The sequence below is a fragment of the Misgurnus anguillicaudatus genome, chromosome 11, assembly GCF_027580225.2.
Source record: "Misgurnus anguillicaudatus chromosome 11, ASM2758022v2, whole genome shotgun sequence".
NCBI lineage: Eukaryota > Metazoa > Chordata > Actinopteri > Cypriniformes > Cobitidae > Misgurnus > Misgurnus anguillicaudatus.
Window position 1 is genome coordinate 5,194,511 of NC_073347.2, and position 245,986 is coordinate 5,440,496.

General features: G+C 38.2%; 5 protein-coding genes and 1 long non-coding RNA gene across 8 annotated transcripts; 5 read left to right on the forward strand and 1 right to left on the reverse strand.

Annotated features, from left to right (window-relative positions):
• Window positions 1-34,248: 34,248 nt before the first annotated feature.
• LOC141368770 (uncharacterized) lies at window positions 34,249-36,883 on the forward strand. The gene is made up of 4 exons (XR_012372023.1): window positions 34,249-34,487; window positions 34,869-34,950; window positions 35,087-35,231; window positions 36,614-36,883. It is a non-coding gene; the product is annotated as an uncharacterized lncRNA (long non-coding RNA).
• Window positions 36,884-68,180: 31,297 nt separating this feature from the next.
• Window positions 68,181-125,277, forward strand: rtn4b (reticulon 4b). Of its 2 annotated transcripts, XM_073872909.1 has the most exons (8): window positions 68,181-68,336; window positions 70,915-72,168; window positions 107,545-107,752; window positions 119,784-119,922; window positions 121,770-121,839; window positions 121,971-122,017; window positions 124,554-124,612; window positions 124,699-125,277. In XM_073872909.1, the coding sequence occupies exons 2-8, from the start codon at window positions 70,965-70,967 to the stop codon at window positions 124,736-124,738; spliced, it is 1,767 nt and encodes a 588-aa protein (XP_073729010.1). In that variant the 5' UTR covers window positions 68,181-68,336; window positions 70,915-70,964; the 3' UTR covers window positions 124,739-125,277. The 2 variants fall into 2 exon arrangements, with proteins under 2 accessions (XP_073729010.1, XP_055026622.2); XM_055170647.2 differs by lacking the exons at window positions 68,181-68,336; window positions 70,915-72,168 and adding an exon at window positions 89,498-89,655.
• A 7,295-nt stretch (window positions 125,278-132,572) lies between these two features.
• On the forward strand, window positions 132,573-165,497 carry ppp1r21 (protein phosphatase 1, regulatory subunit 21). Its single transcript, XM_055170640.2, has 22 exons — window positions 132,573-133,119; window positions 133,573-133,641; window positions 133,737-133,883; window positions 139,805-139,906; window positions 140,095-140,259; window positions 141,596-141,654; window positions 141,823-141,917; window positions 146,667-146,719; window positions 147,731-147,880; window positions 147,971-148,072; window positions 149,640-149,728; window positions 149,885-150,021; window positions 150,089-150,181; window positions 150,295-150,422; window positions 150,500-150,646; window positions 150,749-150,841; window positions 157,147-157,368; window positions 157,838-157,873; window positions 157,959-158,075; window positions 161,929-162,027; window positions 162,144-162,272; window positions 164,671-165,497. Exons 1-22 carry the CDS (start codon window positions 133,060-133,062, stop codon window positions 164,698-164,700), a joined length of 2,322 nt encoding a protein of 773 aa, XP_055026615.1. The 5' UTR covers window positions 132,573-133,059; the 3' UTR covers window positions 164,701-165,497.
• Window positions 165,498-165,997: 500 nt separating this feature from the next.
• Window positions 165,998-175,903, forward strand: ston1 (stonin 1). Its single transcript, XM_055170638.2, has 4 exons — window positions 165,998-166,336; window positions 170,105-171,983; window positions 174,416-174,618; window positions 174,744-175,903. Exons 2-4 carry the CDS (start codon window positions 170,156-170,158, stop codon window positions 174,807-174,809), a joined length of 2,097 nt encoding a protein of 698 aa, XP_055026613.2. The 5' UTR covers window positions 165,998-166,336; window positions 170,105-170,155; the 3' UTR covers window positions 174,810-175,903.
• Window positions 175,904-178,447: 2,544 nt separating this feature from the next.
• On the forward strand, window positions 178,448-195,520 carry gtf2a1l (general transcription factor IIA, 1-like). The gene is made up of 9 exons (XM_055170639.2): window positions 178,448-178,555; window positions 178,647-178,748; window positions 180,832-180,952; window positions 184,537-184,583; window positions 187,226-187,319; window positions 189,106-189,557; window positions 192,525-192,722; window positions 194,890-194,979; window positions 195,093-195,520. Exons 1-9 carry the CDS (start codon window positions 178,514-178,516, stop codon window positions 195,198-195,200), a joined length of 1,254 nt encoding a protein of 417 aa, XP_055026614.2. The 5' UTR covers window positions 178,448-178,513; the 3' UTR covers window positions 195,201-195,520.
• Window positions 195,521-198,541: 3,021 nt separating this feature from the next.
• xpo5 (exportin 5) lies at window positions 198,542-238,223 on the reverse strand. 2 transcript variants are annotated; one of them, XM_073872911.1, is made up of 33 exons: window positions 237,927-238,223; window positions 237,374-237,495; window positions 237,225-237,297; window positions 237,000-237,137; window positions 234,272-234,454; window positions 234,134-234,160; window positions 233,868-234,053; window positions 231,885-231,961; window positions 231,765-231,794; window positions 230,142-230,235; window positions 229,983-230,066; window positions 229,753-229,878; window positions 229,581-229,671; window positions 227,908-228,036; window positions 223,481-223,596; window positions 223,204-223,359; window positions 222,070-222,111; window positions 221,908-221,997; window positions 220,024-220,223; window positions 219,311-219,407; window positions 217,204-217,385; window positions 216,103-216,203; window positions 215,913-216,012; window positions 215,629-215,762; window positions 214,342-214,439; window positions 211,936-211,985; window positions 210,969-211,072; window positions 209,435-209,494; window positions 206,955-207,061; window positions 206,720-206,827; window positions 206,495-206,632; window positions 200,471-200,635; window positions 198,542-199,098 (listed from the first exon to the last, which is right to left on the reverse strand). In XM_073872911.1, the coding sequence occupies exons 1-33, from the start codon at window positions 238,026-238,028 to the stop codon at window positions 198,949-198,951; spliced, it is 3,660 nt and encodes a 1,219-aa protein (XP_073729012.1). In that variant the 5' UTR covers window positions 238,029-238,223; the 3' UTR covers window positions 198,542-198,948. The 2 variants fall into 2 exon arrangements, with proteins under 2 accessions (XP_073729012.1, XP_073729011.1); XM_073872910.1 differs by having other exon boundaries at window positions 221,908-222,111.
• Between the last annotated feature and the right edge of the window lie 7,763 nt (window positions 238,224-245,986).

Sequence of the window (245,986 nt, forward strand, 5' to 3'; positions counted from 1 at the left end):
CTTAACATATGTTACTTAAGTGACAATGTGGCAATGTTACAGTAAATGGGTATAACAAATAGAAACACATGATGCACGTTATAATAATAACTAGATATTAAAGTTTGAGGACAAACTTTATGTTGGCTTGAAAAAGTGTAGCCGGAACGTTTAAAACGGTTTGACAGAAGTTTAGTTTAGTAGGCTATCCGGCTGTTAGTATGTTTAAGTATGATGTTAGCATGATTAGCATGAAGCTAGCATGATGTTAGCATGATTAGCATGATGTTAGCATGATTAGCACAAAGCTAGCATGAAGCTAACATGATTAGCATGAAGCTAACATTTATTCTGTTGCTAGGGTACTAAGTTTGGTTGCTAAGGAGAAAATTGGTATCCCATAATGATCACCCTTCAAGCCACAAGTAAAACGGTCCCACCCCTTGTCTCTATGATGTTCTAAAGCAGAGATAATAGGCTTTGTTTATTCCGTTGCTAGGGTACTAAGTTTGGTTGCTAAGGAGAAAATTGGCATCCCATAATGATCACCCTTCAAGCCACAAGTAAAACGGTCCAACCCCCGTGTCTCTATGATGTTCTGAAGCAGAGATATAAGGCTTTGTTTATTCCGTTGCTAGGGTACTAAGTTTGGTTGCTAAGGAGAAAATTGGCATCCCATAATGATCACCCTTCAAGCCACAAGTAAAACGGTCCAACCCCCGTGTCTCTATGATGTTCTGAAGCGGAGATATAAGGCTTTGTTTATTCCGTTGCTAGGGTACTAAGTTTGGTTGCTAGGCAGAAAATTGGTATCCCATAATGATTAACCTTCAAGCCACAAGTAAAACGGTCCAACCCCCGTGTCTCTATGATGTTCTGAAGCAGAGATATAAGGCTTTGTTTATTCCGTTGCTAGGGTACTAAGTTTGGTTGCTAGGGAGAAAATTGGCATCCCATAATGATTAACCTTCAAGCCACAAGTAAAACGGTCCAACCCCCGTGTCTCTAAGATGTTCTGAAGCAGCAATATAAGGCTTTGTTTATTCCGTTGCTAGGGTACTAAGTTTGGTTGCTAAGGAGAAAATTGGCATCCCATAATGATCACCCTTCAAGCCACAAGTAAAATGGTCCAACCCCCGTGTCTCTATGATGTTCTGAAGCGGAGATATAAGGCTTTGTTTATTCTGTTGCTAGGGTACTAAGTTTGGTTGCTAGGCAGAAAATTGGCATCCCATAATGATCAACCTTCAAGCCACAAGTAAAACGGTCCAACCCCTGTGTCTCTATGATGTTCTGAAGCAGAGATATAAGGCTTTGTTTATTCCGTTGCTAGGGTACTAAGTTTGGTTGCTAGGGAAAAAATTGGCATCCCATAATGTTCAACGTTCAAGCCACAAGTAAAACGGTCCAACCCCTGTGTCTCTATGATGTTTTGAAGCAGAGATATAAGGCTTTGTTTATTCCGTTGCTAGGGTACTAAGTTTGGTTGCTAAGGAGAAAATTGGCATCCCATAATGATCACCCTTCAAGCCACAAGTAAAATGGTCCAGCCCCCGTGTCTCTATGATGTTCTGAAGCGGAGATATAAGGCTGTGTTTATTCTGTTGCTAGTGTACTAAGTTTGGTTGCTAGGCAGAAAATTGGCATCCCATAATGATCAACCTTCAAGCCACAAGTAAAACGGTCCAACCCCTGTGTCTCTAAGATGTTCTGAAGCAGAGATATAAGGCTTTGTTTATTCCGTTGCTAGGGTACTAAGTTTGGTTGCTAAGGAGAAAATTGGCATCCCATAATGATCACCCTTCAAGCCACAAGTAAAATGGTCCAGCCCCCGTGTCTCTATGATGTTCTGAAGCGGAGATATAAGGCTTTGTTTATTCTGTTGCTAGGGTACTAAGTTTGGTTGCTAGGCAGAAAATTGGCATCCCATAATGATCACCCTTCAAGCCACAAGTAAAACGGTCCAACCCCCGTGTCTCTATGATGTTCTGAAGCAGAGATATAAGGATTTGTTTGTTCTGTTGCTAGGGTGCTCATATTTGGTTGCTAGGGGCGTGGCTTAATAACTCTATAAGAATCCTAAGGGACTGATTGGATGCCTGAGTAAAATGAGCCCACCCCCATGTCTCTATGACAGTGTGATGCAAAGATATCCATCTGGGCATTTTATAATGGCAGTCTATGGGAGATGTTGCTAGGGTACCCAAAATTGTTGCTAGGGGCGTGGCTTAATAGCTTTGTAGAGATACTGGAAGACTGATTGGATGCCTGAGTAAAATGAGCCCACCCCCATGTCTCTACGACACTCCAGAATGAAGATATTCCATCTGGGACGTTTTTATTCCCTTATATGGGCGTGTTTCCTGCCCCATTATAAGTCAATGGGGAAATTTGGGTGCCTCTTACACCCCAGGGGTACAGCTTACACCCCATTGTGATGTATCTTCCTACACAGCCTGCCAGCCTCTTCAACTGTGATAAGCCACAAGTTTCTACAAATTTCTCGTTCGCAGCTATGACCCGTCAAAGTTGGTCGTAATGTTAAGTCAATGGAAATTTTGGGGTGTTTGAGCGCCCCGTTTAGGAATTCGGTAGGTCCCATCAGTTAGAAAAGTCATAGCATAAATCTACGTACCAGTCTTAAAAGTTTTGTAAAGTTTTGTGGGTGTAGCTTGAAAGCTCTAGGAGGAGTTACAGTCAGAAAAAGTGGGGATCAGAAGAAGAATAATAACTAGATATTAAAGTTTGAGGACAAACTTTATGTTGGCTTGACAAAGCCTGGTCTGAACGTTTAAGACAGTTTGACAGAAGTTTGACAGAAGTTTGGTTTAGTAGGCTATCTAGTTGTTAGTATGCTTAAGTATGAAGCTTTTTAAAATAAAGCTAACATAATTTATCATAAAGCTAGCATGATTTAGCATGAAGCTAACATGATTTAGCTTAAAGTCAACATAAAGCTAACATGTTTAAAGACCCAATCCCCATGTCTCTATGATGTTCTGATGCGAAGATATAAGGCTTTGTTTATTCCATTGCTAGGGTACTAAGTTTGGTTGCTAGGGAGAAATTTGGCATCCCATAATGATCAACTTTCAAGCCACAAGTAAAACGGTCCAATCCCCGTGTCTCTATGATGTTCTGAAGCGGAGGTATAAGGCTTTGTTTATTCCGTTGCTAGGGTACTAAGTTTGGTTGCTAGGGAGAAAATTGGCATCCCATAATGATCACCCTTCAAGCCACAAGTAAAACGGTCCAACCCCCGTGTCTCTATGATGTTCTGAAGCGGAGATATAAGGCTTTGTTTATTCCGTTGCTAGGGTACTAAGTTTGGTTGCTAGGGAGAAAATTGGCATCCCATAATGATCAACCTTCAAGCCACAAGTAAAACGGTCCAATCCCCGTGTCTCTATGATGTTCTGAAGCGGAGATATAAGGCTTTGTTTATTCCGTTGCTAGGGTACTAAGTTTGGTTGCTAGGGAGAAAATTGGCATCCCATAAAGATCACCCTTCAAGCCACAAGTAAAACGGCCCAACCCCCATGTCTCTATGATGTTCTGAAGCGGAGATATAAGGCTTTGTTTATTCCGTTGCTAGGGTACTAAGTTTGGTTGCTAGGGAGAAAATTGGCATCCCATAATGATCACCATTCAAGCCACAAGTAAAACGGTCCAACCCCGTGTCTCTAAGATGTTCTGAAGCGGAGATAGAAGGCTTTGTTTATTCTGTTGCTAGGGTACTAAGTTTGGTTGCTAGGGAGAAAATTGGCATCCCATAATGATCAACCTTCAAGCCACAAGTAAAACGGTCCAACCCCCGTGTCTCTAAGATGTTCTGAAGCGGAGATATAAGGCTTTGTTTATTCCGTTGCTAGGGTACTAAGTTTGGTTGCTAGGGAGAAAATTGGCATCCCATAACGATCAACCTTCAAGCCACAAGTAAAACGGTCCGACCCCCGTGTCTCTATGATGTTCTGAAGCGGAGATATAAGGCTTTGTTTATTCCGTTGCTAGAGTTCTAAGTTTGGTTGCTAGGGAGAAAATTGGCATCCCATAATGATCACACTTCAACCCAAAAGTAAAACGGTCCAACCCCCGTGTCTCTATGATGTTCTGAAGCGGAGATATAAGGCTTTGTTTATTCCGTTGCTAGGGTACTAAGTTTGGTTGCTAGGGAGAAAATTGGCATCCCATAATGATCAACCTTCAAGCCACAAGTAAAACGGTCCAATCCCTGTGTCTCCATGATGTTCTGAAGCGGAGATATAAGGCTTTGTTTATTCCGTTGCTAGGGTACTAAGTTTGGTTGCTAGGGAGAAAATATCCATCCCATAATGATCACCCTTCAAGCCACAAGTAAAACGGCCCAACCCCCGTGTCTCTATGATGTTCTGAAGCGGAGATAGAAGGCTTTGTTTATTCCGTTGCTAGGGTACTAAGTTTGGTTGCTAGGGAGAAAATTGGCATCCCATAATGATCAACCTTCAAGCCACAAGTAAAACGGTCCAACCCCCGTGTCTCTAAGATGTTCTGAAGCGGAGATATAAGGCTTTGTTTATTCCGTTGCTAGGGTACTAAGTTTGGTTGCTAGGGAGAAAATTGGCATCCCATAACGATCAACCTTCAAGCCACAAGTAAAACGGCCCAACCCCCGTGTCTCTATGATGTTCTGAAGTGGAGATATAAGGCTTGGTTTATTCCGTTGCTAGGGTACTAAGTTTGGTTGCTAGGGAGAAAATTGGCATCCCATAATGATCACCATTCAAGCCACAAGTAAAACGGTCCAACCCCCGTGTCTCTATGAAGTTCTGATGCGGAGATACAAGGCTTTGTTTATTCCGTTGCTAGGGTACTAAGTTTGGTTGCTAGGGAGAAAATTGGCATCCCATAATGATCACACTTCAAGCCACAAGTAAAACGGTCCAACCCCCGTGTCTCTATGATGTTCTGAAGCGGAGATATAAGGGTTTGTTTATTACTTTGCTAGGGTACCACTGTTGGTTGCGATGGAGAAAATTGGCATCCCATAATGATCACACTTCAAGCCACAAGTAAAACGGTCCAACCCCCGTGTCTCTATGAAGTTCTGATGCGGAGATACAAGGCTTTGTTTGTTCTGTTGCTAGGGTGCTCATATTTGGTTGCTAGGGGCGTGGCTCAATAACTCTGTAAGAATCCTGAGAGTCTGATTGGATGCCTGAGTAATATGATCCCACCCCCATGTCTCTATGACAGTGTGATGCAAAGATATCCATCTGGGCATTTTATAATGGCAGTCTATGGGAGATGTTGCTAGGGTACCCAAAATTGTTGCTAGGGGCGTGGCTTAATAGCTTTGGAGAGATACTGGAAGACTGATTGGATGCCTGAGTAAAATGAGCCCACCCCCATGTCTCTACGACACTCTAGAATGAAGATATTCCTTCTGGGACGTTTTTATTCCCTTATATGGGCGTGTTTCCTGCCCCATTATAAGTCAATGGGGAAATTTGGGGGCCTCTTACACCCCAGGGGTACAGCTTACACCCCAATGTGATGTATGTTCTTACAGAGCCTGCCAGCCTCTTCAACTGTGATAAGCCACAAGTTTCTACAAATTTCTCGTTCGCAGCTATGACTCGTCAAAGTTGGTCGTAATGTTAAGTCAATGGAATTTTTGGGGTGTTTGAGCGCCCCGTTTAGGAATTCGGTAGGTCCCATCAGTTAGAAAAGTCATAGCATAAATCTACGTACCAGTCTTAAAAGTTTTGTTAAGTTTTGTGGGTGTAGCTTGAAAGCTCTAGGAGGAGTTACAGTCAGAAAAAGTGGGGGAGCATAAGAATAATAACTAGATAGGTACATTTCCTGAAGAAAATGTGAAGTGGTGCTTGCCGTGGCAAAATTCTGGGGACCATATATGATTATACTCCAAGCCAAAAGTAAAACGATCTAACTCCCGTGTCTCTACGATGTTCCGATGCGGAGATATATGGCTGTGTATATCCGGTTGCTAGGGTACTGTATTTGGTTGCTAGGGAAAAAATTGCCATCCACTAGTGATTACCCTCCGAGTCACGAGTCAAATGGTCCAACCCCCGTGTCTGTACAATGTCCTGATGCGGAGATATAAGGCTTTGTTTACTCTGTTGCTAGGGTACTGTATTTGGTTGCTAGGGAAAAAATTGGCATCCCATAGTGATTACACTCTGAGTCACGAGTCAAACGCTCCAACCCCCGTGTCTCTACGATGTTCTGATGCGGAGATATAAGGCTTTGTTTACTCTGTTGCTAGGGTACTGTATTTGGTTGCTAGGGAAAAAAATGGCATCCCATAATGATTACACTCCGAGTCACGAGTCAAACGGTCCAACCCCCGTGTCTCTACGATGTTCTGATGCGGAGATATAAGGCTTTGTTTACTCTGTTGTTAGGGTACTGTATTTGGTTGCTAGGGAAAAAATTGGCATCCCATAATGATTACACTCCGAGTCACGAGTCAAACGGTCCAACCCCCGTGTCTCTACGATGTTCTGATTCAGAGATATAAGGCTTTGTTTACTCTGTTGCTAGGGTACTGTATTTGGTTGCTAGGGAAAAAATTGGCATCCCATAATGATTACACTCCGAGTCACGAGTCAAACGGTCCAACCCCCGTGTCTCTAAGATGTTCTGATGCGGAGATATAAGGCTTTGTTTACTCTGTTGCTAGGGTACTGTATTTGGTTGCTAGGGAAAAAATTGGCATCCCATAATGATTACACTCCGAGTCACGAATCAAACGGTCCAACCCCCGTGTCTCTACGATGTTCTGATGCGGAGATATAAGGCTTTGTTTACTCTGTTGCTAGGGTACTGTATTTGGTTGCTAGGGAAAAAATTGGCATCCCATAATGATTACACTCCGAGTCACGAGTCAAACGGTCCAACCCCCGTGTCTCTACGATGTTCTGATGCGGAGATATAAGGCTTTGTTTACTCTGTTGCTAGGGTACTGTATTTGGTTGCTAGGGAAAAAATTGGCATCCCATAATGATTACACTCTAAGTCCCGAGTCAAACGGTCCAACCCCCGTGTCTCTACGATGTTCTGATGCGGAGATATAAGGCTTTGTTTACTCTGTTGCTAGGGTACTGTATTTGGTTGCTAGGGAAAAAATTGGCATCCCATAATGATTACATTCTGAGTCAAGAGTCAAACGGTCCAAACCCCGTGTCTCTACGATGTTCTGATGCGGAGATATAACTGTTTGAATTTTATGTTGCTAGGGTGCTCAAAAGTGGTTGCTAGGGGCGTGGCTTAATACCTATGTAAGGATCCTGAGAGACTGATTGGATGCCTGAGTAAAATGAGCCCACCCCCATGTCTCTATGACACTGTGGTGCAAAGATATCCATCTGGGCATTTTATAATGGCAGTCTATGGGAGATGTTGCTAGGGTGCCCAAAATTGTTGCTAGGGGCGTGGCTTAATAGCTCTGGGATGATCCTGAGAGACTGATTGGATGCCCGAGTGAAATGAGCCCACCCACTTATCTCTACGACACTGTAAAGCAAAGATATCCCATCTGGAACTGTTTTATTCCCTTATATGGGCATGTTTCCTGCCCCATTATAAGTCAAGGGGAATTTTTGGGTGCCTCTTACACCCCAGGGGTACAACTTACACCCCAATGTCATGTATGTTCTTACATAGCCTACCACCCTCTTCAAATTTGGTAACCCACATGTTTCTATGAAATCCTCACTCGTACCTATGACCCGTCAAAATTTTTGCAATGTTAAGTCTATGGGATTTTCCCCCATTGACTTTTCATTGGGGCACTTTTGGGCGCCTCTTACACCCCAGGGGTACAACTTACACCCCAATGTGATGGATGTTCTTACAGAGCCTACCACCCTCTTCAAATGTTGTAACCCACATGTTTCTACAAAATCCTCGAGGGGAGCTATGACTTGTCAAAGTTGGGCGCAATGTTAAGTCAATGGGATTTTTCGGGTGGTTTTTAGCCCCCCTTTCGGAAATCCTGCACCCGATCGCTTATAAAAGTCATAGCACACCTCTCCTCAATAAACCGGTCGATTTGAGCCCTCTTTCATGGGTCTACGACAAAGCGTGCGGGACGAGTTACGCGCCGAAAAAAGTGTCCGGATGTAAGAAGAAGAAGAAGAAGAAAAATATCCCTGAGGAATAGTAATAGTGATGCTTTGCATAAATGCAAGCACCACTAATAATAACTAGATATTAAAGTTTGAGGACAAACTTTATGTTGGCTTGAAAAAGTGTAGCCGGAACGTTTAAAACGGTTTGACAGAAGTTTAGTTTAGTAGGCTATCCGGCTGTTAGTATGTTTAAGTATGATGTTAGCATGATTAGCATGAAGCTAGCATGATGTAAGCATGATTAGCATGAAGCTAGCATGATGCTAGCATGATTAGCATGAAGCTAGCATGATGCTAGCATGATTAGCATGATGTTAGCATGATTAGCACAAAGCTAGCATGAAGCTAACATGATTAGCATGAAGCTAACATTTATTCTGTTGCTAGGGTACTAAGTTTGGTTGCTAAGGAGAAAATTGGTATCCCATAATGATCACCCTTCAAGCCACAAGTAAAACAGTCCCAGCCCGTGTCTCTATGATGTTCTAAAGCAGAGATATTAGGCTTTGTTTATTCCGTTGCTAGGGTACTAAGTTTGGTTGCTAAGGAGAAAATTGGCATCCCATAATGATCACCCTTCAAGCCACAAGTAAAACGGTCCAACCCCCGTGTCTCTATGATGTTCTGAAGCAGAGATATAAGGCTTTGTTTATTCCGTTGCTAGGGTACTAAGTTTGGTTGCTATGGAGAAAATTGGCATCCCATAATGATTAACCTTCAAGCCACAAGTAAAACGGTCCAACCCCTGTGTCTCTAAGATGTTCTGAAGCGGAGATATAAGGCTGTGTTTATTCCGTTGCTAGGGTACTAAGTTTGGTTGCTAAGGAGAAAATTGGTATCCCATAATGATCACCCTTCAAGCCACAAGTAAAACGGTCCCACCCCCGTGTCTCTATGATGTTCTGAAGCAGAGATATAAGGCTTTGTTTATTCCGTTGCTAGGGTACTAAGTTTGGTTGCTAGGGAGAAAATTGGCATCCCATAATGATCAACGTTCAAGCCACAAGTAAAACGGTCCAACCCCCGTGTCTCTAAGATGTTCTGAAGCAGAGATATAAGGCTTTGTTTATTCCGTTGCTAGGGTACTAAGTTTGGTTGCTAAGGAGAAAATTGGCATCCCATAATGATCACCCTTCAAGCCACAAGTAAAATGGTCCAACCCCCGTGTCTCTATGATGTTCTGAAGCGGAGATATAAGGCTTTGTTTATTCTGTTGCTAGGGTACTAAGTTTGGTTGCTAGGCAGAAAATTGGCATCCCATAATGATCAACCTTCAAGCCACAAGTAAAACGGTCCAACCCCCGTGTCTCTATGATGTTCTGAAGCAGAGATATAAAGCTTTGTTTATTCCGTTGCTAGGGTACTAAGTTTGGTTGCTAGGGAGAAAATTGGCATCCCATAATGATTAACCTTCAAGCCACAAGTAAAACGGTCCAACCCCCGTGTCTCTAAGATGTTCTGAAGCAGAGATATAAGGCTTTGTTTATTCCGTTGCTAGGGTACTAAGTTTGGTTGCTAAGGAGAAAATTGGCATCCCATAATGATCACCCTTCAAGCCACAAGTAAAATGGTCCAACCCCCGTGTCTCTATGATGTTCTGAAGCGGAGATATAAGGCTTTGTTTATTCTGTTGCTAGGGTACTAAGTTTGGTTGCTAGGCAGAAAATTGGCATCCCATAATGATCAACCTTCAAGCCACAAGTAAAACGGTCCAACCCCTGTGTCTCTATGATGTTCTGAAGCAGAGATATAAGGCTTTGTTTATTCCGTTGCTAGGGTACTAAGTTTGGTTGCTAGGGAAAAAATTGGCATCCCATAATGATCAACGTTCAAGCCACAAGTAAAACGGTCCAACCCCCGTGTCTCTAAGATGTTCTGAAGCAGAGATATAAGGCTTTGTTTATTCCGTTGCTAGGGTACTAAGTTTGGTTGCTAAGGAGAAAATTGGCATCCCATAATGATCACCCTTCAAGCCACAAGTAAAATGGTCCAACCCCCGTGTCTCTATGATGTTCTGAAGCTGAGATATAAGGCTTTGTTTATTCTGTTGCTAGGGTACTAAGTTTGGTTGCTAGGCAGAAAATTGGCATCCCATAATGATCAACGTTCAAGCCACAAGTAAAACGGTCCAACCCCTGTGTCTCTAAGATGTTCTGAAGCAGAGATATAAGGCTTTGTTTATTCCGTTGCTAGGGTACTAAGTTTGGTTGCTAAGGAGAAAATCGGCATCCCATAATGATCACCCTTCAAGCCACAAGTAAAATGGTCCAACCCCCGTGTCTCTATGATGTTCTGAAGCTGAGATATAAGGCTTTGTTTATTCTGTTGCTAGGGTACTAAGTTTGGTTGCTAGGGAGAAAATTGGCATCCCATAATGATTAACCTTCAAGCCACAAGTAAAACGGTCCAACCCCCGTGTCTCTAAGATGTTCTGAAGCAGAGATATAAGGCTTTGTTTATTCCGTTGCTAGGGTACTAAGTTTGGTTGCTAAGGAGAAAATTGGCATCCCATAATGATCAACGTTCAAGCCACAAGTAAAACGGTCCAACCCCCGTGTCTCTATGATGTTCTGAAGCGGAGATATAAGGCTTTGTTTGTTGTGTTGCTAGGGTGCTCATATTTGGTTGCTAGGGGCGTGGCTTAATAACTCTGTAAGGATCCTGAGAGTCTGATTGGATGTCTGAGTAAAATGAGCCCACCCCCATGTCTCTATGACAGTGTGATGCAAAGATATCCATCTGGGCATTTTATAATGGCAGTCTATGGGAGATGTTGCTAGGGTACCCAAAATGGTTGCTAGGGGCGTGGCTTAATAGCTTTGTAGAGATACTGGAAGACTGATTGGATGTCTGAGTAAAATGAGCCCACCCCCATGTCTCTACGGCACTCTAAAATGAAGATATTCCATCTGGACGCTTTTATTCCCTTATATGGGCGTGTTTCCTGCCCTATTATAAGTCAATGGGGAAATTTGGGTGCCTCTTACACCCCAGGGGTACAGCTTACACCCCAATGTGATGTATGTTCTTACAGAGCCTGCCAGCCTCTTCAACTGTGATAACCCACAAGTTTCTACAAATTTCTCGTTTGCAGCTATGACCCGTCAAAGTTGGTCGTAATGTTAAGTCAATGGAAATTTTGGGGTGTTTGAGCGCCCCGTTTAGGAATTCGGAAGGTCCCATCAGTTAGAAAAGTCATAGCATAAATCTACGGACCAGTCTTAAAAGTTTTGTAAAGTTTTGTGGTTGTAGCTTGAAAGCTCTAGGAGGAGTTACAATTGGTAAAAGTGGGGATCAGAAGCAGAATAATAACTAGATAGGTACATTTCCTGAAGAAAATGTGAAGTGGTGCTTGCCGTGGCAAAATTCTGGGGGCAATGTATGATTATACTCAGAGTCACGAGTCAAACGGTCCAACCCCCGTGTCTCTACGATGTTCTGTTGTGGAGATATAAGGCTTTGTTTATTGAAGGTAGTATGATTACCATGAAGCTAGCATGATGTTAGCATAATTAACGTGAAGGTAGTATGATGTTAACATGATTAGCATGAAGCTAGCATAAAGCGAACATCATTAGCATGAAGCTAACATGATGTTAATATGATTAGCATGAAGTTAGCATGATGTTAGCATGATTATCAGGAAGTTGGCATGATGTTAACATGATTAACATGAAGTTAGCATGAAGTTAGCATGAAGTTAACATGAAGCTAGCATGAAGCTAACATGATTAGCATGAAGTTAGCATGATAAGCATGAAGCTAGCATGATTAGCATGATGTTAGCATGATTAGCATTATGTTAGCATGATTAGCATAAAGTTAACATGAAGCTAGCATGAAGCTAGCATGATTAGCATGAAGCTAGCATGAAGCTAACATGATTAGCATAAAGCTAGCATGATTAGCATGAAGCTAGCATGAAGCTAACATGATTAGCATGAAGCTAGCATGAAGCTATCATGAAGCTAGCATGAAGCTAACATGATTAGCATGAAGTTAGCATGAAGCTAGCATTAAGCTAGCATGATTAGCATGAAGCTAGCATGAAGCTAACATGATTAGCATGAAGCTAGCATGATTAGCATGAAGCTAGCATGATTAGCATGATTAGCATGATGTTAGCATGATTAGCATTATGTTAGCATGAAGTTAGCTTGAAGCTAGCATGATTAGCATGAAGCTAGCATGAAGCTAGCATGATTAGCATGAAGTTAGCAAGAAGCTAGCATGAAGCTAGCATGATTAGCATGAAGCTAGCATGATTAGCATGAAGCTAGCATGATGTTAGCATGATGTTAGCATGATGTTAGCATGATTAACATGATGTTAGCATGATTAGCATGAAGCTAGCATGAAGCTAACATGAAGTTAGCATGATTAGCATAAAGCTAGCATGAAGCTAACATGATTAGCATGAGGCTAGCATGATTAGCATGATGTTAGCATGATTAGCATGAAGTTAGCATGATGTTAGAATGATTAGCATAAAGATAGCATGATGTTAGCATGATTAGCATGAAGCTAGCATGATGTTAGCATGATTAGCAAGAAGTTAACATGAAGTTAGCATGAAGCTAGCAGGATTTAACGTGAAGTTAGCAAGATTTATTATGAAATTAGCATTAAGCTAGCATGAAACTAGCATGAAGCTAGCATGAAGCTAACATGACCCAAAGACCCAACCCCCATGTCTCTATGATGTTCGGATCCAGAGATATAAGGCTTTGTTTATTCGGTTGCTAGGGTGCTCATATTTGGTTGCTAGGGGCGTGGCTTGGGAGTGGCCAATGATGTGGCCAGTTATTACACTCCGAGTCACAAGTAAAACGGTCCAACCCCCGTGTCTCTACGATGTTCTGATGTCGAGATATAACTGTTTAAATGTATGTTGCTAGGGTGCTCAAAAGTGGTTGCTAGGGGCGTGGCTTAATACCTCAATAAGGATCCTGAGAGACTGATTGGATGGCTGAGTAAAATGAGCCCACCCCTATGTCTCTATGACACTGTGCTGCAAAGATATCCATCTGGGCATTTTATAATGGCAGTCTATGGGAGATGTTGCTAGGGTGCCCAAAATTGTTGCTAGGGGCGTGGCTTAATAGCTCTGGGATGATCCTGAGAGACTGATTGGATGCCCGAGTAAAATGAGCCCACCCACTTATCTCTACGACACTGTAAAGCAAAGATATCCCATCTGGAACTGTTTTATTCCCTTATATGGGCATGTTTCCTGCCCCATTATAAGTCAATGGGAATTTTCGGGTGCCTCTTACACCCCAGGGGTACAACTTACACCCCATTGTGATCTATGTTCTTACAGAGCCTATCACCCTCTTCAAATGTTGTAACCCACATGTTTCTACAAAATCCTCGAGCGGAGCTATGATCCGCCAAAGTTGGGCGCAATGTTAAGTCAATGGGATTTTTCGGGTGGTTTTTCGCCCCCCCTTTCAGAAATCCTGCACCCGATCCCTTATAAAAGTCATAGCACACCTCTCCTCAATAATCCGGTCGATTTGAGCCCTCTTTTGTGGGACTACGTTAAACCGTGCGGGACGAGTTACGCGCCGAAAAAGTGTCCAGAAAAAGAAGAATAATAATTATAAATAATAAGTATGACGAATAGTAATAGTGATGCCTTGCATAAATGCAAGCACCACTAATAATAAGTTTAGATACAACAACAGTATGTTGGCTTTCTCAAGCCAACATAATAAAGATAGGTACATTTCCTGAAGAAAATGTGAGTGGTGCTTGCCGTGGCAAAATTCTGGGGAACATATATGATTATACTCCAAGCCAAAAGTAAAACGATCCAACTCCCGTGTCTCTATGATGTTCTGATGCTGAGATATAAGGCTTTGTTTACTCTGTTGCTAGGGTACTGTATTTGGTTGCTAGGGAAAAAATTGGCATCCCATAGTGATTACACACTGAGTCACGAGTCAAACGGTCCAACCCCCGTGTCTCTACAATGTTCTGAGGCTGAAATAAAAGGCTTTGTTTACTCTGTTGCTAGGGTACTGTATTTGGTTGCTAGGGAAAAAATGGCATCCACTAGTGATTACCCTACGAGTCACGAGTCAAACGGTCCAACCCCCGTGTCTCTACGATGTTCTGATGCTGAGATATAAGGCTTTGTTTACTCTGTTGCTAGGGTACTGTATTTGGTTGCTAGGGAAAAAATTGGCATCCCATAGTGATTATACACTGAGTCACGAGTCAAACGGTCCAACCCCCGTGTCTCTACGATGTTCTGATGCTGAGATATAAGGCTTTGTTTACTCTGTTGCTAGGGTACTGTATTTGGTTGCTAGGGAAAAAATTGGCATCCCATAGTGTTTACACACAGAGGCACGAGTCAAACGGTCCAACCCCCGTGTCTCTACGATGTTCTGAGGCGGAGATATAAGGCTTTGTTTACTCTGTTGCTAGGGTACTGTATTTGGTTGCTAGGGAAAAAATTGGCATCCCATAATGATTATACTCCGAGTCACGAGTCAAACAGTCCAACCCCCGTGTCTCTACGATGTTCTGATGCGGAGATATAAGGCTTTGTTTACTCTGTTGCTAGGGTACTGTATTTGGTTGCTAGGGAAAAAAATTTGCATCCCATAATGATTACACTCCGAGTCACGAGTCAAACGGTCCAACCCCCGTGTCTCTACGATGTTCTGATGCGGAGATATAACTGTTTGAATTTTATGTTGCTAGGGTGCTCAAAAGTGGTTGCTAGGGGCGTGGCTTAATACCTATGTAAGGATCCTGAGAGACTGATTGGATGCCTGAGTAAAATGAGCCCACCCCCATGTCTCTATGACACTGTGGTGCAAAGATATCCATCTGGGCATTTTTTAATGGCAGTCTATGGGAGATGTTGCTAGGGTGCACAAAATTGTTGCTAGGGCCGTGGCTTAATAGCTCTGGGATGATCCTGAGAGACTGATTGGATGCCCGAGTGAAATGAGCCCACCCACTTATCTCTACGACACTGTAAAGCAAAGATATCCCATCTGGAACTGTTTTATTCCCTTATATGGGCATGTTTCCTGCCCCATAAGTCAATGGGAATTTTCGGGTGCCTCTTACACCCCAGGGGTACAACTTACACCCCAATGTCATGTATGTTCTTACATAGCCTACCACCCTCTTCAAATGTATTAACCCACATGTTTCTTTGAAATCCTCGCTCGTACCTATGACCCGTCAAAATTTTTGCAATGTTAAGTCTATGGGATTTTCCCCCATTGACTTTTCATTGGGGCACTTTTGGGCGCCTCTTACACCCCAGGGGTACAACTTACACCCCAATGTGATGGATGTTCTTACAGAGCCTACCACCCTCTTCAAATGTTGTAACCCACATGTTTCTACAAAATCCTCGAGGGGAGCTATGACTTGTCAAAGTTGGGCGCAATGTTAAGTCAATGGGATTTTTCGGGTGGTTTTTCGCCCCCCTTTCGGAAATCCTGCACCCGATCGCTTATAAAAGTCATAGCACACCTCTCCTCAATAATCCGGTCGATTTGAGCCCTCTTTCATGGGTCTAAGACAAAGCGTGCGGGACGAGTTACGCGCCGAAAAAGTGTCCGGATGTAAGAATAAAATATAACTAGATAGGTACATTTCCTGAAGAAAATGTGAAGTGGTGCTTGCCGTGGCAAAATTCTCAGGACAATATATGATTATACTTCAAGCCAAAAGTAAAACGATCCAACTCTCATGTCTCTACGATGTTCTGATGCAGAGATATAAGGCTTTGTTTACTCTGTTGCTAGGGTACTGTATTTGGTTGCTAGGTAAAAAAATGGCATCCACTATTGATTACCCTCCGAGTCACGAGTCAAACGGTCCAACCCCCGTGTCTGTACGATGTTCTGATGTGGAGATATAAGGCTTTGTTTACTCTGTTGCTAGGGTACTGTATTTGGTTGCTAGGGAAAAAATTGGCACCCACTAGTGAATACACTCTGAGTCACGAGTCAAACGGTCCAACCCCCGTGTCTCTACGATGTTCTGATGCCGAGATATAAGGCTTTGTTTACTCTGTTGCTAGGGTACTGTATTTGGTTGCTAGGGAAAAAATTGGCATCCCATAATGATTACACTCTGAGTCACGAGTCAAACGGTCCAACCCCCGTGTCTCTACGATGTTCTGATGCCGAGATATAACTGTTTGAATTTTAAGTTGCTAGGGTGCTCAAAAGTGGTTGCTAGGGGCGTGGCTTAATACCTATGTAAGGAACCTGAGAGACTGATTGGATGCCTGAGTAAAATGAGCCCACCCCCATGTCTCTATGACAGTGTGATGCAAAGATATCCATCTGGCATTTTATAATGGCAGTCTATGGGAGATGTTGCTAGGGTGCCCAAAATTGTTGCTAGGGGCGTGGCTTATAAGTTCTGGGATGATCCTGAGAGACTGATTGGATGCCTGAGTGAAATGAGCCCACCCACTTATCTCTACGACACTGTAAAGCAAAGATATCCCATCTGGAACTGTTTTATTCCCTTATATGGGCATGTTTCCTGTTTTTTTTTTTTGGGTGCCTCTTACACCCCAGGGGTACAACTTACACCCCATTGTGATCCATGTTCTTACAGAGCCTACCACCCTCTTCAAATAATGTAACCCACATGTTTCTACAAAATCCTCGCTCGTACCTATGACCCGTCAAAGTTTTTGCAATGTTAAGTCTATGGGATTTTCCCCCATTGACTTTTCATTGGGGCACTTTTGGGCGCCTATTACACCCCAGGGGTACAACTTACACCCCATTGTGATATATGTTCTTACAGAGTCTACCACCCTCTCCAAATGTTGTAACCTACATGTTTCTACAAAATCCTCGAGTGGAGCTATGACTCGTCAAAGTTGGGCTCAATGTTAAGTCAATGGGATTTTTCGGGTGGTTTTTCGCCCCCCTTTCGAAAATCCTGCACCCGATCGCTTATAAAAGTCATAGCAGTCGTGTCCTTAATAAGCCCGTTGATTTGAGCCCTCTTTCATGGGTCTACGACAAAGCGTGCGGGACGAGTTAGGTGCCGAAAAAACGTGCAGATGTAAGAATAAAATATAACTAGATATTAAAGTTTGAAGACAAACTTTATGTTGGCTTGAAAAAGCGTAGCTTGAACGTTTAAAACGGTTTGACAGAAGTTTAGTTTAGTAGGCTATCTGGCTGTTAGAATGTTTAAGTATGAAGGTAGCATGATTAGCATGAAGTTAGCCTGATGTTAGCATGTTAGCATGAAGTTAGCCTGATGTTAGCATGTTAGCATGAAGCTAGCATGATGATAGCATGATTAGCATGAAGCTAGCATGATGCTAGCATGATTAGCATGAAGCTAGCATGATGTTAGCATGATTAGCATGAAGCTAGCATGATGCTAGCATGATTAGCATGAAGCTAACATGATGCTAGCATGATTAGCATGAAGCTAGCATGATGCTAGCATGATTAGCATGATGTTAGCATGATTAGCATTAAGCTAACATGATGTTAGCATGATTAGCATGAAGCTAGCATGATGCTAGCATGATTAGCATGAAGCTAACATGATGCTAGCATGATTAGCATGAAGCTAGCATGATGCTAGCATGATTAGCATGAAGCTAGCATGATGCTAGCATGATTAGCATGAAGCTAGCATGATGTTAACATGATTAGCATGAAGCTAGCATGATTAGCATGAAGCTAGCATGATGCTAGCATGATTAGCATGAAGCTAGCATGATGTTAGCATGATTAGCATGAAGCTAACATGATGCTAGCATGATTAGCATGATGCTAGCATGATTAGCATGAAGCTAGCATGATGCTAGCATGATTAGCATGAAGCTAGCATGATGCTAGCATGATTAGCATGAAGCTAGCATGATGCTAGCATGATTAGCATGAAGCTAGCATGATGCTAGCATGATTAGCATGAAGCTAGCATGATGCTAGCATGATTAGCATGAAGCTAGCATGATGTTAATATGATTAGCATGAAGCTATCATTATGTTAGCATGAAACTAGCATGATCCTAGCATGATTAGCATGAAGCTAGCATGATTCTAGCATGATTAGCATGAAGCTAGCATGATTCTAGCATGATTAGCATGAAGCTAGCATGATGTTAGCATGATTAGCATGAAGGTAGCATGAGGCTAGCATGATTAGCATGAAGTAAGCATGAGGTTAGCATGATTAGCATGAAGCTAGCATGATTTAACGTGAAGCTAGCATGATTAGCATGATGCTAACATGATTAGCATGATGCTAGCACTATTTAGCGTGCAGCTAACAAGATTTAACATGAAGTTAGCATGATTTAGCATGAAGTTAGCAAGATTTATTATGAAATTAGCATAAAGCTAGCATGAAACTAGCATGAAGCTAGTATGACTTAGCATGGAGCTAGCATGAACCTAGCATGACCCAAAGACCCAACCCCCATGTCTCTATGATGTTCAGACCAAGAGATATAAGGCTTTGTTTATTATGTTGCTAGGGTGCTCAAATTTGGTTGCTAGGGGCGTGGCTTAATGCCTCAATAAGAATCCTATTAAGACTGATTGGATGCCTGAGTAAAATGAGCCCACCCCTATGTCTCTATGACACTCTGGTGTAAAGATATCCATCTGGGCTTTTTATAATGGTAGTCTATGGGAGATGTTGCTAGGGTACCCAAAATTGTTGCTAGGGGCGTGGCTAAATAGCTTTGGGGCGATCCTAAGAGACTGATTGGATGACTGAGTAAAATGAGCCCACCCCCATGTCTCTACGACACTCTAAAGTAAAGATATTCCATCTGGGACGCGTTTATTCCCTTATATGGGCATGCTTCCTGCCCCATTATAAGTCAATGGGAAATTTTGGGGGCCTCTTACACCCCAGGGGTACAGCTTACACCCCATTGTGATGTATGTTCTTACAGAGCCTGTCAGCCACCTTAAATGTGGTAAGCCACAAGTTTCTACAAGTTTCTCACTCGCAGCTATGACGCGTCAAAGTTTGTCTCAATGTTAAGTCAATGGAAATTTTGGGGTGTTCGAGACCCCCGTTTAGGAATTCGGAAGGTCCCATCAGTTAGAAAAGATATAGCACACTAAGTCAGACCAGTCTGAAGGTCTGTGGAAAATTTGGTGCATGTAGCTTGAAAGCCCTAGGACGAGTTAGTTGCCGAAATTTTGGGGGGAGAAAAAGAATAATAATAATAACTAGATATTAAAGTTTGAAGACAAACTTTATGTTGGCTTGAAAAAGCGTAGCTTGAACGTTTAAAACGGTTTGACAGAAGTTTAGTTTAGTAGGCTATCTGGCTGTTAGAATGTTTAAGTATGAAGGTAGCATGATTAGCATGAAGTTAGCCTGATGTTAGCATGATTAGCATGAAGCTAGCATGATGCTAGCATGATTAGCATGAAGCTAGCATGATGCTAGCATGATTAGCATGAAGCTAGCATCAAGCTAGCTTGAGTAGCAGGAAGCTAGCGTGAAGGTAGCAGGATTAGCATGCAGCTAGCATGATGTTAGCATGATTAGCATGAAGCTAGCATGATGCTAGCATGATTAGCATTAAGCTAGCATGATACTAGCATGATTAGCATGAAGCTAGCATGATGCTAACATGATTAGCATGAAGATAGCATGATGCTAGCATGATTAGCATGAAGATAGCATGATGCTAGCATGATTAGCATGAAGCTAGCATGATGCTAGCATGATTAGCATGAAGCTAGCATGATGTTAGCATGATTAGCATGAAGCTAGCATGATGCTAGCATGATTAGCATGAAGCTAGCATGATGCTAGCATGATTAGCATGAAGCTAGCATGATGCTAGCATGATTAGCATGAAGCTAGCATGATGCTAGCATGATTAGCATGAAGCTAGCATGATCTTAGCATGATTAGCATGAAGCTAGCATGATGCTAGCATGATTAGCATGAAGCTAGCATGATGCTAGCATGATTAGCATGAAGCTAGCATGATGCTAGCATGATTAGCATGAAGCTAGCATGATGCTAGCATGATTAGCATGAAGCTAGCATGATGCTAGAATGATTAACATGATGTTAGCATGATTAGCATGAAGCTAGCATGATGTTAGCATGATTAGCATGAAGCTAGCATGATGTTAATATGATTAGCATGAAGCTAGCATGATGTTAGCATGAAACTAGCTTGATTCTAGCATGATTAGCATGAAGCTAGCATGATTAGCATGAAGCTAGCATGATTCTAGCATGATTAGCATGAAGCTAGCATGATGCTAGCATGATTAGCATGAAGCTAGCATGAGGCTACCATGATTAACATGCAGTAAGCATAAGGTTAGCATGATTAGCATGAAGCTAGCATGATTTAACGTAAAGCTAGCATGATTAGCATGATGCTAACATGATTAGCATGACGCTAGCACTATTTAGCGTGCAGCTAACAAGATTTAACATGAAGTTAGCATGATTTAGCATGAAGTTAGCAAGATTTATTATGAAATTAGCATAAAGCTAGCATTAAACTAGCATGAAGCTAGTATGACTTAGCATGGAGCTAGCATGAAGCTAACATGACCCAAAGACCCAACCCCCATGCCTCTATGATGTTCAGACCAAGAGATATAAGGCTTTGTTTATTATGTTGCTAGGGTGCTCAAATTTGGTTGCTAGGGGCGTGGCTTAATGCCTCAATAAGAATCCTATTAAGACTGATTGGATGCCTGAGTAAAATGAGCCCACCCCTATGTCTCTATGACACTCTGGTGTAAAGATATCCATCTGGGCTTTTTATAATGGTAGTCTATGGGAGATGTTGCTAGGGTACCCAAAATTGTTGCTAGGGGCGTGGCTAAATAGCTTTGGGGCGATCCTAAGAAACTGATAGGATGACTGAGTAAAATGAGCCCACCCCCATGTCTCTACGACACTCTAAAGTAAAGATATTCCATCTGGGACGCGTTTATTCCCTTATATGGGCATGCTTCCTGCCCCATTATAAGTCAATGGGAAATTTTGGGGGCCTCTTACACCCCAGGGGTACAGCTTACACCCCATTGTGATGTATGTTCTCACAGAGCCTGTCAGCCACCTTAAATGTGGTAAGCCACAAGTTTCTACAAGTTTCTTACTCACAGCTATGACCCGTCAAAGTTTGTCTCAATGTTAAGTCAATGGAAATTTTGGGGTGTTCGAGACCCCCGTTTAGGAATTCGGAAGGTCCCATCAGTTAGAAAAGATATAGCACACTAAGTCAGACCAGTCTGAAGGTCTGTGGAAAATTTGGTGCATGTAGCTTGAAAGCCCTAGGACGAGTTAGTGTCAGAAATTTTGGGGGGATAAGAAAGAATAATAATAATAACTAGATAGGTACATTTCCTGAAGAAAATGTGAGTGGTGCTTGCCGTGGCAAAATTCTGGGGACCATATATGATTATACTCCAAGCCAAAAGTAAAACGGTCCAACCCCCGTGTCTCTACGATGTTCTGATGCGGAGATTTAAGGCTTTGTTTACTCTGTTGCTAGGGTACTGTATTTGGTTGCTAGGGAAAATATTGGCATCCACTAGTGATTACATGCCGAGTCACAAGTAAAACGGTCCAACCCCCGTGTCTCTACGATGTTCTGCTGCGGAGATAAAAGGCTTTGTTTACTCTGTTGCTAGGGTACTGTATTTGGTTGCTAGGGAAAAAATTGGCATCCCACAATGATTACACTCCGAGTCACGAGTCAAACGGTCCAACCCCCGTGTCTCTACGATATTCTGATGCGGAGATATAAGGCTTTGTTTACTCTGTTGCTATGGTACTGTATTTGGTTGCTAGGGAAAAAATTGGCATCACATAATGATTACACTCCGAGTCACGTGTCAAACGGTCTAACCCCCGTGTCTCTACGATGTTCTGATGCGGAGATATAAGGCTTTGTTTACTCTGTTGCTAGGGTACTGTATTTGGTTGCTAGGGAAAAATTGGCATCCCATAATGATTACACTCCGAGTCACGAGTCAAACGGTCCAACCCCCGTGGCTCTACGATGTTCTGATGCGGAGATATAAGGCTTTGTTTACTCGGTTGCTAGGGTACTGTATTTGGTTGCTAGGGAAAAAATTGGCATCCCATAATGATTACACTCCGAGTCACGAGTCAAACGGTCCAACCCCCGTGTCTCTACGATGTTCTGATGCGGAGATATAAGGCTTTGTTTACTCTGTTGCTAGGGTACTGTATTTGGTTGCTAGGGAAAAAATTGGCATCCCATAATGACTACACTCCGAGTCACGAGTCAAACGGTCCAACCCCCGTGTCTCTACGATGTTCTGATGCGGAGATATAAGGCTTTGTTTACTCTGTTGCTAGGGTACTGTATTTGGTTGCTAGTGAAAAATTGGCATCCCATAATGATTACACTTCGAGTCACGAGTCAAACGGTCCAACCCCCGTGTCTCTACGATGTTCTGATGCGGAGATATAAGGCTTTGTTTACTCGGTTGCGAGGGTACTGTATTTGCTTGCTAGGGAAAAAAATGGCATCCCATAATGATTACACTCCGAGTCACGAGTCAAACGGTCCAACCCCCGTGTCTCTACGATGTTCTGAGGCGGAGATATAAGGCTTTGTTTACTCTGTTGCTAGGGTACTGTATTTGGTTGCTAGGGAAAAAATTGGCATCCCATAATGATAACACTCCGAGTCACGAGTCAAACGGTCCAACCCCCGTGTCGCTACGATGTTCTGATGCTGAGATATAAGGCTTTGTTTACTCTGTTGCTAGGGTACTGTATTTGGTTACTAGGGAAAAAATTGGCATCCCATAATGATTACACTCCGAGTCACGAGTCAAACGGTCCAACCCCCGTGTCTCTACGATGTTCTGATGCGGAGATATAAGGCTTTGTTTACTCTGTTGCTAGGGTACTGTATTTGGTTGCTAGGGAAAAAAATGGCATCCCATAATGATTACACTCCGAGTCAAGAGTCAAACGGTCCAACCCCCCTGTCTCTACGATGTTCTGATGCGGAGATATAAGGCTTTGTTTACTCTGTTGCTAGGGTACTGTATTTGGTTGCTAGGGAAAAAATTGGCATCCCATAATGATTACACTCCGAGTCACGAGTCAAACGGTCCAACCCCCGTGTCTCTACGATGCTCTGATGCGGAGATATAAGGCTTTGTTTACTCTGTTGCTAGGGTACTGTATTTGGTTACTAGGGAAAAAATTGGCATCCCATAATGATTACACTCCGAGTCACGAGTCAAACGGTCCAACCCCCGTGTCTCTACGATGTTCTGATGCGGAGATATAAGGCTTTGTTTACTCTGTTGCTAGGGTACTGTATTTGGTTGCTAGGGAAAAATTGGCATCCCATAATGATTACACTTCGAGTAACGAGTCAAACGGTCCAACCCCTGTGTCTCTACGATGTTCTGATGCGGAGATATAAGGCTTTGTTTACTCGGTTGCTAGGGTACTGTATTTGGTTGCTAGGGAAAAAATTGGCATCCCATAATGATTACACTCCGAGTCACGAGTCAAACGGTCCAACCCCCCTGTCTCTACGATGTTCTTTTGCGGAGATATAAGGATTTGTTTTATCTTTTGCTTTTGTTCTGTGTTTGGTTGCTATGGAAAAAATTGGCATCCCATAATGATTACACTCCGAGTCACGAGTCAAACGGTCCAACCCCCGTGTCTCTACGATGTTCTGATGCGGAGATATAAGGCTTTGTTTACTCTGTTGCTAGGGTACTGTATTTGGTTGCTAGGGAAAAAAATGGCATCCCATAATGATTACACTCCGAGTCACTAGTCAAACGGTCCAACCCCCGTGTCTCTACGATGTTCTGATGCGGAGATATAAGGCTTTGTTTACTCTGTTGCTAGGGTACTGTATTTGGTTGCTAGGGAAAAAATTGGCATCCCATAATGATTACACTCCGAGTCACTAGTCAAACGGTCCAACCCCCGTGTCTCTACGATGTTCTGATGCTGAGATATAACTGTTTGAATTTTATGTTGCTAGGGTGCTCAAAAGTGGTTGCTATGGGCGTGGCTTAATACCTATGTAAGGATCCTGAGAAACTGATTGGATGCCTGAGTAAAATGAGCCCACCCCCATGTCTCTATGACACTGTGGTGCAAAGATATCCATCTGGGCATTTTATAATGGCAGTCTATGGGAGATGTTGCTAGGGTGCTCAAAAGTGGTTGCTAGGGGCGTGGCTCAATAGATCTGAGATGATCCTGAGAGACTGATTGGATGCCCGAGTAAAAAGAGCCCAGCCACTTATCTCTACGACACTGTAAAGCGAAGATATCCCATCTGGAAATGTTTGTATTCCCTTATATGGGCGTGTTTCCTGCCCCATTATAAGTCAATGGGAAATTTCGGGTGCCTCTTACACCCCAGGGGTACAGCTTACACCCCAATGTTATGTATGTTCTTACAGAGCCTACCACCCGCTTCAAACAATGTAACCCACATGTTTCTACATAATCCTCGAGCAGAGCTATGACCCGTCAAAGTTCGGCGCAATGTTAAGTCAATGGGATTTTTTGGGTGATTTTTCGCCCCCCTTTCGGAAATCCTGCACCCGATCGCTTATAAAAGTCATAGCACACCTCTCCTCAATAATCCGGTCGATTTGAGCCCTCTTTCGTGGGACTACGGCAAACCGTGCGGGACGAGTTACGCGCCGAAAAAGTGTCCAGACATAAGAATAATAATTATAACTAGATAGGTACATTTCCTGAAGAAAATGTGAGTGGTGCTTGCAGTGGCAAAATTCTGGGTAACATATATGATTACACTCCAAGCCAAAAGTAAAACGATCCAACTCCCGTGTCTCTACGATGTTCTGATGCGGAGATATATAGCTATGTTTATCCGGTTGCTAGGGTACTGCATTTGGTTGCTAGGGAAAACATTGCCATCCACTAGTGATTACCCTCCGAGACACGAGTCAAACGGTCCAACCCCTGTGTCTCTACGATGTTCTGATGTGGAGATATAAGGCTTTGTTTACTCTGTTGCTAGGGTACTGTATTTGGTTGCTAGGGAAAAAAATGGCATCCCCTAGTGATTACCCGCCGAGTCACGAGTCAAACGGTCCAACCCCCGTGTCTCTACGATGTTCTGATCCAAAGATATAAGGCTTTGTTTACTCTGTTGCTAGGGTACTGTATTTGGTTGCTAGGGAAAACAAATGGCATCCACTAGTGATTACCCGCCAAGTCACGAGTCAAGCGGTCCAAACCCCGTGTCTCTACGATGTTCTGATGGGGAGATATAAGGCTTTGTTTATTTGGTTGCTAGGGTACTGTATTTGGTTGCAAGGGAAAAATTTGACATCCAATAGTGATTACACTCCGGGTCACGAGTCAAATGGTCCAACCCCCATGTCTCTACGATGTTCTGCTCCGGAGATATAACGCCTTGTTTTCTCTGTTGCTAGGGTACCGTATTTGGTCCCTAGGGAAAAAAATGGCATCCCATAATGATTACACTCCGAGTCACGAGTCAAACGGTCCAACCCCCATGTCTCTACGATGTTTTGATACGGAGATATAAGGCTTTGTTTACTCTGTTGCTAGGGTACTGTATTTGGTTGCTAGGGAAAAAAATGGCATCCCATAATGATTAAACTCCGAGTCACGAGTCAAACGGTCCAACCCCCGTGTCTCTACGATGTTTTGATACGGAGATATAAGGCTTTGTTTACTCTGTTGCTAGGGTACTGTATTTGGTTGCTAGGGAAAAAATTGGCATCCTATAATGATTACACTCCGGGTGACGAGTCAAACGGTCCAACCCCCGTGTCTCTACGATGTTCTGATGCAGAGATATAAGGATTTATTTACTCTGTTGCTAGGGTACTGTCTTTGGTTGCTAGGGAAAAAAATGGCATCCCCTAATGATTAAACTCCGAGTCACTAGTCAAACGGTCCAACCCCCTTTTCTCTATGATGTTCTGATTCGGAGATATAAGGCTTTGTTTAATGTGTTTCTAGGGTACTGTATTTGGTTGCTAGTGAAAAAAATGGCATCCCATAATGATTAAACTCCGAGTCACGAGTCAAACGGTCCAACCCCCGTGTCTCTACGATGTTTTGATACGGAGATATAAGGCTTTGTTTACTCTGTTGCTAGGGTACTGTATTTGGTTGCTAGGGAAAAAATTGGCATCCCATAATGATTACACTCCGAGTCACGAGTCAAACGGTCCAACCCCCATGTCTCTACGATGTTCTGAGGCTGAGATATAAGGCTTTGTTTACTCTGTTGCTAGGGTACTATATTTGGTTGCTAGGGAAAAAAATTGGCATCCCATAATGATTAAACTCCGAGTCACGAGTCAAACGGTCCAACCCCCGTGTCTCTACGATGTTCTGATGCGGAGATATAAGGCTTTGTTTACTCTGTTGCTAGGGTACTGTATTTGGTTGCTAGGGAAATAAATTGGCATCCCATAATGATTACATTCCGAGTCACGAGTCAAACGGTCCAACCCCCATGTCTCTACGATGTTCTGATGCGGAGATATAAGGCCTTGTTTACTCTGTTGCCAGGGCACTGTATTTGGTTGCTAGGGAAAAAAATTGGCATCCCATAATGATTACACTCTGAGTCACGAGTCAAACGGTCCAACCCCCATGTCTCTACGATGTTCTGATGCGGAGATATAACTGTTTGAATTTTATGTTGCTAGGGTGCTCAAAAGTGGTTGCTAGGGGCGTGGCTTAATACATATGTAAGGATCCTGAGAGACTGATTGGATGCCTGAGTAAAATGAGCCCACCCCCATGTCTCTATGACACTGTGGTGCAAAGATATCCATCTGGGCATTTTATAATGGCAGTCTATGGGAGATGTTGCTAGGGTGCCCAAAATTGTTGCTAGGGGCGTGGCTTAATAGCTCTGAGATGATCCTGAGAGACTGATTGGATGCCCGAGTGAAATGAGCCCACCCACTTATCTCTACGACACTGTAAAGCAAAGATATCCCATCTGGACCCGTTTTATTCCCTTATATGGGCATGTTTCCTGCCCCATTATAAGTCAATGGGAATTTTCGGGTGCCTCTTATACCCCAGGGGTACAACTTACACCCCAATGTCATGTATGTTCTTACATAGCCTACCACCCTCTTCAAATTTAGTAACCCACATGTTTCTACAAAATCCTCACTCGTACCTATGACCCGTCAAAGTTTTTGCAATGGTAAGTCTATGGGATTTTGCCCCATTGACTTTTCATTGGGCATTTTTGGGCACCTCCTACACCCCAGGGGTACAACTTACACCCCATTGTGATCCATGTTCTTACAGAGCCTACCACCCTCTTCAAATGTTGTAACCTACATGTTTCTATAAAATCCTCGAGCGGAGCTATGACTCGTCAAAGTTGGGCGCAATGTTAAGTCAATGGGATTTTTCGGGTGGTTTTTCGCCCCCCTTTCAGAAATCCTGCACCCGATCGCTTATAAAAGTCATAGCACACCTCTCCTCAATAATCCGGTCGATTTGAGCCCTCTTTCATGGGACTACGTTAAACCGTGCGGGACTAGTTACGCGCCGAAAAAGTGTCCAGAAAAAGAAGAATAATAATAATAAGTATGGGGAATAGTAATAGTGATGCCTTGCATAAATGCAAGCACCACTAATAAGTATGCAAGATAATAATAGTGATGCTTTGCATAAATGCAAGCACCACTAATAATAATATCCCTGAGGAATAGTAATAGTGATGCTTTGCATAAATGCAAGCACCACTAATAATAAGTTTAGATACAACAACAGTATGTTGGCTTTTTCAAGCCAACATAATAAGATTAAGATGAAGAACAGTATGTTGGCTTTTTCAAGCCAACATAATTACTGAGGGACAGAAGTTACCCCTGCCTGCAGTCTCTGATATGCATTTAACCTGACCCGCAGAATGACACAGATAAAGCACATGATTTAACACTGACCCACAGAATGACACCCATGAAGCACAGACTTCATTAGGTGAAACACCATTTAATCACAGACATGGCATAGTTGTCAGATATTTTCTATTATCATTTAGATCATGTACATAATTAAATAAAATTATAAATATATATTTCATAGTATAATATTTATTTCTTAAACATGCACTTCAGATCCTCAGCCCCCTCTCTACATTTGATCTAGTTGTCCTTTTTCTAAATCACCCTTTTTTCTTTAAAATGGGCCTTTTGCAGCTGCTTTCCCGAGCTATTATTTTTGAGCCAAAGGGAAATTGAGATATTTGGTTATATTAGATGATACAGGACATATTACAACATTACACAACGTTACTGTTGACACTAATGTAACATTTCTATTCTCCACTTCTGTCACAGCAGATCCTAATCGTCCAATGCAAATGAATGATAATTTTTAGTGTAGTGTACTGAAACGCATTACACAAAATTATTGAAAATCTGTAAGGACTGTAAGGAAGCTTTAAAATTAAAAGAGGGTTCATTTATCAGCTAAGTAAATGTTTAAAAAGATGGTGATACAGTGTCATACAGACAGATTTATGCAATTTATGTGCCACAACCCTTACGAAAATTAATTTGCATTGATTACAATCAGCAAAATCATGGTTTTACTACACTAACCATGGTTAACTATGGCTTTTAAAAACCATGGTTGTCAAAACCATGGTTATTTTGTGGTTACCATGGTTTTACTGTAACCATGTTTTTTTGTTTTAACTGTAGTAAAACCATTGTTAATTTTTATAAGAGAAAAGATAATCTTAATAGTCTAATTATATCGAATTAATATATTTAAAATCATATATAAAATCGGATTATTTTTACAGGCTTTTAAATAATATTTAAATAATATTATGTGTATTTCTCGTTGAGACATATATAATATTGGACTTAAATGGGCTAAAATAGGTTCGTATTAATTAATTAATTAATTTAATCTGTTTTTTAATCACGCACTTATATAACGTTATAAAACGTTGATTTTGACAAAAAAGTATTGATTTATAATGTTATTTCTCATTTAAAAACTTTTAAGTTCTCTGGCGTTTCCATGGTGACTCGTGAAATCTGTGATCCATTGAAAATGCCTTTATGTTGTTAATGTGAGCGCGCATTAACTCTGGGTTACTTTCAGTGGGTTGATTGAATTAACTCTTAAACTGTGTTTTGGAACCGACATACCCAGAGTAAGCAAGTTTGGGGTTGATCAACCCAAAGTTCAGGGTTAATCTGATGGTAAGTTAACCCTGCTTTCTGGAATACACCCCAGGTCTATTCAAATGTTACCCTGGATAGCCGAGCACTGCATAGTTTAGCTCCAATCCTAATCAAGGGTTGGAGCTAAACTATGCAGTGCTCGGCCCTCCAGGGTAAGATTTGAATAGCCCTGGCTTACATTATTAATCTACAACATGGGTCTACAGCCCTGTTCCTGGATGGCACCTGTCCTCCATATTTTAGTTTCAACTTTACTCCAACACACCTGCCTCTAATTTTTAGGTAGCCCTAAATCAGTGCTTCTCAACTCCAGTCCTCACCCCTACCAGAACATTTTAGATGTCTCCATATATAAAACACCAGATTCAGTTCATCAGCTTGTTAGTGTGTTAATTAAGAAAACATTTTGGAAGAAAAGCGCTCCTTTCCTCCACCTGCTCTTTTTTTGAATGCCACAAACACACCTTTATCTCACTCTTAACTTCAGAATCAGGAGGACTTGACTGAAAGGAGCATTGTCTTACAGCTTCTAAAAAGCAAAGAGGCCTATATGAAACACCACTGTGTGGTAAGTAATTTATATATGCCATTTCTAATACCACATGCTAGCTTACCGGTTTCAATCCTCCTTAGCCATAGGTTTTGAAAAGGTCTGTTTTGGTTTGAGCCATTCCAATTCAACTGAGTGGCTAAAGAATGACCAATTAATGTTAGTACTCTTCTAGTGCAGAGGTGTCCAAACTCGGTTCTGGAGAGCCGGTGTCCTGCAGAGTTTAGCTGAAACTTCCCTTAACACACCTGCCTGAAAGGTTGTAGCAGGTAGGGTGGCCATTTGTGCCAGTTCCACCGGACACGTCCCGAACATGTTTTCGAATAGCCCTGGGGTTATAGTCTGCTTAGGACAGTGGTTCTCAATCCTGGTCCTGGAGGCCCACTGCTCTGCACATTTTCTATGTCTCGCTTATTTAACACAGCTGATTCAAATTATCAGTTCATTAGATCTGAGAATTGAGTCTGTCAGATACGAGAGAGTTACAAAATGTGCAGAGCAGTGGGCCTTCAGGACCAGGATTGAGAACCACTGGCTTAGGACAGGGTTCACCAATCCTGCTCCTGAAGGCCCAGTCTCTGTAGAGTTTAGCTCCAACCCTAATCAAACACACCTGAAGCCCCTTAATTAGCTGCTTCAGGTGTGTTTGATTAGGGTTGGAGCTAAACTCTGCAGAGACACCGGCTGCGTCCAAATAACCACACTTGCAGTCTTTGGACTTGACTACATACATGACGTATTTTCTTGTGTTTTACTCAAGTGTTCTAGTGGGCGTGAAGATCACAAGCATGGATGTAAAAATTATTTACCCAATGGGACACACTTAGCAAGTGTAAAAAAGTCAATTCAGGTAGTGGCATCAATTTGCAAAATTCTTTGCACCTGTAAAAAACTCTTCATTTTGGTTTGGGCAAAGGTCTCACAATTTACATCCGGAACATGATGCATGATGGGATACGCTTAGCCTTGAATACAGCTCTGAAGCGTTAGCTATTCGAGAGTGTGGGTTTAGTGTACGTTAAGGGCACTGCACTTTGGTAGTTTAAAGACATGGGACAGTCTTGAGCACTTACTTCCTGTCGCGTGCACGCGCTCTCAAGTGGCCAAGACTGCAAGTATAGTTTCTGGACGCAGCCACCGGCCCTCCAGGAGCAGGATTGGTGACCCCTGGCTTAGGAAGACCTCAAAGGTCCAGTTCTTTCTGTGTTTGCGAAGCTTTGATTGTGTTTATAGTGCGCAATATAACATGTGTTTTTCACACAATTTACTTATCTGTATACCGCTGTTTTCATTGTCCTAAAAATAGGCTGGTGTCTTCTTTGTTCTATGAAGTCCCTCCTTTACAAATACATATCAAGTTCTGATTGTCCTTTGTTTAGTGTGTTGTGATTCGCTAGCAGCTAAGCTTGTCGTTAGCTTAGCTGGCGACTGACATATTCCTGTAGGCGGAGTTCAGTAGAACAGTTTTTTGACTAATGTCTAAGGCAGGAAGTAGAGGGCTGTAATCCAAACCGGCCATTCACTGTAGGCTTTGAAAGGTGAATTTTGTCAAAGAAAATATATCATTTTACAGGTATTATTTATGCTATTATACCAACATTACACACTTTTTAGGGTTTAAAAATGGGATCAGAAAGAACGTGACCTTTAATTAGCTGGATCAGGTATGTCCGATAACGGTTGGCACCAAACTCCGCAGAGACACCGGCCCTCCAGGAGCAGGACTGGACACCCATGTCCTAGTGGCAACTTGGGCTTTACACCCACCAATGGTTCCTGGGATAGGCAGTCTAACAGGAAGGAAAACACCAAAAAATTACAAGTGTCACACTCGCAATTATTTAGATTTTTTTAAGGAATAAATTGTACTCTTCTTGTAACATTTATGAACTACATGAAATGTCTTAAACTGCACACTTGTTCATAGGGTTTTAAGGGATTATGCATTGTCTTGTAGACCCAAATCCCATGCAAAAAATGTTTGTTATTTATAAGGTTGTATTGAATTTAACAAATTTTAAAAACGCAGCTAAAAAGAACGTGGGCTGCCGACACTAAACCTGCATGGCCCCAAAGGTCCAAAAATTGCTCTAGGCCCGAACAGGCTGGCCCATCATGGGGTTAATGAAAGCAGTCCGCTTGTGTGAGCTGCTCACAAAGCCAGAGTTGAGCCCGAAGCTGTGGGCTGTGGTGAGCAGGCCTAGATTGGCCATAAGAGGAACCGGGAGGATTCCTGGTGGGCCAGTCTGTTTTTTGGCCACGAGGGCCGGTGTTGTCATGCCACCGGGTTGAAGGTTGCTATCTTTATGCTGCCAGCACTCACAGCAGCCTCATGCGCGTATTTGCGTGTGATATGCTCAAGTTGATTTGTATCCTGAGTCCCGACCACTCATAGAAAGAATTCTTGCATTAAAGAGTTCATTAACATCTAAAGCGCATGGAAAACGCAGGCCGTGCCCCTTCCTTCTGGTTTTCAAAGCGCTCACCTGTGAAGACGAGTTTTGTTTCAGATGCGTCTGTATTTGAGTGTGTCTATTATGTATAATAGACTGTATAACGTTTAGCCTTATTGGCGGAGTGACAAAATTTAGAAATGGATTAGATTTAAACTGTGTGAGATTAATGCTGCGTTCCAGGCAACCTGTAACCCGTAACTCACGACTTCAAAACCACGAGTCACGACTCTGAACTGGGAGTACATCGATCTAGTACGAGTTCACGAGTGGGAAGTCACGGGTTTGACTGCCGTTCCAGTGCAATTTCACCGGTAGAAGGTTGTAAAAACACGAGTTACAGGCTGCCTGGAACGCATAGAGTCGTAAGTCGTGGTTTTGAAGTCGTAACTCACGGGTTTAAAAACCTGCCTGGAACGCAGCATAAGAGTGTTAAAATGATGAGACAAACAAGTGAAATTAATTAAAAGGTGTATTTACAATCATCACATTGAACTTAAAACCACACACTAAAACTTAAGACTGATAAAAAACGAATAAAAAACAAACTTAAAACATGTTAAACGTGCAAAGTGTCCTCCTGTGTGTATATACAAATGAAAAAAGTGATATCCAAAGTCCATAAAATGTAACTGGAAAGGTAAGTCCAAATACACAAACTCCACAGAGCAGCAAACGTTTGTTTTAGATATAACATGAGCTATTTTCCTCTTGATGCTTGCTTTTAAATTGCCAGTACTTTTCCTGTCATGTGATTAGTCACATGACATGCAGACCAGGCAAAATAAAAGACAAACACATAAAATTAGCCTGAAGTTGTCATACTCAATTCTAGTCAGAATTTGATCTTCCCCCGTTTTTCAAATTGTGGTGGGCGGGGCTAAGATCGGCTGGCACCCAGGCTAACATAAAATAACAAAATGAATAAATTGGAATAAAATGGCCAAGAAAACAAGTAAAACTTATTAAAACTCAAATATACATAAAATCACAATATATTGTATATGATGAGCATAAAACATGTTTCTTCTGTGACGGTGTCACAACGGTTTATTTTGTATAGCAGTGGATCTCAACTCCAGTCCTCGGGACCCGCTACTCTGTAAATTTTGGATGTCTCTCATATCTGACACACTCAGTTCAGTTCATGGAATCTATCCTAACAAACTGATGATCTGAATCAGGTGTGTTAAATAAGGGAGACATGCACAATATGCAGAGCAGTGGGTCCCGAGTACTGGAGTTGAGAACCACTGATGTATAGCACACAGGAAAGCTCAATTAGGGTCATCTAGATTTCCAAAGTGGATTCTAAACAATATACATCTTAAAGACACTTAAATGTCTATTTATTTAAAATCTGTGATACATTTTCTTTGATGTGTTTTGTAATTTTGAGTTTATTATTTGAATACATGTTTAAGCTTCTGTTTGTTTGGTTGTTTAAAAATAATTTTGGTTATTTTCTGGTCTATGGTGCACATTAGATTAAAGAAAGGACACAAAAAGTTTTAATTTTGTTTATTTTAAGTTTGGTTGATTTCATTTGCTTACCTTGTTTCTCTGCATGGGTGCATACCTGCAGCATGTTTCCTGGAGTAAAGTGAAAGAGGATGCGCGGCCTTCTGTCCCCCATTTAATGCTATACTAGAGGACTATGGGTAGTGTAGGCATAGTCCATCTAATATGAGTGAGCAGGGGGATTATTGTTTCATATTGTTTCCTTGAAATATAATTTTTTGGAAATGTATTGTGGTTATTTTTGTATTTGTTTTTAGGGATAATATTGATGTTTAAATTAATTTTGAACATGCATCTTAAATGTAAGTTTAGTTGTGTATTTATGTATATGATTTCTATTTCCCCTATGTGTGTTTATTGGTTTGACCCTTACTGATAGAAAGGGTTCATTCCCAATTGTTGAATCAGTTTTGCTCTCTCTGTGAGGAGGATCATAGGTGTTCCTATAAACTTTTAAAGTTTTGGAAGACAATAAAAATCTCCAATTTTGACTGCGAACAGTGTGTACTGCCTTTCTCTCTGGTCACGTCCCCACAACATCTGACAGAAAAATCTTTGCAAAGTATTGCAGTACAGGCAGCACGTAACACGAAATAGACATCTGAGTGATGAATGTGTGCTTTTACAGGTATGTTGAATTCACTGTTGTCAACACTGTTTACATTAATATAAAGAAACAATTTTACATAAAGTAACTAAGCATAAGTTATCTCTTTTATTTGCCCATTAGTACTGTTGATAAATTTGTACTGGATAAAAAGTGAGGTAACACTATAGGCTACAATATAGATATAAATACTGTGTTGATATAGACACTGCCAAGCTGCAGTACTTTTAAAGCAGTGTTGAGTAATTCCTATTATTTATTACTGTTCATCTTGTTGATTACCTGTGAAAATAAATGACAGAAATAACATAACAGGAACAGGAGCGAACACAGTTGCGTCTTTTCTTTCCTTTCTCACTTTCACACTCACTAACACGGTTGATGTTGACAAACTGCATGCAGCAGCACAGATCTGATGACCCATGCTGCAGAAGATGCATCAGCATAAAACAATGCAGTCTGTGCCAAACCTACCAAAGACAATGTAAGACAAATCCACAGCACCCTCAACATCATACATTGTTTTTCTTTATATTAAACGTTCATTTACTGCTTCTCATGTGTTATTTATTAGCTAGCAAAAACAAATTTTGAACTGAATTGTTTAATATTTATTTCAGGTGTGGTTCTGAACAAATGTCAGTGATATGGTAGGCATTTATTTGATTACTCAGCAGCACAGTGACTCGACACTTTCTAACTCTGGCATGAACCTTTCACTGATTCATCACAAACAATCTCTCCAAATCCCAAAACTCGTATCCTGTAAGTATTCATTTACAATCAGCATCATCATTTTGTTGTTATATTACACTGAACAACACTGTCATCCATATTTGATGCTGAATTGGCTAACCTGCTGGTTTGTATATGCACCTTAGCAAAGTGTTGTGGTGATGTACATACTGTATGATCATGAAATGACAGATCTGAGTGATTTCTGCTAGTCTTCTATCATACAGTATATGGTGTAAAGCCATTCACATTAGTTGTTAATGCTAAAAGGTTTACTTGATGTATGTAACAACGAGTACATTTTTAGACTGTAATACTGTGTGTGTGTGTATATAGATATATAGATATAGATTAGGGATGCATATCAATTAATCGCGATTAAAAGTTTTTGTTTACATCATATATGTGTGTGTACTGTGTATAATAACTTTGTATAGTTAAATGCACACACATGCATGTATATATTTAAGCAATGTTTACATATGTATATACATTTGTATATTTATGTATAATTTATATTATATATAAATATAAATACTTAGTATATAAATATATTTTTTTCTTAAAATTATACATGCATGTGTGCATATTTATATATACATAATTATTATACACAGTTCACACACATATATGATGTAAACAAAAACCTTTATTCTGCTATAGATTAATCGCGATTAATTGATATGCATCTCTAATATAGATATATAGATAGATGATGATTGTATTGTATTGTATTGATAATGCTGAGGTTTCTTTGGATAAAACCCTGACAGTACTGCTCCATGTTTTCTCTTTATTATCTTTTAAGTTTTGTTGGATTTTTGCATTTAAAATAAATGTTTAATAATGACATGGCCATATACTTACAAGATGAACTGTAAGATACATGTAGAATACATAGGTACATATACTTATTGTAGTTTTGTCTATACAGCATGCATCTAAAATATCACAGCAAGCTGCATATAAGCTTTACAGCAACATAATAGCAAAGCACTCTCATTCAATCTTGTTTGATATTTTCATGAATAAAACAGAATATTTTGCTTGTGTATTTAGTGACCTGGCCACAATCACTATTAATGCTGTTAAGAATATTGTATTGCGTTGTAAATTTAAGAATATCATATTAAGTATTTTTGCGTATATAATGTTGTCGTTTTGTGGTTAGCGTATTACGAAGGGATAAGGGCGGGGCTTGAGATAACTTCTGCTTCTGTATTGGTCGCTGGAAACATCACTCAATCGTGGTAATTGCTAATTGGTGAGACAGTTGTGGGCTGCGGTGTTAGTCACTTTAGTGGAGTCGGTTAACTTTAAAGTGTGTGGTCGTCAGGAGTCGCGTGTCCACAGTTCTTCAGCAGGATAAGATTATTATTTTATTTCTAACCCGAGACTCTGTAATATCACAGCAGCATTGTTCCCGATGGACGAGGGAGATAAAGTTTCCTCCTGTACACCTGACGAGCTGCTCAAGAATCAATCAGACAAGAGCATGCAGCACGCCGACGACAAAATCATCGCCCCACAGACAAACGAAGAAAATGTTTTTCCACAGACAAATGAAACGTTTATTACTTCACACACAATATCTGTAGAAAATATTATTCCTCAGGCTGTTGAAATCAGCATTTCCCTGAAGACAACAGAAGTAACCGTTACTGCACACCGAGTAGAAGAAACATCTACTTCACAGACGACAGAAGATACTCCAGAAATAACTCAATTAAATAACACAAGTCATCAGGAAACAGAAGTCACGTGGACTTCGCAGAGAACCGGGGATGCAGCAGAAAGATCACCTCAGCATCCAGAAGTCAGTTGTGTTTCGGAGATTAAAGAAGAATTCATTGCTTTAAAGACATCAGACGTAACATCAGAAATATCGGAGGTAACCGCATCTCTTCCAGCGATATCAGACGTGAGCTCCACCTCAGCAGCTGATGTTGAAAGCTTACAGACGGAGAGAAACACTCATCTCATATCTGGAGATCTAGAGGAGAACAAACCCTCTCTTCATACACATGTGTCTACTTTTAATGTATTGTGATGGTTTTTGCGTTTGCCTCTGTATTAGAGAGAACGGTTACGATACTGATAATATATCAGGATTCACTATTGCGCGAATATTTTGTTGAAATGTCAATTGCAAATAATGTGTGTATAGTTTGTCGTCGCGGCCCGGCAGTGTTTTAGAGAACATCGATTGTCGTCGTTTTGTATTTGAATCTGTAGACACGAGGGCGTGAATCGCCTCGGTTTGATTTAAGATGAGTGTGCTCGTGCATTATTAAACAGATCTGATGATCGGTGCAAAATAACGACCAAAAAAATTAACAAACAACGCCTTCACAAGCAAGATATTACATTTACCAGATCATTGAAGTCTGTGTATAACGGGATCTCTCTCTCTCTCTCTCTCTCTCTCTCTCTCTCTCTCTCTCTCTCTCTCTCTCTCTCTCTCTCGATCAGGTTGTGTTTGGTTTATTGTGATGTGTGATGGTCGAGTAGCTCTTTTGTGTCAGGATTCAATGCCACGCCTCATTTCTGATCCATTTTAAATACATAAAGCTTGACGTATTGAGGAACTACTGTGTGTTATGAATGTGATTTAATCGCATCTCACACCGGCCTGTAGTTTGAATAGCTGTAGACTCCAGGACAGACACACATTCATTAGGAAGACGCTTCTGTTCATGAGCTGTGATAAAATCAACATTCACATTTTGTGTTACTTTTAACACAACTAGTTTTATTTTAACACAAAATCTACACAAAATGTAAAATAGCATAGCACAAAAAGTGTTAAAAATTAACACACCCTGAGTGTTTTTACCAGTATATATTATGATCACATTATGGTTTTTGAGGCACAGATCGGATCAGCAAAAAAGGGGTGGGAAAAATCTAATAGAACAAGAAGTTACAAACATTTATTAAAAAGAACAAAGATGCACCTTATTAAGGTCTAACATTAGCATTAGGTGCAGAAATCGAATCAAATGAATAACACTTTTTATTGTATAAATAAATGTAATTATTATTTTTTAGAGATACAGTAGTGATTTTCTTTTTGTCTTGGATTGTTTGATTAAAATTAATGGCACTCTTGTGTCCCAGATTGTGCCAATTGAGGTCCCAGCTAGCCAAAAGACGTGACTCTTACATAATGTCAATATAATGTGGCGATGTATAATGTTACGTTGTGGCGACCAGAAAAGTGAAATTTCTAGATTCGTCACCTGGGCGTAGCTTGCAACGTAATCTGCCTATTGTGGTCACGTTGTGACAACGTAATGCAGGGGTTCCCAAACTTTATTTCCTGCGCACCCCCTTCTATGTCCCAACCGGGCTGGCGCACCCCCAATCCCCACTTTAAAAAAAACGCTAAAAAGATTTGTTTTTAAAGACTCATGTTGAATCATGCGCAAATAACCAGGGGCCGGTTGCAACCATAGACTGTAAAAAAAGATGGACGACGCGACGTCGCCTCCCACCATTGTAATGAATTGAAGCCAAAAATGTCCGACCACGGTCGCCGCCATTTTACGTAAAAACGTCAGTTTGGAGCCAAGGCATGCGCAGAAGGAATCGTCCGTGAAGCCAGAGGCGGAGCCGCGGTATCAAACTTCCGCCCAAACGCTCGCGCGGCCAATTCAACCACTCCAATCATAACGACACGCCCCGTTTCTATAGCATCAAATTACAAGCTAAAATGAAACTTATCACAAAAATGAACACTTGAACATATATCAGCGTGATAACAACAACTTGAAAGGACTAAAACCATCTTTCGAAAACTTTTATTGGAAGTGTAAATATTATTTTTTATTTAGAGCATAGTCCCATTCATTTGAATGGAGAGGGCGGGGTTATGACTTGTACTGCAGCCAGCCACCAGGGGGCGATTAAAGAGCCAATGGCTTCACTTTTCAAGGCTTATGAGGCACACCCGGTTGCAACAGCTAAGAAGTTGGGTGTTAGTCCTACGTCGAGCTTAGCTATGTCTGACATTGTGAAAAATATTTACGCGTGTTGCACCATCTGAAACTACGACCAGACACAGCTTCGCTCACCGTAGATTATGCGCACCCCGTGTATGCGTTTAACCACTGTGATATTTAGATGCCATTCGAGTTTACAATGGTAAAAAACATACACTTTCTGCCGTCAGCTAATAGAAGATATATGAGAGTTTCCTCATGTTTACCAGTGCGCTCTCCTAGATGTGTGCGTAACGTGCAGACCCATCATTCACGAAAGCCTTTACTGTTCGCGCAAAAGGTGTATAATAGTTTGCAGATTCATTATAACAGCTCAAGTTTAAAACAAAATTAAATGAAAGCTTTTAATAAGTTCTCTACAGTGTCTTTGTAAGTATTTATGTATTTCATTATATAATTCATTGGCGGTCTCTTTACCATGCATGAAAACACATTGCTCGCGTATCCTGTGCATTAGACGTGTCCATGTCTCGTCACATTTCATTATTTCTATTTTTGTTATAAAAAAGTCTCTCCCTCTTGGTCCCTCTCCTCCTTCGTGACGAACAACTTTATCATGAGACTTCCCAAACTTGACAGTTTCCCTGATTTCAGCCAGTTAAGCATATTTATAATATATGTGGAATGAATGAAACGAGTTGGCACGCATATAGTGGCTGCAGTGCATAACAGAAGAGCAGTGCGTAGAAAAAGACAGCAGCTGTCTTCTACGTTTCTATAAAAACTAATTAATTATAGTTTTTTATTTAAAATAAAAGCGTTACAAAGGAAATGTTTACTGTTCATTTTTTTGTTACTGTATGGAAAAATCCCACTTATATAAAAGACCGCAATTACATTTTTCCTCTCGCGCACCCCTGGTGGCAGCTCGCGTACCCCTGGGGGTGCGTGCACCACACTTTGGGAATCCCTGGATTAAAGTTTTGTGTTGGTAACCAGTTAGTGTAGTATTTTAAATCTTATTTAATATTCTTTGGGCGGACATTTGCAGTACAGCTAGTTTAAGTTTTCTTTATTTGCCCATAACGAAAGGCTTTCAACAAGATGAATGACAGACTCAGAGTCGGAATTCTTAATTTTACTGAACACAAACATGTGTTTAAAACATGACATTACAAAACATTTAAATTATGGACCAATACCACTTTTTCCATTTCCAACCCGATTCCGATACCAGAATTCTGAGTATAGACGGTTTCAGCAGTAACAACATAAACAAGAGGCTTTCGTGGAACACATGTAACTTCCGGTAAACTCAGCTAAGAATAAATAACAATGAAGTCCTTTTAAAGTAGTTTATTTATATAACAAGCAAAATAAACAGCATGTAAATTACCTAGGAAACCAAAACATTTGTTGTTTTCGATGAAGTATTTGTTCAAAAGTTAAAGTGCGTGTTGCAGGTTAACCACCACTGTCGATTAATGGGTACATAAATCACTCAAGATATGTGTATAATTTTTAAAATGTCTCAAAAATGGTCTTAAAGAACCCTTTTTTTTTACGTTTTTGGTATTAACGTTTTTTTAACGCAATTCTGTGATGACGTCACGTTGGGGAGAAGTGGAGAAAGACTCAGCCAGAGCCATAGAGATAGATGAGACATTTATTGCTGTGTAATACTTACGTATATAATTTGGAAATCATATATACATCGTAGGAAATGTATAATGTTATACTGCAAAGTTACCATGCTAATTATTATTTATGATATATGTGGAGATAAATAAAACTTCGCAAATCTGCTGATTTGATCCATTCATGTCCTGACCACCAGGCTAGAGATTTTTAAACATCCTTAATCCACACTTACTAGTCTATCAAATAATATCTCAAATATATTGTTTTGTGAAATAAAAGGATGCTTTGTTATATTGTTTATGCGATTATAATGAATCACACGATCATTTTATGCAGCAGCAGTCAGCAGCTGCAGCACACTCGGATCCGACTGCATACATACATAATAAACAGGCGTTCGGCGGCTTTTTACATCACGGCAGGCTATGCCATTTGAGGAGGACCCGCTCATTGATCACTGTATTTTTATAAATCCTGTACATGTTTGGACCTGCCGAACGGGTTGAGCACTTTTATATACTTTTTTTGAGCAAAGAGGCTGCACAGTTTGACCAGCGGGCTGCGGGAACCGGCCACACATCACGCCGCCAGACGGTGTTGCTAATATAACTCGAAATGTATAACTATTATCAGATCGGCCCACCGGGAAATTCCCGACTCTCTCGATTGCCATTCCGCTACTGGCTGTAAGAAAGTGAGTGCGTTTGGGTCGCTGGTACCCGCGAACAGACGTGACGTGCTTCACTCACCTTCAAGGATTAGAGACATGCTGCCAAAACCGTTTGTGCTGAAGATCGCATAAAGTTACACCCATTTCAGGCAGGATCATGGACCCCCTCAAGCCAGCACGCACGAGTATGTTAATTTTTGTTTACTTTCTACACAAAGTTATGCTAACGTTATGCTATCTGGCTGTCTGCCTATCTCTCTATACTAGCCTATCCATCTGTCTGTCTGTCTATCTATCTATCTGTCTATCTGTCTATCTATCTGTCTATCTATCTATCTATCTATTATCTGCGCTATCAGAACTGTACTTTACTCGTCTTTCTATAGTCATTCTCAATGCTCTCAAGGCGGCTTTGGTAAATTCTCTCCCCAGCGTGACGTCATACAATGCGTTGTGGGGGAAAGGAGAATCATTGGAAACCGCTGTACTTTTTCATACTTTTTCGGGTTTTGTGATACCCAACAACATAAAATACAATGGATAACAGTTTAAATGTTTATTATCAACAAGCAAATTGCACAAATTCGTTGAAAAATTTAACCTGCAAAACGCCCTTTAAGTTTAGCACTAGTCAGACCATTAAACAAACAGAAACCGAGCAGATGTTTGTAGTAAAGTGTTTTATCATTCTGATGTTCAACAGACAGACTTTTATTTTGACACTTTGCCGGAAAGATTGCAGATTCCTAGAGCCTGCGCTTTTATCAATAAACTTGTGAAATAAACTCTTAGAACTGGTAGTGCTGCAACAGATCGCAGTTGTTCCGTGATCCATACAGATCATGACCCACGGTTCGGCATGCATGTGATTCGCAGATTAATATGCAAATTTAAATAGGAAAAGTTTATCTTTTGAGTGTGTTTCAAAGATTTGCAAATGTTAACATTCAATTGATTTTAAACAATTTATCCCAAAAAAGTCGCTAAAGTAGGCAGCTTTCTCTACGCACAGACGCATGTGCAGTTGAATGTGTCCGGTCCAGCTAGGGCTGTGCCGGTTTTAGAATTGGTGATGACGGTTATGACGTGAGTCAAATGTGACGGTTTGTCACATAACCGTCTGGGGGGGGGGGGTGCTTGTTTAAATGCCCGTGGCGTGGATTGACGCAAAAGTGTAATTTTACCATAAAATTAAATATTTAAAAAACACACTGTTGCCAGAAGACTGCGCTGTCACTCTCTGCCCAGCATAAATGAATCCTCTATCTAGCATTATCTTAATAATCTTCAGAGAAACAGATTTGTGCCATGGGCTTTTAATGTCTATAATTGTGTCTATATCTGTCATTACACGGACCAGAACGGCACGAAAACAATGTGGATTAAAAAGCGTCTTGAAGAGGTTTTGCTCATTAATGCATGTAAAATAAAGTAATGTGAACTTGAGATTGTTATACTGTTATTAAACTGCGCCATATGCGCTGCAAACGCAGCCGGTGTAAAAGCACAATGACCACGCGTGGCATACGCGCTGCTCAGTGCTCATGCTTGCGATGTGAAACCAGCATTTGAATAAACTAAACACTGATTAGCTACTTGCTCTACGTTTATTTATAATTAACAGCAAGACAACTAGCAGTGAATGTGCTTTCAGGAGAGTTAGTAGATTAACATGGAAGGATTTGAACTTGAAAAGCGGGGCGGAGCCTTTCCGCAGTTAAAACATATTATGGTCATTCATGTTTATTTGATTCTATAAATTAAATAGAAGGAAGAGATGATTTGAAAGGTGAGACTTTGTTTAATATGTTTAATCTCAAAAGTAACCAAAAAGTGCCCTGGTCTCTCCTGTATGTCAGCGCGTTGTCAGTGTCTGCACCGCTCTGTATTTTTCATTGCGTGACGTGATAACATGTTGGAGCGTGTAACACAGACTGTTGACAATTGTTTTTAATTAGTATTTAAACATTCTTTATGATATATTTTTTAAATATTTTAATAACACGGTTTTGTCGGTTATAGAGTTCTAATGACAGTGTTCAACTATAACCGTCGGTCTCACGGTTATATAATAACCGTCACACCCCTAGGTCCAGCTCCAGTAAGATGTGGTCATCTTTTAAAGATCAGCAGATTAAGAACTCTTGATGTGTAAACTATAGAGTTGCATCACTTTCTCATACTGTAGTGTATTAAAATACATTTGGCTAATAGAGCACTGAAAAAACAACCTAACGTTTTTATGTGGGACGACTGTTTATGTTGTGCCGTTTGTAACTCGCTCTCTTTCTGTCTGTGTGCGTGAGGGCACTCAATACTGCACACATGGAGAGACACGTTTCAAAAAGCAAGCCAAAATGAAATCTTTCTGTTCTTGACAGGGCACATAAAAACAAAATGATCTCCACAGTATTCTTTTTCTAATAATACTTAATAATAGACATTTGTTTATGTCTAAAGTGTATGTATAAATTAGAAGCAAAAACCAGTCTGTGCCTATTTGGTCTTAAAGCGACAGTAACCTTAATTAACCTACTTAAGTCTGTGTCATTAATGTTAATTAAACAACCCAAGACAAGGAGAAAATCACTTCTGTAGCTCTAAAAATAATAATTACATTTAATTAATACAATAAATAGTGTTATTTAATTGATTCAATTTCTGTAGAGGGTTTCCCACAGAACATTTGCTAGTTAAGGTAGAAGGGTTGGGCGAGTGGGCGGGACAGAGGGTGTGGCAATCAAATGGGCATGGTGTATGCGTCATGATGAAAATTAAAATATTTTTATTTAAAACACTCAAATAAAACTTAATTTTGAAGAAACTATGACAGAAAATGAACACATACTAGATTATTAATTAAATGTTTTTAACAGAAACCTCTAATGGGAATTAGCCTGACTACGTCAGACTTCGTACTTCCGCTAAATTTCATTACGCTTCTGTACTCAGTCTGAGATACCTCCCATTCAAACCGTTTTCCTCCGGTCTCAAAACGACCGTCCAATCAACGAACAGAGGGCGGGCTGAGAGCCGTGACGTAGACGCTAAACGCCGAATCACGGTTGTAGTTTGTTGTGGACATGGAGACACAGAAAGCTATTTGCTCTGTTGTGGAGAACCGGCACTTGCCAACTTAAACCCGAACAAGAAAAGTGTTTGTTAAACATTTGAATGGAGATTATTAGGGATGGGTATTGTTTGGGTTTTTTTCGATAACGGTGCCAAATAGATACTTTTAAAAAGTTTCAGGTGCCTAAAAGTTGCCTAAAGCGGTACTTTGAAAAAAAAGAGTCACAGAAAGATGGTAGATGAAAGTACAGCATAAAAACACAATGAAAATTCTTCTCTGTTTGTCATTTGTTTATTAATGATTTGCCTAAAGCACCATCATCTTTTAAGACCTGCATTCTTGATTTCTTTTTTATGAAATTTTTGATTTGTGAATTAAATAAAATAGGGCTGTGCGATTTAGGGAAAAAATCTAATTGCACCTTTTCTACCAGGAATTGCGATTGCGATTCGATTTGCGATTAAATTTTGTAGCAGATGCAATGTGCATCTGCCTCTTTAGATCGTTAGATCTTAATGATATTGCTTATGGGTCTGGTGATTTAACTGTATTCTTATGTTTTTGTTTTGTTTTGCTTTTTTTGTGAAAATAAGGAAACAAAAACAAAGAAATTAAGAATATAATTAACACTTCTTATTGTATGAATTGTAAAATTATGTTTAGATTGGACTAACACTGTAACAGTATTTAAATAAGTGGGTTCATTATAGAGGCAACTTTAACAACAATTTAAAATATTTAAATGGGTGACTGAGTTTTACTGAAAAGATTTGAATGCATGTTTGTTTGTTTTTGTAAACAAAGAACTGTAATACTCAACTCCATAACTATCAAAATATAAAAAAGCTACATTTGGGATTTTTAAAATGAATATAAAATCCAAATGCGTTCAATGTCATGTCATTTCATTCAAGTGACATTAGCAACCCAGTTAAATGGTATTTTAGTTTGTTTTAAATAAGGAGCCAGGCTTGTAAGCATTGTTGGGCGTGTGTGTGTGTAAAACGCATCATCCGTTTTGAGAGACGCGGGCGTGAAGTCTTGCGATGCGGACTTGCGGAGACAGGCGTGAGTATTTAATAAGCATAGAGAGACAGGCTGCGCGTGTGCGTCAAGTTTAAACACCTTGTCTGTTGTGGAAGACGCGCCCGAAAAGTCTTGCGATGCGGACTTGCGGAGACAGGCGTGAGTATTTAATAAGCATAGAGACACAGGCTGCGCGTGTGCGTCAAGTTTAAACACCTTGTCTGTTGTGGAAGACGCGCCCGAAAAGTCTTGCGATGCGGACTTGCGGAGACAGGCGGGAGTATTTAATAAGCATAGAGACACAGGCTGCGCGTGTGCGTCAAGTTTAAACACCTTGTCTGTTGTGGAAGACGCACGCGCAAAGTCTTGCAATAGGGAAACGGGCACGAGTATTTAACAAGCATTGAGAGACACAGGCTGCGCGCATGCTTTAAATTGAAACCCCTCGTCAGTGTAGGAGAAGCGCTGTTTTGGTTGACGTGCCTCTCACGGAGAAAGCACAAACATACTTGCGCTCGCTCAATTGGTTAGACTGTCACAAAGCCTCTCTGCATATTTCTCAAATCGCATCATATCGCATCCTTTCGCGATTTGCTAATCGCAACGTTGCACATCGCGATTGCGGTTCGATTTCGATTAATCGCCCAGCCCTAAAATAAAATCTTCTCAACACTCCACTTTGAGCTCAGAAAAATTTTCTATGATTGGTTGTTAATAATCTGTTCAATGATTGGTTAAAGCCTACGCGGCTGCCGCTCACAAAAAGATAAAGGGCGAGTTCTAATCGAAAGTGATCCTCCCTATTGTCCATTGTCTGCTACTGTATGTATTTACTGTTTACTCTTAACTGTTATTGTGAAGCGTCCTTGAGCTATGGAAAGGCGATATATAAATTAAACTTATTATTATTATTAGTAGTATTATTCCCTTCGAAGATCAGATCTCTTGAACTCTAGAGAAAGTTGCGCAATTGTGTCTCATAGTGTGGCTAATTAAACACACTTGGCAAATAGAGCAATAAAATACAGCGTCTTTTTTCTCTTTATTTGGATCGACTGTTCATGCGAAATCCTCTTCGTGAAGTGCCCTTCAATGGCGCAAAACGGCATTTGGAATTCACCCAAAATATTTTCTTATCGCTTGTAAAACCATTCACGTTTTGACGCTTTCTGCTTGTCTCCGATGAACTTGACACTCGTGACTGCTGCGGCCCATCTTAGGCCAATATCAGCCGAAGTACTAATAAAAACATTAGTGAGGTAATACGTTTTAGCAAGTTCTCTGAAGGAATGTTACCATATAAAATATAAAATAAGCTGCCGTCAGATCAATTGCGGCATTCACGCGCTCCTCTGAGGATCTCATTTTCCAAATTGTTCTTTTAAGTCAGAATATAAAAATAACCTGGACATATATTCTTACAAAATTTGTTCAATTTGTATTATTAGGGATGTGCAGATGAGGATTTTTTCACATTTTAAACTTATTAAACACAGCGCATATTTTAAATGAAAATATATTTGGCAAATACGTTAAAAAGTTGGCTATTTAATCTTTAACATTAGATTATTTAATATTTCCATTTATTAATAAAATTAATTTAAAATGTTTGTTCATTATTATTCTTAACGAAAAACTCAACTCCAATAAAATAGTAGCTCCAATGACAAACTTGCTTTTATTGCTTGTTTATTAATAAAACGAATTCGACGGATGGTATCTGCGTTAAAACACAAATAAATGAAATATTTAATTGACATAATTTTCATTACTACGAATGCTTATTTGTTCATTATTTTTTTTATTAAAACAGAACAACAATAAAAATGTAAAATGACTCGCTTATATTAGCCTAAACCAAACGTTTAACAAAAACGAATAGACGGAAAACATTTTACCCGCTCTATAACATAAATAAATCTAAGATCCTTAGATTTTCAAAACAAATGATTGGTTTCCGTTTTTTTATCAATATAAAACTACAATAATGTAAAATATGAACAAACTCACCTAAGTTAAGAGAAGAAATCAAACTTGAATCATCTGTACTATCAAATCTTTCCGACTTTCACATTCACGTGAATTTTTTAAGTGAGGAAATTATTTACACCATATGAGTGCAGTATAATTTAACTAGCGATTGTGCTGTGCTTGTGTGATTATGCTTTTTGCGCTACAGAGAGCAAAATACGTCAGTCAACCATTCATGCATTAAGAGGCACCGAAATGAGGCACCGAAATCTGTGTTCTGATTCGGTCCGGTAGGTACCGCCCATATAGGCTTCGGTGCCATAATGGCACCGCGTTTCGGTACCCAACCCTAGAGATTATGTTGTTGCCCTACTCCCGACAAGTTTTTGGAAAAGTTTAATTTATCAACTTTACCGATCGTCAGCGAGAAACTGTGTGCAGCACAGCTTGACGTGCACAACGATCGAGAAATCATGGAAGGGAATTATATTGTGCACAGTTAATGGTGGAGGACGCGTGGGCAAAAATTCTTTGGTGACATTCCTGATTAACCAGAAAATAAGGTAGGAAGATTTAATTTACATATGGTTATGGTTGTCTGGTGGAAGAGTTTGAGAGGAGACAGGGGCTTTCCTCCCGTTAGACGTGAGTGGAAAGCCACCGTAAGGATAGTGTTCAACTAGCTCTGGCCCGATTTACTTTACATAATCTGCAAAAGTCGTTAATAGCCATGTTAACTCTGGTATTTCGCTCGATGGGTTTGTTTTCACATCATACGTGTATTTTACAGCAGAGATTCGATGCGGCTGATCCGGCGCATAAAGCACATCATATCCAAATGTTATGTGTGATTGGCTTACGTTTAGACCAATGATTTTAAACTTCAGCCAAGCCCCTCCCACGAGAAGGAAAACGATTGTCAATTATGCCCAGCCAGACTCTGTCTATGAAGCGAAGCAAAATAGCAGAGGATGGTATTACCAGGCTAAATGGGAATAGCTGCGTGATGAAGTGAAACTAAAGGGTTAATTAACACAAACTTAAGCAAATGTTGTAGAACATCAGGGGAACGATGATAGATAGCGCAAAAACTGTAAAAACTGATTATTTCCCACTATTAATTACATTATCTTAAAGGAGTGTAACTACCGTAGCATGTAAATAATGCACATAAATAACGTGAGCAAGAGCGCTCAACAATTATATCTAAATCAACAGGCACGTGAAACCTAGCTAGCACGCTCGTGGTGTGAAGCGCGTCCGCGCTTTTCTCCGAGATGTTTTATCAACTGGCTAGTTATCCTCCAGACAGTAACGGTCCGGACCACGTCTTTTTCATTTCGGCCGTGTGGCGTGCGTCCCCGCTTGCGTTATGAAGCACGTACACGCTATTCTCTGAGATGCACTTGACGGCCTTTTGTGCAGAGAATTTTTTTTGGACGACCTAGTTAAGGCGGTAGGGTTTCCAAGCTTAGGCGGGCCACCTGAACTGAAATGTGCTGCGGGAAACCCTGCTGTACCTTATGATAATTTAAGACCTTACTTAAAGGAATACTTCACCGATTTAGCATTCAGCTTTGTATCAGTAGAAACCTGGCAGTATTTCTGAATGACGGTGTTTCCCTCCCTCATATCCCCGTGAGAGGAGAGATATCTGTATTCTGGTTGTGCAAAAAAGTCCAAAAAAAATCATCATTTTGCGTCATCGGAGGACTTTTGGCCAGAGGCAAAGACTACAGTCATTATTAGGAGCTACTTCCACATGTTTTCTCCCCGCCCATAGGGGTTGGACTGCGAGTCCATTCGGAAAAGCCCGAATCAAAATGAGAGTCAGCCATCTTTAATCTTCGCTAAACTAGCCTGATCTTGCTTTGTGGAGAAAGCCGAGTAAACAGAACCACGATGGCAAAGTGTAGTTTTGAAAACAAGATGGCTGAAGGGGATTTTGATGACCTGTTGCTCAAATCTGATTGTTGTGGTTACCCTTTACGAGCCGCAATACAACGAGGAACAGTTAAGAATGATTGAGGAACAAGAGGCTGCTACAGCAGCTGCTTTAGCCGAGGTGGTGCGAGACTTGCCTGGCGGTCAGGAGGAAGAGCCCAGTCAGATTCGAGCTGGGGCGGTCTGGTGGTGTACGTGCTCTCGCTGTGCGCCTATGGACACCGAAAGAGAGTCATATTGCTAATATTGCGAATTTCAGTGATGCCATTTTCTTCTTGAAGAAATGGCTGAATCTGCTGTGGAAACGGCACCGCCAGTTTGGGTGACACAGCACCGTAGCTTTGATCCACACATGGACAGGGGAGTCCGTCGGCTAAGCTATGGTTGTTATATTTACACATGTTAGCCTATTGTATGTGAAAATAGCTTGCATTGCTAACGTCGTGCTTACTGTTTTTAGACAATATCAACTTACATCCTATCGTCATTTCGTGGAATGGGTTTTGCCAGGCGAAAGACTTGGGAGAGGACATCAACTTTTTTTGCCTGCAGTGTTGTTCAGGACATCAGACGTAGATATCCAGGGGCCTGATGTATAAACGTTGCGTACGCACAAAATGGGCATAGAAATATGCGTACGCAATTTTCCACGCACATATCGGAATTAAAAAAAAATAAACTTGGTGTAAATAAGTGCGCACCGTACTGATGCTCTCCACTGTGCGTACGCACTCTTTTTGAGCGGAGTGAAAGAACACAAACTCTGTTCTTGTTTTTATACAAATTTAGTTTTAATATTCCTGTTTCATTCATGAAGATCAGCACTCAAATTGCATTTAGGAGTCGCACCTGCCTATGAGTGGCAAATATTTAACAGATGAAAATTATTGAAAAGACGAAGCCTCTACTCTACGGTGAATGGAGTGCAACACACATCTGTCACGAGTGCGCCTGCGTGTTTGAGACGCAAAAGACCTATATAAATAAGTCTTTTCTTCACTCATCAAACACTAAAGGCTAATGTTTCGTGTATTTGAGGAATGATAAGAAGTTTGTTAGTCTTTATCATCTAATCATAGACAAAACTGTAAAAAAATAAGTTTTAATTTTATTAGGCCAAGTGACAGAAATAAACCCGAGTGCCTGCTACAATAAACTTTATAACCTGTAAGATGATGAAAATAATGTGATGTACTAGGACATTTAATAACGTAGCCCATTTCAAGTTTAGCTTAAAATAAAGAGACGTTCTTACAATTCAGGTTTAAAAGAAAAACACTAACAAGTATTTAAACTCATTGGTTTTTATTTTCTGGTTTCATCTGCTTACCTGTAAATATGTTTTTTAAAGGTTTGTACTGAACTTTTCGTTTGTAGCTACTGAACTTTTTATGTTTTTCTTAATGCCTTATGGCTGCGCTGCATAATACATCATTGTCTTGATGTTTTATTTTGGGAAACGCTTAACGCGAAACTTTTATATGCTGGGCTCGTCTACTTGCCTATAGCAGCCTATTCTCTTTAAGGTATGTAATATTGGAGTCTTAATGCATTAAGTCGCGTTTAATGGTAGCCTATAGACCATTTCAAAAGATGTAAACAACACTGGTCCAGAAGCACTTCCTATTTCAGTTTTTTAACACTAGATAAAAATTGGGGTAAAATATAGCCAACAGAACATATAGAACTGAGTCAAAAAGTTAAACAAACATCTTAAACATGTGTAAAATAAGAAAACAGTCACAAACTGAAACAGGAAGTGTTTCTGGACCAGTGTTGTTTACATCTTTTGAAATGGTCTATAATTGATGCACTTGCCGCCTGAGATAAAGACGAACATGACCCGAAACGATCTCCACCATCCGCTGGTCAAAAACATTTAATCTCTTCTGAGTTTGTTTTACATTAAAAATGTTATGAATATAATGACACCTGTCTGGCCATATGTGAAACCAGTATCAACTTTGACAAATCCAGTGTTTAAACAGTGTTTTAATAATTTCATAAAAACCCCAAAAGGCAAAAAAGTAATTTCTCTGGCCAAAAGTATATTTTAAATATATGCTAAATAAGTTAATTTTATAAAGTATATTTTTAAGTTGAAACTAATGTTAACCTTTTTGAAACTGTTTTGTTTACAGGTTTGTAACATAGTTTTTCTTTCAATGCGACGTGAATATATTTCCTTAAATTCAAATATATGAAGGGCTATATTTTTAATGCTTTAAAATGCATATAGCTCCTCATGGGCAATATAGCGGCTATAAAGAAACGGATGAAGCTCTGGATGTGCTATGAGTGTGAATTGTTTGTTTTTTAATAAAAAGTTAAAACTCACATTGGTTGTGGTTCGTGTTATAGTCCTTATTAATGCTACATTAGAGTATTTGCCTAGAGAAACAGTGACTGCAATTTGAGGAAAGAATTCTTGCATTTTCTTTTAAAGTTTAAGTCTAAATTGTGTAACACACATAATATTTGGCTTTATTTTTAATCCAAATGAATTCCAACAAGGGAAATAATCCAGGTTGATTTTGTAATGACAGCTAAATCACAGTGACAGTAATCATTACGCCTCCACAAGTCTATAATGTAAAACTTTGGTGTACAAAAGACTACAGGGTTAGATGAAGAAATGTAGTTTTTATTATTCACAAAGGGAAAATATTGTTCCACCAGTGAAAAGCACACATTAAAATAAAAGACATTTACATCTAAAAATGTCCTGCACAATATCAAAACAAAAAATATGTGTGTGTGTGTGTATATATGCACAGTATATAATAATATAAATATAAAGACAGAGTGGTGGCAGAATCTGATTAGACACAGCAATAGGACTCGGGGAAGAATTATTATTATTATTATTATTATTATTATTATTATTATTATTATTATTATTATTATTATTATTATTATTATTATTATTATTATTATTATTATTATTATTATTATTATTATTATTATTATTATTATTATAAAGTGTCAGTCTCAGAAGTGACTTTTGAAAGAAGTCGTGGCGGCCTCCTTTGATGGTTTAGGCACTGGTGCAATGTTGGGTGGCAGCGCAGGCTGTGGCAGGGCAAGTGTGTTTGGATTGAGTCTTTATTCAATGACCTTATGGATGAGTTTGTCTACAAACTGTGTGGTATGAAGATTTTTTTTAAGAACCACTGCTTGGATCTCTTGCAGAACACTTGGTTGAACTGTGCTTCTCCTGTAAAAGGTAGGAAATTAGATTAAATTCAACTTTACTGTCATTACAAAAAAACTAAATGTAGTTTGTATCCAACCAGAACTGCAAAAAATATAGTGCAGTTTAGACAGTAGTGCTGTTTGTTTACAAAAGGTGGTTTAGAGTAATATAAATGAAATATAAATGTGTGCAATTTGTTACCTTGTAAGAGCAGAACAGGGCTTGACATTAAGGCTTGTCCAGGACAAGTGGATTTTTTGTAGGACAAATGTAGAAGAAAATTAGTTGTCTGACTGGACAAGTTAAATTTCAAACAAAATAAAATGTTATGTTACTTAACGTTATGTGCCGTTAATGACAGAGCAGAACGCGCTGCGCAAACACAGAGCGGAATATTGAACAGAGAGCGCAGCGTGCCGACACACACGCACACACATTTACAACTTGCTGTTATTGTTACTAAACAAGCTGTGCGCGCATTAAACCTGATGCCCGAACATGGAGGGGCGGGACGGCATATTTTCTGCCTTTTCGGCAGCTGCAACTAGAAGTCATTAAAACGAGGCAAAAAGACAGGAGTGGAGAGTGATGTTTCTTTAGGCTCCGGCGTGAATATAAATGACAGGCACTTCGACCGCGTTTTCATCACCGTATATCAATTTAAGTCCGTATTTTTTCTCTTTTAAAGTTCGGTAAAAGCACATAATGGGCTTAAATTCTTGTTTAAGAATGTTTTATAATGAGAATCTCTCTTTCAGCGCGCCACTCAAAAAAATGAACTTGGTTGGAGTCAGTTTTACTAAATAATTTCTTGTTCAATTTACTTAACAAACACAAGTAACTGCATATAATTACTTTAACTTAGTAATTTCAACAAAAGACTGTCTTGTCAGCTTTACTTCAAAATTATTTGTTCAGCCAATATAACATTGTTGCGTAAAAGTAACAGATTAATAAAACCAATACAGACTTGCATCTCATTGGCTTATGATGTTGCAGTGTATTTTGGGTAAATTTTTGTTCTGGCACCCTCTTGCAGAAGTGTAGCAACATTAGATAGGAACATGAGTAATAAGTGGCCAAGTATGAGTCTATGAACTTGTTCTGATATATTTTAGAACAAAACAAACCAACCAACGGTTTGAAATGTGACATTGCATTTCAAGTATGTTTGTGATATGTTTGATAAAGTGTAATTAAATAAAGGTTGTATTGAGCAGCTGCACTCTGATTGATTCGTTGTTATGGAGTTATTAAATCATTACTTTTAATTTTGTTGTCATCAATTAAATGTTTCATAATAGTGACTTTACTAGGATTTCTTTAGTCCATGCAACATTTAAATTGTCAATTTTAGACAAACTTTTTTAGTAAATACAACTTATATTTTATTTGTTGACATTACTTAACAAAGCTATGTGGAACCCACTTGAAGTTTTTAAGTAAATCCAAATTTTTATTTTTTGAGTGTATGTGTGTGCGCTGCGCGACAGCCGATTTGAATCTGACAGAGTTCGTCACTGTACATTACAGCGTAAATGCTAGGTTTAAGATTGATTTTATATATAACAGATAATCTAGATACATTTATCCTAATAAGTTTTTTAAAACATGGTAATTAGGCTTTAGTGTTTTAATGTCAGACAATCATTGAAATAAAGAGAAAGGCAGCAGATATAGCATCCTCCTTCAGAAAGAGTAGCAAGAAGCAGCCAAATTAATCTTATATAGTTTTTTCAAATTTCAAAAGTTTTATTTGATTAAATAGTTTAAAAAAACATAATGTTGAATTATGACTATAAATTGTATGTTAATCTCAATTCATTTTAATTAAAATTAAAGTATTGTAGCAGTTGTATGTTATACATCATTGTGATAAACGCACCTATAATACTTCAAGTATTTTAAGGTTGGATGATAGAGATTTTATGTGCCACCCCAGAGTAACTGCCTGGCCACCCCTATGAAAAATCCCTGGCTCCGCCACTGATTAGCAAAACACAAAAAATAAATGATATTATAAATCTTTACCTGGACAAGTGACTTTTGTGCATGGACAAGTGAAACATAAATTTACTTGTCCGAAGGACAAGTTCCTCAAAGTTAATGTCAAGCCCTGCAGAATAAATATGGATTTGCAATATGAAGCATGTATGAACAATATGTACAGATATGTGCGATGTAGTAGCAGTAATTTACTACTAATCAGCGCGTGACAAACCCAGTGATACCGGTATCACCATGTGGGAAGGGCTTATAAATGCGCATGCAGACATGCGCATTTTACTTTCACTTTTGAATTATGCAACTGTTTAAATGCAGCGCCTGCGTACGCTGCATTAAATCGCGTATAAATTTGCGTGCAATGCGAGTGCAACCGCTGGTTTAATTATAAGTAGTGCTTGAGTCAATGTGGGCAGGTAATTTTCAAAGAACCCGCCAGTCCCAAGCAGAGCAACCAGTTACTCCTCCATCTCTGATAGAAATAAATGAAATCTGACACCTGCTGCTCTGTGACGTGACGCGCGTTCAGTTCCGCTGAATTCAGGCAGCAGACACATTCAGTTGTTAGTGTGTTTGCTCTGTCTAATGAAACTAAATGATTTAATTACACAAAAATATCAAAACAACGGTGGAAGACGGTGTCGTGGTGGGCAAGTGATCTAACCGGTGAGAGGTTGAAGCACTGGTAATTACCGTTTCACCAACTATCGCGGCAAGCCTAGACAGTACCCTTTCAAAAAAGGTACCCCTTTGTACCCAAAAAGTGCATATTAGTACTTCACAAGTACATATTGGCAGTTCAAAGAAACATGTTTGTACCTAAATGGTACATATTAGGACCTTTTTATAACGGGTACTGCCCCAGTGACATCTTTGTACCTTTATATTTGATTTCATGTGTTTTCTCAGATCGGATAGCTATCTCATTTACATTTGGCCACATAAATGCGTCTTGTGAAAACGGAAAATGCGTCTTCTACTCCCGTGCAAAATGCAAATACACCATTCATTACTTCACTTTAAAAAAATTTAAGATGATGTTTATGCAAAAAAGGCGGCACTTACTCTGTTGTACTGTATGTTGGGCCGGGCATACTTCATTTTTTTGTGCTTATTTCAGAATATTATCAATTATAAAGTTTACTATTATACTGAATTAATCGTAAATTGATGTAATATGCTTATGACTAGGGATGCTCACATTGACCGTTTAACCGTTAACCAAAGGAAAGAATTTATGACCGATTAACATTATCAGTTAAAGGAATAGTCTACTCATTTTCAACATTAAAATATGTTATTACCTTAACTAAAAATTGTTGATACATCCCTCTATCATCTGTGTGCGTGCACGTAAGCGCTGGGGCGTGCTGCGACGCTTCGATGGCGTTTGGCTTGGCCCCATTCATTCGGTGGTGCCATTTGGAGGTGGAGTTGGAAGTGACCGGACACAATGTTTTTCCTGTTTGGGACGAGTGGTTGTGCGAGCGGGTTTGGTGGTACAAAATTAAACGTAGCGCTTTTCTAAGCAGATTTAAAAGAGGAGCTACATTTTATGGCGTAATAGCACTTTTGGGAGTACTTGGACTCGGCGCAGTAACACCCTCCCTCTCCCATTATGAGAGTGAGAAGGGGAGCGGACTTTTCAGGCGAGTCGAAGTACTCCCAAAAGTGCTATTACGCCATAAAATATAAATCCTCTTTTAAATCCGCTTAGAAGTTTCAAAATTATTTTAAGTTAAAAATTTAAAAAGTTAGAGATGGGGCTGTACGATTTGACCTAAAATAAAAACCTTGGTTAATTTAACATTTTGACATCAGTTATGATCAGGGTCTGAAATTAACTTTTTGGCTCACCTGCCACTGGGACTGGTAGATGGAAAAATTCACCAGCCAAACACATTTTTTACCGGCCAGAATAATAAACAGCCTTTTTTTGTCACATGTACATTAATTTAATTTGCTGTATTTATGGCAGGGCTCGCAAAATTTCAAAATCCCTGGTAGCCCTTCGGCAGGCACTCTTCAGTTTTTGGTAGCCCGAAATGAATGCAAGTAGCCCGAATAAAAAATACAGTACTTTTAATGTAGAATATTATGACAAAAAATCTATCAAAACACCAATAACACATATCAAACTTCAGTACATCAGTACAAATATTAACTGAAGTCACAGATAAGAAAATGCCACTTGACTGTGGGCATAGCACAGGCTTATTCAATAAGTTTTACCACAGGCCAAATTTTGCCAATACAAAGCCAATAGGGCATCTAACCACAATGTTTAATCTGCTATTCTTGTTGTTGTTTTGATGCTGTTGTTTTTTAACAAACAAAAAGACTGGATTTCCATGTAAACCAACTTTTCCTGCTCATCCCCACACCAAATATACTCACCATTTAAAAGTGGTTTAGTGGGTCACTAAACTGTTTTCGATCAGAAAAACAGGGGCTACTGTCGCTTTAAGAGCGATTCTGCACAGAGTCGTTCTCTTCACTGCCCGTACAATTATATCACTTTAAAGCTTGCTGCAAGAGATTTAATTTTCTTACGTGAGGATAGTAATGACTGACAGGACGAAGTTTGAGGATTTGCCCAACAAATCCATGACAAATCATGACGGATTGCTTCCTGTACTACTGCGTCTTTTCGTGCGATCGCGAAAGTGAAAGTAAAACTTGTGCGCGTGTTGAAACGTAATTTAAATACCCATTGCCTGAATTTCATACACCATTGTTACCCATCTAAATCTGTGAAAGAATGCATAAGCATTTAAATATATTTTTTCCTCCCTATAAGTTAAGATAGCCTGACGGGCAGGGCGGGGATGCATTTTGATAGCTGCAGACCGCAAGTTACCTGCAGTACTAGCTAGCAACAACAGACCGTCTCTAGTGCGATACTTGGAGCGTAAACTCTGTGGCTAGCTCACCTCGTTCCCAGATGAGTTACTGGCAAACACATTATATTGCATTAATATTTTGGTATGAAAATCACCCGCCAGTGTGGCGGGTAGCCTTTTGAATTTAGTCGCCAAACGGAAAATCTACCCGCATTTGGCGCTTGGCGGGTGTTAATTTCGGACCCTGGTTATGATTAATAAGCGATTATTATTTTTTTGTCTCATACTGTAGTTCACTGGCAAGGTACATTCAAAATCAAAACCCCAGTATAATCATATCCTGACATACTTATTTTGTTGCAATACCAGACTCCTTCGAATCTACTGAAAATAATAATTTCTGAAGAACTAAAATAAATCAAATTTATTATAACATTTTTTTATACCAGGCAGGTTCCGGGTTCAAACATCAATTAAAGAATAAAACACAGAATATGATTCTATTGCAATTATTTAAATAAATCAACAGTTGCAAAAGTTACAATGTCATACCTGGCAATAGACACTGGCTACAGAGTACTTTCAAAATGTTGTTGTTGATGGGCCGCTAACATGTTAGCCTGGGCAGATAGCTCCCCGTTTAGCTGGGCTAGTTGCTGGATCTGCTTGTGGTGAAGTCTTCTGTAACAACGACTCAGGCTAGGTTGAATCCATGTGGAACAGTTTATTAGCAATGCCAGGCACAAACCGAAAAACAGGCAGTAGTGTTGTACGGTGCATCAATACGTCAAAAGTACTGTGATTTTCGGAAATTAAAACCATCACAGTTCCTAAATGTATTAATATCGATACTTCTAAGAATGACTGCGTTCATGTGCATGTGCGTGCACAAGTAATACTTTGGCCAGTCGATCGCAAAGGCAAAGCCAGTAGATCACGCAAGATAACTGTATGCTGCTCCACGAGCTCCTGCCCCTTTCTTCTCAAATGTGTGTGTTTATACATCTTATGCCTGCCGGCTGCAGCTCAGTCATCTAACTTCCGAAATTTACCAGGATGTACCCTGTGCCCTCATGCGCACGGTGCAAAGTGTGAGGCAGCGTAGCGTTTATTTATATGCTTCTGATATACTGTTGTCGGTTTCTTTTAGTTTGTTTCACTAAACCGTATCTCCGCTATTTTAATGTACTCAATGTTTTTTTAAACTCCTCAAAAAGAATGGAGTAATTAGTAAATGGCTTATTCAACATCTCTGAAAATGCAACTTTCACAGATAACAGACATCAGCTAAAACAGGGCTCAACATAAAGGACTGCCCGGTGGCCCAGGGCAAGCGTGAGAGATGTTCGGGCCAGTAAAAAGTATTGTCACTTGCCCGATTGGGCCAGTGCTTCACCCTCAGTCACAAAAATATATTTTAATCAATGTATATTATTTAACATCTTGGAAGCAGACATTTACTTGTGTAAAACACGACGAAAGAAACAATGTAATATTTTGCACAGTTTGCTGTCAGTTTACAGGAAAAGCAGAAGAGTTGGGAGCCTTTTTTTGTTAGAACATGTCTGTTGTATATTATACAATTATATTTGACTTTTGAATTATTATTTTTAAATATGCGACACTGACTTTTTTGGGGGGGCCAGTGAAAATTTTGGCAGGGCAAGCAAAAACCTGAACCACTGGCCCGACCGGGCAGTATAAAAAATTATTTGCATTGATCCCTGTAAAATTATCTAACGGTTATATGCAGGAAAATCCCTCACCTTTCAGCGAAATTCGCTGTTTTAAAGCCAAAACAGATGACCCAGGTGAATCGTGTAGATTCGATGAGAAAACTTTTTTTTTTGAGGGTCTATGCGCGCGTTGTTTGACGTGCCTTTCGCCGTCATCCAGCATGTATCCCAGACATTAGATTTGTAGAGTTCATGCCGCGCTGCAAAAACCGACACGCAGGTGACATCAAAGTACCACGAGAGTGAATCGAGAAGTCATAAGGACTTTGCTTTCGAACCGCTCTCGCACTACTGTGATGTCATCCGCTTTTTCTGTGTACTTAGTCATATGCTTCACATGCTTGTTGAAGATGCGTAGAGCAACTGCATTCGTGACGTAAGTCAAGTGTAAGACACAAAACGCTGTAAAACTATAACTGTAGAATTCTGAGGCGTCAATCAATTAAAACAACATATATACACAGACTGACAAGTGACTTGAAAGATTTTTTATTGGAATGGATTGTAACGAATGATGGACATAATCTACATACTGCAAAATAATGCATGAAATGCTGTTAATAAGAACATATTGCTACTAATACTGTTAATAAGAGTTTTTTGTTTACAGTAACGTTTAAGCGATTTTAGACTATTTGAGCAACAAAGATGCTAAAGTGAACTGTTTTCAAACTCAAAAGCCCACGCACTGAAACACGCGTTTCAAAAATCAAATAATGTCATAATGTATTTTTTTTGCTTATGTTATGGTGTTATTTTTTTTTGTTCTGCGGGGATATTGGGTTCCTTCCTTCCTTTTTTGTCCTTGGCCAATCACATGCCTGAAGAATAAACAAGTTACAGCATGTCCCCTAATGAGGCCGTAATATTTATTTTGAGGGAGTCCCCCCACCTTGCGGCCCCATCAGAGGCCACGTCGCTCCTCGAGCACCCTTCTCACCTTTTTCACCCCTGACCCGTTTTCATGCCTACTATATGACTATAATCAGAGCACGTGCATGTTTGTCAGTGATTTATTTATATTAGGTTAGCTATACTATATTAGCAAAGACCTACGCACGCAAAGGAGGTGTATTTCATTTGTGAAACGCTTTGTAAGCGTTTGTAACTGCATTGAACGCTTTGTAAGCGTGAACTGGTATCGCTACCGAAAAACAAAAAAATTGGTATCGTGACAACACTAACAGGCAGTTGGTCTAGCTAGTCGGCAAACAATCACAAACAATTGACAGGCAGTGGTCAGGGCAGGCAACATATAATCACAGTCAATAAGTGGGCAAAAGGTCAGGGCAGGCAGCAAACAAGCCACAAAGTAATCCAAAAACAGACAACAGTAATAACAGGAAATCAAATGCGAAGATAGGCAAATGCTCAGAGTTGCAGCCAGGGCAAACAATACTTCACAAGGAGTGTGTGTATGAGTCCCAGGTTATATAGGCCGATAATACGGAACAGGTGAAGAGTGATCAGAGTTGCGCAAGGCATTATGGGGTTTGAAGTCCGTCGTTAGTAACAACAGGTAAGCAGTTTCTTTAAATTTTGGTGTTGACACGAAAAATATCTGCACCGTACCTATATTTATGCCTGACACGACTGTCTCTCTTGTGATTTAATATTATGGTCGGTGTTCACTTTCAAATGATAGAAAAGAGATTTCTGAAATAAATAATATAAGAATCATCTGATAATCTCTGTATTCCCTTTAGGTACAGAAACATCAAAGTCAGAGTAAGCAAGCAGGTATTTCTGTGCTAAATAATAAAACCTAGTGTCTATAAAATCATTAATTTCAGTGTTTTTCTAGTAACTCTGTGAGCCATATTTCAAATTTAGGTACAAATTGCTTGTTCCACATCTGAAGAATTATCTTTTTTGCTATTGTCATCCCATATTGAACCGTCTGGATTTGATTACCACTGTATATTTGTTATGAAATGAACATTTCTGAAACAAAGCAGCAGGCAACTGACACTTTGAGACCCAAGAAGACAGACTGCTTTAAGTTTCAATATAGTGAGTAACATCCAGCTGTTTATGTTCACTTGAACAAGAAAGAAAACTTAGTTCAGTGATCATGCATGTGATACACGATGATAAATTGATGTCCAGAGTGACGCGTTGCTGTGGGAACACATTCGCACACTCATACAATTTATTCACTGCAGTGGTGGATCTGCTGTTTTTCTTCAGCTTTCCTGAATTTGTTAATTTCCTGTAAATATACTTTTTAAGCTGTGCGGATGTGCGTGCACAATGCGGACGCTGAAAGAAAGTACAGTAGGGGTGTAATTGTAACACAGACCGTTAACATTGTTGCAGATGGTTGAGCAATTTGTTTTTTCTTGTATTGTTTTTGTGGCATGTGAGTAATTTTTTTCATCATATGTTTGGTGTGTGTATGATATAAAAACCCAATGTTATGTCATCTTAATCAGTTTCTTGTTGACTAAAACATAGCATCATTTTGAAATATGTCTGCAGCTCTTAGCAACTTTTTTTTGTAGGCTTAAAATATTTTCACCCTGTGGGGCTAGTTGTAACTAACCTCTCAGCACTTACGATATGAAAACAGCTAACGTTATCGTAATTCTTGCCGTTGTTTTAAATAGGCTACACAAGAATGATTGCTGGCTGCCAACAAAATAAATGTGCCTGACAGACTGGGTCACATGTAAAAATGGGGGTTTTTTTGGTCATAATTGTGCTGCTTTTTCTCACATATTTAGACATTTGTATTCATTTATAATTGAACTATGGTTGTATGAGGGATGAATAGTGTAGATACCTGTCTATTATAGACAGATATACTGTATAAACAATGTCCACTTAAAGTATATAGCCAAATTAGTATTGTAATATTTGCCTGCAAACTTAATTTTTAGCAAGTGTTACATCTAACCCCCTGCCTGTTACAATTACCCCCCACAAAAGAAATCCCAATTTAACCCCTGTACATATGTATATACTACATATATATTCTGATTATTTTTTTAACACATCTATAGTTATGCGCTGGCACAGAGTTAGACCCGCTTGACATCAGTTTGTTGCAGAGATGCTACAGAAGTGCTCGGTTTGTTCACAGAGATGTTAAATGTTAAAATAAGGTGAATTAAATAAAAATGTTCAATACCGATATACACTAATAATACTTTGCGCGAACGCTTCTGAATCGCACGGATGATATTATTTGCAGGTATTTCATGTACTACGGCTTTTGATCTGAAATCACTGTTAGTTTGAGTCGTTTATAACATGCATTTGAAAAAGCATCACCCGTCAAACATAATCATTATACATATTCTTTATTATCATGAAAATACCTGAAACGGTTTGCAGAACAGTGATATAAATATATCCTTAAGCCATTTTCTGGAGCTGCATGTGTATGGTTCTTTGTCTGCAGCGCATATTGAGTTTCTGCATGAGAGCACCCTCTGCCATTTTGGATGTAGCGGCATTTCACTGTATTTAATAGGCTTTATGCCCAGCTGCACTACTTCCTGAACTTCAGCCAGCTCCTTGTTTCCTGTCTGCCATTATTGGACAAACTGATTACTCCAGGTGTGTCTGATTATTGTTGTGACTACTGAGGTCAGGCACACCTGGATTAATCAGTTTGTCCAACAATGGCAAACAGGAAACAAGGAGCTGGCTAAAGTTCAGGAAGTAGTGCAGCTGGGCACAAAGCCTATTGAGAAGCTTAGCAAGCATCATCAGCCGATGCAAATCTACATATGCTGAAGTAAATTTCTGGAGTGTTGATGATTAAAAGAAAACAACAACAACCGTACAGAACCGACATACGTGACCCTAAAACCATGATACGAACCGAACCGTGGGATTTGTGAACTGCGCCACCCCTAGAATTAAGGGACTGAGAAGGGGCATTGCTAGACATATAGCTCTACTGGGGCACAGCCCCCCTATATTTTCAGATTTATTTTAAAGCCTAACACTTCTATAGAAATGTCCTTTGCTTAACCCACTATTCCTTCACTGCAAGTACTGGGAAAGATAAACATGTATTTAAAAATATTTAAGTATCATGTTCATCATACTTAATGTGAACCTTATTAAATCGGAAATACACCCTAAAACAGCATTATGCTCCAACACTATATTTCATCACATATATGTAGTTGATTGTGCTGCCATCAAATGCACTAAACTCAATATAAAAAATTAAAGCTTTTAACTGCTACAGTAATGGTGATTTGAAGCATCATCAAATTACCGGAAGAAAAATGCACAACTACATATTCTGAACATTCTAAATGGGGACGGGTCTTAAGGCGAGATGATTGACAGTAGATGATATCGTTCTTTGATTGACAGCTGCACAAAATGAGCTAACTGTTGCTTGCTTTGCTCATGTTCATAATAACATGATAATAACTTTCTACGTAGTATGTTTACTAGGGATGCACTGGTTGACCGGCCAGAGATCGGAACCGGATGGTTTTTGCGCGATCGGCAACCGGGCGATTTTTCAGGAAAAATCAAGATTGTGCATCCCTAATGTTTACAAGTAACAACTAAGCCAAATTATGTTTTAGATATTTTGACAATTTTACATTACCTGAGTCTGCGGAAAAACTGGGCGAAAAACAGTACTCGAAATCTTCCTGCCGAAAGTGCTGGCTGCATATTCTAATTTTCGACTGATATGTTAGTGGTGTGTCTCGTTGAGGTAAACAATAACTCCCAGTGGCCTGAATTTGTTGTCCTTACATCCACATATACTGCACAGGTTCTAGTCATCTTTTATCGAGGGTTTTGCAGGGCTCCAAACTGCGACTAAAATGGTCGCATTTGCGACCTAATATTTTTTCACATACTTGCTTAAAAAGCTTGTCAACCCACCTGTGGTCTGTGGACATTGGCATGAACGATCTATTTACTTCTCCTTTCAGTGTGTTTTAGCAGTCTGTGAAACGATAGCTCTGAATTCTTGTTAATCTGTTAGTACAGTCTATCACACAACAGCTTTTTCCCGTTTCGACGCGTTTTCACTGTGTTTTCGTCGATGTCACGCTGTATTTAAATGCTGCCGCTCTGTCTTTTGCCACTCAGTGGGCGTAACCGCAGTCCCTCTCCCCAACGGTGACGTCATGTGCATACCCATATATAGTTCATAAATCGGAAGTGACGTTCAGTTCCCAAATAAGCTTCAGTTCCCAGAACATTCACAAGAAGAAAATGCTGAAACTATAAGAACAACAGAGACATGCACCCACAGGGTGACTAAGTAAGTGCATTGTTATGTGGCTCTTATAAAAAAAATTTGGCGCCTGTTTTTTCCCCTATAGGAGCCAATGGCTCCTTCATTTATTTTTTTTGTTTGGAGCCCTGTTTTGGTGATTTCCCTTTCAGAGACTGTAAAAGCGGAGTTACTCTTTGGTTGGGTTCGTCTGCTGGCTTACTTCAAGTTGACTTAGCGGTAAAAGAAGCTTTTAGGCTTATACGACTTCATGCGGCTCCGCAAGAATCGTCAGCCGGATGACGTCAAAGTACCGTGAGAAAAATACCCGTGATAACAGCCTAGAATGTCTAGGGTGACTGCTATACTAAAATAATCTGGCATAGTTACTGCCAACTGTGTCCTACAGCTACTGTAGTAAACTAAATATACTGTTCTATATCTGTTTCAGATATGAAATAAATAACACATACATGTGTTGATTTTTTTTAGCAACAATGCAATTCTATAGACTTGACAGACGTTTTCCTGAGATTTTTCCTCTGATGTTTGAGACCCCACTGGGTGAGGATTAAACTCCCTTAAACTCATCATCTCTCATTTCTTCATCAGCTTCCCTTTCCCTGCTTTGCACAAAACATTTCTGATGTCCATCTACATGAGCCAATAGTGTCATTATTATTTAGAAACTTACTTTAGTTTTGCTATGTTTTCATAAGATATCTCAATCACGTGGCGTCACCTGGACTTTTGTATGCGGCTGAAAGCACAGAAGTGTGCGGACACTGATTCCCGTCAAGTGACAGGAAAACTAAAATGCTGCCTGGCGTTGGACTTAAGATGCATCCTCTATATTTTTGTTTTTTCTGAAGTCTTGTTGCTGACCTCAATTCAAGCTTCAGGTGATTCAAGCGATGTCTGTGTGACATGTTGACCGGTCAATAATTAAAATTAAAATAACGGCATATCGTATAGATATCCCTATCATGCTATGATACGCACTGTGGCATTTGTTTGTATTGCGAAAAATCGTTTAAAGTACTTTGTGGTTATTTATTATTAGTGGAGTTTACCGGAAGTTACGTGCGGACCACGACAGCGGCTTGTTTATGTTGTTACTGCTGAAACGTCTATATTCGCATCAGATTTTTTATGAATTTTTAAAATTAAAAACGCTCATTCAAATGCATGATGTAAAAGCCCATTCATGTTTGAATATCACAACAGCAATCACATCACGTCAGATAGAACGTATGTTCATTCAGATGCAGGGGGTCGTAAACAGCACGTCCGCGTTGTGCATCATTAAAAAGGCGGCGACATCTACAATAGCTGTCTGCTGTGACTCTGGTGTGCGATACCTTGAAAGGAAGCAAAATGCTCACCCCAGGTCAGTTTTCCTCGACTGTAGCGCCACTTTTTGACGTGGTTTTGCATCACTTTCTGAAGTTCAGGGTTTCCCCCTTTCACGTCATTTTTTTTACGTTTGGCTTATGCGTCAATTAAAGACGCATTTTAATTCACTGCGTATGTGTAGAAGTAGAAATCATTTTCAATACAGGTGCCGAAAAAATGGATTTTTCTCCTATTTAAATTTTTATCAAACAAATGCTAATAAGAAATCAGGAATTTGGCAGAAATTTTTTTGGTAGTTAATAGACTGAAACAATTATAATTTTTACTTTAACACATACCTATAGTTTAGTAGATTTAGATAAACTGAAAACATTCTTGAAATGGTCTCTTAAACAGCCACACAGATCCAAAATCGAAACTGACCTGTATTGCAGGGTGACATGTAGCTGTCCATCAATGTAAACAATGTGCAAAGTAGTTGAACCAAAAAGTGCACGATTAATAAAGTTATTGGCTTCTAAAGTAGGGAGTCGACTCTGAATCGCTGAATCGAGTTGTTATATGGATTGAATCTCCTGCCTGTCTTTATCCACGTCACACAAACGCATTCAGTTTGTGTTGTTTTCACTACCAAAGGAGACTTTTTCAAGGAGGGATATACTAAACGTGTCTGGCTGTGAAGAATCAGTGCTTAAAATTTATCTTTAACGGAGGGATTTAGACGTTTGTCAATGAAAGATGGTTCAGTACCCACTTTATTTGGAAAGACATGCATCTTCTAACCACAACCTGTAAGTATGATTATAGCTACATACTTGCTTAAATGAGTTTAAAAGGTTTTTATTGCTTGGATTAATGATGTATGATATCGTTGTTTAAACTCTATATACTGTCTGAGTCACGTTAGCAAACGGCTTATGCTGCACTTATGGTTTTGCTATGACCCAGTTAGTTTACATAAATGCTTAAATGAGTGTAAAATTGTTAATTTCTATCGTCTTTTTTATTGCTTGGATCAATGATGAATCATGTCGTTGTTTAAACTCTTAATATACTGTCAGAGAGTCACGTTAGCAGGCGGCTAACGCATGCTCACTTACGGTTTTGCTATGACCCGGTTAGCTTACATAAATGCTTAAATGAGTGTAAAATGTTAGTTTCTATTGCTGTTTTTATTGCTTGGATTAATGATGAATCATATGTATTGATGTCGATAATGTCTTCTCAGTAAATCATGTTAGCACTAGGTCAATACATGTTGTACTATTGTTGGTCTGTGCCACTGATTTGTGATCTGTGCGAAGTCTCTTTTCAGTTGACCAATAGACTCTTGTCAGTTGACCAATCAGAGCAGAGTAGGCTACTGAAAGGTGGGGTTTAGGCAGACTGAGTCGTTGAACGGCTTCACACGAATCGTTTGGGGATCTCTGAGAAAGGGGGTAATTTTGCATTTAAACCTGTTGTCCGGGACCTGTTGTCCGGGAAGAGTGATAAAATTGTCATCTTACTGGCTCTTTAATGTTTTCTGCGGCTGTATATTATACATTTAAAATGTAACTTCTCAAAGGTACTACCCTTTAGTACTAATAAAGTCTAAGCCTAAAAGTCCACCTTTACATCTTCCACTTTAAGTGTTTTTGGGTTTGGAGACAATGACATTCCTCGTTCATCTACAGGGGTACCATCAGGTGTACCTTTAGTGATTTTAGTGACTTTAGTAATGGGAAAGGCATGTCACAATGCATTGTTTTTTTTTTTTGTTATTCTGCGTTGGTATGTTTTGAAAGGTGCTCCATGGAATGTTTCAACAGTCATTGGTGGGCCGTAAGTTTGCAAAAGGTTGAGAACCCCTGATTTAGCAGACGCTTTTGTCCAAAGCAACTTATAAATGAGGTAACAATAGAAGCAATTAGCACAACACAAGAACTGCAATACATAAGTGCACTAAAGCTCATTAAGTCTAACACAGTATACATAGCCAAGGTGTTTTTTTTAGGACAGAAAAGATAAAGATTAGAAAATTGGAACCTAAATTATTAAGCTTTGTATATAGAGTTAAGGGGGTCACACACCGTACCTGCATCTCAGCGCCGCGTCGAGTCGCGTCTAGGACAACTCTGAGGTATTGTACACTGGAAATGCACAATAAATAGCGCGAGCTAAGTCAGATAGCGTCTACTTCAAAATGCAAAATATACATTAGCAGCCAATGTTAAACGTTAATGATTTGGGACAAATATGATGTTATTTAATGTTAAACTATATGATTGGCGCTCTGTGGCAAAGCTGGGTGCCGCGGACAGGCGCCACTTGTCAGCGACGGTGTGCTTATACTCATAGAAAACAATGTGTTACCTTTTTTTTGCCCGGCGCTGAGCTGCGCGTCCGGTGTTCAACCCCCTTTACTCATCAGTGGATGAAGAGACCCTAACATAATCATTGCTTTTGTTTTACACATGAGCGTGCTCTTCTTTCAGCTCCTACATCATCTGTGTCTGCCTTTGTATCCGCACCTCAGTTTTCAGCGGGTAAGTTTTGATTAATTTTTCTTAAATGCTGTACAAGTGATTGATTGAGTCTTGGATGTTAAGAATTTTGGTTGTATTTTAGTGCAATGATTGACCAATTCTGAGTGATGTAAATTACACAATATTATTGGAACTTTGATATAATGGGCTAATAGTGGCTTATAAATGAGTTATTGGTTTTGGCCAGATTCAGATTACGTTGACATGGTTTTTACACACACACACGATTCATATTTCACAATCAGCTAATAACTTTAGTGTTTTACAGACTTGCGTTGTTGTTTTTGGGTCATATTCTCCTTGTGCACCTGTCGTCTGTAATCCAGTACACAGAACACTGTCTTTCTTTCGTGACCCAAATTCGCTATTTGCAAAACATTGTCAGTGTACCTACAGTATGCAAATATTTAGAATGTATTTTAAGGACAAAGGCTTATTATTAGTGGTAGATTGCTGTCTGGTTGCTTTCTGTATCGCCCATCACTGAATGAATGATAGAGTAATTTACACACGGAAGAGATACATCACCACCGTTAATATGAATGCTTTCTTTCATCATTTGACTTGGGTACTTTTGTATGTAAAACACTTGCTATCATGTAATATATGTTCATTTGTTTTTTTATTCATTGTGAAATGTGAGCTGTGTTTATTTCATTTATTGTAAATGTCTAATGTTTTCAAATAAAAAGACATATAGAGTAATCGCTAGGGATGCACAGAGAGGAAAATTCTTGCCCGAAACTGAATAAAATAAAAAACTTAGCCGAATACAGAGTAATTTATTTAGCACAAACTCACCAAAATTGGACAGTTGAAGACTGGAAAAATGTTGCCTGGTCTGATGAGTCTCGATTTCTGTTAAGACATTCAGATGGTAGAGTCAGAATTTGGCGTAAACAGAATGAGAACATGGATCCATCATGTCTTGTTATCACTGTGCAGGCTGGTGGTGTAATGGTGTGAGGGATGTTTTCTTGGCACACTTTAGGTCCCTTAGTGCCAATTGGCCATCGGTTAAATGCCACGGCCTACCTGAGCATTGTTTCTGACCATGTCCATCTCTTTATGACCACCATGTACTCATCCTCTGATGGCTACTTCCAGCAGGATAATGCACCATGTCACAAAGCTTGAATCATTTCAAATTGGTTTCTTGAAGATTCAATTTAATTTTATTTATATAGCGCTTTTCACAAGTGTTAATTGTTGCAAAGCAGCTTTACATGAGTAGATGTAGAGGAGAACACAGAAAATCAATAGATAATTTAAGAAGTAGAATATAGCGGCTAAGGTTAAACCGTACAAGCAAACGTATTAATAATGTAATGTATACAATAAAGGGCTAAGTTAAGCCAAAGTTGGCTGACTCTCCCTGATGACAATGAGTTCACTGTACTAAAATGTGAAACATCATGTGTCACATTTGAACAACATATACAACATGTGAAAGAAAATATGGTACAACAGTGACATTAAGACCAGGACATCCACTGCCAATAGCCTACAGAAACATTAAAAGTATATCAACAATTTCTGACAATTACTGCTTGATCCATACACGTGACAACAATCTCCTGAAGTTCTCATGTTTGGGCTATAAGCCAATTATAACAAAAAACTCAAGCCCTGCTAAAGTTAGCAAAAAAATTTAATCTTCCAAAATCATGTGGAATAATGTATTATAGTCCGATGAGACCAAAGTTGAACTTTGCCTGTAATACCAATACCTTGGCCCAAAACCTTAAAGCTTCTGTCAAAACACTTAAGATTAAGAGGAATTTCACCTTTCAGCATGACAGCAACACCTCCAAATCAACAAAGCAATGGCTTGACCAAAACAAGATGAAAGTTTTGGAATGCCCAGCAAGAGTCCAGATCTAAATACCATTGAAAATCTGTGAGGTGACCTGAAGAGGGCTGGGCACATTAGACAACCAACCAATTTGACAGCGTTAGAATGATTTTTCACGGAAGTCAAGATGTGTTAAACTAATTGCCTCTTACTAATTAAGATGCTATGATAAAATCTGAAGGTGATTTAACTAGCTTTTAGTTTAGGGGTGTGCAAACTTATGCAACTTGGTTCTTATACATTTTTTACTTTGAATTAAAATAAGAATCATTTTGGGGTAAAAAATAATATATGTCAGTTGCAATTTTTCAATATATGTGGAACAGGTTCCAATGTGATTCATATTGGTTTCATTTACACCAATTGTAACAGGGGTGTCTAGACTTTTTATATCCACTGTTTATTTTTGCTTATATCACCCACCTTAACCTCCTCATATAACCTTGCTTCAGCATTTTAAAGTCGTCTACAGCTGTGTTACTTGAGTGAGTGTATAACGTTGCTGCAGATTGTGTGAGGGAAGAAAAACTGCTTTCATGAAAGAAAAACTGATGAAACAGCATGTTAAATGCAGTGTCATATAAAGTGAATGCTTTAGAGTGTCAGAACTCAAAATATAGCCATGAGGAAAGTTTATTTCTAAGATTGTGATGACTTCACATTTACATGTCAGATTTGTTCAATTTATTTTCATGCCCTAATGCTACGCACTTCAACCCACAGACCTCTGGGGTTCTCCAGCTGTAGTTTCACAGGACAACAATATACCAACTATGGATTCATTCAGTAAAATCTCAGGAGGATTCGAATCAGATTTCCTAAACCAGGCAGATGATGACTTACTGGTTGAACCGAAAAACAGTATTTTTTCATCTGATAATGATGCTAAAGAGGGCCTTACTGCTACCAGAAGATCTGTGGAGGTGTCAGATAGCCCATCTCCAGATCTGGTACAGGACGCCTATGATGGAGATGGAAATGAAGATTTCACACAGCCACAGGAAATCGAACAGTTTTCTGTTTCAAGTGTGAACAAAGAGGCAGATGATCGACCAACGACTCTCCCAGATATTTTAAAGTCTTCTCCCCTTAACCCTGACAAAGCGGACTCTGGGTCATCTGAAGGCAGCCCTGATTTTAGCCCCGCTCATAAAAGTGAAGATTCCCAAAATCTCCCATTGTCCGTGTCTGCCAGTAATCTATTTGAATTTGACTCTAAAATCTTACTACTGAAGGAGATGGCTGAGGAGACGGAGGCCAGAGCTGTAGAAAAGGCAAAGCTGGATGCAGAGAAGATTTCTGAGCAGAGTTTTGTTGCTTTTGATCTTGTCAAGGAGACAGGACTGCCTCTGAAGAGTGACCAACTCTTGAAGGACAAAGAAGCAGCTGAGATGTCAAGTCAAACATATGTACAGATGAGTGACAAATTTGAATGTCTTAATTTTCTTAATGAAAAGATTCAAGAACACTCAGATTCTGATAGTCCAACTGCAGATTCATTCTCTCCAGTGCTCGATGCAGTGGCAAAACAAACATCATGTTTCCGTGTAGAGCAAGGAAACACTGCTGTCAGGGAAGAGATTGAAGCCATTGACGAGGTGTCAGAGCAAGAAGTCTCGTCCGAAGAGTTTGAGTTTGTCGAGAGGCCACCCCAAGGTGTCCCGGATGAATTTCAAGAATTACACGATAGTTTGACAATTCCTAAACCATCAGAAATGCCGGTTGATGATGAACAATCGCCTAATCTGGAACTGCCGTATCAAATTCCTGCAACTCAAGACACAGAAGATCAAAGCACTTGCCACCTTCTCTCCCAACAGTCAGACGATTCCTTTCCTATGAGAGGAAAAGTAGGCCTGGAATCTGTTCCCCAAGATATTTCTCCAGTGTCTCTGAACCACACTCCTGTGGACAAAACTGGGTTTGAGAAGATTGAAGATAAGGTCAGCAGCAATCCTTCACTGAGACCAGCCACAGGTAAATTTAGCATGAACCATCAATATCGTTATGGCTTATTTTGTTTTTCTGGACCATTTATTTAGCAATAGTTTTCCAATCCATTTCACCATTTTGTGTTCTGTTAATTTTTTTGTTGTATTTTCCTTCATTTCTTATGTATCTTCTTGGCACAGCATGCTGATCACAGTTATATGGTGCATGACGTCAACGATTTTATTTATTTGATTACATTTTGTTCTTTTCAGTGTCATTAAAGGGTACCCCTACTACAAACGCATGTTTAGGTGGGGTGCGTGATTTTTGAAAAACACTTTGGAAAAGGGTGTCTGGCCGACTACCAAAACACACTTATAGCCAATCAGCAGTAAGGGGCGTGTCTACTAACCGACATTGTTGCCTGGGTTGTGTTTGTGTGGGACGGGTCTATCAAATTAAGGTACAGATTCTATTGGAGTGTGTTTGTTTAGGTGATTTCAAATGTCAACATTCGCTTTCAGAGATCATGCACCCGCCTTCAATAGTTTAACATCTGTACACATTCATATAGCCAATGGCAGTGTTATAGTAAATTGAAAAACTTGAAAAAAGTCTTTTCACTGGAGGCCCCCATTTTGTTTACTTTACAATACATGACATCAAAACATTGCACCCAAAACCCGCTCCATTATCGTGACTGTAAGGTTAAATAAAGAGAAGAGATATAAATGCACACGGACAGTAGACGGCGGTATGTGGTCTTGATACTAGGGTTGTAACGGTGTGAAATTTCCACGGTATGATAATCGTCTCAGAAACGATCACGGTTTCGCGGTTTGCCGGTATTAAACACTTATTATTATTTATTATTATTATTATTATTATTATTATTATTATTTGCTACAATGACCCTTACATTAATAAGAAACAAACAGATAGGGGTTTTGGGTTGAACATGGTTTATTATATCAAACTTTTGAAATAAATAAACTTTGATTCTTAATTTTTTTTACTAATTTTAATTTTATTATTTTAAATAAAATGATATAATACCCACACAAATTCTCTCAGAGCTGCTCTGGATATATTCATTTGTTTACATTGTCATATAGTGAGTGAAATGTATAGTTTTTATTATATGGCCTAAGTATAACCAACTTTGATTTGATCTGTAATATAAATTACTTAAATTGGCTTTAGTGCCTCCTTTTGCAGCCACTCTTCGTCCACATTTCTTGCAAACTGGATATCCATCTTAAACGACAACCCCACATTCGTTTTCTGTATACCCAAAGTATTCCCATACTGTAGATTTTAACTTTTTTTCTGGTGGGGGATAGAGGTTAAAATTTGTAGTCTCTGGCTCTGACATTTTCTCTGCTGTACATAAACGAGTGGAGTCTAGCAGTCACGCCGAATGAAGTTGCATGTTCGTAGTAGAGCAGGTCAGAGCCGCTTTATTTTCCCCCCAAAACTGTGTAAAAGCAAATGTTTACAGTATGATAATTGTGAAAGTTAATATCAATGTATACCGTTACAACCCTACTTGATACCTACATTTCAGCCCGTTCTGCATGTTTATGTCAGCAGCCGTTTATACACCATGTCAACACATTGTCCAAAAACTATTATCTTGTGATAAAACATATTTCAGTATAAATACTCTTAAATATTCTCACATAAAAAACTATCGTAGATACCTTAGTAACCTTTATGCTGGGTTTACACCAGGCGTGTTTGAGGCGTCAATCGCGTCTACCGCGTCTAGTTTGCCGCTTGAACATTAAATGCATTCGCGCGTCTAGAGCAAAGTCGACATGCAGAAAAAGCAAGAATTTGACGCGTGTCAGAGCCAATGCTATGCGGTCGTCTGTTTGCAAGATGGTTGATGTTGATTGTGCATTTATCAAGAGAATTATCGGTTTGTATTTGGTAACCTTACTATAGTGGAAAATAGTTTAAAAACGGCGGGAATGCTGCAGGTCGATAAACATCACGTGATTCAAAAGTGAAATGTGTATTTACAACTTGCAAGGTTGCCCAATGTCCTCACTGACACTCTTCCAAGCGAGGTCCTTTTTATTTCTGTCTCTATAGAAATAAGAACTTGTCGTATAGCTCCGGGTGACTGATCGCGGACAATATCAAGTGTTCCTCCATGTTAAATGAGTGACTCCGGGTGGGGCTGCCGCCACAGCAGCAAGCAGGCTCCTGATTGGTTAACGCGGTGAGAAAATCCTCAAAAGTACAAATTTTTCAACTCTGGCGTCAGCCGCAAATTCGCGTCAACGCAAAATGCACAAAAAGCACAATTCGCGCCAGACGTGCATCAACGCGTCTTCCCATTGACTAAACATTGAAATCACTTGCGCTTGACGCCTCTACCGCAGCTGGTATATACGCAGCATTACACTTCATCGACCCAGAATGCATTACACATGGAACAAAATGCTAGCCTCCATAGGTTAAAATCAGTATTACATATTGGGTTTTAAGTAATATTATTGTTGTTGATATTTATTGTTTCTAGCAGTAGCGACTTGTCAGGGCCATCTAAGCCCTTTGAGAGGACGTGAACTTCATTATGAATAACTTTTAAATCTTATCACATATTATATTTAATACATTTTAGCCAGTTTCCCCCATTGCAATCATATTGGCGCATCACATCAAAGTACTGCCAGAGCAATTTTAAAGCATACAGAGTGGTCTAATCTTGTGTTATTCGCGTTCAGATGCCCATGGATTGGTCAGCACAACATCACGTTAAGAAAAACCTACTGTGTATGTTAGCTAGCGTCATCTAAAAGTACAGAAGGATCGAGTTTGTTTTTAAAGTAATTTAAGGATCAAAGGTAAGTCATTTGAAATTGAATGGACTGCCCTGCCAATTATTTTATTCTGTTTGCTGCTGTGCACTTTTTTAGTTTTTAAGCTTATTTGAAAGTAGTCATTTTGCTGAATACCTGGTCAATCTATAAATTTACCAACTCTGAGATCATCAAACACATTTGCTGTAATTCTGCTTATTACATATTTATATTAGTTTGCTGGGTTGTAGGGTGGTGCCAAATCCTGACAGAAGGTAGCTGTATGCAACCCCCAAATGGCTGAATCCAGAAAAAAACATTTTCTAAAAACATTTAAGTCCTGTTGAATTAACATTTGAAGTGTTCCTCAAAGAATTGACAACTATCTCCAAGACAGCCACCCCACTGTGTGGAGACAAAAGTCTCACACCTAACCAAGCTGTTTCTCATCTCCCCCCTCTCATTATTCTCTCAGCTCAGAGCCCTTAAGGGGCTGTTTACACTTGGTATTAAGATGTGTTTTCATCGATCGGATCACAAGTGGATGAGAGAGACACATAACGTTTACACCTGGTATTTAAATCCGTCTCTTTTGTCCACTTTCGACCGCTTCTGTGCTGAATACTATGAGGGGGTGGTATGTGAGACGGTGGGCGAGTCTCTCTGCTGTCATTCAAACCCGAGTAATTATGAGTTTATATGGACGCAAACTAATATTATGTCGAAGTGCACTGCTTGTTTAGCAAGTAAACAGTGTTTTGTACATGATTATGTAAGAGCTTTCTTTGTTTTTTCAGCGCAATTGATGAAATAGGATCGCGCAACTTTCACACGCTTTCAAAACGAAACTATGGAGATCAGCCGCTTAGTTTTATCAATGAAAGGCTAAAAATAGCGCTGTTCACCGAATGTTCACGCCAGAAGTCAAACAAGACGTAAAACTTGTGTTTAATACCTCAGATTAGATAAATGGGCGGAGAGAAGGCGGTCGCGTGTGGCTGTTCGAACGCATTCAACCACATGTGCGTTCCGCAACTCCAAAGCGATCCGATCGAAAGTGGTTTCGACCACCTCTGGATGTGGTTAAAAGTGGTCGAAAGTGGACGAGCACAAAACGTTTTGAACACCGTTTACACCTGGCATTAACGTCGTCCACTTGTGATCCGATCGACGAAAACACATGTTAATGCCAAGTGTAAACAGCCTCTTAGTCTCACTTCTCACATATAAACTGTATATGAAATGCTATATTCTACATGAAGAAAGTGCCTGAATCTGGTCTTATTTGGTATATTAAATGTCTTAATGAATGTGGTCGAATGGTATCATTCATATGACAACAGAATTCAATGTTAAAGTGTAAGAATACATTAAATACAGCACCATGTATTTTTATTTTCCTTGGGGCAATCTGTAACCATGCAATGGTTTCCTTTTATTCTTAAGCCCCACCGGATTCGATCTCCGGTCTAATATTAGGTATATTTACAACCTATTCCATAAATGTGGGATGTTTAAAACGTTCCCTTTAACACTTTTAAAAAGCAAAAAGAAAAGACTGACTTACCACATCAGCTTAAGAAATAGAAGCTCAAAATTTTAGCTCCTTGAAAAGACTCCTTCTCCAGGGATCGCATCAATAGTACTTTGTACGGTGTTGATAAGATTTCTCACTGGTTGAATATCATGTCCCGGGAATCACCACTTTGTAAGGGAAAAGTGATATATCCGTACGTTGGCCCAATGGCGGAAACAAAACTGGCATGACTGAAGGGTCCTGGCGTGTTCTGTCTTTTCCGGCACTTACCAATGATGTTTTAACATTATGTAATTTAAGTTGTTTTATCTGAATCCAAAAGATAAAATCTCGTTCGTAATTATGCATCAAATAGATAATTGTGGAATTTGGATAATGTTTGATAATTCTATTTTAACTAAAATAATTAAGTATTTAATTAACTAATTATAAAATAGCTAAATAACTATTTAAATAATTAAGGGCAGTCGATGGGCCAATACTTAACCCTGTAATTAAAATTAAGTGGTTCTTCAGACCATGTAAACCAAAAAAGACAATGCACCAAACTTAATCCTTGTGGTTAGGATCAAGTGGTTCGCCAGACCAAATTAATACAAGGAAAAGGCAGATGATGCACCAAACTTTACTCTATTGATAAAGAGTAACTGATTCGTCAAGACCGAATAATTCAAACAAAAAGGTAGACGAAGCGCCAAACTTAATCCTGGTCGTAGATTTGTGTTACTAAAGGATAGATCAATTTACTTGTAGTCAATAATTCAGAGTAAGGCAGAATAAATCCAAACAAGGGAAAAATATATAACCATCTATTGGCCCTATGGCGGAAACCAATTCGGCATGGTAAAGGTTCTAGTGTGTTCGGTCTTTTCCGGCGCTCACTGATGAGGTTTTGACGTTAAGTAATTTAGATGATTTTATCTTTTGGAGTCAGATAAAACCTCGCCGTTTATAATATGAATCGGATTAATCATTACCTTTAAACACTTACAGAATTTGGATGGGTGTTTTTTTATTCTGGTTTAACTCCGGTATTACACTCGTTCATTCGGTTCTCATAGTCGCACATGATCCTAGTTAGGCCTTAATAATTAATATATACTGGTCAATGGTCATAAGCGAATCAATGTTGGTTGCTGCCAGAGGTTGGACTATACGTTTTAACGGCCGCTCTCTGCTTGCTCAATTGTAAACGTACTTTTAGTTTCCTTAGAGGTTTTCACCAGGGGTCATGAACACTATTTAAAGAATAAACTGAACGATTTCTGATATAGCATTGTATAATCATGGATAGTTTCCTATGTGAACTTAGATAGAATAATATTGAAATAGTCAGAGGTTGAGGCTGACCCTATTTAGAGTGGTCAGATAACATTTACATGTTAATTTAAACGGTAATACATATTGTTAGCCTCCACACTTCTAAGTACACTTAAACTTACGCCAAGTGCTAGTTGTATCTCTCAAATCCTCATCTGATGCATTATGTACTATCTAACTGGGATTTAGGCAGATCCTAGCCTGATTTCAGTCCTTATAACTACGGATACATCGTTATTACTTGCAGTGTCAACATTTACCAAGCAACACAGAATAAGGTCACACACAACACATTTATTAGCTAGGTAGGAAAATCATAATTCAAAACCCAATTTACAGCTCAAATGAAAAACATAACAGAAATCCAAAAACAGTGGTAATCAAATGAACTCATTGCATACCTGGGAAAGGACGAAGATCTGGCTACAGAACCTTCAAAGTAAAATAAAAATACTAGGGCCGGGACTTTAACGCGTTAATTAAGATTAATTAATTACACAAAAAATAACGCGTTAAACATTTTAACGCATTTTAATCGCACTTATTAACGGAGTCATTCGTAAATGCTGCAGACCCTGTTTTAGTTCGAGAACTCCGGAGTTGTGCTGCAGTTTAAATAAAAGTAGACGGAACCTAAACGAACAGCTGATTTTAACGGGACAACGCATCAGTTTCAAAGTAAAAATTATTTATTCTGGTAAATGGAGGTTTGCAACGGAGGTTTTGCCCAATAAACATCTACCAACAAACTACAGATTATTTTAACATGTATCCTAATGTCTGTTATATGTTAATGTTTGAGTATTGTTGGGTTTAAATATTGTTGTAATGTTGTTTTGTTTTAATTTAATTAGCTTATTGCGAGTTTAATTTAAGTTTTGTTTGCTACTTTAAAATGAATTTCGTTTCAAATAATTTGTCTACTAATTATAAACAATGTTTTGTTGTTAAGTTTTGTGAATATAAATTAAAAAGAACATTAAAAGCAACACCGTGCATCTCATTAATGCATATGCTACCGAATGCCAAAACATGCAGTGAGTAGCCTATATCACTTAAAAATCAGCTTGGCAGTGCCCAGAAATTACATTTACACGCGCATTTAGAGCATATAGCAGCACGTTTGATTTGTGGTGTGCTTAAGACTTTCAAAAATCAACTTCATATTAATTTTAATCGGCTACTTTGACGGAGGACACGCACAGAGAATAGCGACGGCAGGTAAAGGAAAAAAGTTAAATGGTGTTTTTCTGACGAATAGAGTCAGTTTGTAAGAACATTTTTAAATGGACTATAAGATCATCAATATGAACTCTGAACAATGAACTATTATAAACATAACAGCAAGAAAACCTGAAGAGGATCTCGCAACATTAAAGAAACAAGCATTTATGTAGGCTAAAGCTATATATCACCTCTTATTTTTCAATTTAGTTAAGTTTCAATGGTAAGACTAAAAGCGCGTACATGCAGCGCTTTTCACATCTGAATCCCACTTAAGAAAACTATAAACGATGTGCAACTTAAAAATGTGCATAATATATTTTTAATATTTTAATTTTAATATAGGCTATATAGTATATTATGTTTTGTTGTTTTTATACGTGAGGTGGGGGATCCGTGCAAATAGGTACCGGAACACAGACAGTCAAAACAACACATTAGTGTTGATTCTGGGACAACAAACTGCGTCATCCTGGAATCCACCCATCTCTGTGTTATTATTGAAACAACACATTTTGTGTTACTTTTAACACAACATGTTTTATACTTGAACACAAAATCAACACAAAATGACACATAATGTCTTAAAATTAGACATAATGTGTTAAAAGCTTACCGCACAATGATGTGTATAAAATTAACACATAATTTCTAAGAGTGTATACTAAAAATCCATGTAAAAAAATTACTTCTTAATGTTCTCAGGTCAAATATTTATATTTGATTAAAATGCGATTAATTTAGATTAATTAATTACAAAGCCTCTAATTAATTAGATTAATTTTTTTAATCGAGTCCCGGCCCTAAAAAATACATAGTGCTGTGTCAAAGATACAACACTATGGGGTTCAGTTCTAGATGTAGAAAATCTGCCCTGAACCCATGACAAATCTTACTTTTATATCCAGAGAGAACAAAGCATTGTAATAATGATGGAAATTTGGCACTGATTGGTTCCTGTGAATTCAGGGGTGTTGCCTAATTTGCATAAAGTGGGTGATTGGTTAACATGTCCTAAGGTATGAGGTGTCTCCCAAAATTGGGTGAAGTTTGCATATTTTATTGTTACACTTTAACATTGAATTCTGTTGTCATATGAATGATACTATTGTACCACTTCCATTGAGACATTCCATTTGATGCCAAACAAGACCAGATTCAGGTTCTTTATTCATTTAGAATATAGCATTTCATATACAGTTTATAAGCGAAAAGTGAGACTTAAGGGCACTGAGCTAAGAGAATAAGGGCGCACTCACACTATCCAAACCAAACCGCGCTCGGGCGCGTTTGACCCCCAAAGCCTGGTTTGTTTGACAAGTGTGATCGCTCTGTTCCGCGCCCGGGCGCGGATTGGTTAATCGCGCCACGGCCGGGTTGCAGAGGTGGGCCGGAGCGCGGTTCACTTGGGCTCAGGCGCGGAAGGCTGTGGTGTGAGCGCATTCGCGCCTGAGCGCGATTCAAAAGCTAAAGACGTCAGCTGCGCGACCACTCACCTTCATCTGCCGCCATAAACCTTTTGATGCGCGCAGCGGGGTTACGTGAATGTCCGAGCTGCGCACGTGACAGATCAACTAAGCAATATGATGACATGTGAGAAGGCTGTCTGTAATTGCGCACCAAACGACTCCGAATAAAAAACACAGACTTATCATTACGGTGGGTTCCAGTGTTAAGAGAGAGCTTTACTCCCTGCTTTTTTCAAAACAATCGCATTTTAATGACGAAAGCGCGCCCGGACTCGGATCGATAAAAAGTACAGTGTGAGTGCGTGCACCTGGGGGAGTAGGGAGGGGTGACAATCGCGCTGGGGCATGGTTTGGTTTGGTTTGGATAATGTGAGTGCGCCCTAAGGATGTACTCACACTATCCAAACCAAACCGCGCTTGGGCAGGTTTGACCCCCAAAGCCTGGTTCGTTTTACTAGTGTGATCGCTCTGTACTGCTCCCAGGCGCGAATTGGTTAATCGCCCCTTGGCCGGGTTGCAGAGGTGGGCTGGAGAGCGGTTCACTTAGGCTCAGGCGTGGAAGGCGCAGTGTGATCGCACCAGAGCGCGTTTCAAAAGGACGGACGTCAATTGCGCAACCATTTACCTTATTCTGCCTTCGTTAAAACCTTCTGATGCGCTCAGCGGGGTTATGTGAATGTCTACGCTGCACACACGACAGATCAACTAAGCAATATGATGGCATGTAAGAGGGCTGTCTGTCATTGCGCACCAAACGACTTTGAATAAAAAAAACACAGACTTAACATTACGATGGGTTCCATTGTTAAAGGTGATACAGAGGATGTTTTCACCGACTGAGAATCCAAAGACTGTTACTGAGCAGTAATTTCAACTAGCATGTAGCAGTGTCGTTTAGTTGTTAATGTATTAATAAACCATGAATTTATGTGTTGAGTATGTGTAATGAAGGACTCTTCATTAGTTTATGATAGTACATGTGTTAACTCAGCATTACTTCATATTTATGTAAGAATTCGTTTAGATGAGTTCATTATGGTTCATGGACCATTATTATAAAGTGTTACCAATATAATTACAGTAATCTAATTATTTATTTTTCATAGAATAAAGCCTGATCGAGTTTAGGAGTCAGGATAGTAATAATATTGTGTTATTACAGTAACACTTTTAGATCGTATAGTATGTTTTAGAAAAGAAGCTCTTAATACTGCTGACAAGAGATGTTTGTGTTAAAAAATATTTTGTCTGTAATGTTGCTTAGTGTTTATTTTTTCTATTAAAAGAGAACAGAATATTTAAACAATGCTTAAAGCATTTGTGTGTAATTTAAAACTTAAGAGAATGACCTGATCAAAATCCATTAAAACAACTATTTCAAAAGCTAAAGTGATTTTCTTTTTTATGTATTAGTTAGTGATGCACCGATCTTTGAGAGGTGCATCAGTAATGATCTGTGGCAGACATTTTTGAAAGCTGAGCTGAGATTGAGTAACCTTGCCCGAATCACCAGATAGTGAGAGATCATTAGTAACTCTAATATATATACAAGTCTTCATAGTCAAGATATTCTTTAAAAAGGACATTTGAGTAAAGAATATTTATGCTTTAGTTCAGTGGTACTCAAATATAAACTTGAAAGGTCCACTAACCAAATTTCCTTTCCGTTCAAGGTCCAGAAAACGAATCGTCAAATTCCAAATAGAGAACTCCATCCCCAGTACTTTCGAACTATACTCAAAAAAACAACACTTTCAGTGTGAAAGGTGACACATATGAAGAGTTTGGTTCCAAAACGCGATAAACGCCATTTTTGAAAAAAATGAGTTACTGCCAAAATCAGTATTATATCAGGTCAGTAGTTAAAAGTAAATTCTTAATTTTACGCAAAATCCAATATCCGCCGTGTTATTCTGTCATCTTTTCTCCCTTTTTTCCCAAAATGCGATAAACGCCACTCCCCCCTTTTTTACAGAACGCAATAAATCCCACAGCGCACCATTCACGCAATGTAAACAAACATGGCGGCGCGCTGAGTACATGGAGTCCTAGTTTTCCTCATCTACTTTGTACTTTGTGATCAACAAACAAAACAAAATAATACTTTAATTGCATTGATAAACCTGTGATGGTTTTCTGTGATGGGAAAGAAACGTAAGCCATCAACATCTAATAATTTCCCTGTGAGGCACTCGGGAGACGGGTGCTTGTTCTCCCGACAGCATCAAGTTTCTCATGCTAACACGTTGTCCCCAGAGGATCTTATGAAAACTTTACATTATTTTACTCAAAGTCAACGAAAATCGAGCAGGACAAAAACATTTTACAGCTGATCGCTGTGAAAGACGTTAAGCGAAGACGTCAAGTAACCGCAATGACAGGGTTCTTAATATGACAAAGTAAGTGTTTTGATTAATGCCATTAATGTTTATATTTTTAATTAGTGTGTACAACTAGTCAACTAAATGAATATAACATGGCAAAGATGAATGCACATTTATATAGGCTATTGATTCAATAGATTTATAGCAATTTGAATAAAAACTTGTCATGGATTTATTGCATTTTGTGGAAAAAATAATCCGTTTTTATAATAAATCTTTGAAAATCAAGTTATGGATTTGAATTTTTTATGTTTTTATAACCTAAAGATGCTGTGTGAAAGTTTGTAACAGAAAATAGTTGTTTTCATCTTGTCACTTTCTTGGTATAGAAAACACGTTTTTACCAAAATTTGTCAAAATGGATTTATTGCGTTTTGGAACCAAACTCTTCATATGTTTCACCAGTTGTTTAAATTTGGGCATATAAGCTGTGAGGGTCAGGCGGAGGCGCTGATGTAAGTGTTCAGTGGTGAGTGTGGTGCGATATGCATTTCTCAACATGTTCAAGTTGAGAAGGCAGATACACAGCAGTATTTTCAGGGGAAAATTGTGAGAATTTGAAGGGCCATTTTCTGCAGGAGAGGAACACATGCTGCAGTAACCATCCTGTGACAGGGTCACAGTGAGATTCCTGCAGTGCTAGGTTTTCTTGGAGCTCAATTAGCTCTGTTTGGAGAGAAGTAGCACTGGCCCATGTGAAGACTTTGGGTTTTGGCTCAGTTTGGCTTTTGCACTTTTCTGATCCAACAGAAATGTCTCCAGCTCTTTCCGCAGTCCCCAAAACCGCTCCAGTACCCTGCCTTTACTTGGCCACCGGACAGTGTTGTGAAGAAGCAAATCATCAAATGTTGCATTCACCTCTATTAGAAATGAGTGCAACAAACAATGTTGCAGAGCAGAGGATGCTCTCAGAAAATGTACACGTTTCATGACTGTTGTCATTACTTCTGAGTACCTTTCTCCAAGGCTGGCACACAAAACCATCTGGTGATTTATGCAGTGGTATGCCATGAGTTCAGGGTGGTGAGCTGTCAAGCGTGACACTAATCCACTCTCTCTCCCAATCATACATGGCATTGTCCGGGTTTGTCTGTGGATTCATTTATAGCCTATGAAATGAATTTGGCTTTTTATACAAGAGCTGAGTTGTTCAAGCAAATCATCAGCAAGTATTTCAGTTTGTCTTGCAGCAGTGGAATCAGAACAGGGTATCTGGTTTATTTTCTTGATTATTTCATCCTTTTGAGTCCCTTCAAAGAGAGCAGTCAGCACTTCACTCATACACTCCTTGACTATTTCAGCATCAGAAAAGAGTTTCTTGTATTTTCCCAGGACCCATGCTACTCTTAGTGAGGCTTCTGTTGCCCGCTCCTGTTGTGTGGCTGATCTAACTATTACACTGCTTGTAGCTTCATAGGATGATTTCAGCTGGTTTATTTTTGTTGTCCTTAACTCTTTGTTTTCTGAGGGTAATTTTGTTCAAATATGCATGCTTGGTTTGATAGTGACGTTTCACATTAACACTTTTGATGATGTCATTGCAGATTAAACACATTGGTTTTCTGCTTCCACCGGAGAGCATAAATGCATATTTTTCCACTCAATTTTCTTATCAACGGGCAGCTTTGAACGAGCCAGTTTTACTTTTATTCAGCAAAAGAAATAAAGTCAATTACAGATATATGCACTGCTATTTGCATAATGAGTCTGCCTGTTCACTTGCGCACAACCGGCGCAACGTCATAGAATGTCTCTGAACTGGTTTACTCCCACTTTTGGGGGAAAATCAACAAGACCTTCCATTGACTTCCATTCAAAATAGCGGAACAAAGCAACGCTCATACACAGCCGGCAGGCGTAAATAACTTATGAAATCACTCAGATTAAACATGTTGAGTAATTATCTGTCCACCCTGCCTGCCATAGAGCCCGAAAGATACATTAACATATTTCATTTGGTCAATATAAAAACATGTCCCTTTCATTCTCACAGCGTCAAATTTGTGTAACAACGCTCCCTATTGGCCAGAGGTGTCTTACCCGGACATTTACTCGTACCTCATCGAGTCAACAGGGAAGCAAGTGAATGATGTTACTTCGTATTTGAAAGTTACTTCGTATTTATATATTATGTCTTTATATTTAGAGTACTGAGTGCACTTTTCCATACAACTAACCTTAGTGATATTTCCAGCAATCACTGGATGGCGTTGTTACACAAATTTGATGCTGGGAGAAGTCAATAGAAGGTCTGGTTTATTTTCCCCCAAAAAGGGGCGGTGACGAAATTTACAGTCAAGTTCCTGGATGTGCTGGTAGTCCGTATACGTGGCCCAGAGCACGTGACCGGTGGATAAATCTGGCTGCGTTTAGTGAGTGAGTGAGCGAGCGACATTGTTACAGTGATACTGATATAGCCTCTGCGATTGGACATGGATGAATCAAACCAAGTAGAAGTCTCAAAGATATATAGCGCGGAATCACGATTGGGTGCTGCACGGAAAACTCATTTGGATTATGATTAAAATAACAATTTATTTTGTTGTATGTGTGCAAAAATGTACATGTGATTTTTAAAATTTTTATTTTCAATGAATTTTACAAATTCATTCAACATTCCTCATTGAGGCATTAGGGGGCTGGTTCTTTATCTCCTCGGGTGTGAATCAGATCAATATTCATGACCATTGACCCTCCCTTGCATATTACCTTTACACAACAAAAAGTTCAACCTGAGAGAAAACTGCTTCATATGCTTTTAAATCACTCCCGCAGAAAATCTGTGCTACACACTGACCGGCTGATGCGGTTAAACACACAGCCACCGTCTAACAGATGGTGAGATAACTAATCATCATTCCTTTTTTTTATCCTGACGTTATGTTGTGTGTAACACTCCGAGCACGGGAAGCAACAAAGTGTCACTTACAGTTTCGTGGTGTGACATCTGCAGCCCAACTACAACTGGCGACAACAAACAGAAACAAATTTCCTTCACAAACAGTGACAAATCCCACAACCAGCTCTTCCTAAAATATGTGCGTGCATTGCTTTGGTAACTTATAAACAAGACTCTGTTTTCCCCGCACTCAATAACCAGCGATGCCCAGCAAGAAAAGCCGTGTGTGTGTGAGGAGGATAAGGCTACATGCCTCTATCCAAGTAAATATATAACTTAGACTGTGCATTTGTTGTGTTTTTGTATTGTTTTTACAACCACAAAACAGAAGAACAGGCACAAATCTTTTTTGGTCTAATAATATATATATTTAACTTTAACTTTAAGAAAGTGAAACAACCTCTTACTGAGTTAAGTAACTTAATGCAATTTATTTGTTAATATTAAGGAATTAAATACTGTTTTTGTCATTAATAATACATGTTATCTTAATCTATAAGCAGTAGTTATTTAACCTTATTAAAATGTTTACGTCATTACAAGTTTTTTAATATGAATATTATTATTGTATAACACTCCAAAATTTATGTTTTAGTTTCACTAATTTTTGGTATGTTTCTCAGTTAGTATAATGATATATTTTAAATATCGGCCTTATATCGGCCACACGGCTTCCTTCATATTGCCATGCTATCAAAAACCCTGGATCGGTCGACCTCTAGTTCCTTGGCGTTATTTCAGCAACTTTTACATTTTCTTTTTACTAACCATGCATAAACCTAATTTCCTTAAATACAAACATGTGCATACATGTTACTCACATATAATTGTAGCACAGTTTATGCTGTATACAGTGTTAAATCATATTAATGGCTAATATCACATAAGCAACTGATAAAAACAATTGTAAGAGCATGTTAAATCCTCTGCCAGTGTCACCAAACCCTCAGACCCCAGAGGGTTAATTAATATAGACTACATAATAAAATAAAGATGGTATATTATTTTTATTTGTTTATCAAATAATACATCAAACTGAGGAGAACAGCATTTGATTCATGCTAAAACTTTGTTCTTAATGCATTGCAGAGTTTTTAGTTGTCAAGCATACACTGGGTTGATTTTAATAACCTTAATATACTTAAAATATTCACACAGCAGTAGGAAATTTCAAGTATCATATCTGGACTCGGTATCGGCTGATCCTCAAAATTAAATTAATCTGATCGGGAGCACCAAAAATGTGATTCTGCCATTCCTAATTACAAGACAACATTTTGTAACTTCATTTCGTGGTAGAGAACATTAACAACGTTCCTTGATCTCAACCGACTGTTTCTTATTTGCAATTAACTTTAAGAAATTTGTCTATGATGCGTGTTTGTTATTCCCAAACCAACAGAGCGTGCACACAGCTTGTGTCTCTTGCGCAGCTCGGGTCTATTTTGCTACAGCGAACATATGCGTGAATAGAAACACACGAAGTGAAAGTGAAAGACACTGCTTTTAATCAGTGATGGTGACAGATGGAAACTAAACGTTTAAAAGTGTGATAACACTTCTTAAAAGTGTGGTTACACTTCATTAGATGCTGACAATTCTTGTTACCACAGGTTCTTACAGGGCAGAAATGCAAGTAACCTGTCAAAGCACCTGTCAAAAGTGTATCATGTACAGACTGAGAGAGATGCACTATTTGTTTAGCTCGCTCTATCATCTCTCCATGCCACACCTACATGAGGTATGCTAAGTGTTAACAAAGATTACTTGAACTCTGAAACTCATGCTGAATATATGTCATTCACTCCATTTAATACAAATTCTACATTTAATCTGTTTTCTACTTGCAAAATATTGCCGTTTCTTCTTCATGAAGCAATGTTAACCTAAAGGGGCCATGGCATGAAAATCTGATTTTTTTCATGTTTAAGTGCTATAATTGGGTCCCCAATGCTTCTATCAACCCAGAAGATGTGAAAAAGATCAACCCAGTAACTTAGTTTTGGTAAACCATTCTCTGCAAGCATGTGAAAAAATAGGTCATTGAAATTTGGCTCTCCTTATGATGTCATAAGGAGAACTTATTATTATAATACCACCCCTTAATCTGCACTATCCAACCACAGCACTGCCATTTAGTGCAGGTAGAGAGAGAGAAAATAATTCACAGCACAATATTGAGTTTCAATTGCAACAAACCACCATCATTGCGATCAGTGTTTGAATTTCATCAGCAAACCCAAAACGCCACATTTTTGCTCACACCCACAAAGTGTCAATTTTAACATGCTATAATAAATTATCTATTTGGTATTTTGAGCTAAAACTTCACATACGTACTCTGGGGACACCAAAGATTTATTTGACATCTTAAAGCCTGGTTCACACGGCAGGATAATTAGGCCGATTTTAGCCCCGGTTCCCCCCTTCCGACAATCTTAAGGATGCTCCGATTATCGTAAAATAATCTGATCAGATATTCCTGCCATGTGTGGTGTGTTAAGACTGCTTGCGTCTACTCGGAAGGACCTCGGGACCGCTCCGATCTCAAATCGGGGATATCCAACATGTTGGATTGTTTTGGGCCGATTTCTTCTCGTGTTTCGTGTCTCCCGGGGACAAACGAGCATGCAGCCTGTGGAATGGAACATGTAGCCAATCAGAAAGCGAGGTGAGGAGGCAGCGAGGAAGCACTGGGAAACAAAATCAAAACAACCGAATTTAAAACGAATTTGAGTTCATTTTGACAGCCCTATTAATAATACAAGTAACGTCGATGGGCATAACTACCTTAAAATCTGTGTAGTACGTAACAACATTTCTATGAGAAAAATCAACTCACCTCCATATCATGATGTAGCAAGTATAGTCCATGCTCGTGTTGTCTCCACTTCTTTGACCATCGCCTTTTCTTTTGATAACAGTTTTTTTCCGGTTAAAAACAAACTACAAACTATCGCCACTGCATCCTCTTCGTCCGCCATGATTGTTTACTCTGAAATCGAGAGAGATTTAGTGAGATTTCCTGTCTGACCTGGGAATGCTCGGGAGAAAAATTGGTTTGTGTGTGATGTGTTGATTTTGCCATGTGGCTGCGCACCACTCACTGTACGACCAAAACTGTTAGACCTGTGATGTTTTATCGCTGTGTGTGGGGTCTCTCAGGGTTGGAAAATCGGCCGACGATTTTAAATTCGTCCCGTCTGAACCAGCCTTAAAAAAGTCTTATGACATGGCCCCTTTAAATAATGCAATGTTAACTCCTAATTTGCTTCTTTTTTATTAAAATATAAGAAAGCACAAATAGAAATACTAGTAAAGTATCGGATCAATAAGCAGTATCAGTAATGGTAAAGGATGTTATACATGAAAATAACAAATGTGATATGCATCCATGTATCTGCTCTTCTGATTTCCCCTGGACTTTTTTTCTTCTATAAACACCATTAGATCTTTATTGAGCTGCTCCATTTATTAAAGTTCTGCTGATAAGCCGTTTTGAAACAACGTGCATTGTGAAATATGCTATATACCTGAGGTGAGATGTTGAACATTATATGAAAGAGATATAAAAGAGGACGCGTATTGTGTTGTAATTTAATTTTAATTAATTGTGAGTAAAGAGTATGTAGAGTATGGTAGAGGATAAAAGCTGAACTTTATTTATGCTAGCTCACTACGTTAAATATTAGTCAGCTGATCACATAATTGATCTATGTGATGAAGCGTCCCAGCGTTTCCTCCTCCCTTCTTTACTACTCCACCAGTCTCTCTAACCTCTAGCCTGCTGTCACTACTGACACTTTGTGCTTCTGCGTTCATATTCACACAGAAAATATGGATGAGATGAAGGACTGCCAGGCCTCTTCACACTGGAAACAGATGGGTAGAACAAACTCTCTTTATCTTACAGAAATTCACACATTGTGAGCGGTCGTATGATTGCTTCTGATGTATCAAATTGTGTCAGTAATGCTTTTGATAGCCAGTCATTTAAGGTTAGTGCTTGGCTGGTGCAGATTGACAACTGGTTATGATCAACTTACCGTTTGTTAGTAGAATCTGGCAGTTTGTTTGACTTAAGATCTGTTAGTTGAAATGAAATGTGATGGTTTTACAGCAACCTTTGATACTACAGAAATGTTAATGGTGGGAATAATCCGGTCAAAGGGTTTGGGTGCGGTGGGTCAAATGTAATAGTAGTTTAATGATTTGCTTTGTCTTGGTTTATCTTGCAAAATTGTCTGGCATAGAACAAAACTTTCCTAGAAACTGATTTAAAGAAAACTGGCCATCCTCCGTGATTATTTTGTGATGTTTTGTCTTTATGCATAAATGTCTAGGTAAAGGTTATTTTGTATCGTGGTTATGCTTTTGTTGTGTCACAATGACCTTTTACTGTCTTACTGAGGTCATTGTGTGATGGGTCAGGACAGTGATTTTAGACAGAGCTGCCACCTGTTTCTGCACATACCTGTCACTTTGCACTGCACATTATTCATCTGGATCACTGGGATTCCCATGTTTGTCATTATTGTTATGAGTGTGACATTTGTACACTGTAAAAACATACTGCCTTTGTTAAACCTACTGTTTAAATGGACAAGTGATGAGTTGACATAACTCTAACAATTATAACTAGTTTTATGAGTTACAGTAACATATGAAGAGTTTGGTTCCAAAACGCGATAAACGCCATTTTTGAAAAAAATTAGTTACTGCCAAAATCAGTATTATATCAATTCAGTAGTTAAAAGTAAATTCTTAATTTTACGCAAAAACCAATACCCGCCGTGATATTCTGTCATCTTTTCTCCCTTTTTTCCCAAAATGCGACAAACGCCACTCCTCCTTTTTTACAGAACGCAATAAATCCATTCCTGATATTACAGCCCACCAGTCACTCAATGTAAACAAACAATGCCGGCGCGCTGAGTACACGGAGTCCTAGTTTTCCTCATCTACTTTGTACTTTGTGATCAACAAACAAAACAAAATAATACTTTAATTGCATTAAACTTGTGATGCTAAACCTGTGATGGTTTTCTGTGATGGGAAAGAAACGTAAGCCATCAACATCTAATAATTTCCGCGAGAGGCACTCGGTTGCTTGTTCTCCAGACAGCATCAAGCTTCTCATGCTGAAACATTGAGTAAAATAATGTAATGTAAAGTTTTCATAAGATCCTCTGGGGTCAAAGTCAACGAAAATCGAGCGGGACCAAAACATTTTACAGCTGATCGCTGTGAAAATGTAAAGAGACGACGTCAAGTATAACCGCAGCAATGTAACAAAGTAAGTGTTTTGGTTAATTCCATTTAAGGTTTATTTTTTAATCATTGTATAGCACTAGGCAACTACATAAATATAAAATGGTAAAGATGAATGCACATTTATAAATTGATTTAATAGATTTATAGCATTTTGAAATAAAAAACTGTCATGGATTTATTGCATTTTGTGGAAAAAAGAATTCGTTTTTATAATAAATCTTTGAAAATCAAGTTATGGATTTGAATTTTTTATGTTTTTATAACCTAAAGATGCTATGTGAAAGTTTGTAAAAGAAAAAAGTGGTTTTCATCTTGTCACTTTCTTGGTATAGAAAACACGTTTTTACCGAAATTTGTCAAAATGGATTTATTGCGTTTTGGAACCAAACTCTTCATATAAACATATGTTGGTATGAAATAGTTTTTTACAGTCTAATTTACACAAAGTAGTTTTAGTGTGCCCTCCCTCCCCCAACTTTTGTTCCAGACTTTTGAAGAGGTGTCATTTAGCACTGAGAATAGACGTTTTGCGAGTAGACGTCAGTTACGTCACTGCAAGCTGCACGCGCAGTGCGGTGGCAGAGAAACAATGGAAATAAATTATACACGAGTGAGACAAGCAAGATAACTCACAAAAAAATGTCTTGTTGTAATGTTAAGTGTCAGAGTAGCAGTGCCAAAAAAAGATTGCCTTTATTTTTATAGAATAGACAACTTCCGTATTTATGACCGGAAATACGCAATCGTTGCGTAATCTACTTCCTTCGCAGTCAAGGCAATGTAAAAAGCCGTATCTGTTCCATTAATTCCCTGTTGATGGTGAAGTTAGAGAGAGGTGGATTTAGGCTATCCGGCGAAATTAAGGACCTAACTTCCCCATAAGAAAGGGGAGCACTTATGTATGCAGCAGACCATTCACTAAAGACGACTACATTTTAGGGCTCACTGGTCGCCGCTTGCAACCAAATGCTGTCTCTACCCATTTTTCTTGGAACGAGTTCATCCCGACATAAACATACGATCACAGACATTACCAGACAAAAATTTTAACTGATAATGATTTCACCCGGCTTACGTTATTATTGTTGCTACACACAAGACGTTCACTTGGACAACCATAGGCAGTAATTGAAGGTTATTGGTACCATAATGCTTCATTGAAAGCAGACTATAATGTTTTAGTAAGGAAGTCTATATCATCTACAGTTGTGTTCAAAATTATTCAACCCCCCAATGCTGTTAAGGGTTTTAGGGAATTTAGTGTACATTTGTAATTGTATTCAGAATGAAATCCTACAATGACTTCTTAAAGAACCATATGCAACTAAAATGACATCAATTGGTTTTGTAATATAGTAGTAAATGTTTCTTTTGTGAATTCTTCATTGACACAATTATTCAACCCCTTAAAGAACTACCACTCTGAAGAACAGAGGTTCATTGAAGTGTTTTCAATCAGGTATTGAAAACACCTGTGGATGTCAGGGAACAGCAATAAAGCCTAATAAGCACCAATTAGGCAGCTTTAAAATGACTGTGATACTCAACTCCTTCTAAACATTTACTGGTGTGGTTACAAACATGGTGAAGTCAAAAGAATGGTCCAGGAAGACAAGAGAAGAGGTGATTAATCTTCACAGGAAGGGCAATGGCTATAAGAAGATTGCAAAGATGTTAAACATACCAAGAGACACCATAGGAAGCATCATTCGCAAATTCAAGGCAAAGGGCACTGTTGAAACACTTCCTGGTCGTGGCAGAAAAAAGATGCTAACTGCGACTGCTGTGCGCTATCTGAAGCGTAGAGTGGCAAAAAGTCCCCGTGTGACTGCTGAGGAACTGAGAAAAGATTTGTCAGATGTGGGTACTGAAGTTTCTGCTCAGACAATACGGCGCACCCTGCGTACTGAAGGCCTCCATGCCAGAACTCCCAGGCGCACCCCCTTGCTGTCTCCAAAGAATAAGAAGAGTCGACTGCAGTATGCCAAAAGTCATGTGGACAAACCACAGAAGTTTTAAGATAGTGTTCTGTGGACTGATGAAACAAAATTAGAACTGTTTGGGCCCATGGATCAACACTATGTTTGGAGGAGGAAAAACAAGGCCTATGAAGAAAAGAACACCTTGCCTACTGTGAAGCATGGTGGGGGGTCAATCATGCTTTAGGGCTGTTTTGCTTCTGCAGGTACAGGGAAACTTCAGCGTGTGCAAGGTACCATGAATTCTCTTCAGTACCAGAAGATATTGGATGACAATGTGTTGCAGTCCGTCACAAACCTGAGGCTTGGGAGACGTTGGACCTTTCAACAGGACAATGATCCCAAGCATACCTCCAAATCCACTAGAGCATGGTTGCAGAAAAAAGGCTGGAACATTTTGAAGTGGCCATCGCAGTCACCAGACTTAAATCCGATTGAGAACCTCTGGTGGGACTTAAAGAAAGCAGTTGCAGTGCGCAAGCCTAAGAATGTGACTGAACTGGAGGCTTTTGCCCATGATGAATGGGCGAAGATACCCGTAGATCGCTGCAAGACACTTGTGTCAAGCTATGCTTCACGTTTAAAAGCTGTTTTAACTGTAAAAGGATGTTGTACTAAGTACTAAGATTGAATGTCACTTGGGGGTTGAATAAAACTGATAATGATTTGAGCACAGAAAAGACATTTGTGGTTATTTCATTATTAATGTTATGTTATATTTGTCTGACCTACACATGCCTCTTTGATGTAATTGTAAGCAGGATGACTGAATGATCAAAATCAATGTCAAACCGGCCAAAACAATCAATTTCAGTTGGGGTTGAATAATTTTGAACACAACTGTACTATACATACATTATGTGTAAGTGGACACGCTAATAATCTGTCGTTTTAGTTAACAGTTCAGTAACAGTTAGACTCGCTCTCTACTTACATAGAAATTTATGACAAATTCTTCATGGAAAAAGTTTTCCTCCATTAGTCATGTCACATCAGCAAATGTAATATTTGGCAAATCCGTTAACGAAGTTGTGTAGACTCTTTGATCCATTTTAAACTTGCCCGGGTTTATGTTTTTCTAGTGTGTTGACGCTTGACAGGAACTCCGCTTTCACGACGATTACCATTTGAAGAAAAATGTAGGTGTTTATGGTTGCAACAAACCATTGAATTAACAGACTGGAGTGATGAAATGATCTGGAAATCTATTAATAATAGAATAGAAAATAATTAGAGAAGATGTCTGGTGTTCTGTTGAAGACTGTTCACTTTGTGTTTCTTATAGCGTTTTCATCACATTATCTTTAGAATTTATTTAGATTTAAGATTTGAGTGTAAAATGTCTATCGTCGATTTTAATGCTTGGATCAATGATGATGTGTATTGCTGTCGATAATGTCTTGTCAGTAAATCATGTTAGCACTAGGTCAATACATGTTGCACTATTGTTGGTCTGTGCCACTGATCTGTGGTCTGTGCGGAGACACTGTCAGTTGACCAATAAGAGCAGAGTAGGCTCTTTTAAGGTTTAAGATGCTTTCTGAATTACTTTTTTCATTACTAGAATCTTTTCTTTAATTATAAGGGGAAACACCCACATTTCTAACAATTTTCTTAGAATTTGTCACGAGAAGCAATTCTTTGGGCAAAAATTTTACATGAATACGGGCCCTGAAGTTTAGACTGAAATGTTTCGCAATATCTTAAAGATCTTTTAATCTGAAGGTGCATGCAAACATGTTTAAAATTCCTTTGTAGACAAAGTATCATAAAATCATGCCAACTGGAGGTCTGCATTCCCAGGATAAAATTTTAGCAGCAGACGAAACTCTGGTGTTGTAGGGGGGAAACCATCCATTTGGCCCAAATGGCGGAAACCAAACAGCATGGTGAAGGATTCTTGCACGTTTTTTTCCGTCGCTTGATGACGTTTTAGCATTATCTAATTAAGGTAGTTTTATCTGGTTCCAAAAGATAAAATCTTGGTGTATATAATGCGAATCTAATTGATTATTACTTTTAACACTTAAAGAATTTGGATGGATGTTTGTTTATTCTGGTTTAAAACTAGTATTACAGTCATTCATTTGGTTCTCAAACAATAGCTTTTTATAATCATAGTTATAAATGTACATTTAGAGTATTATTGAGATGATCAGAAGTTGAGACAGTCAGATAACACTTACATGTTACTCTAAACGGAAATACCTATTTTTGCCTCTACGTTTCTAAGGGCACACTCAAACTATCCAAACCAAACTGCGCCTGGGCGCGTTTGACCCCCAAAAGCCTGCTTTGTTTGACTAGTGTGATTGCTCTGGTTAATCGCGCCCTGGCCAGCTTGCAGACGTGGGCTCAAGCACGGTTCATTGGGGCTCAGGCGTGGAACAGGCAATGTGATCGCAAATCGCAGCAAAGCACGATTCAAAAGGAGAGACGTCAATTGGCACCCACTCACCCTTATCTGCCCTCATAAAAACCTTCTGAACAGGGTTACATGAATGTCTGAGCTGCACAAAGAACAGATCAACTAAGCAATGTGATTGCATGTGAGAGTGCTGTGTGTCATCACGCAGCAAACAATGCCAAATGAAAACACAAACTTAACATTACGATGGGTTCCAGTGTTAAGAGCAGTGGCGGCTGGTCAAAGTTGGCCAGAAAAGAAAGCTACTTTAACATGTTACTAAAAAGTTAAATATATAGTGCAAATTAATACAAAATCAAATCATTTAGTTGTATGAATCATTTCACTGTTAGTCATGTTATCATTTATTTAAAAAAATAGGTCAGTAAATGTGTTAAAAGCATGTGACTTGAGGCTGAGCTTTAATTGGCTAGTTTCAGATCCACCGTGCTGTGCCCCAAACCCTCCCACTTTTGTTGATTGGATCGTTCTCATAACTGTGTTGCAGATTGACATGTAACTGCTAGATACAGTACTGATCAGTGGAAGCAAGTGAAATATCTTGAGATGAAAATATATGATTATTTATTGAAGAATAAATAAAGGATTAAGGAGCTTGGACCAGATTGAGCAGCAAGAAGTGGTTGCAGTCGAGCTTACACTAGCCCTGTCCCAATATCCGCACTTTCACCCTTGTGCCCCTCTATCCGTGTTCTCGCTAAAGCCTGGAATACACTGCAGGATTTTTGCCCTCCTATAAGATTATTACCTTATCGCACTGCAACATGGATCGTTTAAACTCAGGTACAACAAGCATGTAGACTGTACGATGATGACACAATGATATCTTTGGACGCAAGACCTGGAAAACGGCCGTCTTTGAACCTCTTTCTTTGTACGACATAGGACCACGATCACAGAAATCGCGACGATTGTTTTACAATGGCAATCTTTCGTATGGGACAGCCAATAATCGCGCAGTGTATTCCGGGCTTTAGGGGTGCAAGACCGTAGGGTGTCCCGATCCTATAATGTTATTGTCCAGGGGTGATCATAAGCGCACTTAATGCACGCCTTTCGCAAGTGCTCATCAGACCGCACTTTGCTATAGGCTATTACCCAGAATCCTTGTAGTGTCGTGATGTTTTGAACAGCTAACCAAGAAGTGACGTAGATAGTGACGTGTGCAAAACTGTCTCTGTTCTGCTCTTCACAGCTTCGGGCCCTTGCGCACTTATTCTGCTAAGTGCACTTTCAACAAGTGTCCACTTGTCCACGTGGAAGACCTTAGGGCGTAGTGTGAATTAGAGTTCTCAACGGGTCAGGCCAGCCCGACAAACCCGACAGGACCCAGGTTCGTGTCATAAATATAAGCAAATTAGTTGGGTCGGGTCGGACCTCAGGCTTAATCTTTTACGCTCCGTGAAAAAAACTATTAAAGGTAAGGTAACAGATTTGATCCTGAAACATTTTTAGTTATGCTGGTTAAAAGTCTCCTCACATCCTGATAGCAATCACTGTGTTAAGTTGTTTAAATGTCTTTGTAGAAATTTATGTCATCTGTGAAAGGCGTAGGACCAAAAAATGTTCAACCAATCATAGATTTCGGAACCTCGCTAAGACAGTGTTGCTTGTTTTTGCAGCACAACCGACGCTACAGCACAACCTATACATTCAACTTGGCAACACAACCATTTCTCCTTCCAAAACTGCAAGAAACCTTTGTGTAGTGATGACTTTCTCTTATAACATTGCAAAGACAGGGCTATCATGTCGTTTTGCCCTATACAATGAGAAAGATATGGCCATATCTTACAGAGCATGCTGCACAACTTCTGAATCAGGCCCTTGTAATCTCCGGGCTGGACTACTGCAATGCTCTTCTTGCTGACCTTCCTGTGTGGTCTATTAAACCTCTTCAATTAGTTCAGAACACAGCTGCTTGGCATATCTTCCTGGAGCCCAAAAGGGCTCATTTAATGCCGCTCTTTATCTCTCTCCACTGGCTACCAATTGAAGCATGTATCAGTTACAAGTCGCTACTACTCACTCACTGAACTTTAACTGGGACCAAACACAGAGTAAAGATTAAAAAAACTATTGCCTAATGTTATCACCTGCTCGGCCCTCCTAAGGTTTCTGAGGAGGAGGGTGTCAAGTAAGCTAAGTAGTATGAAGCCCAGACAGGCATTAGGGAGATGGCTGACGCAGTCTCATCCCAGTCTCCTCTTACTACCTTACTCAATCGTTTTTTGATGACGTTCGGTGGGTATCGATTTGTAGTGTTTAGCCCACTGGTCAGGGGCGGGACTCTAGTTCATGTAAAAGATTCAGTGCACCGACCTCCAAAAATATGCGCTGACCAGTGACTTATCCTAGTTATCCCTAAACCAAACTGTGAAGAGTCTGTCACAGGGGAGACGTTGTACCTTCAATACCTAAACCAGGGCTGTACACTAACTTTTTTTGCACAAGGCTACAGAGGTTGAAAGTTTTGTAGCACAGGCCAAACTGTTGTAGTATAGAACTTCATCATTATCATTAAGTAATGAAGTTCATCACTTACATTAAGTTCCCGTACAGAGCATTAAAAAACTATTTATTACAAAAAATATTTTAGACAAGTTTTTCTTTAATTTGCATATAATTAAAGCATCCAGAAATGACACCTCTTACACCTCAACACTACACATAAAAATAGAATAGATCTGTGGGTGCAGACATGACTAAATAAAAGCTTTTAATAAAACATTACATTTATAAACTAGCAAGCAAACCTATACTATGAAACTCCTTTGAGAATAATACTTTTTTTAGTTTATATTAATGCGTTTACCTTTTAAAATGCATTACTTTTGGCACGTTTATGCCTTTCATTTTGCACTACGCCACCGTTTTCGCCCCTCATAAACTGAGTCGTTCATAAATGCTGAAGACCCTGTTTTAGTTTGAGAACTCCGGGGTTGCGCTGCAGTGTAAATGAACATTGCATTATTCAGGTAAATGGAGGTTTGCAATGGAGGTTTTGCCAAAAATAGTAAACATGTACCAACTAGCTATTATAAACGCTATATCAGATTGTTTTAACATGTATCCTTATAGATAATGTCTGTTTTATATTTGTGTTTGAGTATTGTTGGGTTTGAATATTGTTGTTATGTTGTTTATGTTTTGTTTAAATGTAGTTAGCTTATTATGAAAGAGACTGTAATTTCAAACGCCATATATGGAGTTGTAAAGGCCAATAAGAAGGGAGAATTGTAATGGGTCAGACATTATTTTCGAGTTTAAGTTTTGTTTGCTACTTTAAAATGAATTTGGTTTCATATCATTTGTCTCTTAATTTTAATCGATGTTTTGTTAATACGTTTTGTGAATGTAAATTAATAAAAACAAATAAATCAATGTCATATTAATATTTAATGCTCGTTTAGTTGATTGCGCTTTTTGCTATTTCTGTGTTGCTTTGGGAGGACGTGCGCGCCACCCTTTTTTGTCACACTTTTTTGTCGGAGAACGCGTGTGAGGGAACACACACACACGCACTGAACAGCGACAGGTAAGGGAAGATAAGTTATTTGTTTTTTCTGAAGAATACAGTGAGTTCGTACGAAAATTTTCAAATCATAAATATGAACTGGGAACAATGAACTATTATAAATATAACAGCGTGAATTGGCTGAAGAGTAACTCCCTACATTAAAGCAATAAGCATTTCTGTAGGCTAAAGCTATACTTCACCTCTTATTATGTTTGATTGAAGTTTGCATTTGCTGAAATTAATTTTTTCTTCAAGTTCGCTACTGTTTAGTACTGTTAACTTGAATGCTTCCTTTTTAAATCAAGACCTTTCTGTTTGGTTTATAACATCATCATTAACCTATTAATCATATTAATATGTTGTAGGGGGGAGCTAGAACAATATAAGACTTTCCCAAACACATTTAAATAGGTTCAAAAATAGTGTCTGTTGTAGTTGCCGGCAAAGGATCCAGGTATGAATTTTTGTCAATATTGCACACCCTTAGGCTGCATAAATGCGTAAAAGTAAGCTATTATTAGAGTAATAAGTTCTTTTACACTTATGCGCATGCCCAGTTACGTGATTGGTCATGTTTCATACGTTTATTGTCGTGTATAGTGTGGATGAAGATTCTTATCAAAACGCAAATGCTCTAATGTAAACAGGGCCTCAGCCAAGTGCAGAAAGTTCTGAAGTTAATGTAAAAATGTAAAACTTAATTTATTCAGAAAAGTAGATAGAATTTTGTAAATTGTGAAGAATTTTAAATATAGCCCACATACCTTAAAGTCTGAGCAATATGGCTGCTTGGTGAGAAGTGCACTAGGTATGACTTTGCAAAGGTGGTCCTGATTAGGGGCTTCAGCTGCTGCCATTCCTGATGGACCAAGTCACTCTGATATCCACCACTTTGTCAGTAAAGCTGCAGAGAGAAAGATTATGGGAGAAAATATGGTATGAGAACATTTAGATATCAGAAAATTGCTGAAATTTAGATTTGTTTTTGGTAGATTAATAAAACACAACACCTAATAACTTATCTGCCCTCACTTTCTAAAAAGCTTTTCAAATTGTTGGAGAAGAGACTGAACCTCTGCCCTGACATAGTCCAGTAATGCTGCTTGACACTCTGGCCATGCATCATGGTTGAATATCTTGAAACATTCAACTACACCTTTCCCTGACTGATTCAGCAAACAACTGAAGCATGATTTCATTTCTTCTACTGCAATGTCAACCGTTGCTTGCCATGAAAACTACTGAAAGCATGACCAGTCAAGGGAATTCGCACTCTGAAAAATGTTAACACCAATAGCAAAATACATTTGCCATTGTATTAAGATTAATTTAGTTTGTAAATCTCTTATTTGCTATTGTATTACACCTGAAAAGTAACAGTTCCTCCCTCACACGTGGATGCTTAGAAAAGTTTCTAACATCCCTCCTGGATTAGGCCTCAACTTCATTCCTTTCAATTCAGACACTGTTCTCTGTAGCTCAGCAGAGGCCTTGGGTAAGATCAAGTCATTTCCCTGTAGGATACGGCTTAGGCTCCCTATTTTTACAAATAAATCCGTCATAAAGTTGCAAAAGGTGCAGGAATCTGCACGCTCCATTTCACGCTTGATCTGAAAAAAATTATATTTTTAGAAATTGTAAAAAAGGATTTTCATGAAAAATGTTAAAAAAAGGATTGAGCAGCCCAATTTGAAATATACTACTTTGTTAGCTCTGCCTTTCATTTCAGTAGAGGCCGAGAAGATTCAGACAAGCTGCTCATGTGTTGTAGGATTGAAGCATACGGTGTCTGTCCTGCTCATTCTGTTTACCGATTTAAGATGTGCATGTAATGCACGCTCAGCATGAGGAATCCAGCGTGTGCCTTTGACATTTGCTAATAATGTGAGTGAGAGAACCTTGCGGAACGAAAGAAACGGTCCCATGCAGACCTGTAGTGCCAACATATGATTTCTTTCTTATCAAAATATTTTTAAAACTTATAACTTGGACTGAATAATAAAAGAAAGGCAGCCAATTAAGAGTCAAGAATAGATGTGAGCTCCTCCTATATTGTTATCTTTGTTGCCGACTGATTTAGCTTTTTGGCCAAAATGAGTCTGTCGCAGATATATCTGTATCTGCGTATATGGTGCAAATATTCCGACCATATGATAGTTTTTTTACAGAACAAAGTAAAATGCTTGTAAATGATGTAAGTAGTTGTTTGTCCATCAGACAGCGCTCCATTGTTTGCTACTGGCGACATGGGTCACTCACTGTAGTGACACTAGCCAACACTTCAGTCAGTTTAGGCGGAAGAAGTCTAGCGGTGTCTTCACAACATTAACATCTAATATTAGGATGCATTTTGGTCGATCACATTATATAAAGACAAGAGAAAGACATTCCTTAATTAATCCTTTTTTTAATTTTACCTCCAAATTTAGTCCTAAAATTGTCGGCGTTTACTGTATTCCTTAAACAAAACTCACAGCTGCAGTTCACAAAAGGCTATCGAAATGTCCACCCTGCCAGACTGGCTGTCTTTAGGGTTGTGCCGATAGATGATGGTAACGTGCATCGACGATCGTCAGACATATCGCCAATAGCAAGCTTTCATGATGATAGTTGGCGATGATCATTATAGTTTCACATTAATATGCGCATTGCATGCTTTTCCTCACATGAGAGGGTTTGTTGACTTGATCGCGAGAGAGCTTTTAACGGGCACGGATTCCTTCTGGATTTAATGCGCATGACTTGGATTATTCCTAGCACATTAGCTTGTAATTCCTTGCACTTGAAGAGGTTGTTAGGAGCGCAGGGGTGTAAAACCAGCGAGTCATGACAGTGTTGCCCTTGATTCTTTTTTGTCCAACAATCAAGTGACTTGTCATAAATGAATAAAAATGAACAAATAAATAAATGCCCAATTTACTGCCCCGCCCCCGATACTATCGTATATCGTCGATCTTACAGGCTGACAATAGGACGGTCTCAAAATAGGGCATATTGCCCAACACTTTCTGTCTTAAATAGAGAAATAATTCCTTCCTTGATTCGCGTTGTTTTACAAAATTCTTTGTACATCCTGAAGTATAAAAACTAGGGGTGTCCTCGACTAAGGATTTACATATTCGAATCAGAATTGTCGAATCTTTCCATAGTCGACCGATAGTCGAATCATCTATGTGTGTGTGCATGGGTTGGGAGGGGGCCAGACCAGGTACAAATTGATAATTTTTATTTTCTTTCACAAGCAGCACACATAAACAACTTTCTGATAAAGTGACCAAACACTGTCTTTCAAGTGATGAACGAAGACAAAACAGATGATGCATTTATATATTTTTAAGGTAAAATGTAAGGCAACATTTGTTTAATTATTCCTCATAACATTTTAAAGCCACGATCTACAGAACATCACACAAAAAACATTTTGATAACTAAACCTAAAAAAATAACAAAGGTGATCGTGCCTTGGAAACCCCAGCTACAATTTAGTATTTTTATTTAATTTGGAGATTAAGCGCGTCAAAGCTGTAATGACAAAAAAAAATGACACATGACATATAATTTATGATTGTTACTGTAAATGATAAAAACTAAGCTTTATATACAATTCCTTAAATGTTAATTTATAACAAGAAAAACACTGAAATTAATGGTTTTATAGACACTACGCATTATTATTTAGCACAGAAATACCTGCTTGCTTGCTTTGACATTGATCATCTCAGTATTCACTTTAGATACAGAAAGACCTGATGATATTATTTATTTCAGTAATCTCTTTTCTATCATTTGAAAGTGAACACCGACCATAATATTAAATCACAAGAAAGACTGTCGTGTCAGGCATAAATATAGTTTCGGTGCAGATATTTCCGTGTAACATCACTGAAATCTAAAAAACGGCTTACCTGTTTTGTAGTTTAACTTTTGACAAGATAACCACTCTGTTTTAAATACATTTTAAAACTTATACCCGTCGAAAAACATCCGTTGTTTAATGTTTAGTTTGAACTTCTAAATATGAGATGCAGAGCACCTAGCACGTTTGGCTAAATTGCATGCGCAAACATGGCCAGCATGCAATAGCGCAACATCGATAGAACGAAAAACAATCCAAAATATACAGACTTAAATTATATCATAATTTACGTTTATAATAAATACATTTTTTTAATAAAATAAGGTCAGAAGTAACAAAGTGCAAAACAAATGTGCAAAATGCCTCAAGTGCACGGAAACAAAACACAAGCCAAATAGATCAATCAGATAACCCAGAGTGATTTATAAATAAAATAAAGAAATTACTACAAAACGAAAGTATTGCCAGAATTGCCAGCTTTGTCTTTTAAATGTAGAAACAAAGATGCAATGGTTTATTAACACAGAAACCTCTTATGGACGTGTAGCCCCAACACAGGGGTTGTTAGTTGGATTTAACACATTTTAAAAATATTTATTGAAAACTGCTACATCACATATTATTTTCAGCATTATAAAAATATGCTGTATATTAATATATTGGGAGAAAGCTGTTATATGTGAAATCAGATAATGTGTGCACCCATATACGGCCAAAATTGAATGATCCTCATTTCATAACACATCTGCGACTATTCGACTGTGAGATTGGTAGTCAATCAGGCTTCACCTATCGATGCATCGAATCTTCGACTATTCGGGGTCACCCCTAATAAAAACCAGTGGTGTCCACACAGAGTCTAAGAATTTGAATTTTTATTATGTATTTTTTTTTTGTATGTTTACATTTTAAACAATGATGAAACAAATTAACAAGTAAAAAAAGTTTTGAAAAGTAGCCCTCCAGTTTTAGGCTATGCATTGTGGTAGCCCTTTCTCACAGTAAGTATGTATAATCAGAAAAGCAGTATAAAACAATTACGTTCTCTCCTGTTTCCACACACCCACGCACACACACAGCTGTGACTGGACATCAAAAAAACCACGTATGGTAGGTTTTTCAGGTAAAGAAGCTGATCAAGAGGTTGTCATTGAAAGGACCGATCATATTTGTCATGATGTCAGGTCACCGGAGTATGTGTGTGTGTGCACGAAACATAGCCAGCTATAGAGTTGTTGTCCAGATTTGAGGTAGCAGTGCTAGATTTGTCTTCTGTGTTTTGTCATTTTCTGATTGGTCAACTTCAAGTGCATCGCTGTTCACCCGCACCAACACTATGAATTTATACAGACAGCTCCCAAACTTTTTTGACATGTTTAAAAATTATTGTGAGGTCGTAAGGTGCTAGCCGTGACCATACGAGCATCAATGATTTGCTCCCGAGAGAGAAAAAAGCACATGCGAGCTCTAAAAATGCAAGAAAAGTGGGCAGATCCCAATAGAGATAGAGGGGACGAACTAAGCTCGTACCAAGCATGTGGTGAGATGTAACAAGGGCGTGGTGAGCTTGAACCTGCTTACGTCACAAGTTATTTTTTAGACCCAACATCCAATAGGAAACTTCAACTGCAGTAGCCACCGTACAACCTGAAGAGGGCAGCACTCAGACCAGTTTTTACACCATATATTGTAGTATTATTATTAGGGCCGGGACTCGATTAAAAAAATTAATCTAATTAATTAGAGGCTTTGTAATTAATTAATCTAAATTAATCGCATTTTAATCGCATATAAATATTTGATTTGAGAACATTAAGAAGTAATTTTTTACATGGATTTTATTATACACTCTTAGAAAGGATGTGTTAATTTTATACACATCATTGTGCTGTAAGCTTTTAACACATTATGTGTAATTTTAACACATTATGAGTCATTTTGTCTTTATTTGGGTTCAAGTATAACACATGTTGTGTTAAAAGTAACGCAAAATGTGTTGTTTCAATAATAACACAGAGATGGGTGGATTCCAGGACGACGCAGTTAGTGTGTTATCCCAGAATCAACACTAATGTGTTGTTTTTAACACATTCGTTCTTAGGGCTCAGTCACACCAAAAGCGCTTTAAACGCTTGCAAACGCAAGGCGCGACGCACTGCCTTTTTTAAAAAAGAGCAGTGCAGCGCGGCTTTTCATATTGCTAAGCAACCACCGAGTCAGCTGTCTTGTCAATCAAATATTGAAGCGTGAGCGCTCTTTTGCTGTTAACTGTCATATTAGCAGAAACTTTAAAAAGAGGGCGCTTGCTCTGACCTTGTTTGAGGATAAGAGGAGCACAAACACGCAGGAGAGAGTGAGCGAGTGGAGTCCGGTTCTTCAAAGCAACTGTAAACTTCCCTCGCCACAACGTAAGGCCCGCCTCTCCCCTCATTCGATTGGACAATGGAAGACGCGAATGACGTCAGGCGCTCCTCTGCTCTCAGCGCTCCTTCAAAAACGCGTGCGCGGCAGAAAACCACAAGGCGCTCGGCGCGCATAAACAGCGCGCAAACGCGCCCTGCCCATAGAATATCATTCAAAAAAGGCGCCTGCAACTGCCATAAACGCTTTTGGTGTGACTGAGCCCTTAGAGTGTACCATGAATAATGACTGAATACATAAGCTTAAGCAACAAAATATTGTTTATTGAGCCCTATTCGGACAGGATTAGTTTTACAGGGGTAGATGGCGTAATGTAATTTTACCACAGGACGTCGGTAATATTAATGGTCAATTCGGACGGGATTAGAAATCTCTGTAAAACATTCAGAAGTGGGAGGGGTAACTCGTTGGCGCAGCGCGTCACCTCTCGTCTTCACGTGCACGTTACCTTGCTTCCAGATATCAGATGTGCAAACAACATGACACAGACAAGGAAAACGCGAAACACTGTGTTTAATTTCAGTTTGGGGAGAACGTCAGTTTAATAAACAGTTCCATGCCTCTGAGAAGTAAATTTGACTTTTTTTTTTAAAGTTTGTGGCGTGTAACTGACTTGTTTCTCCGTCTAGAACGCAAGTAAATGCTTCTTTAAGCGCTTTTATATTTAAAAGAAACCCGCAAATTAAAAGGAAATGACGCGATTTACGTGTATGTTTACAGCTGGTCTATTCGCACTGGATTTGTATTACCTGAGGTAATTTCTCCGGACCTTTTTACAGAAGGTAAAAGACGCAGTAATCTTTACTGACATTGTCCGTAATGATTACTGACATGGAGCATTCGGACTGGACTAAAATCACCGAGAAGCTCTGATAAAAACTTGCTTTACCCCACATCCCTATGTAAAACTAATCCCGTCCGAATAAGTCGTTGTGCCTGGAGTCGGGCTAATGTCCACGCTAGCTGCTGTATGTTTTGCATTGAGATGCTCGATGTGCTGCGGTGATATGTGAATTCCTTGTTGCATAGCTTACACACAACCATGCTTTTATCGACGCTTACATCCGTTCGTTTTTTATAAAAAAAAATTCCCATCCACGAGGCCAACCAAAGCGATCTCATCAGCCTCTTGGTTCATGTTCACTGTGGTTTGTTGTGAAGTCATGAACGCTAGTTAGTGCTCCAGTATAATCGGTCCGCCGAAACTCATGAGAAATGTTCCGCGGTGCAAAAATAAGTGCGATTAAAATGCGTTAAAAATGTTTAACGCGTTATTTTTGTGTAATTAATTAATCTTAATTAACGCGTTAAAGTCCCGGCCCTAATTATTATTGAAACATTTTATATCCAAATGTCAAAAAACTTACTAAAATCAATGAACAGCACTAATAAACCATCATTCTTACAGATCATTAACTAAAAAAAGTTGGTTAAGGGTTTAGTTACTCTTTAAGTTGCAGCTCTTGTAAAGTTTAGTCAGTGCTTCACTGTGCTGCTAGCGAAACAGCGCCATCAGAGTGGTTTAAGGCCGCAACTGCAATTACAATTCACAGAGTGCAACAACAGTATGTGTTTTTCGTAAAGACACGTGACAAAGACACCTGTTGAGAGCTGGAGGTGGCACAAAATTTGATGGAGGCGGCTGCCTCCAAATTCTCTATGCAGGTAAAAACTCTTAAATTTACTGTAAATGTATAGTGATAATAAAGAATCTTGAAGATCTAGAAGGCGGCCATGCTACACGACTCTCTTCAATAAACTCTTTTCCCCTGAACTTTGGTCTTGCTTACTTCTTTTAATGTATTACGTAAGGAATAATAGACTCCGGTCCTTTGAATTATTTGAAAATGAACACCCAATGACTGCTCTGCCAAATTTAAGAAAATTGAACACCCCCATGGGGTAATGTAAGGTAACGCTGTAAATCATCCTCTAATTAGAAACCATTAACTGCCTTCAGACATTTACAGTTAGAAACACAAACAAACGTGTGACTGTTAAAAAAATGAAGTTGTCAGTGTACTGAATCCAGATGAAATTGTCTTGGCTATTGGACCTGCTGTACACCCATGCATACTTATCCAAACCCACACCTCTACCGTAAAATATGTAAATATTTCACCTGTTACATCTAATATTAGAAGCTTACCCTTTGGGTATATATGACTTATAACTGCAACACTGTCTAACAAAATCACAAGGCCTATGTTTAAGAGCAGCTGTAATGAGATGTAGACTGAATTGTTTTATATTTGTGTCCAGGTCTCTGAAGTGTATTTTTATTTGTTGTATTTCAGTGCTGGATCTCCTGTACTGGCGTAACCTGAGGTCAAGCGCTGTGGTGTTTGGATCCAGTCTCCTCCTCCTCCTCTCCATCTCCACCTGCAGCATCATCACTGTTATAACTTATATGACTTTGGCTCTGCTCTCAGTTACAGTGTCAATTAGGATTTATAAGGGAATCCTGCAGGCCATTCTGAAATCTGATGAAGGACATCCATTCAAGTGAGTTACAGAGATCACAACACATCTGCTATAAAAAGCATAAATACTGTGTGTAGGCTGTCGCCAGAGGCTGATGGGATTATTGAAGTGTTACAATAAGACTCCAGCCAGTCATTAAGGTCAAATTAGCTGACTTAATGAGCAACAAAAAATGTTTTCATTTTTATTCAGCTCCCGCTTCACACAGACACACACACACAAATACACAGGGGCACGTGCATAAGCCAGTGTTTCCAGTTTCCACTTTGGTGACTTCCCACAAAATCCTACACCAACATCTTTAGCAACGGTTTGTTTAAATGTTAGTCTCCCCTCAGCGAAAGGATTTTGATAGGACTGCCCAACCAGATGACTTGTGAATGAATGAGAATTGTTTTATTCCTCAGTTTGTCTGTAAATATGCACATAGTTTGTCCTTCAACAGAGGTTGTGCGCTATGTGAGATATAAAGTAATTCAGTCTACAGTCAGGTCTACAGTGATTTTGTCAGACAGAATTGTGGTTATAAGTCAAGATTTGAGCTGTTCAGTGGAAGTGACTGCTGATTGATTGCTAGTTTGCACCAAGAATTGAAAATGCACTGACCCCACTTTTTTAGGTAAACCTTGCTAGTATCGGGTTGAACCCTTTTTGCATTCAGAACTGATTTTAATTCTTTGTAGCATAGGTTTAACAAGGTGTTGGAACATTCCTCAGAGATTTTGTTCCATATTGACATGATAGCATTTGCAGTTGCTGCAGATTTTTCAGCTCCACATCCGTGCTACAAATCTCCCATTCCACCACACCCTAAAGATGCTTTATTGGATTGAAATCTGGTGACTGTGGAGACCATTGGAGTACAGTGAACTGATTGTCATGTTCAAGAAACCAGTTTGTGATGATTTGTGCTTTGTGACATTATCCTGCTGCAAGTAGCCATCAGAAGGTGGGTATAGTCATAAAAGGATCACCCTAAATTGTGCCAAGAAAATATCCCCCACACCATTACACCACCAGCCTGAACCCATTGATGCAAGGCAGGATGGATCCATGCTTTCAGCTTGTTTATGCCAAATTCTAAACTCTACCCTCTGAATGTCATCGCTTAAATCCAGACTTTTCAGACCAGGCAACGTCTTCTGTTGTCCAATTTTGGTAAGCCTGTGTGATTTGTAGCCTCAATTTCCTGTTCTTAGCTAACAGAAGTGGCACCCTGTGTGGTCTTCTGCTGCTGAAGCTCATCTGCTTCAAGGTTCGACATGTTGTGCATGTTATTCTTATTTCCCATTTTTAAATTGTGCATAGAAACAATAATATTATTAAAAATGTAACGTAACTCAATTTACAATAAATATTTTCATCTTCATCTCATCAGCAATTTCACTTTTGGCACACTCTGAAGCAGCTGACCACTAAGGACCATGCGGACCAGATGTCATATGATTAAAACGTTAAATTTAATGTTTTCCAGATTTCATCTTTTACGGTAGACATCGTCCGATCCCAATTTGGTAGACCTTAACCATGATAAAAATGTGCACTCATGAAAAAGTTAAGTAGCCCAGCCCAGAGTCGTATAATAATAGAGGTACGACACTCACATAGACGTTCGTTGTAAGAATGGAATGCGAAAGTAACAGCGTTTCATGTAGTGACCGGTAGTGACGCATAGTTCCAAACGCAGCACTGAAGCCCATTCATTTCAATGGCACCTGCTGGTAAATCGATGAAATTACCGTTTCTCTTTACATTTTTAGACATTTCATTAATATAGTCAACAGTGATATTTTATGAACTCTGCCTTAGGTAATGATTATCGTTAATAATAACTAGTAAAATTGTTATATTTTAATGAGTTGTGTATAATGTGTGAATAATATAGATTTAATGGTTTAATATGTTATTACTGGTGGCCATCTACTTTATACTTATCTTATTTATATATTACGAGTAACACTAGGGGGCAACAGCGACAAGCTATATGCCTTATAAGAAAGTCACAATGCTTCACAATGCTGCTATGCGTTTCATTGTGTTTGGTAAGTAATACGAGTGATGTATCCTCGAAAATCATGTATTATTATATTAACATTTAATGTGTACTATAAATACAATTAAATATGAATTTGGTGTGTTTCTGTTATGCTTCACTGTTACAAATAACCGCGTTGGCGTTTTGTGATTTTAATATAGTAAAAGTGTAGGAATTATGTTTTTAGCAGATTGATACCCATTTAATATAGCCATATTTTGCTACAAAAATAAAAGATAAACTGTGTTGCTGTAGTTGGTATAGATAACCACAGTTATATTTGGGTCACAATTAACTGTTTATCTTTATTAACTGATTTACTGTATTTCCATCACTCCCTAGTAAAAAAACATTATTATAAAACGGGCAGTTCTGGTTCTTCATTCTGATTGGTTGAAACGCGTTCTAAGCCGTGATAAAATACACCGGTAACCTCACGGTTCAGACCACATTACATAAGTATCACTGCGCCACTGTTGCTGCGTACTGATTTATGAAAATAAACACCACAGTCTTTAATCATATTTTTAATTTGTCTACAATTGCACAATTAATGGCGATATCCAAATAAATGTCAATAAATACTGTTGAGTCATCTCGTCAATAAAGAGAAAACGTTGTCTGAGGAGTTTATAACTGAAGTTCATACGCCCGCTATTATCCACTGGGTGGCGATCTTTCCCAACTTAAACACTGACGCATTCACTGAAAACACCGTGTAGTACTGTTCATGTCTAAATCTGATGATTTCTTACTAAAGTTCTTCACAAAAATGGAATTATCTCCGCTTTTAGCTGAAAATGGTGATAACTGATAAGAGAACAAATTAAGGTAGGATGAAACTTTTTGTTGTTGTTGTTGTTTGAAAGCGGATGGTCTGTTCTTTCATTTTATATTTATGTTTATTTAAAGACGATAATTTTTCTGTAAGGCATTAAACTAAAACCGGGTGGCAACTTAAAAAAAACGCTGACGGGGAAAGAGTTCAGCATATGCTTACAAGCATATTTGATCATCACTTCAACAGCACAATATAAATGTTAATGTATAAATTAGATGAATGGTGATTTATAAAATAAACACCACCGTCTTTAATCATATTTTCATTGTATCTTTGCTGCGTCTGTGTTGTTTGTGAACTGCGCTCTGTTTCAGTCACACTTGATTCTGAGGAACTACTTTGTTTGGCGGAAGAGTAATATTTATACTAATATAATTACAACTTATTTGTGTTTTATTTTATAAAATCCCGCTAACTTTATGCATATGAAGTAACCGTTTTATAAACGCAATAAACCCCTCGAAGCGTTGGGTTACCAGTGCATTTTATAACAGCTAGGGGGGTTTGGGCACTCTGCTTCGCGTCGTGCCTAACAACGCCCCTTGGCTGTTGTAGGATGCACTGGTGGCCCACTGCTTCTTGGGGTTTATTGCTTTATAAACATAGTAAGTATAGTGATCAATTCCCATTACAAGCTAATATTTACCTAAAATAGCTGAAAACCTATGCAAACAGATTGACAGCCCTGCTTGGTTTGGAACTGTAGAACGTTACATGAATCACCTGACCGCGCGGCAGCGAGATCAAAGCGTTTCGTAACTCTGTTACTATACGACTCTGGCCCAGCCTAATAATAATTTGCATGTAGTTACATTCCCCAAGTATTACAGCCATTAACATCAGCATGCTCCACCACTACGGTGTCGGTAATTACTAGGGGTGGCACGGTTCACAAAACCCTCGGTTCGGTTCGTATCACGGTTCTATGGTCACGGTTCTCGGTTCAGTACGGTTCTTGTTGTTATTTTTTCTTTTAATTTTTAACACTCCAGAAATGTATAATCTTATTAATGTATTAATTATCCATAATTTAGGATACAGTATTAAAAAAGTTATATCATGTAATCATGCACAAACTGAATTTGACTTTAAGCACATTATTGGGACCATCCCTGAGGAAAGCCAGGCGAGATTTTGATACAGCAAGAGGGCAGACATTGATGATTTCAACATGCTTTTCATTTATTTGGCAAAAAAGAGAATGTGTATTGCCATCTACATGAACTTTGTGTGCATTTTTAGCACACAAAGATAACTTGCATTTATCAAAACGCCAACTTCAGTGTAGCTTTAAGATTTATCACTGAGAGGCTGCTTAAATACTGCAGAGAGAATATGTGAACGAGAGAGAAACATAACGTTTACACCTGTAATATTTAAATACGTCTCTTTTGTCCACTTTTGACCATTTCTCTCCTGATTACTTTAAGGGGCAGTTTATGAAATAAGATAGCGCAACTTTCACGCGGTAGCAAAATGAAACTACGCGGAAATCAGCCGCTTTCGTTTTATCAATGAAAGGCTAAAAATAGCGCTGAATACGAAAAGACGTAAAACAGTGTTCATTACCTCAGATTAAATGGTCGGAGAGAAGGCTGTCTCCTGTGGCTGTTCGGAACACATTCAACCCAAAGCCTGCAGTTATATATATCTATATCATCATAGGTAACATGAAATAAAAAATGTTTCCACACACCAAACTTATACGACGCTGGGGCATCCTCCAACTCCGGGCAGACTTCCATTTCTCTCCCTCTTGCCATTTCTACACGTAACATGACCGGCAGCACTCACCCTCCACACCAGTCACCTCTTCTTTCGCGCTATTCGCGAAAGGGGAACACGCTATCTGAGGTCACATACAGGGCACGAGGCTACATTGCGCATGTCATGAACCGTTGAACCGTACGGCACACACGCGCTCCGAACCGAGACAAGCGAACCGAACGGTTCGGATTTTTTCCATGAACCGTGCCACCCCTATTAATTACTGTGCTGCTAATTCCTGATTTGTGAGTGATTTTGTTTGTTAGAAATATGTATGCAATCTTATTAATTCCCGTAAGGAGTAGCTTCCAGACATTTCTAAACAAAAGCAAAGGTCCTGGTGGGTGGTGGAGCAGAGGCAAAGCGAGGGAGGGACGGAAGGGCATGTCGTAAAGTGGCAGAGGGCCTGGAGACCAGGGTGGAACAAGAAGCCAGAGTGAAGCCGGCAAAGCAGAATGGAAGGGTGGAGCCGTCAGACCAGGAAGCCAGGGCAGAGCTGGCGGAGACTGGAACCAGGTTGGAACTGGAGACCATGGTGGTGCCGTTGGCAACAGGAACCATGAAGGAACTGGAAATCAGGGTAGTGGCGGTGTCGACAGAAACCTGGGCACAGAGAGAGCACAAAGAGTGGCCATCTTGGCCCTGGTGGCCAGGGCAAAGAGTTTAGCGAGTTTGGGAGCAGCCATCTTAGCCAAGGCAGAGAGTTTAGGGGGTATTGAGACGACCAGGGTGCGATTTGCCGGGGGGGATGTGTGGGATTTCCCCCTTTCTGGTCAATGTATCCCTGCCTCTGCTTAATTATTTTTATCCCCGGTGGGGATACATTTATCCCCCCCCCCCTCAAAGTGATCAGTGCCACTACACTAGTGGCGAGACGGATCACAAAACTTATCAAGGATCCGTGGTTTGATTAAAGTTAATTTATTTTAAAATGCACTACTTTGGCTGGCTCTGATATAGCTGCCGCGCAGCCTCTCTGTATTCACCACTCTGCAGACTTGCTCAATGTCCCGCCCACATCGCTATCTCCCGGTTACACCTCACGAGTAATAGAGAACAGAGAAGCGTCCGACGTCATTCGCGTCTTTCCATTGTCCAATCGAATGAGGGGAGAGGCGGGCCTTACGTTGTGGTGAGGGAAGTTTACAGTTGCTTTGAAGAACCGGACTCCACTCGCTCACTCTCTCCTGCGTGTTTGTGCACCTCTCACCCTCAATGTGAACAAATTAATATATCCAGAGCAGCTATGTAAGAATTTAAAAAGTATTTTATACTTTTATTTAAAATAATAAAATCAAAAGAATCATAAATGGTTAAGAATAAAAAGTTGACTTTTTTCGAAAGTGTAGTTTTCCCCAAAAACGTTTAATGTAATAAACCATATCTTCAACCCAAAACCCCTATCTGTTTTTATTAATTTAAGGGTCATTGTAGCTAATGATAATAATAATAAAATAATAATAATAATAATGTGTTTGATATCGCCAAACCGCAAAACCATGATCGTTTCTGAGACGATTATCATGTGGAAATCTTATACCGTTACAACCCTAATGTGCACTAACTTAAGTGTTTAAGTGTCAATATAGGAATAGACTCTGAGCTACAGTTCCTCTTAGCTAAGGGAGGCAGCACAAAGTATTCACGTAAAGGATGCCAATAATTGTGGCACACATATATTTAACATTTAATAAGTGTTGGGTTAGCAATAGTTTGTTTTCAATAAGAGCAGATTTTTTTGTTGTTAATATTTTAAGCAAAAGATCAAAAGGTAAACAAAGACATTTTTTTTTACAAACGGTGACACTACTTGTATATCTTACTTTAAAGCTGTTCACAATCTTGCTCCATCATACTGTATATCTCTGATCTGCTTCTCTGATCTGCTTCATATCAATGCTCATGCTCGTACATCCAGATCCTCTTCATCCCTTATTATACCCATTATTCATCTTACCACAATGGGGTCAAAAGCATTTATCTCTACTGCTCCTTCCTTTCCAACACTCCCGCAGCACATACATCATACTGCTGTTGTGATTAAGGTGTTCTTAAGTGCTTTGAAAGTGCACATAAATAAGATGTAGTATAATAATAATAATAATAATTATTATTATTATTATTATTATTATTATATGTATTGATGTTATTATTGATATTATCATTATCATTATTTTGATTGTGATTATGATCATTAATATTAATATTATTAATTTGGAAGACACTAGAACAGGGGTGGGGAACCCTGGTCCTGGAGGGCCATTGTCCTGCAGAGTTTAGTTCCAACCCTAATTAAACACTCCTGCACTAGAACATTTGCAGTTATAGTTCGATTATAGCATGTGATTTAATGTTGTTGTCAGTGTTTTGCATGGGCTTGGCCTATCACCTTGTTATTACATAGCAGTGTTGGGGAAAGTTACTTTTAAAAGTAATGCATTACAATATTAAGTTACTCCCCAAAAAAAGTAATGAATTGCATTGCTTGGTTACTTTTCATGGAAAGTAATACTTATGTTACTTTTAAGTAACTTTTTCTTACTTGACTGAGGCTTGATCTGTTTCAGGCCAAGCAGGTGTTTTTATGACCGAGAAGGTTCAGGGTTTCTCGCAAAAATGTGTTAGTTAAGGTGGTAGGGTTTGCCCCCACACCGAGGGTGGGGGGGTTGCTTCTTTGTGCGATAGACTAAAGACTCTGTACTACATTTAACAATTATTTATTAAATACTAAATGTAAAATATAAATCGTAATATCATAAAAGTAAAGCCATTTTATTGCATGTGATAACAGTTCTGGCCTCTCGTAAATTCTTCCATTCTTATTTAATCCACAATATGCATTCATACTTTATCTTATACTGTATGTTATAATCATCTGTTGTTTTCTATTTGCTTGACTGACAGTCATTGCAGCAATAGCGGTACATGGCAAATAATTAGGGGCCAAGCCCGCAGGGCGGCAGGCCACTATTGCGTTTGATGGTTTTCTTATTATTATTATTATTATTATTATTATATTTCTTCTTCCCCAATGGGAGTCTATGGCAGCCCTATGAACCGTACATAGGAAAATGAAACAAATTTGACACACTTGTAGTGGTGGTCCTAAATAGTCATGTGACCAACTATGGGGTCTCTAGCATTAACTCTATAGCGCCACCAACCCTTCAAAAATTCAATATTCAAATGGTTATAACTGTAGAATCATTTGATCAACAAAAACTCTACCTACTACATCTGAATCCTCTTCTCACGCTCATTACAATGACCACCTTACATTAAGACTCCACCCATTACAGTAGCGGCCATTTTGAAAAGTACAGTATTTCGTTTTTTCGCTACTACTTTTGCAGCGTTCATTGCATTGTTACGCAATTTGGCACAGAGAATCTTTGGACCGAGCCGCAGAGAAATGACCGAACAGAATTTTGATTTTTATCTTTGTTCAAAAGTAATAATTGCGTACATTTATCGATGTCGACCCAAAATTCGTTCTGAGTCATTATCTCGGTCATTCTTTGATCAATTGAAATGAAACTTGGTACCCTTCATTAGGACCATGAACTGTGGTACCATGCCAAATTTGAGGACAGCGCCACCTATGGGTCATGAGATATGAAAAATTGATATTTTTGCCCATAACTATTGAAATGTTTGATAGAAAATTATGATCTTAGTGTCTATGGATTCCTTGGCTCATAACCAATCTGTCGATATATATTATGCCGGAAATGACCAAACCGCCTGTCCACTATTTTGAATTTTGCTTTAAATTGGGATAACTATTATTCTATATAATGTATCGGCACAAAAATCGGTAGGAAGCATCGGTATGATGTCCTGAAGGTACTTGGGAAATCTGAAGACAGCGCCACCTAGGGTTCATAAACTATATAAAACAGCCCATAACTTCTGAAAACTTTGTCTGATATTCATTTTCTTTGTGAATTTTTATTCACTGGTTTAAGTCGATTGCAACGATATCTCATTTGTCAGTTTTCAACATTCTGTTCATATCTTATTTCATAGCATATGTGAAGTAGTTTTTTCGCTACTACTTTTGCAAATTAAGTCTATTTTATGCCAGGCTCTGCTCACATAAACTTTGGAGCAATCCGCACAGAAATGACCAAACACATTTTTTATATTCTCTGCCATTCCCGAGAAATACCTGTCCAAAGTTGACTGTCCCTGTGACATTGTCTCTTTGTCATATTAAATTATTATGACTATAATATTATAACATGTTGTGCATTCCTATACAACATGTTTTTCTTGACTTAAACTTTAACTCTTCTCACTTAAACTATCTGATTCTCATATAAATTGTAATTTTGTTATTTCTGCTCTGCAATGTCATGTCTGCACCTTCCTTCCTCCATTTGAATGCTTGCAGCTCTGAAAAAAGCTTGGCTAGCTACACTGCCAGTGTAGCTCAGTCTACTAAATCGCATGCATCAAAACTCAGAGGTTAAGGGTTCGAATCCCGTCTGATGCATTTGTTATGTTTTTCTATTAATATTTGTTTTGAGTTTATTCTCACCTATTATTCTCAACCAGTCTGTTTTCCATGTTCTGCACGGCTTGCAATTTGGTGGCCAAGCATCATCACCAGTTCAAAAATGCAGTAGCGGCCATTTTGAAAAGTACAGTATTCAGTTTTTTTGCTACTACTTTTGCAGTGTTTGTTGAATTGTTACACAATTTGGCTCAGATTATCTTTGGACTGAGCCACATAGAAATGACCAAACAGAATTTTGATATTTATCTTTGTTCAAAAGTAATAAATGCGTACATTTATCGATGTCGACCCAAAATTCGTTCTGAGTCATTATCTCGGTCATTCTTTGATCAATTGAAATGAAACTTGGTACCCTTCATTAGGACCATGAACTGGGGTACCATGCCAAATTTGAGGACAGCGCCACCTATGGGTCATGAGATATGAAAAATGGCTATTTTTGCCCATAACTATTGAAATGTTTGATAGAAAATTATGATATTGGTGTCTATGGATTCCTTGGCTCATGACCAATCTGTAGATATATATTATGCCGGAAATGACCAAACCGCCTGTCCACTATTTTGAATTTTGTTTTAAATTGGGATAACTACTATTCTATATAATGTATCGGCACAAAAATCGGTAGGAAGCATCGGTATGATGTCCTGAAGGTACCTGGGAAATCTGAAGACAGCGCCACCTAGGGTTCATAAACTATATAAAACAGCCCATAACTTCTGAAAACTTTGTCTGATATTCATTTTCTTTGTGAATTTTTATTCACTGGTTTATGTCGATTGCAACGATATCTCATTTGTCAGTTTTCAACATTCTGTTCATATCTTATTTCATAGCATATGTGAAGTAGTTTTTTTGCTACTACTTTTGCAAATTAAGTCTATTTTATGCCAGGCTGTGCTCACATAACCTTTGGAGCAATCTGCACAGAAATGACCAAACACATTTTTGATATTCTCTGCCATTCCCGAGAAATACCTGTCCAAAGTTGACTGTCCCTGTGACATTGTCTCTTTGTCATATTAAATTATTATGACTATATTATAACATGTTGTGCATTCCTATACAACATGTTTTTCTTGACTTAAACTTTAACTCTTCTCACTTAAACTATCTGATTCTCATATAAATTGTAATTTTGTTATTTCTGCTCTGCAATGTCATGTCTGCACCTTCCTTCCTCCATTTGAATGCTTGCAGCTCTGAAAACCTCAGCTAGCTACACTGCCAGTGTAGCTCAGTCTTCTAAATCGCATGCATCAAAACTCAGAGGTTAAGGGTTCGAATCCTCTCTGATGCATGTGTTATGTTTTTCTATTAATATTTGTTTTGAGTTTATTCTCACCTATTATTCTCAACCAGTCTGTTTTCCATGTTCTGCACGGCTTGCAATTTGGTGGCCAAGCATCATCACCAGTTCAAAAATGCAGTAGCGGCCATTTTGAAAAGTACAGTATTCAGTTTTTTTGCTACTACTTTTGCAGTGTTTGTTGAATTGTTACACAATTTGGCTCAGATAATCTTTGGACCGAGCCACATAGAAATGACCAAACAGAATTTTGAATTTTATCTTTGTTCAAAAGTAATACATTTGTCAACAGGAATAACTTTTAAACCATTTAATCAACTAAACTTCTACAGAGTATATTTGATGGGGTAGTCTATGCCTTCCCAGTAGCTCAACCAAATGCGTGATGGCCATGAAATCCAGAGGTTGCGGGTTCAAATCCAGCGTAGGGCAGCAATTAAAACGGTTGACAAATTTGTGTCATGTAAAGACAAATGTTCGAACAGGTTTGACTACCTACATGGGATTTAAAAAAGTATTCTGTTCTTGAGAAAAATCTCTCCAAACTTGAACATACACATTGTCACTACAGCAATCTAGCTTAAGCAGCTGTCTGTATGTAGGTCTCCCCTGTAGCTCAACCAGATGAGTGACAGGCATGAAACCTGGAGATCAAGGGTTCAAATCCTGGCTAGGGCAGCAATTGAAGTCTCTTACTTAAGAGTCAAAAGCTTCAATTCATTATTTGTATTTTACTTTATTATTTTTACAGGTATTATTTCGTTTGTGCTCTTTTGGTTTAAGTCTCATGTGTAACATGTATGATGCTTTGGTGGTTCAATTGTTTTCTAGGTCAGCATTGGACTAATCGGTCCTTCTTTCAGCTTGCAAATAAATATTATACTTCAAAATTTTTATTTTTTCATTATGTTCATTCTCATCTTTGAGTCCTGTGTGCTGATAGTTCCCATACATATCTGCTACATTGCATTCTTCAATTGCATGTCCTTTCAGCTTCGTTGCGTGTTGCAGGACCATTGTTGCTTGGCCCCGTATCGCTGTCTACAGCTATATTCTCACTTTCATTTTTATTAAAAATGGCAAAATTCACCTAAAGTTAAGTAGTTTGCATCTTTGGTGTTTGCCAGTTATCTGTATTTTTTTAATATAAGGCCGCATTTTTGTAAAATAGCTTTGAAACAATATGCTTTCATGTGTAAAGCGCTATACAAATGCTCAAACATAGTGAACATAAACTCCCCCCTTCTTTCATTTAATTTGTTGCGTGTACGCATGTAGTGCGTAATACTGTGTGACTACGTTCAGTTTAATTCAGTACATTATTTTTTTAAATCTAATTAATTAAACTATAAAGTAACTCGCATTTACTTATTAAAATTAAAGTTTTTTTAATATACATTTATAAAGTAATGCGTTACTTTACTTGTTACTTCAGAAAAGTAATATTACGTAATGCACGTTACTTGTAATGTGTCCCCCAACACTGCTACTTAGTGACTCAAACTCTGTGGTACTAGATTATAATTTGACTGTTGGTTTTGTCTTTTGGAATAAAATATGTATTTTATAATTTTACAGACAGTACCTGGACAAAGATGTTGGTTTGTCAAAGGATCTTGTGCAGAAATACAGTGACATGGCTCTGGGTCAAATCAACAGTGGATTGATTGAACTGAGGCATCTGTTTCTGGTGGAGGATCTGGTCGACTCTCTGAAGGTCAGTCTTTCTTTGGATATTGAAGGTGTATATTGTTTGCAGTGTTTTAAAGTATAATAATAATACTTTAAACTAACCAACAGTTACAATTTGGAATCTGGGACCAGATTGCTGTTATAAAATGCACTGGAACCCCACTGCTTCGCAGGGGTTATTGCGTTTATAACTTACTTCGTATGCATAATGTTAGCGGGATTTTATAAAATAAACACAAATAAGTTGTAATTATATTAGTACAAATATTACTCTTCCGCCAAAAAAAGTAGTTCCTCAGAATCAAGTGTGTCTGCTACAGAGCGCAGTTCCCAACCAACACAGATGCAGCAAAGACACAATGAAAATATGATTTAAGACTGTGGTGTTTATTTTATAAATTAACATTCATCTAATTTATACATTAACATTTATATCGTGCAACTGTTGAAGTGATGATCAAATATGCTTGGAAGCATGCTGAACTCTTTCCGCGTCAGCGTTTTTTTTTTTTTAAGTTGCCACCCAGTTTTAGTTTAATGCCTTACAGAAAAATTATATTCTTTAAATAAACATAAAATATCAAATGAAAGAACAGACCATCTGCTTTTCAACAACAACAAAAAAACCTTTCATCCTACTGTCATAGACTAGTTTAAGGATACAGTCTAGAATTCTTCAAACACCACATGGAGGACGTCAAATGCCAATTTGTAAGTTTATTTTTAAGTTCTTCCAAGCCAGTACAGTGCAAGGTGCTCACAGGTGCAAAATCATGATAATTCAAAAAGAAAAAAAACTTTAACATATACAAAATAATACCCTTGGATCAGGTATAACAATTATCAGAGAACTCAGCATATACTGCTCTTACTACCGCCAGTCATAGACTAACTTGCCCCCTTCCTTGTAACTGAATTTATACACATGGGTACAACCATTTGCCAGCAACAAATTAACCTGGGGAAGTATTAAGGTCATAAACAGGTATTACAGAACAAATAAAAGTATTAGAAGATCAAAAACCCAATTTCCTTCCAACCACAAATTTAAATAGCAAAGCACAAACTTCATTTCACCAATAGTTGTATTAAGAAAACATCAATAAAATAATTAAAACAGTTATACCCCTTGACATCATACTTGGTATCTCCCACTCCCATGATGCAACACAGCACAAGTATAAAAAGTACAACAAAAGTTCACTCTAGTCTTTTACTCAAATCAAGATGGCCGCCACCATGCTTGCCGATCCAGGTAACAGTCCATAGTTTGAGGGAAGATTAAATGTCCATTAGGTTTGTGCTCAGGTGGCCAGTCTGAGACACCACAGTCTAGTTGAATATGTATGTTTGGGCAAATGTGGGTGTTATCCATCTCTTCCTTTGCTGGTACTTCAAGGTAAATAAAGAGTCTTTTAAAAACCAAGTATGTGCTCATGTGTTTCTAAAGGGCTAGCCAGGGAAATACAGGGAACAGAGGGCAGCTCTGTGACACCTACCTTCATTTGTTCTCTTATCACCTCTCATATTTATTTTTTTATCTTTTTTTAGAACAAAAGTTAAGAATATTTTCCACTCCACTGAAGTCTAAACTTCCTTAGCAGGGAGCTGTTGATCCAAATGTCACTAGTCAATGAAAGTAAAGTGTATTTAAATCCCTCCAAAATTAGAGGTGTGTGCCAGAATGACGAACGTAAACTTTTGAACTGTAAATTAAACTCTGCCAGTGAATGAATGAAACTTGATTTGCTAATCAGATGCTTAAAACATTTTGCGTAAAGGAGGTTTCTAGATTTTACTGCATTCTTTTTGTTTTCAGAGAGTTTTTCTTCATCTTATTTTATGTCTTATGTATTCTCTTCTGATCTTTAGTTTGCAGTGTTCTTGTGGATCATGACGTATGTTGGTGCCGTGTTTAATGGACTCACTCTTCTTATTCTTGGTAAGACCACCAGCATTCAGTCGATTATAAACTTGACTGTCTTGCTCGTCTTTTAAAGGATTTCTTTGTTTTTGTGGTTTTTGTTCAGTGTTTCAGTACTCGACATCTTCTGCTTTTTTTTCACATTGCAGGCTTGATTGGAGCTTTCAGCTGCCCTGTGATTTATGAAAAACATCAGGTAGGACTGGACAGTCATTGATCTAGTGTTGTGTTCATACTTAAGTCTAGAAATCTCAATGTGGGTTGGATTTGTTAGTAAGAATTTTTTTTCAGATGATTTTTGTATATGTTATGACTGCACAATTTACTTTCACAAGCCCTAATTTTCCTGTTTACATTAAGGGTGCATGGGTGTCAAAATGACCCCAGAGATTAAAAGAGTGATTACAAAAAATATACATTTTTAATTATACAAAGAATATATAAGTTTTTGTTTACTTCCAGTCTAGGGCTGGGATAAACGATTATTTTTTTAAACGATTAGTCTAACGATCATTTTTCCCATGCATCGATTAATCTAAAGATTCATTATCTTCCCATTAATTAACTAATAGCAATTTATACATGTTGATTTACATATCTGAATGAAAATACATGAATTCCTTATCACCGCAAATAATAAAAAAATGTCAAGTGCAAATTAATGCATTCTTAGTCAGAGGTAGCATTCAATAAAATGTTTTGCCGTTTTTGCAGCGCATACTGTGCAGTTTAGTAACAGTATAAAAATCTCAAGTTCACATTTTATTTTATTTTACATGCATTTTTATTTATGAGCAAAACCTCTTCAATGTGCCTTTTGATTAGTTTAACCCACATTGTTTTCGTGCTGTTCTAGTCCATGTAATGACAGATATAACACACAATTATAGACTTAAGCAGCAAATACATTATTAAATATGTTTCTCTTAAGTTTATTAAGATAGATGAGTCTCATTTGGGTGTGTGGCTTAGGCATGTTGTTTATGTAAATAGGAGTCCTCAAGGAATTGGTTGGTAACCACTGTTTTATTGTAGATGGTGTGTTCTGATCATGATCATTTGTTTGTGTGCCACTCCATTTGTGTATGAAGATCTGATATAGTTGTGATTTTATGGCTGATTGATTTGTGAAGGCTTTCGATCATTATCAATGAATGCTTTATATGAAAACACAAGTTCCCTTTTGATACGATTCACTCACATTTTGTCATTTGCTGACGTTATGGGAAAAATCCTATTTATCCGACGTCTGTGCACTTGGCATTCCAGCCTGCCAAAACAGGCGGGACTACTGCATATATAAATCCTGCTGAAAAGCCATATCACCACAATCTTTCTCCCTCAGCACGCTGTTCATCTCTCTGCTCAAACAAGGCAAAAAGCCTATCTGCTCGCTGAAACCACAGCCCTTCAGCCTTGGCTGTCTAGCGCTTTACCTGTGGCCATCTGGCATCTATGAGAGCAAATTTCCTCTAAAAATGCATTGTGGTATTCTTGCACATGTGTAAGCGTGAAGATGGCTTGTGGAGGACTCCCCGTCCACCACCAATGAGCCTTCTGAGTGCACCGCCTGCCTGCCTTGATTATACACCTGATTCAGTACTGTGTAGAGTTCCTAGTACCCCTTTATATTTTTAGTACTACTTCAGTTGAGGTTCCAAGCAAGCCGTACTGATACGTGATGCGTAAACACTGCAGATCACTGATTGGTCAGAGAGAATAATCACTACCAGTCTTATTGCTTAATGCAACATTAAGATGAAACAAAAAAAAATGGCTTTTTTTAGCAGCAAACACTCAACATTACTTGGTGCACACAGGGGTAAAATGTAGCCCATGTGTAAAATGAAATATCTTGCTGTATGTTGTGGGCCTATTTTTCTGCTGGAGGTCCTGGACATCTTGATCAGATACATGGCATCATGGATTCTATGAAATGCCAACAGATTAAAAAATCAAAACCTGACTGTCCCTTTTAGAAATCATATAATGGAACATGGTTGGATCTTCCTTCAGGGCAATGAGCCCAAACAAACATCAAAACTAACACAAAAATGAGTCACTGAGCACAAAACAAAGCTTCTGCCATGACAATCCCAGTCCCCTGGCCTGAACCCTAAAGAAAATGAATGGGATGAATTGAAGAGAAGAAGCACCAACCTGGAGCTAGGATCTGGAGAGATTCTGCATGAAGGAATGGTCTCTAAACTCTTGTCAGGTGTTGTCCAAACTCATCAGGCATTATAGGTGAAGACTCAGAGCTGTTCTCTTGGGAAAAGGAGGTTGCAAAAAGAATGGAATAAAAGGGTATGATTAATTGTGAGCAGTGTGTATTAGAGAAAAATATTTCTCTCATAGTGAGATTTTCCCCTATTTTAAAATTATTCTTCTCAAATGAAAGGTTGGATTTTTGTAGATTTTTTAAATTAAAGATCAAAAATATTAACGATGCAGGTTTATTTTCACAGCCTTCTTTGTTCATAGTTACAAAGGGTATGAATCATTTTGAGCTCGACTGTATATAATCCAAAACCCGCAATTTTACTCCTAATGAGCGCTGAACTTGCAGGAAAAATTAAAAATGTGAGCAATATTTGTAATTTTGCAGAAATGGTCCATATTTTTGTGCCTTGAATTCGGCCCCAACAACAGCAAAGTGGTCTTCAGGCCGGGGAAAGGCTTTGTGCCTAAATTACTCATAATGTGTTGATGTTGCCTTCACTTTCTTGCAGACAGAGATCGATCAATACATTTCCATGGTGAAGAACCAGATCAAGGATATTTTGGGGAAGTAAGTAAAATCTTTTTTTTTGTAATGGAGAATTGTATACTGTTGTTCTGTTTGGCTTGGTTGTAAAGTACAGTTGTGTTTTTAAGAATTCAAGCAAAGGTTCCTGGAATGAAGAAGCTGGAATGATGTTGGAAGCAAGCAGATGCCAAGAGTTCTTCCTCATCTCTCATCGGTCATTGTGTTTGCTTGTTAGTTGACATGAACAGGTTATTTTGAAGTAGTGCTGGTTAATGCTGATTATAAAACACTTGTGTAATTAGAGACTGACAGTTCTGGTTTCACACCTACAGTAATGTCTCCAACCTCAGTATTCTAGCGTTTTCTTTTTAAATGAAGGAAAGTTAAATAGTTTTTGAGTTATGAATGTGATTGATCAGTACATTTTCTGATGAGTTTTTCTGTAGTGCTTAATACACCATAGTCTTGGAATAGTAAACTTTATTAAACAAGAGTAGATATCAATAAATTTTACCTCACCACAGTAACATCTCTGGATTGACACATTTACTTAAAATAATTTATTGTATTTACAGTAAATCTAAGAATATCACATGAGATAAGTTTGCTATGCGAGTAATTGTGAATGATACTCATACAGCTGTATTGAACTCTTTGAGATGCATTGTGATAAAAATGATTACCAATAAAGCTTGTCAAATACTGAATGAACTGCTTGAAGATCAATTGAATTGTTTCTGCCAGAGTTTAGTATTGTATTCCTGACTTTTGGGATTACTTCACTTTTATGAGAACATTTTCTGATCATTTACTTACCCCCGTGTCATTCAAAATGTTTGTGTCTTTCTTCAGCCGAAAAGAAATTCCAGGATATTTCTTCATATACTGGACACTGATTAAACCCAATGGTTTGAAGGTCCAAATTGCCGTTTCAGTGCAGCTTCAAAGAGCTCTAAACGATCCCATCCAAGGCATAAGGGTCTTATTTAGCAAACCCTCTCAAAAAATAAAAAAAATAAAATCCAGACCCGCATGGAATCTGTAAAGGCAGAACTGCACAAGGATCTACCACAAGATTTAAAGAGGATCAATACATCACGTGTCTCGCCTAATGTGTGCTTATATATTCTGAGTAATTGTATACTTTCTGCTACAGTTAGGAGTGTAATACGAACATTCTGGGGGATCTGTTTCAGATGCAGCTATCTGCTGTGCAGTTCACTATATTGGCTGTCGGCCAAAACTTAATTCCCTACATTTGTTCACTCGTGTATGTTAAGACAATTTTGTTTCTTTTTTTATAACAGATTTTGTAAATATGACAGACACTATATAAATTTACTTCAATAAAAATTATAATAGTATATTATAGGCATAATAGTAAACATGACAAGTAATTGTTTTTGTTCTGTTTATTAACAACTTATACATTTAACTTGGCAAATGTGACAACCAGTTGGAAAATTATCTTTGCTGTTTTACAATACAACCCATAAAACCACACAGATGTTCAAGCGATACTTGCAAAATGACCACATGATTTACTCACCTTGAAGCCATCTGAGATATAAATGTCCATTATCTTTCAGACCAACACACATGGAGTTATTGTAGTAGATGTCTTTGCTCCTCCAACTACATCTCTCTGCCCAGACATAATGGTGTGCCTCATTGAGCTCACAATACCAGCAGATAGGGGATGGAAGCTGCCCTACGGACGCAAGAAGACCAAGTACTGTGAGCTGGCTGCTGAGTGCCGGGAGGCCGGCTGGAAGACCACCATCTATCCAGTGGAAGTGGGATGCCGAGTCTGCAAGGGGAAACAGATGCTAAACTCCAACACACAGTAGTAACGACTTCATGAGCTTCTTCACTAACAAAATTGTGTTTATTAGGGAAAGTATTGAATGTATGCAAGCAGCCACCATTTTTTCCAATAGTACACTGAACACTAGATTTCCCCATAAAAACTTGTCATTTAAAGCTACTACAATAGAGGAGCTCTCAAAATTAATAAAATCATATCATCATTGTATATATTAGATCCTCTGCCCCACCATAGCACAGAGACAGCACAGCTTAGAGTTACAAATTACCTCCTTTTAACATCAGTTTTCTAAGCTAACAGACTGTATTAGCGATTTCAGTAATGGCAAATCATTTCTTTGTTAAACTCAAATAAGACTCGGATACCTATTATTGAATATGTCAGATTACAAGTTGCCCATAGACGGCTGCACTGTTGTGCCATCTTCCACAGTCAAGGACTGAGGTGTATCCTTTGATAGTCTCCAACATCTGCCGTACAGCATTCTTCCATCTTAGAAATATCTCAAAAATATGCCATACAGTTGTATGCAAAAGTTTGGGCACCCCCGACAATTTCCATTTATTTTCATTTATAAATATTTGGTTTTTAAATCAGCAATTTTATTTTGATCTATCAAATAACTGAAGGACACAGTAATATTTCAGTAGTGAAATGAAGTTTATTGGATTAACAAGAAATATGTGCAATATGCATCAAAACGAAATTATAGAGATGCATAAATTTGGGCACCCTTGTCATTTTGTTACATTGAATACTTGATTTGAAGGCTACAAAAAGGCTCTCTTATTGCCGAGATATAAGCTGTCAGTGTCCACTGTGAGGAACATAGTGAGGAAATGGAAGACCACAGGCACAGTTCTTATTAAGGTCAGAAGTGGCAGCAGGCCATGTAAAATATTGGAGAGGCGAAGGATGGTGAGAACGGTCAAAAGCAGCCCACCAACCACCTTTACAGACCTACAACATCAACTTGCTGCAGATGGTGTCACTGTGCATCGTTCAACGTTTCAGCGCACTTTGATGTGAAAGTTTTTTCTGCACACATGCCACAAACAGAGTTGCTTGAGGTATGCATACGCACATTTGGACAAGCCAGCTTCATTTTGGAATAAGGTACAGTCAATACCTGATCCAGTCTCTGCATTCAGTGCTGTAAATCCATTTGTTTTACCAAAGTGCAGCAAACGGGACATCCAAAGCCCTGTCCCTTACATCCCTTACAATTGACCATAGTTTACTATAGTATTTGTAGCTAAACCACAGTAACCATACATTTACCATTGTCTCATTACAGAAACTAGTTTAATAATGATTTTCTATGAAACCTATGGTAATACAAATTTAATTTAGCCAAAAACATTGTTGATTTACCTTTTGTGGAGTATAAACCATGGTTTATATAGGGTATAATTGTGAAATTATAACAAATTATTTCAATATATATATGTGCGTGCATGTCTGCACAACCAAACCCCTACAGATGATCCAGAATACAGTGGCAAGAGTGGTCTTCAATGAGCCAAAAATAAGCCGCGTCACTCACCTCTTTGTCAGGTTACATTGGCTTCCTATAGCAGCTGGCCTTTAAAACCATCACTGGGTCTGCACCCCCTTACCTTCGCTCTATTTTTCTATCTTTATATTTTCTGTCATAAAAAATGAACTATTGTGTTAGACTTGATGAGACTAGTCCTAGTGCACTTATGCATTGCTGTTCTTGTGTTGTTTTAATTGCTTCTATTGTTACCTCATTTGTAAGTCGCTTTGTACAAAAGCGTCTGCTAAATGCCTCATTGTACATTTGTGTCTCTGTGTGTGTGTGGTAATTATCACATTGTGGGGACCAATTGTCCCCACAAAGATAGGAATAGCAGTAAATGTTTGACCTCGTGGGGACCTTTTGAGGTCCCCATGAGGAAACAAGCTTATAAATCAAACAGAATGATGTTTCTTGAAAATCTAACGTAGCAGAAAGTTTTCTGTGATGGTTTGGGTTAGGGGAAGGGAATAGAATATACAGTTTGATCAGTATAAAATGCATTATGTCTATGGAATGTCCCCACAAAACATGTGTGTGTATGGTTATATTGGTATATAGATATGACCCTCAAAATGTGCCTTGACCCTTATTTGTTTGCATTAAATTTTTAGCTATAATTTAAATGACCACAAACAAAACAAGTACATTTCTTTCTTTGAGTTTCCTCTCAAATTCCTGCCTAAAAGGTTTATTATGCGAGTCTTTGTTTCCCCAGGTGTCAATCACAGATTATTCAGGAGCTTTCACGTCTCCTTGCATATGGCTTTTCTGAGCAAAAAGTGTCTTAGAAATTTTAAATCTATATATTGTTTTATATGAATGAGAAGGCCGAATGATTTTCATATCATTTTGAAGAAAAAAACTTGAGACTATAGATCAAGTTTTGAAAAGTCTTGGAAAACCTGTTTAGTTTGGGTTATGTGGACTATATTAGTGACTTAAAAATGTAGCTTTTTCAAAAATCACGCATAAACATTTTTCTCTCAAAAATACAAACATGTACATACATGTTGCTCACATAATATTGTAGCCCAGATTGTGCTGATTATGAGCCATTATTATGTTTTTAAGCGACGGAAAAAACCTTGTACTGGCTTAAGGAAGTTTTTATTACATACAGCTGATGCTCTTCGTCATTCCAAATGTCAGTGCTGGCCGGTACAAAACTGCTCAAGGAGGCCAAATCACCCAGGGACCTCAGAGCTTTAATACCAGCAGCGACAATTACATTCACAAGAGCAGTTTTTCTGCGTGCGGCGCCGGCCCCCATTATGCAGCCCCCCAAAGAAAATGTATGACAAAAAAACTTTCCAAAATGTCACATTTTAATTAAGCTTATTGTTGGTTAGTAGCCTTATTTTTTTAGGTTTAATTACACAGAATTCATGATCCCCAGTTTGTGAACCAGTGCACTAGAGAACTAATAATAGCTGAGCTCAGAGTTTCAAACACTTCATTAAAAAGACTAGTAGGGATGACTTACAGCTGGAACATTTACCCTTAGAAACAATATCAACTAGCTAAGCAAAGGTAACTTGATGAAAACAAGTTAGTGAATCATTGAACTCGTCGAACAGGGATTATATATTGCTGGCTTAACGGTACCCTCCTTGATCACCAAAACTATCATCAAAACAAAAGTTCTCACAGGTTTCCAGAGATGAAACAAGATAAGGAGCTGGTAAGGGTTTAAGCACTGAATCAATTAAACAGCATTTTCGTCCGGTTTGCATTTTCTGTGATGAGTTTTAAGAGGAATTTAGATTTGGCCACTTTCACTGACTTTTGATGACAAATTAATATGAAACTTGGAGTTTATCTCTTTTCCACTTCTGCTCTGCCTTATGACACTCTCGTCTAAGAGGGTGGCTAAAATAATTTAACCAAGGCTGAGCAGGCCCCCTACCTTTTTAAGGTAACAACAACAGAGTATAAAGAAATGGAGCAAGATTTTGTAAAAACCTCCACCATCCATCGAACGGAACAACATTCGCAAGGTTGGCTTGACAGTACTTGGAAAATAAACATGTAGTGGAATGCTGCATAAAACAAGAGTTACTGAGAGCAGAGGTGGGAAAAAGACGGACAGATTTAAACACGGTTGGCAAATGGTCTGAAATTGCAGCATCAATTACTCTCAAAATAAGAAACCACGGAACAATAGCAAATCCATAATGTGCTCCAAATGATGAGTAGGGCTAAAGACTGATTTTGACACATTAAAAGATTCAATAAGACATACAAACTCTTTCACCAAAGATTTAGATGGACAGCAGAGATTAATATTAAAAATCTGACTTTTTTCATGTTTAATGCTATAACTGGGTCCCCAGTGCTTCTATCAACCTAGAAAATGTGTAAAAGATCAACCCAGTAACTTCTTAAATAAAGAAGACTTTGAAGAAGACAGACAGGATAAAATTACTGAAATGATGTTGCTAACCAAAGAAGTGAACTGTGCATCCTTACAGAAATTGCACTGAGATCCTCGGGGGACATATTGAGGACGGCAAAGAATTTTCAAGTGATCACAGTAAGTATAGGAAAATGATATGTCGAGTTCAGTTTATGCAGATCCAGAGGTATCCAGAAGATAGCCATACATGTACAGATATAATATCCAAGAGCTGAAACAGCAGGGTAAAAAGGACAAACTACATTAAAATATCTGTAACATAGCAGAGCAGTGAACAGAAAGGACAGGATCCTCTGTAGCACCACAATAACAAGGTCTATGTCCGAAAACACACGTCGGTGAATAACGAGTCTCCTGCTAGGTAAAGCTGTAGTAAATGGCAGACAGGTAATTCAATAGATACCCACATTATCTGCTGATCCTCCAGCTGAAAGCATTTGTAGCAACCCAGGCAGTAAGTAACTACTTCATCTAGTTCAGTACACATACTGTCACAGTATGCTATTTTAGATGAAGGACTGGACTGCAACTGATGTGCAGAAATGACCCAATGATGATCAAACTATATGAGCTCCAACCAAGCAAAATTTTAAGTGTCATTACAAGCAATGTAACATAAAAGCTAACAGTATTTGAGTCATTTTTATTTAGCACACTGTCCAATGCACATTCTGTTTTTAAGAAGCTTTAACGACAACAAAGCTGATTATGTTGTGACAACTGGAAATGTACAAATCCAAACAGTATACATGCAGTAGTCTAACCCAGTGGTTCCCAAAGTTTTTCAGTGTGCGGCCCCCCTTGTGTACGGTGCATTCCTTCGCGGCCCCCCAAAGAAAATTTGTGACAAAAAACTGTTCTAAAGCTCAACATTTTAATAAAAAATAAAAAAAACATTAAATTATACAAAAAAGTAGTGCTTTTGGTGAGTAGCCTTATTTTTTTAGGTTTAATTACACAGAAATCATGATAAATTAATGTATTTCATAAAATGTCATAAAACTGGGGCCCCCCTGGCACCATCTTGCGGCCCCCAGTTTGAAAACCATTGGTCTAACCTAACATATGCCATCATTTGCCCCAAACTGCAGTTCATACAGTGTGGGTAGGGTGGCCATTCGTGCCAGTTCCGCCGGACACGTCCTGAACATGTTTTCGGGTTCATTCTTCGGAAGTCGCGTTGGTCGACCGCATACGTCATCAAGGTTTAATATTTTGGGTTTAATTTCAGAAAAGCAACCATTACATTTCAAGGTAAGAATGAAACTACAATGATTAAAATAAATAAATCTTAATTTTCTAATGTATTCTAACTGAAATGTGAGAACCTCGATGACGTATGCAGTCGAGCAACGCGACTTCCGGAGAACGAACCCAAAAACATGTTCGGGACGTGTCCGGCGGAACTGGCACGAATGGCCACCCTAAGTGTGGGAGATGATCAATCATTTGTCCTACTTATTAGAAATATAAGTGACTTTAAGGCATAGTTCACCAAAAAATTAATTTCTGTCATTTAGCTTCATATTTTTTCTAAACCTGCTGAGTTTCTTTATTCCGTTGAGTGTAAAAGAAGATATTTGTATAAATGATGGTAAGCACACAGTTGACAGTACCTTTTAATAGTATTTGTTTTTCCTACTATGGAAGTCAGTGAGTACCAATAGCTAGGCATATAGTTGACCATTAACCCTAAACCTAACACATAAAGGTTTAGAACAACATGAGGGTGAGTAAATAATGACAGAATTTTTTTTTTGTGAACTATCCCTTTAACAAATTTAGGTTTTCTAAGAATAACCCTGCGACTTAAATTTTTTATTTTTTTTTTTTTTGAAATATTTTATTTTATTTTAGAAGCCTTTTATTTTATTTTAGAAGTCTTTTATTTTATTTTAGAAGTCTTTTGTTTTAGAAGTCTTTTATTTTATTTAAGAAGTCTTTTATTTTAGAAGTCTTTTGTTTTAGAAGTCTTTTGTTTTATTTTAGAAGTCTTTAATTTTATTTTAGAAGTCTTTTATTTTATTTAAGAAAACGTTCATTTTATTTTAGAAGTCTTTTATTTTATTTTAGAAGTCTTTTGTTTTAGAAGTCTTTTATTTTATTTTAGAAGTCTTTTATTTTATTTAGAAAAACGTTCATTTTATTTTAGAAGTCTTTTATTTTATTTTAGAAGTCTTTTATTTTAGGAGTCTTTTATTTTAGAAGTCTTTTATTTTGAAAGGCATGTTTGCTGTGGCCGTGTTCATGGTCTGTTCTGTCCGGTAGGGTCGAAGATTCAACAGCTTCTGTAATATAAAAGATAATTTCATGATTTGAAGTCCGTTTTATTCAGTCTTTTTTTTAACTGTCTGTAGGCTTTTACTGTAAATGTGATGTTACGCTAGTGTTTATTCATTTATTGGATGTAATTATCTCTGTTATTGGTCATCTAACGTTAGGCGGTGGAACGGTGTGTTAATGACGGATTATATCAGCTTTAAATGTAAATGGTTGATGATCTCATAGAAAATACAATCATTTCTTGTAGCGAAAGTGACTTATTTTTAATCGACTCTGATAAATGTCGTAGCATTAGCCTTAGCAGCTAACAGACGGACAGATGAGTTAGACACAAACACATCAGAAAAACAGTTACTGATGTTTATAGCAGCAGCTATTATATAAACACACATACGGATTATATCATCATCATCATCATCATGGCAAACGTGACTGATCTGCAGACTAAATACAGTAAATTGGCTCAAGAATATTCAAAGGTAAGAGCATATGATTTATACAAAACATTTCTTTACATACTACTTAACGTTAAAGTAATAAATGTGCTATATTTCCATATGCTTGGGTTTTGTCATTTTAAGTTTTATTTTAATACTCAAATTAGTCTAATCGTTTCTTTAATTTATTTACTTCAGTGTAGAAGTGTTTTTAAATATAATTAAATGTCATTTTTTGACATAAATAAATGAATGTTTGTATAGCAGTGTCTATATGAAATAGAATTATAGATACAGTATATGATAAGATATTAAAGTTTATTTCTGTGAATAAAATTCAGCACAGTCAGCTGACAGGGCACATGACCTAACAACTTCCTGTTTCTGATCTCACCAATCACATAACACCTTGTTTCTTTTGCTACATGGCATGAATGAAACATTGCCCTCACAAAGTAAAGTCTTTTAAGTTAAATGTGTGTGTTGTTTTGTAAGCTTCGAGCTCAGCATCAGGTGCTAAAGAAGGCCGTGGTAGATGAACAGACCACATCCAACTCTGTAAAGGTATATGATCATTATTTTATCTGCATAAGCAAACAAGTTTTTTTAAGTGTGAGAGAGAGAGAGATTGTTGCAGGTTTCTGTCTCTTTCTCTGCAGGATGAACTTAAGCAGAAAGAACAAACTTTACGGAAAGTTCAACAGGAAATGGAAAGTTTGACGTTCAGGAACCAGCAGCTGACCAAGCGAGTTGAGCTCCTGCAGGAGGAATTACATCAGTCTGAGAGTAAAAACAAGAAGAGTAAAGTAATTATACACATACAATACATTCAGAGGGTTGAGCTCCCACAGGAGGAGTAAATCATACACGTACAGTATATCCAGAGAATGACAAAAAAGCCAATGACATAAAGTTAGCAGCTATCAAAAAGGGCAAGTAGAAGTGTAATATATAAATTGAATATTGCAAAGTGCATACGTATTTTAAAAGTAGTTTAGTGTCACACCACAGGGCAGTTTACTCCCAGTGCAGATGCCATAGATTAAAGCTGTTGCCCAACTATTAGCATTTGGTCCCATATTATCAAAATCCACTTTTACAAAGTTAGAAAATCACCCACTCCTCCTTTTGCATCCCTATTAAACCAAAGCAGTCTCATTAGTCATGCTGTTTTGATTCTCTTGTTAATGTGACATCACACTGATAAAGCCTCGCCCACAGCCGCTGACTGGTTAATTTGACCCAAAAGCTTTTCTAAATGTGTTTGTTAGCACATTTTAGTATTAATGCAATTAAAGATATTATTATCTCAGACTGTATTCACAGGAATCAGATCTATTTTAACTGAAAACGCTCACTGTCTCTCTTGGTAAGGAAGTAAGCTAATTTGCATTTAAAGGTACAGACATGAAAACAAACCCTTTTTGCTCCTTGCTATAATAAATTATCTGTGGGGTATTTTGAGCTGAAACTTCACAGACACATCTGAGACTTATGCCGCTTTTCCATTGCATAGTACCCCACGGTTTAGTTTAGTTTGGGTCGGGTCAGCTCACCTCACTTTGGCGTGGTTAGCTTTTCCATTGAGAATTTTCCTATTGGATGTTGGGTCCAAAAAGTAACTTGTGACGTAAGCAGGTTCAAGTTCACCACGCCCTTGTTACAATCTCACTACACACTTGGTACGAGCTTAGTTCGTCCCCTCTATCTCCGTTGGGATCTGCCCACTTTTCTTGCATTTTTCTAATATTAACAATTGGCGGAGTCAGGCTGTGACCAGGGGTTTAGTTACGCTTTAAGCATATATAATGCCTATGTGCACGTCGTGAATGTGCTGCCACAAACTGCAAGTATGGAAAAAAACTGTTCTGGTGTTCCTGGTTCTCAACCTGTGGATGTTTTTCATCGCTAAAAGGGAGTTTGGGAACCTATAGCAGAGCACAGATGACAACATGTTTGCTCAAGACAGCGCAAGCTAGCAGTAAGCTAAAGCTAATCTTTTAGCGAGGACGCTGATGACGATTCTCTCAGACCAATCAGTGATCTACAGTTAGGCTTGGGCGGTATCCAAATTTTGATACCATCAAACCGCCTCCCTATTTTACCCCGGTATACGGTATTACCGTGAATAATTATAAAATTATGACGTAATTAGACAGCGTCACTATAATGTTGGCTAAACCCTTCAGAAACTGAATACCAAACACTAATACTGAAATAACAAAATAACATGCACACAAATATAAAGAACTTTTATTAGCAACAACTAGCAGTTTATAAAAAAGATAAATACAAAAGGTCAAACAGAATTAACCAGTTGTCGGTTAAAAAAATGTTACCTCTAAATTAGGCTATTATAGACAGTGGACTAAACGCGACTACAGTTAGGCATCTCATTCCAATTTCCAGGATATTTTTGTGTGAAGTGAACAAATCCCTCACACTCAATATTTCGTAACTCGCCTGTTTGTACTTATAAACCAATAAAAACATTTGGCGCAAGGTCACGGTATTTGGGTTCTGGCACGAGGTCACGGCATTTGGTTTTGTGCACTCACATTGCATCAAGCTAAAATTTAATCAAAGCAACAGTCTCAGACTTGAAGAAAATTGCTGAACATTTAAACCTATTTTCTGCACATTCCGCCATATTTTAATGAAATAAAGAAAGTCCTCCTTCTGTTAACTTATATTTCTGCATATTCCAGCATATAAAATAAAAATATTTTTTTGTAAAATCCAGCAATTAAATAATTAAAACGAAAGTCTTTCCTGGTTGTATTCCAAATTATTAACATTCACGTCTTTTAACAGTAAAGTGCAGATTAAGTTTTGTTTTTGTAAATCATTAGACATTTTTACCACTTAATTAGGTTTTGCTTTGTAGAAAGCCTTTCTTTAAAGTGAATTTCGTTTTGTATAAATTGTGTCTTAATTTTAATAAATGTTTTATCAACCAATTGCATGTATTTAATAAATTAAAAGCAAATATAGACAATATAATAACCGTGACATCCGCCGGCACGGCGCGTTCGCTTGCATTGCATTGTTAACTAGAACGCACGGACCTCATCATAAATGAATGAAACTCATACATTAGCATTAAATATCTTTGCTGCATTCTTTCTAAAACAGACAAGGGCTTTCACGCGGCTCGCATCAGCAAAGCATTGCATCGTCCATGTTGCACTTAACAGAAGTTGACACTTGTCTTTTGAAAAATGAAAAAGTAATAATAATTATACAAAAGAGTTGTTCTAGTCGTTACTAGAAGGCACAGAGTGACTTGGCGGTGCGTCTTTTATGCATTCTGAAGGTGCCTGTTTTATCGTGTTGCAGTCTATTAGGCAACATTCCGCACAAGTTGGGTTTAGATTTGGAAATACATTACATATACATTTCAGTGCTAGCTGATAAGGTGATGATGATCATCATATTTCTTTATTATTTTTAGCACTACCTCAAACTTAAGCGGCGTCTGTCATTTTCTTAAATAAGCCGCAGCAATGTTTCAAATGAGCTTCTAATAAGACAAACGCCTTTATTTTCCACGCGATCACCTTACCAAAACCATTTTGGAACTAAGGAGTCATTTGTCCTCCGATTACATACAAGCAGCATACAAGCTCCGCGGCGACGCGTTTGCGGGAATGATGTTTCGGATGAGCCGGAGGCAGAGCAGCATAGAGATGCGACAGAGTTGCGAAATTGCAGGCGCAGGTCGAAATGGCTGTTATTTCAAACAGCGTAGCTTGTTTTAAACTAATCAGTTAATGGCTCGGTGGTTGGTGAAGAAATTTTTTAGTTTTCGCCATCCCTAATTTAATATTTATTCCTTGTCTGCTATATAAGTTCATTGTTTATTTTTAATTGCCGGTATGGCGGTATAGAAACTGATACCTTTGCTATTTTTAGATCCCGCGGTATACCATATTACCGTATTACCGCCCAAGCCTATCTACAGTGTTTTCGCGTCACGTTTGGTATCAGCTCGGGTCGCTTGGAACCCCAACTGAGGTGGTACGAAAAAAAGTATCGGGTACTACGTACTGCACCCAATGGAAAAGCTCCCAAAAGTAAGCTGACCCGACCCAAACTAAACCAAACTGTGAGGTACTATGCAATGGAAAAGCGCCATTAGAGGTTAGAGGCTGTTTACACCTGGACGAGAGACATGTGGACGAGAGAAACACATGCACGTTTACACCTGGTATTTTAATCCATCTCTTTTGTCCACTTTCAAACGCTTCTGTCCTGATAAATGTGAGGTGATGGTCTTTTGAGACTGTGGGCGAGTCCATCTGCTTTCGTTTAAATGCGAGCAGGAACATTACGTTTTTTTAATCGACACAAACTAATATTAGGTCAAAGTCCGTTGTTTTTTAAACATGCTGCACAGTGTTTTGTACATGTATATGTACAGGGCTTTCTCTGATATTTCATAGCAATTGATGAAATACACTTGCCCAGCTTTTAATACGCTTGCAAAATGAAACTAATAAAAGATGCGGAGAGCAGCCACTTCAGTTTTATCAATGGAAGCCTAAAGATTGTGCTGTACATACATAGTGTGTTTGTGCTAGAAGTCATGTCCAATGTAAAAACACACCTGTAAATATTCAGGGCTCACAACTGCATTTTTTGGAGACACTGCACAGTTTGAGTTTTCATTGTTTTAACCACAGATGGTTCCCCAGATGTAAAAAAAAATTAATTACGTTACGTTCCTCAAATGATTGTTTAAAACTTAACAGATTAAATGCTGCGATGTAGATGACAAGTTTAAACTCTTAAAGCTCCCGTTCTTTCTATGTTTTTGAAGCTTTGATTGTGTTTATAGTGGGCAATATAACATGCGTTCATGTTTCACGTGTAAAAAACGCGGTATTTTTCCACACAATTTACTTATCTGTATAGCGTTGTTTTCACTGTCCTCAAAACAGGCTGATGTCTTCCTTGTTATGTGAAGTCCCTCCTTCAGAAATACGTAACAAGTTCTGATTGTGTAGTTTAGTGTGATTCGATAGCAGCTTAGCTTAGCAGAGCTGTTTGAGCCAAAGCTGGTGACTGACGTATTCCTGTGGGCGGAGTTTAGTCAACGAACTGTTTTACTGACGTCATTAAAGCAGGAAATAGAGGGCTGTAGTCCAAACCGGCCGTTCGTTGTAGGCTTATAAAGATGAATTCTGTTCAAGAAAATATATCGCCTGGCAGTGAATTTGAGCTTTATCATTTTACAAGTATTATTTATTTTATTATAGCAACATTACACACTAACTAGGGTTTAAAAAATGAGATCAGGAAGAACGTGACCTTTAAGCAACTGTTGTATAAACAAAATACAAACTTTTCACCATCTTCATGCAATGAAGTAGCTGGGTCCTCTTATTTTTGTTTACAGACTTGACGTCTGTAATGAATGAATGATGTGAAGACTTTTTAAAACTTTTTTCTGCAAAAAACCCTGCCACTTAAATGGTATAATTATTATAAGCAATGTGCATGAAGTTAAGATAAGGAGACTTTTAACTTGCTGAATAACTAAATTCCAGCTTTAATAATTGCAGTCTTGCCTCGAGATTATAGTGAAAATAAATTGTAAAATCTACAATTGTATTTTTTATATTTCAATATGACAGGGACAATGCACTGTCACTGGAAAATTTAAATGAAAGTTGAATTGTCTTTTGGATTTTGGCACATATTTTTATGAATTTTTCTATAATTAAATTGTTAATCTTGTTTAAGTTTTATTTATATCACTTAATTTATTTAAACTTGTCAAAATATTCCTTCATAATTATAAACATAGATTTAAAATGGATTTACAGTAAGATCAATATTAAACAGTTTTTTTTAAAGGAATAGTCTACTCATTTTCAATATTAAAATATGTTATTACCTTAACTAAGAATTGTTGATACATCCCTCTATCATCTGTGTGCGTGCACGTAAGCGCTGGAGCGCGCTGCGACGCTTCGATAGCATTTAGCTTAGCCCCATTCATTCAATGGTACCATTTAGAGATAAAGTTAGAAGTGACCAAACACATCAACGTTTTTCCTATTTAAGACGAGTAGTTATACGAGCAAGTTTGGTGGTACAAAATAAAACGTAGCGCTTTTCTAAGCGGATTTAAAAGAGGAACTATATTTTATGGCGTAATAGCACTTTTGGGAGTACTTCGACTCAGCGCAGTAACACCCTCCCTCTCCCATTATGAGAGTGAGAAGGGGAGCGGACTTTTCAGGCGAGTCGTCTTTTCGAAGCGTCGCAGCGCGCTCCAGCGCTTACGTGCACGCACACAGATGATAGAGGGATGTATCAACAATTCTTAGTTAAGGTAATAACATATTTTAATATTGAAAATGAGTAGACTATTCCTTTAATAGAAGCAAAAATTTACTTGAAGTTGATTACTGCAGTAGAAGAAAAAGGTTGTAGGTTTAATACCCGGCAAACACACGTCGTCTTTGAATAAAAGCCTCTGCCAAATGTCTAAATGAAAAGCTTACATATAGCTCTTTTCAAAATGTGTTGGACTTCTTGTCTTAGTGCTGCACTCAGGCCCTCCTTTGTATTTATGAGATCAGAAGTCAGTAGTAATTACGACATGGTGACATTAGACTAAGATGTTTTTTGCGTGCTGTTGTGGTTTATTTTACACTTTAACAAAATTTCTGCATAATAATTCCTCCAAAATTTATGAGTGCCTGTATTCATGCAGAATAAAGGAGACTCGCCTTCCCAAATCAACCTGCAAACGCAGAGGGTGTTCGATGAAGATCTGCAGAAAAAAATCCAGGAGAATGAAAGACTTCACATTCAGGTATTGGGCAAAAGTGTGTTGTTATTATGATTTCATTAATTTATCTTCAGGAGCACTATTTGTAAAATAGTTTAGACTGAACTAAATGGGGATTAATTGTCAATGTAATAATTTGATTGATGTTGTAGCTGTTAGGGTTTGGTGTGTGTGTGTGTGTGGTGTTGAAGATAATGATATGTTGTATCCAGTTCTATGAAGCGGATGAGAAGTATCGTCGACAGGAGGCTCAGCTGAGAACACGTCTAGATCATCTGGAGAAGGAGTCTGAGCAACATCAGGCTGTTGTAGATGCCCTCACCAGCAAATACATGGACACCATCCAGAAACTCCAGAGCGACAAAGCTTGTCTAGAGGTCGGAGAGCAATTACATTTCATATGCCAGTCATTTCTTTGGAAAATGTATTGTGTTTTGTTTAAAGGGATAGTTCGGCCAAAAACGATATTAAACCCATTATTTACTCACCCCCAAGCTGTCCAAGTTGCATATGTCCATCGTTTTTCAGACAAACACATTTTCGGATATTTTAGAAAATATTTTAGATCTTTCTGTTGATTAAATGTAATGTTACGGGGTCCAGCAATAGTCCACGAACTTCAAGTCCAAAAAAAGTGCGTCCATCCTTCACAAATTAAATCCAAACGGCTCCAGGATGATAAACAAAGGTCTTCTGAGGGTAATCCGTGCGGTGTTGTTGTAGAAATATCCATATTTAAAATGTTATTAACGTTATAAACTACCTTCCGGTAGCGCCGCCATCCTAGAGTCATCCGCATTCAGGATGAGAGCCCACGCAGCATACAGCGGTTTCTCTGCTGCTGCTCTGTCCCCCGCCCTCCGAATTTGTCATACGTCACTAAGAAAAGTGCGTACACTACGCTAATACTCTCTCCTGAGTCTAAGATGGCGGCGCTACCGGAAGGTATTTAATTACGTTAATAACATTTTAAATATGGATATTTCTACAGCAACACCGCGCGGATTGCCATCAGGGGACCTTTGTTTGTCATCCTGGAGCCGTTTGGATTTGGTTTGTTGGGGATGGACGCACTTTTTTTGGACTTGAAGGTCGTGGACTATTGCTGGACCCCGTAACATTACATTTAATCAACAGAAAGATCTAAAATATTTTCTAAAATATCCGAAAATGTGTTTGTCTGAAAAACGATGGACATATGCAACTTGGACAGCTTGGGGGTGAGTAAATAATGGGTTTAATATCGTTTTTGGCCGAACTATCCCTTTAAGTACTTAAGTACCAAGATCTGTCAGTAATGATTGATTATTAAAATGTGTTAAAAGTAGGGCTGAACGATAAATCGCATGTGTTTGTCACGCGCATCACGTCAGTAATGCCGGTTCCTTGATTAGTATTAAATCGCCATCAGCTGTTTTCAGATGGAGCAGCTTTAACTGCACAGAGCCGTAGTTCCCTGACAATCAGGGCAATTTCGCATTAATTATCGCGGACGTATCGCCTGCGATATGTATGCGATATGGCCCAAATTGTCAGGGAACTACGGCTCTGTGCAGTTAAAGCTGCTCCATCTGAAAACAGCTGATGGCGATTTAATACTAATCAAGGAACCGGCATTACTGACGTGATGCGCGTGGTATCGCATACGATTTATCGTGCAGCCCTAGTTAAAAGGATGTATTGTCCTAGTACTCCATAATAATCTCATGACAGGTAAAGGTTCAAACCCTGGAAAGAGAAGCCAAGGACAGCAGAGTCAGAACTGAGGATTGGTAAACATTAATTTCATTTGAATTGTTCTGTAAATACTGTCTTTATTTTTTTAATTCAGTGAAATAATCTAAAATAAATTAATTTCGAATTGCTTTATAATTGATGTTGTTTCTATGTGATGAAATCATTTGATAGAGGTTGTATTTAATGTAACTGTGTGTTATCAGCCAGCAGCAGTTGAGGAAATATCAGACTGAAGTGAGCGGTCAGTTAAAACAGAGCTGCTGTGTCATTCAGGAGAAAGTTCCCTTCAACGACACCCGTGAGTATCTCACACACCCCTCAACAACACCCTAGAGCAGACTTGTCAGACTTTTCAAACTTGTCAGGCAAACCCCCTTGACCTAAATTATTTACTTGAAGTACCCCCTCAGATTTTATTGTTAATTTTTAAATAAGTGAATAGCACTTTTGCATGTTTAATTTCAAAAACATTTATTTTTCATTCGTCTTAAATTTTGTATCAGTAGTATTTTACACCAGTGTTTCCCAATCCTGGTCCTCGAGGCCCCCCTGCCAGAAAGTTTTAGATGTCTTCTTATTTAAAACACCTGATTCAACTCATCAGCTTGTTAGGGAGACATGTTTACAATTTTTAAAGGAGGCTGATAAGTAGAATCAGGTGTTTAAAATAAGCAGAAATCTAAGGCTGCGTCCGAAACCGCATACTGTATCGTAAGTACTGAATAAGATGACGTACCTACTTGGCGTTAAAACAGTAGGTACTGTATAGTATGAATCCTGGTAGTATGAATGAGATTCGGACGTACTACATCCGCCATGTTGCTACATCACGTGACATACGCCGTCATCACGTCATGTCATTTCAGCGCGAAAACAGCCACATGCCTCTTCTTCTTCGTTGGATAACTTCTCTCCCGGGGCATCATGGGATAGTGAAGTGTCCACCCATGGTATGCACACTGCAAAATCTAACCGGAAGTAGTAGGTCATCCGGGTACTTTTCGCGTACTGTTTTTCGAATACTATGTATTCGGACATACTACTCGCCTCGCCTACTATACAGTATGAAGTAGGCGGTTTCGGACACAGCATAAAACTTTCTGGCAGGGGTGCCTCGAGGACCAGGATTGGGAAACACTGTTTTACTGAGTTAGTATTGTTACTAGGGATGCATATCAATTAATCGCGATTAATCTATAGCAGAATAAAAGTTTTTGTTTACATCATATATGTGTGTGTGTACTGTGTATAATAACTTTGTATAGTTAAATGCACACACATGCATGTATATATTTAAGCAATGTTTACATGTGTATATACATTTGTATATTTATGTATAATTTATATTATATATAAATATAAATACTTAATATATAAATATATTTTTTTCTTAAAATTATACATGCATGTGTGCATATTTATATATACATAATTATTATACACAGTTCACACACATATATGATGTAAACAAAAACTTTTATTCTGCTATAGATTAATCGCGATTAATTGATATGCATCCCTAATTGTTACCTGTTATTGGACCGTCATCTGGTAATTTTCTTTAATTAGTACATTCTTAGTTTTCTGATGTAGTGTTGTCACATGACATTTTGTTAAAAATCTTATTTATTTACATTTTAGATTTAATTGTAGTTGAGAATTTTTTTTTAACAACTCACAAACTCCCTGCCATTCCCCCGTGAACCACCAGAGGTTTGCAATCCCTAGTTTGGGAAACCCTGCCCTAGAGTATTGCACACCACACACCCCACAACAACACCCTGGAGTATCACAAACACCCTTCAACAACACCTGTAACTGTCACGCATATGCCGCTTTTCCATTGCATAGTACCCCACGGTTTGTGTCGGGGTCAGCTTACTTTTGGGGGCTTTTGCACTGGGTGCAATACATAGTACCCGATACTTTTTTTAGAGCCACTTTGGTTAAGGTTCCAAGTGATCTGAGCTGATACTAAAATGTGAAGTGAAATCACTGTAGATCACTGATTGGTCTGAGAGAATTGTCATTACCAGCGTCATCGCTAAATGCAAGATTAGCTTTACCTTTGTTTCGAGCAAACCTGTTGTCATCTGTGTTTGGTGTAAGTTCCCAAGTCTCTTTAGTGAGGAAAACATTCACAGGCTGAGAATCAGGTACACCATACCAGTGTTTTTCAGACTTTCAGTTTGTGGCGGCACGTGACATGCACGTCCGCATGTATTTTTTCTTTAAGTTAAATGAGGCTCAGCAGAGCACGTCGACTGGCGTCACGAGACAGAGGTATTGATAAATGTGATGTGCTAACTAGGGATGGGCATAATTAATCGACGATCGATAATTGATTGTTAAGAATTTCGTCGATTTCGTAATTTGTTATCAATTAATCAAATGCATTTTTTTAATTTTACTCCTGTTTCACAAATACTCCGTATGCAGTGCGTTTGCGTATGTGTGCGGCGAATTCCTCAAGCACTCGTTGCAGTGCCTGCTGACCGCTTATTCTGCATATGAAAAGTTCATGTGATTGACACTTTCTGTGAACACTTTCCGCATAAAAAATAGAACAAAGCATCATTTTTTTTTTTACAAAACAATATATTTTAGATATTATTTGACAGACTAGTAAGTGTGTATTAAGGATGTTTAAAATCTCTAGCCTGGTGGTCAGGATCTGAATGGATCAAATCAGCAGTTTTGCAATGCTTTATTTATCTCCACATATATCATAAATAAAAATAAGCAGAGTAACTTTGCAAGTCTACCTTTCCACATTATATATTTCCTACGTATATGATTTCCAAATAATAAACGAGAGCATTCAACGACAAAAAGCGTCTCATATGGAAATAAATCCTCACAATATTATTATTTCTCAAAACTTTATGACAAAAATAAGCAACTGTATTCCTACAGTTATTCAAAGATGCACATTATTCCGCATATAATTTGAATATTATACAAAAGTATTCATATAACGGCACGTTTCATATGGCAAATAAATATCATCACATTAACATAACAGCATAATGAAATGAATAAACAGACAATGAAACAGGATTGAAATATAAATTGTATTATTATTACCGGAAAAAAGCAATATTGCTAAAATAATCTCTGAGGTAAATGCGTCAAAAACGCTGTTAGCCGCACAATAAGTCTAAATGAGCAATAAAAGTTAAAAAAAGGCATTATTAGGCCATGTCTTAAAACTTTATATGACAAAAATATATTTAAAATTACAGTTATTCAAAGATGCACACATTATTCCATATTACTCCCGTTTATGAGCACGTTTGTCTCTGGCCTCGATCTGTTATGTAATAGATTGACAGGTGCGGATCTCCGTCTTTCAAACATATATAATTTTGTAATTACTACCTTAGGAAAATTAGCCATGATTTTATCATTGTGAAAATGTTTTTTTTTTTTTTTCAGATAAAAAACGATTTGTATTTACGCAATTTTACTAAAAATACCATGGTTATTGTATATTGTGGAGTTGGAGACCATAGTAAATGTCTACTGTTGTTTTACAACAAATAAAAACTAAAAGACTATGTTAGTATAATTATACAATGGTAAATGGGGCTCACAAAACACACGCTGTTTCACACATACTCTGTATGCGGAATAAGCCAAGTTAGCGCTGAGGTACCTGTGCATCCCGGTCAGTCTCCTCGAAGCGGCTGTATTCGGCGGCGGCTGGACTGACGGTCACCATGGGTTGCGGTCGCGTCTGACCCCAAAACATGCTTCTATTCCTCAAAAAAAAAATCAGTAGACTGGTGCAGAAGTTTTATGCGAGTTACTAAAGTTAGTTATTTTTCACGAGTAGCCTAATTTGTTATAGCCTAATGTTAGGAAGGCTAATATCTTGCACTTTCTTCTGCCTTGAATAATTTTGGGTTACATTTTGACAAAACCTTTCAGATCTAAGTATTATGTTTTTTGTTTAATTTAATGTTAAACGTGAATCTGTTTTTTTATTTTGGAACTAATGAGGTCTCTGTTTAAGAACGCTGGCTCGCAGCTGCAGGTTCCGCTGCTTTAGAGCACCGCACATGCACGCACATATATGTTTGAAACATAGTTTAACTGTCTGCCACAAGTTGATCTTGTAATAAAGGTCTCATCGAGGAAAAACACGTTGTATATTTGTATTCATTGCATTTTTTAAGTATAAAAGTTAAATAACAAATTTTATTATAAATATATTAATGATTAATCGATAGTCGATCGTTAATTCTCCCGACGATCGACAAAGAAAACTTAATCGAATGCCCATCCCTAGTGCTAACATCTATTTGTGATGGTCAATTTTGATTTTGTGGCGGACTGAGAAATACATGAATGTATGGAAACCCTGCCGAACAATAATGCATACTTTGTTGCTTGCTCCCACTTTTTGTATGATGTCACAGCAGTAGGCAGCGCAAATATAACCACATGCCTATAATCCCTCCCATTCCGAAGATGTGCTAAACTCAATGAAAAAGCTCACCGAGCCAAAGTATAGTGAGCTGACTCAACCTGACCCATGGGGTACTATGCAATAGAAAAGCACCAATAGAGTCTTCAGTGTTGTGGGTTAAGGGGGTCGCACACAGGACTGTTCTAAAAAACTCGAACACGTTGCTTTCTATGAGTATACGCACACCAGCGCCTGTCCGCGCCGTCCAGCTACGACTCAGGAAATTGCTCAAATCCCTGTCGCGCCACAAGGGGGTCGAACACCGGCCGGGCAGCTCAGCGTTGTGTCATAGTTTAACATTAAATAACATCATATTTGTCACAAATCATTAATGATTAACATTGGCTGTTAACGTATATTTTGCATTTTGAAGTAGAAGCTATCTGACGAAGCTCGCGCTATTTAAAGTGCACTTCTGGTTTACAATACCTCGGCACTGAGTCTGCTACCTGTGATTATTAGTGACTCTTGGTCAATCTTGTCTCTTGGTGTCTAATTGTGTGTTAAATATTCTCTGTTTTTATGTGCTGTGTTTAAACCTGTTTTTAATTGTATGAATTGTCTTTTATAAAGAGTCGAGTGACTTCAACAGTCTGAATGTTCCCCTTCATAACAGAGGACATCAGGTGAGAGATTGATCATATTGTTTTTTATTGTAAACTTTGGTCTGGTCCTTTGTACATTGCCAGCAGAAAAGAGTACATTCCCTCTAAACATAAACCCATAATCAGACCATTTTTAAAGGAACAGTATGTAAGAAATTGATATCAATTAATCATAAAATGGCCCTGATATGTCACTCGACATTAAGAAATCCTTTTCATTTCAAATACTTATATCACTGACAACAGTGATCTGGCCAGGATGTTGTCATTTAAAAAGTGGAGTTGCAGCCCTCAACTGAAGTTTATGTTGTCATGTTGTGAATTGGCCACCAGTTGTGTGATTGCAGTACCAGTTTTAGCCACAAGTTTTGTTTTTGCAATACCAGTTTTGGCCACAATCCTACATACTGTTCCTTTAACTGATCAGAAAGATATACAGATGTTTCTGCCGCCTATTTTTTTATCGTCTGATTTTAAATATACCATATTGACAAAACCATTAAAAAAGACAAAATAACAAAAGAATGGTCTATAGTTAACTTTAGGGGGGATAAGGCAGTCAATGTTTTTTTTTTTGTTGAAAATAGAGGTCAGATTACAGACAATACACAAAAAAGTGTTCGTGATTTTGGTTTATTCACACTGCCAGTGGTTTTTATTTGGAAATCTGTGCATGCATTCACACATAATGATTGTGTAAAGACACGTGACGGGATGTCTACTGTGTTTGCAATCGTACACTTGGTGGATTTTTTCTGCAGAGTCTTAAGTTTGCTTTTAATCTGTGATTTTTCTCTTTTGAAACCACGTGCTGATCTCTGCTTTATTCTAGGTTGCCTACATTTTTGGTCTTGAATGTTGATCTGTAAATGTTAAGACAATGTTATGAGGTCCCCTTTACGGGAGCGATCCCAGAATAAATTATGGGATGTGTTTGCATTCATACAGAAGGCATGCTTGCAGTGGGATTTTTTGGGGTGAAAGGGGTTTATGATAGAAATGGCCTTAACATGCATGTCATGTTTTGTGCAGCTTAAAGCTCGTGATGTGGCGGCTCAGGCTCTGGGTTTTGTGCAGACTTTGGTTTCTTCCCTCCTCAACTTTCACTCTTACACTGAACAGAGGGTCCACATTTACCCGCTCGACTCATCCATTGAAGCCATCTCACCCATCAACCAGAAGGTGCAAACAAAGCATTATGATTTCTGCTTTCTCTTGATCTTAATGCTTTTGTATGAAATTAATGATCTAAGTTGTTCTGTGTCTCTGTAGTTCTCTCAATATCTGCACGAAAATGCATCATATCTGCGTCCGGTGGAGGAGGAGTTACTGCAGTTACATGAGAGCATTACAGAGGACACCATTACAGTGCTGGTAAGAGACATTACAGGGTGTATGAAGTATTGCAAAGACTAAAAAATGTCCCTGAAGTCAATCATTTTATCCCTTAAAACAGTGCTTCTCAAACTTTTACATCAAGAACCATTTCCGAAAATGACCAACATTAAAATACAGTAGTGTAGTATAGGGCTGCATGGTAAATCACATGTGTTTGTCATATGCGCATATCGTTGGTAAAGCTGGTTCCTTGATTAGTAATAAATCGCCATCAGCTGATTTCAGATGGAGCGGCATTTACTACAAAGAGCCGTAGTTCACTGACAATGGGGGCAATTTCGCATGAATTATTGCAGACGTATCGTGATATGGCCCAGCTTGTTAGTGAACTATGGCTTTGTGTAGTAAATGCTGCTCCATTTGAAAGCAGGTGATGGCAATTTACTACTAATCAAGGAACCAGCTTTACCAACAAGATGCGCATTTCTATCACATGCGATTTATCGTGCAGCCCTAGGCTGCGTCCGAAACCGCATACTGTACAGTAGGTACTGAATAAGATGAAGACGAATGGGATTCGGACGTACTACATCCGCCATGTTGCTACATCACGTGACCAAAGTCATCATCACGTCATGTCATTCCAGCGCGAAAACATCGCTAATATGCTCTTCTGCTAATATGACAGTTAACAGCAAAAGAGCGCTCACGCTTCAATATTTGATTGACAAGACAGCTGACTCGGTGGTTGCTTAGCAATATAAAAACCCGCGTTGCACTGCTCTTTTTTTTTTTAAAGGCAGTGTGTCGCGCCTTGTGTTTCCAAGCGTTTAAAGCGCGATTGGTGTGATTAGCCCCTAAACCTGCATATTTTCACTTCTAATGTTCTGTATTGTTATGTAGCTATTAATGATTTACTTTAATTATTGTTTACTTGCAAATGTTTTTGTGAATATAAGTGACAAGCGCTTGAACCGCGTACTCCTCGGGTGTGCCGAAAAAATGCTGTGTCAAGAATGAATGTTAAGTCAATGCAAAGACGCGATTAGGCATCCTGCGTACATGTTCCGCGCAAACTGAGCGTTGCCGCGGGAAACGCGCAAGTTGAAAAATCTGAACTTCGGTGGATTTCCGTGCCATGTTAACCAATCAGGATATTGCTGTAGTAGTGACGTGATTACAGGAAGCGAGCAGAGTCTCAGCGGAGTTGCAGAAGCCCCTCCCATAACACGAATTATCACGTGAATGTCTCAAATGACTAGAATTTCACCTGCGAATGAAGCGAGTAAACTCAAATGTTCTAGCGCCCAACTACACGCAAATAGCGCGTTTTTTGCCGCCTCTACCGTGGCTGGTGTGAATGCACCATTAGACCGAAGTCATATCAAAGGTTATTAAAGGGGAAACCTGCAACTCACACCGTCTCTTAGTCAGAGGATGAAAAAGGACATAATTTTTTTTTTATGTATGCTTTTGGGCAAAATGTTTATTACATTTGAACATGAAACGTATTATTATAAATACACTTCAGGGAACATAGTTGTGACTCGTTTGAAAACATTTACATATCACACATGAGATGACGCATGTTTTTTATGTAAAGGAAACAGTGGGAAAACTGCAGGACTTCTCCAAATCCTTCACATCCTACAGTCAGTTCCTGCAGAAGATTCTTCCCTATCAGCTCAGAAGGTTTGTTCATGTTTACCGTGTTTAAATGATGTAAAATCATGTGTGTGACGTGACAATATCAAATGTGTTTAAAACGTGTGGGTTGTGAAATTCGGACCATTGATAATTCACTTGCTGAATTAATATAGGAGAATGTGATTTTTGTGTTTTCTGCAGTCTAGAAGAAGAATGTGATGCTCCTCTCTGCACGCCAGCACTGATGTCAAAAAACCATGAGTTGCAGAATGACATAAAGAAACTGACAGCTGTCTTTGACAAACTCAAATCTTACATCAGCTTGTTAGCCCTCCCCAGTAGGTACCACATCACCTGTGTACAGCTGACCTTGTCTGAATGATTTATGACCGTTTTCTGTTGCAGGCGTTCGTTTGGATGCGATGTGTCAAAGCAGCACTAATGCAGTCTTCACGCAGATCAGCGCATGCCTACACAGCCTGCATGACATCACCAGAGGTAAGACACGATCAGTGCGCTGCATTTTTCTTCAAGATTACGCTGTGAATCTCTCAACCAACAGAAGAGCAGACTTTCTTCTCATGTTTCATTTCTTTCTCTCATGTGATCAGAGTTGTCCAAGCACTACAGTCAGAAGGTTTCTCTCGAGCAGGATCTGCCAAGTGTCACGCAAAAGTTTCGTACCACGAACGAGTGTTTACTCTCATCACTGGTGTCGCTCACAAACAGCTGCAGCAAGGTATTCGTACACAAAAACACACACACACAAACACACACACATCTCTGCTGTTTCTGATGGAATGTGATTTTGTGCAGATCACCACGTTCTTCAGCAACAACCTGGATTTCTTTGCGTCATGTCCTGGTTACAGTGCACGAGGTGGCAATGTGAACCCGCTGCGGGCAGACAGCATGATTGCTAACAAGAGACACGCTGCCAAATACATGAACACCATCAGAAAGGTCCAAATTATGAACACATGCTTATTTATTGTCCCTGGTTATGTCACGTTGAGTTTATTCAATTAGTTTGTTTTTATAATATTACTGTTGTTATGTTTTCAGGAAAGATCAGAGTCTGTACCATACAGAGAAGCTTTATCAAACCGACACATCCTTACGAGCTCTACAGAGAGCAGAGAGGGTCTTATGCAACAGGTATCCAATACATCATCTCTCTGTGTCTCCTTCAGTTTATAATGTGAATATTTGAAGAGTTTGGTTCCAAAACGCAATAAATCCATTTTGACAAATTTCGGTAAAAACGTGTTTTCTATACCAAGAAAGTGACAAGATGAAAACAACTATTTTCTGTTACAAACTTTCACATAGCATCTTTAGGTTATAAAAACATAAAAAATTCAAATCCATAACTTGATTTTCAAAGATTTATTATAAAAACGGATTATTTTTTCCACAAAATGCAATAAATCCATGACAAGTTTTTATTCAAAGCGCTATAAATCTATTGAATCAATCGCCTATATAAATGTGCATTCATCTTTGCCATGTTATATTCATTTAGTTGACTAGTTGTACACACTAATTAAAAATATAAACATTAATGTCATTAATCAAAACACTTACTTTGTGATATTAAGAAGTCATCTGTTAAACTTGACGTCGTCGCTTAACGTTTTTCAAAGCGATCAGCTGTAAAATGTTTTGGTCCTGATCGATTTTCGTTGACTTTGAGTAAAATTATGGAAAGTTTTTCATAAGATCCCCTGGGGTCAATGTGTTATCATGACAGTAACTTGATACTGTCGGCCCGGCCAAACAAGCACCGGTCTCCCGAGTTCCTCTGCGTAAATTATTAGATGTTGATGGCTTACGTTTCTTTCCCGTCACAGAAAAGTATCACAGGTTTATCAATGCTATCAAAGTATTATTTTGTTTTTGTTTGATTGGTGATCACGAAGTACATAGTAGATGAGGAAAACTAGGATTCCGTGTACTCAACGCGCTGCCATTCTTTGTTTACATTGCGTGAGGTGCGCTGTAATCTGTGGAGGAGTGGATTTATGGCATTCTGTAGAAAAGGGGGAGTGGCGTTTATTGCATTTTGGGAAAAAAGGGAGAAAAGATGACAGAATAACACTGCGGAAATTGGATTTTGCATAAAATTAAGAATTTACTTTATAATACTGACCTGATATAATACTGATTCTGGCAGTAACTCATTTTTTTCAAAAATGGCGTTTATTGCGTTTTGGAACCAAACTCTTCAAATAATGTCATCAGTGTTGAAGTATTGCTGAAGCATTAGTGTGATGAGGCTCAATAGATGTTTGTGTAAGATCAGATCTGGGGTTCAACCAATCACTCTGATTCTCTTTGAAAAGGGTCAATCAATGAAAATTGGCGAATGAAATGCAAATGAAATAAAAGGAAGGCCGTTATGCCCATTCTTTCAGATTTAGTGCTGAGAAGCCGATCTAAGATCAGTCGGTCAGTGGGAGGTCAGGGTTGTGGTTGGAGGGACACAGCGTCTCATTCCCTCCATCAGGGAACGAAAGTTACAGATGTAACCAAGACATTTTCTTTGATCACATTTATTTTCTCATCCTTTTGTATGTGTTTTGCATTGTTGTTTATTGAAAAAGTCAACCAGGCTTTTGTAAGAGTGCTGCGATCAGGATTTTTGCTGCCAATACCGATTACGATTTGTTGTCTTTGTGATCGGCTGACACTAATACAGATTCTTCAAGCTGATATTTGAGCTCTTTGATGACTGTAACTGTTAAAATTTTTTCTAGGTAAAGTAATACCACAAATGTTGCCTTTGTTATATTACTTGCAGTAATTAGGTATATTATTGTTTTAATAGAGAAAATTAGCTAGCTCAACAAATAATTCTTTTGCAAAGAAAAATTTTATATGCCTTTAAAAAGGTTTATGTCTGTTAAAAGTAAAAGAAAATTAAACACTTCACAGTCTTTACTGTATGAATTAAATATACACACATTCATATAAAGTATACCAGTTCTTTAGTCAAGAGCAGAGAGTGATTTTATTAAGAGATGAATTAGGTTACTGTAGCTTTAAGACGTAAGAGAGATCGCTCTGTTCACGTGCACTGATGACAGGCTGATGTGTGCACATGTCAGGTGTGTACGCAGACAAGTTTCAGAATCAAGAATCAGTTTAAACGGTCAAAACTTTAAAACGCATGCACATAATAAACTTTCGGCATAAGGATGCAATCTTCTGCGATAGATATGTGTTGTATATACGCTGTTTAATGGGGATGTGAAGACGCGTCGCATTGTTGACCGGAGTGCGTCCTCATACACATATCTCTGTAAAGGCAAAGAGAGAAATCCAAATCTGCACGTCGCACATAAGCGAAGGGTTATAAAAATGTTCTCTAACTGCAGCCGCATTGAGGAGTCCTTTGATGACAAAAGTGAACCAAAAGATTGGTTCATGAGATTAATTAATTAATGCCGTTATCGGCTGATACCGATCTTTGGCCGATCAATCGGAGCATCCCTAGAAAGAGATTTTATTGACTGTTTTCTATATGAAATACAACATAATGTCAAGAACATTTTGTGAAGATATAATCTGTAATAGCGACTAAACTCAGTCAGTGTGGCCAGCCAGTCTTATGCGGCTTTCACACAGGATGCAGGTAATTGTCACAGAGCTCAGCGCAAAAGTTAAACTATTTTAAACTTTGACCGTGGCGTCAGTGCAAGGTTTGCTCGACACAACAACAAACCGTCCTCGCGTGTAGCAAGCCATCGAAATGAATGGGTTTCATAGCGCACTTGGAGGATTTTTTTTGCACGGAATGATGTCAGTTTCAGGGTGGATAGTGAGGTTTCTCCTCATTAAAGGGGACATTCCATGAAAATCAGATTTTTTTTCCATGTTTAAGTGCTATAATTGGGTCCCCAGTGCTTCTACCAACCCAGAAAACATGAAAAATAGCAACCCTGTAACTTTGTTTTGGTAAGACTCTCTCTGCAAGCATGTGAATATATAGGTCATTTGGATTTCGCTCCCCACATGACGTATTAAGGGGCTCTTATTATAATGATACCGCCCCTTCAACTGCGCTATCCAACCATGAAGCGCCCTCACGAGTGCTAGAGACAGAGAGAAAGAATGATTGACAGCACAACGCGTTTGTATTCCCTCAAACACAAACAGTAGCCTACAATCTTATAACTTGTAGTTTTAAAGGTCTTTCTTAAGGTTGAAGTTGAGGATTAATTACGTTAGTGCAAGAGAGAGAGAGAGAGAGAGAGTGAGTGAGAGAGAGAGAGTGAGTGAACGAACGAACGAGAGAGAGGAAGCGACGTTCACTTTCATCAATACTATTCACTTTGTTGTTTAATATTTTTCTCTGAAGTTTATATGAATGAACACGAAGATTAATGCACTGCACGAGACAGAGAGAGAACAACGTGTATTCACTATCATACACAATAAGCATAAATATGTTGTTTAATGTTTCTCTCAAGTTTCAAATGAATACGAGGAGTTACAAGACAGAGAGTGAGAGACTGACAGAAACGCCAATGTGTTCAATCATACTCTACAGGGAGTGCAGAATTATTAGGCAAGTTGTATTTTTGAGGATTACTTTTGTTATTGTACAACTACAGTGCTCTTGGTCAATTAAAAATGTTAACAAAACCTAAAACCTGAACATTTATGTAGTAAAAGTGAAATTTTGGCTTGATTAAGAGAATATTTCTATGTACATCATTATTAGGCAACTTTTAATGTGCAGAATTATTAGGCAACTAAATGAAAAACAAAGATTTTGCCATCTCACTTGTTTTTTTTTCGCCTGTTAAAGTGAGAATAATAAACAAACTCTACATTTACAAAAAAAAATTAATAAAACAATAAAAAAAAAATGTATAGACTCAGTGTCCAATATAGCCACCCTTCTTTTCGATAACAGTCACAAGGCTTCCATTCACGGATTCGGTCAGTTTCTTGATCTGGTCTGAACCAACATTTTGTGCGGACGCGGCCGCAGCCTCCCAGACACTGTTCAGAGAGGTGTGCGGTTTGCCTTCACTGTGGATGTCCTGCTTGGGCGGGGATCAGGGGGTCTCAGTGGGGTTTGGGTCGGGTGAAGAGGGGGCCATGGCACTGGTTTTTCATCTCTGGGGCCTTTGCTGGCCAGCCATGCAGTGGAGTGCTTGTGGTGTATGTGATGGAGCGTTGTCTTGCAGAATAATCAGTCTTCTTGAAAGATGCAAACTTTTTCCTGTGCCACTGCTTGAAGAAAGTGTCTTCTACATTACAGGCAGGCAGGCACAGACAGGTATTATTAAACATGAGCTTGTTGGACCTTTTTGGGTTGAAAATGGAAATAAAAAACAACTCTCAGACCTACTGCCAATTTTTAGAGGACACTTTCTTCAAGCAGTGGTGCAGGAGGAAGTCTGCATCTTTCAAGAAGACTTTTTTATGCGGGACAACGCTTCAGCACATGCATCAAGGTGCTCGGCTGAGTGGCTGGCCGGTAAAGGCCTTAAAGGTGAAAAACTAATGACATGGCCCCTTCTTCGCCTGACTTGGACCCTATTGGGACCTTTTGATCCCTTCTTGAGCGGGACATTTGCAGTGGGGGTGGACGGTGCACCTCTCTGGGCGGTGTCTGGGAGGCTGTGGTTGCGTCTGCACAAAATGTTGGTTCAGATCAGATCAAGAAACTGACTGAATCCGTGAATGGAAGGCTTGTGACTGTTATTGAAAAGAAGGGTGGCTATATTGGTCACTGAGTATACATTTTTTTATTTTTTATTATTTTTTTTTGTAAATGTAGAGTTTGTTTATTATTCTCACTTTAACAGGTGAAAAAAAACAAGTGAGATGGTAAAATCTTTGTTTTTCATTTAGTTGCCTAATAATTCTGCACACTAATAGTTGCCTAATAATGATGTACATAGAAATATTCTCTTAATAAAGCCAAAATTTCACTTTTACTACTTAAATGTTCAGGTTTGAGGGTTTGTTAACATTGTGAATTGACCAAGAGCACTGTAGTTGTACAATAACAAAAGTAATCCTCAAAAATACAACTTGCCTAATAATTCTGCACTCCCTGTATAAACTTAAACATGTCATTTGATCTGTTTCTCTAAAGTTTAAGCATTAAACATGTTGTTTTATTACAGATCATTTAAATGTGCTCGTGTGGTTTGGTCAAAAAGTAAAATGAGTGTTTGTGGACGTGTATTTTATTTGTAACATGCTGAAAATCATTGTGCCTGTTTAAAACGTACTGGCAGCAGCATGAGAGCTAAAAGTCTATTTTTATTTCACAATGTTCCCCATCTGCTGATAAAACTTGTATTTAGTATGCATAAACAGATGATTGAACTGTTTAAACTTGTTCAAATATATAATGCTGAACATCGTTTACTAACTTCTTTCGTGAGAAAATCTCCCTCCTCTTGATGCTCTTCTCTACAGCCCGAGCACTTGAGACTCCGCCCACCTGAGCAGCTCATTTGGATTTAAAGGGATACACACAAAAACTGTGTATTTTTGCTCAGACCCATAACATGCCTATTTTAACATGCCACAATAAATTACCTATATGGTATTTTGAGCTAAAACTGCACATAATGTACTCTGGGGACATCAAAGATTTATTTAATATCTTAAAAACGTCTTGTGGAATGTCCCCTTTAATCAGGTTACCCACTGTAAGTCAAATGTCTTAAACTGACTTAAAAGCTGAATGTCCATGACCTATGTCTGGGATGTCGTGAGCTTGAATAAAATAGTTTACAACGTGAGTTTATAAGAATGTAGCTTAAATACGTGAAATTAATAAAAAGTCCAATAAACAGCTGATTAAATTCCAATCAGGGGAAGCTTGGACCCGGAAATGGTATTATGTCACAACTTAACAAGCGGATTACATTTTCATAAATAGAAACTAAAATTTAAAGCAACAAATAAAAATCCCTGATATCTAATGACTTGGACAGAAAAATATAAAATTCCCTGACCTTCTATGTCTGGAAAAGACGTTTTTAAAATTCCATGATATTCCAGATATTCCATGACCCGTGTGAACCCTGATGTTGATCTAAATTTAAAACCCTTGTGTCAAAGAGTTAAACAGTAACTTTTTGTTGAAATGACACGCATTTCCTCACTATGACAAGTCCCTTACGGTATTGTTTCTGCCTTTTGTTTACACAAGATGTGTTCCGTAAATGTTACGGCAATGTTACAAAGTCCCATTCACGGCAGCAATCCTAAAAAACAATTAAGCAATTATATGGCACTTCTCTGGGATTAATGTGATGTGTGAATAGGTTTTTATCTATCTGTTGGTTACTCTGTGTCTCTCTGTTGGTCTCTCTCTCTCTCTGTTTCTCTTTGACTGTTACTGTTTTTCCTCTGTTGATTTTTCTCCGTTTCTCAGTTTCTTTCTGTGAGCGCTCTCACGTGTTGGATGTGTGATCCCTCGCCAGGTTCTTCAGACTCAGGAGAAGATTTCCCGTCTGGAGCAGGAGAAAGAGCACTGGTTGCTGGAGGCTCAACTCGGGCAGGTGCGTCTGGAGAAGGAGAACCAGCGTATCGCTCAGCTGGAGGCTCAGGTCAGCGGTGTTGTTGGAGGTCATTCTCGCAGCAGCAGCGAAAGCTCTAAAGCTGGCCGTACAGAGAGTACAGAGCTTATCCAGGACACAAGTATGGTGAGTTTATCATCAAACTCCCCACCCACAGACTTATTTATCACTCGGAATCTAAAACCATAACACTTTGATTTTCAAATACATTTGTTGTATGTAGTTAAATATTTTTATTTTTAATATTGCTTATTGTCCAAACGGTATTAGAAAAGTTTTAGTTGCCCTTTAGTGCTGATGTTTAAATTGCAGCAGTGCTGATAAAAGTCGATGCATCTGAATAGCAGCTGTTATATGTGACGCAGTCTATAAAGTTTTTTTTTTTTACATAAATGCTGTAAATTTCATGATTGGATAAGATTAGGAAAATTGATGAGCAACAGTGTTGATAATATAAAGGGATTATAAGTGAGTTGGTGGTCTTGCCATATTTACTTCTTAGTGGTCATTGGCCATCAAATAAAAATATAATCTGCCAGTCTCATTATGACGTTATTAACTCTTTTATCTTTTGCTGATGTGTCTGCATTATCAGGTCGGCATGGTAACAATCACATCCTGCAGCGACATTGTACGTATTTATGTTTTCATTATGTCTTGAACTAATATTATGTACTTGTTTATACATCATATTCAGTCTTGTTTGTGTGCTGTAGGATGAAGATCAGGAATCTCGTGAACAACTGATCAAAACGCATTATCTGAGCCGTGTGTCCGAGCTGACCGCTCAACTCCAGATGTGTGACAGTAAAGCTGTCCACTTTCACTCTGAGGTCAGTCTGAACTCAAATGACACTACTATTTAATGATTAAAATGCTTTTTACTAAGTTGAAACTAGGGCTGCACGAAAAATCGCATGCAATACCACGCGCATCTCGTCAGTGATGCCGGTTCCTTGGTTAGTGGTGGGTCGCCATCGGCTGCTTTCGGATGGAGCGGCGGTTGCTACACAGAGTCGTAGTTCCCTGACAAGCTGGGCCATAATGCCGGCGATACATCCGTGATAATTATTGCGAAATTGACCCGATTGTCAGTGAACTACGGCTCTGTGTAGTAAATGCCGCGCCATCTGAAAGCACCTGATGGTGATTTACTACTATTCAAGGAACCAGCATTACTGATGAGATGCGCTTGACAATCACATGCGATTTATCGTGCAGTAGGGCTGTAACGATTTATCGTGCAAATGCGCGTTTTCTCAATGAATGAATTACGGTGAAATGCTGCCACATCCAAAAGCCAGAGGGCACTCTTGTGCAGAAACTCCAATTGTGCCACAGAAGTAGCATTGCAAACGCTATTCCAGAAAATGTCTGCAGGAATATTTATATCGCCGTTCTTCAGATTGTTTCAGGTATTTTCATGATAATAAAGAATATTTTGAATGATTTTGTTTAACGAGTGTTGCTTTTTTAAATGCACGTTATAAATGAGTCCGACTCATAATGATTTTAGATTGATAAGGACTTCTTACTGACCAAAACGCCATAGTACACGCACAAGCTGTGCATAAAACACAGAATCGCGGTGCAGAATCGATGTTAGCTCTTTCGCCGCCCTTGACGAGATATCTCGTCAATTAAGAGAAAACGCTTCCCCGCCAATGACGAGATTTTCTGTCTTTCCGCAATACCGCTATTATCCACCAGGTGGAGCACTTCCGCAACTTATACAACCCGGAAGTAGTGCCTCACGTGAAAGAGAAAGAACTCTGTGTATGTTTTAAAGATCGCTCTGCATCTGATCTCCACCAAAAGTCCCTCACAAAAACGGAATCATCTCAGCTTTTTGCCAAAACTGGCTGATCTTGAAGAAACCTACCCACGTTTGAGAGGTGATTACAAGAGAACTACTGAAGGTAGGATGAAACGGGTTTTTTGTTTGAAAGCAGAGGGTCTGTTCTTTCATCTGATATATTGTTTGTTTATATATTTAAAGAAGAACATTTTCTGGAAGGCATTAAACTTTTGTGAAAATCATGAAAAATGCTGCCGCTGGCTGGCAACTTTTTTTAAAAATGCTGGCGGGGAAAGAGTTAGACAGGTCTTTTTAATGGGACACGTGATATATCAATACAGCCCTATCGTGCAGCCCTAGTTGAAACAGAATTATAATAGCCTGGTTTCAGGCAAAGTCTAAGCCTGGTCCCAGACTTTAATGCATGGCTTAAATGAAAACAACTTGACGTGACGTGTGTTCGCTGGGTTTAACATAGTTTACTCAATGGTTAAAAGCAGTATGAGGTGCGCTATGTTGAGTTAAGTTTGACTGTCTCAACCAGTAAAGAAGTATCACCCGAAAGTTTTTTTTCTGTTTTTGAAAGCAGTTGTCTAAAGCAACATATACACTCATGACTGACTTGTTGTGGCTTGTAGCAGAGAATCTTACAAACATTAGCACTAGCAGCATTGAAACGCAGTATTATTGCATGCAATTTATAGATTAAGGTGTGTTAGTGTCTCCGACAGTGGTGACATTGATGTGTTATTTCACAAACTATCAGCTCCCACTTCAGAAATAAATCTGTATCCCATCTACTCGATTCCCTAAAATCATGTTACAATAATGAACTTAAATTTAAATGCACCACCCCAGCTAATATGAACTAAGTACCATATGGACAATTGGGTCCATTTTGGAGGCATTTAATGCCAAATGGTCCATTTGCATTTTGGGGTCAGAAATTACTGGGGGCTATGGGCAAAAAAGCCAAGATACATTTTGCTGTGGTTTTGCCATTACAGCCAATCACAGTCATGTCTGTTGAATGCATAAATTAGTGATGTTTAAATGAGTCAGCGGTACAGACAAGCCACGCGCTCAGTGAGTTTATTATAAAGAACAGCATGCAGATGCATTGTTGTGTAATCACAGGAGGTTCTCAGAGATTGCCAAGTGTTTTTCTGTGCTCTTTGGTTGATTTCTGTTTATATTTCCAGTTTGAATAACTTTTTAATATAGCATAAAAAAGCAATATATTAATTAGGGCTGCAATTAACAATTATTTTGATAATCAATTTATCGGCTGATTATTTTTTTCTGATAAATGGATAAAATGCTAAACATGTATTTAATTATATTTTTTCATTTATTATAACTAAATAAAACTACAAATCAGGGTATTCATGTGTAGAGGACGGTGTACACAAAGGCCACACATTAAGTTTTACTAATATAATTCCTCATTTTGACATCTTGATCCTTAAATAAAAAATTGTACATTTTTTAAGTACCGTAGGAAAAATAGGAAATTTTGCCACAGATTAATAAACTTTTTTTGATCTTTAACTTTAGAGTATTACCATTATTCATTATTATTAACAAAATAAATGAGCCAGACGACATGACAGCGATATAACTGTGTTGTAACAGAAATAAACAAAAACCCTTATTCTTTCTCCATACTTTTAAACGGATGCTTAGTTTGTGGTTCGTTGCTATTTTTATAAAACGCAACAAGAAGAAAACAAAGGTAAGCCCACATATTCTCATAATTTTATTCTCATAATTTTCTATTGCATAGTACCCCACAAGTTGGGATGGGTCAGCTTACTTTTGGGGACTTTTCCACTGGGTACAGTACTTAGTACCCAATCCTTTTTTTAGTACCACCTCTGTTGGGGTTCCAAGCGATCTGAGCTGATACTAAAACGTGAGGTAAAAACACTGTAGATCACTGATTAGTCTGAGAGAATCGTCACTACCAGCGTCATGCTAAGCAAGATTAGCTTTACCTTCGTGCTTGTGCTGTCTCGAGCAAACCTGTTGTCATCTCTGTGCTTTGTTGTAAGTTCCCAAATTCCCTTATAGCTGTGAAAACATCCACAGGCTGAGAATCAGGAACGCAGTAGCAGTGTTTTCCTTGCAGTTTGTGGTGGCACATCCGCGACATGCACGTATGCACTATTTTTGCGTGGGAATGGAATTTGTGGGGAAATGGAAAAGTGCCATAATATAGCTCTGTCATTCTTTGGTCTAGAAGACTGATCTTGGTCTTTTTTTCTAGTTTTTTACTGAAGTGTCTGGAGTTGTGAATATTAAAGAAAAAAATATTAATATCAGTTTACATTTATTTTATAATAAATAAAATTAATGCAATAAGGTATATATTTTATATTTAAAAACAATAAAAATAAAAAAAATGCCCAAAAAGCTAAACACCTGAAGCCATAAGTCTCAACTAGTTGTTTTTTGTGACACTTTTAGTGGTTTTACCAAGGACAATTGTCAACCATTTGTTACATACTATTTTTAAATTAATAAATTACTTTTAATGCATTATTATTACTGCAAAACGGTTATGAAGTATCTTAGTGCTGTCCAATGATGTATAGTTTAAGATTTTTGAAGATTTATAACAGTAAATACATGCAAAACGTTGATGAAATATGAAAACTAGACACTTAGAAAAAAACTTTAAAAAAGTTCAGTATCCTTTGAAATGCTGATCTCTAGTGAATTTGCAGGCTTGTTGAGAGAGTCTGTGTTACCGGTGCTACACGGTTGTCAACCTCTCACCGATTACATCATTTGCTGTCCGTGGCGAAATTTTTCTCACCGTCTTATCCCTGCAGTGTAGTTCTTTATCATTTTTCATGAAATATGTTGTCCTCTGTTTTTTTCAGTGCCGAGCTGTAGCCAAACGTCTTGCCATTGCAGAAAATTCTCGCGAGGCTTTGACAGAGGAACTGAAGCTCGCCAATCAAAACATCACTCGCTTACAGGTACTTCAGGAGGTGCTCTACTAAACATGCTCATCCTTGTTCTTTTATATATATACTTCCATTTGTTGCTGCTGTAAAACTGTATGTTGAAGTTGTGCTTATGGTTTGCTGTACAGGATGAGCTCAGCACCACGAAGAAAAGCTATGAAGATCAACTGAGCATGATGAGCGACCATCTGTGCAGTATGAATGACACGCTCAGCAAACAGAGAGAAGAGATCGACACGCTCAAACTCACATCTAAGGTTGGTCGCCCACCACACAGACCTCTTTCCTCCTCCTGTCACCTTTCGAATAGTCAATGACTGCCAACAGGTTTTTGTGATGGTTGGGGTTAGGGACTGGGGTAGAATATACAGTTTGTACAGTCGCGCCATGAATCTAAAAACAGAACACATTGTTTTCTATGAATGTACGCACACCGGCAGCGCCTGGCGGCATCTGTCCACTGTGACTCTGGAAACTGCTTAAATCCATATCAGAGCGCCACTCACATAGTTTAACATTAAATAACATCATATTTGTCCCAAATCGTTAGCGATTAACATTGGCTGCAAACGCATATTTTGCATTTTTCAAGTAGAAGCTATCTGACTTAGCTCGCACTATTTAATATGCACTTCCGGTGTATGATGCCTTTGAGTTGTCCTGGACGCGACATGGCGTTGCGCTTCTCGTCCTGTGTGCGACCCCCTTTAGAAAGAAGCCTGTTATATAGTCCCTTAATTTTTTATGGTAAAATGGGAACTAAGGACTTTGTAGCAACGCATAGCAGAACTTAAAGGAATAGTCTACTAATTTTCAATATTAAACTATGTTATTACCTTAACTAAGAATTGTTGATGCATCCCTCTATCGTCTGTGTGCGTGCACGTAGGCGCTGGAGCGCGCTGCGACCCTTCGATAGCATTCAGCTTAGCCCCATTCATTCAATGGTACCATTTAGAGATAAAGTTAGAAGTGACCAAACACATCAACGTTTTCCTATTTAAGACGAGTAGTTATATGAGCAAGTTTGGTGGTACAAAATAAAACTTAGCGCATCTCTAAGCGGATTTAAAAGAGTAACTATATTTTATGGCGCAACAGCACCCCTGGGAGCACCCCGACTCGGCGCAGTAACACCCTCCCTCTCCCATTATGAGAGTGAGAAGGGGAGCGGACTTTTCAGGCGAGTCGAAGCACTCCCAAAAGTGCTATTACGCCATAAAATATAGTTCCTCTTTTAAATCCGCTTAGAAAAGCGCTACGTTTTATTTTGTACCACCAAACTTGCTCGTATAACTACTCGTCTTAAATAGGAAAAATGTTGATGTATTTGGTCACTTCTAACTTTATCTCTGAATGGTACCATTGAATGAATGGGGCTAAGCTAAATGCTATCGAAGCGTCGCAGCGCGCTCCAGCGCTTACGTGCACGCACACAGATGATAGAGGGATGTATCAACAATTCTTAGTTAAGGTAATAACATATTTTAATATTGAAAATGAGTAGACTATTCCTTTAAGGAAATACTTTTAAGTATTAAATAATAGTAAAAAATATAGACATATGTTATGTCCCAATTCGCCTACTTATACTACGACCTAAAAGTATGTACTGTTTTTGTAAGGAAAATGTACATACTTTTGAGTGTGTAGCAAAAGAGTATGCACGTTCTGGGACATACTTCGATGACGTGTCATGCAACATGAACGAAAACGCGTTTGCCTAGTTACGCACACCACGACTGTTAACAATATTTCATTCATTCATTATAACTAATGTCCAATATAATCTTATTTACAATTCCCATCTTTTTTCTCATCGTTTTTTTTTCACAATACATCACTTTCAGATAACCGAAAATGGGTAGAGGCGGGACGTGGGTTGAGCTGAGGTGGCTGGTTGCTGAAACCACGCCCACCTAGCTCGACTGTAGTGACAGCAGTGGCTGTTGATCCGTCACTCAAGTGGCCACGCCCTTAATTATGCAGAACTTTAAGGCTTAGTATAATTGAAACAGATTAGTTACAAAAATTTCACCTCCCTCACAGTTGTCATGAAGACACTTTCTATATCAGGTTGTAAACATATTTTCCGCTGTAAAGTTGGCCGTTGTAAAATCGGTGAATACTTATTGACAGCCTTATGTTTTCTTAAGTGAATTTCATCAACAAATTTGACGTTGTACATGCCAGGATGGATGTGAGGTTGTATATTCAAACTTTGTGTATAACATGAAACTTGGTATAGGTCATAACAGAAGCAAGACTTGAAGGTGCATGCACGGTTTTGTTACAATGACACCTAGTGGCCTTGAGATATGAGAAAATGCTTATTCTTGCTTACATATTTAGAAAACTTAATCCTAAAATCATGAGGGTTTTTTTGTATAGTGCTTTTCCAAACTCACTTTTGGCTATTTGTGTCCGCACTTGACCCTGTAATTGCTGCTATATTTATATAATATATATATATTTATATATTAATATATATTTATGCTGTTTTTCTGCTTTTAAATATTGAAATGTTTTGCTTTTATATGGGGATTGGTTGTAAGCTCTGATTTTACTTGAGTGTAATATGAAAGATTATAAATGATGAGTAAGCCCTTCTGTTTCAGAAATCTAAACTCTTTTTTTTCTGTGTGACTCTTTCAGGGAAACTCAAAGAAGAACAAAGGCCGATAGTAGAACAGAGATCTCACAGATTCTTTTACCATCATGGATTAAACATGCCTGGATTTCACCTTTTCATCTGTGGCACATGACTGCAAGAGGAAAAGAGTTTAGTGTGTGTGTGCGCGTGTGCGCGCCTTCCTGTGTGTGCATGTGTCACTGTAACACAATATGTGATAGCAGTTTGTATAAGTGATTGTGTTTTCAAGCTCGTTCTGACCGATTGAGTGTTTGTGTCTTCATGTGTGAGTGGGATGTTGAAATTCCAGCATTTGTGTAGTTTTTAACACAAACACACAGTGGCTGTTAGAAAAACCACAGACACGCACGCACGCACATACACACACTTGGATTTAAAGCATGCAGAGAAGAGTTACTCAGTGGCATTGATTTACACTTATATCTAGTGTGTAAGATGAATAAAAACTCTTTATCAGACCTGATGCACTTCATGGGTTCCCCCCAGGTCCTAAATATTTTTCTGGTTGAAATAGATCAGTGTTGTCCAGCAGTCTATGATATAATAGAGCAGATCTCCATATTATTAAAGGAAATATATTACCAAAACTACTATCTTAATTCAACTCTTATATGATCAAATTATTTAACATCCATGGTAGTTTATTCAAAACTATCATGAGTGTACAAATATTATCTGATCTTGGTCTGTTTTCTTTCTCATTAAATGCATTCACATCGGTTTACCATCACAAAGTAATAAATACAATTAAAATAAAGGTGTAATCAAAGATGTGTTGTTTTCAGACTGATTTCATTCATTCATTAAAGATGCGCAAACCTTGAAAGTTGATGGTAGTTCTGGTCTTTATTTCTTTCATACTGTTTGCATTTAGCAAATGTATTTATCCAAAGTAAAGAAAACAACAAATCCATTCATACTAATGAGGTAATAATATGAGAAGTGCTAAGATGTCATTTTATTTATACTGCACTTTAGCTGTAGTTTATCTTAACATATAAAATGTGTTTTACCACAGTAACGTCTTTGTTTACTTGTTTTTCCAGATCCATAAAGGTTCATCTTCTATTTGTCTTTGTACTTGTCTGTTTTGGACACTATTTATATGCTTTAATGTTTTTTTATTACTATAAAACAGAAAGCAGACTGACTGTCAGTGATTTGTGTCATTGTACTATCTGACCGCAGCACAAGACAAATGATTACAGGAAAGCCATTTTCACACATAATTTAATGTACATTAAAATACATTTCTTTAGTGAAGTCTTAACAATTATTAACCAATTAAAGCCAAATCAGTGCTTGAGATTTCGCAATTTCTTTAGACAAATATATTTCGAAGTCTATTGAGATTTTAAGTAGAGACAAAACATCTTTGACACGTGGATCAGGTTAGATGATAAATGTAAACAGAAGAGAAATCATCCCTTACCCTGCCATAGGGCCTCTACCCGTTAACTCAGTCGGAAGGGTATATGCTGACGTTGATCGGTAACGGTCCAATTGCGAATGCTTGTCTTATGAATATTAATCAGCCGTTTGCCATACTAGGACTTCTGAATCCGCTTCCCGTTCGGGATGTTTTGGATGGAATCGCGTCCGCTCCACTTATTTCTGCCATTTTGAGGAAAAACGGTCTGCTGTAAATTCTTTCTCTGAAATTATGAGGTAAGCAAATATCATGCTAATATTTCTACCGTTTCTAGCTGTACATCAGTTGTTTGCGGTGTTTGTAAGTTTAAAGTTAAGAGAGACAAAGAACTAACGTTAGACAATAAAGAAGAACGGGCGGAATCAGATTTTTACAGAAGTACAGAAGAAGGTTAAAAGATTATAAAAACAAACAATAGATCGCTTTTGATAAAGAGTTTTATACTGACTGAGTTTCTGTATGAATCACATTCTGAAGAAAGTGTAGTATTTACAGTAAATCTGCTTGTTTCCCATTAAAATTGTTAGGGCTATAAAGTGTTTGTTTGTGTGTTATGCTGCTGTAAATCGCGGGCGTCAAGTAATAATACAAAGCAAAGTACTTTTGAAGTATAAAGTTTTATATTATCCTCAAGTGTAAGTTTTCTACAGATTTAAATATCATATCTTTAACTACCATGGTATTTGGATTCACCACAATAAACTGTACATTAGAAATAGTGATTTTACGCTAACTTGCATATAAATATGTGGAGCTCAGATGCAAAAGCCGCTAAACTCTTTCTAAAATGAAATAATAATGTTAAAGGGGCTGTGTGTAACATTGACCTCTAGCGACTGAACTTAGTATCTAAACTTGGTCTAAAGTCAAAATATTGGAGACAACCCTCTCGGGTTGCCAGACATTTATAACTTAATCTGCAACTCGAGGTTGCGTCCACTGAAGGTCTCATCTCAGCAGCCGTCTCTACTGAAAAATAAAGCTGGTCTAACGGTGTTTTGGTCACTTTTAAGCTGGATTTAGCTGGTCAGGCTGGAAAACCAGCTGACCCACCAGCTTGACCAGCTTTGCCAGGCTGGGAGGACCACCTTAAACCAGCTACTGCCATCCTAAACCAGCTGGTCTAAGTTAGGTTTTTCAGTAGGGGTGATAACTGCCCTGCGGAATAAACTAGCATAGACCAGCATAATTCCCATGCTGGTCCATGCTGGTTTGTTGCTGGTTTAGCTGGTGGTCACCAGCATACCAGCACCAAAACACAACATATGCTGGTCTTGCTGGTATGACCAACATGGGATACTGGTGCTGGTATACTAATGAACACCAGCACCTAACCAGCATACCAGCACCAAAACACAACATATGCTGGTATGCTGGTTTTTCCAGCAGGGTCAACCGAGCTGTTGAAATACACTATTGGCTAAATTGGCAGTGGCAGGATTACACAGATCAAAACCAGACATCCCGACCAGTAACTAAGCCTATTTAGTGTTAACAGTCAGGAATTTTTTTACTTTAATTTGTACCGTATTGAAATAAAAAAATGTCCTGAAAAATGATCTCTGAAAAAGAGTGGGAACCCTGTTTTAAGCCCGGGCTACACTGCAGGATTTTTCGTTGTCCCAGATAAAAGACAAATGCCATCGTGAAACAATCGTCGCGATTTCTATTATCGTGGCTCTTCATCTGTGGTCCTATGTCGTACAGTGAGAGAGGTTCAAAGACGACCGTTTTTCCGGTCTTGCGTCCAAAGATAGCCTACGATATTTTTCTGACAGTGTCAGAAATTCGGCATGATCACAGCACAGTGTGTTTGCTGCTACAATCTACGTACTGGTATCTTTTATATATATGAAGTTATTATATACAATTCACGCGCATGATGTAAACAAAAACTTTTATTCTGCTATAGATGAATCGCGATTAATCGTTATGCATCCTTACATCAGACAGAGCATTTTTTATTCATTTGCAGTAACACTACATTACTGTAAAATGGATAATTTTCTAAAAAGAAACCCTGATGTGGGAGACATTCCTGTGCAATCAAAAGCCGAAGCCCCCTAAGCTTTTTCCGTTTTTGCAAACATACACGAACAGTCGAATGCAGGGCCTTGCAAAGTAGAGTTTAGTTTATTTGACTCGTACGTGTGCACAGATGTTCGACGCATGCACATTGCATCAAAATGCAATGTATCTCCTGGGCTACATAATACATTCTCTTGTAGGCACATGTGCAAGCTACGCGTACAATGTACACGGGTTTTGAAAAATCTGCCGGTGCGCGCACAGTACGCACACACTCTTCTGATGACGAATATTACGTCACTCACACTGTATGTGGACCTTTGCGTATGCATAAAAACGGGAGTAAACTTTGGCCTTAAGGGTACCCGTAGGCATCAGTTAGGTTTAGGTGATTTTACAGATTTGTAATTAATTTGAGTTTACATTTTGACACGATTTTAATTTTATTTAAATCGGAAATCGAGATTTTGAATGGAAGTTTGTTACAGTCAAAGTGAAACAGTGCAGACATCATCTGATTACACAGCAGGTTTTCCTGTGTGACTACATGATAATGAACAGATTCATTTTAAAGCATGGTAAAAAGAAGCCAATCATAGCATACATTATCCAAATTATTGACAAAATTGTTAATGAAAAATCTAATTTAATTTTAAACAAACATAAGAGAATGTTATGAATAGTTAAAAGATAAATAATAGCTGAATTGTTTGGTTTAAAGGCGGAGTCCATGATGTTTGAAAGCCAATGTTGATATTTGAAATCACCTAAACAAACACGCCCCTACCCCAATAGAATCTGGACCTTCTGTTGATAGACCCGCCCCACACATACGCAACCCGGCATTTGATTTGATTTGATTGGCTATAAGTGTGTTTTGGTAGTCGGCCCGTCTCCTTTTCCAACGCGTTTTTCAAACATCGTGGACTCCGCCTTTAACATGTGATGTGAGATTATGACTTTGTACTTAAACTATAATCAAATACAACAAAACTTGCCTTAACATAGGTTTTAGGTCTACCATTATATTTCTAAACAATCCCTAATTTCTGCATAGATATGTTTAAAAAGTGAATTCATTTATATACCATGTTGATAATTATCCTTTAGTGCACTTGGATTCTTGGTATTCCACATATCTTTCCTTTAGCGTCATTTTTTAAGTGTATTCTGTTTGACTTTTTGGCGTTCAGGGCTTCCCCTTCAGCGTTATTTTTTGATGTGCAGGGTACTTTTAGTTATTAAAATGATGTGTTAAATAAAGACACCTTTAATTCTTTGCATGTGTACAAGTAGAAATCATTTTTAATATATTTTTTAAATGACACCTGTGGTTTACTATTTAAATCAATGGAATTCCTAGTTCAATTACTGGGGTAACGCCACCTAGCATGGCCTTACCCACAATTGTGGTTTCCAGAAGTCCAGAAGTCATTTTTGATGTGTAATAGAAGTTGTTGAGTAATTGCCTAATCTGCTTTGGTGGCCAATCACTCCTCAGCAGTCAAACAGCGCTTGTCTTTTGGCTCTACGCTTCTACGTTCGGTTTCTTATGGCGCGGTGCAGACTGTTTGGAATGTGAGATTCTTTGGTCTTCTGATCTCTTTAAATGCTGAATACAGCAGGGAAATACATTTTGTTTCCAGGGGTGCATTCCAAAGCAAAATGCATATTCTGACCTTGGTATTTATAAAATCCTGTGTATGGCCCTGCCACCTCGGCATGTTTTTAGCACCTTCATAGTGACTCGAAAGTCATGTCACCGTGCTTTTTTTACACCTTTGTATGGTTAAAATGTTCTGTTATTTTGTGTTCATACTATAATATTTGGTTAGGGCATGGGTCTCAAACTCAATTTGACTCAATCTGTTTTTTCTCCAAATGTGTTTGGGGTGCATAATACAGTAGCTATTACAATTTGTTTGTTTTTCACGAATGCAAAGCAATTTTTCAAAACGTGACAATATCTTTTTCAGATTACTTCTGTGGCAGTTTTTTCCCTGAGAAAAGCCCTGTATACAAAAAAAATGTGCTCCATGAATCATCCATCCAACTGGGTTACATTTGATGATGAAGGGACATCCTTCTCCTCACCCCAGAAACCACTGCGGTCTTCAAACTCAGGTTCAGTACCACGCCCGAATGGTTTGAAACTTGTTCTCCCATCTATGGGAAGTGAAACATGGAGCTTCAGCACAGCCCTGGAATCCCCATTGTTGGATTTTAGCCTTAACGAAAGCTTGCAAGTGCCCAGTAACACTCCCATGTGCACTCCAGTGAAGACAACACCAGCAGGTCAGTCGCCCTTTTATTATGGACTTCAGGATCAACCAGACTATTTCTCAAGCACTTTTACCAACTTTTCTCCAGGATTTCAAAAAGACCCCCATTCAATTAGCCCATCCCAAGATAAATCGGGTCATTTAAACCCTGCATGGGTAGAAGCCGATCATAAACGACTGTCTCGGAGCTCATCGTCAGACTCTGACTCTGGTCCCGGTTTACCTCGTTTCTTCATCCGTTCCAAAGACGGTAACGAGCCACCCCAGGACCACCCTCAGTACTCCTACTCTTATATATGCCATGAACTTGAACGACTGAGAACAGAAGAGAACGAACAAGAGGCTAATGATGGGAAACTAGACAAAGAGAATTATCTTTCAGCTTTAGGAATTAATCAAGGTAAAGAGATGATTAGAACCCCATCCTTTGTTCCTCAAGGATTGTTCCTCAGTCAGAGTAGGCACGGTTGGTCATTGATGCTTAGAATTCCAGAGAAAAAGAACCGCATGTCTTCTCGCCAGTGGGGACCTATATACCTGCAGCTGCTGCCTGGAGCTCTACTACAGTTGTTTTACGAGAAGGGCCTGGAGAAACCCTTCAAAGAATTTCAGCTTCATGCTAACTGCTGTCTGTCAGGTCCCAAACTAGAGAGTTACGGCGAACCACGCAAGATCGCTACAATAAAGGTTGAGCATGTGTCGTATGTCGAAAGAAAACGCTATCACCCGAAACATGAGGTAACGCACGAAGCAGAAGCGGAGCAACTTTTGAAGTTTGGCACCACCGAATATGGTGACATAGAGGACCTGCTGGTGTCTATTGAAGAAGAGCTCATGCGGTTACCAACAGCGCACCAACAGCACAAACACTATGAAGAACAGGAGCTGTTTTTGGACATCTCTGACCATATCTGGATGCGTCAGGATAAAGATGGAGTTGTTGTCGATTGTAAGGCCATCACACGAATTCACTGCTTAGCTTTCTTGAACGGTGCACCAGAGTGCTTCTTGGCCCTGAATGACCTTGGACTTCTTAAACATTCCCCTGCGTATGGTTCAGATGAGGATGATGAGCCCTGGATGGAGATCACAGACTACCATTTTCACCAGTGTGTAAGAAAAGCACAGTTTCTACATCAGCGGCTGATTAAATTCTGTCTTCCTGACGCTTGTCGGGTGGAGCTCATGCGCTACAGGACCGCGTCCCTCAATTGCGAGAAATTGCCCCTGTCCGTTAAAGCTGTGGTGACTGTGCAGGGTGCCTGTGTTGAGCTGCAGGTCTTCCTCAATGTCCCATTGAGTTTCCCATCATCTGAAAAAACTCTAGAGACATTCTGTGAAAACATTTCTCTGCAGATACCGTTTCCAGGTGATTGGGTTAAAGTGCCCAACAGTGGGTCACTGCTGCGACAGAAATCCCTCAAGGCTCGCATGAACAGAAATGCGTGCTTGGGCTCGGCACACGTTGCAGAATCTCACTCTGTCATGCAAGTGTCTGTTGGCACAGCAAAATATGAGAATGTGTATCGAGCCATTGTGTGGAGAATTGACAGACTTCCTCAAAAGAATGTTGGTAAGAAAACACAATGTAACACAATATTTACAATATATAACAAAACAATAACATTGATAGATGTTATCATGAATAACAATGTCTTGGTCTGGATCGCAGTAAAGATCTGCATTTTGACTTATGCTTACCTTATCATATCATCGTTGTCTGATCGAAACCCCTAATCTCCAAAACCGCTACTTTTCAGAAAATGAAAAACAACACATTTTTTTTAAACATTACATCCTGGGTTTTGGCCAGACACTTGCATGTAGTGGCGTAACCAGGGGAGGGGCCATGGGGGCAAATTAATTGAATAAGATGGCGTCGTTACAGGAAGCTAGTTATTACAATTTATAAAGTTTGAAATATGTATATATGAAATACACTCACCTAAAGGATTATTAGGAACACCATACTAATACTGTGTTTGACCCACTTTCGCCTTCAGAACTGCCTTAATTCTATGTGGCATTGATTCAACAATGTGCTGAAAGCATTCTTTAGAAATGTTGGCCCATATTGATAGGATAGCATCTTGCAGTTGATGGAGATTTGTGGGATGCACATCCAGGTCACGGAGCTCCCGTTCCACCAAATCCCAAAGATGCTCTATTGGGTTGAGATCTGGTGACTGTGGGGGCCATTTTAGTACAGTGAACTCATTGTCATGTTCAAGAAACCAATTTGAAATGAATCGAGCTTTGGTGCATTGTCCTGCTGGAAGTAGCCATCAGAGGATGGGTACATGGTGGTCATAAAGGGATGGACATGGTCAGAAACAATGCTTAGGTAGGCCGTGGCATTTAAATGATTCCCAATTGGCACTAAGGGGCCTAAAGTGTGCCAAGAAAACATCCCCCACACCATTACACCACCACCACCAGCCTGCACAGTGATAACAAGGCTCAATGGATCCATGTTCTCATTCTGTTTATACCAAATTCTGACTCTACTATCTGAATGTCTCAACAGAAATCGAGACTCATCAGACAAGGCTACGTCTTCAACTGTCCAATTTTGGTGAGCTCGTGCAAATTGTAGCCTTTTTTTCCTATTTGTAGTGGAGATGAGTGGTACCCAGTGGGGTCTTCTGCTGTTGTAGCCCATCCGCCTCAAGTTTGTGCGTGTTGTGGCTTCACAAATGCTTTGCTGCATACCTCGGTTGTAACGAGTGGTTAATTCAGTCAAAGTTGCTCTTCTATCAGCTTGAATCAGTCGGCTCATTCTCCTCTGAACTCTAGCATCAACAAGGCATTTTCACCCACAGGACTGACGCATACTGGATGTTTTTCCCTTTTCACATCATTCTTTGTAAACCCTAGAAAGGGTTGTGCATGAAAATCCCAGTAACTGAGCAGATTGTGAAATACTCAGACCGGCCAGTCTGGCACCAACAACCATGCCACGCTCAAAATTGCTTAAATCACCTTTCTTTCCCATTCTGACATTCAGTTTGGAGTTCAGGAGATTGTCTTGACCAGGACCACACCCCTAAATGCATTGAAGCAACTGCCGTGTGATTGGTTGAATAGATAATTACATTCATGAGAAATTGAACAGGTGTTCCTAATAATCCTTTAGGTGAGTGTATATATACAATATATTTCTTACAAAATCGCATCGATTACCCACAGAAGACCTTTATTATCTCCTTGTAGCCGAGTGGATTTGGGGGTATTAAAGTCAGAAGTTGTTCCCTGACCCCTGTTTTCTACCATTATAAATCTTGGACGAATAAAGACATTTACTAAAATAACTTCAAATGTGTTTGTCTGAAAGATAATGTATGTGTGTATCTTGGATTGCTTGAGGGGGAATAAATCATAGGGTAATTTTGATATTTGGCTGAAGTATCGCTTTATGTGTGTTCCCATATTAAAACATTATAAAGACAATGAATTACAGTGTATAGTAAGACATTAAGACAATGATATTAAAAGACAATATTCAGTACACGCCTTAAAAATAAAGCACACTACTGTACAGGTAAGCAGATAATACTAAAATATGAAATACGTTAAGTGTTTTTTCTCATATAAACCTGAATGATAAGAAAACGTTTATTATGTCTATTGTACATTATAAAATGTTATAAAGTTATAAAGGATATAAAGTTAACTCATGATTTTTGTCATGATTGCTCATGAAACATTAGCCTTTAGTGTTTGTTGAATATAGAAAATGAAGCACATATTCCTTGAGTCAGTTCTTTATTTACCCTCCCATTTAATACAAAGGGGCATCAATAGCAATAGTTTTTGCAAAAAAAGTAAAAGTGACCAAAAATTGAAATATGAGGTTTCCATCAGACAGTGACAACATGCATGATTCGCATGATACAGAAGAGTTATAGACACTGTCTGTAGATATAGTCTGTGTGTGTCATGTAATAGATTCATATATCAGTCAGGGGGTTACTTTAAAGCCTTTTTGATTTGTCTTTCCCTCAGCTGTGGATCAGCTTCAGTCATTTGTGTATAAATTGGAGCTGGCATCTGATCAGGAGATTCCTGCTGATTGGTTCCCGTTTGTCACAGTTGAGTGTGAGGTTGCGGATGCGGTGGTTTCCCACACTAGGGTGAAGTCAGTGGGCACAGTTTGTGACATTCAGCCCCAGAAACACGTGAACAGCAGAACGTACTATCACTGCCAGGTAATAAGAATGCAAACGCAGGACATATGCAGTGTGCCTTTTTTATCTAAACTACTGTCATATGAAAATATCACTCTTAATTTATTAAATTTAAATAAATTTTCTTTGTTTCATTTCAATACAAGGTGGAAATCCATAAGAAGCTGATTGAGGCCGAATCGCTGAAGCAAACAAGTTGTGCAGCACAGTGACGGAGGATTTCTTCAGCAGTAATGGGGACTGATGTTGCTTGCATTGATTTTGCTTATTCCATGCACACTATACATTCAAGCTGTATAGTATATAATTAAACATGTAAAAAGCAATGAATTACAGATTTGCTTTTATTGTAGTATTGTTTTTTTATTATTATTTAAAGCCTTATAAAGCCTCTGTACTCCAAAGCCTTCATTTCATTAAAGGCGGAGTGCACAATGTTTAAAAGCCAATGTTGATATTTGAAATCACCTTAACAAACACGCCCCTACCCCAATATAATCTGGACCTTCTGTTGATAGACCCACCCAACATATACACAACCCAGGCAAGGATGTTGGTTAGTAGACACGCCCCTTACTGGTGATTGGCTATAAGTGTGTTTTGGTACTCGGCTCGACTCCTTTTTCCAAAGCGTTTTTCAAACATTGTGCACTCCGCCTTTAAGTAAATATGAAAAGTTTCGTTGCAAAACGAGATAAATCCATTTTTTAACATTTTTGTCAAAACATGTTTATTATTATGTTATCATGTTATTATTTTGTTTTATGGTGCTGCTTAGCTGTATTTTTTAAGTTATGAAGGTTTAAATCAAAACAAACCAACTGCAGTTGATTTGAAATTAATTGGAATGCACAACCAAAAAACGAGATTTCTGAGCAATTAAAAAAATGTAGTTATCTCGTTTTGCAAAGAAACTCTTCATATATACATTTCATACCATGAAAATAACGCAACCTTATATTGTTTCCAAACAATAACTTGTGTTGGTTTAGTATTGCTGCACTTTACCCTGATATCCTAAAAAATGTTTTAGTTTTAGCAGAAAAATATTGTCTAAAATGATTATTAGCATTATAGTACAGTCATGCATTTATGATTTATGCAACTATTTATGTGTTTTATTCAATCTGATTTATTATAAGAAATGTATATACTGTATTAAAGGAAAGCAGAATCCTCAGAAACGTGTTCTTCTAGAACTGCGTACATATATATGAATAACTGCTTAAGATTACATACCAAAAAAGTTATTCCTTGTGGTTTAACTGTACATTTAACAACTAAATAAATAAATTATTTATTCTGATCAGTGACTCTTTCATATGACTTCTGGGTGTGCATTCACAAAACATCTTCTTAAGGTTAAAAGTATCTCCAAACTTGCTGATTTAAGAGAAACTCTTAAAAATAATGGGCGTGTCAGTCCTAATTTTAAGAGGATTTCACAAAGTGTTTTAGTGCTAAAACTAGCTCCTAAATCTGTGAAAGGTTAGGGGTAGTCAAGAGGACTCCTAAGTCACTAAGACTAAATCACAATCAATACTAAAATGGCTGTTACCTTCTTTTCATGTATAAGTTGAGCAGTGTTGGGTGTAACTAGTTAATTATCTACTGTAATTTAATTACTTTTTCCTTAAAAAAGAAAAGTAAAGGATTACTCAGTACTTTAATTACAGTTACTTCTGATGAAATTTAACTAAATGTTGTGTAGAACAATTATATATAATACAATAGAAGATTTACCATCAACATTTAAAGTCTAAGATTAAATGTTTTTTATGTATCCTTTTCACTTTAAATTCTTTGGTGAGTTAATAAGAGTAAAGGTAACACTTGTGTAGTTTCTCACTATGAACTTGTTGGTTATTAGCATTAATATTATTGAGATATTGACTGTTTTTGTAGGGCTCCAGACTGCCACAAAATGGTGACATTTTGCCACCAAAATTTGAGAGTGTGCCACTGAATTTTACACCCAGTGCGACCAGTAAATTGGACCTTTTTTTGTGATGTGACACTGAATTTGAAACGTCACATTGTACTTTCTGCATGTATCATTAAAGTATTTATTAGTAATACAGTGGAAATTAGTAGAAATGTGAATATTTGGTTAGCATGTTGATTTACAGTGTGTGCCCCTAAATTTTCTGGTTGCGCCTCTATAATTTTCAGTTGGGGGCCACTGTGCTCCTAGTGAAAAAAGTTAGTCTGGAGCCCTGATCATGTACTAGGATTTAGAAAGTAAATAGTAATAATTAATTCAATACTTTTTGAAGAGAGTAATGTGTACAGTAAACTAATTAAATGATTGAAGATGTTATTAGTAACTAGTAACCCTGCTGAAAAAACTGCATAGACCAGCAAATTAACATGCTGGTGTTAGCTGGTTTAGCACCAAAATACAACATATGCTGCTGGTATGACCAGCATGGGATGCTGGTGCTAAGCATAGGAATTATGCTTGTCTATGCTGGTGGTAGACCATGTATCTTAAATGCATGTAAAATAAGCGATTCTGCTTGCAATGCTGCCATTCCACACGCAGCTCCAGGAAATGTGTAAGCATATTTATATCACTGTTCTTCAAACCTTTTCAGGTATTTTCATGATAATAAAGAACGTTTAATGATTATATTTGATGAGTGTTGCTTTTTGAAATGCATGTTATAAACGACGATAGCAATTAAAGGGTATAATAAACATACGTTTTTCATTACATAGTACTCAATGTTTTTTATTGTATAGTGTACATATTTAAAAAGTGATAGTAAATAAAAATTAAAATATGAATGTAGTCCTATATATATATATTTATGTTATATCAATCTGCGCAACCCCGTCGTTGATGTTCTTTGATGACGTTTGCAGGGCGTTCCAAATGAGCAGTTATTGTCAGTATTGTCCACTTCAAATGATATACCGTGCTCAGGGAGTAGGAAACAGTGAACACTCTGTAGGGACCCTGTCGAATGGAACGCACCTAAACATTTGTTTTAGTTTTAAATATAAACACACATCACTAGACAGAAAGGAACCACAATCTACTTTATATTTTAAATAATAATATTTATTTAAAATTGTAACTTTTTATATTTAAAATGTAATTATATTCCTCCAATTTTATGCATGGATATGTAATAGAATAATGACAGCGTTTTTCACAATACACTGTTTAAAAATTAATGCGGCTTTCACACAGGACGCGGTGTGTGTTGCGCTATGAACCCCATTAATTTCAATGGCTTGTGACGTGCGAGGATGGTTTGTTGTTGCGTCGACCAAAGTGCGAGCATAGTGGAGCGTAGCTTGCACTCAAGTATTATACTTAATGCGTCCGCACAGGCGCGTTGGTGTGCGCTGCCAAAAATGACGTAAACGCGGAGTGGGAGGCCTTGCGCTTTGGGTATGCGAGACCCCATTTTACATGGAGGTGTGCACAGCAATTTTTGTAACCGCGCATGCGGCTCCACATCCGGAAATGGCTGAACTCGAGGCGATTATGTCCATGCAGGCAAGTCTGTGACGTATCTCTTTGAGCAAAACAATGCATATTTATCTGACACTCTGGAAGTATGGAAACTTTGCAGTTTAAAACACAAATTCTTTACATATGATTCAGAATTTTTCGCTTATAAAATTGAAAACGGATGAGTAACAGCTGTGAATGATCACAACCCGCTTGAACAGTCACGTCACGAAAATAAGTAAACAGTGTCCTAATGGAAGTGACCAGTGCCTAAACCTCAGGAGCTGGGGGAAGAATTAAAACACAGGGTAAGTCAGAAAGTCATTTTTTTTGCAGTGTACCCATGTTTTGCCTCATTTTCAAATCCCATTTTTTTTTAAAAGTGTGTGAAATTTTCAGACGGTCCCTAACTGAAATCCGTTGACCTGAGCGCAACAGTTTGCAGGTGTGATGCTCAGTGAGTCCATCATGCTCTCAAACGCGAATACTCTGGTAAGTAAATAACCTTTAATGTTTATGCTGTTTGAAAATTGTCGATTATTGTCGGATGTTTCTAAATAGCTCGTTTAATTGAATTTCGCAGGCGAAGTTGTATCTGTCTATCATTGATGATGTGATGGAGAGCGTTCGAGAAATGTTTTATGATGAAGGAATAGACGAGCGAGTACTGGAAAACCTCAGGCAGGTACGACCACAGTCTCTTTATCATTTGAATATGCATATAAAGCTATATTTTAACAATAAACTCATTACTCTGTTGTAGTTCATTAATATTTTAACCATTAAACGTAATTGGACTAATTTGTCATGGTTATAATATGAAACATCTATGTTCGGGAACGATTTTAACACGTGTGGTTTTAGTCCTGTCAAACTGTCCTAAGTCTGTTTTTCTCACACAAACTTTATTAAAAACTCACATCAATGATTCTGTATTTCAGCAAATTTTTGATCCTCAGAGATATTATCATGTCTTTGATTGCATATAATGTTTATCACAACGCCTTTTCTCGCTTGTTTTGGCCAACGTATGTACATTTCAACTTATTTCAGTGATTTATGATCTACGTGGAGGACAAAAATGTTTTCATTAAAAACTCGCGTATGTCAAGCATATATTTTTATTAGTTAAAGGGGCCATGGCACAAGACTTTTTTAAGATCTCAAATCAATCTTTACTGTTCCCAGAGCACATAATGTTAAGTTTTAGCTCAAAATACCATATAAATTATTTATTATAACATGTTAAAATTACCACTTTGTAGGTGTGTGGAAAAAAGTGCCGTTTTGGGTGTGTCCTTTAACATGCAAATGAGCTGTGGAATTCAAACACTGATCACAATGACAGTGGTTTGTTGCAATTAAAACTCAATTGTGCTTTTCCCTGCACTATATGGCAGTGCTGTGGTTGGATAGTGCAGATTAAGGGGTGGTATTATTATAATAAGAGCTCATTATGACATCTTAAGGGGAGCCAAATTTCAACAACCTATTTTTTCACGTGCTTGCAGAGAATGGTTTACCAAAACTAAGTTACTGGGTTGATCTTTTTCACATTTTCTAGGTTGATAGAAGCACTGGGAACCCAATTATAGCACTTAAACATGGAAAAAGTCCGATTTTCATGCCATGGCCCCTTTAATATTGGAGGTGTCCCTTTAATGTAATATCTACTGATGGTGTCTGTAGTACCATCTAGTGGCTTTACATGACCCTATGTTCAGTGTTATACTTGAGTGGAACCTTCCGATCTCTCTAATGGCGCTTTTCCATTGCATAGTACCCCACGGTTTAGTTTAGTTTGGGTCGGGTCAGCTCACCTCACTTTGGCGTGGTTAGCTTTTCCATCCAGTTTAGTATCACTTCGCAGTGGGAGGGATTATAGGCGTGTCGTTATATTTACGCTGCCTGCCTGTAATGCATTACAATATTAAGTTACTCCCAAAAAAGTTACTAATTACGTTACTTGGTTACTTTTCATGGAAAGTAATGCTTACTTTACTTTTTAGTTACTTTTGCATTACTTTTTCTTACTTGGCTGAGGCTTGATCTCTTTCAGGCCTTGCAGGTGTTTTTTATGACTGAAAAGTTCTGCATTCAGAAATTGCATATTTCATCACAAAAATGTCGAGCTCTGGCCTGCCATCACAGTTTCTGACTCAATCTGTTCCCACACAGGCGTGTACGCATAGTGCATAATGTGATGCGTTTAGTTTAATTCAGTACATAATTTTTTTTAAAATCAAATTAATTAAACTAAAAAAGTAACTTGAATTACTTTTTTGAAAAAGTAACTCAAATATTAATGTGTACATTTAAAAAGTAATGTGTTACTTTACTCGTTACTTCAGAAAAGTAATATTATCAAGTAATGCATGTTACTTGTAATGCATTACCCCCAACAATGGTTAGGTACTGTTAAAAATTGCATTCGATACACCGAACTGTAAGTAATGTAGCAAAAAGTTTCTTGTTAATCGCTACGTTCAGGTCTGGCTGTAATACAGCACATTTAGTTGTCTTCATGGATCTGTGTAAATGTGATTCTTTTTGACTGCATTGATGTGTTCACTACCTCCAGTATTGATCGTAATGCACATTTTTCTTATTAGCCTCCAGCATATCTTTTCTTACTGCTGTAGTAGTTAAAAGTGTCCGAACAGGTTTAAGTGTGACCAGACAATAATCATAATATCAAATTCTGACCTTTGCATTTTAAATATGTTGTGTCGTCAGTCACTGATGTGTATGTTGTGTATGTATTTCAGCTCTGGGAGTCAAAGGTTGTGCAGTCTAAAGCTGTCGAGGGTTTAATCAAAGACAGCAATCCATCCAGTTTTGTTCTGCAATTGCCAGGGAACTACACTCAAACTCTCAATAAGCCCACTGGTTAGTTAATGAAAGATAACTGTGTGTGTTTGTGTTGTTGTCATTATCACAAAAACGGGGGTATTCCAGAAGGTGGGTCATGCATCCAAATCAGTAAACATTTAGCAACACAAGGCCTTCACACTTGGCATGAAAAGTGAGGTGAATGTAAGACTTGATAATACGCTAGAATCTAAAATCCCTGAGGAGCCATTCATTCACACTGTGTTTTTCATGGCCTGAATAATGCTCACAGACTTTTTTCAGTGTCACTTCTTTCTGAAACACACCTTGAGGAAACTGCAAGGATATGTATCATACTATACTACTAATATTTTATGTGCTTATTATTTGCATAACGTAACGCATAACGCATAACACATTGATTGGTTACACAGAATGGCTTTCACAGAGATGACAAAGTCTTTGAAGGGAATACTGATGATCGTTACATAAAGAAATGCATTGTTAAGGGCTATTATATTTGTGCATATGCCAACTTCAGACAGCTGATACTATCTCACAATATTACAGCAAATTATCACATTTATAGTGGTGTGAAAAAGTGTTGGCCCTCTTCCTGATTTTTTGCAAGTTTGTCACACTTTACTGGTGCAGATCATGAAACAAATTTAAATATTAATCAAAGATAACACAAGTAAACATAACATGCAGTTTTTAAATGAAGGCTTTTATTATGAGGTAAAAACAAAATCAAAACCAAAACACACATGGCCATGCATATTTTTACTAAAGTATATTTAAGTATATAAGTATATTTCATTTAAATAGAATAGCATCCGTTTTTTAAACCATTTCAAGTATAATCTTGCTCACAGCAAAGTAATTCAACCTCCTAATTAAAAATACAGTATGTACCCAACCAAACAGTATGTCTCTGAGCTTACATTTAAGCTCAAATCTGCCAAAAATACATTGTTTATCAGCGAAGAATACATTAAGAAAGTTAGTGGGATTCGTTTTCTTTCCCTTTCTTCCCATCATCATATTCAGTCCCTACCAAGCTTGCTTTATATTACCCTTAAAGGGGCCACGGCACAAGATTTTTTAAGATCTCAAATCAATCTTTACTGTCCCCAGAGCACATAATGTTAAGTTTTAGCTCAAAATACCATATAAATTATTTATTATAACATGTTAAAATTGCCACTTTGTATGTGCCGTTTTGGGTGTGTCCTTTAACATGCAAATGAGCTGATGAAATTCAAACACTGATCACAATGATGGTAGTTTGTTGCAATTAAAACTCAATTGTGCATTTCTCTGCACTAAATGTCAGTGCTGTGGTTGGATAGTGCAGATTAAGGGGTGGTATTATAATAAGAGCTCCTTATGACATCATAAGGAGAGCCAAATTTCAACGACCTATTTTTTCACATGCTTGTAGAGAATGGTTTACCAAAACTAAGTTACTGGATTGGTCTTTTTCACATTTTCTAGGTTGATAGAAGCACTGGGGACCCAATCATAGCACTTAAACATGGAAAAAGTCAGATTTTCATGCCATGGCCCCTTTAAATAATTTACCTTCAACTTTATTTTTATATTCAAGTTTAACACTATTTGATTTTCTCCCTAAGTTCTCTATTTTTCTCTCCAACTACTTTCAGAAAGGCTACCTTCTTCTCATTAAGCTTTGAAATGAGCGCAATTGGACAGCTGTATCTCTAACTTTGTCAATGATGTAATTGTTGCACATGTAATCGTAATTTTGGTTCGTTTTTCAATTAATTGTGCAGCCTTACATTTGTGGCCATTCTTTATTAACTTTACAGTAAATGATGTATTTCACAAATGAATTAGCAACTTAACATTAAGACAATGCTTGACTACAACATACTGATCTAATGTGTAATGTACAGGACAACGTTTTTATATCAGTTCTGACTTCTAACGCTTTTAAGACTTTTATAAAACTCTCTTCTTTTTGTTTGCGCAAGCATAAATTGCTCTGAAATATCTTCGAAAGCTCTTACATTTGCATGTACAAAAGTATGAGTATGTTTAGTAACAACACCAGCAGCTGTACTCTCATATATTAGTGCGCCTCAGTTTAAACACGCCATTTCTCCTGCTGGCATTTTAATGATTCGCCCACAGACCATCTCCTCTACAACGCATTCCAAATTAATATGCAGATGCCACGTTGGTCTATTTTTCTAATACAGTCAGTAAGTTTTCAAATATTATTTTACCCTCAACACTTATATGAGAGTGTGGATGTTATTCTATTTAAATGAAATATACTTATATACTTAAATATACTTTAGTATAGTTCAAATATGCATGGCCATATGTGTTTTAATTTTGTTTTTCCTTCATAATAAAAACCTTCATTTAAAAACTGCATGTTATGTTTACTTGTGTTATCTTTGATAAATATTTAAATTTGTTTCATGATCTGCACCATTAAAGTGTGACAAACTTGCAAAAAAATCAGGAAGAGGGCCAACACTTTTTCACACCACTATAAATGTGATAATCTGCTGTAATATTGTGAGATAGTAGCAGCTGTTTGTAGTTGTGGTGGGGCATGTTTGGTGGATAAAATCCCAAGCTGTTTTTTACTTTTAGTCCGTACCTGGCTGACGGCATGTTAAACCTGCTTTCTGGAACCCCCCCATGTTTTGTGTTTTATCTGTCATCCACATACACTGCAATGATACCATCTAATCCATACATGGGCAATATAAGGCCCGGGGGCCGGATCCGGCCCACATAGTGCTTCAATCTGGCCCCCGCGATGCGCTCACAATTTGTATGAAACTGTCATGGTTGCAGTGTTTCCCATACATTGATTTGTCTGTGCCGGGCCGCAAAGAGCTGGTTGGAATAAACAAAGAGTTACTGGGTCGTGGGTCATTACTGGGTCCTGTTTAGTCACTATTTTATAGACAACAAAACAGATAATATGTAAAAATAGCATTCGGTTGTATTAAAACGCAATTTAATGTAACAGATGAAAGAGTAAAACACGACCCAATGACGTCACATATATGCTAATTGGCTTGTGACGTCATCACCGCCACAGTCTCTCAAAATCCTGTGGGGAACACTGCCTGGTGGTTAATACAAAATAAAATAAAAAAGAAATAATAATAATAAATTATCTTCTCATGTCTTGCGTGTTCGTATGGTGTGTGTGTTATGATTGTTTGCACGTGGGCATATCGCTGTAGTATGAATGACAGTTGAACAATATGCAGGGTAGAAAATGAATCCTTGAAATTTTATCCAGTTATTGTAATGTTAGAGTAGCCTAGGTCAGACAGGCCTAGCAAAAATAAAGATCAGGCCTTGAAATAGGCGGACAAAGTCAAAGTAACTGTAGAGCAGCCTTATACATATTTGCATTGAATTATTTTTTACCATTTAAACATGTAACTATGTTTAATAGCAATTTTCCCAAGTGTGGCCCTCCGCTTACTTTTCCAAAGTCACTGTGGCCCTCGGGCTAAAACTGTTGCCCACCCCTGATCTAATCATTTGTTTCACATGGTGGATATTCTTCAGATTAGTTGTATATTTTTAACTTTTTGTTATATGCTATTCATCTAGGACTCTTCCGTTTTCTCTTTTCTCAGTTGTGATTCCTGCTGCTCAGAATATGCAGAATTTTACTTCTAAAGCAGTAAGTAAAATCTGACAGTCCTTTTATCCTGATAATGTGAACCTGTCATTGCTATGGAAAGGTCAGTGCAGGGACCAGTTCATAAACAGCCAAGTTCAAATTGTTATAAGTACCCTGAACAACTAGCAGTTAGTTAGGGCTAATCAAATTCTTACTTTACTTTTCAAATTTAAATTTTACCAACTTGCCAATTTATGGAACTGACCTAAATGTTATCACAAATTAAAAAATAATTTAATAACCAACTTTTAGATAACTAACTTGGACTAGTTTAAGCAAAAGTACCATCCACAGATGTTTTTGTGAATCAGCAGCATATGGTGGCATCCTAATTTTGTGGTCTTCTCCAGTAATGTTTCTTCATTTAAAGAGCATATCTCAGGTTACAGCACCCAGTGACTCAAAGGATAGAAAAATAATGTAGAAATTAGATTTTCTTTCAAATGTAATTTTTACTTCTGCGTTTGAAAAGTGCCAACCAAAAGTGACACAATGAGAGGGAGCGCAAACGGTAGAAAAAAAATGGATTGCAATGAAAGTTCGGACGCCGAGGAAATGTTTATTATGAATCGTATGATGGACCACAGCCATACAATTACTAGCCTGCTATAGTGAGAGGGGGGTATTAACATCTCAACCAAACTAGAACTGTTTTTACGACCTGCTTCAAAGAAATTCTAATCGGGGAGAAGTGACTGGTGAGAAACCACAGGCTTATCAGTCAAATGACCCATGACCCCAAGAACACATTCCAAGTAATAAGGTGGCTGTTGGTTTATACAGATTATGCTCAGCTGATTTTAACATTACCATTGTATAATATATATTATACCATACCATTGTACCATATATAAATAAACATTCAAAAGGTGTGACTATAAAAAGGATAGTGAAGAAAAGTCATTAATTAATAATATTAATTATTAATTAAATCATTATCAAAATTAACAACACTTGTTCCAAACCCCCCTAGAATCGCAACACAAGGGATTCGATGTCCTGAAAGGCTGGAGTTTGTGCAACCTCTACAAAAACATCATTATAAAACGGCCCGTTCTGGTTCTTCATTCTGATTGGTTGAAACGCGTTCTAAGCTGTGATTAAATACCCCGGTAACCCCACGGTTCAGACCGCTTTACAGAAGTATCACTGCGCCACTGTTGCTACATACTAATTTATGAAAATAAACACCACAGTCTTTAATCATTTTTTTTCCCTACATTTGCACAATTATGGCGATATCCAGATAAATGTCAATAAATATTGTTGAGTCATTTCGTCAATAAAGAGAAAACGTTCTCTGAGTTGTTTTTGTCTTAAATTGATATTTCCGCTATTATTCACAAGTTGGCAATCTTACACAACTTAAACACTGACGCATTCACTCGACACAACAGCGTTGTGGTGGATTTAGCGTGACGTGTAAGTTTTGATGGCTCTGAATCTGATCTCTTACAAAAGTTCTTCATAAAAATGGAATTATCTCTGAAAATTTGAGAGGTGATAACTGATAAGAGAACAAATGAAGGTAGGATGAAACATTTTTTGTTGTTGTTGTTTAAAAGCGGATGGTCTGTTCTTTCATTTGATATTTTATGTTTATTTAAAGAAGATAATTTTTCTGTAAGGCATTAAACTAAAACTGGGTGGCAACTTAAAAAAAAAACCGCTGACGGGGAAAGAGTTAAGCATGCTTCCAAGCATATTTGATCATCACTTCAACAGTTGCACGATATAAATGTTAATGTATAAATTAAATTAGATGAATGTTGATTTAAAATAAACACCACAGTCTTAAATCATATTTTCATTGTGTCTTTGCTGCATCTGTGTTGGTTGTGAACTGCGCTCTGTTGCAGTCACACTTGATTCTGAGGAACTACTTTGTTTGGCGGAAGAGTAATATTTGTACTAATATAATTACAACTTATTTGTGTTTTATTTTATGAAATCCTGCTATGTATATAAAGTAACCGTTTTATAAAAGCAATAAGTCCCGCGAAGCAGTGGTGTTACAGTGCATTTTATAACATCTAAGGGGCTTTGCGTCGTGCCCAACAATACACCTTAGCTGTTATAAAATGCACTGGTAACCCACTGCCTGCCAAACAACTCCCTCTCGTCATGTAAAATGATGCAAAAAGCAGTTTTTGAGAATTAAAAAAAAGTTACTTTTTCTATTCAATTGTGCCCTTAATATCTTGTATAACATGATGTAAAATCCTGCCTTAACCTTAGTCCGTGGTGGCGGATATCTGAGTGAAATAGCTTCTGAAATGAAATAAGGCAGGGATGGACTTGAATTTGTCCAGTGAGAACTGTTTGGGTCATTTAAAGTTGGGTCGTGTTGTTATTTGCTAATTGCTGCAATCTTTTCCCGGACCCCGCCCACCTGCCATACCATATGACCGGAAGTAAAGAGAGATCTTTAAGAGGAGGGGACATGAATTTTTAAAAATAATGAAATGAAGTCATTTGTAAATATTCCAAGACAAATGACAGTTTTTCATTTCAATTTCATTGCGACTTTATTAACCTGAGATATGCTCTTTAATGTTTCTGTATGGTGATCTGCTAAGTTGAAGAAATTAAATCTTTTTATTCTAGATTAAAGTGACAATGTACCTTAACCTGACTTTCAGAACAACTGTAGTTCAGTTACCACATTCTCTCTGCCGCCTGGAATAACTTATCCTGTACAGATCCCCGCTGGTGTCACTTTACAGACCGCTTCAGGTGAGATGCTTGGGAGACCATCATTATATTTTTCATCATTTTTATTTTCGTAGCCTTGCTTTTAGTTGTAGGACTCTTTAAGGAATGTTGAGTTTCTGGTTGTTTTAGTCCTGTCATTAAAATAAACACAACAGAAGCCAGATGATGCTTCACAACCTTTCTGACATTGTTTTAAAAGTGTCATGTGAATGACTGCAAAACGTTAGCAGCCAAACTTTTGGTATTACTGCAAAGTTTTCAGTTTAGCTGAAACGCGATGTTCGGTTTTGTTTGGTACCCATCATCTATCAAGCTAAATGGTTATCTATTTTAGGGGCGGTTTCCCGGACAGGGATTAGCTTAATCCAGGACTAGGCATTAGTTTAATTAGGAAATATAACTAGTTTTAAAAAACATGCCTTACTAAAAACATTACCTGTGTGCATTTTGAGGCTAAACAAAAGGGCACTGGTGTATTTTAAGATATGTCAGTTCAAGTTGTTTTCAGTTTGGACAGCTCTTAAAAATGTTTCAGTCTAGGACTAGTCTAATCCCTGTCCGGGAAACCGCCCCTTAGAGTAGTAAACACAGTTTTAATAGGCTTCTGGCTATCTTGAAATTGATTAAACTGTATGTAGATGTGAACCCAAGATGGCAGGGATCTGGCATTTTTGACATGTCACATGTATGGATAGGCCAGTTATTTGTACCCGCTATATGATCATAATATTAAGACACAATTATATTACAAATATGATATGAATTCAATCCTATAGACAAATATTTTTACAGTCAGTTATGCTACTGTACTGTACCACTTATGAATAATTTGCAATAATAATACCATGTCATTTATAGACCGTTTCATTGGGCGCACGTGCGGTGACGCGATAAGCACCTGGTCCGAATTTTACTTCCGGTTTCTGTTTGTTTAATGGTCTGACTAGTCGCTAAACTGAACTCTTAAACAAATACCTCGTCGAAAATAACAAATGTTTTGGGTTCCTATGTAATCTACGTGTTGTTTATTTTGCTTGTTATGTAAATAAACTACTTTAAAAGGACTTTGTTGTTATTTATTCTTAGCGGAGTTTACCGGAAGTTACGTGATGACCACGAAAGCCGCGTGTTTATGTTGTTACTGCTGAAACCTTCTATAACTTTCCTGTTATGTCATTAGTTTACTTATTTCTATACTGTATTTTTCATTGTCTTCACTGATAAAATGTGCTTTTTAAAGCTGCATTACAACAATGCAATACAACTGCATAATAAATACATTTTGAAGTGAGGTTCACTGTCTGTAAACCCTAGTATTGATAAGATGTAAATGAGCTAAAGTAATTGACCCTTCACAAATCCTGCACCCTTTTGCAAACCAGCAAAGCACTCCCACTGCACTAGAAATGATTATTACTGTAAAAATGATGTTGATTTCAGATAAAAGCAGACACAAGGTCTGCAATATGCATCCAAAGTGTACATTAACACTTGGAATAAAGTTAACAAAATAAAGATGGAAGCCTACAGTTCATAAAATTCAAAGCATTGGCAATCGAGAGTCACAACACTGTTTCTGTAAAGCTGGATGTCCCTCTTTTTTAATATTACCATCATTAAAAATCTAAATCTGTATGCATTTATAACATCAGGTTCAGTAGGTCATCTTAGCATAGTGTGCAAATAGCGTTGGGACACACAATATCAGTGTTATGATTGGTCTGGTTGCCTCTCAATCAAACTCCTGCAAATGGTCAAATGTGTATGTATAATGTTTTAGCTGATTTTTTATTTCCCTATATTTAAGGTCATTTCTACAAAGTCAATGTTCCTGTAATGGTCACGCGAGGGGCTCAGCACGTCCTGACCCGACCTGCTCAGACATCAAACCCGGCTCCTGTCGCTCATGGAATTGTGGCCCAGCTGTCTACTGCTTGCCATCCTGCACCATCTGCGTGTCCAGTATCTGATAAGACACCGAGTCCTCTGACCACTGAAGCCTCGTCTGATAAACCCCTGCCATCACTTTCAGAGAGTCAAAGTGAATTCACTCTTGATGGCATTGACTTCAGCCCCGAGCCAGTTGACATGAGCACATCCTCTATTTGCACCCCTCAGCTACCTCAGGGCCAACACTCTGATTTTTCTTCCAGTTATGCACAGGACTTGATAGAAATGCCTTTGAAGGAACCCGAGAGATCCAGTGTGTTGAGTATTGAATCAGCTGCTCCTTCAAACATGCCAACCAAAGACGCAAAGGTAAGATTGGGACACATAATGTCATTGTTTTCTCAATTAATCAGTTTTCTCAATCCTGCCATACATCAAGATCTTATGCATTGAAATAATTTTGGAAATAATTATGAATGGAAAGCTAATTTGCAATTTATTTATTTTGGCATGACACGTGCTTTGGACTTAATGGTTCTTAATCTAAATCCTATAAAACATTTTTACATTTACTAGTGCTATTTTAGATCTTGTGCCCAAGCTCAACTGCTGGTCTAAGCAAAACGCAATCATGCCGCCCACTATACTTCAACTTTCATTCATTTTTATAGCACATTTAAACACAACTTTGTTGCCCAAAGTACTGCACAATGAAGAAAATAAGAAAAATCTAACACACACACACAATTTACACGCAATTAAAGCTCATTGTAATAGATTCCCATTAAAACTCATAAATCCCCTACTTTAAAGGTGCGACTTAAAAACTAAGTAAGGAACTTGCCGAATGTAAAGGGATTTCAGTTTTTAAATACAAAAGCACAAAAAAGGCATTTAAAAACGCTAATTGTAGACACAATGTAATGAAATAAGAGGCTCGAGTGTAACCATCGTGTTCTTCTGGGTGACGCGTAATGCTATATTTAGTTACTCGTTTTGAATTTGCTAATACTTGTGCCACCCATCTAAATTGCAGCATGGCATATGAGGCATATGTTTTACTAGTCTGAAATACTGCCAAACAGCGGACATATGGCTAACACATTTTCATTTCTTCTTCGCTGCTCTATACACACTAAATGCAAGCCATTGGCATAATTACAAAAATTACAAAAACATTGTAATCTCACAGCATTACACAGAGATAACTGCGGCTTTTATATGTGTACAGCAGTTAGACTGATTATTAACACCTTGCCAAAATTACTCCATGAGTTAGTGGCATTACTGAAATAAAATAAATATTTTCTGCTCCTTTAGTGTGTGCGTTTGAGATATGCACGCTCCTCTCCAGCAGAAATATGAAAATGAATCATAAATGGTCATTTCCTTTTACTAACAGACCTATTACTTTAGTGATCTCCTTATTTTATTTCTTAATAACTTGCACATGTGTGCGTAAATATATATATTTTTTTGTGTAATATAGAGTTGCATAGCGATTGTCCGATAGTTTATTGACTGTATTTCCACACTTTGACATTTGATGGTAAATATGGAGTATTTGGTTATGTAATAGTAGGGTATTTGTTGGCTATCATGTATTCCATGCAGTCGGGCCATCTCCTCCTGTGCTTCCGTAGTGGACGATGTGATGGCGAGACGGGCAGATTAATGATTTTTGATTTAAGGTTGGATTTTACAAGGTGTATGCCTATATTAAACCATTATCACTTAATACAAGCACAAATAACACTACTGGGTTTATTTTTCATAATAATGTGGATCCAAAGTATGATATGGAGTGAATTAATGTGTGTGTGTGTGTGTGTGTGTGGCATCAATACTTATAATCATTTTTCTGATGTACTTCCTTCAGGCTCACTTAAATCACCATCTGTGTCGCTATTTTTTTGGGTCAGAGTTTACTTTCAGGTGCACAAATTTGGGGATTTTTATTATAAATCACAACCTTTGCGTGGGAAGTGGTGTACGCATGTTTTCAGCCCCATTTTGTGCGATGCACGTTTTATAAATTAGGCCCCAGGCTTTGGCCCCTTTGATGTTGAGATCCAGAGACCAGGGGTGCGTTTCCCAAAAGCATCGTTAGCCAACGAACATCGTAAGTAACATCGTTCAATGATTTGGTGTTTCCCGGTGTTGTGTCGAAGTCTGTTCCCCCTATGTTCCCCCTATTTTTCCCTTCAGTGTAGTGTTTTTATGGCGTTTTTATCACGTTATAGGTTTTATTATTTATATATTTAAAGTTTTAATGGCTACTGAGATGTATATGTGTGCATTTCTGTAATGTATCTGTATTGTTCTTAATGGTAAGTCAATTATTTTTACAGTATGAATCATATTATATGTATAATATTTATTTAATTATGTATGCAAACATTACATTTTTAAAACAACCAGTAAAGGAAAAAAAGAAAAAGACAAGCTATATTTTAAAAGAAATACCCCAATAGAAAACTGTCAAATGTATGAAATATTTAATAAATTGTATTATAAAATACATGATATTATGCCTTTTTAGTATAACCAATTCAAATCTTTAATCTTTCTAAATGTAACGTGATGAAAACGCTATAAAAGCACTACACTAAAGGGAAACATAGGGGGAACTGAGTTCGACACAACACCTGAAACATAGTTCAAACGAACATTCGCAAACTGCATCGCTAACTTGTGTCATCTTGTGTCTTCACCTGTCGTTAGAAGCATCGTTCCTTGTTAGAAAATACGTTGGTCATGCTTTTGAACAAAATAAGCAAAAAACATGTAGTACAGTCTATATCCATCATTCTAAATATATTACAATTTTATTTTACGTCTTTAAATTTGTAAACGGAATGAAAGTGCTGCATTTGAAAACTGTGCATGTGCACAGTCCTACGAGCTTTAAGACCCTGGGGAATCCCTGGGAGGAGTGACATAAGAGGGAACTTGCACGTGCATTAAATATCTTCCAAATAAACAACAGATAACAAAATCAGTCTTCCGATGCAATATATGTTATTTTTTACATTAAATCGATTTGCACAGATGAATTAGTACTTCAACCTCCCACGTGACATCATCAACTATGTTGTTAAACCAACATGGTTCAAACGACCAATGTGCGACAAAGTTACTATGCTTTCAGTAAACAGTCGTGACAAGGTAGTTTGTTTCTCCAAAGATGCATCGTACTATTGTCGTTCAGCAACGAGTTACGTCGTTGTTTGGGAAAATTATAAACATATAATTTTTTGAATTTTTCATTTTTATAATTCATAGTCGTTATGGAGAGCAAATTCACCTTGATAAATGTTGTTGATATTTCAACAGCTTGAGATGATGGAGCTCCAGACCGACCTTAACTTCAATGAGCTGGTGAACATCCCACAACTAGATGGAGTTGCTAACAGCAGCTCAGACACTGAAGATGAAGATAATGATGATGATGATGACTTGGGGCTTGTTGGAGAGAATGAGTTGCTGGGATTGATCAATGCCAATGAGGATGAGGAAGAGGAGGAGGAAGAGGTAATAACAGCACATATAGTTATGAAGTTACTTAAAGTGTGAATAAAATACAGGAATCCGTTGCTCGTCTCTCTAGCTGTCGCTAAGAAAGTAATTCTCCAAAACTGGAAATCAAAGAAATCTTGCAACATCAATCATTGGATAAATTTAATTTCTGAACACATTTCAATAGAGAAATATAATGCACGCAGATGGAAGCAGATATCAGCCTTTGAAGACATCTGGTCCCCATTTCTATCATTTCTTAACACAAAAACATAGCTACAAGCCGTGTACATTACCAATCACACATCTCTCTCTTCTATTATGTAATTTTATTTATTTTATCTATATAGGCACACACTATTTAAACTCATGCATAACATGTTTTTCCAACCTTTTTTAAACCCATTTCCGCTTAAATACTCTAACTGTGACTAACGAACGTGAACCTCAAGATCATTCTATTCAACCAGCAATAACAATGTCTCACTGCAACTGTATTGTCCTTTTGTAATTTGTCTGTTATTTTGTTGTATGTATGTTATGTGTTACACTTTTACGTGGTGCTTAATCCCCCTCCCCTTATGTGCACTGTAAATAAGTATTCCTATTTTCCGTACTGTAAAATAATTTACTTTATATAAAAAAAAGTTGTCCTCCGAAGAGGGGGGGTGGTGGCGGGCCAAAAAAAAAAGTGTGAATAAATCTCTTGTTTGTTATTAGCGTTTTAAAAAGTTAAGGACTGCTATTCTTCATTGCGTGCATCTAAATGCACAATATCAGATGACAAGTTAACAATGGCTGCAGTTCCTGGATCTGTTTTAATCTATAGTATCTATCCACATTGTTTTCGAATGTGGAAGTAGGTCAAGTGACGTATTTTCCTTCTTTGTGCGAGACGTCTGTTTCAATAGCCAGCCGGTAGAAAACAGTGTTGGGGAGCACACATAAAACATGATTTAAACCGTTATGGTAAATATTTACTACATCTGCCATGTATGATCCAGTGTGAGGAGGAAATGAAGAAGTTGCCCCATACATCATGAAATGGTTGTTTCAACAAGACAATGACCCAAAACACACTAGTAAACGGGCAAAGTCTTGGTTCCAAACCAACAATATTAATGTTATGGAGTGTCCAGCCCAATCTCCAGACCTTAATCCAATTGAGAACTTGTGGGGTGATATCAAAAATGCTGTAAAACCAAGAAATGTGAATGAATTGTGGAATGTTGTTAAAGAATCATGGAGTGGAATAACAGCTGAGAGGTGCCACAAGTTGGTTGACTCCATGCCACACAGATGTCAAGCAGTTTTAAAAAACTGTGGTCATACAACTAAATATTAGTTTAGTGATTCACAGGATTGCTAAATCCCAGAAAATTTTTTTTTCCTACAAAATAGTTTTGAGTTTGTACAGTCAAAGGTAGACACTGCTATTTTTTTGAACACACCCCTTTCAACCAATACCCCAACTGCACAACCCCAAGAGCGTGCACATCATGAATGCTGGGTCTTGTTTGTTTTCTGAGAATCTACTGAACCTACTGGTAACTTGTTTGCCACGTAGCAATAAAAAATATACTAAAAACCTTGATTATTCTGGTTAGTCACATTGTACTGCTATTATTTTGAACAAGACTGTATTTAATTATTTTGTGTTGTTGCTCGTGGGTGATAGGTTTTCAGTGCGTTTGTACATGGAATAGACCAAGACTTCTTGTTTTTAATCGTTCAGGCGATGGTTTAAAATGTCCCACTGGTGTGAGTTTTTTTTAAACAGCAAATTTTTAATTGACTTACTGATGCACAACTTACGGACAACTTAATTTATTACATCAACACATCCTAATCAGCGCATGCTCATACTGCTCCTTACTGTATTTCATGATTAAGCTTCTTTCTATTTATACATATAACACTTCACAGCCCTTTTACAACAGTCTAAACAGTAATAGTTTTCCATATCATTGATTCAACATAACATCTGTACAAAACTTTAATATAGAGTATGATGGAGCACAGCAAGTCGCATAATGCGGAAAAGAAATTGCTTTAAAATGCCCCAAAAAGTGTTCAAAACAAAATAAAACATCTGATGTAATTAAGTGAAAAATTAATGAAAGTTGACAGGAAGGAGTAAATAATATAATATAATACTTATAAATCTATTGTCATTTTGCAGGATCCACTGAACTCGGGAGATGATGTGAGTGAACAAGATATCCCAGAGATCTTTGACACTGAAAACATCATTGTTTGTCAGTATGACAAGGTGAGAAGGTCATGAAGGTCAAACACATCTACATTGAAGGGTGACTAAAGCTTTATGAAAAGATATTTGTGTCAATTTAAACTCATACATGTCTATATGATTCATTTGTGCAGATTCATCGTAGCAAAAACCGATGGAAGTTCTACTTGAAAGATGGTGTGATGTGTTATGGAGGGAAAGATTATGTTTTCTCTAAGGCTGTCGGAGAGGCTGAATGGTGAAATAGGAGTAGTATTGTAAAGCATTTTTTTTTGTTATTAATGCAGCCAGTTTATTCATTAGAAGATAATAAGATTTGTGTTAATTTTTGCTACCGTGGTAGCAACAGCAATGCCTGTTGGGGCTTATTTGAACCCTTAAACCTTAAATTTCAGCTATGATTCTGTTTATTTATTAATTTATATACATTTTTGGAGATTTCTGGTGTTATATGATCCCATTGGTTGTTTGTTTATTGTAACTAAATGTATTTACATGGGACAATTATTTTTTCTGTTTATTCTAAGAAAAGATAACATTAAAGTGCACTTTTCAGAAATGAGTCATTACTGTTGGTAAGCCATTGATTTGTAACACACATTAACATTTGGTGCATATGCAGTGCAAAGCTTTTCTTTCTTTTTGGGGTTTTCCTGCCTCACATTTCCACAAGTTGTTACCTAGCAAAGGATGTAAGTAATTGCTGCTGGGGCTAAAGGCTGATTTATGCTACACAATAGGCTGTCCATTTGCATTGGTAGCCTGACACCCTTCCAAAAAAATTTAAACACATGTCTATTCTATGTGGACCGCAAGTGCTGTGATTGGTCTGTTAGAACCCGTCCCTCACAGCACGGCAAAAAATTCGAGCCACTCTTGCTGACCATGTCCTTGTCTATGGTATGACTATGAGGGAGGCTGAGCAAAAAGTGCAGCCTACCGGTAATTTGAGTTGCTTTACTGTTTCCTCCATCTTCAGAGCCTTCAGGGAGGAAAACAGATAGATGTACTTACAGTAAGACTGCTCTGTACAGTAACTTTAGTGTGCATACACAGTTGGACTATGCTACTGGAATAAAGAAATGCATCAAATTGCCTTCCATACAGATTGACATATCAGTAGATGAATGCCAGGAGTGGATCATGCAAGAGGATTTTGCCCTCGCTGTTTGGCTAGGACCAATATAGCCTGTGATGTGGACGAAATTCTCTGGCCTGACCCAGAACAAAGACGGGATGTTGAGAGATAATTAAAAAAATGTTTTACAGTTATGCTGTATAGCACATGAATGAATAAAAATGTGCTAATGCATACATTGATTGTGTCTTTTTTGGTCATGTGAAAAGGTTTTTGAGAGGGAGAACCACAAGCAACTTACCAGTTTTGGATATATTGTTTTGAATTTATTGCACCAGCGTGTAATACTATGTTGTAGTGTGTGATGTCAGAGGGAAAATGTTAGTTTTTTTATTAAGAGTGAATGGTTTTGAGTGTAGAGCTTCATTTTGACACAGAAATAGGATGCTTGGAGAATTGTGTGAAATGTTATGTATTTGTGTTTACTGTTTTGAGAATATGAGGCATAGTTTCAATAAATATGTGTTTAAGCAACTGAGAAAAACGAACACGTTAATGTATATAAAATATAAAAACTATGATAGAGCAGTGTACTTTTCAGAATAAAGAAGTTTGTGGAAGTTTTGACCTGCACTGACATTTGTGCTTTTTTCAGTTTCTGAAAAAACACAATGGCTAAAATTTCATAATATTGTAGCCCAGTTTGTGCTGAACACAGTATGTATGTACATGTTTGTATTTTTAAGAGAAAAATGTTTATGCGTGGTTTTTAATCCATGTTTAGTATGGGTTTTGTGGACTTATAGTGTTGTCACTAGACTACTAGATCCAGTTTTAAAATGATGTGAAAATCATTCTGCCTACTCATTCACATTAAGCAATATATTGATTTAGAATTTGTAAGCCACGTTTTGCATAGAGATGCCATGAGAGGAAGCATGAAAGCTCCTAAATAATCTGTGATTGACACCTGAGGAAACAAATGAGGCTTTTCCATTGCATAGTAGGGGAGACCGGGGTTGGTTGTCACAATTTTTACTCATGCATGAATTGCTCATCTTCAAAAAATCTTTCAGCAGTAATTCCTACATGAAATGAAACTTTGGAGTCTTGGCTTTAAATGTGTATACTTTTTACTTTTTGATTGTATTGTAACAGGAAGTAATTAACCATCAAAGACACTCTGACACAATGTGACAATATAGAGGTTCTATAGGATTTCAGTGATAAATTGGGATCTGAAAAGATAATGTGTAACTTTTTTTTTAAGCTAGAAACTGCAAATAAGTTTTAATATGAATCCACCCCTATGATAGTTGTTATTAATGCCCCTTATGTTTAAACAATAGGATTAAAGTGGGTGATCAGTTATTTGAATGGGCTTTATGCCCAGCTGCACTATGGACTTCGGCCAGCTCCTTGTTTCCTGTCTGCCATTGTTGGACGGGCGGATTAATCCAGGTGTGTCTGATTATTGTTGTTGTGACTACTGAGGTCAGGCACGCCTGGATTAATCAGTTTGTCCAATAATGGCAGACAGGAAACAAGGAGCTGGCTGAAGTTCAGGAAGTACTAGTGCAGCTGGGCATAAAGCCTATTGTCTACTTTGTTGAGAAATAAAATGAAATAATTTTTAGTGTTAAAACCTCTTTATTTAATGCTTTATTTATTTTATTTTAACAGCAAACAAAAACAAACAAACAGACAAACAGTCTTAAAAGGTCTACATGTCCAATACTCACATGTGACAACCAACCCCGCAAGCTATGTGACAACCATCCCCAACTGACTTCTTGACAAACATACTAAGCTAGCTGCCACACGGCTTTAACTTGATTGCTAAAAGATGACTCAAAATAAAGCTACTTTTGACTTTTTAATGAGTGTTTTGTTTTTGAATGACTAATATACAAGATCTCAGCACAAAAACAACACCAACATGAAAATTTACTCTGACCCATAAAAATAAAAAATTGTCTCCTAACCTCAATGTTTTGTGTCTGTTCAGCAAAATAACAAGTGCAAATGAGTAAGCTATTAAAGGCTAACAAATTGATATCAAAATTGTACCACAGCGCCATGTAGTATGTCTGGAATAAGCAGTGTGACAACCAACCCGTGAGACAATCAGCCCCGGTCTCCCCTACTTACCCAATATTTTTTTAGTACCACCTCGTCTGAAGAACCAAGCGATCTGAGCTGATACTAAAATGTGATGTATCATAACACTGTAGATCACTGATTGGTTAGAGAATCGTCACTACCAGATTCATTGCTTTGTCATTTTGTATGTCGTCACAGTCTAGGCATAAAAATATAAAGACACGCCACTCTAAGGTGGTACTAAACTCAATGAAAAAGCAAACCAAGCCCAAGTGAAGTGAGCTGATACAACGCGGCCTGTGGAGTTGCATGCATACATACGTATATGGTATAGCTACTATGTGTCTGGCAATGTCTGCCACACTTTACATTCATAACTAAGGATAATAAAGGACAACTGAATTACATATGAGTGAGTATACATTTATTAAAAAATCAGAACACTTTTTAAAAATCAAAACTTTTTACATATTCTGTACACAGTCATGTCAATTGGCAATTAGTGTTGAATTTGTCATTTTTTTCAGAAAAAAGTCCATCAAAACATATTGGAATGTAGTGCTGGATGCTGTTACAATTACAAAGACATTTCATTACTCTTTCAAATTGTTTTGTTTTAAACCGAGGTGATCTTACAAGTTTTCATTTCTGTAAATAACAATAACAAAGGTACCTAAAACAACACCAAAAAAATAACACAATCGTAATTGTGAATACACAAATGACCTTTTGGTCTGCAATAATTCATCCATGCCTTAAAATGTCAGGTCAGATGTACAGATGGGGGGGGTTTGAAGGGGACGGTCCGCTCAGCAGTCGCCACACTCAGGAGAGAACAGACCCATCAGACCTGCAGTATCAGCGTTCTCCAAAATATCTTTCGTAGGCTTTGGCTTCTTGAAGAGAGATGGAAGGTTTCTGATGTGAACATCTTTCTTAAACTGTTGTCCAAGTGGTTTCTGTAAGCGGAAAAAACATCATAAGCAGCTGTCAGTAATCGGTTGCTAATTTGTTAACAGACAAATGGTTAATACTAGCCTGGGTGCCAGCCCATCTTAGCCCCGCCCACAAGATTTTGTAAACGGGAAGATGGGTCTGGGGTTTCTGCGTTGAGGAGCTACTATTTTAGAACAAATGCTGGTCGAACCAATCAAATTGTCAGGGCGGGCTTTATACGATGATGGACAGATAATCAACAGTAACGTAATGAACCACTTCTCCAAAGAGCGCGTGTGTTGAATGGCTGCCGCTGTAGAGTTCAGATGTGTGGATTCTGACATTGAGTCTGTACTAAAAGATATCGACAGAGCATTGATTTTAAAAGAGGAACAGAGAAACGCGAGCAGGGCATTTGTTGATGTCCTATTTGGCAAAAGTTGGTCGCAACTGAAATGGCTAACGTTATCACGGCGATGCAACTCAGCGTGCACGACGAGATGGATATAATTAGCGGTCGTTGCCAGCTTCTTTTCGGAAGCCCGGAATCGTGGTTGAGTGGAGGGACATGCTAGGCTCCAATATTTTCAAGCCAACGTAATGGCTATCGCCGTGGATGAAGTTCACCTAACGTACAAATGGTAAGAGATAGTCTTACTCTATGACTTAGTAAATACTTCATGTTGTGATATAAACGAAATGTTGTAAACATAATAGGTGTTGATGTACATTCGCTAACTCGGTATAATCACAATGTTAGTGTCATTGTAGCGAATAACTACCAGTTCGGTCAGGCTGCAAAGACGTAATTTCAACATACGTCACACACTCCGTTGCTCTGATTGGTCGTAGGTCTATCCAATTGAGTGCAGAGGCATTTTTCGGTTGAGACACGCCTCATAATTATAGCTCAATGGAGCGGTATCAGACTCAAATTCTGACTAGAATTGAGTATGGCAACGTCAGGCTAGGTTAATACAATAAAATGAGTTCTTTAGAAGAGAGTACAGAAGTGCAGTTGTAAAATCTCATGTCATGCAGTCAGTGGATTCATACTGGATACCAAGTTGTTTAAATGACCAACAATGCATTAGACATGACATGAATTAGGAAATTCTAAGCTCGAATGGGAACCCAACTTAAATTGGAAATCCAAGAGTGGTACGAAGGATGCAAGTTTGAGGGTGAGAATCTGGCCAATTTTGCTCACTGTTATGCTGGATCCAGTTAAAAAATTAAAGTGAAGGCAATTGATGAAATATTATTTAATAATTTCTTAGGGGTTATTGTTTCACAGCTACTTAAACACTTCCTAAATATGGCAGTAAAGTGGTTAGCAAGAAACCCATTTCTAGGAAAAGTAAAAGATTGAAAAGGACAAAGAAGTGCCCTTACCCCCACAGTGCCTGCAATAAGTTTCTTAAACAGCTCCTTTCTCTTCTTCTCTCCAGCCTTTGAGGCATTGGGCTGAATCGTCTTCTGGTCAAACTGCTCCAGCGCCTCCATTTGGATTTCAGGGATCTGATTCATGATTAAACGTAGATCAACATATCGAGGCCTCTGTGAAGAAACATCCAAATAAAAGGTATTAATGCATTTTATTCATGAATTAAATAATTACAGTAATGAATTAACATCATGATAAGGTTACCCTGATTCCCTGAAATGAGTAATGCGTCCGCAATTGAAGCCTATTGGTTAATGTCTGTGAAATTCACAGACCAATGGCATTTGAGCCCACCAACATGGGTGGGAGCCCACGTCCTATACAAGTCTGTGTCAAAAGCCACACAGTACCTTTTTTGGCTTAAACACACAGGCAAAAACTTTCTGCGGTAAGGCCAAAGCACAGCCAACTACACAATGCTTGTTCACGTTATGTCAGGGAACCAGTGTTACGTGATTAACCTTATTGTTCCCTTTTGTTAAGGATCTCTTCGCATTGCATCAGTTTTGAATTTGAAGTGCCATTGCTGGAGAATAGGCGCTAAATAGGGCCCCAATTAAACCAGTTTTACAAGCTCTGGAGCCCGGAATTGTTAAGCACAAGACATATGGGTAAGGGTGAGCCACTGAGGCAGACCATGAATGCAGCCACGCTCTGATTAAGTTGACAGGACCTGCTTTGTAAAGCAGGATCGGGCCGGCTATAAAATATGACAAATGTGGATGGCGAAGACCATCCGGCCACCGCACAAATGTTTGTAATGGAAACACCTGTAGAGCATGCCCACGAGGAAGCCATACATCAGGTGTCTCCAACCCTGCTACTGGTGAGCTACCATCCTGCAGACTTCAGGTCCAACCCAGCTCCAACACACCTGTCTGTAATTATCAAGCAACCCTGAACACCTTGATTAGTTGGTTCAGCTGTGTTTGATTAGGCTTTAGCTTAAATCTGCAGGACGGTACTAGCTCAAGAGGAGCAGGGTTGGAGAACCCTGCCATACATCATGTAGAGTGGGCACTAATACCAAGAGGGCACTGCACATTCAGGGAAGTGTATGCCAATGTAAGAGAGATCCATTTGGATAACCTCTGTTTAGAGCGAGGCATATCCCATAATCGATCCGCGAAGTTCACAAACAGCTGTTCTGATATCCTAAAGGAGGCAGAACACTGTGTATATTTGAAGGGCTCTGACAAGGCCGAGCGGGTTTGGTGAGACGTACCCCGTCCTCAGACTAAGGAGCGCTTGGGTGTCATTAGAGCCGAATTCCAAACAGGAAGGGTCTGTAGAGAAGGCATGCAGATCGGCAACCCATTTAGTCAATGCGAAGAGAAGAGAGGTTATAAACGAGAGGGATTGCAGATCCACCTGTTAAAACAGTTTGAAGTGAGGTCCGCGCAGAGCTTTTAGGACCGTGGATAGGTCTTGAAGGGTTCAGCTGGAAACCTAGTGACAAGGTCTTGTTTTACAATAGACTGGAAAGCATCAGGAGCGTGATTCGCATGGAGTGAAAAAAAATGTTCTGACTGAAAATTTTTTCAGGCCAAGTCATATTCCTTTAACTAAAACTTAGTGTAGGCGAGACCAATAGCATTTTAAGGGGAGATTTTTTTGCCATTAATTCCATATTAAAGTCTCCTGTGGCATATAGGTAGCTGAAGTTTGCATGGCATTTAAGATGAAACGGCTAAATAACTCACTATATAAAAAGAAAACATGAATATCACCACCTTTAATGAATTTTTTATTAATTGTAAATGTATTTATTTTAGCATTTACTAATAATCAAAGTTGAACATAAACATATAATGAGAAAAAGTTTGAGAACAGTTTGTTGTTTTTATTTGAGCTTTCATGTTGTTGTTTGCAGTCAGGTACTATTTTTTCTAGCGGAAGGAATGCTTTTATTGATTTAACTTCATGGAAGTTGCACTAATATTTTTAACTTTAATATTGTGTGGTAACCGTTTTATAAAAGCAATAAGGTACTCGAGGCAAGTGCTGTATAGTGAATAAGTAACGGCTGAAGGGGTTGCAGGCACTCCGCTACGCGTCGTGCCTAACAACGCCCTTCAGACGTTACTTATTCACGATACAGCACAGCCTCTCGTACCTTATTGCTTAAATATAAACCCTGAACGAGTAACTCGAGTTAAACTCGTGTACAATTCGCACGGGATGTCTGTAACCATAGTGACAGTTGTTAATTGAATGACTATACCTTTATCAACAAAATATTATGTTACAATAGAGGCAGCGCTGATGTGCTAGTTTATGCGCAATGTTTCAGCTGTTTACTTTCTCATAAGACCTAAATGGTCGCGTTTATATGAGGATACTTGCAAAGACGGGATTTTTGACGCATATTAGTATTTAAGGCCAATAAAGTGGCAAAAATACTCACAAGCTCAATGAGAAGCGAATGCGCGGCTTACGTGTTCAGCTCTGACATAGAAACAGCGGGTGCATTTAACACTGTTGTTTGTGTTTGAATGGCTGAAAATCACTTGTTTACTGAAAATAAAACTGCAAGAACCGACAGGTGGATGACATCAAAGTGCCGCGAGAGCATTTCGGAAGCAGTCTCCTCTTATGATTCCTGACATCGCTCTCACGGGATGTGGATGTCATCTGCCTCTTGGTTCTTGTGGCACCACATGAAGTTTACCCACGAGTTTAACAAACCCCGTTGTATCAGCAACTGGCCTGATGAGCATAGCAGTCAAAAACGGGACGCGGGTGATCACGTACGTGAGAAATCATTTACCCCCAAAATACAGGACACCTAATCGCAAAGCGGTTTGGGTTTCTAGCCCACGAACTGAAAGGCTTGCCAATCTTCATCATTTTGCTAAGTCAAGTCAATCTCCAGTGGTCTTTTACACCTTTATCAATCGCCAAAACATCGGAGCCTTCATGCATTATAAGTTTGACCATGCTGGCTGAAATAAAGTTTTACCTCAGCTTAATATGATACAGCCAGAAAACCGGAGTGGATCCGGTGCCTAGTGATTACAGAAACCTTACAGTGGAGAGAGGAACGTGATTTGGCTCCACTCCAGGCTTTGATCACATCCAACTTGAAAAAGGTGAATACACCTCATCTTTATGAAAAGTAAATGTAATAATTTTGCAATTGACGAAAAACTTTAATCCATGGATTCGCTGCTATAGCCGGCACATAAACTTTAAGGTTGGAGGGCTCGCAGCTGCCATCAAGCAGCTTCTGTAGAAAGGAGACAATGTGCACCACTTCACAGTTTGTAGGATCTAAGGCTCTTTTGACCACTTTTGTGCATAAATGCGCCATGTGGGCCCATGCGCACAGTCGAGCTCTGTGGAACAGGTGAGGGGACCCTCATATCGACAGCACATAAAGCTGCATGTCATTTTGAGAATTAGCTGACCCAACTGCAGTGCTTGGGGCTGGACTCTCGCTTTCAGCCAAAATTGAAGCAGTCTCATGAAAAGCAGACACAGCGGAATGAGCAGGGATGTGGCCAGAATTAGACCCAACATTCTCTGAAATCATTTGAGGGGAACGAGCAAACCCGCTTTGGACGAAATTGCCACATGCCTGACCATGACCACGTGCTCTGGTCACACTGGATTTTAAAGGGCGGTCTAGCCAAAGCGGACTCTTGTTTCCTCCTCAAACTCACTTCAGGTAGGTGGCGGGGTCCAACATCAGCCTGTTCAGGCTCACAGCTCTGCAGCTGCTTTAGTCTCGACATGAGAGGGACCGGCGGGGAGCATGAGAGGTGGTGCCGCAGAAAGCGGTGTTTCCAGGATGCAGCACAATGAGAGAAAGACGCTCGCAATGACCGCAGCTGGAATCTGTAAGCGCTGTCTCTCCGTGGGCAGGCCCCAGTCAGGTGGAAATCTTCAAAGGCAGAGGGGCTCTGCACTTTACAACTTTAAGACTTAAATAATGAATATACAAGAGGATGTTGTTGTGGATTATTTCAGACCTGCTGTCCAGCAATACAGAATGTCTAAAAATTAACATATAGGTCTCCCAGCAGGTTCACACCTCAAAAAATTGGCATATGAGAAACATAAAAGAGACAATCTGCTTTCTAACAAACAAAACAGATATTTTCATCCTTTCTTCATTTGTTCTCTTTTTATAACCTCTCAAATATTGGTAGGTTTCTATATATATATATATATAATTTTGAGCAAAAAGTTGAAATAATTGCATTTTTGTAAAGGACTTTTTGTTAGAGATCAGATTCAGAACGATGATCAAAACATACACGGATTTTACAAAGTTCTTGAATTAGTTGATGCTTCAGTTTTTTTATAAATTGGGCAAGACAATACCTAGTGGACAATAGAGGAATTACAAATTACCGTATAGTTTCATAGGCAGGGAAAAGTTTTTCTCCTAATTGACGAGATAACTCGTCAATGGCAGTGAAAGAGTTAAATACGGGAAATAATGTGAACATTAAGTCAGTGGTCTTCACTATTTTTTTTAATGAGAGCCACACTGATAGGTCAATAGGAGAGCCACCTTTACTGCAAAGTATCAAAAGTTACATCCAGTCATAAATAGCAGAACGGCCCCTTAAAGGGGACATTCCAGAAGACGTTTTTAAGATATTAAATAAATCTTTGATGTCCCTTGAGTACATATGTGAAGTTTTAGCTCAAAATACCATATAGGTAATTTATTGTGCCATGTTAAAATAGGCACTTTATGGGGCTGAGCAAAAATGCACCGTTTTGTGTGTATCCCTTTAAATCCAAACGAGCTGCTCAGGTGGGCGGAGTCTCAAGCGCTGGCGCTGTAGACAGAGCATCGAGGGAGATTCTCTCACGAAAGAAGTTAGTGAGCGATGTTAAGCATTATATATTTGAACATGTTTAAAAAGTCAATTATCTGTTTTATGCATACTAAATACATGTTTTTCAGCAGATGGGGAACATTGTGGAATAAAAATAAAGACTTTTAGGTCTCATGCTGCTTTTAAACAGGCACAATGATTTTCAGCATGTTACAATTAATTACACTTCCACAAACACTCAGAAGTTTACTTTTTGACCAAACCACACGAGCACATTTAAATGATCTGTAATAAAACAACACGTTTAATGCTTAAACTTTAGAAAAATAGATCAAATGACATGTTTAAGTTTATTGTGTACACATATTGAACACATTCGCGTTTCTGTCAGTCTCTCATCTATTTTGTAACTCCTCATTCATTTGAAATTTCAGAGAAACATTAAACAACATATTTACTTATTGTGTATGATAGTGAATACGCGTTGTTCACTCACTCTGTCTCGTGCAGTGCATTAATCCTCGTGTTCATTTATATAAACTTCAAAGAAACATATTAAGCAACATAACTTACTTGAAAGCGAACCGTCGCGTTGCTCTCTCTCTTGTTCGTTCGCTCACTCGCTCTCTCTCTTGCACTAAGGTAACGTTAATCCTTTAGAACGTTAATTCAATCTTTAGAAAGATTATTAAAACTACAAGTTATAAGATTGTAGGCTCCTGTTTGTGTTTGATGGAATACAAACGCGTCGTGCTGTCAGTCATTCTTTCTCTCTGTCTATCGCACTCGTGAGGCCGTTCATGGTTGGATAGCGCAGTTGAAGGGGCGGTATCATTATAAAAAAGATCCCTTAGCTACGTCATGCGGGGAGCGAAATCCGCATGACCTATTTATTCACATGCTTGCAGAGAGAGCCTAACCAAAACAAAGTTACAGGGTTGCTATTTTTCATGTTTTCTGGGTTGGTAGAAGCACTGGGGACCTGATTATAGCACTTAAACATGGAAAAAGTCTGATTTTCATGGAATGTCCCCTTTAAGGTGCGTTGTTAACACTGATGTAATTAGGGCAGAAGTGGGGTTCATTTGGGTAATTAACAACGGCTTCGAACCACTCAAGGATCAGAATTAACCATTTAATAATTGTGCTTTTGAAAAACATGATGGCATAACGCACCAGAGTCTCATAGATGAGCAATGCCAGCTGAGTTAGAGCAGCATTGCAGCCTTCATGCTGTCCGTGCATCTGCAGACCTTTTAGTACACTGCTGTAGAGCCACTTCACAGCATCTGCCTGCAGGTTACCATCAACAACCTGTTCAACAATTAATCCAATTAATATCATTTCCAAAGCAACAAACATGGAGGCATATTCACATGCATTTAACAGGAATACTGGCACCTGTCTTAGCAAAGTCCAGCACAGCACACTGGCAGTCCTTTGGCAGTTTACAGTGTCCCTCCATGATAGGGAGTTGAAACAAATGGTCAGGAGAGTCAAATAAATCTCCTGAAAGCATAAAAAAAAAGAACTGCTTACAAAACATAAAAATTGTTGTAGATTCTGAAATCATCAGACCCCATCTGATGATGTTTTAAAAGCAATATATAGCCTACACATACAATGAAAAACTTACCTCACTTTGAAGAAGTCTCTTGCCCAATTCTGAGAGCTCATCTGGTGGCTGAGCAGCATTCACAGGAATCCCATGAGAGAAATCCATTAGCATCATTTCATCCTGTCCTGAACAGACAATATCATCCCATAAATCACAGTAGGCCAAAACAGCATGCATTGGCCACATAGCAGGCTCATAATTGTATGGCTGTGCTTCACTTTAGTCAGTGTTTTTTGTTCAGGTGACGGCAGTCAAACATTTCCTCCTAGTATTAGGACGCTTTTGGTCGATCGGATTATAAGCGGGAGAAATGACACGTTTAAACATTACAGTATGTTAGAGTACAGCTGCTTGTGTTGTTACAAAACAGGCTAATATGTTTGCAGATGCAATTTAATTAATTAAATAAGCTTGCGCAAGTTTCACATCATCACAAAAAAAAAAAAAGAAAAGTGGGGAGCAGCCACTTTAGGTTTTTTAAAGTCTAAAGAAAGTCCGCGCAAAACACTGTGGGTTTGCGTTAGAAGTCGGGACCGATATAAAAACATTGTGCAGTACATTACACATTAGATCAGTATGTTGTCAGTCAAGCATTGGCCGCTTCTCAATACCAAGTACGCCAAACTCGGACTTGTGTCCTTCGTAGTTCGAACTTGCAATTCAGACTCGGAAGAACGAACTCCTGACGCGAAATGCATTATGGGAAACTTTGCTGTCATAAGTCCACACAAGTCTCCTCTGATGCATCCCTGATAAAATGGGCGGATCAAGAACACATCCGGGGATTTTATGTGAACTCTGATTTGGAACAGTACTTGGTCCGCGACTGATGACGTTTCACAAGTCCACAAGAACACAAGTACAGACAAGATCGCATATTGAGAAACGGCCTTTGTCTTCTTAACTGCACTACTTAGTAACTTTTCATGGAAAGTAATACTTGCGTTACTTTTAAGTTACTTTTTCTTACTGCTCTGGCCTGCCAGCTCTGTTTCTGACTCAAACTGTTCCCGCTCAGGCGCGCACGCATAGAGCGCGTAATTCTATGCGAGTATGTTCAGTTTAATTCATTACATTATTTTTTTTATTGAATTAATTTAACTGAAAAGTAACTTGCATTCCATTAACAAAACGCAAATATTAATGCGTTTATTTATGAAGTAATGTGTTACTTTACTCATTACCTCAGAAAAGTAATATTACGTAATGCACGTTACTTGTAATGCATTAATCCCAACACTGCCAATGACAAGTTTTTACGGCAATCCCCATTTCCGCTATTATCCACTAGGTGGCACTCTTATCCAATTAAAACACTAAAGCATTCACTTAAAATTCATATAAAATCAACATTCTCCTAATAACTGTGCATCACTTTTCTCCAATGGATTATTTAGATGTTAGAAATGCACCTCGGTACTTCTTTAAAAAAAAAAATCAGCCATTGCATTTGACTTAAGGGATCTGTTATGGCACCCGTTTTTTGAGGTAATGTGGGTACTAAGAGCTTTGTTGCAATGCATAACATAACTTAAGTGAATTCTTTAGCATTCTAGGGTAACTATCTATTGAAAGCCTTCGGTCCCGATCAGAGGCACTTTTTTATTGTTTTCTATGGGCAATGAGCATTTTGCACACTGTCTGTGCCCCCCCCCCAGCAACTCACATTTTTGTTTTTGCACAAGCCCTCTGAACCCCTAAAGTAGAAATAAATGTGTGTAAAAGCAGTAACAGTAAAATAAAGTTTCAAGAGCGCTCATGCTTTAATCCTTGACTGACAGGACTGCTGATCTGGTGGTTGCCTAGCAAAAACAACAACAACAAAAAAAAAAAAACACAGCAGTATGGTGTGCCTCACATTTTTAACCACTTTGTTCATTGTGATCGGCCACTTATGGTTTCTTAAGTGATGTTTCATCCTTTGAGAGCACAGTGTAAGCGCACTTCCTTCATCCTAACTGACCATCTGTGCAGCCAGCTTTAAGGAGCTGTTTGGTTTCTGAAACCATCGTCTGTCAATAAAAAAATTTCGCACCAATATCTTGCAAACTCGTTTTTCAGTAGGGCAACTATCTGGTTTTCATTTATGTCATATATTGCTTAGAATTTTTAAGGAAAAGCCCCATTTAATTGAATTTTCTCAGTTACATATTGCGTTGACTATAAAAATGTTTTTTTTTTAAATTCTGCACTGTAAACCTGGCAAGATGTATTTGCATCCCGGTGTTGCCATAAATGCACCTTAAAAGAAAAAGCATTCAGCCATTGTGGTCATTTAATTTTTTGGGAGGAAAGACACTAAAATGGTTAAATAGTTTGGTTAAAAGTTAATTTCACTTTGCACTATAATTACAGGCCAATATTTTCACTTCATTCATATTTAGCTAATAATTTAAGTATAGCGGGATGAGGTTTCCCAGAAAAAACAACAATATGAGGGGGGTGAGATGAGAAATTACTCAGATTATTTGTTCCTTAGAAATCGATCATAAACTCACCATCAAGATCCTCTTTTCTCCCAAACGAGTCTGGAAACTTTCTTGAAATGCAAGTCGCACCTGGTAAGAAGGTAACAATTTTATTTTAACAGGAATACTGGTACCTGGCATAACAGCTTTTTTTGGGCAGCTAACCAATCTGAGCATATTGAGTATTTGTGAGGGAGGGGCTTCATAGACCCAGGAACTAAACAGCCTGTTTTTATGAGGATGACAACAAAATATACAGTGCCCTTCATTAGAATTGAAACAGAGGGACTTTTTTGCAACACTTAAAATCAACTCCAGACCTCTTTTATTTATGAGGAAATTATTTAACAAATAGACAATACCCGGGTGATTCTCACGAAACCACTGAAACACCACGGCACTAATGATTTTAGCTTTAAAATGTGTAATATAGTAACATTAAAAAGCATCAGAATTAACACAATACTGTGTTCTACCTTGCACAATGTGTGATTTCAACATAAGAATTTATAATTGTACATTTTATCTCATTTTCTGCTGAAACTCTCATTACCGCAATGTGTCCGACTGTGTTTGAACATGCGTTATGTTGTTATTTAATCAAATTAACACAAAAATATTAAGAAAAAAAATAAATGGATGTTTTGCTAGACTACTTTAGATGACAGAAAAAATATTTACTGAATATTCATGTATAATAATAATGAAGAAAAATTAGGAAAATGATGCGTCCATGCCTGATGTTCTCATCCTCCGCAACACTTTTTGAGAACAGTTTAAGTACACATACAGAATTTTAATAAAGTTTGATTTTGAGTGACCAAGCACATGGACCAGTTACTTCAAGATGGCTACCAGGTAAGATCATTTTTTTTACAGTTAATCTTGTCAGAATGCTTACACGACATTTTGATTATCATTACCGCAACAGATGCTTATTAAATGTTAGTTTAATTAATAGAAGCATAATACTTTGATTTTAAATGCATGTGCAGAATCTCCAAATTATATTCTTTCAGGTTTGTCATGTCATTTTGAAAATATGTCAGTGTTGATGTTTTCTGACTGTTGCGGTAATGAGATGAGATTTTAGGACTAATTTTTTAAATTATGTTACAAAAAGTGTTAAATGATAAGTAAAAGTTTTTAAATTAATGTTCCCATTTACTCCAGACTTTGTTTTTCAATGTCTGGTGGGAAAAAAGTAAATTTAAGCAATTTTTACATTTTCATGCTTGACATTTTTAAAACCAAGTTTTCGTGAGAATCACCCACCCGTTCATAAAATAGCTTTTAAGTTAACTCTCCCATTACTTTTGACCTCTTTAAAAGAGGGAGCCACATATTAAACAACTGTAATTCATAAACCCTTTGTCCAATTTGGATGTGAATATGTTAACCAATATTCATTATATGAATGTAATTGGAATAAATTTTGGTAAACAGCTAAAATAACACAAAATGCCCAGACTGTAAAGTGTACCCCATAAACACAATCAAAACGTAGAAAACTCCTTATTTACCCCTGCCCCTTTAACACACGTGCATAAGAAGGGAAACTTACTTAAAAGGTCCATGACTTCTCGTGTGACCAACCGCAAAATCTGCTCCTCCACCATTTCCTGAGTCACCACATTCTCCTCATAAGAATCACCCACATCTTCATCACTGACAAGACACGTCATTTAACAATAACTTACTTTTCATCACTTTAATTTGCATATTCATATCTATGCTCCGAGCAGTGCGATTGAGTAGAGGTGGGGACTAATTTGCATATTCATAGACCTTGTAAACTAAATGATGCAAGGGTGTAGAGTTACATTCAAGCTGTTTTAAACTATGACGAAGAAATGACTGTGACAGGTAAAACTTTCATATTTGCTATTATGATGCTTAAAGATGAGTTCTAACTGACAGATATTTCTCATTGTGAATGTTAATTTGATTTAGGATTTGTGAGTAATATTCAGATTCGCAGACTGGACTGAGGTTTACAATAAAAGATTTGCATTTTAATTTCATTTTCAAAACTTATACCTATTTGCATTTACAGACAGCTCCCTGGTCACTCAAATCTTTGTTTTAAATACAAAAAAAAGGTAAAGGTAACCTATAATGGGCAATGCATATACTAGAAATATTGAAATAAATCTGGAGCATTTTGGTAATTTCCTGAGGCATTTTTCTAATGCAAAAAGAAAACCACTATAACACTTTTTTGAATTGTGGCATAAAGGCGCCAACTATGTTTAGGTCAGGAAATTTAATTTTGTACAGTGTTAAATTATTTTAAATAAAGCCATATATTTTATCATTCCAGTGAAATTGTGTCCTAAAACGTGCACAAATGTAATTCTGATAACCTCACTATAATTATAAACATTAATAAAATGTGGACTTTAAAAAATAAGAATAAATGCAGGTATATATTTTAGTGCATTCACATGACTAGGAACCAGGTTCATCTATAATAAAATATATTATATAAAAAAATATTATAATGTGCATTTAATTTTGTTATATCTTACCACAGATTACTGGTCCGTTGGTTGATGAGCTGCCACCGACAGTTCAGCCTCTATTAAGAAAACATTAGAAAAACCCTATATTACAGGCAATAATGCTTTTAGCTGAATAATAACATGCATTAAATAAAATGTGTGACAACACTTTTGAAGCAGTGTTTCTTAATTCCTTACGCCCCCCTCCCAGAATATTTTAGATGTCTACATATAAAAAAAATGCTATTTCAACCCATCAGACCCCTTTCGTAAAATGCTTGCTTGACATCATGCAACACGTGATACTACAGTCATTCAAATTGAATGCACACGGAGGCATCTACCTTTCCAATCAATTTTGTGGTAGTGACGTCACACGTCGCCAATTGGCCTGTTTCTAGGTGGCTCCCTAATGAACTTAAAGTAATAGTCTACTCATTTTCATTATTAAAATATGTTATTACCTTAACTAAGAATTGTTGATACATCCCTCTATCATCTGTGTGCGTGCACGTAAGCGCTGGATAGCATTCGATAGCATTTAGCTTAGCCCCATTCATTCAATGCTGCCATTTAGAGATAAAGTTAGAAGTGACCAAACACATCAACGTTTTTCCTTTTTAAGACGAGTAGTTATACGAGCAAGTTTGGTGGTACAAAATAAAACGTAGCGCTTTTCTAAGCGAATCTAAAAGAGGAACTATATTTTATGGCGTAATAGCACTTATGGGAGTACTTCGACTCGCCTGAAAAGTCCGCTCCCCTTCTCACTCTCATAATGGGAGAGGGAGGGTGTTACTGCGCCGAGTCAAAGTACTCCCAAAAGTGCCATTACGCCACAAAATACAGTTCCTCCTTCAAATCCGCTTAGAAAAGCGCTACGTTTTATTTTGTACCACCAAACTTGCTCGTATAACTACTCGTCTTAAATAGGAAAAACGTTGATGTGTTTGGTCACTTCTAAACTTTATCTCCAAATGGTACCATTGAATGAACAGGCCCAAGCCACATGCTTTCGAAGCGTCGCAACGCGCTCCAGCGCTTACGTGCACGCACACAGATGATAGAGGGATGTATCAACAATTCTTAGTTAAGGTAATAACATAGTTTAATATTGAAAATGAGTAGACTATTCCTTTAACTAACAACCAAGTTGAATCAGGTGTTTTATATGGGGAGATGAAAGGGGGACTGGAATTGAGAAAAGCTGTCACACTTGTTTACAAGAGTAAGAGTGCACGGTGTAACTTTTGGATCTCTTGACAGAAATGCAATATACATAACTATATATTCATATACACAAAGCACCTTTAAGGATAAACATTTCTTTCAGCATCTTTACCATACTACTAGTTGAGCTTGAGCTTTTGTAAACAGTAAAACTTACTGTATGCTTTTTCCTAAATTTGTTGTAGATATCTAACTAACTTTTTGATATCAACATCCATTAAGTAAAGAAATTCTTAATTTTCTTATTTCAACTATTATACCTTTAAATAGTTTTTAAAGGGACACTTCACCCATTTGCATTAATCTTTGTATAGTCAGAACCCCAGTCATGATTTGAATGGTCGTGCATAATTTTCAAAGTTGCCACTGAGACAGGAGAAATACAGATTTCAGTGTTGCACTTCCTTCTTTCAATGATGTAAAAATCATCATTTTGCATCATTGAAAGAATGAAGTGCTATATCTTTGTTGAGGGGGTGAGACTACAAACACTCTTTTTCTCTGTCAAACAGGCACCAAATTCGAAATGTATGTTACATTTTGACTACAAACATGACGCACTTTTAATAAAGATTAATGTTTCTATGGGTGAAATGCTCCTTTAATAGTTTCATTGAGCACTGCTGGACCTCAATATGCCAAATTAGTCACACAAAAATAATGTGGGACTCATTCATAGACGCATCCGAGTCTCCGTCAATCATAAAATAAAAAAATGCTTTTGCACATATTTGTTTTTCTATTGTATATGCAATGACGCCAATGTGAACATACAGTGAGAGAGCACAAGCAGAACGTACATCCTGTTTGTTTTCTTAATTTTGCAAAAAGCACATTTTGGTTTTATTGTGAGTGGACACAAAAATAAACTTATATCTGTATGTCCAAAATTGATGTAGTATTGAGTATCTTTAGCTCTGCCAAGAAATACAGCAAGGCGTTATCGACCCCTAGGGGTCATCATTTTGCCTCATCAGAGCAAATACAATAGGGTGCTCACACCACTGGTGCTCAGACCCTAGACAGACTTACATTAATGAAGAACATTATTTTGACTCAATCTTGATGTTCATAAACCACCAGCATGTGTGTCAAAAAGCTGGCGGCTTTACCATTCCACGGGTATAACTCAAAGACTATGGATATGTAGTCACAGTTGCATGTAAAGTACTTATAGATAAGCATGTGTATGATGAAGTTTACCTGCAGTAGATGATGAAACAAAGGGCCCAACAGTAAACAGAGGAGGCTGTCATAGTACTCAGGGGGACAAGATATAACCAATTGCTTCATAAACACACGTAAAAGATATTTGGTTAAGGCAAACAACATATTTGACCCTTTTGCACGCCATTCATAAAACTGTCATAAGTGTTATTTTGAGACATCATTCATTTCAATAAAATCTAGTTGGTACTGGTATTCTTACTTTTTCAGGTAAACTGAAGTACTGCTCAAGTAGAAATTTACTTTTAATAAGTATATTTGTAGCATAACTTTACATAACTTACAAATGTACTTGTTAGTATTTAAGTGGTTTAAGTAAATTGAAGCATACTTTATTTTTACCTAAAATATTCTGTCTTAACCTTTTTACACTTTGGGTACACTCTCTCTGTTTTGGGGGATGGACTGGGACTGCTGGATTTTTTATTACTTCTTCATGCAACAATGTTTATTTTTGTAATCATTTTAATAAGCAATATTATATATATCAAAAACGTTACAAGGTTTTAAACAAGAACTTGTTTAGTGCTCTTTTTGTTTTCAGCATGACTTTGTTAAAGGTTGACTTCTAAATTAAATGAAAGAACAGAATTCTTAATGCTTATGTTTTGTTGAGATTAGCTTTACCGTTTTACGCTACATGTTTTAACATATTTGGCATATTTTATTTAAACCCAATTCTTCTTTAGTTATTTTCTGTTTTTCGATAGTTGATACTCTTACAGACACAATTATGATGATTACTGCTTTTATTTTACCGAATGTAGTATCAGCAATAACCTGCTCGCGCTGAATGATGCCTCTTATTTGATAACTTTCAGTTTCCATGTTGCCAGATATTAATATGAAAAACAAGCAAAAATAATTGGCCTTAAAAAACAGAGTTCTTCCAAACCTTGTATTTCAGAAATAAATCAGAGAAAACTCTAATACTAACCTACACCTAACAATCACTTTATAGATAATGTCAAAGTGTCACATTAATTGCTAAAACACAACGTCTAAAAAGGATTTTTAACAATAGGATCTGGCAACACTGCAAATTCTGTATCCGCACCGTCGCAGCTTAAATCTTCGTAATTTTTAATTATATATGCGGATTCGTTTTGAAAAACTAATTAGTCATTCAGAGAACCTCACATTTTTTTAATATAAAAACATTACCGAGGTCCGGACCTCTGTGACCTCATAGCTGGCTACGGCCATGACAATGACTGATTTACTTGAACTACATTAATCATTTCAAAGCTATAGAAAGGATATGGACTAGGGGACGAAGCCGATGGTCTGGAAGGCTGTCCAGATGTATAAAAGCAGAGGCGACAATCTGTTCTGCCAAACCCTCCATTCCATAAAATTCTTTTTCCAAGCAAAGACCTGCATTTCCAAGAATATGGTAACTAAAACAACAACAAATAATTTATGAATTAATAAGAGGACGGGCAGATGTGCTAGACAAAGACTAAGAATTTATTCAGAAAAAAGTGAACATAATAAAACAAAACAAAAATTTCCCTAACAGTGAAAATAAAAACCATCAAGTGTGCTAACAGTTATCGTAGAGGGAGGAGAAAAAGCCCTGCATGCGTTCAACAATGGTTTTATACACTGGCACATCGCCAGAATCTAGAACGGATTGATGAATTCCTGTTGGAAATAAAAGATAAAAAAACCCAAATGATGGATTTCGCAAACACCAATAGTAAAAAGCACATACTAAATCTTCACGCAACCCACCTAAAACAAAATTCTTCTCCACATCCATGATATCATAGGCCTTAATAAAGGTTTTACTGAGCCGGGCAAGGTTCTCTGGCAAGAACAAGCTGTTTTGAATCCTGAAAAGATAAAGAATGTTAATATATTCGAAACATTTCCACATACACAGATTTACACAGTGACACTTTTGTAAAAAAAAAAAATGCTGACGGACAACTAAATGAGTTTAATACCTAATCGGTACTGTGTATTTAGGCTGAGGAAGTTTATCCTATTTCTGAAGCCTCTGTCTGGAGAATGGCTGAGTCCTGCACACAGGTGGGTGAACCGGTAAAATGTGCGGACGGTTCGGACCGCGGCCTTTACGTCAAATTGATCACGTTTCGTTATTAAGTTATTGTTGCTGTTGGATAACGGGTCTGGTGCTGCCTTCACTGTGAGCGTGTGTGTGGCTGTGACGTTAATGCTTGCGCCACTGACAACAAAAAGGCCGGCTCAGAATCATAATGCATAAAATCGGCTAATTCCAGTCTCTGGCCGGACGATCAGTGTGAATTTATTTTTAAATTTAGAGCGATTTAGAGACGATAGCATCTAGAATGTAGTTTATAGCGTTGCGGTCAATGTAGAAATGCTGTAGTAAAAAGTAGGGATGTAACGATTCACTCACGATTCAATCGCGGTCCTCATTAAAAATGCTGATTCTGAATCGCAAGGCTGCGATTCTTTGTTTTATGCACAGCTTGTGCCTGTATTACGGCATTTGGTCAGTAGGAAGTCCTTATCAATCTAAAATCATTATGAATCGGAGTCGTTTATAACGTGCATTTAAAAAAGCAACACTCCTTAAACAAAATCATTCAAAATATTCTTTATTATCATGAAAATACCTGAAACAATTTGAAGAACAGCGTATAAATATTCATGTGTAGACATTTCCTGGAATAGCGTTTGTAATGCTACTTCTTGTGTGGCACAAAGGGAGTTTCGGCACGGGAGCGCCCTCTGGCGTTCGGATGTGCCGGGATTTCACCGTAATTCATTCAAATTCATTCATTGAGAAAACGTGCATTTGCACGATGAATCGTTACACCCCTAGTAAAAAGCAAATAGATTTACCTGATAAGGGCCAGAAGGTTTGGCAGCAGGGCACACAGGGGTTCAGCACAGGGGTTTCTGTAGATAGGGACCCCTTCAGTAGTGTAACCTACCACAAAGCCGCCCATTTTTGCCACTTCAGGATCAGAAGGCCATCGAGCACGCTTCACCACTGCCAGCATGGTGTACAAACAAAAATTGATCTGGATAAGACAATCAAAGGGATTAAAGATTAGGGCTTGGCAACAAAACTAGATCAAAGTGGATTGTGATTTATGTTGATGATAAGCTCTGATTGTTTTCTGATTGTTAAAGTGCACACACTTATTTTCCAATTGGAAAAACTAAAACTCTGAAGAGGAAACATGATGTAAACAATCATCTCTCTGCACAGTATTTGATGTGGTGACACTTAATTGTAATGGAAGTCAGAATGGAACCATTGAGAAGACCCTCCCCCTTTTATAAAATAACCAATAGCGTTTCATTAAGGACACAGTCCAGTAAAGCCGCTCTTGGCAGATTGTGAGTGCCACAGTTGTATTAAAATAAAGTCTAATAGAGACATGAAACTCTTAATTAAAGGATAAAAAAAATGATGACACTGATTTGCAATATACACTCACCTAAAGGATTATTAGGAACACCATACTATCACTGTGTTTGACCCCCTTTCGCCTTCAGAACCGCCTTAATTCTACATGGCATTGATTCAACAAGGTGCTGAAAGCATTCTTTAGAAATGTCAGCCCATATTGATATGATAGCATCTTGCGGTTGATGGAGATTTGTGGGATGCACATCCAGGGCACGAAGCTCCCGTTTCACCACATCCCAAAGATGCTCTATTGGGTTGAGATCTGGTGACTGTGGGGGGCATTTTAGTACAGTGAACTCATTGTCATGTTCAAGAAACCAATTTGAAATGATTCGAGCTTTGTGACATGGTGCATTATCCTGCTGGAAGTAGCCATCAGAGGATGAGTACATGGTGGTCATAAAGAGATGGACATGGTCAGAAACAATGCTCGGGTAGGCCGTGCCATTTAAACGATGCCCAATTGGCACTAAGGGGCCTAAAGTGTGCCAAGAAAACATCCCTCACACCATTACACCACCACCACCAGCAGCCTGCACAGTGTTAACAAGGCATGATGGATCCATGTTCTCATTCTGTTTACGCCAAATTCTGACTCTACCATCTGAATGTCTTAACAAAAATTGAGACTCCAGTCTTCAACTGTCCAATTTTGGTGAGCTCGTGTAAATTCTAGCTTCTTTTTTCTATTTGTAGTGGAGATGAGTGGTACCCGGTGGGGTCTTCTGCTGTTGTAGCCCATCCGCCTCAAGGTTGTGTGTGTTGTGGCTTCACAAATGCTTTGCTGCATACCTCGGTTGTAACGAGTGCTTATTTCAAAAAGTCAAAGTTGCTCTTCTATCAGCTGGAATCAGTCGGCTCATTCTCCTCTGACCTCTAGCATCAACAAGGCATTTTCACCCACAGGACTGACAAATAATGGATGTTTTTTCCTTTTCACACCATTCTTTGTAAACTCTAGAAATGGTTGCATGTGAAAATCACAGTAATTGAGCAGATTGTGAAATACTGAGACTTGCCCGTCTGGCACCATCAACCATGCCACGCTCAAAATTGCTTAAATCACCTTTCTTTCCCATTCTGACATTCAGTTTGGAATTCAGGAGATTGTCCTGACCAGGACCACACCCCTAAATGCAGTGAAGCAACTGCCATGTGATTGGTTGATTAGATAATTGAATTAATGAAAATTTGAACAGGTGTTCCTAATAATCCTTTAGGTGAGGGTATGTTTGCATGTATGCTGTGGTGTTTATCTTCTGAAAAGTGTAAAGGCTGTCTAACCGTTTGTGATGTTTGATCTCCCTCATTGTTTTCACTAAATTAACTGCAGTAACTAATGCTATTTCTTTAGCAACCATAGTTTAACCATGATATTTGTATATTATTAAAAAACTATTGAACTACAAGTAATTAACCCACCAAAAACATGGTTGCTAAACTTTTGCTCTTTTAAACAAGAACAGTTTAATTTTCTTAAGGGTTTGCCACAACAGCTGCATGCTAACATTTTGGAAATTGGTCACCTACCCGTGCCCTGTTGATACCCATCTGATCCTCTGTGTGTAAGTCACTGTCCTGATCAGCTCCAACGTATGCCAAGAAAGTGGCAGGATCTAACAGCACACTGCATAAAACACAAGAGAGTTAACAAAGTTTACACATCACCAGATACATCCACAAATGATGTATGAGCACACCTTAACGGAGAACACTAGAATTTCAAAATTAAAACAAGTGGATGGCCTGTAACCCCACATTCACAGCAGTTTAAAAATGTGCAGTAATTCATTTAATGAGATATCATTTTGCAATGGGAAAGAAAAAAAAGATACTCCATACAGCAAAAACTCAAAAATGTGACTTGTGAAATCAGGTCTGATTTATAAAACAGAAGTGCAGCTGTGAATGTCTTTGGGGCAGTCGTGGCCTAATGGTTACAAACATTGAAATTAACATCTGCCAACCCGCAAATGCGGTAAAAATCATCTGTGGCAGGTAACAAATCATTAGCCAATTCGGCAGATTACTTTTTATGAATTATGTTCAATGGTTAATTTCTTTGTAAAGCTCATGTAAGCCAAATCTTTTAGCACTATTAGCGCAAATACTGAAATCATCATCATGACATACTAAAAAATGTTTTTGCAGATAAAAACCAGTGGCCATTCACTTGGGTCAAGACTACATATGTTTAATGATCTCAGTTGTACATTTGTCAGGGCAGGAACATTTATTTCTACCTTTTCATTTCTTCTGAGAGCCACTGTGCAGTAACAGATGCCATAAGTTCCTCCAGGAAGGCTTTCTGCTTGTTATAGTCTTTAAACTGATTGCTGATAAGTATCAGGGCTTCTATAAGGGCAGATTTCTCCATCTGCGTCAGCAGTAACTCATCTGAGAACAACTTCTTGACATGGTCGTACATCATGTCAAAGCATGGCTACAAAACACAAGCAAACGGTCAAATACATGCAAGAATAACAACCACTTGAAATGTGTATTTTCACTTTTAGGCTTTTATGCTTTACACATCCTCGTTGTAGAAATTATTAGTTTTACGATTTTACCATAGCCACTTATATAGCACTATATAGGTCTCGTCACATTGCTTGCGAATATACAGCGCAAATGTTCAACGCAATATTGCGCTAGAACAAAAACAATAGTTAAGGCCTTCACACTAGGGGCAGTTATTCACACCGCAAAAAGCAAAGGGTTTGAAGTGCTTCATCCACAATATAACAGCATAACGAGAGCGCTTTTGAAGTGAATACATGTGAGTGATTGTCAATATCTGTAAATAATACAAAGCATCAGAAACACTGCAGTCATAACAGTCAAATAGCATCATTACATAAATATGAAAACATTCTGACATCTCAATTCGTGTTTGTATAATGATAACACTGCGTTAATAACAATCTCATCTGCACTGCTCATACCGCTAGCAGTGAAATACATTTTACATCACGTGATTATTTAATCCGTTTTCCACTCGTGGTTCTACAAGCTTTGTTAAGCTCTTCGTATGGTGAAGCTTGTTATCAATTAGCGCCACCTTCCTATACCTATTAGGGTTGTATAACGATTAATCGCGATTAATCTATTGCAGAATAAAGGTTATTGTTTACATCATATACAGTGAGGAAAATAAGTATTTGAACACCCTGCTATTTTGCAAGTTCTCCCACTTAGAAATCATGGAGGGGTCTGAAATTCTCATCATAGGTGCATGTCCACTGTGAGAGACATAATCTACAAAAGAAATCACAATATATGATTTTTTACTATTTATTTTAATTACATACAGCTTGTGCTGCGTCACTGCGGTGACACTTTGGGGACGCCTCCAGTGGTAAGTGTGTCTGAATGTGTATATCAAATTCAACCAATGGTGAGGCTTAACGACAAAGACAGGGTAATGCAGGAAGTATATCGCTATCTAAAATATTGCCAAAGACGACTTTACAGGGACGCAGGAAGTATGGCAAGGGAGACGCAGCGTCTCGTTCCCTTCTCAGTTACAAAGTGCAAAAAAGCATTTTGATATGAATCAACATTCGCATACAGAAAATATAAGCATTTAAACAAAACAGTTTAGCACGTGTGCTTAAAAAGTCTAGAATTTTTATGATATCCTACACTACACAGAGAATAATATATTTCTTTCAAAAACTAGTTCCCAGGGCCTTGAATTTTTCTCCCAATTTCACAAACTTTCAAGGATCCGTGGAAACCCTGTGTATATATTTAAAAAATGTTTACATGTGTATATTTATGTATAATTTATATTAATTTATATACACTTAATATATAAACATATTTTTTCTTAAAATTATACATGCATGTGTGCATACTTGCATATACATAATTATTATTCACAGTTCACACAAATATATGGTGTAAACAAAAAAAACTTTTATTCTCCAATAGATTAATCGCCATTATATCCATACAGGCGTGAAATAGCTAAAGGCAAACAATGGTTTCATCTTCGGTATGAAGGCACAGTTCTTTAGCTATGCATTCCGTTCTTTCGCATGGCACCAGTGTGAATCGGCTTTAAAAATGGACTTTAACCTTATAAATTTTGTACTTTGAAGGACATTTATATTTTAACATACCAGCATGAGGTCAGAATAATCTCGACACATCCTAATAATGGAGGAACAGGCATGTCTTCTCACGTTCTTAATAGCTCGCGTTCGAGGCACCTGAACAAAGACAGTTAAGTAAAAACGTTTGATTGGAAAAGACATATTTAGGATTAAGCGTGGGTACCTTACCTTGCTTTCTTCAACCAATTCAAATGTAATGGAAGGAAATATCTTTAAAACAAAAACAGAAAAGACATCAATGGAAATGTCATTTGCTCCCCCTCATGTTGTTCTTTTATTCTGTTGAAAACAAGAAGATATTTTAATAAATGATGCTAACCACAAAGATATCCTTTGACTTCCATAGCAGTAAAAACACTATGGATGTAAATGAGTACCGCATTAACTGTGTGCCTAACATCTTTTGGCATAATATCTTCTTATGTATTCAACAGAAGAAACAAACTCAAACAGGAGTATGAATAAATGACACATTTTTTGCGTGTTTTGGTTGGTGAACTTTGCATTTAAAACTCACATTGGCAACAATTTGGAGAAGTTTTACATTCATCAAACCGTTTAGCTAAAGGGCTCGTTATAGTCGTGTGTAGGTCCTACGGCGTAGCAGCGACGGCGTAGGTTCCGCGTCGGTTTTCATTTATACTTTTGCGCCGTCGTCCGCGTCGACGTGCAAACACACGCGCGACCACTGGTAGGCAGTATCCACGCATGTAACCACAGTAGCAGCACAAACGTGAAAGAAGAAGAAGCTTAGCAAGTTAACCCACAAACGAAGAAGAAACAGCAACTTGTTGTGTATAATTTGAGAAGACCAGCAATGATGGAAGTAAATAAACAGCGACTTTTAATGCAGTTTGAGTTAAATCAGTCCTCAACTTGGCTCATCTTTGTCTTCACCGTCACAAACGGAAATACCTATGACGCAGTTTTTTTTTACCTGATGGGAGGGGTTCTGGTGGACCAATCACAGCGCTTGCGGTCCGCGTAGATCTGACGCGCTGTTAAATTTTTTGTGAGGTGCGCGTCAGGCTACGCAGAGCTACGCACTGGCTACGGATAGCCTACGCACGACTATAAATCGCCCTTAAGTCTGTCACTATGCTATTTCTCTATTGTTTCTATTTTCGCAACACTGTTTTAATGAAATATTGTTTCTGCCTTAAGTGTAACACCCTTTAATTTGGGATAAAACGGTTTTTCATGTTTCAGCATTTCAGTGTCAGAAAACTATTTGCTGTTAGCTGTGGTACAAACGGCTCACATCTTGCATGCTAGCTTTTCAAATTTTCTGACACACCTCACCTTAAAAAGTACTTGAGGTAGGAAGTGAGGCTGGTGTTTCACAAAGGGAAAGAGTGTGGATATGTTGGTAAGAACACATGAGAGAATGAGAGGATCTCTCGTCTCATAGTTAACAACATCCTGCAGCATCTCCATGCCAAGATCTACAGGCTGTTTCTATAGAGAAAACACAAAGAGCTTTATTTCTGTTTTGGCATTATAAAAAAAGATTTCATTCACCTAAATATGACGTTTGTATCACCGCTCTGAGTAGAAAAACTAAAACGGTTGGTTGTACCTCTGGTTCGAGGGTTTTGAAGAGTTGTCCGAATACACTCTCAGTGAAGAAAGTCATGGCATCCCACTGAACCACTGATGGGGACAGAGCTGAACAGAGACCCTTTCCTGCCTTGGCTTTAAAAGTAAACAAAACAACACAACACAAATAAAGTCATGTCAAAGGGAATGTTCAAGGTTATAATGCAAGTTAAGCTCTAATTAAGTTAATTCAATATAATAAATGATAATTCAATATAATAAATAACCCTGCGCAATGATCATTTTCACGTTTAAATAGCAAATGCATTTGCGCCCATGGGCGTTCTGGTCTAAAAATGAGGTGTGTTCAGGCGCATTGTTGGCGAGTTGGTATTTTGGGCCAACTAAAATAGACTACACCATTGACCAACTAAAGCCTGCTCTAAAGTCTTAAGTTAATGGTGCAACATGTTTTTTGTTATTTAAAGAGCGTGTTAGGAATATGCCTCTATAAATGGGATGACAGCGCGGGTTTGCTCATCACATACATGGATGCGCAGCAGCACAAAAACGCTTTTAAATATGAAAGATTAAAGGATTGAATGTAAAAGATTATTATTGAGTGTCTTGGACATAAATGAGGAGCGATGATTAGACATTAGAAGGTGTAAAGAGCTGCTTCAGCTGTAGCCTGGTAAGTAAATAAATGCTTTGCTTTAAACAAATTAGGGATGCACCGAATCCAGGATTCGGCCGAATACTGGGCTTTTTGACGGGGTTCGTGTTCGGCCGAATCTTAGATTTTTTTTCCACCGAACCGAACCCTAAGCTTGCGCTACGCTGGTCGCCGTCACGCGGCCATTGATTACACACATCAGGTGCTGACGTGGAGATAAGTGTTTTTTTCCGGTGAGCCTTAGGGGCATTTCACATTTCGTGGACACACCTGGAAAAACTAGCGCATCGCACCGCCTTCATTGTGCTTTGCAGTCGGGCTATCAAAATGCCTCCCCGCCCTGCCCGTCGAGCTATCTTGAGTTATAGGGAGGAAAAATATATTTAAAAGCTTATGTATTCTCTCACAGATTTGGATGGGTAATTGTGGTGCATGACATTCAGGCATTGGGTATTTAAACTGCGTTTGAGCGCGTGCTCGAGTTTTACTTTCACTTTCGCGATCGGGCGAAGCCGCAGTACAGGAAGCAATCCGTACTGATGTCATGGATTTTTGTGCAAATCCTCCAACTTTGTCCTGTCAGTCATTACTATCCTCACGTAAGAAAATTAAATCTCTCGCAGCAAGCTTTAAAGGAATAGTCTACTCATTTTCAATATTAAAATATGTTATTACCTTAACTAAGAATTGTTGATACATCCCTCTATCATCTGTGTGCGTGCACGTAAGCGCTGGAGCGCGCTGGCACGCTTCGATAGCAAGTTTGGTGGTACAAAATAAAACGTAGCGCTTTTCTAAGCGGATTTAAAAGAGGAACTATATTTTATGGTGTAATAGCACTTTTGGGAGTACTTCGACTCGGCGCAGTAACACCCTCCCTCTCCCATTATGAGAGGGAGAAGGGGAGCGGACTTTTTTGCATATTTGCAAATTATTTTATGAGATTACAATGATTATGAAGGATATCAATACATTTACAGCAATTAAAAGCCTTCTGTTTGTACTTCTATGACTGAAAGAAAATGTCTTTTAAAAGGTTTTAATCCAAAAAATGTAAATTTCAATAAAAATGAAAACAACACAATTTTAACATTAATCTTAAATTGGTGGTCTTCTTCCTCCACTTAGTTTTTCAGTTTATAAAGTCCGTAATCTAAATAGGGATTAGACATAGCGCCAGTGCAACTTGCTTTTAAAGGGGATGAGAGATAAGACTCTCATTGGTTTATTGCACGTTACGCCCAAAATACTCCCATTACTCATTAGGAAAATATGAACAAGCTTTTTCCTCGTCATTAAATTAGCAAAAGTGGCATCGGACACGCCCATTTAAACCGTGCGCCGTGCACTTTAGACAATGCACTTAGATCGTTAAAATAGGGCCCAATAAGTCAATAAAAAAAAAGTTCAATGCTTTTTAACTTTTTCAACTTACAGTAAAGCTTTACTTTCATTTCAATCACATACAGGATGTACACAGTTAAACGAAATGCCATATATTCAGGAAAAATTTGCACAAGACGACATAAGACACACTTGATTGTACACATAAAATGATCTTAAATAGACTTTAAAAAAAAGTTTAAGAAGAACTAAAACAAATGTCAAAGAAATGAGAAGTAAAAATTAAAGTTGAAATCTATAACAGGTTTTTGTTAACTTTTATTCTACGTGGCAGAGCTCCACGTAGCATAGTGTGCTTTCAGCAACGCTAGTTCAAGTACCGACACAGCGTCCTTTGCCGGCCCAGTTTCCCTTTCTCCACCCTGTACTTCCCTGTCCTTTCCTTACAATAAAATCTTTCAATTAAAGGCAAAAATGCCCTAAAATATCTTAAAGAATAAAATATCAGTTATTGAGTAAGTAACTTTCCCCTGATGCACAATAGTAAGTTTAAAGGAACATGCCCAGATTTTGGGAACTCAGCTTATTCACCGTATCTTCCATAGTTAGATAAGTCCATGCATACCTTTTTTATCTACGTGCATGCTGTAACTCTGTGCTAAGCTAAGCTAGCGGGGGCTGCGTCAGACAAAGACTGAAAGTGAATGGCTCCAGCTTGCAAACTGCTCCCAATAAGTGACAAAATAACGCAAATATTTTCCTATTTATGTGTTGGGATTTGTATAGTCACACCGTGTACAAATAACAAGGTGATATAAGACACAGCAATCTTCTAACAGAATACAAACTGAAAACTATATTCTCAGAAGACGAAGCACTGCTACTTGGGGGAGTGATTTGCACGACTCTGACTGAACTCTCTGCTCCTCACCAGGGGGCTTCTCGGGTGCTGTGAGCAAATCACTACGCCAAGTAGCAGTGCTTCACCTTCAGAGAATATAGTTCCCAGTATGTATACTGTTAAAAGATCGCTGTGTCTCATATCACCTTGTCATTTGTACACGGTATAAATAGTAAAATTTCCGCGTTATTTTGTCACTTATTGGGAGCAGTTTGCTAGCTGGAGCCATTCACTTCCAGTCTTTGTGCTAAGCTAAGCTAGCAGGGGCTGTGTCAGACAGAGTTACAGCACGCACGGAGATGAGAAAGGTATGTATGGACTTATCTAACTATGGGGGATACGGCGAATAAGCTAAATTCCCCAAATCTGGACATGTTCCTTTAATAATTACTTTTGAGTTACCGGGTCTGTTACCTGTCTGGTCGCCGGAAAAAGACGGAGGGACATTTTAACATAAGTAGAAGAAAGCACAATATTTCTAGAAATGAATATTTTAATTTCGATTACTTAACATAATTTATTATAATTGTCATACTAAGGCCCAATCCCATTTCTCTGTCTTACCCCTTCCCCTTACCCCTACCCCTTAGTTTTGCATGTTCACGTGAGAGTAAGAGCTATCCCAATTGGGTAGGGGTAAGGGGTAAGACAGAGAAATGGGATTAGGCCTTAAACACAAAACAGTGGTTTTTATACCTTTTAACGTGTGGCAAACTTCTCTTTACCTTCTCTTAAATAAATCTTTAAACTTTGCACTGAACTAACAAATCTATTTCTATTTTTCCCAGACACCAAGCAGCACCTCTGTTTGATTTATATTGGATTTTTGTCACAACATAAATGGTGTTGCAATGACAAAGTAGCTAAATGGTAAAAAAAAAAAAATCACAAAGCATCAAACATAAAAAATCTAATCTAATATAGCATAACGTCTTATTTTATCACATACTGTGCTTTCCAAATTTTACATGGAGCAACTTAAATAACGTCAGATATGGACGTTACAAAACATGTTTGTTGTGTTCAGGAAGCACCAAATTTATGTGTTAACTATTACCAAAATAAAACTAAAGATTGATTTTATGACTTATTTTATGTGGATACGGGTCCTATGCTGTTTGCTTATGCATGCGAGGGCAGCTGAAACTTTTTTTTTTGTGTACTTAAATGTGCCATCTGGTGTAGTAATGCAAGCAGTGCAAGGGCATCTTTACTGATTTAGTACAAGATCATGAATATGCTGGCGTTTGAGGTAAAATGTTGTGTGATCTAAAGAAAGTGATGTCAATACTTTCAGAGGGTGTTACTGTTGCTATGGCCACTGAGACAACTAATACTTTGGTTGTTGGTTATTCTGGTTGTTGAGAACAATGTGTGTACCAAGTTTTGTGTCTTTTGTGCTCAAGCCCTAAAAATAATCGTTAGACAAAAAAAATAAGAGTTTCACCGACCGTAATGAATCTACAGCACATTTCCAAGAACTGAAGAAGCCTTTGTGCAGATGACAGAGTGAAGTAAAATAATCATGTGTAGACACAGTACTTACATGTAGTATTTCCAGTATCTATAGGTGCGCTGACTTGATACTTCAGCCACACACTTGCAATCCGGAAGGCATTATACGGGACAATACAACAAGCCTGGCGAACTGTTTTCCCCTGCAGTGCCCTGAAATCTATGCACATTATAAAAATACAAATTAATAAAAAAGGATTTTAACATTTATTTACAGAATAAAAAAACAGAGTAAAGCAGTTTATAAAAATCACAAAACATTTGAGCTAAATGTCGCAGCCAAAACAACGTAAACACTAATACAGTATTGATTTCGAAACCTAGACAAATATTTTCCCATTTTAGTTTCTTAGATTTAGATTTAGTCTTAAAGGATTAGTCCAAAATCCAGATCATTTACTCACCACCATGTCATTCAAATGTTGAATTTTTTGTTCAATTGAGAAGAAATTATGTTTTTTGAGGAAAACATTCCAGGATTTTTCCTCATTTAAATGGACACCAACATTTAACAGTTTAAAATTGCAGTTTCAAAGGACTCCAAATGATCCCAAGCATAAGGGTCTTTTCTAGCGAAACGATTATCATTTTTTCGACAATTAAAATAAAAATTATACACTTTTAAACCACAACTTTTTGTCTATCTCCGGTCCTGTGAAGCGGCAGCGCGACCTCATGTAATTGCGTAGTGACGTAGAAAGGTCACGTGTTACATATGTGAAACTCACACATGCGGACCATTTTAAATAATAAGCTGACACAAAGACATTAATTTGTATCATTCCACATACAACAATGCGGAACGGTCCTCTTTCACCACACTTGTAAACACTGGGGCGGAGTTTCACATACGTCATCCGTGACCTCTTGACGTGATGACGTATTGCGTGAGGTCACGCTGGCGAGTCACATGACCGGAGATAGGCAAGAAGTTGTGGTTTAAAAGTGCATTTTTTTTCTTGTCAAAAATTACAATCGGTTTGCTAGATAAGACCCCTATCCCTCGTTTGGGATTGTTTAGTCTTTTAAAACTCTGTTTTAAAAAACTGTTAAGTGTTGAGTTAAGTGTTAAGTGTTGGGGTCCATTAAAGTCCATTAAAATGAGAAAAGTCCTGTAATATTTTCCTCAAAAAACATAATTTCTTCTCGACTGAACAAAGAAAGATTTTCTTTTTAAGAAAATAGACTAATCCTTAAAGAATGCAAACTTTTACGTAATAATTAATAGTGCAATTGTCTAAAACTGCATATATATGTTTGCTTACCACATTGTTGTATTTGTTTCATTATTACACAAGATACACATCTAGATGTGTCTGTAAATTGTTTTAAGTGTTTGCCAACCTAATATCTAGCATTATGTATTATATAAAGTGCAATATAAATAAAGGTGACTTGACTACATACCAAAGCAACACGCAAGTCAAGCGCATATTAGAGCAAGACAATGGACTGAACACATTTAGTTTGGCACTAAGAACATTTTTATATACTTCTAGTAAATTTTTAATTTTAGTTCAAAAACACAATTGATCACAATTGGCCTGATTGATCAAATTTAAAGTGGTAAGGTTCTGCGTCATCTCATTGTCAAACTAAAACTGAAAAGTCACTGCTGAACCTTTTAGTCTCGTCATTTTATAAAAAAAAAATGGTTGATTACGTTAAATAAGGAACAAGTTACCAACCCTAACTGTAACTTACAATTAAAGGCGGAGTTAAAATCTTCATCACTATCATAGTCCACTCTGGAGAATTCACAGCTTTGATGATCATTTCTGGAGGGAAATCCAGTCTGTAAAAAGTAAACAGAGCATTTGTATCACAGCAGTTACCCAGAATGTTCTGCCTCGAGAAAACATACAGTAAAACCTACCTTAACAAGATTGATTCTTGCCGCATTTAAATATTTAATGGCCATTTCGACAACTACAGCATCTTTTGATAAAATCTCATGTCGGAATAGGTTGCCCCATGTGAGCTGGGTGGAAGACCTCAGAAACTGTGTTAGGAATGAAAGGAAGAATAAAACAAAATATATGTTATTATAAAAATGAATGGGCTACCACAATAAGCGTATAATAAGTGGCTATAATGCCGTCCTACCTGGCTTGGATGGGTAGTAAAGGACAGAAGTGCTTCCATAAATTTATTCAGGTTAACAGGAACTTTCACTTTATCATCAGAACCCTAAAAAGAAACCGAAACATCTCTTACATGTTCTCAAAAGATTAAAAAAAGGTGTTTATTAAGTTGTTAGCTCACCACCAGAGAGCAGAGTTGGCTGCCAAGGGCACAGAGAACCTGACACAGACGCTTTAAAAAAGCATATTTTCTTTCCACGATCCCATTTGATGATCTAAATTGTAAACAGGAAAGTGTTACAAAGATGTCACATCACAGTTAAATAAAATAAATACACAAAAGATATAATCAGGGGTGGACATAACCGGTGCGCATTTAAAAAAAAAAAAAAGTGCCCCAGACACCACTCCTAATGTGTACCAACGTTGCTGGAATTTGTTACGTAGTCACCGGCCGGATTGGCCAATGTAAATATTTAAGATTTTAATACTTTACTCACATTGTTTGATAAGTTTTGCACGCACCTCTATAGCACGAGCGCGATTCGCATCTCAATGCTTCACACAGCTTGCTAGTACAAGCAAATAGTAAAGACAAATGCCAACAGAGTTGGTTTTCTTGCACTTGAGCGGACATTTTAAAACAAAATGCCCTAATTTATAGCAGTAAACCTCTTTTACACATTAAATAAATACAAGCAGTTGAGAAATAAAATGCCTGTGTAACAATATATTGGATCTGTGCATTTAAAGTGACAGTACACCCAGCATTTTTAGAGTATAAACCTGATGCTGTTTTCAATGTTAATCAAACCACAAACAAAGAAAATCATAATTTCCTTTTGTAACTTTAATAGAGATTAATCCAGTTTACACAGAAAAGACTATGCAGTATTATCTGATTACTTTATTTAGTTTCTGTACTCTACCTGAAAACTACAAACCTACCTAAAAACATGAACAGCACTGTTTATTTCATTTGTATGTTTATAATATTGTATTTATTCGTGTTATTCCTCATAATTTGGTTATTTTATTACTGCCCATTTACTAACAATATTTGAAATTTATATGAGTTAGACTAGTAGTTATTTATAAAGGTTACATGCGTGAAAAACAATAACCAGGAATACTTTATTTTATGTACATAATCGTCTACCAAGCTTTATTACGCGGCTCTCTGGAATGCTTGATTCTGATTGGTCAGTTGAGACATTTGCAGGTTCGTTCTTTTCAAATAATAACCGCTCCAAAGTAATAACGCATAGCCGGTACTACTTGTACGATTAAAATCGCTCTGCGCCAATAAAGATCAATAAAGATTACTGTTTGGCGCCATCTTGAGACAAACACTGGACAACCACAATTAAGAATGGACAAAGTTTCGCGGAAGTATAAAAATGTTCATTTAAAACAAATATGCCAATAAAATGTTTCAAATTCATATTCATGTCCGTTTTTTTTCTTATGTGACAAGTAGCTGTGTAATAAGCGGGATAATGTAGAGGCAGCCGGTAGTTATTGCAAAATAAGCCCCTTCAGTGTGATACAAGACCCTCCGCTTCGCGTCGGGTCCTGATCACACTGTCGGGGCTTATTTCCCGATAACTACCGGCTGCCTCTACATTATCCCTTTACTTAACCAAAGAGATATGGTGAGTAGTCATAAGATTAGGGATGTAGGATGTCTTTTCTATGAATAGTGTCAGTACCAGGCAACATCTCCAGATGCTCCTTTGAGAACCAGGACAAAAAAAGTTATGTGCACCCCTAGATTTCTTTTAAAAAAATAATGTTAACTCACTGATTACATAGAGCTGCCTCATCTGCAGACCTAGGTAAAAAAAATAAAGTCCAATTGTATGTAATCCTCAAACAGTCCAATTATTACAAGTTTTTAAAGTACGTCAAGCAGCTCACTTACTGTGCAGCAGACAGGATGTAATTCATGGCAGCTTCTTCAAACAGCACCATGAATGGTTGCCTTTCCTCCAACTTACCCTGTAGAAGTACAATTCACTTAAAAAATGTTTTAATCTAAACAGTGTAACAAACAAACAAACACTTTCCTTATGCCAACGAATAGCACTGTAAATAATTATATTATAGCCTACTCAAATCACTTTTCAATTAGTAACGCAATAAAGTATTCATGAACATAATCTGAATCATTTTAATTACAGCTGGTATGTGAAAAACACAAATTTTGGTCAGCCCCTTATCGTGGGTCAAATTCACATCTACCGCGTCTATTTTGCCGCTTGAACATTTTGAGTTTACTCGCTTCATTCGCGCGTGAAATTCTAATCATTCGAGACATTCACACGGAAATTTGCATCATGGGAGGGGTTTCTGCGACTCCCCTCACTTCCTGTAATCACGTCACTACTGATTGGTTAACGCAGCGGGTTTTTCCTGCCAAAGTTCAAATTTTTCAACTTGCGCGTTTGCCACAGCAACACTAAATCCGCCCAATTTGCGCATTATGCTGTGTTCACACAAACCGCGGTAGAGACGTCAAACACGAGGGATTTCAATGTTAAGTCAATGTGAAGACGCGTTGACGGATGTCTGGAGGTCTCGCGGCGAGAATGAGGCGTTAAAAGAATAGTCTACTCATTTTCAATATTAAAATATGTTATTACCTTAACTAAGAATTGTTGATACATCCCTCTATCATCTGTGTGCGTGCACGTAAGCGCTGGAGCGCGCTGCAACGCTTTGATAGCATTTAGCTTAGCCCCATTCATTCAATGGTACCATTTAGAGATAAAGTTAGAAGTGACCAAACACATCAACGTTTTTCCTATTTAAGACGAGTAGTTATACGAGCAAGTTTGGTGGTACAAAATAAAACGTAGCGCTTTTCTAAGCGGATTTAAAAGAGTAACTATATTTTATGGTGTAATAGCACTTATGGGAGTACTTTGACTCGGCGCAGTAACACCCTCCCTCTACCATTATTAGAGTGAGAAGGGGAGCGGACTTTTCAGGCGAGTCGAAGTACTCCCAAAAGTGCTATTACGCCATAAAATATAGTTCCTCTTTTAAATCCGCTTAGAAAAGCGCTAAGTTTTATTTTGTACCACCAAACTTGCTCGTATAACTACTCGTCTTAAATAGGAAAAACGTTGCTGTGTTTGATCACTTCTAACTTTATCTCTAAATGGTACCATTGAATGAATGGGCTAAATAAGCTAAATGCTATCGAAGCGTCGCAGCGCGCTCCAGCCCTTACGTGCACACACACAGATGATAGAGGGATGTATCAACAATTCTTAGTTAAGGTAATAACATATTTTAATATTGAAAATGAGTAGACTATTCCTTTAAGCACGGCGTGGTAGACACGATTCCGCCTCATTTGCGCGGCAAACGCGTGAATTGAAAAATTTGAACTATGGTGGAAAAACGTGCTGCGTTAACCAATCAGCAGCTTGCTCTAGTAGTGACGTGATTATAGGAAGCAAGCGGAGTCGCAGAAGCCCCTCCCATGACGCGAATTTCTGCGTGAATGTCTTGATGACTACAATTTCAAATGCTTGCTTTTTCCGCACGTCTGCTTAGCTCTACACACGCGAATGCATTAAAAATGTTCAAGCGGCAAACTAGACGCGAATTTGATGCCTCAAAATGCGTCTGGTGTGAACCCACAGTCACACAGACCTAACAGGCGGCTTCAGTTGATGAATATTGCTCCTCAGTCACATGGACAACTTTTAATGATACGTTTATAGTGCAAGTTTATTGGTCTTTTTTTTTTATGTTAATACCAGCTCAACAAATTTGCCCTTTTATCGCATGAAAAGATCAGCTGGACTCATCAGAATGACAATAAAAACTTTCAACAAAACACATAAATTAGTCAACATAAAGTATTTTCCGAAGAGAGGTAGCATTTACTCACTTTCCTACTAATGGCAATGAGAAGACACTCTGCAGCCTCCAACTGCAGCTCAGGCTCACTTAGTAATAAACACAGGACCTCCACAAGACGACAGTTATCATTAGTGATGTGGCCAATGGCTACCCAATCAATATACCCAGCTAGAGTATTGAGAGTAGCCACACTAACTCGCAAGTGAGCTTTAACCTGTGAATAAAAAAAATGGTAAAAAACTACAGTATATATCTTATCTATATAAATAAAATAAAAAACAAAGTCCAACTCACCCTTGATTCCTGACCAACAACACTTTTCTATAAAACAAGGATAAACCCATTAAGATTGTGAATATCACAGCATACAGCAAAATATAGATACATTCAAACATGCAATGCCATGAGCTCATGAATGTCTCCAAAACTAACCAACTTCTGATGCTCATTCACATGGCGCTGTAATATGCTGAGGAAGAAGGCAAAGATGCTGTCCATATTCTGTGTAAGGCTATGCTGGATATCTCGCCGTCTTTGAATAGGTAACGTCTGAAACGTGATCACATCCTCAGCTAACCGCAGCAGGACAAGCATCACAAGTTCTGTCTGAACATCCTAAAGAGAATTAGGGATAACTTTAAAAACCATATAAACCAGAGCCAAGGAAAACATTGTCATGACAATGCTTATTTCAAAACAAGAATGTTAAAGTCTCCCTGTAGCCGATCATTTTATCACAAAAAAAAAAACAAATTTTTGAGCATTGTAATAGCATATGTACAAGTATCCTGTGGCAATAATTTCTACATGCTATAGATCGTTTCATCGGGCGCACGTGCAGTGACACGATAAGCGTCTGGTCCGAACTTTACTTCAAGTTTCTGTTTGTTTAATGGACTGACAAGTTGCTGAAACTGAACTCTTAAACAAATACCTCATCAAAAATAACAAATGTTTTGGATTCCTATGTAATCGACGTGTTGTTTATTTTGCTTGTTATATAAATAAACTACTTTAAAAGGACTTTGTTGGTATTTATTATTTGCAGAGTTTACCGGAAGTTACGTGATGACCACGAAAGCTGCGTGTTTATGTTGTTACTGCTGAAACCGTCTATAAAACTGCTTGAATGTAATTCCATTATTAAGCATACTCAGATATTTGAATATGCTAATTAATCCCGCCTTCATCCTGTCATACTCGTAAATAGATGCTAATTTGGGTAGTTTCAGACCCATAACTGTCTACTCCCGTTTCACAATGCATACGTAAACGAACTGTTTTTGGTGCTGATGTTAGCAAGGGCCCGTTTCAATAAGGAGGTTCAACCAACTCTGAGTTTAAACTTGAACTCTGAGTTGACTTACTCTGAGTTTCCTGTTACAGAACAGCTGACCTGAGTTAGTTCAATCAACTCTAAGTAGGTTGACTCTGAGTTAAGCGCGTGCACAGCCACAATGAAAAGCCATCATCAATGGAGCTCAGATATTACGATTTACCATGACAACAGCACGTGACAAAGAGGTCTTAATCATTTTTACTAATAAAATTGAAGGTCTTACTGCAAGTGTAATGCAACTAATTGCTACTTTAGTAAATGCGTACATTTAATTTTTCATCACAGTTAAAATATCAGAAGTAAATAAACTGATGACTGTACGTTATTATATTCATTTACATGCACATGCAATCCCATGGACAAAAAGATGACAGCAGCTCAGCTAAAAATGAAATGAAGCATAATACTTTGTCATATAAGGCTATGAACTTTACAAATGTTTGTCATGAATAAAACAAAAGTTCGGAGTTTGAATCCCGGCTCGGCGATCACCGACAGTACGTCTGCTCTAACTACTGCACATGCACTACCCACTAGACCAGCGATAATAACAAGTGGATATGTAAGAAATGTCAAAACAACTGTATAGATGTAAGAGCACCACAAAGAGTGATATTAGTCATATAAGGATATTTATATATCTAAAATGACTGCAAAAAATAATAATTTCGCTCACATAAATGTAAGTGGATATGACAAAAAAACACTCGGGTTCTCAAAATCCTCTCGGGACATAAAATTAACTTTCTACAAATGAATGCAACATCATCATCTACAGGATTCTCTATAAAAGTACATGACATTTTAGTCACTAAGACGATCTATGCACCTAAGTATATCATATTAGCTTTACAAGTCATTTCAATTTACTGTTTTAACTTTTAAGTTGAAAGTTTAGTGTAATATATAAAAATATAAAGTAGTAAGTTAAAATGGTTTGCACTGGCAATTTAATTATAACTTAAAGACAGCTAAAAATATTTTACAGTGTACATAATAAAAATGTGCGCAATGATTGAATGTACTAAAGCAACTAACAAGATTAAACACCGCTACTCCTTTAAAAAAGGGGAGGAGACCACAAGAAACTCTGAGTTTACAGGATAAAACCTGCTACCGACCAGGTTAGGTTCACAGAGTAAGTTAGCCCGGAAACAGACTCTGAGTATAAGTTACCTCTCCTTCTGAAACAGGCTTGACTTACCCCGCCATCTCAGGTTTAACCTACCTCCCTTTTTGAAACAGAAAACTCAGAATTTCCCTTATTTCAGGGTTAACAAACTCAGAGTTTGCACTTAACCACCTTTCTGAAACGGGCCCCTGGTTACACCATTACACACTGCGCGTAAGTTTAGCACGTGTAAGTTCAAATTTGATGATGTGATTGTGACCTAGCAAACCAAGGCGATTTCAAACCATGGAAAATAATGTCTTAGAAAACTCAAATATTATGGATAAAATACTCAGCGATGGTGTTGAATGACAAATTAAGCATATTAAAAACACGACATACCCTAATGAAACATCCAGCTGAGACCTGCTGAGCTGGTCCCCCAACTTGGTTTTAGCTGGTTTTGCTAGCGTAGCAAGCTGGTCTAGCTGTGTTTTGGTCACTTTTTAAGCTGGACTTAGCTGGTAAGGCTGGAAGACCAGCTGACCCACACCAGCTCTGCCAGGACCATCTTAAACAAGCTACCAACTTATGTTGGACTTTTCAGTAGGGATACAAACAACAATAAAAACTTGATTTCACCCCAGCGAGACTTTAACAATCCTGTCCTACAACTACATCATCTATGTGACTAAAACTCCTTGAGATACCCCCAAAGCGGTCAGCTCCACCATCTCCGTGAGCATTTCAGGCCATTGCTGTGGCCACTCTCTTTTAATCATCTCAACAACTATACGAGACAGGGCATCCTTAATGTGACACTCCTCCTCCAAAATCGGATGCACACCCTGAAACGAGATACAACACGCATGAAAAACAAATCTCATTAGACCGTGCATAAAGATTTATAAGAAATACATTTCCATGATGCTCACATTTGATACCAATCCCATCGTGCAGTTTTTCAACTGGACCTTTTCCTGCAGTGACATGTTATTCCATTGAAACCTATTAATGGAAAGAAGGTTTATATCTTTGTTCAGTATGATCCGTATGATGCATGCTTAAGATTTCAGACACTTACTTGACCACATGTTCCAGTATTTGCAAGCCAAAGTGTCTGACCACTGCAGTCTGGGATTTCTCTGCTAGCCGAAGACCACACTCAATACTGAATGGACATTTCTCTTTGAACTCTTCAATAAACTAAACAACAAGGAGATCGTTTAAAAACATATCACAAACTAATGTCAAAACGTGTTTATTATAATGTTATCATGTTATTATTTTGTTTTATGGTGCAACTTAGCTGTTTTTTTTTTAAACAAACCAACTGCAGTTGAATTGATAATAATTGGAATGCACAACCAAAAAACGAAATTTCTGAACAATTAAAAAAACGGACTTATCTCGTTTTTCAACAAAACTCTTCAAATATTCTCTTATTCATGTTCATATTAGTTATAAATCAGCATTTATAGCTGCTTTAGCTGCTTATGCAACAACAATATGAGAAACGAAAGACATCGGTTACAATTAGCTGGGGTGCAAAAGCAATGCTTTTTACAACTGGCTTCAATATGTATTTATGAACGACTAAATTCATAATGTGTCTTTCACAGAAGACGATCATTTACCTGAAGGGCCTCCAGGCGGTATCTTTGGCTGGCTTCTGCATCCATCATAACATTAACAGCTTTTACAAGCTCGTCACACATTTTATACACGGCTTCGGACATGGCTTTCAGGCTAGAATATTAGCTTTTAAAACGTGTACGTACGACTCTCTGCTCTTTCAGCATATATGTATCCTCACTAAAAAAACGTGGTTAGGTTGATGCCTGTAGAACAAAGACTACAGACATTAAGACCACGCATCGGCTTTAGTATGATGGGGGAAAGTGCATCGCTTAATACATATTTATGCTTACTACGACCGCTCTTGGAAGGAAGTCCCGCCTCATGTCTTCTTCTTCTTCTTTCTAGTGTTAAAGCATAAAGGCTGCTCCGATACGTCAACAGCGCCACCATATTGACACGGGGAAAAGTGGCACGAATAGAAGTGACTGGAGAAGAAGCTGCGCTTTTTGGATTAAAAGCACAATAACGTTTACATTTCTCAAAAAATAATTCCTTTAAGCCTTCTTCCTAGCCAAATAAGTTCTGAACTGGCAACGTGATATAGGAGTAGTTCCAATGAATCGGGGATGTGTGGAATCTGCCAATAAAAACTGATTTTCTCTCTCTACTGCCGTAAGGTCTGAGGGTTGAAACTGCGAAGTTAATCCATCGGTTTAAAAATATAAAAAAACTCCCGCATGTCATATAAAGATTTCGTTTGGGACGATGTCCCTAATAGCCTCATTTAATTTAATGCAGCTACAACTCGTCGTGGGAATGGCTTCTGTCTGTAAACCCAACATTTCAGGTTTTCCTGATCTTTAGAACACATTTTCTCTGAAATACTATGTAAAACAATTGTGAACTGTACTATTTCATATTTCATATTAACTACACTGTTCATTTTACAAAAAAAATGTTTACAGTTGTACACGTTTTACTGATGTGTTTCTTCAGTCCTCGTTGATGAGTTGAATCTTGTGTTTTAAATAGGAAGACATATCCGGGGCGACTGAGAGAAACATTAGGCTTGTTCGACATCGTGGCGTCACAATACCGCGAGAGCGATTCGAAACTTTACGGATAAGTCTAATTTTTACTTGCTCTCGCGGTACTTTGACGTCATCCGCCTCTCAGTTCTTGCGGCGGCGCATGAAGTTGAACACACCTATAGTTTTACTAGATCCATATGGGATTATTCTATATTAGTATTTCTAAAAGCTTGTTTTGGAGTATATCTGTATCCTAATTGCTATTAACACGTTTAAAGAGGATTTAAATGAACAAACTGTGTTCTGACTTACAGCACAAGAAAAGTTAAAATAATGACGGAAAAAATGTTCACAAAAAGGTTTATATTCAGTTAGTAGTTCTGTTAGTTATTTAAACAAAATACTTCTGCGTACAATCTCAACATCTGTGTTTCTGTCGAATTACTCTCAACAATTACTCTTTTACAATGACCTATGATGATGACATATCACTAGTGCCATCTAGTGGCTTCATATGAATAACAGCCACAATGCACAGGTGACAGGACCAATGTAATAATGTTGCGGGCCGTTGATGTTCGATACAATTTTCCGTCTGTGTGTTTAAATGTGCTAAAGACTTAAGGGGTACTCAGTATGTGGAGGTGCCAACGTTTGAGTATGCACCGTAAGCTACACGAGCATGGAAAATGTTTGGGGTTTTTTTGTACAATTTAAGCATAATACACAAAATATTTGTTATAACGTTACTTATTGTCAGGTTTAATTATTGATCGAGAATATATTGTTTTACTATGAACTTTACGAGCAATTTTAGAGAAATCTGTCTTTCCCCATTTAAGTGGATAGGACATGGTCTAGTTAGTATAACTGAAATGGCTGCCCAGAGACGTTGCGAAGCTGACCGCTAGTGCAGTGACTTACGAATATGTAGGATCTTTGCTGTGAAACTCCTCGACCAAGATGGCGGAATTAACGCGCTCTCTGGTGATTGTAGTTTTTGTTAGTGGTTGTTTAAAGACATTTGGTAACATTATTGTGGAAACATTCACTGGTTTTTAAGAAATGATTGATGATATAAGATGCTTCAATGTATTAATTTTATACCTTTTAATGCTAACATTAGCATAAATATTAAGCAGCCAATTAACTGTATTGTTTTCTTTTTATGCAAGAAATGTATTATACCAAAAGTGTTGTATGGTTATTTTGGTGCAACTTAACAGACTCAATAAGATGAGGGGAGTGTATGTAGAAATACCTGATTTTATATTATTGCTAACGCAAAATCTGCGTTAGCAAATTAAAATAACTTTTCCATCTTACCAATTTGATTGTCCAATTGTATCTCTCCACTTCACAAGTGTTAAAAAAAAATACAATTCACTAAAACAATTTTTATTGGTTTTGAGGCATCTATCACATTTAAAAAACAAAAAACAAAGTTGGTCACGTTGAAAAAGATATTCCCGGTGATGGAATTTGCGTTTACAGGGTGTATCTGAGCAGGAACGAGAGAGTATCCAGACTTGTGAAGCGATGACCTTTCACACTAAATCACTTTCACTTTACTGTAAGGACGCACCAAAAGGAAAATTTTTGGTGAACAAAATAAAACACTCAGCCAATGCCCGAATACTGAACAATTTTTTAAAAGTGTTTAATTTTCATAATTATTTTGCCAATTTTCTCACCCCTGCACAAGTTTCATTTTTAGAATGTCTTTTTTTCATTTCACATTATTTAACAATGGACATTCATTCCAGCAGTCATTATAGGGCCTTTTGAAAGTGCTATATAAAATAAATTGAATGAATTTCACTTAACCTATTCATTAATCTGCCTTAATAAACTTGCAACGACACTTTTATACAGCACTTTATGTTAAGCGGACAAGCGCCTGTGTGCACAGTTGTCAAGCACGAGCACAGGAAGAGAAGAGACAGCGGCAAGTTTGACAGGAGATGACACAGATAAAAGCACTCAAAGTGGTCTAACAAAATGATTTTGTTAATAAACATTTTATTTCCTTTTTAATATAAGCGTGTTTGTCATTGTAGGACTTTACTGGTTTTAGGAAGTTGAGTAAATGAGGAAAAGTCATGTCACTCTCAGGTTAAATATGGCGTACCACAGAGATCAGTTCTAGGGCCTGTCCTCTTCTCTTAGATATGTTACCACTACGAGAGTTTATCGCACACCAAACAACTCAAAATCAGGGTTCCCACACCTTAGTTAACGTCATATTCAAGGACCTTTCAAGGACTTTCCAGGTCCAATACCCTCAAATTCAAGGACTAAATGTGGGGACACATTTCAAGTGAGAGCAAGGTTACATTGTGTTACCTTTTAAGATATATTGTTACAGTTCCCTTTCGAGGGAACTCGTGCTGCGTCACTGCGGTGAGACTTTGGGGACACCTCCAGGGGTAAGTGCGTCTGAATGTGTATATCAAATTCAACCAATGGTGAGGCTTAACGACAAAGACAGGGTGATGCGGGAGCCAGGAAGTATATCGCTATCTGAAATATTGCCAAAGACGGCATTACAGGGACGCAGGAAGTATGACAAGAGAGACACAGCGTCTCGTTCCCTTCTCAGGGAACAACAGTTACAACAGTCTGTGTTTACAGAATAAAAAAATAGAATCACATAACGTTACATCATAACACCTCTATTTACTATTTAAACTCTTTGATTTAATAATTTCATTATTAAAATTACATCATTTTGGCCAGATTGCAGTGACCTCAATTTCTTCAGTGTCTGGATCAGTCTGATGTTTTAGCTTCCACTGTTACTTCATTATTTCTCTGTCAAACACAGAATTAAAAATCAAAATCACATACATCATAACACATCTGTTTACTATTTAACCTGTTTGATTTTTAAAATTGAATGAATAAACTTACATCATCTTTACCCAGAAACCTGATCTGTTGATGAGCAAACAAAGACACCGAGTACTCCAGGCTGTAACGGTTCGCGAGTTTGAATTTTCCCGTCAAGCCCATAGGGTGAGGGCAGATGAGTGGGTGCAGGTGCATTCTGGGAAATGTAGTCCTTTTCTTTGGCGTTGTCACTGCTGTAGCATATATACGAAATATAATGATATGGTCTTGACATACACATTATCTGTTGCTTTAGTTTAATATAAACTACTCATTTGGTTTATTAGATTGTGACAGTCCCTCTATCACCAATCACAAATCATCACTTTACGCTTCTCTTTCTCAGTGGATAAACTGAATCAAAGCTGCTGTTATCTGCAGTTATACATTTTACAGAGACCAGTAGCCTATTCATTAGATTTTAACTGAACTTTTTTGGCACTTTTATCAGAAGAAAAGCATAATAGAAGTGTATAAAATAATAGTAAAGACTCTAATATCAGGCATTTAAACTCAGTAAAAGCTTTTATTTCAATTCAATTTCTAAAATATGATTAGATTTGTATTGTGAACCATTTTTAACGCAGTCTTTTCCAACTATTTAACACAGAAATAGCTAAAATCCACACTATTATCAATTGGCAAATGGTTAGGACTTACCGTATATTAAAAATTATTACCACAAACCCCCCACCCCCCCCAAAAAAAAATCTCACTCCAAGCTGAACTCAGAAGTTGGCAGCTCTGTAGATTTTTAAAAGCCTTAAGATCAGCACCAGTGTATGGGGATATCCCGTTTACCACATAACGTTAGTGGTACAAATCATGCAGGCTGAAGTCGGGCAGACTCGGCGATTTAATGAGGTCCGTGAAAATTGAAGGAGGAAGAAGGTAAGGGTCAGTATCCAGTCCCGTTAACTTCTCTAAATAGCGCTTTTTGTGAGGACCTACCAAATGCCCTACCTCGACCGATAACGGCACAACAACTTCCTTAATATAAGAAGACATGTATTTTAGTGTAATATATATTTAAACTGTTTAAAACGAATCAAAAATCCCGCTCGTCTATTACTGATCATCAACCTAGTGCGTCAGTGATTTTGCCGTCCAGCATGGTGTCGTCACGTGGTCTAGGTCATGTGTTTGCAAAGGATCTATATCAGATTTCTCTGCTGCTCACCTCAGATCCTCACCTAACAACCTAAGTACCGAACTTAATAGAAACTGTCATACCTCTAGACCTGCTTAGAATTAGATTCTAACAGAAACAAACATAAAGGCGCTTGAGTGAGCTTTTTAAGTTTAACGCGTCGCCATCAGCCACTGCCTCAGCTGCTCATCTTCTATCGTCTATGCTGGTTTGATGCTGGTTTTTCAGCAGGGTTACTAATTCAGTTTATGTTGAGTTCTGTGTTTTCAAGTGGATTAATAATTTGGTGTGGCACTGCACATAGACTGTATAAAACAGGCACAGCCCCACCTGCCCATATACTGTAGGCAAGCTACTATTTGTTATTTATAAGTTGTTTTATAATTTTGGCTTAGGTAGCGTGCACATCAAAGTTTTTAAACGCGGCTGAAAACGCCTGGAGGACGCCGAATACCAGCTGTTTTTTCAGCCGAGCGCTTTGGTTGCTGTGATACTTGAGCTGTGAGCCGGTTGGTTGTTGTGATATTTGTCCCGCCCTCCGTCCACTGTGATTAAAGAGTAACTAAACCCTAAACCAACTTTTTTAAGTTAATAATCTGTAAAAATGAAGCTTTATTAGTGCTGTTCATTGATTTTAGTAAGTTTTTTGACATTTGGATATTAAGTGTTTCAATACTACAATATATGTTGTAAAACCGTCTGAGTGCTGCCCTCTTCAGGTTGAACGGTGGCTACTGCAGTTGAATTTTCCTATTGGATGTTGGGTCCAAAAAATGACTCGTGACGTAAGCAGGTTCAAGCTCACCACGCCCTTGTTACGATCTCACCACACATTTGGTATGAGCTTAGTTCGTCCTATCTCCGTTGGGATCTGCCCACTTTTCTTGCATTTTTCAAATATTGCCAGTGGGTGGAGTCAGGCTCTGACCAGGGGTTTAGTTACGCTTTAAACGGCCGTGTGAGAACTTACATTGACGAGCTGAGCTTTTTCAATAAATGGACAGCTGCTGGCTGTTTTGAAAAAGGCCATGCTTCCATTGGGAAAAAAACATACGCCCACCACAGGCGTAAAAACTTTTTTCCAGTTTATGTACATTCTATGCTTTGCCCACCCTGTTTTATAAAGGCCCACCCACTTAAACATTTCTGGCTTCGCCACTGCTCAAATCCTGGAAGCTGAGTGAGGCACGTCACATCTGTTTGCGGGGAAAGCTTCTCGACCGGTGACCAAAACGCACTCACTTCCAGCCAGTAGCGGAGTGGCAATCGGGAGAGTCGGGACTTTCCCGGCTGACCGGTGGTGTGCCGAATTCTGTGACCTATCGAATTCTGTGATTAGAGGTCGCTGTTTAGCAATTGTTCACGCGAGACCGCGCCGGGCGCCCGTGCACATTATCATGAGCGCGGCAAGGGAGCGATGACATCATTTACCCTCGCTCGCTCTAGTCTATCGTATGAATGAAGCAGTCAGACTTCATGAGAAACGAACGCGCCAATTAAAATAACGCGAAATAGGTTCTAAAATACCAGAACATCACAAATGTTTTGTTTTTTCACTTGGGGCTGTTGCCATTTAATGTTACACACAGAATCTGGTAGAGAGTAACATCAGCCTACCGAAATCGGTGACCTCTCTCTGTTTCATTCAGAATTACAATCTTTTTTTAATAATAAATGAAATTTTAATTTGGATAACATTATTGTAATTCTGAATGAAACAGAGAGAGGTCACAGATTTCGGTAGGCTGCTGTTACTGTCCGTCAGATTGTGTGACCCTGCTGTATGTGTGTAAGGCCAAGTCCACACGGACACGGGTATATTTATAACCGGAGTTTTCCCTAAAAAAAATCCCGTCCACACGTGCTTGGTTTAAATTAAATATTCATCCACACGATAAGGCAAAAGCACGCTATCAAGCGCTGTCAAGAGCATGCCACACCAGCAGGCGGGGATATAATCCAAATCGTGTTCCGCAATATAGTGAGATAACTGAGCATCTATCTGTATACATGTTAGAAGCCCTGTTAGCACAGTTATTATTAGCAAGATACGTCCGCCATTGCACAGAATCATCAACAAAGCAGTCAGCGGCGCACAATCTTGACGGATAACGGCGCACACTCTGACGTCGCAAGGCAAAACCCCGGTTTTACTCTCCACACGACACCACTGTAACCGGGTTTCTTAAAAAGCTCACCCTGGCCGGGGTTTTCAAATATGCTCGGTTTCAGTGCCCTGATACTGCGGTTTTGTGTGGACGAACGGCTGAACCGCGTGAAAAAACTCACAGTTATAAAAATACCCGTGTCCGTGTGGACTAGGCCTAAGTGTTAACATCAGGTCAAAATGCATTTGATGATATATTACAGATGAGATTAGACATCACCAGAGTGAATTTGAGTAACATTATTGCAATTCTGAATGAAACAGAGAGAGGTCACAGATTTCGGTAAGCTGTTGTTACTCTCTACCAGATTGTGTGTGTAACATTAAATGGCAACAGCCCCAAGTGAAAAAAACAAAACAACTGAGTCGATGGCGAAAGGTCGGAAGACCAAATCATATCCACCGAGGAAATGTTTTTCGTGTTGTTACAGTAACACTTTGTTTACAGTTTTGCGCTGCTCAGCCTGGATTACAAACACCACGCGTCCGATTCGCGAACTGACTCCTTTGAAGGGATTCGTTTGAATGAACGGTTGAAACAACAGATCTGTCCCAACACTCACAAGACGTCACTGTCAGCACAATCAGTCACTTATAGCGCCTCAGAAATGAGAATGTAAATGTGTTTAGAAAGATTTGCCCTAAATAACAGTCTCAACTAAAAAACATAGACATTTACTGTGTTAACTTTATGATGAATAAATCATTTATCAGGTCTACCAAATAAGGATTTTATCCTACAAAGCAATAAAAGCCATGATAAAAACTGATGAAAGATGATGACAGCAGAGTGTCAGGTAATATCTGTGTCTGATAAATGCATGCTGCAGAAGAGGTTGTAAAACTCTTCAGAAAGACCAGTCATCATTTTTTTAA

Coding starts and splice junctions, on each gene's coding strand:
- rtn4b (XM_073872909.1), top strand. CDS start 70,965: ATGGATTCATTCAGTAAAATCTCAGGAGGATTCGAATCAGATTTCCTA. Junction 119,923..121,769: donor ATCTGGTCGACTCTCTGAAG/GTCAGTCTTTCT, acceptor TCTGATCTTTAG/TTTGCAGTGTTCTTGTGGAT. Junction 122,018..124,553: donor TGATTTATGAAAAACATCAG/GTAGGACTGGAC, acceptor ACTTTCTTGCAG/ACAGAGATCGATCAATACAT.
- ppp1r21 (XM_055170640.2), top strand. CDS start 133,060: ATGGCAAACGTGACTGATCTGCAGACTAAATACAGTAAATTGGCTCAA. Junction 133,884..139,804: donor GTAAAAACAAGAAGAGTAAA/GTAATTATACAC, acceptor GTATTCATGCAG/AATAAAGGAGACTCGCCTTC. Junction 158,076..161,928: donor CTGTCCACTTTCACTCTGAG/GTCAGTCTGAAC, acceptor TGTTTTTTTCAG/TGCCGAGCTGTAGCCAAACG.
- ston1 (XM_055170638.2), top strand. CDS start 170,156: ATGTGCTCCATGAATCATCCATCCAACTGGGTTACATTTGATGATGAA. Junction 171,984..174,415: donor ACTTCCTCAAAAGAATGTTG/GTAAGAAAACAC, acceptor TCTTTCCCTCAG/CTGTGGATCAGCTTCAGTCA. Junction 174,619..174,743: donor GAACGTACTATCACTGCCAG/GTAATAAGAATG, acceptor TTTCAATACAAG/GTGGAAATCCATAAGAAGCT.
- gtf2a1l (XM_055170639.2), top strand. CDS start 178,514: ATGCTCAGTGAGTCCATCATGCTCTCAAACGCGAATACTCTG. Junction 178,749..180,831: donor TACTGGAAAACCTCAGGCAG/GTACGACCACAG, acceptor TATGTATTTCAG/CTCTGGGAGTCAAAGGTTGT. Junction 189,558..192,524: donor TGCCAACCAAAGACGCAAAG/GTAAGATTGGGA, acceptor ATATTTCAACAG/CTTGAGATGATGGAGCTCCA.
- xpo5 (XM_073872910.1), bottom strand. CDS start 238,028: ATGTCCGAAGCCGTGTATAAAATGTGTGACGAGCTTGTAAAAGCTGTT. Junction 237,298..237,373: donor ATACTGGAACATGTGGTCAA/GTAAGTGTCTGA, acceptor TTCCATTAATAG/GTTTCAATGGAATAACATGT. Junction 207,062..209,434: donor GAGAAAAGAGGATCTTGATG/GTGAGTTTATGA, acceptor TTGTCTGTTCAG/GACAGGATGAAATGATGCTA.